General features: G+C 32.4%; 25 protein-coding genes and 2 long non-coding RNA genes across 45 annotated transcripts; 11 read left to right on the top strand and 16 right to left on the bottom strand.

The window, feature by feature from the left end:
• Nucleotides 1–13,226: 13,226 nt before the first annotated feature.
• Nucleotides 13,227–14,045, bottom strand: LOC111420939 (protein lethal(2)essential for life-like). The gene has a single exon (XM_023054031.2). It carries the CDS (start codon nt 13,905–13,907, stop codon nt 13,383–13,385), a length of 525 nt encoding a protein of 174 aa, XP_022909799.1. The 5' UTR covers nt 13,908–14,045; the 3' UTR covers nt 13,227–13,382.
• A 363-nt stretch (nt 14,046–14,408) lies between these two features.
• On the top strand, nt 14,409–18,518 carry LOC139430744 (uncharacterized). The gene is made up of 2 exons (XR_011641126.1): nt 14,409–16,244; nt 16,303–18,518. It is a non-coding gene; the product is annotated as an uncharacterized lncRNA (long non-coding RNA).
• On the bottom strand, nt 18,451–19,919 carry LOC111420918 (uncharacterized protein F54F2.9). Its single transcript, XM_023053984.2, has 2 exons — nt 19,681–19,919; nt 18,451–19,628 (listed from the first exon to the last, which is right to left on the bottom strand). The coding sequence occupies exons 1-2, from the start codon at nt 19,825–19,827 to the stop codon at nt 18,510–18,512; spliced, it is 1,266 nt and encodes a 421-aa protein (XP_022909752.2). The 5' UTR covers nt 19,828–19,919; the 3' UTR covers nt 18,451–18,509.
• Nucleotides 19,920–19,957: 38 nt separating this feature from the next.
• LOC111420919 (actin maturation protease) lies at nt 19,958–24,111 on the bottom strand. The gene has a single exon (XM_023053985.2). The coding sequence runs from the start codon at nt 20,841–20,843 to the stop codon at nt 20,139–20,141; it is 705 nt and encodes a 234-aa protein (XP_022909753.1). The 5' UTR covers nt 20,844–24,111; the 3' UTR covers nt 19,958–20,138.
• Nucleotides 24,112–24,141: 30 nt separating this feature from the next.
• Nucleotides 24,142–28,756, top strand: LOC111420893 (adenylate kinase 7-like). Its single transcript, XM_023053943.2, has 8 exons — nt 24,142–24,360; nt 24,416–24,728; nt 24,779–25,017; nt 25,069–25,238; nt 25,291–25,459; nt 25,509–25,787; nt 25,840–26,151; nt 27,842–28,756. The coding sequence occupies exons 1-8, from the start codon at nt 24,190–24,192 to the stop codon at nt 28,688–28,690; spliced, it is 2,502 nt and encodes an 833-aa protein (XP_022909711.1). The 5' UTR covers nt 24,142–24,189; the 3' UTR covers nt 28,691–28,756.
• Nucleotides 28,741–35,546, bottom strand: LOC111420892 (alpha-mannosidase 2). The gene is made up of 5 exons (XM_023053942.2): nt 35,312–35,546; nt 34,769–35,256; nt 32,818–34,658; nt 29,763–29,896; nt 28,741–29,708 (listed from the first exon to the last, which is right to left on the bottom strand). Exons 1-5 carry the CDS (start codon nt 35,435–35,437, stop codon nt 28,947–28,949), a joined length of 3,351 nt encoding a protein of 1,116 aa, XP_022909710.2. The 5' UTR covers nt 35,438–35,546; the 3' UTR covers nt 28,741–28,946.
• A 1,497-nt stretch (nt 35,547–37,043) lies between these two features.
• On the top strand, nt 37,044–37,974 carry LOC111420936 (uncharacterized). 2 transcript variants are annotated; one of them, XR_011641127.1, is made up of 3 exons: nt 37,044–37,461; nt 37,528–37,743; nt 37,896–37,974. It is a non-coding gene; the product is annotated as an uncharacterized lncRNA (long non-coding RNA). The 2 variants fall into 2 exon arrangements; XR_002707145.2 differs by having other exon boundaries at nt 37,893–37,968.
• Nucleotides 37,975–39,459: 1,485 nt separating this feature from the next.
• Nucleotides 39,460–46,932, bottom strand: LOC111420934 (HSPB1 associated protein 1). Of its 2 annotated transcripts, XM_023054010.2 has the most exons (7): nt 46,666–46,932; nt 46,468–46,608; nt 46,279–46,415; nt 46,109–46,227; nt 45,800–46,041; nt 45,468–45,749; nt 39,460–42,162 (listed from the first exon to the last, which is right to left on the bottom strand). In XM_023054010.2, exons 1-7 carry the CDS (start codon nt 46,861–46,863, stop codon nt 41,995–41,997), a joined length of 1,287 nt encoding a protein of 428 aa, XP_022909778.2. In that variant the 5' UTR covers nt 46,864–46,932; the 3' UTR covers nt 39,460–41,994. The 2 variants fall into 2 exon arrangements, with proteins under 2 accessions (XP_022909778.2, XP_022909779.2); XM_023054011.2 differs by lacking the exon at nt 39,460–42,162 and having other exon boundaries at nt 45,392–45,749.
• Nucleotides 42,638–44,351, top strand: LOC111420933 (zinc finger MYND-type containing 10). The gene is made up of 4 exons (XM_023054008.2): nt 42,638–42,879; nt 42,939–43,047; nt 43,095–43,471; nt 43,530–44,351. The coding sequence occupies exons 1-4, from the start codon at nt 42,794–42,796 to the stop codon at nt 44,221–44,223; spliced, it is 1,266 nt and encodes a 421-aa protein (XP_022909776.2). The 5' UTR covers nt 42,638–42,793; the 3' UTR covers nt 44,224–44,351.
• A 325-nt stretch (nt 46,933–47,257) lies between the features above and the next one.
• LOC111420915 (Synaptosomal-associated protein 25kDa) lies at nt 47,258–69,085 on the top strand. 7 transcript variants are annotated; one of them, XM_071198109.1, is made up of 8 exons: nt 47,282–47,416; nt 47,763–47,853; nt 47,928–47,969; nt 53,933–53,981; nt 54,407–54,455; nt 58,733–58,850; nt 62,090–62,363; nt 64,291–69,085. In XM_071198109.1, the coding sequence occupies exons 2-8, from the start codon at nt 47,849–47,851 to the stop codon at nt 64,354–64,356; spliced, it is 603 nt and encodes a 200-aa protein (XP_071054210.1). In that variant the 5' UTR covers nt 47,282–47,416; nt 47,763–47,848; the 3' UTR covers nt 64,357–69,085. The 7 variants fall into 7 exon arrangements, with proteins under 7 accessions (XP_022909745.1, XP_022909748.1, XP_022909747.1 ...); XM_023053977.2 differs by lacking the exon at nt 54,407–54,455 and having other exon boundaries at nt 47,258–47,416; XM_023053980.2 differs by lacking the exon at nt 54,407–54,455 and having other exon boundaries at nt 47,258–47,416; nt 63,900–69,085.
• Nucleotides 69,086–72,997: 3,912 nt separating this feature from the next.
• LOC111420916 (ribosomal protein S12) lies at nt 72,998–73,929 on the bottom strand. 2 transcript variants are annotated; one of them, XM_023053983.2, is made up of 4 exons: nt 73,861–73,929; nt 73,706–73,735; nt 73,168–73,510; nt 72,998–73,096 (listed from the first exon to the last, which is right to left on the bottom strand). In XM_023053983.2, the coding sequence occupies exons 2-4, from the start codon at nt 73,720–73,722 to the stop codon at nt 73,037–73,039; spliced, it is 420 nt and encodes a 139-aa protein (XP_022909751.1). In that variant the 5' UTR covers nt 73,723–73,735; nt 73,861–73,929; the 3' UTR covers nt 72,998–73,036. The 2 variants fall into 2 exon arrangements, with proteins under 2 accessions (XP_022909751.1, XP_071054211.1); XM_071198110.1 differs by having other exon boundaries at nt 73,874–73,897.
• Nucleotides 73,930–76,533: 2,604 nt separating this feature from the next.
• LOC111420910 (LDL receptor protein 1) lies at nt 76,534–114,993 on the bottom strand. 3 transcript variants are annotated; one of them, XM_023053971.2, is made up of 16 exons: nt 114,612–114,993; nt 105,981–106,607; nt 105,074–105,892; nt 100,403–101,836; nt 98,995–99,260; nt 98,312–98,926; nt 97,454–98,258; nt 92,962–94,134; nt 92,700–92,903; nt 92,218–92,642; nt 88,550–90,806; nt 85,228–85,769; nt 84,079–85,170; nt 83,553–84,025; nt 77,503–80,293; nt 76,534–77,426 (listed from the first exon to the last, which is right to left on the bottom strand). In XM_023053971.2, the coding sequence occupies exons 1-16, from the start codon at nt 114,757–114,759 to the stop codon at nt 77,298–77,300; spliced, it is 13,800 nt and encodes a 4,599-aa protein (XP_022909739.2). In that variant the 5' UTR covers nt 114,760–114,993; the 3' UTR covers nt 76,534–77,297. The 3 variants fall into 3 exon arrangements, with proteins under 3 accessions (XP_022909739.2, XP_022909737.2, XP_022909738.2); XM_023053969.2 differs by having other exon boundaries at nt 92,218–92,903; XM_023053970.2 differs by having other exon boundaries at nt 76,534–77,404; nt 92,218–92,903.
• A 434-nt stretch (nt 114,994–115,427) lies between these two features.
• LOC111420911 (NADH dehydrogenase [ubiquinone] 1 beta subcomplex subunit 3) lies at nt 115,428–116,163 on the top strand. Of its 3 annotated transcripts, none has more exons than XM_023053972.2 (3): nt 115,428–115,515; nt 115,587–115,923; nt 115,980–116,163. In XM_023053972.2, the coding sequence occupies exon 2, from the start codon at nt 115,592–115,594 to the stop codon at nt 115,898–115,900; it is 309 nt and encodes a 102-aa protein (XP_022909740.1). In that variant the 5' UTR covers nt 115,428–115,515; nt 115,587–115,591; the 3' UTR covers nt 115,901–115,923; nt 115,980–116,163. The 3 variants fall into 3 exon arrangements, with proteins under 3 accessions (XP_022909740.1, XP_071053453.1, XP_022909741.1); XM_071197352.1 differs by having other exon boundaries at nt 115,450–115,515; nt 115,570–115,923; XM_023053973.2 differs by lacking the exon at nt 115,428–115,515 and having other exon boundaries at nt 115,516–115,923.
• Nucleotides 116,164–117,058: 895 nt separating this feature from the next.
• On the bottom strand, nt 117,059–118,480 carry LOC111420929 (ribonucleic acid export 1). The gene is made up of 3 exons (XM_023054003.2): nt 118,085–118,480; nt 117,663–118,027; nt 117,059–117,611 (listed from the first exon to the last, which is right to left on the bottom strand). The coding sequence occupies exons 1-3, from the start codon at nt 118,367–118,369 to the stop codon at nt 117,176–117,178; spliced, it is 1,086 nt and encodes a 361-aa protein (XP_022909771.1). The 5' UTR covers nt 118,370–118,480; the 3' UTR covers nt 117,059–117,175.
• Nucleotides 118,481–121,772: 3,292 nt separating this feature from the next.
• Nucleotides 121,773–132,333, top strand: LOC111420925 (DDB1- and CUL4-associated factor 5). The gene is made up of 9 exons (XM_023053995.2): nt 121,773–122,280; nt 122,419–122,599; nt 122,840–122,976; nt 123,034–123,163; nt 123,233–123,632; nt 130,392–130,511; nt 130,572–130,724; nt 130,782–130,942; nt 131,007–132,333. Exons 1-9 carry the CDS (start codon nt 121,968–121,970, stop codon nt 131,926–131,928), a joined length of 2,517 nt encoding a protein of 838 aa, XP_022909763.1. The 5' UTR covers nt 121,773–121,967; the 3' UTR covers nt 131,929–132,333.
• Nucleotides 132,334–136,857: 4,524 nt separating this feature from the next.
• Nucleotides 136,858–158,133, top strand: LOC111420902 (integrin alpha-PS4-like). 2 transcript variants are annotated; one of them, XM_023053961.2, is made up of 20 exons: nt 136,858–136,875; nt 136,935–137,419; nt 137,802–137,908; nt 137,979–138,055; nt 141,651–141,768; nt 141,825–141,925; nt 141,984–142,167; nt 143,314–143,609; nt 143,668–143,779; nt 146,687–147,052; nt 147,110–147,234; nt 147,294–147,559; nt 149,146–149,353; nt 150,324–150,481; nt 150,538–150,607; nt 150,667–151,060; nt 151,114–151,195; nt 151,251–151,380; nt 151,445–151,495; nt 157,812–158,133. In XM_023053961.2, the coding sequence occupies exons 2-20, from the start codon at nt 137,238–137,240 to the stop codon at nt 157,857–157,859; spliced, it is 3,075 nt and encodes a 1,024-aa protein (XP_022909729.2). In that variant the 5' UTR covers nt 136,858–136,875; nt 136,935–137,237; the 3' UTR covers nt 157,860–158,133. The 2 variants fall into 2 exon arrangements, with proteins under 2 accessions (XP_022909729.2, XP_022909728.2); XM_023053960.2 differs by lacking the exon at nt 157,812–158,133 and adding an exon at nt 155,869–156,129 and having other exon boundaries at nt 136,859–136,875.
• Nucleotides 142,283–142,970, bottom strand: LOC111420904 (uncharacterized). Its single transcript, XM_023053963.2, has 2 exons — nt 142,834–142,970; nt 142,283–142,779 (listed from the first exon to the last, which is right to left on the bottom strand). The coding sequence occupies exons 1-2, from the start codon at nt 142,879–142,881 to the stop codon at nt 142,381–142,383; spliced, it is 447 nt and encodes a 148-aa protein (XP_022909731.2). The 5' UTR covers nt 142,882–142,970; the 3' UTR covers nt 142,283–142,380.
• On the bottom strand, nt 152,300–154,592 carry LOC111420903 (uncharacterized). The gene is made up of 2 exons (XM_023053962.2): nt 154,351–154,592; nt 152,300–154,185 (listed from the first exon to the last, which is right to left on the bottom strand). Exons 1-2 carry the CDS (start codon nt 154,433–154,435, stop codon nt 152,354–152,356), a joined length of 1,917 nt encoding a protein of 638 aa, XP_022909730.2. The 5' UTR covers nt 154,436–154,592; the 3' UTR covers nt 152,300–152,353.
• Nucleotides 158,134–158,910: 777 nt separating the features above from the next.
• LOC111420955 (Leucyl-tRNA synthetase, mitochondrial) lies at nt 158,911–161,936 on the bottom strand. The gene is made up of 7 exons (XM_023054058.2): nt 161,792–161,936; nt 161,254–161,706; nt 160,024–161,209; nt 159,779–159,970; nt 159,490–159,722; nt 159,211–159,438; nt 158,911–159,155 (listed from the first exon to the last, which is right to left on the bottom strand). The coding sequence occupies exons 1-7, from the start codon at nt 161,873–161,875 to the stop codon at nt 158,922–158,924; spliced, it is 2,610 nt and encodes an 869-aa protein (XP_022909826.2). The 5' UTR covers nt 161,876–161,936; the 3' UTR covers nt 158,911–158,921.
• Nucleotides 161,937–165,051: 3,115 nt separating this feature from the next.
• On the top strand, nt 165,052–170,457 carry LOC111420907 (alpha-1,3-mannosyl-glycoprotein 2-beta-N-acetylglucosaminyltransferase). The gene is made up of 6 exons (XM_023053966.2): nt 165,052–165,361; nt 165,430–165,813; nt 169,313–169,517; nt 169,570–169,798; nt 169,852–170,218; nt 170,272–170,457. The coding sequence occupies exons 2-6, from the start codon at nt 165,457–165,459 to the stop codon at nt 170,383–170,385; spliced, it is 1,272 nt and encodes a 423-aa protein (XP_022909734.1). The 5' UTR covers nt 165,052–165,361; nt 165,430–165,456; the 3' UTR covers nt 170,386–170,457.
• Nucleotides 170,458–170,819: 362 nt separating this feature from the next.
• On the bottom strand, nt 170,820–173,953 carry LOC111420908 (uncharacterized). Its single transcript, XM_023053967.2, has 4 exons — nt 173,831–173,953; nt 173,647–173,779; nt 173,363–173,569; nt 170,820–171,553 (listed from the first exon to the last, which is right to left on the bottom strand). The coding sequence occupies exons 1-4, from the start codon at nt 173,844–173,846 to the stop codon at nt 170,866–170,868; spliced, it is 1,044 nt and encodes a 347-aa protein (XP_022909735.1). The 5' UTR covers nt 173,847–173,953; the 3' UTR covers nt 170,820–170,865.
• A 1,353-nt stretch (nt 173,954–175,306) lies between these two features.
• LOC111420980 (uncharacterized) lies at nt 175,307–176,641 on the bottom strand. The gene is made up of 4 exons (XM_071197158.1): nt 176,389–176,641; nt 175,971–176,177; nt 175,358–175,921; nt 175,307–175,316 (listed from the first exon to the last, which is right to left on the bottom strand). Exons 1-4 carry the CDS (start codon nt 176,559–176,561, stop codon nt 175,307–175,309), a joined length of 954 nt encoding a protein of 317 aa, XP_071053259.1. The 5' UTR covers nt 176,562–176,641.
• Nucleotides 176,642–178,307: 1,666 nt separating this feature from the next.
• Nucleotides 178,308–183,938, top strand: LOC111420943 (TWIK-related acid-sensitive K[+] channel 7). Its single transcript, XM_023054044.2, has 6 exons — nt 178,308–178,512; nt 178,624–178,829; nt 178,883–179,100; nt 182,125–182,406; nt 182,458–182,576; nt 182,629–183,938. Exons 2-6 carry the CDS (start codon nt 178,703–178,705, stop codon nt 182,903–182,905), a joined length of 1,023 nt encoding a protein of 340 aa, XP_022909812.1. The 5' UTR covers nt 178,308–178,512; nt 178,624–178,702; the 3' UTR covers nt 182,906–183,938.
• Nucleotides 183,843–185,375, bottom strand: LOC111420906 (mitochondrial ribosomal protein L37). The gene is made up of 4 exons (XM_023053965.2): nt 185,123–185,375; nt 184,446–185,071; nt 184,221–184,393; nt 183,843–184,161 (listed from the first exon to the last, which is right to left on the bottom strand). Exons 1-4 carry the CDS (start codon nt 185,296–185,298, stop codon nt 183,913–183,915), a joined length of 1,224 nt encoding a protein of 407 aa, XP_022909733.2. The 5' UTR covers nt 185,299–185,375; the 3' UTR covers nt 183,843–183,912.
• A 582-nt stretch (nt 185,376–185,957) lies between these two features.
• Nucleotides 185,958–190,856, bottom strand: LOC111420897 (Isopentenyl-diphosphate delta isomerase). 2 transcript variants are annotated; one of them, XM_023053951.2, is made up of 3 exons: nt 190,580–190,856; nt 190,201–190,496; nt 185,958–186,470 (listed from the first exon to the last, which is right to left on the bottom strand). In XM_023053951.2, the coding sequence occupies exons 2-3, from the start codon at nt 190,486–190,488 to the stop codon at nt 186,009–186,011; spliced, it is 750 nt and encodes a 249-aa protein (XP_022909719.2). In that variant the 5' UTR covers nt 190,489–190,496; nt 190,580–190,856; the 3' UTR covers nt 185,958–186,008. The 2 variants fall into 2 exon arrangements, with proteins under 2 accessions (XP_022909719.2, XP_022909718.1); XM_023053950.2 differs by lacking the exon at nt 185,958–186,470 and adding an exon at nt 189,549–190,134 and having other exon boundaries at nt 190,580–190,853.
• A 50-nt stretch (nt 190,857–190,906) lies between these two features.
• On the top strand, nt 190,907–203,150 carry LOC111420896 (uncharacterized). Of its 3 annotated transcripts, XR_011640828.1 has the most exons (6): nt 190,907–191,056; nt 194,102–194,464; nt 194,518–194,650; nt 194,706–194,884; nt 200,911–201,493; nt 201,552–203,150. XR_011640828.1 is itself a non-coding variant. In XM_023053947.2 (5 exons), exons 1-5 carry the CDS (start codon nt 191,026–191,028, stop codon nt 197,772–197,774), a joined length of 789 nt encoding a protein of 262 aa, XP_022909715.2. In that variant the 5' UTR covers nt 190,907–191,025. The 3 variants fall into 3 exon arrangements, 2 of the variants coding, with proteins under 2 accessions (XP_022909715.2, XP_022909716.1); XM_023053947.2 differs by lacking the exons at nt 200,911–201,493; nt 201,552–203,150 and adding an exon at nt 197,692–197,774; XM_023053948.2 differs by lacking the exons at nt 200,911–201,493; nt 201,552–203,150 and adding an exon at nt 194,975–195,045.
• LOC111420895 (kinesin-like protein KIF1B) lies at nt 197,730–210,920 on the bottom strand. Of its 2 annotated transcripts, XM_023053946.2 has the most exons (9): nt 210,737–210,920; nt 210,286–210,355; nt 207,143–207,232; nt 206,866–207,080; nt 205,626–206,008; nt 205,342–205,461; nt 205,008–205,180; nt 199,996–200,434; nt 197,730–199,851 (listed from the first exon to the last, which is right to left on the bottom strand). In XM_023053946.2, the coding sequence occupies exons 1-9, from the start codon at nt 210,781–210,783 to the stop codon at nt 198,176–198,178; spliced, it is 3,213 nt and encodes a 1,070-aa protein (XP_022909714.2). In that variant the 5' UTR covers nt 210,784–210,920; the 3' UTR covers nt 197,730–198,175. The 2 variants fall into 2 exon arrangements, with proteins under 2 accessions (XP_022909714.2, XP_022909713.2); XM_023053945.2 differs by having other exon boundaries at nt 197,730–200,434; nt 210,737–210,919.
• Between the last annotated feature and the right edge of the window lie 3,287 nt (nt 210,921–214,207).

Genomic DNA, 214,207 nt, shown 5'->3' with positions numbered 1-214,207 from the left:
TTCTTGGGACTACTAGTGTGTTAGGGGGCATTTATTTCACGGGGGAGCAGCTCCAGCGAGACATTACCTCACGACAATGCGATAAATGACAACGTTTAAGTTCTTCAGGTCGTCGCAAATTTATTCTCTTTATAAAGAACAACATTTCCCGGCGGCTCCACCATTTTTAAGCTTCGTACTAATTTAAACAAAATTTTAAAGTTTATTTTTTACCATTTTTGATTAAATTTCTCATGACAAGCAACCATGTTATAGAGGCGAAAGGATTACGCTAACTCATAAACAATGGATAGCTCTCGTTGTGTAAACGTTATTGTGTAGCTGCAACGCTTGGTTAACATGAAAAGTATGCCTCGTTGAATTTATTAACCAATTACGCACAAGGGGGTTCCTCATTGGAAAGTTTAAATTATAACGGGGCATCATTACAATGTGGTTACATCACTATTTTATTAATATTATTTTAAAAAGAGCCTCTATTTGCTTTCGATGAGAAAATGTACTTAAAGTAAGAAAACTTGACTAACACCAGTTAGCGAACTATCAAAAGCAAGTTTTCTATGTAAGTAATCTCGTTTAGTCGTCGACACTCTTTTCCATTTACATGCAAATAAGCGAAAAGGTCGTATCGATAGGATGTCGAGTTCCTTTCCTAGTTCGCTCTCGCAACACTATAATCGTTATTCCTGCATCGGCAAAATCAGATTAAACCAACGTCTTCGTTTCAATTCCCTTTTCTCATCTCGCGACCGAGATGATTTGCTTTCCACGACTGGCCGCGATAGCTTCTCCCAGGTAACGATTGCGTTGCGACGCCGCTGGTTTTCAATCGAACCGCGATAATTTAATTTTCTCTAACCTCTCCACTTCAACGGCAACTTCCTGGCTCAGCTACCCCAACCAATTCAAGGTTGGATTTTAAAAGACCTAACCCACAAATCCCGTCAATTCCAAAAGAAATCACGTACATCTTTTCGAGAAAAAATAACGGATAAATCTACTTTTACAAATCGAAACTAAGAAACGACCTGAAATGATTCTTCTTCTATTATGACTTTCCTTTATCTAACTGTATATCAGGTATCAAAAATTAATTGAATTCAAATATCTCCAATCTGTGCAACTTGATATTCTAGTTGTTATTTATTCCAGTCTAAAAGATAAAATATTCGATGTTAGAACTAGACATATTTAGTTTAGACAAATTCTTCTTCATCGGGATCATTATAGGAACCACTAGATTCATCAACCATGTTAATTACATCATTTTCACTTAATTCTTTATCAATCACTAGTTCTGCAATATCTCTTTCAGTAACATCATCGAAACCTTCTCCACCGAAATCTTGACTATGACATTAATTCATCATCTGTCAAGATCTATCTCTGAAATATCTCCTAAAATGCTGACTGTCGACTGTTTGTCCATCTCTTTGGCGAGATTATCTTCATTTCTTCTACTTTTAACATGCTCTTAATTTTATTTGTGTCTTCGCGTATTACGTCATTATTGGGCAGATGCTGTGTCTCGTAGACAGCCTGAAATTGCTTAGTTGATCCAACTTCTCAGGTGCTTTGCGGGGTCGTGGATGGTTGACATGTACACATTCTTTCGGGAGAATTACATGACTTAAATGCTACCATCATACAATAGACAACTTCATCTCTGAGAGAAAAGACACGCCTTTATCATTACTTATTAGAAAGCTAGGTTTTTGGTTTTCGAGGTGAGTTTAGTAGTTAAATCCTTTATAACACCTTCTCGGTGACCAATCTGTAGTTATTTTTATTCGTCAGTCCAGCGTGTAGCTCTCAAGCAGACTCTTTCTCCATCCTTCAAACAGCCCACGTGAATTGCCCAATTCTCTTTCAGTTCTGCAATTCAGGTAATCACATTAGTAACTCCCGTCCTGCTAGATATTGTATTATTTATGCTAATTATCTGAGTTGTACCAATCATTTCATGGTACTTACTTATGGTGGTCGGCATAGCACGAAATTAAATCTAGTTTCATATTAAATTATATTAGTTTCTTTAAAATCTCTGTCTCGACTCAAGTCTGTCATGTCGCTGAGTAGCGTTGAATCGTTTTGTTTACCTCTTAATGCATTTCGATAAAAACTTATTTACTTGCTATGTTAGCCCCCAATTAGACAATGTTTCAAATTTACAGTATTTTGATCATAACAAGAGAATCTCTTAGCCGATTTCGATGAACAATGGGTGCGTTCACTAGAGAATTCCGTTTACGTTGGCAAACACAAGCGATTTACGGTAGCGATGGCGCCTTGATTAACGACCTATTTCTTGAAACATAAATATTGAATACAATTGATACTTATACTGTTTATAGGCAATAGAAAGAAGTTAGATATGTAACGCGTTTGTAAGCTCACGTTTATTAACGTGAGTCATAGCTGATGTTGTTTCCATTATGATTAATAATACTTTTTTAGATGGAACTTTTCCTAACTTATCGAAAAAAGCTAGAATTGCTCCCATCTATAAAAGTGGTGATCAAGATAATGGTCACTTAACATAAGCCAGAATGCGTTCAACAATTGGCAAATTGTTTGAATTATAGTGTAAGTTATTAGTACTAACTTACCAATGCAAATTATAGCTGCTGATTATGTTTTACACAGTTGTATATTGATCCAAGACAATGCATGTGACGATTACCATATTGATGGTAATATTGAAACTATTGACAATAATCAGAATTAGAAAAACTCTTCAACGTCAAGTACTTTTTATCAAAAACTGCAAAGAGTACTTACACCAGATCTTTTACGATTTTAACTTTCCCTTTTTGAATTCTGTGGTGCACTACTAATAGTTGTGGTAACAATTAAAGGAGAAGTACCAGCATCTGTAGATATAATAAAAGTTTGAGAGATTTCATTTTCAACTAACGCTTGTAAAACTGTAGTGGGACTGGAGGGAACAAATTCAAAAGCAGTTGATGTTTTGAAGATAGAAAGAGTTAGCGAAATCGCAGTAAATTGGTGTCTATTTAGAGAAAAAGGCATCAATTCAAGAAAAAAGTAGATGGAGGGAGTACGCTTTATATTTTTAATATATTTTTGTATACACAATATTATTGTATTTTGTATTATAATGTATATAAGAGAAATTATTGAAAAAAATATCTTTAACACATCAAAACTACTTTCTATTTTTGTTATCTTATATTCCTAGGTCATGATAAAATGACCTAAATTCACGAAATTGTATTAGGTCTTTTAGAATAATATAAGGTCAATAGAAAGTGTGAGAGATATGAAAGAAAATGAGGTCAAAACTTTTTCAGGATTAAAATTAATATTTTTCCACGCCAGGTCGTGTACCTGGAGCGATGTTCATGAAAAAATATGGTCCCGCATTTACTTTTCATGGCCCCTAGCGCCGCGCTGAAAATATACGGTCGACATCTTGTGCCAGCGGCAAAAACAGCAGCAGTTGGAGCGCTGATTTAAGCACTGGGGCGATGTCGTCTGGCTCCATCTTGTTGAGAAGCACGTGACCCATCCCACGACGCGACGTTCCCATCACGTGCTGCATTCTAATAACTTTCAAAGCTTGAAAAACAATTTTCCTTTATTTAGACAGCTCCATTCAGCAAATAAAGGACTTCAATTCCAAAAATCGTTTCGCTGTTCTCTTAATACCTCGCTGACAGATCGATTTCATTAAATTACAATGGCAATTAGTTTCTACTTTAATACCATTCCAACGACGAGATGCTTCCAGGAGATCGATCGATTGTACATCATCACATACGAGAAGCACTTAACGCGAATGTACTATGGAACGAAACTGATGGCGTCGATTAAAAAATAAAAAAAAAGATGAAGAAGGGGTACAGCATGCCATCATATTGCAAGAAAAAGAACGACAAAAAATATAGGAAAAGCATAACGTGCAATAAAACTGGTAATTTACGGCCGTATCATTTTATTGGTCTCTTCAGGCTAGGATGAAGGGTATTGGGACTATAGAGAAGGGAAGGAAAGGGAAGAGGAAGAGGATCAGAACGAGGTGCAACGGCCCATCAACGACTTGATTTATTACATCCCACTAATCGACGCGTACTCGCGCAGGTGGCGCCGTCTCGTGATAAAAGCCGCACAAGTCCGTTCTGCGAACCATACAAGCTCAACATTTCCAACTGTGGAAACCTCTTCACGTCCCTAAATAGAAATTAACTGACAGACGACATCTTATAAAGTTTACAACTGAAACAAAGTACACTGGTATGTTCTAAATGTCGTTATTTGTTTTGATGTTCATTTAAAATGTTAACAATAGATAATTTACGTTATGAATTACATTTTATGTACGTTTCTTTATTGAATACTTTCCATCAAATTAATTAGCATAAAGCATCTCTTTATAAAGATATTATAAACCTCTGTACTACATAACAAATATTGCCCAAATTGAAATTTCTTAATATTCCTCGTATAGAAAACATCCCAACAATTTCAAATATCTCCGGTTACCGAAAATCTCCTTTGATGCCACTCTCCCGCCTCCTCCTAACACTGAGTTGAAATGAAATTCCGTGCCGTTCGCATGGACGAAAATCGGTGGTAAGCCTGTAAGTGAAATGCATTTACAAAGATGCACCTTCTACAGACCGTTTGTGGTTTAACAATACCCGATACGTTCACAAATTAAAGTAAAAAAAAAGAAATTGAAAGAATTTTAATTGTAAAGGTACGACCACATTTGTTATGACGGCTGCTCACTTCGAGGGTGGTTCTTTGTGCACTTGCTTCTCGTGGAAGTGGAACCCTGCGGGTTAACGGTGCTCATTCGTTTGAATACGTATATACGGGAGGCTTTTCAGGCGAATTTCCCTCGGTTTATACTCTCAACCTCCTATACTTTTCCGGACTACACCACGGCAGGTGAATATTTTAAACCACCTCGCTGTTTGCTTAATTCTCCAACGCTGGCAGAATGTTACCATACCTTTTTTAGTTCTTTTCACAGCCGTCTCGTTGATCGGTTATCGACTCTTTTTATTGTTTCTTTATTTTTTTAAAGAGCCCAGTTAAGGTACACCTACAATGAAAAATATAGGGCGCGCTTATACAAAAGCTTAGAATAGAAGTTGCTTTTTTCATCTTTTTTTTCAGTATTGTGAATTAAAAATGAATGGAATTCGTTTGGAAACTGTGTACATAGGCTAATGTTCGAGATGGAAACACGGGAAAAGTTTTTGAAGTAAATGGAAAAAAAAATTGGGGAGAAGGGAAAAAGGTTTAGCTGGTAAAAGATTTTAAAACTTAAGAAGAAAAAAAGAAAAGAGTAAGGAGGAAAAATAAAAGTTTTACCTGGGTAAGGAAAGGAAAGAAGTTTACTAAGATAGTAGTGAAAAGTATTCACACAGTGTATGAATCAATATTAACTTTTATCATACTTTTCAAAAAACATTTAATTTTTTAATATAAAATATAGAATATATAGAATAAAATTAGCAGCAGTCGATTTCATCTACAACGTTAAATCAATGTAACGAACGTAAAGATTGCTTCATGGTTGTAATAATTTATCAATTGATTTGAGAAAATACATTACCACGAGTATAAGTGCATATCTTGCTTTTGGGATGGAAGGTAAGCAATGTATTGTTACAATTTTAAGAACACAATATATTTGGCAACTACTATAAAAATTCTATTCCAGAGTTGGGGTAAGAATTGCCAATATCTATTCTGACTGAATAAAAATCTGACTTATAGCGGCATATACCTTTTCGACCGGATCAAACATTCTAGGGCTTAAATAATTACTTAGAGTTAGTTATCCTTTGTTCCTAGTATAGCAAGTTTGACCAAATCGCTTAAATAGCAACTCTGGGCAATGCAGTTACTTTTCCTGAGTAGCTCAGAGATTAGTTTTAGGAAATCATGAATTGAGACCTAGGGTAAAAACTTTAAAGTAGTGATGGAACGGATAGTGATTTTCCGGCCATTATGGTTATAATTGTTGGTGCATTTCTGAAGTGATACCCCATTGCCACATTATTGCGACATTTGAATAAAAATGAAATTAATAAAAAAGCTGATAAGATGTGTCATCTTATTTGGATCCATGATACAAAATGAACTGATTGATGAGCTGATTCAACTAACGAAGCAACTCTAAAAAGAGGATACTTTAATTAATAATTGGCGATGTTTCCACAAGGATCCTTCAAGAAATTAATTTTATAGCGAATTTTGAAAATTATCGATGAAAATTGCAACATCGAAAATTTGATCAAAACTTCAAATATTGTTTTCTCAAAAACTAAAAGTTAGTTTTCAAAACGTGTTGGTTCATTGGAAAGAGGACACTTTTATTAACACTTTGGGAAATTTTCATACTCAAATTCCAAAAAATGGATTTTATAGGAATTTTTAAAACTTAATTGGCGAAAATTACAAAATACGAAAAACTTTTCGATCATTTCAAAAACGTATTTCTCAAGAACTAAAAGTGATTTTTCAAAACGGCTTGTTGTATTAAAAATAGGATACTTTAATTAATAATTGGTGATATTTCCACAAGGATCGTTCAAAAAATTAATTTTATAGCGAATTTTGAAAATTATCGATGAAAATTGCAACATCGAAAATTTGATCAAAACTTCAAATATTGTTTTCTCAAAAACTAAAAGTAATTTTTTAAAACGTGTAGGTTCATTGGAAAGAGGACACTTTTATTAACACTTTGGGAAATTTTCATACTCAAATTCCAAAAAATGGATTTTATAGGAATTTTTAAAACTTAATCGGCGAAAATTACAAAATACGAAAAAATTTTCGATCATTTCAAAAATGTATTTCTCAAGAACTAAAAGTGATTTTTCAAAACGGCTTGTTGTATTAAAAAGAGGATACTTTAATTAATATTTGGTGATATTTCCACAAGGATCCTTCAAAAAATTAATTTTATAGCGAATTTTGAAAATTATCGATGAAAATTGCAACATCGAAAATTTGATCAAAACTTCAAATATTGTTTTCTCAAAAACTAAAAGTTAGTTTTCAAAACGTGTTGGTTCATTGGAAAGAGAACACTTTTATTAACACTTTGGGAAATTTTCATACTCAAATTCCAAAAAATGGATTTTATAGGAATTTTTAAAACTTAATCGGCGAAAATTACAAAATACGAAAAAATTTTCGATCATTTCAAAAATGTATTTCTCAAGAACTAAAAGTGATTTTTCAAAACGGCTTGTTGTATTAAAAAGAGGATACTTTAATTAATATTTGGTGATATTTCCACAAGGATCCTTCAAAAAATTAATTTTATAGCGAATTTTGAAAATTATCGATGAAAATTGCAACATCGACAATTTGATCAAAACTTCAAATATTGTTTTCTCCAAAACTAAAAGTTAGTTTTCAAAACGTGTTGGTTCATTGGAAAAAGGACACTTTTATTACCACTTTGGGAAATTTTCATACTCATATTCCAAGAACTGGATTTTATACATCGTTATACATCGAGACTTTATATATCGTGTTGGGATTGTTACAATGAGGTTGGTAATGACAAACCTGATATAAATATAGTTGTATTCACTAAAAAAAATCCTATTGGGGTTGAACTTGATTATTATCTGTAATGTCCAACACCTAAAAGAGATACTAATTCCGGATATCCGTTCCACCTCTGGAGGAACCAGTGTGAATTAACTCAGTTATTATCAAAGATAAACTCGGAATTTTGCATATGCGTTGAATTAATTTTTGAATTATGTAGGATTTATGATAATCCTAGAAGTTCAATGATAACATTGCATCTATGGAAAGATTGTTATTCTAACAAAAGTTAAATCATACGACCAAGCAATTTTATACTACTTAATTCAAAATCCTTATTACTCCTTTACTCATTGCATCGAAATGTTCATGGATTTATGGCACGGATTGGGAAAACAACACCATGCACGGTAGTCTAAATTTTGTACAAGTAGAAAACGATCCAACAAAACATTTATCGTCCAAAATTTTTGGAAAAACGTTTTGTAACTCTGAACTACTCTCTAATAACAACCATACGTTAGCACAATGTTTCCAGCTTTGGTATACAACTTCAGAATTGCTATTTCAGATTTACTACTTGAAGAAAAAACGAAACTCTGAAGTAGCAGTTTAGAAATAACATCTTTGGGCACTAAGCTGATTAGATTATTTTGCATAAATAAGACTGCTATATCTGCTAGATTAAATAACAACTCAAAAAACGTGTTAACCGACTCACTTATGGATTGACAGCAAGCAGTAGTGGTTGGAAAGTATCGATCGAGGTCACATGTAATGAACTAGGTATAATTGCTCGCAGAGTTCGGTGTTGTCAATTACATCATGCAATTAAATACTGCCAGAAACACTTCTACGTGAATGACATGTAAATTTATTTATGGTCTAGAGGAGATGTCTTCGATGATCAAAATCTTTTTACGGTTCAAATAGTTTTAATATTATTTCTGTAGAATTTGTTAGTCGAAAACTTCTATATTTCCAATATAGCTTAGGTTTGTGCCTATATCTATAGAATTGCTAATTCTACAAGCTTTCTCAAAATGCTTAAACAGCAACTCTACTCGTAATACAGATTTTCATGGTGTAAACAATATATCGTTTACTCATATAGTTCCTTAACTTTAGCAATCCCGACGTGAGTCTAGAACATAAAGGTATAACTGAAATCAAAATCCAATTTAATTTTTGAACTGTATAAGGTTTCTGCCAGTTCTCAAAGTCTGGTGATAATGCGACATCTAAGGAAAGATAGTCACTATTAATTGTTTCTAAACTACAGGGGTGGTTTATTGCATCAGATGTATTTTTTTGTAAATTCTAATAATAATAATTGATCGAGTAATTTAGAGTGCATTTCAAAGTATTGAGATATTTAGTCTGTTGCTCGTTTTGAAGTTGTAAAATTATTGTTTTATATTTTATTATGTTATTTAGGATTATAAACGCAAAACATTGAAATAAATCCGCATTATGCATGTCCATATTTAAAGTGAAGGACAAGCGTGTTTAACATTTAATTGTACGTAAAATGCAAACAGTGAATACTGCCAAGTACCAGACGTAATTGCAATTTGCAGCGTATACAGACAGAGCACCTCTCGGACCCGGTCAGGCAGATAATAATGTTCGCTAGATCAACATTAGTTCAGGCGTGAGAACTGGCCCTATGTTGAAATTTTGGTCGACAGGTGAAAAGTTTTCGCAATTCTAACCGAACAAGCATTTCCGATACCTTACCACGAACAACCCACGCCACCTCGCGTCAATGAAAAACAAATATTTAACTTTATCAAAGTCTCCACTTTAAATAGAACTTTACCTTCCCGCTAAAAAAGTTAAAATGAGTAATATTAAGTTAAATTTTTATAAATATTCAAATAACGTAGACTATCCAAAAATTCTTGTTTCTTTTTTGAAAGTCTTTTAATATCAAACTTTGCCGAGTATATCCTCAACCAGAAAACCCTTCTCATAAAATACAAACTGCACCCGAAAACCGCCCCCAAAAAGTCTCCGGAATCCGCCGTCGAGTTATTTTAAAAGCGCCACGAAGTTTTCTCGCCGTAAAACCGAAAGCTTCACGGTGGGCTTTCAATGTAGAACAACCTCAACCCTTACCTATCCCAATCTTTAAGCTAGTGGCATATAACCAACTCAATATACAAAGAAAAATATTATTTTTCTTTTCTTTGTTTTTAGACAAAAATGTGGAAATTATTGCTAGCTTCAATCGTCATGGCAACGGTAACGGTTCACGCATTTGGTTTTCATCGCCATCTATTGGACACCATCGACGTTTGCATATTGACGTGTGACCAGTGTTTCAAAACAGGTGGATTAACGGAATGTGCAAACGAGTGCATCCAAACCGGTGGACTTATGAACACTCTATGGAAACTGAGATGTCCTCCACTAGCAGCCATCGTTGATGAAGAACTCCCCTCGGTGCAACAAGTTTAACATCTCCCTAAAGTTATCCCCTAAAAAATTTAAAATAATACACTAACTTTTCAAATTTATTAAAGTCTTTTATTAAATTTTATCCTATCATTACTTTTTTTCAGAAAATATTCTAGAACATTCTAGTTCTGTTTATTACAACACTTGTTTGTTATTGACATTATAAGAATAAATACAAGTCCAGCTACGTTAAACTAGAAGAGTAAACTGGGAGAATTTAACATTAACTTTGTGATGATGAAAAGTTTTTGAAAAACATTTTGGTTGTATGGAAATGAATGGAAATAAGGTGTTTATGCGCCATCTGTTTGTTTATGTAGGCGTTTTCGAATTGAACTAAAGCACCCTCTATTTTTGAGAAAGTTAAAAAGTGTATGAAGTTTTTGAATAATAAATCGAGAAATGATTTGAGTTGGAAAAAGTTCCAAATAAAATTTTCAACAACAAGGAATAGAATTAATTGAATGAAAATGATTATTAACTGTAATAAATCGTTTTCGGGTTGGGTTAGTAAAAGCGATAATAAGAAATCGAGTTAGTTTCGCATTTCATTACGAGATGTCGTGTTAATTGGAAAAGAAAAAAATCGAAATAATTGTAAATGAAACGATGGACGTGAAGATGAAAAGAAAACTTGTAGTAACATATAACATCAGGAGAAGATACTGACAACGAAAAAAATACGAAGAGACTGTACAAACAATAAAGACAGTCAGGTAGCACAAAAATGTGGACTACAAAAGAACAAAGTATGTTCATGTATAGGCAGAATGTTGGATTTGTTGATCTCTAATGCTGACCTGAATTTTCACATAATAAGATCTGATAATCCAGTTGTACCAGATGATTCTTATCATTCCAGTCTTGAAGTGGAAGTTTACCACTCTACACCTACTAATCAACAGCAGTTCCCATCTTCTGATAATTTAGGATATAACTTCCATCGAGCAAATTACCCTGCATTATATGATCACTTCTTTAAGTATGATTGGTCTTTTTTGCTTTCCCATACCGATGTCATTGAGGCTTTGGATGTCTTCTATGATGCGATGATTAATACACATATCCCTATTAAAGCCAAATCTAATAATTCTTACCAACCATGGTTTTCGGCGGAAATAGAAACGTATTAATATTAAAAAATTTTATCACAAAAAATGGATCAAAACAAAAAAACTAGTATTTTATAACGAATTTAAGCGACTTACATTAAGTATCTTAACAACATACAAGATACCATCAAAACAAATCTGTCCAGTATATGGAATTTTCTCCGAGCTAAGAAACCACAAGAATATCCAGTAATCTGATTGATAATGACAGCAATGTTCTTGCTGATCCTCAAGATATTGTAAATGCTTTTGTTAACATGTTTTCTGCTGTTCACACTGTATCTACTGACCGCACTTTCATTGAATTTGATTTCAATCCGTTGCCATACTCTTTTCATATCATTACAGAAGAGGAGCTAATTAAATTAATGGCAACGTTTCCTAATAAGCATACTGCTGGAGATGATTTGTTGCCAAGTTTTATGGTCAGAGACTGCCGTTATATATTTGCTTGCCCTCTTAAATTTATTATTAACTTGTCCATTACGTCCTGTGAATTTCCTGAACGATGGAAACGATCAAGAATTGTGCCGGTTTATAAACTCCGGTCCCTCTCAAACTATAGACCAATTTCGATAATTTCTAATTTTGCTAAACTATTTGAAAAGTTATTATATTCTTTTATGCACACCAGCACATGCCCCTTTGTGTCAGCTTCCCAGCATGGTTTTGTTTCCGGTCGCTCTACAATTACCAACTTGGCTACGATTTCCGAGTTTATCTGTAGCACCTTCTTAATTCTCTTGCATAAATTGAGCTCTTTCGGATTTGTCCCTTCAGCAATTCAACTTCTGGTCTCTTATTTGCAACATAGAAAATGTTATGTTGCTTACAATGAATATTTTTCTAATGAGTTCACTTTTACCTCAGGGGTTCCAGCGGGATCAAATTTGGGCAATTGTATTATTACATTATTGAAAATATATTGTTATCCTTTTTTATGCTATGCCTGTTGGGTAATAAAGGAATATTATTATAATCACATCTTGAACTTTACTCCGAACGAAATGCCAAAAAAATGCGAAGTTGGACTTACTCTACCACTTCACAAAAAAGCAGACAAGAAACACTGCAAGAATTATAGAGGTATAATCTTAGTAAGTACAGTAGTAAAGATTTTTTTAAAAAAATATATAAAGATGATTTTATGAAACAAATTGGACCATTACGTCCATTACTAGCAAATACACTACAGACCACGTATTTGGAATAACAAAAGAAATTATTAATAGAATTTTTGCAAGAAACAAAACAGTATATATAATATTTAGAGTTTTATAAAAGACCTTTGATAAAGTACCAAGACTAAGACAACAGGGAAGCCAAATCAGAACAGAACTTAATACAGAATTATGTAATAAGAATATAAACAACAATGACAACTCGGGTGATGACGTCACCTAAGTCGTCTTCTAAACAACACAGCACATATCAAAATAATATGGGACTGCAAGCCACCATGGAAGAAAAAGAGAGATCAACGAAAACTCATCAGCGAAAAAGCTCGTACAGAAGACAAAAACCTGAAAAACTTATAAAAATTTAGCTTTAAGTTTAAGTTATAAATAAGTATAAAGAGTCTATTAAGTATGAATTTAAATTTAGTTGTACTTCAATGAACCAACCAAGTTGATTTCAACTATTGGAACCATCAAACGATGTTGTGACAAAGAAGGAGAAACAACGAAAATAAACTTACCAAAGCTTTAATATTTGATTCTTTTAATTTTATCAAAACAACAACCATTATTATTGATCACTCAGGAGTAACTACACGGTTGGCGTAAACAACTAATAACTCAATTCTATACTGTAACAACATTACACGTCACGGTATAGTACTAACACGCTTGTCAATTGTTGGATAATTCCATACTGTAACTAGTAACTATTTTAGTTAAAACGAAAATTTTAATTCTAAAGTAAAAATAAATTGTTTATGGTAAATGTTATATTATCATAAGGTAATAGTCAAATTTTGGACTAGCAATTCTAAAATTTATAACAATTTTCTGCAGTCAAGGCGTGTTACACAAAAATGGCCAAAAAAAGCATGTAAAAGGTTAAGGAATTTTTTTGTTGGGACATATAAAAAAACATTAATTATATTTTCAAAATTAACATTTTATTTCATCATATTTTTCAACCTAACACAATTAAAATTACAACTACTTACATAAGAAAATATAGTTTAATATCTCATCAAATTTATTAATCCTAATTTAAACTACATCAATTTTTCTTAAATTTTACTTTTCTTTAACCTTCTTTCTCCTCAACCTTCTTATCTTCAATCTTTTTATCTTCCACCCTTTCAGGTCCAGTAATATTAACCTTAATAATTTTCTCTTCCAACGCAGGATCGACCTTCCTCGGTGCAGTAATGGTAAGAATCCCATCCGATGACAAAGTTGAAACGACATTTTTCAATTCATGTCCACGAGGAATTACAAATTTCCTTACGAAATGTCGCGTGATAAAACCGGAATCTTCTTTCTTTTCATGTTTCGCTTCTACTTGAATCGCATTTTCTCCGGCTGTTTTAACGGTGATATCTTCTGGCGAAAAATTTTGAACGTCAAGTTTAACTTCGAATTTTTCATCGTTGTGGGTGATGCTTTCCGGTTGTTCTTTGTAATCCAATGGAAATCTTTTATGAGATTTATTTATTTCGACCATGAAGGGTTGAAGCAGTTCTTCAGTCATTCTCATGTGGTTTTCTAACATGCGAAGGGGGCGCATCATGTGAGCCATGTCGCGGAAGATCAACGGGATTAAAGACATTTTTAAATCGTTGTGTTGATGTGTTTGTTTAGGAGTTGCGACGACTTAGGATTTTTCGTTGCGAATTTGATGTTTTCGCGGTTGTGTTTGGTTTGGAACTGACGCAACCCAATCAGCTACCGCTATTTATACTACCTGTCAACATTCTAGAATGTTTCGATATGTTCCAGTGAAGTTGAGAAGAATCTAGAAATATTATGAAATTTCTCGAAGTATAATTTTTGATTAATTATAAATAACGTTTAATTTTAATGAATCAGAAATGTAAAGAATAATAAAAATAATCATAAATAAATAATTTTTTAATCAACGTGTATTTTTAAGTAAAGATAAAATTAATGCAAAAATTAAGACTTTTGTGAAATTGTTTTGATGGATAATTCTAGATTAATATTAAAGAATATCTGGGTTCTAAAATATTCTAGATTTTTTTGTATAAATCATAATAAATTAGAAAATGACGCAACCCAAATAACACGTTGTTATTCCAACAAAATCCAATAACGATTTTAATAAACATTAATGTTTGTGAAATGTTATGTGCACAAAACGAGAAAATAAAAACCTGTCTAAAGACGCAGAACAAAATCCAAAACTTTCTAGTTCTTGGTTTTGTGAAATAATAGTTGCTTACCCATGCGTGACGTCACGAACGGACCGTCAAGTTGTACACCTGTTCCCGGTATGTAGATTTTACTATCTTTAAGCAAAATTTAGAGATTTTTGATATATTGATATATTGGGAAAAGTTCACAAAGGATATGGAGTTTGATCTATATCGTGTACAAAAACGGATATAGAAAATGCTACAGTATCAAAAGAAAAGCATCAATGAGTATGTCCACCTCAACCATATCAGCAAAAAAGAATGGCTGAAATATTTTAAAGAACAGTATGAGTAAATACCATCTCAAATAAGACCGAGAAATTGAAGTAGAAATGATACCGACGTCAAAATATTCTCGGAACAAATTGGTGATTTAATTACGAATGAAATGTTAAAGCACGATTGACAGGTACTTCAAGATCGACTATTCACACTTATTAACAAAATCATAATAACAGGCAGGGTGCCCCAACAGTGGAAAAGTACTATTTACAAAATAGTATGATTTTGATAGTATGGAAATTGTATGATAATACAATAGTATTCAATAGTAATGAATATCTGAAAAGAACACTCGAAATAGCAGAAGAGCAGCAGGGATTCTGGAAGAATAGAGGCACAACGGATGCAATCTTTATTATTAAGCAGATTATAGAAAAATCAATAGAATTTAATAATCCCGCCTTTTTCTGTTTGGTCGACTTGGCCAAAGACTTGCCTAAAGCCTTTAAAGAAACAGGACGTTATTAATATATTAGAAAATGAAAATGTACCAGCACAAATAATAGACATAATAGATGATATAGACACCAACAATACTACAAAAATAAGGACTACCCAAGGCATAAGCGAAGAATTACGTGTGAACGAAGGAGCAAGACAGGGGGATTCACTAAGTCCGTTCGTGATCAACTTACTAATGAACCGTATAATAGAAGCCATCAGATCTAAACTAAGATACAAGATAGGGACCCAAAATCTTAACGAAGATGACCTACAAAGACTGGTTTATCATTTCAACATAGCAGCTAAGCAATATAATATGAAAATTTCAACGGAAATTACAAAATGTATGGTAATATCCAAAGAACCAAGACGCTGCAAACTACAAGTTGAAGACTCTATAATAGAATAAGTTATGCATGTTAAATATCTAGGTGTAGAAATTACAAAGCATCGAGATGTATATAAGGAAGCAGAAGCACAAGTTACAAGAGCGACACAAGTGGCATGCTGTCTAAGGGATACTATATGGCGGAACAAATATATACGTGTAAAAAAATATATATAAAGCCATGGTACGACCCATACTAACATATGCGTATATGCCAAAAACCCTCGGAAAACACATGAAGTCTATATATCCTCTATGGTACTCAACTAATCTAAAGCGAATGCATAACCTAAAGAAACACTACCATAAATTGTCTATACGAACCAATTACTCCTTTTATCGAGCAATGTATGTTCGTCTCCGCCGGGACTGTAAAACACATATGCGAAAGGATGACCAGGAATATGTAAGGTCCTCGGAACAGAACATGAAGAATGACACCAAAAACAGTACTGTCTCACCAAATATTCTCAAACGAGATGGTGATTTTTTTTCTGATCTAACGACTATAGTTGATATGTTCGCCGATCATTTTGAAAGTATGCATCTTCCGGCTCCAGATGTCAATGTTAATGTTGGCAATGACTGGGATGGTGTCTCTTTAGGCATCTCTGAGGTGAGTCATGATGAGATTTTGGAAACTTTTAAAAAATTTATGACAAAAACTACAACAGGTCCAGATGGTATCCCCGCATATGTAGTGAAAGACTACGCTCCTGCATTATTACAGCCTCTGCAGCATATTTTATTTTAATAATCAAGAATGCTGAATTCCCGAAGATCTGAAAGTTGAGCAGAGTTTGCCGTGTAATTATCGGCCTATATCCAATATAAATAATTTGTTCAAGCTTTTCGATCAAATTGTGACACGCATAGTCGAATTTTACCCGTATATCTGACCAGCAACCTGGGTTTTGCAAATCCACAACCACCAACCTACTCTGTTTTACTCAGTACGTATCGAATGCACTAGATTGTCGAGGGCAGGTGGATGTAATATATACTGACTTTTCACGAGCTTTTGATTGCTTGGAGCATGGTTTGTTATCCTTATGGTTGGTTATGCTTGTACTTCTAGTATCTTATGTATCCGATCGCAGACAATACGTTGAGTTAAGTGGTATGAAGTCAAGGCAAATACATGTTATTAGTGGCGTACCCCAGGGATCCATACTAGACCCTTTGCTGTTCAACATCTATATAAATGATTTTACCTACGATTTTCAATACGAATTCACTCCTGTTGTTGCAGCTCCTGTTGGTTGTAAGCAGCATTGTGAATTACTTTATGACAGACTTTATTTCTGGTATTCTGGGAACAAATTAACATTAAATACCACATGCCAGGTAATGACATACAGTCAGAAACATAACATCATACTTTTTGATTATGTGCTTGTAGTGGATCACCTGTCACGTATCTCAATCAAAGATCTTGTAGTGTGGTTTGATGGTGGTTTTTCCTTTAATGAACATATCGACAGAACATCGGCTGGTGTCCTTAAGTTGGCTACACACGTAATTGCAAACTTGACAAGTATGCATGATCAATCTTTTTGTACAAGCATGTACAATTTTCCTTCGATACCACACGATACAAGTATGCTTGAACAAGCACCAGTTTGCGCTGGGACTATGTCGAGCTCGGACGACGATGCGCTCGCACTGGCTGCTTTTTGCCTTGTCCATAAGAGGAAAACGCGGAAAAAAAAACGTGATATATGGTATAAAGAGTGGTTATTGAAGAGAAAAACCTACTTCCATATTAATTTACTGAGTGAATTAAAGATATATCCACGTGACCGGCATAATTATTAAAAATCCTTACACGTAGGGAGAAATCATCAAGCGGATTGTACAAGCAAAATGTTTGTGAAAAATTATCCTATAAACGCTAAAGCATACTTGTACAAAAAGATTGATCATGCATACTTGTCAAGTTTGCAGTTACGTGTGTAGCCACCCTTAGAACGCCAGGGTTTATCACAAGAAATAGTTTGGAGTTGACTGATTTAAAAACAATAATAGATCTTTATTTTACGTTAGTGCGTAGCAAACTTGAATATTGCTGCATAGTGTGGACCCCGTCTTATTTGAAGCACATTTCCACCATCCAGAAAGTTCAAAGAAAATTTGTTAGGTTTATCCACTATCTCGATTGTGGCTATTATTCACCTAGAGGAGAACTATGTACATCTACTACGACGTTATGGCCTCCCTCCAGAGTCTTGAGGATTGAAGAAGAGTACTGTCTGCTGGGTTTGTGCTGGATGTGACGTCGGGTGTGCTGGTTGCATCGGATGTCTTAGCTCAACTGAATATATGTGCGCGGGTTTGTAGTATCTTTATGCCGAATCGCGCTAACACGAATATAGGTCTAAATTTCCCGATATACAGACTAATGCGTGCAGGTAATTTAGTCGAGTGACACTTTTTTTTAATTTTGTTTGCTTGTCTTTTCTTTTTTTTGTTGGGATCAATTATCTGTTCATTGTAACATTATCTCTTTATATGATACTGAGACGTCAGCAAAAACAAAGAAGACTCTTGAGATCTATGTCGAATGTGACACTACAAAATAGGCAGACCAACACCTCTATCAGAGAAAGATGTAACATACAGGATGTAGTAAAATAGACAAAAGTAAGAAAGAAATGGTGGAAGAAGAATGTGGAAAGAATGGATGAGAGGAGATTGGCCAGAATATAAAGACCATAAGGACGACTGCCCAAGAGATGGGCACAGAGCTGGGTCTTCTCATCAGTGGAGTAAAGTCCAAACAGGGATACATCCCTACTAGAAAGTAGAAGAAGAAGAAGAAGTGATTTTTTTAATTAAATTTATTTTTTTAAAGTATAAATAAAAAATATTTTTTCTCTTTTCAACTAAATTCTTTAAGATTATCCTTATTTTTAACAGCTTCAACTAAACTTTTATACCTCAACATACACTCCTCCCTAGTTTTATCCGGAACGTTTTCCGAGATTCGATCCCAACGCTCCAAACAACCTTTCGGAAACTTAACTAAGGCATCTTCGAGTGCTTTCTGTTGAATCTGACTCCAATTATTTTGTGATTGTTCCACGCCTAATTTCCCGCCTTTCGTTTTTTGCTTCACTTTAATGGGCTCGCTCGGTTCTTCTTCTTGTTGATTAGGTAATCTATACGCGTTATTTTTCATTTTATTTGCCATATAAGTCACTTCTGGTACCGATCGATTTAAAGCTTCGGAAATTAATTCCCAACGATTAGAAGTTCCGCCTGGATATTTTTTAACGAGCGATATTAATTGTTCTAAATCGTCATCAGTCCATAATCCACCGGAAATTGGTGGAGGTTGAGAATCGGTGTTAGCGATATTATCGGACGATGAATAATTAGTTGTCGTTTCAAAATTGGGCCCTTCTGGGATTTTAAAACCCGGTTTTCTTCTTCTGATTGTTTTTGATTCTAAAACTATGGTTTCCTCGGGTTGTTCGTCTTTTTGGATGATTTCTTCAACTTTTTCTATCGCTTTTTGTTTAAAATATGAATATAAGTATGTTATAAAGCTTGGAATTGATGTAATGAAATAAATGGTCCATTTTGGGATTTGAAATGGTAAGGTATCTAAAAATGATGGTTTTGGAATTTCGATTGTTGCAACTATTTTTTTTTGCTTTTTTCCTTTTACTTGATCTAAAGTTAATTTTTTTTCAAAGTAAGCTCCCCATGCTACTAAGTACTGCCCGATTGTAATAATAATAAATAATATAATCGACGTTTCTAATAAACCCATTTTACGGACGTAACGATAATAATAAACAGCGGATTTCCAATTTGGCAGTCCATTAACGAGGACTTCATCGTAATATTTTCTTTTATTCGTGTCTTTTAATACATCATATATTGCTACGACGTGTCTAAATTGTTCTGAAGTGTCCACCCCGGGGTTTTTATCTGGATGAAGTAACAACGATTGTCTCCGAAAAGCGCTTTTAATATCCGATAGAGATGCATTCTGGAAAGTTATAAATAAGTTAATTTATGTAAACATTTATGTGGTGACTTGCTTGTGTAATGTTGAACGCTTCATAAAAATTCACTTTTACTTCTTCAACAACATCGAATACTTCCAATTGATCGGAATCAAAACCGAAAACATTGTTCACTTTGGTTGTAAATAAAAGTAAAGCAAAACAAATTTTAAGATAATACATGATTTTGGTAAGTTAATAATTGTTATTACAAGTAATTTAAGTGGTTTGGAAACGTGGATTTTCTGAGGAATGTGGTGAATTTAGATTTGACGGGAAACGTATGTGGATATAACCTCAAAATCACGCAACATAACCTTAAAAAAAATCAATCTCGTTTATTTTCTCATTTTTTTACAGTAAAACTAATCTAAACCAGGATTGTATATTGTAGCATAAGAATCCAAAAAATAAATACTTTTTAAATATGTGATAACGTTTAAAAAATAAATATAACCTCTAAATTAACTTAAAATATGAAAAAAAGTATTATTTCATTTTTGAAATAATAAAACACATTTATTGCATAAACCCGCTTTAACTCCACCATCAGGTAAAATATACGCCAAATCTGAATTGCACCTCACAGGTGAAAACATATTTAATTGTCCGTTACTATCACTCAAATCTTTTAATTTCCATATTCCGATTCTTTTTGATTTTCCCTGTTTAGCTAAAACATAACAATCGTCCTCAGTTTCAATTATACCTGATATTACAGCCCAATGAGCTTTGGTTCCATTATTTAAACAAGGCTCATCATTTTTATCAACATCATAAGGCACTAATAAACAACCTCCATCGAATAGGAAATGTTTTATATAACCACTATTTAAAGTTCCTTCAAAAACTTGTGTTCTATAGGTAGTGAATTGATTTGCAAGTTCACACATGTTATAACAACTGAACATTTCACCATTAATGGAAAATTTTCGTCGGACAGCTTCTTGATAGATTAAATTGACGGTTTCTTTGGTTGGGTTTGCTGTTAATAAAGCTAAAGCGACGATTCCACATTGAGGTCCATCTTGGATGAGAACTCCTAAAGGTTTGTACTTGAATTCTTTTGGATGGAGCAATTCCACCATTTGGAAGAGTTTACATTGTTTTTGTAAATCTGGGTAAGGTTCTAACCAAGAAAAATCCATTTCATAAAAATAATATAAACTATATTTAGATACTGATTCACATAAAAACATTAATACTAATATCTTTGTCAACCGTTTCAGAAAAGTTTTTTTAGGTTAACTAAAACTACCGGATTCTTCTATTTACTTAGACCATTTAAATTCAAAAAAAAACTAAATGGGAAGTATTAAGAAATCTCAAAATAAACCTAATTGCGCCGGCAAAGAAAACTTCGAACGTATGAATTATTTGTATCAAATTAGTAATCTTTTTGGAGTTGAACAAAACGATAATTCAAAATCGTTTTCAAGGCATTGTACAAATTTGATGATAACTATTTCAAAAAAAACTGTTTTAAGAATGTAAGATTCCAAAATTTGTATTCCTTATGTGGATTTAATTAAAAATTTGTTTTAGTGAACCAAAAATTAAAAGAACAATCTGCAAATTATGCAAAATTATTTTAATTCCAAGGAAAACTTGCAAAGTCAAGGTAACAAAAAGAAAAGTTAAATGGACTTGTAACACTTGTAAAACGTCCAAGGTGTATTTAACAAATAAAGAGTATCCTTGTTGGGTTGATAATCCTCAAAGTGTATTGGAAAAATTGGAGTATACAAATACAAAATAAATATGTGAATAAAGTTAATTCGTTTAATATACATGATTTTTATTTAAAATTGATTATATTTATTACTCTTAGTTATAAAGAAAGTAGGTATTTAGAAAAATTTACGTGAGAGATTTGTAATCTTGCAATAATTTGACTTTACTTTTTATGTATTGGCAAAGTGAGTAAAATGGAAATTAAATTAACCCGTTTATGCCCAAATTTTTTTTTTTAATTTTTGTGTTTCCAGTGTAATTTTGATGCAGTTTTTATCCTTTGGAACTGACTTCAAGAATTATTTTTAAGAAAATACTATTTTTTCGTAAATGTTCCATTAATGAAACAATGGACATGAACAGGACCATATACTTTAAATAATAAATGTATTAGAATTATACTATTATACTCCATTATCTTATGTGGAAGTGAACAAAACAGGATTCATGCAGAAGCTGGATATTTGGTAACTATCCGGTATCCGGCCGCATTTTAAAAAATGGCCGAATAGGCCGGGTATTAAAAACCTATTACTTAGTACTCCACCATTCACAGGAATGTATAAAACCCTGTATAAAATCTCTTGCAGTTTCGTCTAGTTTCCTTCTCTTCGCTTGTAATTCATCATCATATTCATTACTAACAGAACTGTCGCTGTTATCACTTTCGATTATTAATTAAAATATCCTCATTTTAATGCAAAAAGCCGTTTTGAAAAATCACTTTCAGTTCTTGAGAAATAAATTTTTGAAATAATCGACAATTTTTTCGAATTTTGCAATTTTCGCCGATTAAGTTTTAAAAATTCGTATAAAATCCACTTCTTGGAATATGATTATGAAAATTTCCCAAAGTGTTAACAAGAGTGTCCTCTTTCCAATGAACCAACACGTTTTGAAAAGTAACTTTTAGTTTTTGAGAAAACAATTGAAGTTTTGATAAAATTTTCGATGTTCCAATTTTCATCGATAATTTTCAAAATTCGCTATAAAATTTATTTCTTGAAGGATTCTTATGGAAATATCGCCAATTATTAATTAAAGTATCCTCTTTTTAAAGTTGCTTCGTTAGTTAAATCAGCATCAAAAAAGTTCATTTTGTATCTTGGATCAGCTTTCTTATTAATTTCATTTTTATTCAAATATCGCAATAATGTGACAATGTACAATGCCGGATAACCGAATATCCGGCTTTTCGCAAAATGACTATCCGTTCCATCACTAATTTATTGTATTGAGTTACTACATGAGGTTGTGCAACTGGCAATATTTTTTCTGTTTTGATATCCACCTTTCCACTCAACAATCTGGAAGCGTAGAATCATAAGTTTTGACCATCAGAATCATTCTATTATCATGCCAGCTTGTAACGGTTAGTTATTGGCAACATCTGTACAATAGTCACAGAAACCTGTCTTTCTTTTCCACCACTTTTGAATGCATTATAGGACACTTTACAATTCTATTTTATTTGATAGTTCCCGTACATCCATATCTTTTTCCTGTAAATGAGTTACTAGTTTGTTTTGGTAGGACTTTTATCAGTCTAAGTACAGTAGCCTCTCCACAACCAAATTCTGGTTCCTTTATAGTTGGTTTTCTCACTTTTTTTGTAGTTGTCTCCAAAACGAGTAGCCAAAACTAAAGCAATCCTAATCCAATGGTACTCAATCCTAAAGCAGTAACCAGAAAGTAATTTAGCTTCAAAGCAATACAAGAACAAAGCAACTGAACTACGAAGTAACCTATTCCAAAGCAAACCAACACAAATTCAAAGTAGGCCAAGCCAAAACTAATGCAATCGAATTCCATCTTCAAATAACCCAATGCTACTTCAATCGTAATAACTCAACCCCAAAGGAATTTAACCACAAAGCAATACAATTTCAAAGCAGCTGAGCAAAGTAACTCAGCAACAAAGAAAGCAAATCTTAAAACAACTTATACTCACAGCAATTCAACCCAACCCAAACAAACTCATTGTACCAGTATCTCAAGCAAGTCAACCCCAAAGCTTGCTACTCAGGCCTAAAGCAACACCAACTCAAACCCACAAAGTAACTCAACTCGAAGCTGATCCAACATCAAAAGAATGCGACTTCAAAATAACTTAACTGATTCCATTGCAATTGAAGCTTTTTACAAACAATCCAACTTCAAAAGCCAACCTAACCGCAAGTATTCCAATTAAAAACCAAGTCAAACCCAAAACCAGTCATTCTAAACCTAAAGCAATGTAATCAATCAAGAAGTTAATCCAAACTGGACTTCTAGTGGACTTGAGTTGATTTGAACCCAACCGAGCCACAAACCAAGCCAAGCGAACTTTTGCCCAATCTAACGTAAACTGAGAAGAAACTAACCTAAATTCAGCTAACCCAATTCAAAAAGAACTCATTCATTAGCTAAAACAAGTCCAAACCAAGCCAACAGAGTCATAAAGTAACTTAATGATAAAGACTAAAAGAATCCAATCTTTTAGCAACTTACCTACAAATTAATTTAATATCAAAGCAAGATAACCTTAAAGCAACACAACCAAAAAATAACCCATTTCCAACCGAACCCAATATTTGCTGTAAATGAAACTAGATACGTGGATGGGTTGCTATTTTTCATAATTTATAGTTTAATGATAACAACACCATCAATTTTTGTGGATATACGTGAAAAGTGGTGTTTATAGATTTCTTACACTTAAAAAACTTAATAAAGAATATCCTAATAATCTTTGAATCTTTATTTACATTTATTTGTTATTTATTTATTTAAAAAACATCAACTTCACATAAATCAATAAACTTCATTAAAATGACAACAACAGATACAGAAGCACTTTCAGATATTTGCACTGAACTAAAATCAAAATATGATGGTGATCCATTGTTCACCGACAAATCTCCTCCACTTTCGGAAGGAGTTATTAGGCATCGAGTTTTCATGAATCTGGTGGATACTTACAATGCAAAACACATAGCTTCGGTAAAAACGCAATTTTTTTAATTACCTTATTTTTAATTTCAAATATACTTACCAGTTTCTAACTGATCAAGTTGCTGGAAAGATTGCTGCGCCAGGTGGCGAAGGCGAAGGTGAGGAAGGTGGTGGTGGGGGTGCCGAAGAACAAGAAATTGTCGCACCAAAAGAGCTCCCTGAATTGGTAACAGGAGATAAATACGAAATTATCGGAACTTTACAGGTTCCTTTTCATAAAAAAACTGAAGATATTTTATATACAATTGAGGAAAATAATGAAGACTTTTATACAGAAATTATGAGATGTAGAACTATTATATACAATATAGGAGAAAATGGAAACGAAATACCGAAAGCTCTTGAAACTTTACAAAGTAAGATTAAAATTTTGATTATAAAAGCACACGTTTACTTTTTTTCTTAGAAATTGTTGATGAAATCGAAAAAGTTGAAGATATTGGCCCAAAAACCTTTAAAGCTTACTCAGAATTAAGAGTTTTTGTGCTAATATCAACCGTTATGACTTGGGGCAACACAAAACCCATTGATCCGGAGGATCCGGAAACGCCATTTAATGAGAGTGATTTTAAAAAACGGAAACCACATCCGAATTATTTAGAGCATATAGGTTGTGAGCGAGAAGTAGTACTTCAAGGAAGAAAAGTTGGATTTTCACATTGTTTTTATAAATATAACTATTTTAATTTTTTTTAGTTTCCAGCTAAATTAAAAACTTATGTTATTTGTTGTGGAGTGATTTACGGAGAACAAGAAGAAGATTTAAGTTTTTTCTTTAAATTAGCTTTTTATAATGAAGAATATATGCCGATCCTTTTACCCGGCAATAATCGTATCCCACTTATTCATATTGCAGATCTTTCAAAGTTATTATTTTTAATCTTAAAATTTTACAAAACATTTACATTATCTTTTTAGAATAGTACATGGTATTATTGAACTGATACCAAAAAAACAATTTATTTTAGCAGTTGAACAAACTCCTTGTACATTAAAACAAATTATAAAAGCTTTATCTCAAACTATGGGCACTGGAAAAGTTAAAGAAATCCCTAAAGAAGATGCGTTTTTATACGCAGATTTTACGGTTTCATTTGATTTCAGTTTTTGTACGCTTTTTAAACAATCTTTTTTAGCAAGATATGTTCGATAAATTTACAGTTAATTTAACTATGGAGCCAGGTTTCATAGCCGAAGATATGGAATTAGAATGGAAAAACGAAATGAATTTAGCCGAAAATATGGCTGCGATTGTAAACGAGTATAAAACATCGCGCAAATTAGTTCCAATTAAAATCTTGATTCATGGACCACCGGCCGTTGGAAAAACAACTTTAGCTGAAAAATTATCAGAAAAATACAACGTAGTTCATTTAACTGCAAAAAAAGTCATTGATATGACTCTCAAAGATCTGGTAATTTAATTTAAAGTTTAGACCGAATTCGAGCAAAACTTATAATTTGCAGAGAGATAAAATCACCGATGAAAAAGAGAGAATAAAAAAGAAAGAAGAAGAGGCGGCTGCCAAAGGCGGGGGGGAAGGCGGAGATGAAGACGCCGAAGACGCCGGAGAAGAACAAGAAGAGGAGGAAGGTGAAGAGGTTGATCTTGAAGCAATTCAAGATCAAATACGTGAAATTGAAACTGCTTTAAATGGAACTGAAAATGGAAGGTTACCAGATGATATGTTAATTGGTCTTGTTAAAGCACAATTAAAATCAAATAGATGTTCAAATCAAGGTTATGTTTTGGATGGATTTCCAAAAACTATGGAACAAGTATTTTTTTTTGTTATATAGGGTCTTCCAAGTAGAGGTTTTATTTTAAATTAATATAATAACTCTTATGTTGTCCTTGAGCACTTGAATCATTGTTGGAGCGTTGGCGTAGATCTTTAAGATAGCCCCAACGAAAGACGTCCAATGGTGTTAAATCGCACTATCTCGATGGCCAATTGATGTCTCGATTTCAAGAAGTTTGTCCAGGAAATTTGTCACGCAATAGAGTAATCGTTACACAAGCAGTGTGGCATATCCTGCTAAAAATAAACGTCGTTTATATCCATAGCATCAATTTCGGGCAAAAAAATCAATCAGCATCATTTTCAAAAAAATAAGGTCAAATTGTTATTCGTTGTTGATAAAGTGCTTTCTCGACCAGTTGTCTTGGATGTTCGGAGCCCTCAATTTGCCAATTTCCCCAAAGCTCCTGATGAGGATTCTATAACTTCAGAAATGCTGAACAAGTTGAGAAGGCCAGTTTCCGAAAAGGTTTCAGTACTATCGCACTAATAGAAAAAATTACAGAATAAAATGTCCTTTTATAATTGGCATTCATCGATTATCACAAAGCCTTTGATAGTATTGAGGCCTGCTCATTTCTGGCAGCATTAGAAAATGCTAGAATAGATTACGATACACCGCCATCATCAAAAATATAGATGAGGACACAAAAACAGAGAAAATTCCTCATGGTAAAGGCTTGACTCTATGTCGCCCAAGTTCACCTTGGCTTTGGAAAATGTATTTAAGTAATTGGATTGGGAAAATATGATTCTGAATGTGGGTGGTGCACGCTTGAAATGCAGACGATTTGGTACTGGTCAGTTCAGACATAGAGGAACTGGAATAATGCAAGATCTAAACGAACACTCAAAGAAAATTGGTTTAAATATGAATTTGCATAAAACCAGAATAATGAGTCAATGGCAAAATGACTCCTTAGAACATGTAAGTCAGTACACATATATTTTGGTCACACTATTGACATTGGTAAAGAAAGCGAAAGATACAACTATCAAGGGCTGCATTAATAATACTCAGTTTTAGACTGAAAAAGAAAGAAATTCTGAGAAGCCTAAAATCTTGGCCTTGACAAGGAAAATTGCAGAACAACTTAGTGCAACCCAAAGAGCGATGGAATGCTCGTTCCATCACCATGTCCTCAATGTCTAACAGTGTATGAATACAGGCTCAGGAAGAAGAAGAAATCTGTCAATTTTGCTTGTTGACATAACCAAGCAGATGAAAATGGGCCTCAATACTCAGAATAATTTTGTTCACAAAATTGTGATTGTGTTCGTGCATTGCGAGCACCCAATCAGTGAATGTGCTGACTTTGGACAAGATCTTTCTGTAAAATTAATGTAAAAAATTGATAAATCCAATTCCTTTGGACATCTTGAAATGGACAAATCTGGGTTTTCATACATACTAAGCTACGCCGACAATATTTTAATGGATTAATGGAAGATGATGATCAGAAGCAGTACAAACATTACGAGCTATCTCAGCGAAATTCTTTCAAAGTGAATTTTCATTATTTCAATACGTTGTAAGCGTATCTCGATCCATTTCTCATAACTTCACAATTTTTACTTGTAAAATTTAATATCACTGGCTGTTTTATTTTATCCTCTTGTTGGAAGACCCTTTATTACCTTCAAAATTAATAAAATATTTCTTTTAGACCAAATCATTATTTGGTGGGGGTGGTGGAGATGGTGGTGGTGGTGAAGAAGAAGAAGCAGAAGAAGAGGATGAAGAAGGTGGTGGTGGAGGTGGACCAAAACCCACAATTCTCCCCGATTTTGTGATAACCCTTTACGCAACTGATGAATTTCTTTGTAATCGAATAATGCAACTTCCTGAAAGAGATATTCAAGATACCCATTACACCGAAGAGGGGATGTTAAGAAGATTAACTGATTTTCACGCTAATAACACCGAGGATAACACAATGTTAAATTATTTTGATGAAATCGAAATTCATCCGTTAGTTGTTGACGCGATGAAAGAACCGGAATTAAACTTAGAGGGGGAAGTTGAACCGATTCCGACGGAAATTTTAGCAAAACTCGGTCCGCCGATTAAATTCGAACCAACATTGCAAGAAGAAATATTAATAAATGAATGTGTTGAAAAAGAAAGGCAACTGAAAGAGGAAGAAGAAAGATTAAAGAAAGAATTGGTCGAGCAACATGCGTATGAAGAGTATCAGAATAAAATGGAGGAGTGGACGAGTTCCATGGAAAAAATACAATTAGAAGAAGAAAGATTGATTGTAGCTCAATGTGAACCGTTAAGAAATTATTTAGTAAAATTTGTTTTCCCGACGTTAACAAGAGGATTAATGGAATTAGCCAAATTGAAGCCATACGATCCTGTTGATTTCTTAGCGGAATATTTATTTAAAGAAAATCCCGAAGGGCATATGTTTGACCCTTCTTATACAAGAGAAGGTGAAGCTTTGGATGAAGTTAAAGAATCTCTATCTACTACTGATTCCAAAAGTACCACAGCGACAAATCAACAATAGTTTTGATATCTTTATTAAAAAATATGATTGTAATAAAAAGTGAATAAAAATATTTGATAAATTTAATTTTATTAATTTTTGCTAAAAACCAGTCTGTGATTCTAAGCTTAGGAATATTATTTTAAAAACCTACTTATATTTAATGCACATAGCCGCTCGTAAAGATAATAGTAACAAAAAATTATAAAATTTAGCTATTTACATCAATTTTTTTTATTTAACAATAAAAAAAATTCAAATATCACCCATACTTTACTCAACTTTCCAATAAAAACGCTTGCGTTTCCATCGGACACAATTCAATCTCACCACTTTTTCTAAATTCACCTAATCTTTTCATAAACGACAAAGTTGTTTTTTCAATTTGTTTGTATTCATCGATTGGGAACAAATTTTGTAATCGAATTGTACCATTACTTAAAGGAAAACGTTCTAATTGAACCCCATTACTATAACACAAATCAAGCATCGTTCTGTGTAAAACCAAACCGACCAAGTCAACATATCCAACATCTTTTAATCCCGTCCGAACAATTGGAACGGAAATATCAACACCAAACCCAACAAATTGATTTAAAATGTCATTTTGATTTTCTGGGATATAACTAAAATGTTGATTTGACTCCAAATCATCAATATCATCAAATTTTAACATTCGAATTAAAGGATTTAATAAGGTTTCTAGAGCAACGTAAGAAGCTAAAGTACGAAAACCTGATGGATGTCCATCAATAGTCGTTTGACAATTCGGATTATTAATTGGCTCTAAAACGATTCGAAACGTTTGTCGAATCACTCGATTATCTAAAACACCTTGCCCAAGACCTAAATTATCATCTTGATTTAATCTCCTATCCAACATCACTTCAATCATTCCTTCTTTAAGAGATGATCCACCAAGTGGGGTTGATGATAAAAGAGTTAACCTTGAATATTTATCTTCTATAAATAATGTTGTTGGAACTGGGTAATAATTCGCTTGAAGTGGGAGCTTTTTAAAACGTTTTCTTCTAATAATCTATAAATTGAGTAAATAAAAATAACCTTATTTTGATCACGTTTAAATTCTTACTTCATGTCCGTTAAGATCAGTAAAGAAATCATCCCCGTTTTTAATGTTTGTTGATAATCTCATTGCCAACTCGAAATTGTTCGTTGATTTTATGTTAACAGTGTTGTGGATTTCTAAACCAATACCATCAGCACCTAAAAATTAATTTTACATTTAGATTAACAAAAATAGTTGTTTATTAAACAAGGGAAAAAAGTATTAGCTAAAATCTAATATTTTTCCCGTGTATAATACACTATTTTTTTCTGTGACGGGAAAAACGACGATTTAATATTGAAAAAACATATTATTACAATACAGGTGAATCACATTCATGAAATACGTGCCTTTAATTATTCGTTTTTTTTATGAAAACGACAAGGTTTTTTAAAAAGTAACAAGAATAAGAAAACTTTTAGAATTAAATTCCACATAAAATGAGGTAATAACATTAAATTCGCCAAAAGGTTAAAAAAGTGTATCAAAATTTAGAGGAATAATCAATTCTTTGAAATGCCTCAATTAATCTCAACTTGCTACCAATTAATAATAATTCTAGTTTACTGTACCACGAAGATATTGAATGTTTTAAAACTTTAAGACCGAACTTTGAAGGTCTATAACTAGGTTCTTGAGGAATACTACTTGGTATAGAGGTAAGTTGCGTTAAATCATCTCAATTTATTGCCCTCTACGTGTTCCTGTTCGGTTCTTATGTAAATCACCCTATATAAAGCTAATAAAGTGTTTGAATGTGTGGCAGTGCTGAAATAACACCCGATTTGCGACCAGGTGCATCAACATTAAATGTTCGACACGTCCTGTCCAAAAGTTTATTACATTCGCAATCAATACAAAATAAATTTTAAATATCGAAAAAATTCCATGGCCTTCTAATAAAAAACCAAACAATTTCTGGAATTCCGTCTCATAGGCATGTGTTTAAATGATTTCTAGAGAATTAAATTCCCTTTCAGGTAGGCTAAAAAAATATGGGGAGTTCCATTTAAAATTTTCGACTTTCTTACCATTGAATAAGGAGAAACAGTAATTCAATTTTTGACCACCTGTATAAGATACTTTAATACAACAAATGACAATCTATTTGACAACATCTGAAGAGTAATCGTGCCAATTTAGAACATTTTTGAATCAACATTGGCTGAGATATGGGGTTTTAAAAAGCATAGTGTAATTTGCCAAAAAAAAACTTAAATTCAAAAGTAATTCGAAAACGAAAAATGCTAGGTACCAATAACTTTTATCAAAATTAACTTATTTTTTCGCATATAATTAAAAGGTGTAATAAATGGGGTGTAATGAAAGGTGTACAATTTCATTTAAAATAACGAAGTTATGGTCTACTTCCGGTAGACCGGAAGTGGCGGCCATCTTGAAACTATCTTAGATCGAAAGTTTCGAATGAACAACCTATGTTACCAAAATTTCAAACCTCTACAAATAGTGGAATATAAAAAGGTTTAACGAACCAGTTACGTAAGACACCTGTATACAGGTGTGTCAAATGTCTGGAGTACAGCCAATAACTTCGCCATTTGTGGTTTTAAAGAAAAATGTTTCAAATACAAGATCCTTATTAATTCCTTATAGTTTCCAAGATCCTTATTGTTTTTTGTTTCGTTGCTATGGCAACCAACATTGTTATTTTAAATGGGATGCATATATTTTTTTTTGCATACTTTGATAGAGGATACGTCCCTCTATGCGATGAACATATCAAATCATATGGTTGTATAAGAAAAAAAACGAGAAAAAAAGCGTTTTTTGAAAGTCTTAAATCAGCTAATTACAAAGAAAGTAGGCGCCGAAATAACACGCTAAACATGAAACAAAGAACAATGTAAACAAGCAAGTATAATCAAAAATGCGCCACAATAACAAAGAATTTTTTATTTGAAACATTTCTATTTAAAACCACAAATAGCGGAGTTATTGGCTATATTCCAGACATTTGACACAACCTGTATATCCGAGAAAAAAGTAAATCTACCTGATAACTATCCGGTCCGATAACCTTATCGGGAGGATAAAGATATTCGCTGCTGTACAAACTGTTTTTGTCGATAGGATTGCTATCGGTAAAATAAAAGTCGATTGGTAGCACTTTTTCCCCATATCTAGTAATTTGTGCCGTAGGTTCGTAACGCTAACGTCTTTCTTTTAAATTTTAATAATTTTGACAATAACAATAGACAACCTAAGCCTTGACGTCACACAGATGGGCGGAGCTTATACTGACTCCCAACATTTTTGTTGCTAACTGTGTTGCTAACGGTAAATCACCATATGCAATTTTGCATTAGTGTTAAAATAAAATAAACTAAGTGATGACATTTCAAATGACTTTTTTTGGCGATTTATCTTAGCAACTGTGGTTAGCAACGAAATTGTTTGGAGTCAGTATAAGCTCCGCCCACCTCTATGACGTCATACTTAGGCAGGCTATTGTTTAAAACAATTTTTCATGACACACAACTGCACACAACTGACACAACGTAAGTATAGAATTAACGGTTAATATTATAGGTTAACCTATGCAGTAACCATACAAAGTTTTTACGACGAATGTCACTTAAGATGCAATATACAAAAATACATATATTTCCATAGAAACCAGGACGTACCTACTTACTCTTAACCTTTTTCCAAGCAAAACTGTTTCTTTGCAAAACTACCCAATGCCTGTACTATTAAGCTATGTTGCATTTTATGTGGGACAGTGCAAATGTATAGCAGTTTCGTAATTATGGTTACTGCATTCATATATTACGAGTTATATGAAATTCTCGGTATATAAAAACCTTGGTAACCATATATATCTGGCGGATAACTGTCTTATCGGCACCGCTGAGTACCCGATAAGTTATCCTGCCGATAATCTCACCGACAAAAATATCCGTACATTGTAATACAGAACAAACTAACTTATCAGCCAGATAACGTTGTCCGCAGTAATTTCATAAAAAGTGACATTTTGTTACCTGTCAACTGTCAACAGAGATAAAAAATCAAACGTTGTTCCCGTCACAGAAAAGAAATTAATTTTTGTTATTACCTTCAGAATTAAACAAGTACACAGCATGATCAACAAACGGAACTTGAACTCTCACTGAAGACAAAATAGGACCTTCAACAATTCTTATTAACGTTGCCTCAACTTTTATAGGAACTGCTTCCTTATCAGGTAAAAATAAGTATGCTCCACTCCTTTCTGGTCTTTTAATCGCCCCATATGATGCGAAATCCAAATGAACGGGATACGTTTTTTCTTTAACTTTAATCGCTTTTAATAAACCTAAATTGTTAAAACTTGCTAAAATTTGTTCATTTTTAATCGTAAATTCTCTTGAATTTTTTATCGACTCGATTTTTCCAAAGATGTTATTTTCTTCGTCATCATCAAGATTTGAATTTAATAAAGTAATTTTAGCAAAATTTGTTTCTGGGGGAACATTAATTTGATCAACTACGGTTATGGTGTAGCCAAGAAGTGATATAGGCGGTATTTCGACGCTAAATGATATTAAATATTTTGTTGTTGAAATCGTTGATGAATATTCAAAAATTGGTGAAATTTGACATTCGACGATTTCATTTCTATGATTAGTTAATTGAATATATGGCGTTGAAACGATAAATGTAACAATTTCTTTTCTTGAAAAAGTTAATGAGTTATATAAAACAATCCTTTTTGTTCTTAATTCTTTTCCTATTGTAATTGTATATTGTTCAGGAAGATTTTCAAGAGATGTTCTTATATCATCAATATTAAAATAAGTTAATTGAGTATTTAAATTGTCAATATTTTCTTTGGATAACAAAATTTTTGTGCAAATTTGTAAAATCATTTGACAATTTTGAATCGCCTCCAGCATTCTTATTCCATAATCTTCCATTACGTAATCTTTCGCGGTTCCAGTTATGCCATCGTGATGTTGAAATAATCCTAGAGATTGCCGAGAATTCGTTAAATAGTTTTCAACAAAATCATAGTTAATCAATTTATTTTTTAACATCGCAATGAAAGATAAAGTTTCTGCTGCTTTAATATAACCTATTAAAACTCGATCTAAACGTTTATAAAGTGGCCTCGATGTATAATATCCACTCCAATAATGATCATCACGATCTGCGTAAGTGAAAAAGTCGCCAGATAAACTTGGAAAAATTGAATCATCATTCTCTTCATGTAAACCATTAAAATAATCGTTTAAAGTTCCGAATTTAACGTGAGCATTTAAATGAACTTTAGAATTAATATAATCAAAAAGGTGTTGATAATTTTTAAATTGAACATCCCACTCATTTCTTTGTGTGTATCGAAAATCATCACCTAAAGGTATTAATAAAACGTTTGTTTTATACAAAGTCGATTTTTTTCGATATTGATCTAATAACTTAATTGCTTTTTCCTCAACATTTCGATCATTAATTTCTTCTGGGGGTACTTTCCACGGACAATGTAACCCAAATCCAGGTAAACGTTTGAAATCAAATTGACAACATATTTTTGGATCTGGGCCACATGTGTGTGGGATATCGTAAGAATAAAATGGCATCATATGAGTGAACATATCTGTAACACCATTTCCATCCCATAATTGCCTCCAAAAAAATTCTAGTTGTTTTTTACTTGATAATTCTTTTTTAATTGAATAATGTACTCGTTGGATTAACATATTTTTTAACCCCATCTCTTTTAAAAAGACAGCTTGTGTTGGACTCATCCCAAAGGGATCAATTGCCCAACCATTTAAGGGGGTGTAATTTAAATTCTTTTTTAACCACAAATGACCCTCTGTTAATTGGTGTAATGTTGCTATCCAATGGGAATTTGCTTCATCATTCATCACCCATCCTCCTGTTACAATTTCTAATTGTCCTTTATGTAATAAACTGAAAGAAATATTTTGAGGATATAATATAAGGATATACAGAGTGTCTCACGTAACTTTTTAAGGTTCTAACAAACCGGCTACATGAGACACCAATTTTTTTTTAATTACCTTTTCACAATCCTTCTTGATTCTTGGTCCAATTCACTCCACCACATTGCAAAAAATGATATTTCTGCCCAAATAAATTTCCTCCTAGAATCCTCTTGTAACTTATCAACCATATTATCCAAAATGTGCTTTGTTTCCGTTTCATAATACTCATCAAACGTTTTTACCCAGCCAGGATCATTATGCGAATGTGGAACGACAAACACTTTTAATTTATGATGAGCATTCCACATTTTATCATCAACTTCAATTTTCCAACCTTGTTTCCATACACCTCCATCAGGATTGTCAAATTTTAAATCATTATAAACATCCAACATTTGAATTGTTGATTGAGGAATGTAATCAACTAATATTGGACATGTTAATGGGTAAATCATGTGTGATATAGATGAGTTATGATGTTTTTTCCGTGGAATTGGCGGTTTTGGACGAATTGGAGTTGCAATATTAATTTCTTGGTGGTCGTTTATTCGGACCCATTCGTTCTAAGTAAAAAAATATAAATTAATAATTCACTAATGATAAAAAAAAGTAACATACCGCCTTAAAATCTTGTTCAGCCATGTATTCATCAGCAACAGATAATTTTTTGGACAACAATAGCAACGCGAAAATACTTAGAATGCATGCAGCACCAAAAAAAGCGAAAATTATCTTCAGTTTCATTTTTGAATACGTATAAATAGTTAAAATAACTTGAAACTCTTTTTTCTCCTTCAAATCTGCATATTTTTATCGGTCTTTTTGACAACTGTCAACGTCAAATTATGTTCATAGACGCATTTTAAAGTTCGGTATATACTAGTCATTGGGAAGATTTAGAAAAGGATAGCTTTATATAAATTACTTGTAACAAAGAGAGATGAAAATTTACTCAAAAAAGAATTAGTACATTTTATTCATAAGAAAATGTTTTAAGCATCTTAAACATAAATATCTTATAAAATAGTCTGTTTTAAACTTTTAAAAGTATAAATAACTTTAACTATTAGATTTTTTGCCGATTTTGTTATTAGATGTTAATTTGGTTGCCTACCATAATTTGAATATTTAATATTAATTCTTTGATATATCTATATCATAATTGTAAATAAAATTGATAACGTGCAGTAATTTTTAAATATTTCTAAGCATAATTCAATAACTAAGGTTACATCTCTTCCTATAGCGTTTATGCGATTCGGCTAAAATTAAGTTTTAGGGATGAATACTAAAAATTTTCAAATTGTAGTATATGTCACACATACGCAGTAAAATCTGGAAAGTTTTAGACGATTTAAGACTCTATGGAGTTGAAAATAAGAAGGTATTAGAATTCTAGATATTAGATGATATTGAGTTATCAGAGAAATATCTTTCTGTAGGCTATTAGCATTGACTATTTTATACCAGACTGCTAACCGCTACGTAAAAATTGGTAACGCCTAAAGTGTTATTTTTGGATTTGTCCGCTATGGGGGCGCTGGTGGATTTTATAATAATAATGGATATGATTAAGAGATGGCAGCACTATTTTTGATTTATATTCCCCCTCTTATATTTTCTTGTACTAATAATAAAAATTGTTTAATATTTCTTTTTTAATTAATAAATAAAATTTTATTGTATGAAAACATTATAGGTTTTCCGTAAAAACTGGTTGTTTCTACCAGTTTATTTTCATTAAAAAAAAATATTAATTTTTAGAGAAATTTTTTCAATACTTTGAACAATTTTAAGAGTTGTTCTATCTGGTTTTAAGTTAAGTACTTGGTTAAATCCCGAGATAACTGACAGGTTGTTTCCACCAGTTTCTACGGAAAAAGATGGTAAAGGCGGGCTTTACGTCGCAGGCCGAGTTTATTTTAGTTTATTTGCTTTACATATCTATAATTATTATTTAAAACTAGTTATTAAACCTAAAATTATTGGTCTTTAATTGCAAACAAGCTTTATCTTTTATTAATATTTTGAAATAATATAGTAATTAGACAAGGGGTTAAAAGGCACGGAAACAAAATATATTAAAAGGTCGAACTTGAGCGGAGAGTAGAGGATTTCCATTCAAGTCCATCCTAAATAAAATATTGAAACATTTATTAGAGTACTTGAGGTAGAGGTACTTCAGATAGAGATACTTGAGGCAGTGATAGAGGTACTTGAGATAGAGATAGAGATACTTGAGGTAGGGGTACTTGGCTAGAGATACTTCAATGAAGTGGCGAACCAGTTCGCGTATCGTGTAGATCTAGCTTTATACAAGCATATGTTGTTTCTTCTAAGAAGCAAACCTTTCGGAAGAAGAACGCATCCCTGGAAGAGCTAGAGGTCGAGCTAGAGAGATAAAGATAAATAAATAAATAAACAAACAAAGATAAAATTATTCTTAATTTTTAAAATGTTATTTTCTTTGAAAAAAGTTAATGTCTTTTTTATGTATGACTCTTTATCCAACTCAACGAGGCCTGCATTTTTGTCTCCCATGGTAACAATACGATTTTCTATTTTAATATTATGTTTCAAATTTTTAATGCGAAGAATTAATTTAGTATGGAAAGATTTTATGTTGACGTTCTTATTCCCACTCGTTTTCCCTCACTCTTTCACCTTTATCATCTGGCGAACGTTCCTTATGACCTTCAGTCCAATTTCATCCCTCATCATGTTGACTCAAGTTATTCAATTTTAAAGGAAATTTTAACGTGTTAATTGTAAGTTTAAAAATTTTCTTTCTTTTTTGATTTCTTATATTTAGTTATTAGGTTCTTTCTCTACAGGTTTGGTAATTTGTTTTGTCATTAATTTTTAACATTTATTTTTAAACACTTTGAAAAACGAGATTTACGATGAATAGAAAAACGCCATTTTAATTTTTTGGATTTTTCAATTTACTCTTCAAGTTTTTTTACGTTTGAATTATTCGTAAACGGAATCTTTTTGAAGAAATACTCTGAAACAATACTCTCTTCACTCTCGATGCTCCTACACCGACGGTAATTATATATATTTTTTATCTGTGTTTTTGTTATATCTGAATGTTCCTTAGTTCTGCCTGAAGAAGAACGATAATCGTTCGAAATCTTCGAAGATAGCACCGAAATAAAATATTTTCATCGTTTATATGACTTTTAATTTTTTTTAGCAGCAAAAAACCATACAACTTACCTGGAAAAAAACCACCAAATCGATAATAGAGGCATCTCCAATAGGTCCCGAGATCAAGAAAACCTTAATCCCTCGGGAAAAATCAAGCAGGTGCCCCAAACTCTATGGTCTGCCCAAAATCCCCTCCCTCAGGAAGGCTGCTCCGGATCGGGGACCATGTAGGACCGTTTTCCAAGTGGCTGATAAGTGCAGGGCGTCATCTCTCTTGTTGAAGGTACCGTTCTTCTCTATTTCGATGGACTCGCGGATGAGTCTGGTGCTCCAATGTGGAACGTTGGCTATTTCCATATCTGAAGCTGCTAGTTTTCCATATATACATATACATAGAATAATCATGCAAACTAATTTAATATTAAAATAGTATTATTTAAGTGTTTGCCTAACCTACCCTTTGATATAGACTCCCCCGCTGATAGAATGAGAGTCATTCAGCTTGCGCATACTACACATCAATCCTATTATTCCACGTGGAAAATAACCATGATGCTCTGATCTCAATGAGAGTTAGTACTTTCATGGAGGCATTGTCGTTAGCGAGGCTTACAAACCCTCCAGCATGCCTATGAAGTGGGTATAGTTGCATCATGGTTATTTTCCACGTGGAATAATAGGATTGATATGCTGTATGCCCAAGCCGAATGACTCTCATTCTGTCAGCGGAAGGAGTCGATATCAAAGGATAGGTTCGGCAAACACTTAAATACCGTATTTTCTCGAATCTTATCCGCACTCGAATCTAATCCGCACCTCGATTTTAAAAAAGTTGGTTTGCCAATGTAATCCACATCCGATTGTAATCCGCATTTGATTTTAGAGCATACAAAATTTGTAAAAAGGGTGCGGATTAGATTCGAGAAAATACGGTAATACTATTTTAATATTAAGTTATTTTGCACGAATTTTCTATGTATATGTACATATGGTACACTGGCTCAAGATATAGAAGTATTCAATATATTTTCCACGAGGAATAATAATAAAAATTCCATATGTACAGGGTGTCCAAATTTCGATGGGTTTGCAGGGTATCTCAGTTATTATGAAAGATAGAAAGTTGCGGCTTTCGCGAACTTGAGCTACTTTTTTGTGAAACTTACAATGGCACAAACCAAATTTTCATAGCCCTCTTCGTTTTTGATATACAGGGAGTGTTTGAAATTTACGATTTTCAGACACCTCCTGTATCTTGGCTATCCGGAAACTTAGTAAGAAGGTAAAAACGGGTTCTAATAGATTTTTTCACGTGGAATCCAATGGTGCACGTAGAATTTTTCTAGTCATCACGGTTTTTGAGTTATAAACACAACTCAAATACTGAATACTCAACTTCTAAAATACTTTGCTCTTTATAATTCAACCCTGCAAATCCATCGAAATTTGGACAACCTGTACATATAACTAGAATATCCGTGCAAAATAATTTGATATTAAAATAGTATGATTTAAGTGTTTGCCTAACCTGCCATTTAAATGACTCCACGTATCTACCGACTGGAAGTCTGGCCCCTAGTTAGAAAAAAATAATTTTGATTAAAGTCGCTATAACTAAAGAACGGTTTGACCGATTTTAATGTTTTATATCTCAACCGAAAGCTTGCGTCTGGCTGAATAATTATGTGTAAAGTATATTGAACACTTCCATATCTGAAGCTGCTAGTTTTCCATATGTATATATAAATAGAATAATCATGCAAAATAATTTGATATTAAAATAGTATTATTTAAGTGTTTGCCTAACCTACCCTTTGATATGGACTCCCCCGCTGATAGAATGAGAGTCATTCAGCTTGCGCATACTACATATCAATCCTATTATTCCACGTGGAAAATAACCATGCTGCTCTGATCTCAATGAGAGTTAGTACTTTCATGGAGGCATTGTCGTTAGCGAGGCTTACAAACCCTCCAGCATGCCTATGAAGTGGGTATAGTTGCATCATGGTTATTTTCCACGTGGAATAATAGGATTGATATGCTGTATGCCCAAGCCGAATGACTCTCATTCTGTCAGCGGAAGGAGTCGATATCAAGTTATTTTGCACGAATTTTCTATTTATATGTACATATGGTACACTGGCTCAAGATATAGAAGTATTCAATATATTTTGCACGAGGAATTATAATAAAAATTGCATATATAAGTATAACTAAAATATTCGTGCAAAATAATTTGATATTAAAATACTATTATTTAAGTGTTTGCCTAACCTACCATTTAAATGACTCCACGTATCTACCGACTGGAAGTCTGGCCCCTAGTTAGAAAAAAAAATAATTTTAATTAAATTCGCTATAACTAAAGAACGGTTTGACCGATTTTAATGTTCTATATCTCAACCGAAAGCTTGCGTCTGGCTGAATAATTATGCGTAAAGTATATTGACAACTTCCATATCTGAAGCTGCTAGTTTTCCATATGTATATATAAATAGAATAACCATGCAAAATAATTTGATATTAAAATAGTATTATTTAAGTGTTTCCCTAACCTATCCTTTGATATGGACTCCCCCGCGGATAGAATGAGAGTCATTCAGCTTGCGCATACTACATATCAATCCTATTATTCCACGTGGAAAATAACCATGATGCTCTGATCTCAATGAGAGTTAGTACTTTCATGGAGGCATTGTCGTTAGCGAGGCTTACAAACCCTCCAGCATGCCTATGAAGTGGGTATAGTTGCATCATGGTTATTTTCCACGTGGAATAATAGGATTGATATGATGTATGCCCAAGCCGAATGACTCTCATTCTGTCAGCGGAAGGAGTCGATATCAAAGGATAGGTTCGGCAAACACTTAAATAATACTATTTTAATATTAAATAATTTTGCACGAATGTTCTATTCATATGTACATATGGTACACTAGCTCAAGATATGGAAGTATTCAATATATTTTCCACAAGGATTAATATTTTTAATATTTTAATAATAATATTTTATTTCTGCATTTTACAAAAAAGCATAGAGTGCGTCAATTTAACAATAATTACATTGTGATATAATACAAATTGAATTCAAACATTAAATTGGAAAAACATGTCAATGGTATATATCGGATTTTCCGTGTCAATAGCTTTCAGTCTCCTCCGGAATCTTGGAACTGGCAGATTCTTTAAACATGATTCTTCTCTCGTTTGTGCCCATAGTTTAAGCTAGTTTTACGCTAAGTTTTCTTTATTTATTCTCGTTTTCCTCACGATTACCGCTAATAAGAATTTTTTATTTTTATTTTAGTACCTAAATTAGTTTATGTAAGTAGTCGTTATTAGAGTATATGCGATAAGATAATTTATAATAATTAGTATTGTAGCATCTATGTTCGAATATATGCCTTAAATATTGTATTTTTTCTTTAATTTATTTAAATAGATTATATTTATTTATTTCTTTCATAATTTGTTTCAATAGTTGATCCCACGGTTAGGCACGGAGGCCCTAGCGTTTGCTTTACATAACTTTTATTTTAATTTTAATTTTTTTTTCTTTAATAGATGCTTGCGCCAATTCACGCCATCAAATCACTAAACAAGATACACTAAAAGACATTTCCACATTTAAAGATTGTTATTATTTCCTTCAGTAAAATGTTTATTAGTCCTACTTCATTTTAGTGCGTTTTTAAGATTCTTTCTAAGGAGAATTTTAAATAGTAACGATTGTATCTAAGTAACACCAATGAACTTTATGTATTAATTGTTAGCTATCGACCCTTAAACATTAAACTCTTGAGCAAAGTGAAAGCATTTTATTCCTCGGATAATGAGAGAGATGAAGAAAACTTTTTCAGATGCTATTTCTTTGATGTCATTTAGATACAGTGTATATATATATAGGTGACGTCCTTTGAGGTCGGGGCTAATTGATCGTCTCTTTTCTTATTATGACTCTATCTCACTTATCCACATTTATTCTGCGTGATGCAACCCAACATATACAGTTGCCGATTTTATACATATGGTTAGCAATCTGGAGTAGTATAATCAATGCTATTAGTAAGTGAGCAAATCTTATTTGTCTTACTAAACAAGAAGTTTTTTAATGTAACCATAATTTTGGTGTAGTTTGAATCCTCTCAGTGATTTAAACTAAGAGGTGTTAACTTACCAGGTGCCTTGCCATGAAACAAATAGTTGAATGTGTTACTTACACAAATGGTTTGTATCTTCTGGAAAAATGATAAGTCATCATTTTTCATTCGTAGGCATATGCAGATGATTGCAGGTGGTGGTGGCAACAGAGACTAAAATGTTGAAAAGGACCATGAGATCGACGGAAAAATACTTTGGAAGAAGACGGCAAAGTGAGAAGTGGCGATGTTTTTTACTCTTCGAGCAGGTAACGGGGTGAGGGGTCATATTAGGCAGAAAGTTAGAAAGGCATGTAGATTATTAGGACTGATATAGAGTCGGGGGAAACCAATATTTGGAAAAAATTGATGCAGACGGAAAATAATGTTTGATGGATTGGTGGATAATGTATGGAGCGGAAATACATATAGATGGGTGGAAGAAATACAAGATGGTAGAAAAGACCCAGGAAAGATATTGGAAGTGAGAGAGAAGTTGAAGCTGGAGAAGATGAGGCTGGAAGCAGGCAGAAGGGCGATAAAGTACAAAGATGGGAAAGCAAAATCGAATTTTCAGCCAATAAAATACTTTGTCATTATAAACAAGAAAGTAAAAATAACTAAATATTAAATAGGAGTCTAACGAAACAAATTTATTTCATTATCCATGGCAACACACTAAAAGCATAATAAAAGTTTGATCAATTCAAATCCTAAATCGTACCAAAACTCAACCTAAACAAATAAAATATTTGTTCGTTAAATTTTTCTTATATTAGAAAACCCAGCAAATTTTGATAAAAATATGGATAACATATTAATGGCAAGTGAAATAGACTTTTACATTGACACTATGAAACCAACAAATCTTGACGAAATAGGAACCAAGCCGTAATAACAATTTATTAAAAAACATTTAAAACAAATCTAATTTATTTTTAATCGTTAAGGTTCTTGGATTGGCATCAACGTCTACAAAAAATAAACCAACAAGCAGTAATAGAAGCGTCATCATTAAAAGAAGAATATGTTAAAGAAGTTTTGGTTTCAATGCAAAAGGTAAATTATTTATTAAATCAAATTAACCATCTAATTATAAATTTTAGGTAAACGTTCTTGTCCATGAAGCCGTTTTAATAAGCGTATGGAAAACAAAAATTCTTCCACTACTTTTATGTTTAAATCCTCAACCAGAAAACACTTTTCTTGCTTATACGATTTTATTTCACGAAGCAGTTAGCGTGGCTCTTATCGAACTCACAATGTTCCATCCAAGCACACCGGAAAGCTTAGGAGATATCGCAGCTGATTTACTTAGTTATGCCTACGATTCAGTAGCTCAACTTCTTGTAATCGATCACAATGATGATTTACCACATGAAAAAGCTGAAACTGAATTGAGAAGACAACAAGATGATTTAGCTTTTGGGATAGGAATACGTTGCTTGAGTATTTTAAGATATATTGCTGAACATTCAGATAGGTAATTCTCCAGGTTAATTTAATTTAATTTAACCACCACTTTATTTGATTTCTTTTAGATTAACTTATGGCATAATTGATAGGTTATTAAATGTGCATGATGTACCCGTACTTTTGATTGAAGTTTTACTACACCACCCATGGCATCAAAATGGACTATTATATAAAAATAATCAATGGATAAAGTGGGATGGTGAGGGTTTACCACAATGTGAAGCTCAAATTTGGTTAGCTTTACACCAAGTTCTTTTAAATCCCAATTGTGGTCCTCATTATGCAATTACTGATTCACGAAAATCCCAATTAATGAAACTGTTACCTATAATTTCCCCGGTTCTGCTTGATCAATTATCTCCGTTAATAGATTTAAAATATTGGCTTTGTCAATTATCTGTTTCATCACAACCCGCGGCTCCACCTAAACCGATTTTATTAGAGACGATTTTAGAGATAAAGAATAAAATTTTAGCCCAAGGTGAACGAAAATGGAAAAAAATTGCTAAACAACAACTTCCAATTGTTTTTTGCACCGACCAAAAAACTTTAATGGAAATTGCGCAAGGACTTACAGAAGCTTATAATTTGGATTTAATTGAAAAGTTAGATGATGACAAAGCAAGGACATGCGAGAAATGTGGTAATTCTGCTATACAACGTTGTTCAAAGTGTAAAAGTGTTTGGTATTGTGGAAAACAATGTCAAGTTGATGATTGGAGTAAGCATAAGGTTCATTGTATTGAAGCAACCACTTAAGTCGAGGCTAAATTAAAATTTAATTTGCCAGTTTTTATAATAAAGTTGAATTTTTTTGTATTGTAAACATATTTATGATTTTAATAATTTTTATATATTTTTGCTGTTTAAATAAAAATTTGATTTTATTTATTTTGCATCATATTATGAATAAAGAAAAATAATGACAGCTTTACAAAGGGATACAAAGATATAATCAAAGGTAGAAATGAGTGTTCAGAATTCCAATATAACTGAAACAGTCTTGAAAAATGGAAAGTTAGAACTATTGGTAATATGAAGCTCAAAGGAGCTGAAGAACGAAGATATCGTATAATAAGAAACACAATTAAAAGAAACTCTGACTGGAGTTTTAGAATTTTAGAGTTTGAAGATGTTACCAATCCTTCAATTTTTACATACTTTATCGATTTTTTGAAAAACCGCCCCATTGTTGGGAAAACATTGATGGACAGAGAAAGAAGTAAGAACATCAGACAGGCTTGTAGGATAGATAACATGAATAATTGGGTATTAGACAGAAAGGAGAAATGGAATGAGCACATCAAGCGAATGACAGAAGAACGAATTATGAAAATAACATGGGACAAATCACCATCAGGACGAAGAAGCATAGAAAACGAAGAAAACCTAGAAAAAGATGGATCGACAACCTTCCAAACGATTAGGAGGTAAAAAAAGTTAAGAAAAACAGACAGTTATGCCTACAATTCGTTTTTTTTCCTACAATACCTGTCAAATTGTTGTAAAGTTGGCAAAATTAACAGGGAGTTTTGTGTTATCATGTTTTAAAATAAATATGTCAAACTGACGTTTGTTTGAGCTTTTGTTATTCAAAAAGTCAAAAGTAATAAAATTAAAGAAAATGAACGCAAGAAATTCGCGTTTATTTGCCATTTGTTAGCCTAAAAAAGGCGTTTAATATGTACTGTGTTAAAATCGTATTTATCTAAAAATGTATTTTAACCTGAACTATTTAGTTACTGAAAATGTTACTAAAAATCAGGAAAGCAACATAAATTTTATAAAGGTCCTAACTAATACCAACAGAAACCCTAAATAATTTACCTTGACAATTATTATGGAAAAAAAAGTATAAATACAGAAGCAAGAACAACAACTAAATATACCAATTTTGTTGGAGGTAAAGTCATTGTTAACTAAAAAGTTAAAAGAAAGGTTTAATTATTTAAAGAATCTTTAACTAATTGAATAACAGTTTCATTTGTAAAACCATTGATTACTTTAAATAAAAAATCGTCATTCCCATCACTATTTTCTTCTTCCCCAACTGTTGTTGATGAAACAAATCTTGCAGATTGTGAAGTTAAAAATTCATCAAAATCTTTCACATCTAAATCTTTTAGCAATACAATTTCTTCACTGTATTTCTCCAAAATATGATTACAATCAATATTTTCATTAATTTTTTCAACTTTCTTTTTAGATTTCAATGCAATTTTTCTTCTACACACATCTAATATTTGTAATGAATTATTTAAACCCATCTGTTCCTCTAGTAATTTCTAAAATTTTGAAATGATTATAAAAAAAGTAAAATTACTTGTTTACAGACCATATCTGTACTTGGATTTATTAGAATTTTTTTTTGTGGTTCTCCAATTTCTTTGCAAAAGCGACCAATTATAAACTGTACTATAGCTTCATCAAATTGTTTTTCATCGTCATATACTGGAGACTTTAACCAAGTATTTACACTGATTGCAAATTCTAAATTTTCAACATAATGCCACCAATTATGAGGCACAAATAATACATCACCAGGTTCCAAAATTATCATTTTACAATTATTTAAATCTATCTAAGCAAAAATAAATGTTTTAAAGATAATCCTTTTTGGAATTATCTAAATTTTAAAGATTACCATTAAATTTAGATTTATTTGGACTAAAAAAATTTAATTTGGAAAAAATGCTGCTTTCTTCATAAGGAATTCGAGTAGGTTGTAAATTTTGATTTGGAGGAAATAATAACCATCGTTTTCTAAAAATAATTATTTAAAAATAAAAAAATTTAGATGCAATTTTAATTTACCGGCCATAAATTTGAGCTACAAGGTTATAACCATAAGTATCTTTATGGCAAGGTGTATGTGCACCTTTTGTACCAAACCATATTGTACTTTCTTTTGCAGTATATTCCGGAAAACCTACAGATTTCCAAGATATGCACTAAAGCAAATAATATAATAAATCAAAGGCAAGCAAAATTTAAAACAATTACATTTTGGATTTCATCAACATCTTTAAAGTGTTCAACTAAGTGTTTATAATCACAATATCCCCAATTTTCTATATCATCAATTTCTAAGAATTCATTAAAAGTACTGGATCTAATTTCAGTTTTATTATCCCATTGTGGATTCTAAAAAACTAAATTACAATAAATTTCATTTTAAATTTTCATAATTGATTCTCTAACTTCTGTATAAGTCCATTTTCCTACTCGATATTTAATAATTTCATTTTTAAGAACATTTTTCCAATCTTGTAACCTCCAAGATAAAATATGCCAATTTAAAACATTTTTAAAAACTATTGGTTGATTATAATTTTCTATTAAATAACGAAAATCTTCTTGTACACCAGAACAATCATTATATTTTCTTTTAACGCTCATTTTGGCTCATTTTTTAACGATTTAGGTTATTTTGAAGATATTGACAATTGACATTTTAAGAGAACGTTCATTAAACGAAACAGATTTTTTTAGATTATTTATGAAATTTGTTGATTATTTTCGTATTTAAACATTAATACAATACAATTTGTCTTTTATCACTTAAAATAAATAATGTGTTCTTTTTGAAAATTAATGATTATGAAAACGTTCATGAATCGCTCTCAAATTTTATTTTTTGAGAGTTAATAAAATATGGTGTAGATTTTGATAAATCGATTATATTAATTAAAAAAATAAATTAAATGATAAATATTAATTAATTTTTATAAATAAAAATCGTTTGTGGTAATTAGTTGATGACGTTTTGCGCATGCGCCCTCTACATTTCGATACTGCAGTTTTATCTCCGCCCATTGTAATGTGACAGTTCGTGGCTGTCAGTTGACTGTCAGTGAGTTAAAATTCTTGTTAAAACAAGGTGCTCAGTACTCGTTTGTAATCATTATTCTTTGTTGTGCTAGCGTTATCTACGCTTTAATCAACCAGATAAGTAAGTTTTTTTCTAATTTACATCCTCGTTATCTCATTCAAAAATAATCAGATAATTATGTGCCTCCGTCTCATATCACCAGTTTGCTTTTACAACGGTTTTTGGTTATAATTCTTTGAATTATAATCGGTATTAGAATGTCTTATATTTATAGGTCGGTTTTTAATGCTTTTTTTTAATTTCTATCTTGAAATTCTGGGTTGAGCTACGAGTTGAGTACGCCCCCCCGAGTTGGTACATAGTTATTGATTTTTCTTTGACAATACCGGAACATACACGTACATTTAAAATTAAACCCCGATTTCTTCGATTGACCGTGTTTGAGATTAATTTTTTTAATTTACAGCAAAATGCCAGCTCCGGCAGCTGCTGAAAATGGGGCTCCCCGCACCGAACTTCAAGAATTACAAATAAAGGCATCACAAGTTACAGATGATGTAAGTTTTTGTTGTTAATTTATAATTTTGTTACTTTTTGATGTATTTAATGTGTTTTGTTGTTTTTTTTACAGTCCCTTGAGAGTACACGGCGGATGCTGGCCCTTTGCGAAGAGGTAAATATCATAAAATTAGGGTGATTGATGTTTTCTCGGTGTTGGTCATGATATTAAATGTATGTTTTCCGTGCAAGATTACGTTTTAATTTTTGGTTTAATATTTTTTGTATAAAACATAATCTTGGACTCGATAAATGTTTTAACTTCTCTCTTTCTTTAGCAGTCGGTGGTGAAATGATGATAATCTTCATAAATATTTTCACATTTTTTTATTATTTTTATTTTAAGTTTATTTTTTTACGATTTATTGAAATTCAGTTTTTCCTATTTATTTTTTAAATTTGTTACATTCTGTGCTTTAGGACCTAAAATCCAAAAATTTCTACTCTCCTCTTGGGGAATAAAATGATTTATTACAAAGTGTTTAAATTTAAAATGAGAGTAAAAATTTTTAGGGCAATTTAAAAAAAAACAGAAAAAGAATATGTAAATGTGACTAACTTCTCTTCCATGCTGTCTTCTGGTAAATGTGGATGTGTACACTGACAATGAGTCGTTGCTTCTCATTATGACAGCTTAGTGCTGTTTTATTTTATTTTATTTTTATTTTTTGAAATACGTGTTTAGGTGGCGTCTATTTAATATCTGTGCTGCATGATTGTGCACTGTAATTAATTAATATCTATTAACTCTTGACTTGTTGTCTCTTTACTTACCTCTTATTCTCTGTATACAACCGAAAAAAAACCTATTCTCTGATTCTCTTCTCTATGCAGAGCAGGCCTACCACTTCCCCCCCGTTCATATCGACCTTTGAAACGTTTTTTTAAACTAATTCAAATGAATTTAAGCAAAGTCACAAGCCCATTATTTTTTTAATTTCAGATTTAGTTATTATTTTTTGAGTTTATCAATGGTACCAGGTAGTTCACAAGAATGAATACTTTAAAATATCTGTTTGCTTAAGTAAGAATATGTGATTTAATAAATTTAATCATTAAAAACACAAGATTCTCTAAAGAATCTTTTGAACAATTTAAATTTAGGGATATATTGAGAAAATCTTTCAAAATTTAAAAAAAAATTATAGTTTGTAAAAACTAGCTATAAAAACTTTTGGAATTTGCCAAGGATTTAATAGAACTGAACTAAGAGTAGTCTTGTGTACCACAAGCTTACTTCATTACATTAAAATGTAATAACTTGTTAATAAAACAGTGGTAAAATTTACTTATCTCAATGACTCATCATACTTAACCCTGCGGGACGCGCGTATGTATTTATTACTTATGGACGCGCACTGGGGATTTTTTACCCATGTCACGTATATGGACAATTAGGGTCAAATATACAGGAATACATTGTTTCAGAACTGTTTTGGGTAAAATACATATAATGGTGTCCACACATTGCGCGGCAGCAATACGCGGCATAATTCTGCTTAAACAGAAGATTTTCGTTGATTCTGTCACTTTCTCCTTCTGTTACGCACGATCAATCTTGATCTTCCTGGTCGTGGATTAATTATTTCAGTAAAATAATTCACTTTGGTTACAAAAAACGGTTTTTATAAAACGATTGAGACTTTTATCAAGCAATCTATTTCTGTGCGTGTCAACACGCGAATCTTTAAAAATTATCTGCGTATATTTTACCAGGCGCGCGTTCTTCCGAGTCAATATAAACTAAAAAAAAAACGCCAGTAAACCACTTTCTGAGTTAAGACAGTTTTTAGAACAAATTTCTGCTGTTAAATAGATAAGGTTTAATATTTGTATTACGATTACGACCAAAGATTACGATTTACAAACGAAACTGCTTTCCAACTATGGACTAAACATACTTTACTGTTTTACTATCTTTTAAATATTATCGGATAAACTGAATGTGTTAAGATTCTTTAAATGATAATTAATCCCGTCAGAACTCTGATGTTGCGCCACCACCGAGATATCCATAAACGTCTTTGAGTGTATCAGGCTTGTGGAATTGGTGCGAAATCTTCCCCTCATATTAATTGCGTATCGTCCACAAACGCCTTTGCATTGTCTATTGGTGTTAACCCATCCACCAATTCATTTCTAGCTACGTAGGTATGACATGGTATCCGGATCTAGGAAACACTGTTCACATATTTCTGTTTAGTATTTTTTTCAACCACAAGACCTGTTTTCACAGTTTACAATGTCAGACTTGTTCTTTTGCCCTCTATTTAGGAGAAAACAACCACCCATTTCAATGCCAAACTATCACTCGGTAGCGTTTTTGATCCATTTGTAAACAGTTAGATAGCTACCTCTATCATGGAACTTTTGATATCGATCCAGGCCTGTCTTTTAAGTCGGTTATTGTCCTCGTTAAATCTTCTGGCATTAACAGCACCACATCGTTCGCACAAAGGTGTTAGGTCAAGTAGCACTTCCATTACAATTGATGTAGTCCTCATCACATCAGATATCGATATTTGTTTAATGCGTAATAGTTTACTGAGAATTGTATGCTATATAATATTTCTGTACATAATCATAACTAATCCTTTACATAATCCTTCAAGTTTTAGTTTCCCTACAAAGCCTATTTTATAGAACTTTCTTCAGATGGATATTCCACGAGAAGGTTTTATCAAATGTCGAGGGCGTTTAATTATTTTGTGTAGTAGGTCCTCATTTTCTGGTGAAATGTACAATATTCGCATCACTGCCAAATTATTACATCTAGGATTCGCCGAAGAAGTCTCAATACTCACACTCATCGAGTTCATCATTGAACAGAACAGGGTCCGTTGTAGTTCTGTATAGTAGCCTTACCATATTTCTTTGACAATTTTTGCCGAAATATGTAATAATTACATCTTTCCGTGATTTAACAACGTTGGAAATAGTTGGAAAAATTAATCGTATTGTGTCTGTGTTGCAGTAATCAAAATATCACTGCTTTTTATCATTAGAATATATCTCATGCATAAACATGTCGTCGGGTCAGTATTATAACACACAAATTGCTGTTTAATACATACATATAGCTCTATAGCTATATCTCAGTTTAATCACACCTTTATCAGCCCTAATTTCACCCGCTAGGCTCTTTATACCTCAACTATTAAAGAAATCCCAATTGATACATAGTCAATTTTAACTTAAGTAGGTCTATGATCTGAGCAAAACGATTTACAAGTAAAATCGAATTACACGTAGTGTCAAGTTGGTACCAAAAATGAAGTACATCTACTCGTCCAGAACCTATGTTGTTTACAACAAGTTGTCAGAAGCGACTTACCTCTTTCGTTGATATCTAGGCTAGTCCACTCTGATTTTGGCGTTGCATTGAATTACTGGTTGACAATTTTGTTGTTTGTGTCAAGTTTGAGCATGGCAACGTTATTCGTTTTGAGACAGTATGCTGTATAGATGAAGACAATCCTCCCGTTCCAGCCCTTCTCATACCATTACATCACCTTCATGTGCCTTTAGCAAGAGTTGAAGTTCCTTCTTGACTTTTTTCGACTTCTAGTAATGCTAACGCATTCGCAGGACACTCCGTCGAGCTGATTTCGGGTAAATCGTTATATTTGCGTTTTTGGTATATATGACATAGACCACACTATAAAATCCTCCTGACTACTATGGTGGCCAACTTTTCTGATCTTCCAGGGAATCTGGTGGAATAGGGCTAAAAATGTCTCTCATTTGGACCGCCTTATTCTAATTATCATCTCGTTGGCAAATTTTGACACGCGATGTTTTTCCAAACTTTATCTCGTCTAACGTGTTGATATCTAGTTAGTCGAAATTAGTAGTTGATTCTTTCATGAAAATGGTTTTATGATGCACTCAACTTTAAACATAAAGAATAGTAAAATATGCTGGTTTGCGAATTTTGCTTTTATAACAACAAATCTACATCTATACAGGCTGTCCCATATCTTCCGCATCAGAGCAATATACGGTTGAAGAATACAATATTTTGAAGCAGAATGAGTATGTATAGAGAAATAAAGTGAGAAGAGTCTATTTAAATTATCTCTTGGTTCTAAATCTTCCTGATCAACCTTTTTTTCCTAATTTGTAGCCAAAACTTCATTTTCACTCGTTTAATGTAAAAGAAAGCTTCACCCAAACGGTTATTTCATTGATATTCTCGTTGTTAGCGGTGGGTATATTTAATTTTTTTATATCGAAACACAAACTTTATCTTATCAAACATGATGTTTCCTTAAACATTTATTAATTATACATTAATATTACATAATGTTCGAAATTAATCCGTTTTTTATTGGGTGTATTGGGGGCGAGTGTAACATTTAGTAAAAGAAGTTTTATGCAAAAACTTTGTATGATTTAGGTTTATCATTTTATCCATAAAGAATTAATTAATCATTTTTACAGATGTTGTAGGGGTACTCATTCTTCATGAACGCTTGGTATATAGTTATTTTTTTTTAAAGTTTAATTTGGTTCGATTGTCTTTTAATACTAATATATTATGTGTTTTTGATGTGTCTCTTGATCTCTATTTTAATTATAAACTAATTATTATATCTCTGGTAAATTATTAATATAGTAATATTATATGTGTATTTTGCTGTATTTTTTAATTTTTTTGGAAATGTTTCTTAAAATTTTCTGTTTTGTAAAAAAAAAAATAATTTCAAAGTGAAAATTTGGATGGTGACGGTAATTGTTCCTCTCTCTTTCCGTCTTCATTAAGTTATATCATTTTTTATTATTTTTTTTATATAGAGGAAGAATTACTGATGTTGTGGTAGCGGTAGCCCTGCAGTGTGGCTGTGTTGTGCTGTATCCATGTTTCAAAAATGACACACACACGATTCTTTATTATATTATTATATCTCCCCATTGTTTGTTCGTTGCACACACACACGCAGACTGCCTAACAAAGCCACTACCATAACATTCTTTTACTTGACATTTTTCAATTTAAATCTAATTCACAACAACTATTTTTCAGATTATTCTAAATAATCAAAATTAACGTTTAATAATTATTTTTTAATTTTTATGCTTTTTGTTATTGTGAGTTAGAAAAATGATTCAAAAATAAAATTTAAAAAAAAATTAAAACCAGATTAAACTCAAAATTTTTCAAAGAAAAAACTTTTTTTGTGTTAAATCGCGTCACAGAACCAGATCAACTTATCAACAAATTTATCAACAACCTCCACTCGACCGTCTACTAACATAACAACTACACTTTTACTTTTGTGCTGCTTACAAACAGAGCAAGGAGGCTGGTATCCGTACCTTGGTCGCCTTAGATGACCAGGGAGGTGAGTCCTTCTTAACAAACACTTTTCACTTTTAATCTATTAATTATATTTATAATCTAACCTAAAACCTCGTTATATATAACTTTTTCATCTTGTAACCCTAAAAAAATTTACGAAAAAAAAAAATCATTACATCTCAATTAACCTAACAACCTACATCATACTAATTTTATTTTTCTCATTATATTAAAAAATATATGATTAACACTTTGGATATGATACACAAATACAGTTTTTTTTAATTTTTATATAAAAACAAATACACTACTGCATGCCGCCTCGAAAGCTTTTACGTGTTGTTGCCTTTATTATAACAGAATCATTGGATCCGGATGATTATTTTTTGTTGTAATGAAAAAGCGCTGAACGACTACCGAGCGGTGTGTTTTATTTAAACAGCCTGTCTCTATTCTGTTTTCTGTTATTTCCGGCTTCTTTTGCACAAATTGTTATTGATTTTTTTAGACGTTTTATAGTGCGGTTCGGCCACCTACCGCTTATTATTATTATTTTTATGAACATACCAATGAAATATACTTTTAAAATCAGTATTTCGTATAATAACTAAGTATTTCATTGGTTTGTTCTTTTTGTTTTACAGAAAATAATTTAGTTAAGCGTAAAATTATGATATAAGTAGCTAATGTTTAGAATATATAAAGTGTTGATTGAATATTAGGCAGCTGTGTACACGTCTAGCGTTGTGTCAGTCAGTTAGCATACTATTTTATAGAGCACGGAAGCTGGAGGCCAGACCGTGGAAATGCTGCAACGTCAAGGCGGTAAGCTTAATAGAGAAAAAAAATCTAAAACCTTGAGTAGCCTACAAATAGGGTGTTTTTTAATAGATTGAACAGGTGTGTTGGAGAATTTTCGGGAAAATACTAATAACTTAACCTCTCAAATAGACGAAAAGACGTCTACTTTAAAAAGAAATTTTTTTTTGATATAATTTTTAACATTTTTTTTATTTAATCTCTGTTTTTATTTTGTTTGGGGTTAGAAACTAACTAACTAAGGGTGCTCTGTTTCATGACGACCACACATTGTACAACCACCGTCGCGGGTCTTCGACAACACCATGGCCCCCGGTTTTAAGCGTTGTTGTTGTTTTCTTTATCGTTTCCGTTTTGGGGGGCCATGGTGTTGTGGCTACTTTGAAGCCCTTTCAAGCCGCCCTCACTGTGTCACTTCTTCGTGTTTGTAGAGCCACGAGGTGGGGATGAAAACCCTGGTCATGCTGGATGAACAGGGCGGTAAGCATCTAATTAAAAAAAATAAATAAATAAAACGAAAAACCAAAACCGATTTTTTGTACAAAAAAAAATCAATTACTTTTAATTTTACTCCGCGACTAAACAAGAACAACTTTAAATTTGAAATGATTTTCGAAAATTTTTAATTAAATAATAACAAAATTATCTCGACGTTGAAATGTTATTTTTAAAGCAGGAACAATAACGTACTTTTTAACTTCGAAATTCAATTTAAAAGCAATAAAATATTAATTTGACGTTAAAATGTTCATTTTGAGATTGGAAAATAATACATAAATCGATTTTATCTGTTTTTTTCTATTTCGTTGTGCAGTTATAAATCACCGTGGTGGGTAGATAAACATCAAATGAGGCATGTGAGCCTATTTAGATCAATCTCGGACAAGAAACCGAAGAAAGGGGATGTTTACCTATCTATCATGGTGATTTATAGCAACAAGCGTGCTCTACCTGTTGTGTTAGGGGTTTTAAACTAGTGATTTCATAAACCTCCAGCGATTTTCATTCCATGTAGTATGTTTACTCTATCCGTTGTGTCTAAATTAGGGATTTTAGGATAATATTTTAGGGGATGTCTTCTGAGATTTAACTTGTTCAAAATTTAACAACCTTTTCGCCTATATAGATTGCGGTACATTTTGACACTGCACATTTAATTTTAAATGAATTAAGTCGTCATTAATATGAATTACATAAATCCCCTTCTCACGTTTTTGTTGACTTTACTTGAATATAAACATGGTGAAAGGCATTTTATATTCACTTATCGAGATTGAGGCATGATAGAGATTTTGAATGGATTTAATGGAAGATTTGATCGATTTTGTCAGCTTTTGAAAAGGTCTTAGCATACTCCTAAACCCAGTTTGAATGCAAACTTGATTGATTCTTGACTCTGTACAAATTTGGCAAACATGGTGCAAACTTAATGCAAAATAGATATAAAAGATATACTGAGATGTGTGAATACAGACATAATGCGTTTATTAAGTCAGAGACATATTGGAGACTTAAAGTAGGCTTTGATGCAGGTTTAATAAAGCCTATCTGGAAACTTTATGCAGTTTTGAATAAGTCTTAATACACTCGTAGATATAATTTGTTACTGATCCGAAAGCGATATGTTACAGGCTTGATTGGATTCTTACCTCTATACTAACTTGTTAAAAGAACATGTTGAAGATTCGATACAAACATGATATAGACTTAATACGGACATGTGTCAATGCAAACTTAAAGAAGACTTACGGCATGAATGATAAAAATTAAATATCGACCTGATGGAAGCTTAATGCATCAATCAAGTTATGAGGCATAACAATGATTTGATCCGGATTCTTAATTTCAACAAATCTTGAAAGAGTCTTAAGATATTCATAATTGTAGTAATGATTCGATAGAGTATGAAATAGTCTTGTTAGATATCTAGCTCTATACAGGCCTCATTTGATAAAAACAAAGTGAAAACTTGAGGTAGACTTTATACGGAGTTATCTTAATGAAGATTTCGTGCAAGCTTCTTAGAAAATTAAAGTATACTCTATCGAGACATAATTCATCTATCAAATGAGTGGCATAATGAAGATTTAATGCAGATTTTAAAGAGTTGATGCAGATTTAATAAGATTTTATCAAATCTTGATGAAGTCTTAATTCTGTACAGCTTTGAATTAAAACAAACATGTAGACTTTATACGATATTATCTAGATGCATACTTGATACAAATATGATACAAATTTAAAGTAGATTTGATAACAAACTTCATAGTCTTGATACAGAGTTATTTAGGATTGTTATGGAGATTTTATGCAATCTAGAAAGATGCTCAATACACTTCTAGATGCAGTATTGATTCACTTCTGATAAAGATATGGTGTTAATGAGGACTTAACTCTATACTAACTTGTATTTATTGAAGCAAGGTGTAGATTTGATGCAGATATGATATAGATTTGATTAAAACTTCATGCAGCCATAATACAAATTTAATTTTTTTGTTGGATATTGTGAATTACTTTCATACCAAAATTTGAAGGGAATTTTTTGTATTAAATTTTGTTATTGTAAGTTTAACATTGTGAAATCTATAAAGGGATATTCTATGTTTTGTTCTTTCTATCTGATGAATTAGATGTTAGAACATCGTTGATAGTTTGGTCTTATCGTTAGTCATCAATTTTGTTGCACACTGGTCATAAGCAGTATTATTTAATGACGAACCATTCGATTTTTACCTTTAAAAGGTTTGAAAAGTATAATTACTAGTGGTGGAGGAGCACTTAATTTTTATCAAGAGGTCCTACTTTGACACTTAAGCCCTTGAGGCCTCCTGAGGCTATATACAGCCAATCTGTTTTGCATATACAGCGTGAAGAGGCAATAACAATCTCGTCAACGCTAAGATAACTTAATATGATTTCTGACAACTTCCAATCAATTTTTGGAGAATGCAGCAATTAAATTTTCTACCTTTTTTGCTGTGCTGGGTTATCAAAACTTAATGGCGGTCGATATCATAATTAGTAAATGAGTAGGTAATTTTTGAATTGACTCAATAAATAGGAATTTATAACAAACAAAAAGAGGGCCATGGAACAGTATGAAGCCAAAAAACTTTGTCATCAACTTTAATGAATATATGCCAAACTAGAAAAGCTATAACATTGACACTAACTCCATTAGTAACTAGGAGTATTAAGCTTCTCAAATGTGTGTTGTGTTGTTAGTTAAGAATTAAGATAAGGCCTTGATGATATAGGAAATATAAAATGATATAGGGAAACGCGAAAAACATGTTTAAAATAATCCAGATAGTGTAGTTTGCCATTTATAAAAATAACAATTATATATAAAACGTCAAATTAATATTACTAACATTAAAAATAACACTTTAAACGTTACACTTTACTTTTAATATGAAAATATTCTAATAAAAATGTTCGAAAATAATTTCTGTGTGAATTTTGTTAATAGGACAATAAAAGATTTGTTGTCGCCCACCTCATCGCCCTTTTATTATTATAAGTCCTTATTTCTTTTTTGTTCTTTCGCCAAAAATCGATGTTGATAGACTCTCTCTTCTAAAACACGAGGCGAGTTTTCAAAGAAACAGAGCAAACTTGGTCGAGATCCGAGAGGGTTTCCGTTTTTTTGATGGTTGCGTTTTTATTTCCGGTCGAACGATAATCGCGCAGTTTTCGGATTTCGTAGGAATGGGTGTTGCATGGGTTTTTTTGTTACTTTTTTTTTCTTCAATGGTGTGACCTCATTTATACGAAAAACCCGAAAAGAAAAAATCTTATGACGATTTCTGTTACTATATTTACCTACTATAATAATATTAATTGATTGTTATTTTTTTTTTTCGATGTTTAGAGCTTTGACTCGACTACACAAAAGCAACTGTGTTTGAGGCCGAGATGTTTTTTTATATATATTTTGTGTTTCGATGGAGGTTTCGACTTGTTGTTTTTCTAGAGAGAGTCTGCAACTCTACTACTACTAAAAACTACCTTTTATTAACTACTAAACAACTCTTACTCTCTACTCTTTACTTACTAAACTCAACTAACCCTTTTTATATACTCTTATCTACTCTTTTTCTTCTAACATGTTAAAAACGATTTTTTTATCCAAAAAATCAAAATTAATGGAATTTGTGGGAAATTTGAGTTATTTTTTACTGTTTTAAAGAAGCCGTTCTGATTAATAATGCGATTAATGTTAATCAGAACGGGCTCTTTTATCGCGATTAAAACATAACACGACATCTCCACCCTCCAGGGACTCCAACTTTTAACACCACTGTAAGTTTTACACATGTCTCACCTAAAAGCGACACTTTTCTATCCGCTCTCTCTTTTTATCAACTATTTTATTTAATTAAGAAAAATAAATACTATCCTTGTAGAAATAATTTTAGCCCATTAAAATTTATAAGTAGTTAGCATGCTTGATAGCTTCCCTTATAAAATTATTACTTCTACTCTTAAGTTACCGTTAAAGAGAAAAATCGATTTTTGAGGATACAAAGAAATCTTTAAAATTCGCTTTTTTTGTTTCTTTAAATTGACGTTAATTATTCATCTTCTCTTTACAATTTTTGAAGTAGCATGCCGCATGATTTGTAATTAAACATTATTAACTAAACACACTGTATAACACGAGCATAGATGATGATTTATTTGTAAATTAAAAAAAAAAAAAAAAGTTCCGACTTCGGATTTTAATTTTTGTGTTATGTGGCGTAATTTAGAGCAATTGGACCGGATTGAAGATGGAATGGACCAGATTAACACCGATATGCGCGAAGCCGAGAAAAATTTAACTGGAATGGAAAAATGTTGCGGACTTTGTGTACTTCCATGTCAAAAGTAAGTAAAACTCCACAATTTGAGTACGATAAAGGGTTGAACTGTTTTTAAAGAGAGCATATTATCCTCCTCGGTGGTTAAAGGATGAGGTTATTTATATATTTCTCTCCGTGAGCTATACAAACATTGGACATCCGCCAAGTATCGATCAAACTCGAAAGCACGAAGCACACTTTTTTTTTTTCGTTTAAATCGCAGCTTATCTATCAAAAACAGAAATTGTTGCTTCAGTATAACCTCGGAACCTCTTCTAACAAGATCCGTTATTCTCGTTAGAACGTTCATATTAATATCATCGATTTAATACACATATTTAAATATGAATGTTAGAGCTCATAGATAGACTCTAAATCGAGTTATTCCTCAAGTTGCTCTATTCCGTGTTCATAGATAAACTCATAAACCCCGAGTTGTCTATACGATGTATAAATCCAGAACGGTAGTTCTCGTTTTAATTGTTATTAGATTGTTGTATATGTCATTAAAAATTGAACGAGAAGTAGAACTAACACTAGACCTAGAACTAGAAGCATTCGGGTTTAGCTGTCCGTCTCTTAGCACGGCTAAACCCGCATGTTTCTAGTTCTAGGTCTAGTGTTAGTTCTAATGCTAATTCTAGGTTTAATTGGACCCCATTATACATCACTTGACTAACCGACATTTTATCGTTTTTAGAGATTTTTATGCTGTATGGTAGGTAAAGGTGTAACAGAAAAAATGCAGAATACCGAAAAACCTAAAATACTATTTGTTTTAAAGGATAAAGCTAAGCGCCAATCACGTTATACGATTTCAAGTCCGATTTGCATCATACGTCTAAGAACCGACTTAGATACACCAAGAAATTCTACAATAGAAAAAATAGATGAAATAAGTTAATAATAATAATAATAGACAATTTCGGACCAGTGTCGTTTTCTAGATGTTAATATAAAATTAACAGTTTATGTCTTTTATTTTATATAGAATTTAAGTCTAAGTAGTTTCGGCCCTTGGCTATCTTCAGAGACTCTACAAATAGATTAACGTTAATGTTAGTTCTAGTGGCAGTGGTAGGTAGCGCTAGTTATAAGTTATCTATGTTGCATATTTTTATTGAACTAAAACTAGAACAAGAACTAGAAACATTCGGGTTTAGTCGTGAAAAAAACTTTCAGTTGTCAATGTCAACTTTAATTTTATTATTATATTCGTAGTCTTCATAAAATAACCTTTAAAATGAGTCCAAACATGACGTATTTATCTCAAAAAACCAAAAAGATCGAACTTTCAACTTTTTTTTCAACTTTCAATTTTGACATATTTGTCAACTTCATAAAAAATCCTTTGAAATGAGTCCAAACATGACGTATTTATCTCAAAAAACCAAAAAGATCGAACTTTCAACTTTTAATTTTGACATATTTGTCAACTTCATAAAAAATCCTTTAAAATGAGCCCAAACTCGACATATTTAACTTTGATATTAATGGAGATACAATCACTTCCAGTTTAAAACGTCAACGTCAATTTTGACATATTTGTCATCTTCATTAAAAAACCTTTAAAATGAGTCCAAAGATGACGCACTTATCTCAAAAACAAAAAAGTTAGAATAAAAAGCATTAAACCCGAAGTTAGCAACAATGAAGATAGCAATTTAATTTTTAAATATTAATACCAACCTTAATTTTTGATTTTTTTTTATTATATTTCCGTTTTTGTGACAAATATTAAGACATTTCAAATCGGAAGTTGCTTATATCTCGAGTAATATTGGAATTAAATATTGTTTAATTAGTTTGGACTCATTTTAAAGGATTTTTCACGACGATTACAAATATGTCAAAATTGACGTTGACATTTTTAACCGGAAGTTCACCATAACTTCATTAATATTGAAGATAAATATGTCGTGTTTGTACTTATTTTAAAGGATTTTTAATGAAGATTACAAATATGTCAAAATTGAGGTTGACATTTTAAAAATTAAGTTCGTTATCATATAATAGAAGTTTTATAACTGAAGTTAATCTAGTGTTAGTTACTTTTCAGCACTTTCTTTTTATTTTTAACGTGTTTTTTGGGTCATTCTTTTGTTAAAAAAGAGCGTTCTTAAATTTTAACCTGTAAACTTGTAACACTTCGTCTTTAATTGCATTTTACAATTTTTTAAACATTAATTTTGTAAATTAGTAACTAATAATCTGATTTCGGCTTTCATATGTGATCTTTTTTAACAAAAGAAAAAGATTATTAAGTAACTTGTTTGTAAAATGGATAGGATAAGGGATGTTAATCTATTTGTAGAGTCTCTGAAAATGGCCAAGGGTCGAAAATAGTTAGATTTAAATTCTATATAAAATAGAAGTCAGTCTAAAAGTACAAAATCAAACTCTAGATAATTTTCTTCCACAATTTTGCACGCAACATCATTTTAACTATTGTATTTGTAATTAAATTTATGCCACGACTTATAAAAACATCCTGTATAATCGTAAAACGACTGACCAAGCGGATTCTGTGCTTGTGATGGCTGTCATCAGTGCTCTGTGATAAAAATAGACAGACACCAAGCAATTTTCAATAGTTTGAGCCTGTCTTATATTTTTAGAGAGATAAAAACGAAAATCCCGTTTTTCTCAACATTGTACATTTGTCGCTTAGTCAAGTGATGCATAACGCGGTCCAATTGTTATTCAGCGTTAGATTATTGTATATTTTTCATTGAATTAAAACTAGAACTAACACTAGACCTAGAACTAGAATCATTCGGGTTTAGCCGTCTTGAGAGACGTGCGGCTAAACCCGAATGTTTCTAGTTCTCGGTCTAGTGTTAGTTGTAGTATTGCGCTAGCACTATCACTAGAACTAACACAAGACCTAGAACTAGAATCATTCGGGTTTAGCCGTCTTGAGAGACGTGCGGCTAAACCCGAATGTTTCTAGTTCTCGGTCTAGTGTTAGTTCTAGTATTGCACTATCACTAGAACTAACACAAGACCTAGAACTAGAATCATTCGGGTTTGGCCGTCTTAAAAGACGCACGGCTAAATCCGAAAGCTTCTAGTTCTAGGTTTAGTGTTAGTTCTAATGCTAGTGTTAGATTCTTCCTTAGGTTATTGATAATTTTTCATATAACGAACTTTTGGTTATAACAAACACTCCCTTCCCCGTATTATTCCGTTATAATCAAAGTTTTTCACTGTATTTAATAAAATAAAATCTATAGAATCTAATGTTATTTTTTAAATGTTTAGAGGTTCATCTTTTAAAGAAGATGAAGGTACTTGGAAAGGTAACGACGATGGAAAAGTCGTAAACAATCAACCTCAACGAATGATGGACGATCGTAACGGTGCCGGTCCTCAAGGTGGATATATCGGTCGTATCACTAACGATGCTCGCGAGGAGGAAATGGAAGAGAACATGGGTCAAGTAAACACAATGATCGGCAATTTACGTAATATGGCCATCGATATGGGCTCAGAATTGGAGAACCAGAACAGACAAATCGATCGTATTAATCTCAAGGTAACCGTTTCCCGTGGAAACTTCCTTTTTTATCGTGTCTTTTTTTTTTAACACTCATGTGATATTTTTGCACGGGAAGCTTTTCTTTTATTTCTTTTGTAACGACTTTTACCAACTTTTTTTCCGTTACCCAGCTGATTTGGCGAAAATGTTCGAGAAATCCCTGTTTTCCTGCTTTACGGTTTTGTGGGCGGGTTTGGGAGCGCGGTTATTGATCTTTCTCGGCGAGGATTAGAAATGGCGACAGATCTTGACATTGACTGTAGTCTATGGTCCCGGTTATTTTTAAATTAACCACCCCGGTTTGCGTGTTTACGCGGTTTATGAAAGATTTATGAACGTGTTTTGATCGAATGGGGATTATTATTAAAAAAACTATAAAAGTTGCAAACTGCTTTTTTAATGATTTTATTTAAATCACTGATTTATTAATTTTTTTTATGAGAAATATTGTATGCATACTTATTTTTATGAATGATTGTCGCTTGATGCAAGGAGAATTCGAAGTAGTTTTAAAAATAGATTGTGAAGTAGTGAATTATCTTGTTTGTTCCAAGAATGAGTGATTATTTCCGGAGTATTACATATTATCTTGGATAATAATTTATCTGAAATAGACGTGAGTCATAGATCTGTCGTCTAGCTGGGTGAATTTTTGCACTTTATTGCGAAGTTTATTGACAGAACTTTATTAAAGCATTTATAATATAAATTTGTGTGCCTCACGCTTTTTTAATTTTAACAATTTTTCTCTCGATTGATTGGTTTATTATGTTTGCTTGCATGGGTGTGGACCAATTTATTTATTTGTTTCTTATTAATAACTAAATGAATTAATATATTTACTTAAATAAATAATTACAACAAAATTGTGAAATCGTGAATGTGTTGTTTGAATGATGATCAAATCGAAATAAATAAAAGGCACCATTACAAAACATACACTTTTTAAATTAAACACAAAAAATATATCGTATGTTCAATAGAAATATCCTTGGGAGTTTTGAATTTGGCATTGACAATTAGAAGAATATAAATTTCTCTTAAAAAAATCGTTATCTAAATATAACGTTTTCAAAGTTGTCAACATATGATATATTCTGTCAATAAATAATAATTTTAAACAAATATTAAAACCAAAACAGTTTATCCTAAAATATATCAAATCAATCTTAATTAACAATAAATTAAAAAAAATTGGTTTTCAAAAATTTGACATGTATTATCGACACTTAAATATGTATGTCAAAATATTATAAATAATAATTTATTGTTAGTTAATTTGCAACAAATGGCAAACATAGTATATTTCATGGATAATTTTTTATTTTTAATAATGTAAATTTTTTTTTTATTTTGCAATGCTTTCTGACAACCAACAAAAACTACTACAACCACCTACATCAACAACATCCGAACAACAACAATCACCTACAATCGAAAAACAACAAAATAACCAACAAATACAACAACATAATCACTACTGGGACATAAATAAAATAAAACAAAAACTTTGGGGATAAACAACAACTACAGGGTGAATCGAACGCAACCAGGATAGAGGTGGCCAATCAACGAGCGCACGACCTGCTCAAGTAAACCTGTACGAACCGGTAATCATCAGGGTGGGGTGGCCCACAATAACAATACAACGTGTAGAGTTTAAATTATTATAAAAAATTAAATAATCAAAAAAAAAAAAGAATAACAACACAAAAAACACATTCACTGATTTGTTTTTTGGGGTGTCATGGATTGGCAAACAAATATTTACAAATATATTGAGACAACATTATACGTTATATTTATTTGATTAAATAATTTGATGCCTAAAAAAAAGTAAATAATTAATTGCCCCTTGACCACCCTTTTATTTATGAACGTACATCTATTTTGCGTTCTTGTTGTTGTTATTGATGACCTGCAGGGCGAGAGCAACGAAACTCGCATCGCCGTCGCTAACCAGAGGGCCAACAAGCTCCTGAAATCGTAAAAAGGGGGGCGCCTACGTACGTCACTCAAATTTTTTTTCGTTGTCGAGGAGGATGACGTCGAACAAAAAAAAACCAATTTTATACTCTACTTCACTTTTGACATGTATTAAAATTTTCTCTCTCTCTGTATAATCTACTAGTAGGTATCTCAATGTTTTTTGCTTAGCAAAAGGGGGATGATGAAAAAATAAAAATTAATATTGAAACGAAAAATTTACAAACAGAAAATTAATTAATAGGATAAATGAAATAAAATAACTCTAGTCTCTTAAATAGGGCGCTATAATAATTATTAAAATGATTATTAGCTTTAGAGTAGGTTGGATAAAATAGTTAAAAAAATCCCTATTCTTTTTGGGACATTTGGCTTCCAAAAAAATAGATTAAAAAAACTACTTTAATTAATCGGTTAATTAATTAATTAGGGCTTGTTATTTATTACAAATAAATGTAAATTGTTAAAATTCATTAATTACTTGGACTACCTTAAACGAGAAGATTTTAATTTATTTTTTAATCTTAATCTGTTTTTTGTGCTGGTTATTTTATTTTTTATTTGTATTTTGGTGTTTGTAAAAGCAAGTTCATGTTTGTAATAATAATAATAACATTAACGATTGTGATACTTTTAATTTATAAACGTATAGTTAAAAAAAATTAATGGAGTTTGTAAAATTTTGCTTAAAATTGTGAAAGAATAGAATATGTAAAAATATCTTAAACTATAAACTTTTGGTTATTTTAAATGCAAAATTTTATGTTTTATTTATTAAATGCGTAACCATTTCAATTAAACAAATCAAATTTTATATATTAACTAAAATTGACATCACAAACATTGTTTTAAAGTGAAAAGAACCACAAGGATATTTTTTAATATTATACCTTTCTTTTCAAACGTCATTACTTTATTAATGACTTGTTCTTATATTTAAGAGAAAAGTATTTCTCACCCTGATTGGGATGATTATTCGTACCTTCAACCCCTAATCATACAAAATCCAATCGAAATTCATAACATATTGTAATGATATATTCATTAATTTAACACAATTCACTTAATATTCATATTGCAATGTTTCCAGAAAAAGTTATTTACACCAAAGCCTGGAAAGTTATCTATTATTACAGGCGAGCAACATTGAGTCAACTTTGCAAAAGTGGATATTATTAAATTTTTTCTGACACTATTGAATGTCATAATTTTTTGATCAGAAAAAAATTTAAGGCAGGAAGAGTCTGGAAATGATCAACTTTCTTTCATCAATACAGCCTCACAAGTGCAACATTACATTACAATTTCGGGAAAAAAATTGTTAATAAGATTAACAAGTAATTGTTTAATGATAGACAAGATCATAAATTTTTGGATATGGTATCACAGCCTAAGTTAAGGTATCAATTTGGTGTAAAGCCTAATGATAAAGATTGTTACATCATAAAATATCACATATCTATCTATGTTCTCAGTATGGAACAGTTATTGTTGGAGAAAAAATTGACGAAATGTTGTGGTTGGAGATAAAATGCATCCACTGAACAATATATGTGTTGCACATCTCGTTCTAGTAAAGAAAAATTGTTAGGTAACGTTTCTGAGTCGTTTGAATATTTAAATAGTATTATTAATATTTTATTGAAGTCAGTTTATATATTTAGTCAGTTTATTCACCTATTAGGCATTGATATTAACTAATTTTCTTATACCTTGAAGGCATCGTTTCAAGTTTGTTATATTGGAAATATTTTTCTTCCGCAAATGCAGTATATGCCAAAAATTCTCAATTGGATTCAAATCTGGATGCTGCCTCAAGAAGCACCTTAAGCATCTTATACAACATTCATTCTTTAACTATACGTGAAGAATGTTTGGGGTCGTTGCCTTGTAAATATATGGAGTCATCTTGGATATGTCATTTTAGTATACTTTTTGGATTTCTTGTTGCAAAATTTTTAAATAACCTTTGGCATCTAAAATCCATTCAATAAAATGTTATTGGCTGACTCCATTATACGACATACTTCTCCAAACCATTAGGTGACTACCGCCATGTTTGATAGTGGCAAAATCCGTGTACAAAATTTTTTGCCAAAATATTAAAAGTATTTAACTTGATTAGAAAGTATTGGTCTAAATTGCAAGAATTCAGTAAGGTCAAAGGTTGCGTTAATATCTAAAAGCAGGTTACTGCACTTTCTCTACTTTTAATATCTATAATTTGAGACTATAGATTTGTAGTATCGCTATAATTGATTTTCTAGACAATTTTTGTAATATCTGTAATTATTTTCCGTTCTGGTTTGCTTTTTCTGTGTTTCTGCTCATCCGCAAGCAGCACTAGATTTCAGCACATTTAAGAAAACAGTGGCATTCCCAAACATCGAAGACCTCTACCTGCAATTTCTTGTCGTACCTTAAATAGAGCTGAAGATTGATGAGAGTCTTAAGTGTAAAGTGATGAAGTACTGGAAACTCCGACTCTTGCAATATCTAACATTCAAAATGAATCTGTAATTGTTAATATGACAAATACTCCCACCGAGGTTTATGTGGCATTGCAAATCAGTTTAGAAGCATATCTGGGATTTCTTGGAGTACTTTGGATTAAGCTGGACCTTGATGATTGTCTTAAAAGTGATACAACTTAAACAACAAGTGAACATTATACTTGGTTTCCTTCCTGTTTAATTGATTTGGTATATCTCCGAATAATCCACTATTTTAATTTTAGATTACAGTTTAAGTTTTTTTTTTGGCAAGTGGAATTTTGTTACAACAACAAAAAAAGAGTTCATAAAATAATGGAAAACGGGTGATGATTATATCGAAAATAAAACATGCACGCAATCAATAAACTGGAGTTAAAAACAGATAGTTATCGAGAACGGAGATTACAAAAATTGATCCATGACGAACTGGAAAATCGCATGATATCCTGAAATAAATGAGAAGATAAGAATCTATGCAGTTTCGATTTACACATTTATGTACTTTGTTACTTTTATAATAACTTTATGATATAATTTGGGTAAATTGAAACAAAAATATAACAAATTTTTCATAAATATCGACTTTGTGCAATTTAAAACTAGATATATAGAGAAAATTATGAAATGTTTACCGAAGTGGTTCTATTTTCCAATGAAGAGGGATTATTTACACGTGATGGATTTATTTAACTATAAGCATGCTTTGGCGGAATAAGCAATGTTAATACCAAGAACAGTATACCCAGAATGTTTGGACAAACATATAGATCTCATTATGTACAAAGAATTGATGGATAGAAAGTGTTTTTTACAAAGTAAAATTGTAATTTTGAAGTAATTTTCCTTATCAACAATAACTTTGATACGCTTTGTACCTATTATACTCGAAAGACAATGTTGCTATTTTACCTATGAACCAGATTCCTTTACAAGAAACAAAGATGCAGCTGTGCAAAGCAGTACATTTGCTAACATTGATATATGGAGCGGAATATTTCCATACTGAATAGCTGATCAATGCAAGATAAGCACAAAAGCAAAGTATCAGGTGCAGAAATGAGGTACCTAAGGCAAATAATAGGCAGGACCAGAAGAGATAGAGTCGGAAAGACAACCACAAGAGAGGAACTACGGACACGTGTGATGGTGGCACGAGGAGAAGAAAAGAGGCAGACCCAGTGGCTGAACAGTATCAAGAGTGCAATTCAGCAGTGGGGAAGGAAGACTGAAGAAGTAAAGGCGATGGCGCTGAACAGAAAAGAATACTAAAAATAGATAAAGAACCGGATGCTTTAAGATACAAGGGAAAAGACAAAGAAGAAGATAATGTTTTTCTTTTAACAGCTCAATTAATGACTTGGTTGATAAAATCTGGTACATTCGTATTGATGATGCGAACACTTTGTAGCTATGCATTAATACTTCTTTGTCATTGATATATTTTTATATTTATTGTCTTGAAAAGTATATTTTAATTGACTTACCCCCAGATCTATCGGTATCTTGCTCACTTCCAGCTATATCTTGGAAACTGGGTACGATGATTGATGTTGTATTTGAAGCCCTCATATATGACCTGCAATATAATGAAATAGATTGCGTTAATTAAAAACTCAAAAAACAACAATCTTATTTATGGTTTTCTTTTAATTTGTCTTATTTATAAATGCTTTTCTATGCACTAAAACAATAATTTTAGTTAATGTAGAAAATCACATTGTTAACTTAAAAATGTTGCGCAGTTAATATTTAAAAAAAACATTAAACGTTGTCTTTATAAAGCTCATTTTCATTTGAGCAAAATTTTACAAACTACCAAATTAAAACTCTGTGGTGCTTTTCCATAGAAAAACTTTTATTTACTCCAACATATCTTAGCGAATGTTAGAAAAAATGTTGTTAGATTAGATTTTTTGAAAAAAAAATATAGAAAATAGTTTAAAAAATAGTAAAAACGACTGCACATAGTTTAGTTTCTATCGAAATCTTCAACTTAACTTAAAACTTGTTCAATCGTATTTTTATATGTCTTTTTCATTCGTAAATGTAAGAAGATAATTTTTTTTTAATTATTTGATTATAACGCGTTCGCTAAAAGTAGAAAATTAATAGAAAACATTCTTCCATTTACGAATACGCGTTTAAATATTTAGAAAAACTTCTTCTAGTAGGAGGTAGGTCAAGTTAGATAAAAAGAAATACATAATATAAACAATTTTAAATAAAAATAGAAAAATAGATCTCGTTTTTTATTTGAGTTTGAAAAAAACGGGATATTTTTCCGCACACATTAGAAGATAAGATTTAAAGAAAAAGAAATGGAAGGATTTTAAATGCGATTTTTTGTGGCCCTATAAAAATCTAACAAATCATTTTTTTTTAAAACAATTTTTAATAAATTGCTGATGGCTCAATTTAGAAGTTTTTAAATGTAAGTGTTAAATTTTTATAGGTTAGAAGAAAAAATGTTACCAGTTCTATTTGGTTATAACAGAAAATAACTTTGTAAATATAAAATGAACTGGTAAATTTAATATCGCAACAATTTCAAAAAAAAATTAATAAATAAAGAATGTTAATGTTAAATGAGATTTGAATGTAAATAAAATATGAACGGTTTAAGAATGTGGCCTATAAAACCATTTTTTTATTTTTTTTGTACATTTAAAATAAGAATAAGAGCACAATTTGGACTACTAATGTTATATTTAATTTAAATATTGTCATTTATATAAAAAAAGCACAAGGTTTCTTCTTCAGTTAATATATTTTAAACATTTTAAAATCGTCATTAAACCTCTGTGCTAATTGAAAAAAATGCAAAAAAAAATCCTTATCTTTTGACAAACTCTTCCAAGTTATTATTAATTATTATTAAATATTTAAGGGTGTTTTTGTTAATGTACAGTATTTATCGGAGTACTGATAGGTTATATAAAAAAAAATAAACATAAATACCGTGAAACGAGTGATATAAACGAAATTAATCACTTTTACAAAATTTGAGAAATTTTTTGTAAATGTGGTTCGTTTTGTTTAAAAAAAACTTTAAGTGATGTCATTTATTGTGTGTAAGTAACGAGACCATTATAGCTGCGCTTAAGAAAAAATATATATAATGATGTAGTTACAACAAAAGAAGTAATAAAATAAATTGTAGTTATATATCAAGAAGAAAAATACAAGCAATTTGGTAATTTATATAATAATATTATAATTCAGAAAGTGTATTATTCTAATATAAATAAAATTATACAGATAAAAAATTGTAATGGAGTAGTTTGAGGAAATATTTAAAAAATAAAAAGTGTATTATTGCAAAAACTTTTGGATTTTATTAAAATACCATGACAAACAAGATTTTATAATGGTGCGACATTTTCATGGCCTCTCTCTTGGGTTGTATTCTGCTGCTTAAGAGCCTTTTTGGTATTCTATCCTCACTCATTCCTGTCATATTACCTGCCCATTGCAGTTTGATGAATTCTGAAATTGACGTTAAGTTCCTCGTTGTATCGCCTCCATTCTCCTTTATTGGACCAAAGATTTTCCTCAGTGTTTAAATACTTCCTGCTTATTCTTTGCGCTCTGTCAAAAATTATCATTTTGAATATTTATGTACAGTTTTGGAATATTCCATATTTATTATAAAGGGCAAAGTAAATTCTGTTCCTGGTCGTTATTCTATTTTATATTTCTGGAAACATCTTCAGAAGATTTTATTTAAGCATGTAGTACTAGAATTTTCAGTTTTTACAGTCATTAGATATTTTATTCGTCAATTGAAGACTTATCAGGTAGGGGTCAACAGAACTTTTTTCGTATATTCTGGCTCATTGCAATTTCTTCGATTTAACCAATACAAAAATTCTTGGACTTATTTTTGATGGTTGTGAAACCCAGAACAAGATTGTCCATATGGATCATCAACTATATTATTGATCAAACGAAGCGAATTACGTCAAACCTTGCAGCAAGTATAATTTGACTCTTTTCTGGCATTGTATAATTCATTCAAAAATAGAAGAAATGTTTAATGAGCATTTTCATTTTAATGCTAAAAATTTATCAATAATGGGTTAGGTTGGGTATAAAGTGTTTTATGTCATTCTGCATTGGTTTTCGACTCTCTATCTCAAGCAATGTCAAGAACAGCTGTTATACGGTAATTAGTATATCGTCACTTGAAAATTGTTTTGATTCATGCCCACTTTTGCATTGGTCAATTGCTACCGTTTTTATTTCAATACATTGTACCATGTTCAGCTACTAAAGAACATAATATTAAGCCAACACAAGCAGATTTATAGGAGTTACTTTGTACTAAGTCCAACATAGCCTTACTAAAGGGTTCAATCGATGCTATTATTTATGGAATACGACATCGAGACAAATCGGTCGAAATACCAGGAATTTCGCGTTCGATGTTGGCCTGCAGCTCATCTAATGTTATTGGCTTATTGGCATAGACCAGCGATTAAATGTAACCCCAAAGAAAAAAGTCTAAAGGAGTTAAATCGCACGAACGAGGCGGCCATCCACTAGTTAAACGCGCCAAACACTTAATTATTTCGGGTAAAGTTGTGTCTTGTGCATCACTTCAGGCTGCTCATTCGTCCACTATCTGCAATTACATTATATCAAGTCCCCTGCCAATGTTAACAAAGCATGCAACCATGAGATAGAGAGACCTTTAAAATAAGAAAAAGAGCCAAAAGAGCAGGAAATCGCATTTGCAGCAGTCTGCTGAAAATTTTGGACTAAGATGTTACAGATTTTCCGGAATGAAAAAAGGTCATTTGGTCTGATTTCTGTATTCCTTAAAATAGGAATAAAATTATGTCTCTTGAACTGCAGTATTTCATCAAAAAATCATCCACAAATAGAAACATTCTTCAAACCTGGACATAGTAACGTCCAAGAAGTTCCTTGAACAGTACATAGTCCACTTATCTAATTTTTTATTAAAAATATTTAGACATATACCAGTGGTATTTAATATTCTATTAGCACTATTCCTTCTTCCCTTAGAAGCATCTAGTCTTCTGCAACAAGATATCTATTACAATGCAATACTTAATCTTCTGCAAATAATTTAATCTTTGCCTCAAACTCACTAAAATCGAACCATGTCTTTAGACGTTGGTATCTTCATGGAAATCACGCCTCACATTCCTGAAGGAGACACAATACTTTGGCGATCTGAAATTGTTACATGGTGCGCTTTCGAATGGTAAAGCACTATGCTGATATCTGTTATTACACAAAAAATACTAGGGATCTTTGTAATAATTTGAGGAAACGTTAACATCGGTAGTTTTCCATATGGACTTAATAAGTCAACATAACCTACATTATCGATGGTCGGTTAAATTGCTGGTAGGAATTCATTAGGGAGGATGTCTCCATTTAATTTACATAACCCTTTAACACAGAAGCATCATATTACATCTAATGTTGTTACTTAGGACAGTACCAAAAACCATCGTTTTTTATGGTTTTCCAAAGCTACTTCTGATCCATCTTGTTTTAACGTTCCATACAAAGCTACAAAAGCACTCCATTGCTGAAAGGCAATGGAGTGTATGGAACATCTCAAGCATACAGATAAAAGTTGTGATTAACAAGTGGTAACAGCACATAGGTACAACATTTGGTATGCTTACTGATATGGTTTGGCTCTTTCTTTTAGGTAACAGTGAATGATACTACATTAGGATGTAATTAATAATAGGATGTAAAGTATTCAATATATCGATGTAAAGTATTCAATATATCACTGTAAATTTCCAATAAATCTCCTATACAAAAGTATGGGGTCACTATTATTGATCTCATCAACATAAGACATACACGAGTTATATAATTTTTCATTACTTTATAATAAAAGGAAATGGGCATAGCTTTAAGAAGTCACTTAATAAAATAGCAAATGCCTTCACCAAAAAATAAAGTAATTGTTGAAACATTTTCCAATGTAACTTTATGCTAAAGAAAAGGACAAAAACTTTTTGTAATAAAATTTTAAAGAGATTGATAAAATTAATAAAGCTTAATAAAATGAGGTATGATATTTATGAGATAAAATTTGCAAGGTTTTATATTTATATCATTGCACTAAATACTTTGGATGTGATTTAAATCTAAAAATACGATTTTTAGAAAGTCTTTATTATTAAATTAACAAAGTCAATTACTCTTTAACATCTCTTTAAGAACATCTAAAGCTGGCGATTCCTCCCCAAAGTCCTAAAACAAAATCCATGTAGCAAATACCACCAATTTACCTTCATTTACTAGCTTAAAAAGAAATAGTTTACCTTTATTACAACACATGAACACCCAACGATCTTCCTTGCTTTTCCTGTGTTATCAATTTTACATAATCCGGCCCATTCTCCAAGTTTTTTGTTGTTATCAACTTTTATCAAAGGAATTTCATGTTCCGAGCAAAGAGCCGTAACTAACCTCTTGTACATAGGTTCATCGCAATTATCAGCAAGTATACACAAAACGGCCTGTCTTTTGTCAAGTGCCTTAGCTGCCTCGTGTATGCCATGTACGACGCCATCATGAATGAGGGCAGTTTTCAAGACTTCTTGTAAAGCCTCGTTAACATTCATCGTACCGCCAGTTGCGGCCGGCACAGAGGGAGCATCATCGCTGCAAAATAAAAATGAGGTTATGTTAGATAAATTTGAAATGTTATTTTATGGAAAATTTTGAATAATTTCGTTTGTGTCAGATGTAGGAATTTACAGCACGATTTTTTTAATTTGGGTTCCTCAGAAGAGGGAGCCTACAGACTCATCATTTCGAATAAATAATAAAAATAATTAATTTTTAGGTTATACTTACACATCAACATCAGACATTTTGAGGTTTCAGCTGAAATTGAAAAAATATAGTGTTAATTTGATTGATATTGTTCATTACGGTTTATTTTTAATAAAATTTAAGAAGATTTTGGGTTTATTTTATAGATGAATGGGGATTTAATCGGGAAAAATTACCTCATGTACTTGCCTCGAACACTGTTCAAAGTGGAAAGAGTGGGAAAAGACGTTCCTGTTGGCGTTGCTGTCATATCTAAGCCGATAATATCACCAGCAAGGTAACCAACATAATATAAAAATTTTAAATTTAATTTACTTTTGCAATTTAATAAATGGTAATAAGAATATTACATTGAATATGTTAAATGTTCTATTTGTATTTCATCTAAATAAAACATTAAAAATGTTGTTGGCAGTGTGACCACCAACTTCGGCTGTTTAAACAGAGATGGCGCTAAAATTATTAATAGAGTGTAAGTTACAAATGTAACCCCATTATTACCCCAAATAGTCTTAGGCTCTGTAAAGTGTACAAATACTAGTATATTCCGATGATGTGGAGATCATAGGTAGAACTAAGAGAGATATGGTAGAGACTTTCATAGCATGTACAAATGCAGCAAAGGAACTGGGTCTAAATATAAATGTTAAATCTTCAAGGATTTAAACCCCTTGATTTAAATTAAAACGGATCTTATACCGACAGTATATAATTTCGACCTAATTAAGGTCATATTTAGAAGCAGGGACGATTGGGCGAAGGTGAGCCTCAACTTAAAAGAGGAGCCCTTGCCTGATACACCAATGCGTCACAATATATTCGAATTAGAGGCATTAGTGGACCAAATGGACGCATTAAATTGCCCCTCAGCTCGGACATGACCATTTTTCAAGCAGAAGTTCTTGCTATAAACTTCTGCACCGTTTTGAACCTAGAAAAATGCATCCATAAACATTTTATTCCGCTCTAAAGACAATTCAGGCCTATATGTGTAACTCTGCACTTATCAGAGTGTTCCAGCAACCTAAGATAACTCGTTAGAGGCAATGATGTTACGCTATGGTGGGTTCCAGGTCACAGAGACATTGATGGCAATGAAAACGCGGACAAGCTGGCCAAAGAGGCAGCGAAAACCCTAACCCGGTTGTGGACTACAAAAAAGCCACTTAAAACAAGTAATCAGTAGTTAGGAGGCTTCAAAGATAACCTTACGCTGGAAAGAACTTCCAGGTCACAGACAAGCGAAGAGTATGATCACTCCAAAGAGGTTTTATGCCACAGCAGAGGGGATCTAAGGTCGCTCTCAAGCTTCTTAACTGGCCATGCGCCTCATCTCTACCACATTGGATAAGCTGAGGATCAAAATTATCGACTTTGTGCAGAAATAAAAAAAGAATATATGAGGTCAGTAGGTCAAGGTCATGATCACGCCAGGCGACCTTGACCTTGCGCTCCAGAGGCGGTTCATTAATCGGCAAATAGATGTGAAGTGGCCTTGCCATTGATCTTTACTTTTCGGTTCCAAGAGGAAGTTCGCAAGTCGGTAAATAGAAATGAAGGTATCCTTAGCCATCATTTCAACCTTCACTCCTCTTCTATATAACATTACGGTTCAGTTCTGTTTGTCACTTTGTATTATGAGTTGATCATTTTACCAGTTTGAGGGTTCCAAGTAACCTATCATTGTTATCTTTTGTGAGATTTCCGAAGATTACTAAACAAGCTGTAGTTGATTTGCAAGGATACGATATTCCTCATTTTGAGGTGAGAGAAGTTTGTCTATTGGACACAAATTCCACCTTTGTGCTACATGAAAACATTCGTGTTAGTGTGCCCAGAGATGGATTACCGATAGCACAACGATATGCAGCATGTTTTGTGGAAACTAACCACCACAGATTATCGTATAATGGTGGCTTAGTATCGTAACCAGAAGGATTAGCAAAAATTAAGGGTGTTGTAAAGGAGTACGATGTAATATACACGAAAGAAAAGCAGAAAAAACGGTTTTTAAAGCAACTTCTTGAGGGATGTGAGAAGACATGCATCGTTGATGTGGGTGATCCCAAGGAGAAATTCATAAATGTTCCATGGTTTAAGGAAACCAGTACTTCCATTAAAACTTGTTTTCGGCTTGTTTAATGATATATTTTGCGAACCATTGAAGTTTGTTTTTGACTTCTGCTGGTTAAAAAAATCCTCAGACATCGATTGCTCTAACATGGAAATGCTTTGCGAATTAGAACTATATCTCGAGTTTTTAGCAACATTTTGTTGCTCCATTGCGGAGCTCCTCTTAAGATTAGTTGATCTTGAATACTGATGTCACTAAATATACATTATATTATTAGTTATGTTGTTACACGTTGTATATATATTATTTAAACTTACTTGTTATTAAATTTAAAAACTAAACTGAACTGGTTACAACTGATTACAATTATGCACACTGATACAACATATTGACCAAGAAGACAAAAAGCGAAATTTATAATACTGTAATTAATGATAGATTGCTGGGAACGTTTGAAAGAAAGATACTTAGACACATATAAGGAGGAATTCACGTTTTAACAATGAACTGTATAAAAAATACCAGGAACCAGGCAACTATAAAAATTGGAAGACTGAGATGGATAGCACATGTGGAATGGATGAAGGAGGTGGAACTAACGAAATAAATAGTTAGACAAATACCAGTAGGACAGAAATTGAGAGGAAGGCTAAAGATGAGACATATGGACCAAATGGAGGGGAACCTCAAAGTGAGAAATTAGAGACCTAATGTAATCATGACGTAATGATGATGATGAGTCTAGGTTCTGTAACAAAAAAGTAAAACTGAAATGTTAAGTTTAAAAATCCAGTTGAGTTTACTTATAAAAAGATACAAATACAAAAAAAATACCACATTAATAAGATAACACTTCTTTGATACCTTATTTTGAGCATAAATTATTTAATCCTAACGGTCATGAGATTACAGAATTTTATTTTTATGCGTTGTAGTTACAATTTCAAAACGAAAAATTACACATTTAGATTATTACATAGGAGCTAAGGAAAAAAAAATGAATTAAATCCATACGTTTATAATCATCATAAACATTGATCGAGAGTTTTGCAGTTTGTAAAATCGTACGTCACATATAAAATATATAATTATTATAATTTAAATATAAATTGTATTTTATTCAGTCATTTTAGTTTTCAGTTGTATTTATATACAGGACGAATTGTTTCCAGTTTTCTTTTTGCAATCACAATTATAGGATCTCAACTTAATCGTTTCACCTTTCAGAAAATAGTATTGATGAAGAATTTGGCAAGATTTATTTTACAATCATCGAAACCTTATTGCAATTTTACCTTTCTTTTTTTTTTTTGTTAAATTATTATCATATTTGTTTTACCTAAATCCGTACGTTTACGAACAATAAACACAGATATGTGTCAAAACGACATCAAAAACACAAAACTTTTTAATAGTATACAATTAACAGCTATATATATACACACAGCTGCCTTTCCAAAAAAATGGCACATTTCACAGCAATTAAATAATAGTTGTCTTAATCAAGTATCGTTTTAATTATTTTCTTTTTAGTTTTAGTCACAATCCTTCAACAGGAGACGGAGTTGTTCCTTCTGGTAAGTTCTGTAACAATCCGGCTTTTTCTTCTTTAACCCCGGTCGTTCCATTGTAGACGGTTTCATATACTGGATTTACAAAATTATTTGACTAAATTTGAGAAGAAAAAAGGAAAAAAAAGAAATAAAACAAAAATAAAAAATAAATATATTCCTTAAGAACTTACCCTATCTGTATCTAAAGTAAATGGCTCAGCATCTCTATCTTGATAAATTGGATTATTAAAATCGTTCTCTTGTAATCTTTCATGTGAAAATGGCTTTCGTTTCCTAATATATAAATATCCGAAAATGGTGCTAGCTATCACGACCAAAATGATTACTGTTAACAATGTGACAAGAACGTAATTTCCATTTCCTGCGTTTGCTTGAGTTGATTCAATTAATTTGGGAGTTTCACAAGATTGGCCTTCAAATCCAATGGGGCATTTACAAAAATTAAGCCCGTTAGCGTCTATATCACAGGTACCATTGTTTAAACAACTGGGTTCGCATTTTGCTGTCGAATGTTCACAGTGTACTCCTTCAAAAGGTTTCCGACATTCACAATACACTTCGTTCAATGCACTTCGGCAGATTCCATCGTTAACACAAAGATTATCACATCGAGTATCAGTATTGTTATTAGCAGAAATGTAAATTTCGCAACGAATTCCTGTCCATTTTGGTGGGCATTTACAAGTAAATGAATTATTGGTATATATACATTTTCCTTCATTTAAGCATGGACAAGTTTTAGGGCATCCTGCTGGGGGGTTATCACCGTCACATAAGTTGATTTGGCATCTGCGTCCTGCGAAGAACGGTGAACATTCGCATTCAAGCTGCTTTATTCCACTCCCCATAATACAGGTTCCACCGTTCAAACATTTTTGCGAACACAAATCTTTTTCGCAGCGGTCACCTGCATATCCGGGATTACAACGGCATGTTGGCCCATCTGGTGTCGCTATACAATTTCCATTTTTACTACAAAAGTTATCACATACAAAAATATCGCAACACTTGCCCTTAAAACCAACTGGACAGGAACAAGTTTCCTCCTCTCCATTTTGATTTACCTTGCAAACACCTCCATTATGACACTGTAATCGCGAACAATGCTCGCATTTTTGACCGGAAAATCCAGCTGGACAGCTACATTGGTAAACATTTGGTTGTGTTGAATAACATGTGCCTCCGTTATAACATGTTTCATTACAAATTGAGAGAGGTGTTTCACAATGCTCTCCAGTGAATTGAGGTTGGCAATAACAACGAAGTTTTGGTTTTAAAGATATTGGATCAGTTGTAAGGTAATCAACGTAACACATTCCTTTGTTGTGACAAAACTGCGAGCATCGATAATGTTCGCAAAGACGACCTGAGTATTTAGGGGGGCAATCGCATTTAGGTTCCTCCCCTTTATTCATAACACATGTTCCTGAATTACAATTTAATGGGCATGGTTCTGATATCACTTGACAAGTGAAGTTTGTTTTTAAAGAACCATCTGGACAAACACATGTCGTTCCATTTGGATTTAAAAGACAAATTTCAGAACTATGACAAGCATCCAAACATCGATTCGTTAAATTCTTAGTTTGTTTATGTTCGTGTAATATTTGTATGTCATATAACCTAGCTAAACCCATGGCTAAATAAGTCCTATTATCCTTCCCATGTTTATGAAAACGAAAAACATTATGCGTCCGATACGTTGTTAGATAAATGTAATCTTCAAAAACATCTATTTTAAATGGTTTCACTTCCGAGCTAAACCTATGTGTAATCTCTTTTTTACTTCCATTAAAATTAACACTTCCTATATAATTCGTTTTTGGGTCCGCCCAATATAAACGTTTCGTTGGATAATCAATAGCTAAACCAGTTGGCCAAAGAATATCATGTTTAAGTAAAACTTGTCGTTGATTTCCGTCCATATGAGAAGTTTCTATAACAGCAACTGGTCCCCAATCGGCCCAAAACAGTAAACCGTCTTCAGGGGCAACAACAATGTCTCTCGATTGTTTCATATTTCCATTGATTAATGTAAAAGAATGTGAACCATTAAACGTCGAAACTACAATTCGATTTGTATCTGTGATATAAAGTTTCTTTGTAACCCAATCAACAGCCAAACCTCTTGGTTCTATTAAATTCTTAAGAACAGTTACTAAATTACCTTCAGTTCTAATATGTTCATGTGATACTAGATATAAATCGATACTTTCAACTTGTTTAGTTTGATGATTTGTGCAAAAAACAGTTAATTCTTTCTTATTTGAATAAATATCAATCGAACCAACCTTGTATCTAGGTATTGTCATAAGCACAGATTTGTTGTACAATTCATTTGGTTCATCAGCTTTATAAGGTGAGATTAATCTCAATTCAGCTTCAACTGCTAAAATTAAAGTTGCAGGTTTCCCAGCCGCGGAACAACCAGTATCCGAATTATGATGAAACCCATCAGCGCATTTACACATTGTCTTATTTTCACTCTCCTGAACGCAAATTTGCGAACAAGTATTCCATTTGCACTGACCATTTTTAGCACAATTCACCTCATCGCTATTATCAAAACAATCATTTTGGCCATCGCATACCAAATTATTATTGATACAATGTCCATAATTGCATTTGAACTCGTGCGATCGACACGTTCTAGTTGAATGACATAATGATTGAAGTTCATCGCTTGCATCGCGACAATTATCGACGCCATCGCAGACTTGGTGCATTGGAACGCAAAGATGGTTGGAACAACGGAAGTAATTTGCGAGACATGGACGGTTTATGCATAATTCAGGGCTTTCATCAGAATTATTTTCACAATCATCTTGGCCATCGCATACCCATTGTTCATTTATACAAAATCCATTCGAACATTTAAATCCATTATTTGGACAGGTTTTGTTACAGTTTAATTCATCGGATGCGTCTGCACAATCTATTTCGCCATCACAACGCCAATCACTAAAGAAAAATAATATAAAAAATGTAGTAAGTAATTTATTAGTGAAGTTAATAATTTAGACATATGATGCATAACTTTAAGAGTATAGTAATAAAAGCTGTTTAAGTTACACCGCTGGTTTTTAATTAAAAGATGACGACCACCACCTCTGACAGGTTATGGGTTCAGAGTCGCTAAAGAAATAACAAGAGGTGGTGTAACAACGGACAAAAAAGAAAAAATGAAGTTAGAACGGTAAACTAAAATGGACATGTTGTATAAAATTGAAAAATAAAGATAATTGGAGTTTGTGGAAGTTCCAAACAACAATTCAGTTAAAAACGAAGGATATTTTTGATGTAGTGACAGGAGAAGAACGAAGACAGTTCAAGGTACAGAGAAATACGAAGAAAATTTAAAAAATGGATAATCAAAGACGCAAAAGCACAAGGAATACTAGTGGAAAGGATGGAGGAAGCTCCAATGACACACATCTTAAGCTGTGGAAAAATGCGGAAAAATTGGACACATTAAACAAAATTATAAGGAGAAAAAAGAGAATAGAACATGTCATATTTGTGAAAAAAACAAGATCACATCACAAAAAATTGCTTGATTTAAGAACAAAAAAACAACAAACAGAATAAGAAAACTAATAACAACAATAAAGTCAATGCATTCATAAGCATTTGCAGGTAGGACAGTTTGTAGAAATGGAATCTGCAAAGAAAATAAAGATTCGGATGGAAATATCTTAGATGCTACATCAGTAGGAAGAATTCGGTTAAAGGTATTCAATGGAAAGGATTGGGAAATGGTGGATTTGAAAAATGTTTTGTATGTATCAGGTTTGAAGGAAAATCTATTTTCTATGGGAATTGCACTGTCGAAAGGATATAAAATGACATCAGATGAAAAAATATGTAAATTCACGAAATTTGAGCATGTAAATTTCGAATACAGAGCAAATGTAGGAGTAACTGTAGATACCTTACAAGGATGGCAAAAACAATTTGCACACCAATCAAAGGCATACACGAGAGAATGGTTAAAGCGCCATAACATCGATTATGAAGAAGATTCAACAGAGGAAACATATACAGAAGAAAAAGATGGTGAACAAGACGAAAATGCTGAAGTTGAAGATATGGGTAATAATGATGAGATAACTGAAGAGGAGGTATCTATAAATAATGAAACACTTGAAACAGAAGAAAAAAGAAGAAACCATAAAATTAAGAACTAGAAGCTGACTAAAAAGACCAATTAAATACAACGATTATGAGACCTGTTTGATAATTCAAATTGAAGAACCATTAAGTTTCAAACAAACCATGGAAAGTACCGAAAAGAAAAACTGGGAAAAAGCAATAAAATCTGAAATAAATAGTCTTCTTGAAAATGAAATTTGGGAGGAAGTAGATAGATCAAAGAATGAAAAAATAATAGACGCCAAATAGGTTTTCAAGATAAAAGAAAATGAAAAACGTGATGAAAAACTTTATATGGTTTGAAAAAATCACCAAAATATTGGAAAAAAACATTTAATACATTGATTATTGAACAGAATTTTAAATAACGGTTGATTATTGTTTATATATGTTACAGTTAAAGCATTCATTCCGTGAATGTACATATTGTCTAGTCAATGCATACATTAACTAATTTATCTAGTTAAGGGTGGAATTGCAGCTGTCAAAACTCGTGGCAAGTATGCAAAATTGCCTATTCAAATGGATAAGGCGCAAATCGGTATATTTTTAATATTATGTTATGTTGGGTGCGTAACTATAGTAATCCTATATAAATAAAGACTATTTTATGTTGGATGTTGGAGAGAGTAAGCGATCGAAGAGATCAATACGGCATACAATATAATATTTATCATAGGGTAAAATTCAATCCCGGCATCTACTTCAAAATCGGTGAACTATTGAAAGTAACTAAATCAACTTATCTACACTAAATTTGTTGTTAAAATTCAAACTTCGGTGATTTTGTCGAAAATACAATTTATTTATATTGTTCTTTTCAGTATATGTATTATTATACCCATACTGAAGGAAACCATTCATCTAAATTCATAATTAAAGATTTCATTTGGAGTAATATCAATTGAAAGTTTGTAACTTTTTACCTACTTTCCTATTTTACAAAACAAAGAATGGTTTCTCTTGATTTAAACGATAGAAGTACACAATGCAAATTACGCTAATTAAATTTAGTACATAAAAGAGAAATCACCGAAGTTAATTTTCAAAGTTGGTAGACAGGGCTAAATACCATCCTTAATGTGTATATAAAACACGAAATGTAAACTTTTACTAGTTAATGTATACAATTACTAATGATACCCAGTTAAAGCTTAAAGTATGTTTACTAGTATATTACATAACAAAACCCAACCCAACCCAAAAAATGGTTACTACTATACTTACTTACTTACTACTTGCATCAAATGCAATCCCTTCCATTAAAAAAATTATACTGTAAATGTTCTTTGTTATAACTTTTACTAACATCTGTTAGCAAATGCATACACTGCCTAGTTTATGTACACATTCACTAGTAAATGTATACACTCTATGACTGATAAATACTTTCACTAAAACATTACGTTAATGTATACATTGACTGGCGAATGTGTACATTAAGTGAAATGCACGCTTTACCTGTGACATATACAAAAATAGACACAAAAACTCGAATATATATCCTAATTTATGTGGATGATTAACTAATAATTGGAAACAACAAGGACAAAATTGAAGAGATAAAAAAGATTTTAAAAGGGAATTTCAAAATGAAAGATTTAGGAAATGTAGAACATATTTGGGAATAAAAACAGAACAAGGGGAAGAAAAAATGGCGTTATCTCAAATACCTTATTTGAAAAGAATATTAAAAGCATATAAAATAGAAGATTGCAAACCTTATGAATGAAAACTTCAAGATGGAACAAAGCAAAGCATCAGAACGTCATGTAACTAGAAACCAGATGTAGAAAGTTAATTACGACCAGGTCAAATATTAAACTTATTATAAAGTTGATATGTAAAAATGTTTCAATTGAGAGAGCAACAATTAGTAACATTATACATATAATAGATGGTGTTAGAGTTAGTTTACAAAGTTGTAGAGATAGTTTTGTTATAGCAACCAAAAGTAATGTAAATACTATTGTTTTCAATATCAATAATAATAAAAACTGTTTAAGTTACACCGCTTGTTTTTAATTAAAACAATATAAGTTTTAATAGAAATAAGTTTTTTACTTACATATAAATGCACATTTTTGGATCTCCACATTGAAATTTATTATCCCCACATTTTGGATCACACATAGCTTCATCGGATTTGTCTTCACACTGGAATTGTCCATCGCAAACGGCCGTGGCGGGAACGCATTTGCCGTTTCCGCAACGATGTTCGGATTCGGAACATTCCCTCATCGTACAATTATGTTCGTCTGACCAATCGCCGCAGTCGTTCACGTAATCGCAACGCCACCGTCCCGGTATACACTTTCCGTTTAGACATTTATGGTAGGAAGGCTCGCATGTGTGATAGTTGGAGCCGCGACATGATTCTGGTTCGTCTGCTCCGTCTGGGCAATCTTTATCGCCGTCGCATTTCCACGAATTCGGAATACAACGACCGTTGGTGCAGCTAAATTGGTTTACGTCGCAGGTACGGTTTGCGCAATCTGTTTCATCTGAGCCATCCCGACAATCTACTTCCCCATCGCAAACCTAAAAAATATTTTATTAACCACTTGTCTAATTAAATCTAAAATTTAACTTACCCAAACTTGTGGAACACATTGATCATTTTTACATTGAAAATTATTTGATGGGCAACTTCTAGGAGGGCAATCTTTTTCGTCATCACCAAATGGACAATCATCAATCTTATTACATAGACTTAAAATTGATACACATTTCGGTGGAGTGGTATCATTTCCCTTACATTTGTATTGTGTATTTAAGCAAGTGTAATTATAACAATTTTTTTCATCATCATTGTTGCCACAATTATCAATTCCATTACACAGTTCTGATGGGTGAATACATTTTGTTACGTTAGTGGTGTTATTATTATTACATTGATACTGTCCTGGTTGGCAATTAAATGGGGGACAATCACTAGGTTCATCTGATTTATCGTCGCAATCATCTTGAGTGTCACATTTCCACCAGAATGGAATGCATTTATACGAGGTGGCGCATTCGAAATGAGCTGAGGTGCAATTTGATATACATGATTTTTCATCACTTCCAAGAATGTGATTTTCAGGGCACGCGCATTTGTAGAATGGCTCTTCTGAAGTTAGTAAACACAATGCTGAGCAGTTTGCTTTTTCACAGGGATTATTATGTTGTGGTTGCCTAAACGGGTGGTATAATCTTAAATCCATAGGTCGATGTACCATTTTAAATAAAGTTTTTGTCTCATTTCCATAATATTTATGACAACTCTCGATCGACATCATTTCCCAATCGGTCCAATAAAGTCGGTCTTCCCAAATGGTGATTGCAAAGACATGATGTAATTTTAAAGCGGCATTTGAATTTCTATCGGCTACTATGCGTATATTATTTCCATGCAGGTCAGCAACCGCTATGTAATCTTCGCGAGCATCCGCCCAAAATATTTCGTCGGTTTCATAATCGATCGTTAAAGCATTTGGCCAACCTAAATTTTTTTCTATTAAGATTGTAGCATTTGATCCGTCCATATCTGCTTTTCCAATGTGGACGTTATCGCCCCAATCTGACCAATACATGAAACCCTTTAATGGGTTCAAAGCTATAGCTCTTGGCTCTTCTAATCCAACGGATACTAAAATTTTCCGGAATTTACCATCCATTGTAGATACTTCGATTGTGTCTAAACCCTGAAAGCAAATTGAAAGAATGAAAAAGATTAATAATTATATTAATTTTAATATTACTTTATCACACCAATACAAGTTTCTTCCAATCCAATCAATTGCCATCCCATCAGGGTTTTGTAATGAAGGTCCATGTAAAATCGTAGTAGTTTTATTTGTAGCATTTTCGCACAATTTCATAATCTTACTTCCGGTGACGACTACATCAGACCAAAAGTAACAATTCGATTTCCAATCGAAATCTAAAGCGACTGCGTTAGATAAGTTATGCACCAAAATAGTATGACGTCCAACTAGATCAACTTGTCTTATGTAATATCTATTCGCGACGATAATTTTAGGAGTTTCAGTTGTAACCGCTACACAGGTTCTGTTATCGGATTCTAAATAATAATTCGATTTACATGAACATGTAAAAGAACCGTGATGATTTCTGCATTTTTGGCTGCAAGGACGATCTTCGCATTCGTTTATATCGACACATTTTCCTGGTTTATCTGGGTTTAATTTATAACCAGGGTAACAGCTACATTCAAAACCAATAGGTTTATCAGTACAATTTTGCGTACAAATGTTTTGATCGGATCTACATTCATTGATATCTTAAATAAAAAAAGAAAATCAAAATCCGAATAATACAGACATTTTTAAAACACAAAATATAAATAAATTTATTAAATTATTCATAGATTTGAAGACGGCATTCGATAAGGTGGATAGGGAGGAGATGGAAAGGAGGGGGTCACGGAGCAGCTGAGGAAGAGGGTAAAGGGGATATACAGGGAAACGACGGCGACGGCTGGAGATAGAGTAGGGAAAACGATAAGCGAAGCGTTTTGAACGAAACAAGGGTGACCACTGAGCCCCAGCCTTTTTGCCCTGTATAGGGAGGATTTGGAAGGCAGGCTGGAGAAGGGGCAAATGGGCTGAGTGGTGGTAGGAGGAAGAAAGGTTCACGTGCTAGCGTGAGACACTTGGAGAGGTATTTCAGGGCGAAGGGGTTGGAGGTGAATGTTGCAAAGACAAAGATGATAAAGTTCTGCAAAGGGAGAGAAGAAAGAGGGAGGAATAGAGATGGAAAGGGAGGGGGATTGAGGAGGTGAGAGAATTTACATATCTGGTGTACAAGTTTAGGGAGGATAGCAAAGACGCGGCATGTGAGGGAGCTGACTAAAAAGGTAAATAAGGTGATGGAGCAGGTCTGGGGATGGGGTGAGAGACAACTCAGGGACATCAGCAAGATTATGTTTGATGGGTTGGTGAGGAGTGCAATGATGTACGGGGCGGAAGTTTGGGGATGGAGGGGGCATGATATTCTAGAGGACATATAGAATCGGTATTGGAGGTGGGTTCTGGGCCTGGTGAGGGAAACACCGGGGGGGTATATTGTGAGGGAGGAAGTGAAGGTGGATGAAATGAGGATGGAGGCAGGCAGAAGAGCGAGCAGCTAAATATGAAGAAATAATAAATAGAAGACCATACAGCGGGATCCTGGGGAAGTGTTGGGAGGAAGTTAGGGAGGGGAAGATTAGATATGGTAAAGGAGAGAGGAGGGAATATTACAAAAGGACGGGTTATTCGGAGGCAGAGATAAACAACAAAAGATGGGAAGAGGTGGACATCCAGAGACAGGATAGAAGGACGCACATAAGAGAGGGAAGGTATAATGAAAGATATTATGACCAAGGTCCGTAAAGCGTATTGTACAAGGTTGGCCAGACAAAGAATTTCAACGTATGAAAAGTGAACCCCCCTGGCATGCCCTAATCGTGACGTCACGTGTTACAGACCCTGATAGAACTTCAGGATGTGATAGTTTGTCCAAAAATTTGAAAAGAAGTTGCAGAAACATGAAATTGTAGAAGGCCATCATCAGCAACAATTTTCCGTAAATGTTCGGGCTGCATCGTTGGTGATCATTTGATAGCCCCACATTTTTTACCAAACAGATTAAACGGTGCAGATCATCGACAATTTCTAGAAGAAGTACTGTTGGAACTGCTGGAAGATGTACCGCTTCAAGTAAGACAAAACATGTAATGTATGATAGAGCTCCGGCACACTTTAGTTTGGTTGCTCGCCAATACTTGGACGACGAATACCCAGACCGTTGGATCGGCCGAGGAGATCCGCACTCTTGGCCACCATTGTTTAGAGTTTGTCTTTTGGGGCCATCTGAAAACCCTAGTCTACGCTACTCCAGTTGAAAATGTTGACTAATTAAGAGAGCGCATTGTTGTATCTTCCGACATAATTCGGAACACTCCTTGAATTTTCCTGCGTGTTAGACACTCAATGCGTCGAAGAATTGCTGCGTGCATTGAAGCTATTTTAGGCGGAAATTTCCAACATTTAATTTAATTGTGTATAATTTATAATTGTTTTTTTAATTGTCTAATTATGAAGTTAACGTTTGGTTTTGTTACTTGTTCTAACGTTTTAGTAAAATAAAATTTTTATTTTAAAAAATTGACCATGTTATTCAATATAAAAGTTGATTTTTCTCGAAAACAGTCAATTTTAAAGCTGATGACCAGTACCTTTTGTGTAGAAAACATTGACGGTTCAAATGGGCGTCTCAAAACTGTACTTTTTCCAGTGGCGTAGAAGTTGGGGAGAAAAACAACAACTACCCTTCAAAATCTTCACCAATTGACTTTAAAAAAATTTATTTTATTAAATTTCAACACCTGGTATCTCGAAAATAGTGCATTTTAGAGGGTAAGTTGATAGAAGCTTTTTTTCAAATTTTTGGACAAGCTATCACATCCTGAAGTCCTGCACATATATTATGAAACACCCTGTATAATTAAATAATAGTAAAAGAAAAATAGATAACTTTCATAATCAAAGTGTTTAATTAAGAAAAGCAGAATATTTAAGATAAATTACTTAGTTTCAGTCTCTAGCTCACACTGCTTCGTAACTCGTGACTTTTCCCTTCAAAACGCGTTCTGCTGTCTCTGGCCACCCTGGTACAATGCGCTTTACGGACCTTGATTATGACATAATGACGGAAAGGCTTCCAAAATACTTGGTGAAGGAAGGGAAGAGGTTGGTGGCCAGATTTCCGTGGGGTAATGAGGAAAGAGCGAACAGGTACTGGACGGATGATGTGGAGAGGTGGTGTCGACGGTGCGGGCAAGATTGGATACGCTAGAACATATTATGTTGAGGGGATGTAGTGAGCTGAGAGAAGAAGAAAGGAAGGTGGCAGAGTCTGGAAGAGGGGGGAGAAGGCAAAGGATGGATGAGGGAGGTGGTTAGGACGAGGGAACAGAGGTGATAAGGGAAATTAAGTTTGGTTTGTCATGTATTGTACAAAACGTTGCAAACTTTTAGTAAACAATAAAAATTCTTATATAAATAAATTTGTACTTACTACATAAATGTTCATCAGAATAATCCCCACAATCATCCTCTCCATTACAAAGTAACGATTCATTTACACACACTCCATTCGTACACTTATATTTATCTTTACAATCGTCGTCATGATGATCAATACATCCTTCTTCATCACTTCCATCAATACAATCCTTCTTTTTATCGCAAACGAGTTCAGCAGAAATACAAGTGCCATGCGAACACTGGAATTGCCCGAGATTGCAGTGCGAAGCGCAAAATGGCGGTTCATCACTTTTATCACCACAATCCGCATGGCCATTACAATATAAAGCCAGAGAAATACATGTACCATCAGCACATTGAAATTCTGTGGTGTCACAAAATTCTGGACATTGTAGTTCGTCTCCGTGATCATCACAATCAGGTTCGCCATCACATACCATTTGTTTTGGGATACACTTATTTGAACTGCAACGGAACTCGGTTGAGGAACATGTGCGAGTTGGACAGTGGTGTTTTTCGTCGGATTGATCCAGACAATCATTTTGACCATCACATACCCATGATTTAGGTATACAATCCCCACTATCACAAGTAAACCATGTCGGACGACAAGTTTTTGAACATTGTTCTTCATCAGAACCATCTGGACAATCTTTTCGACCATTGCATCTTACACTTTCTGGTAAACAGGTTGAGTCATTACATCTAAATTGATAACTATTACATTCGAGCGAGCACTGTTCTTCATCTGAGCTGAATCCTCCAATTTCAGCATCTTCACAATCATCAAAGTTATCACAACGTTTTGAGTAATCAATACATTTCCGACTTCTTAAACAATAAAATTCATTTTTTTTACATTGCGGATCATTTCTTTCAGCACAATTCATCTCATCAGACATATCCCAACAGTCATCCTCGCCATCACATATCCATTCAGTATGTAGACACGCGAAAGTATTATTGCAACTGAAAAATTCGTCACCATATAGACCTTTGCACGGCAGTGTGCCGCAATTTCTTTCATCGCTAGCATCACGACAATCCGGATCACGATCACAAGTGAAATTTCGTGGAATACACTCCCCAGAGAGACATTTAAATTTAGTAGTTTCTGGGCAACTGCAGTTAATTTCATCACTTGAGTCACCACACTCATCGATTCCATTACAGTGATATGACGTTTGTATACATCGCCTATTCATGCACATAAACCATGCTTGTGGGCAAACTCTATGTGCGCAATATCCGGGTTCTTCATCAGATCCATCAATGCAATGTTTAATTGTATCGCAAGTTTGTTCAAATGGAACACATCCCCCATCGGAGCAACGAAAAGAATCTCCTGTACATGATGTAGTTGAGTTAAGAAAGCATCGAAAACCGTCTTCAGCCAAAGTATATCCTTCTAAACATCCGCAACTTACTTCTCCAGACGGTGTTAAAATACAAACCTCGGCGCAACCACCGTTTAATATAGAACAAGGATTTCTTAAGCAATTGTTAGTATCGTTTGCAATTGCGACGATTCCCATTGGTTTATCAACATCTCTTCGTAACCAAACCACGTCTAATCCTGTTACTTTATCCGCACGTAGTACAGAGTGTAATAACCAATCTGTCCAATAAATATAATCACCATAAACAGCTAACGCAAATGGGTGTTGCGGTGTAACTTTAGCTAAAATAATTCGGTTACTTCCATCATATTCGCATCTTTCAATCTTATCAAGTCGAGCATCACTCCAATACAATTTTTGTGCTTTATGATCAAGTGTTATTCCATTGGGCATACGAATTTCAGTGCTAATTATTATACGGCGACCATATCCCGATAAATAAGCACTTTCTATAGCTGGTTGAAGTGAATTCCAATTAGTCCAATATAATCTTCCACCACAAGAATCTACCGCTATACCACGTGGTTTATCATCACTTCGCAATTTTATTACAACCTCAACGTTTCCTGCACTCGTTCCAAATTGAGTTAAATTCGCGTGACTAATCGCAGCTTCGTTATTACACGTCCAATATAAAGTATTGTAAACTTCTTCATAAGTAAGACCTTCAACGGAACCCTGTCGTTCTACGAGTATTCGATGATCGGTTCCGTTGAAAAACACGGAATTAATCGATCCTCTTTGGATATCGGAATAAAATAATCTTTTCGCTCCGTAATTAAATGATAAAGCGATGGCATTTTTTAAGAATGTGGAATTTTTTATGCTGGGATATGGCGCATTTTGAATGTTGTCGTCTTGGATGTGAATCGAATCGATACTTAAAACCTATAGTAAAAATTAATTTATTTCAATTATTAAGATTTTAAAATTTACTAATTTTAATGCGAAATAAAGCTATGGAGGTGTGTGGAATGAGAAAATGTAATAATCAGAGAAAGAGAACACACTGGCGGAATGAAAAGGTCCGACAAACAATCAAGAAGAAGAAAGAGTCATGGAAGAAATACATAAGAAAGAATTCGGAAGAGGATAGAGTAATAAGAAAACTGAAGGGAGATAAAAGAAAATAAATAAAAGCCGTCAAAGATAAATACAACTACAAGGGAAATTCTGGACATATGGGCGGAATTTTATGCAGAAAAGTTCAAGGATGGAAAACGGACACAAACAATGAAGGAGGGAAGAGAAGATGAGATAAGGGAAGAAGACACTGCAGACATAGTAATTGAAGAGATAACAATGGAAGAGTTAGAAAACTAACAAAAATAATTGAAAACTTGTACAAGAAAGTCAAGGGCATAATATAAATGAAGGGAGAAACATCAAAAACTTTTGAAGTGAGCAAGGGAATAAAACAAGGCGATAGCCTAAGCCCCTTGATATTTATAATATTAATGGAGAGTGATAAAAAAAATAGTAATAGGTTATAAAAGTTTGGAACCAGTAAAAATAGATAATGCTGACGACATATTGCTGATAGCAGAGAACCATAAAAAGGCAAGGAAGTTGATTGAAATATGGACAGAATAAATTAAAAAGATGGGCCTAGAATTGAACGTAAATAAATGTAAAATCGTGATAATAAATAAAAAGAAAATAAGAAATAATCCGAAAGAAATAATTATTAAGGAACAAAAGATAGAAGAAGTATCATCATATGAGTACTTGCATTGCAGCATAATATCACAAGATGGAAGAATAGATTTAGACATAAATGCAAGAATAAGGAAAACAAACAACGTATATCATACTCTAAACAGAACAATTTTTGGGAATGAGATAGATAAAAACATAAAATTGAAAGTATACAACTCGGTGGCAGTACTAATATTAACATATGCCAGTGAATCATGGACACTCCAAGATAAAAATGAAATTTTTACGGAAAATAGTGGGGAAGACGAAGTGGGGTAGGATAAGAAATGAGGAAATAAGACTGGGAGAAGATCAAGAGGAGATAATCAGCAAAATAGAGAGAAAGCAGCTAAACTGGTACGCCCACATAATTAGAATTGAACATAACACAATAGTAAAAAAGGGTATTTGAAGCAAAGAATAAGAAAGAGGGGATAAAGTGGGAGGAAAGAATAGCAGAAGTAGGGAAGACTAGTAGATATAAAGGAATTAATCAGGAACCAGAGGGAGTAGAAGAGGTGGATGGAGGAATAGGAAAAAGATTTATCCGACGCCATCACACATAAGGATCAAGAGAAGAAGAAGACTAATTTTAACATACCTTAGAAAACATTATCACGCTATCATAATCTTCACAAGAAGTTCCATCTTCCGCAACTTTTCCATGGGGACAAACACACAAAGGAAACGTTCCATTAAAAAGACATAAATGTTGACATCCACCATTGTTATGAATACAAGGATTTGTAGTTTGCTGTCTACTTAAACTAAAAACCTGTACATCTTTTAAAGTTTCACTATGATCAATCTCCAATAAAACCGAAATGTTTGATAAATTTTGTACAGGAGCAACTTTTAAAGATCCCGGTGTTGAAGTATCCAACCAATATAACATATCGTTCCAAAACGCTACAGACACTGTATTCGATGCATTTAAAACGACGATTCTATTTGTACCGTCGTAATCGATTCGTTCAATTGTTCGATTACCGTGATCACAAAAGTAAATGTGTTCGCGTTTCGAATCTAAACTAACGTCGGTTATCAATAGGGCTTCGTTTATCAGGGTATTCGGATACGAACCGTCTAGTTTCGATATTGTCAATTTTGAACGACCACCCCATACCAAAACTCCTTTATGAGGATCAACCGCTATTGAGCTTGGATTACCTAAATCTTGAGAAATTACAACGTAACGTGAGGAACCATCTATTCGTGCCACTTCGATTACACTGTGTCTTATATCTATCCAATATATATTTCGGGCTGACCAATCAACAGCAATTCCTAAATAAAAATATATCATATTTATTAATACATTGATATTTGTAAATTTTAATTTTACCTGTTATTAAATCAGATGCAACATTTTCAACCCCTTCGTGTTGATCAATAATAACCTTTCTATTTGTACCATCTCTTTTTATACTAAATATAATCCCTCGATCACTATCAACCCAAAATATTAAATCTTCCGCTGCTAAATAATCGATAGAATTAGCCATATAAACTTTCGAAATCGGCCCCAACGTGTCCATTTCATTCAAACTTTCATTGATTTTTACTCCGATGATTTCCCAAGATTTTGAATAGAATATAAACTCGGGTACACCTAGACAACGTTTTGGATCGCTGGGATCATTTGTATATCCGGTCGCGCAAATACAACGACTTTCATTTGAAGACATCGGAATACATAGATGATCGCAACCATTTTTCTTTTCATCACATGGACCTCTTCCTTTTTGTTCTGAAGGATCGTAAATTCTTAAAGATAAAGTTCCCGTTGTGTTTCTGATTGTTGTGTCATTTTCACCGGTTGTTTTATCAGCTGTATGAATAGACTGATCATTGCTATCAGCGTAATATACAAGACCTTTGTATGTAGTGGCGGTTATCACAGATGATTGAGACGGTAAATTTAATGTATACACCTTACCAGTTCTTAAATCGTAATAACTAATCTTTTTATTACTAATCCAATACAATCGATTGTCATCTTTATCAAAACTTAAATAAGACATAAAATTCGCTGCCGAGTTCATAACTAACGTTTTTCTTTCACTTCCGTCCATTAAACTCCTTTCAACCGATGAATTAGTTTCATTTATGGAAATCCAATACAATTTACCATTAGTTGGATCAATCGCCACACTTGATACGTGAGTATCTTTAATGATAATCGAGCTATATTCCCCTTCAAGGTTATAAACTGTGATTCCTTGAAGTGAACCGACGAATAAAAGGTTCGATAACCAATCGAGAGCTAAACCCATTGGATTTTTAATCCTAGTATCGATAATTAATTGAATTGGATCCATGGTTAAACCGGAACGCTTTATTTCATTTAACGCCATGTCGACCCAATAAATTGTTGAGTTCTTTGCTAAATATTCAATTTGTTGAGCCTGCATTACTTCCGGTGCCCTTATTGTTGGCATCATGTGGTAATAGGGTTGTTGTAAGTCAACGCCGCGGATTTCCTGCTGTCGCGAAATTAGAAGTAGTCGTTCGTTTACTAAAAATAGAGACACACTTAAATTTACAGTACTCTATATAAATCTGCATACTCATCATATTTAAGTATACAGTAACACCCCGAATAGACTGTAACTCTGTCGTCCAAACGAAGTAGAACTGATAATGATTCATTTGCATCAAAAAAGAAAAGAAAATTATTATCTTTCGAATATAAACTTAATATTATCAAAGAGTTCGATGCAAAAATGAAAATTTATGAATTGGTAAAGAAGTCGGAATCAACAGTCAGAACAATTATAAAAGATAAAAATTCTCGAAGCTGTAAAAAATGCTCAATCTTTGAATTCAAGCATCATTCGTAAACGTCATGGTATTATCGCTCAGATGGAAACAATGTTAAAAATATGGTATGATTAATCAAGTAAGACTGAAATTTTGTCCTGTTCATCAAAACACGTTGTGCTCTGAAGGTAAGCTAATTATTTTTGAGCGATTAAAAGAAGGAGGTGGCTACACCACCCAAACCATATTCAACGTAGATGAAACTGGTCTATTTTGGAAAAAAATGCCTAAAAGAACTTGAAGAGAATGCTTTTCCAGGTTGTAAAGCCGCCAAAGATCAATTGACAGTGATGCTTGGCGCGAATGCAGCTGGTGACTATAAATTAAAACCTCTTTTAGTTTATCGCTCGCAAAATCCAAGAGTAAAAAAATTAAATCTAAATCTGGGTGGCCCATGATTTGGAAGTGGAATGCTAAAGCTTGGGTGACAGCTTCTCTTTTGAAGACTGGTTTGGTCATCACTCCAAGTCGAACGTTATTGGCAAATAAAATAAATCCCATCGTGTAATTCTAATTAATTTCGACCCCCGTGTAAAAGTTGTATTTTTGCCACCAAATACAACCTGCTTGCTTCAACCGATGGATCAGGGAGTCATTAAAACATTTAAAGCTTACTACACGAGACAATTCGATGTTTTAGATGCCGTGAGAATTATTGGACATCTTGGAATCTTGAAATTTCACAAAAATCTTTAAATGGCGTCTGCAAAAATTTGTGTCCATTTTTTTTTCATCACTAAAACCCAAAAAGAATCAACGCCAGATCCTGATCAAATTGATAACGTGATTGAACAAGTAATCGATCTTGCCAGACAATTAAATTTAGAGGTGGATGTTGATGACGTTCAAAAACTGCTGGATTCACACAATCAGGAGCTGACAATTGATGAGCTTGCAGAAATGCGTTAAAAAGATGAAGAGTAAGATATTGTACAATCTAATTCTTTAGATCCAGTTCAATGAGAAAATCAAATGACGGTTGCAAACTTGACAGAAGGCCATATTACAACTTTCAGTTGTCAATGTCAACTTTAATTTTATTTTATTATTATATTCGTAATCTTCATAAAATAACCTTTAAAATGAGTCCAAACTCGACACTTTTAATATTAATGAAAATACAATCACTTGCGGTTTGAAACGTCAACGTCAGTTTTGACATATTTGTCATCTTCATTAAAAAACCTTTTAAAATGAGTCCAAAGATGACGCACTTATCTCAAAAAACAAAAAAGTTAGAATAAAAAACATTAAACCCGAAGTTAGCAACAATGAAGATATCAATTTAATTTTTAAATATTAATACCAACCTTAATTTTTGATTTTTTTTATTATATTTCCGTTTTTGTGACAAATTTTAACACATTTTATAAAAATTAAGAATATATTAAAGTGACATTGACATTTCAAACCGGAAGTTGCGTATATCTCGGGTAATATTGAAATCAAACGTATTAAGTTTGGACTCATTTTAAGTTATTTAACCAACAAGTCTATTAATGAAGGCGATTAATTATCGAGATATTTTAACGCGTGAGCGAGCGAAGCGAACGCGTTAATTATTGAGATAATTAATCGCATTTTAATATACGAGTTAGTTACAATATTTTTCCGTTGACCGTCTTTTCAACAAAATAGAGAAAATCCATCGTTGAAAAATCTCCCAATTCTCTCATTGGCAAAATAACCTCACTTTTAATGTGTCATAATTTATTTTTGTAGTCTTACCGAATAGATATAGTGGTCGGTTGGGTCGGTATTACAAATTTCATTGGAGAATATTTATTAAATTGACTACTATTTAGTTCGGTCGGACTTTCTTAAAATCGTTTATTAATAGAAAATCGTTTATTAATAGGTGTCATTAATGAATGATTTTGTATACATTTATAAATCATATAAATACACGGTCGACGGAAAAAGGATTTTTCACGACGATTACAAATATGTTAAAATTGACATTCTTAACCGGAAGTTGACCATAACTTCATTAATATTGAAGATAAATATGTCGTGTTTGTACTCATTTTAAAGGATTTTTAATGAACATTACAAATATGTCAAAATTGAGGTTAACATTTTAAACCTGAAGTTAGTTATCATATAATAGAAATTTTATAACTGAAATCTAGTGTTAGTCACTTTTCCGCACTTTCTTTTTATTTTTAACGTGTTTTTGGGTCATTTCACATTGATTAAAAAAAATCGTCGATTTTTAAGCCACATGATTCTTGAATTTTTTTCAAATTTCTTAAAACAGAGTGTTCTTAAATTTTAACCTGTAAACTTGTAACACTTCGTCCTTAATTTCATTTTACAACTTTTTAAACTTTAATTTTGTAAGTTAGTAACTAATAATCTGATTTCGACTTTGATATGTTGTAATCTTTTTTAACAAAACAAAAAGAAATATTAAGAAAGTGGTTTATAAAATGGATAAGATGAGAGGTGTCAACCTATTTGTGGAGTCTCTGAAGATGACCAAGGGCCGAAACTGGTTAGACTTAAATTCTATATAAGTAACTAGTTAAATTCTAGTTTTAATGATTAAATTTATGCCACGACTTACAGAAACACCCTGTATGCCCTCTGTGCTTGTGATAGCTGTCATCGGTGTGTTCTGTGATAAAAATGGACATCAAACAATTTTCAATAGTTTGAGTGAGTTTGAGCCTGTCTATTCTGAGAAGTCTAGAGAGAAAACGAAAATACCGTTTTTCTCAACATTATTCATTTGTCGCTTAGTCAAGTGATGCAATTGAAAAAAGGATTACAAATTTTAGAAAAAAATAGACTCCAATGAGATGCGTATTTCTACTACAAAACGGGGAATAAAAAATTTATTAACACGCTAACGAGGAAATTTTGTGTGACCAACCCAACCCGACTTACGCGAATTTAACTTATACAGTTATTACTCGGTCCTACCTATCGCGTAAGTTCGGGATATTACTGTATTTTAATATTAAATGCTTTTATTTCTTAACAAATAGTAATTAAAACATAATACTTACCAACGCATGTTTTATTATCAACATTTAATCGCATAACGTGCGGACAATCACATCGATAAGTATGGTTTGTATGGATTAAGCATAAATGAGAACATCCTCCATTATTATTCCCACAAGGATTTGGCCCATCTCTAGGTTGTCTACTAGGATGTAATATTTCAATATCAAATGGTTGCGTTAATGTACGCTGTATAACGAAAACTTCAGATCCGGTCCATTTATTCGCCCTAGCAACGCTGTTGGTTCTCCAATCGGTCCAATAGACGTAATTTTCAAATAATGAAATCGCAAATGGGTGCGATAACATGTCGTGATTTCTCAGTACTAATCTTTTATCTGAACCGTCATAAGTAGCGGTGTGAATTGAATCGGATCTTGCATCGATCCAATAAATACGTTCGGAATCGTAATCTAAAGTTATACCATTAGGCCAACCACCATCGATACTATCAGTTAGTACGATTATTTTCCTGTCAAGACCAGCTAATGAACATCGTTCTATTCGCGGTGCATCGTTATCCCAATCTGTCCAAAATAAGTATCCTCGTCGAGGATCTAATGCAATCGCACGAGGACTGTCCATTTCACCTCCTACCAATGTTCGGCGGAAACTCCCGTTTAGTTTTGCGACTTCAATTTGATCGAGTTTACTTTCGGACCAATACAAATTTTCGCCTATCCAATCCACAGCTAAACCTTCAGCGGTAGCCAAACCAGTTTGAACCACTACTTCTATACTACTTAGCGAATTTCCTGAGACAGTACCACGATAAATTTTATCATCCAGCACATCTGTCCAAAAGATCTAAAACAAAAAAAATAATTAAATAAAATACGCTTTATAAAGAAAGTATTTACCATTTGTGTATCCTTTCCAACATAAAAATCCAACGCAATAGTATTCTTCAAACTAGATATTAACGATCGCCCATTAAATGAATGTATATCAACACTTCTAACTTCAAATCGATTGCTGAACAGAACAAATGCTGTAGCATTACTTTCACTTTTACAAGTAAAGCCATCCGCCATCAAGCTGTATCCAGGATGACATTCACATTTATATCTTGACCCAATCGGAATACATTTTTGCGAACACACACCCCAAGACTCGCAGGGATGCATTTCTAAACAATGCTTTTTATCGGGTTGTAGAAATAGGTCATCGGGACACGAACAAACGGCGCCTTCGGGGGCGTTGTGGCAATTATGCGAACAAACTGACGATACTAAGCAGACTTTGTCGTCGCAGCGCAATCCTTCATCGGAATAATCGTCACAATCATATTTTCCATCGCACAATAAATTTACGTTTACACAAACTGTATTGTTATCGCACCAACGGGAAGGATGGTGGCAATTTACTACATCAATATCGTGATGGTGAGGAGGTTTGATTGTATGATCTGAATTTGAACAGTTTTTTTCGTCGCGACCGTTCGAACAATCTTCTAAGGAATCGCATACATATATCTATGAAAAACGAATTTTGTTAATCTTTAATTGTAATTACTGGACACCTGTATTTTTCCAAAAACTACCTTTGGAATACATTCCGCGGTACCACAATAAAACATGTGCGTCCCACAAACATCGTTAATAACGTGACAGTTTTCCTCGTCAGATCCGTCCGGACAATCTATAAATCCATTACAACGTAATTTCGGAGCATGACAATCAGTTGAAGGTAAACAGTTCTTTTCATCAGAACCATCTGCACAATCTTCGATTTCGTCGCAATAAAGATCCATAGAAATACATTTTCCATTGTTACACGTAAAGTCTGTCAACTCACATTTTTCAGTTTCTAAAAAAAATTGTAAATATTACAAAAAAAACTCGGTTTCGGTTTAAGACGTAATTAGTTATTGACCGGTTAAGCAAACGATTAAGATTTGATTAAAGCAATGATATTAACCCATTGGATGCCCTAGGATTAATTCTGTAACACACTGAGGTTTTGTATAAAGAAAAATGAAATCAAACTACATTCAGCGGCATAAAAAAATGCATCACCTAGTATGATGACCAGTTTCAAACTGAAATAACTTTTGAACGTATTGGTCGATTTAAATAAGGGTTTTTTTTATTTGCAGAGTGGCGAAACGCACTGTTCTCAGAGAGAGAGTTTGGAGCAGAGCAGGAGAGCGTTATGCTTAGTGCAACTTATAAGAGTTTGTAATGGTTTGGGGAGGAATCTGCTTCAAAGAGCATTGCTTTATTAACGGTAATCTAAACGCGGCTCGGCATATTGAAGAAATTTTGGCTGAACACTTCGACCCATTTATTGGTGACAACTTCTTGTTCATGCATAATAATGCACGCTCCCATACAGCCCGCATAGTGTCCCAATACCTGGATGATTTGGATATCAAGAGAATGGAATGGCCTGCATATAGCTCTGCTTTAAACCCTATAGAACACATGTGGGATATGCTAAGGAGACAAATTAGATCCGCTATATAAAAGCTAGAGGAAAAAATGAAATTCAAAACCTGATTCGAAGTATGCCGAGAAGGATGAGGGATCAAGCTATTGGAGGAAATTGATTTATTTGTCACAATTTAATTAAATTTCATCGTCATCCATAACTTGCTTTAATTTCTGATGGCGCTGCAGAACAAGCCGCGTTATCTTTTAGAGCTTGTAACTTTGGTATTAACAATAATAGAAACTTGATCAAAAAACAGAATTAATCAGAATAGGCGAGACTACAAACTCCTTATGTTTGAATTTAATTTACACAGCAAGTTTCAAAGTATAGAAAGAAAACACGCTTTAACGTTTTTCACAATTGCTGAAATTGAAGAACGCCAAAATGGGGAAGACACCTTTCAAATAAAAGAAAGCTTATTCAAGTTGAACAATACCTTCAAAAGTTATTGCAGTTTGAAACTGGTCATCATTTTAGGTGAAAAACTATGTTATAATTAGAATACTAAAACTAACCACAATTTTGTTCATCCGAATCATCATCAACACCACAATCAATAAAACTGTCACATTTCCATACATTTGGAATGCATCGTTTCGATATCGCACATTTAAATTGATTTTCTGTGCAATTTCTCAAACAACTTGTGGGTTCATCAGAACCATCTTCGCAATCCAAATCACCATCGCAAATTAATCGTTCATTGACGCAACGCCTATCATTATCACAACGGAAATGATTTGCAGTGCACTCAACCTTTCCGCATGGTCCGTCAACTTGATATGATTCATCACTTCCATCCTCACAATCTGGGCGATGGTTACAAGTGAACATTTCTGGAATGCAATCACCGGTTGATTTACATTGAAATTGACCTGGTTCACATGAAATTGTCGATTTAACACATGTTGAGTTGATGAAATTGAAGCCGTCGGAGCATTCGCATTTTACTGATTTTGGGATTAAAAGACAAATTTCTTGGCAATCGCTTGTATTGGTGCAATGATTTGCGCCCGTTTGACCTTTTGTATTAAAAATGGCCATTTCGATAACAAAAGGGTTAACTTGGCGTAAAACTGTTTTTTCGTTAGTGTCAACATTTAAAGAAATCAAGTTATTTGATTCTGTATAAAATAAATTTCGTTTATAAAAAGCTAATGTAAAAGCTGTATCTAAACCTTCGGCGATAACTTTGCGATCCGATTTATTAAAATCGATACTTTCGATTCGATTTAAAACACTACACCAATATAATCTTTTTCCAATTAAATCGATTGCTAATTGTGATGGAGAATGATCTGGAGTTGGAGTAATAACAAATGTTTCTTTATGTGTTCCATCCATCCATGCAGAATAAATTGTTCCAATATCAGTTGTTCCATCATGACCTATCCAATACATAATTCCTTTTTTCGGATTTAACACTATATCGGTAGGGTACGTTTTATATTCAGATATAAGAAAACGTTTTTTTGTGACATCCGCGAGTTTTACAACTCCAATTCTACCCCTACTCCCTATATTATCTGCCCAATATAAATTACCACCCATCCAATCGTAAGCGATAGAAACACATTTATCAGCCCCGTTTGATAAAACTTCAATTTTATTACTTCCATTTAAAGAAATTGAATAAATCGAGGCGCTGTGTCCGTCAGCATAATAAATTGATTTTTGCTGAACGTTAACTTCTAAAGCTGTTATACGGATTCCCGCTATTGGAATGATTGTTTCCGTTCCATTTTCGATGTCGATCGATTGTATTAGAAGTGGACGGCTTTTTGCTGTTATTAAAGATACTGGAGCGGAATTTAATGTACATTCACCCGTCCTTTTTTTTAATGTATAACCCATTGAACATAAACATTTTGCTATTGCGATACTGGAATTCCAATTTGTTACGCAAATATGGCTACAATTACCGTTATTTTGTCTACATGGGTGTGCAACTAAAAAAAAAATCTTTGTGTAAAACGTTTATAGAAAAAAATTAAAGGTATATTAAAGTTAAAACTTTTTATATGATTTTTATTGTTTAACATTTAGGATTTACGCAGGTCAAATAATATTATTTAATAGTATTAAGGGCAAAATAATATTTATGTAATGCTATACAATGAAGTAGAACGCAACTTAATGATTTTATTTGTATTTTGACTAAGATGTTGCAACTGATGACAAAAAGATTACAAGTCATAATAAAAGCGCTAACATCAATTGCGTTAGACATGGATCTTCTTCAAAATGTGGAATGCTTCTTGAAGAGAAAAAAGTTTGAAAAACACATATGTTCAGCATGTGATGGAACAAACCATTTTGTCATTATTTGCAAAAAGATTGTCTGAAGGGACAGAAGGAACCCCAATTCAGTCAAGAAATTCGTCAAAGGAAATGGAAAAAAATCAAAAACTCATAAATATTGCGAGAGTAGCATTGGACTTAACTCACAAGGCACAAAAGGGAGGGAGATGCGCAACATAACGTGGCGGATACTTATTATGAAAGAGATAAAGGCAACAGGAAGATTGTGGCTGAAAGTGAAACAGACAATTTAGTGCTTTCCAATTTTGTCCATGAAGCAATCGTGTACAGCCCATGCCTGACTCCAGTATGATATGAGTCGCATCCAGTGCATTCAAAATAGTCGATTGAAATTTATTTTTGCAATTCATAAATTTGAACGAGTTAAGTACACCTTTATCAAAGTTAATTGGATCAATAAGAAAATCAGGCTCAGATGTTATTTTCTATGTTTTTGTGTTTTGTTTGAGAGACACGCAGAGAGACATTCGTATTGTTGTTCAAGTTAGAATAAAAATCCATCGTCTTAGACAAAGTCAGAAAATTCTAAATCTATTCATTACATTGACATGACGAAAATCTATTCGCTTCTTAGACTTAAGCGTGAAACATGTTAAATTATGGAAAGACTTATAATTGTGTTATTCAGTAGAACACTAGGCACTTTATTTGATAATGAAGTCGTGTCGGGGTGATGAACGTGTCCTAGTTTTCCCTGTAAATTTAACAACAGGAGTATAAATATTGTAAAAAGTTAGAATCAATAAAAATAAAGTTGACAGAAATTCTTCTGAAGAATTCTTAAAAATTGGCAGTAAAAATCTACCAGATTTATCCGTACGTATTTGAATCGGACGAAAATAATTTGTTAGTCAGAAATTTGATGACAACTAGTGATGGAAAAATAGCGGATAGCGATTTTTCGAAAAGCCGGATACCGGCGTTCTGGTGCATTTCTGAAGTGATACTCTATGTTACCACGTTATTGTGATATTTGAATAAAAATTAAATTAATAAGAAAGCTGATAAGATATGTCAACTTATTTGGATCCAAGATACAAAATGAACTTTTTTGATGCTGATTTAACTAACGAAACAACTGTAAAAAGAGGATTAAAAGAACTGGATTTTATACGAATTTTTAAAAAAAATTGTTGATCATTTCAAAAATTTATTTCTCAAGAACTGAAAGTGATTTTTCAAAACGGCTTTCTGCATTAAAAAGAGGATACTATAATTAATAATTGGTGATATCTCCACAAGGATCCTTCAAGAAATTAATTTTATAGCGAATTTTGAAAATTATCGATGAAAACGATAACGTAACCAGGAGTTTAATAAATATTAAACATTAGTAATTTCTTGTCCACAAAAAAAAATAGATAAAGAACATCATATTATCAGAATTGTGGTTTGGTGATTATTCCACGATGAATAAGCGGTGGATAATACGCACAATGATTAGATTATTTGTGTATGACCTTTCTATTTCCTTCTAGTCAATCCGATATATACCCGCCCATCGGAAATCCACGTGTTCTCAAGACTAATTAAGTTAAATACGAAGCTTTAGCGTTGATATACACTTGAAGACGGTAAACAGTAAGGGTTTCCGATATGAAAACCTGCCCATACTAAATAAGAAATCAATATTACCATAATAGGCTTGAAAGAACATGAGGTCAACTTGTTTGTCTTTTTTTAACACGTCCACGATTGTGGCTACAATTAAGCATGCCTGAGTTATGTCTGAAATCATTAATTAATAAAGTTAATTGCGGAAATGTATAATCAAGGCATAACGGTTACGTTAATAAGGATTAAATAAGGTTTAAATATTCTATGGTATCCGTCCGAAATTTATGGAAATCCCGATAAATTTTTTGAGAGAATCAATATTGAATACGAATTATAAATCATTACAGGGTTAATGACTTCGTTTTTTTAGAGAATTTGGATTCGAGAGGGACTTACGCAGATTTCTATACTCGACGAATACCAAAAAATTGAAATAATTAAACAATGCAGTATGGTGAGCTTTTTCCAGACGAAATACGACCTCAATCTTCTTTCCTTAAAATGTAGTGTTGGTGGAGAAAGTAATCAAAATGGAGTATGATTCATGTGTGAGTGTCTGAGAAATTAAAAAAAATAGATATTTCTTATATGTCTCTGGAAAATACTGAAGATGCAAAAATTTTATAAGTATCAAGTGTCATGTAAGGTGGCGGTAAGTTCAAAACCGATTAACTTTTTGCCAAACATATATTATTGGAGAGTAAAAGACTCACGTTGAATTCGTGAAACGAATTATCAGCGTCCTCGGTCGATTAACGTTTGATGTGACAGTACTGGCGATAAAATTATCGGATCCTATTTTATTGATGGTAATTTCACCGGCGACAAAACATCTCCATTCATCTCGATGAATGTCCATTATTCGGTAACAACACGTGGTCGCGAGTAGAACCACACAGAAGTGAAAGGTTGTCATTTCTAAGTAAGTAAGAGAAATTGGCAAAAAACGTTTTATTTTGCAGCATTCAATCTAAATCTGCAATACAAAAGGAGAGAATTGAGAGAGGGAACAATTTTATTTTGTTCCCATGCGTAATTTTTGAGATATTCAATTTTATCAGATATATAAAATTAATAAATAACCAATTATTTACACTAGCTCACCAGCGCATGAAATCGCGTGATAAAGCGCGACATATTTACAATATTGCACCAGAATTACTTTCCTTTTGAAGTATTAACTCTATTTAAATATGATTCAATTACCTTGAATCCTAATCATAAATTTTAGAGATATCAAACAATAAAAATTATACAAATTGTTTCCACTAAAAAATCGTAAATTTAATTTTAAATATTAAACTTACCATCAGGTTGTCTTTGCCGGTGAAAAACATGTATATGAAAAGGTCTGGAGATATTAGTTTTAACAGTTTGTGTATCAAGCGTCTTTTTATTGATCTTATATACACTATTGTCTTTCCACGAAGTAACATATAAAGTATTCTCAAAAATACTAATACCATATAAATTTTGAACAGCAGATCCCTTCATCACCGTTCTTCGATTTTTTCCATCAAAACTCACTCTCTCAATCACATCTAAATAAGTGTCTAACCAATAAACATCGTTTGTTGCATAATCAACAATAACCCCGTAAGGATAAACAATTTTTCTATCAACCAAAGTTTCCCTTCCAGTTCCATCCATTCTACATCTTTCAATTACCGGTGCGGACATTCCCCATTTTGAGAAATACATAAACCCTATCATTGGATTTAACGCCAACGCTCTACCTTTATCTAAATTTACGTCGATAACCGTTTTACACCATCGTAATGTGTTATTACATAATAAGATAATTTCTTTTTCATCATCCAAAAAATACCAGTTTCCAGTTAACCAATCTAAAGCTATTTGTTGAATTGAATCTAAGTTATCAAAAACAACAGGTTTTGGCAACGGCCATCGTTCGGTGAAATTATCAACGTTTACCGCCATAAACGTTGATTCACTCATGTTGTGATGAATATAATAGATAGATCTATTTCGATGTGAAAATTCTAATCCGTGACTATTTAATAAATTTAATCTTGAAAAAATTGACCAATTTCTACCATCTGGAGTGATTCGTTGAATTGTGTTAAGAGTTGAAAATAAAATCGATGTTGGCTCATCGATTGGAACTAAAAATAAAATTCTATTTTAAAATCTTGTTTTTTTATAATTATTTTTTATCGTTATTTTTATAATTACTTAGTTATAATTCCTTACCATTAAGTCCTATACAAGATCCATTTTCCATTTTATAACCAGAAACGCACCTACATTGATATGATCCAATCGAGTTTATACAAATTTGTTCACATGTGTTCCCCAATTCACATTCATCCGCATCAATACAAATTGTTCCATCACCTCCTGGACGATATCCTTCCAGACAATAACACATAGGCCCTTCAAACGTTGGTTTACACCCATGAACACATTGCGCTGTATCACATACTGACGTTTCACAAAAATCCAACTCATCAGCATCGTTTTCACAATCGCGAACACCATCGCAAAAAGACGTTAAAGGAATGCATTGATTACTGGAGGGACCACATTTTGCGTGATTCCAAGGACACGGAATGTTTTTATTGCAATCTTCTTCATCGGAATTATCCATTCCATTTCGAGTTGTACCACAATCGACTTCACCATCACAAACCCAACCAAGTGGGATACATCGATGTGTTGTTTTACATGTGAAATGACCGTGAAGGCAGTGCAGTTCTCGTGGTATTGGTATACAACCTTCTGGTTCGTCTGAAATGTCTTCGCAATCCCGAATTCCATCACAATATTGATTCATGTCGTAACATATTGAATCACAAAGAAATTCATGTAATGGGCATCCTTAAAAAGAAAAAATTCTTTTAGAAAAAACATTAATTTATTGATGGTGTTACAATACAATAATAAATTGATACAAATTTCTTTCCCTAACAATTTAATTGAATCCATACAAAACGTATAATACTCCATATGAATTGGTTTAAATGAACAGATCGACACGCAAATTAACTTAATGTTGGGTTGTTATGATTTCTTCTTCTTTGGATCTAAACCATTCTAAATTCAAAACGCTTTATATTAATTTACAAACATATGCGTGCAGTTAAATTGATGTATATTGTTGATTGAACAGAACGTTACTTTCAAAAGCTGAAAGCTATGTTTATTGATGATTTTGGATGGCGCATAAATACAAGAAGAAAATGTTTCCAGATGCGTAAGATCGATATATTCTTAGTAGACGTAAACAAACTAAATGAATGACCGTTTTGGATGTACCACAACGAATGACGGCTTCCGCTCTCTCGCCAATTGAGTTGCCCTATTCGAAGATTGTATCACAGCCGCCACTACTGCTTAATATCATCATAACAATTACCTACATCCTATGTCTATAATGTAAACGGTAATGTTTAGCGGGGTTCGAACAGATTTTTTTTTAATATTGTGATTTGTATATCGACTGTTTATAACATTTTAAAATACACAACAGATGCAAAGAGATTAAAGATCATTTATTTACTAATTTTGGTCATTATCATTAGATGCTTAGTGTTATCGACATTCTTTGAGATTTGTTTATGTTTATAAAGAGATAAGAAGTTTTCAAGTAAAACTTGTGTAAGAAATATTTAAATTGTAATACAACATTCTTTTTAACCAACTCTAACTCAACAACATTATATCAACAACCTCGTATTTACATCAATTTAATCGAAACTCCAAACTAGTCCGACAGAAGCCCTATAATTAATGCAGTATTCGGTCTTAGTTTTGTTGTTCAGCATTTGAATTAATACTGCTTAGCTTCAATGAATATCGATTTTACAGTGGAATGTTTTAAATAACTATCAAATTATACATATTTCTTAAAAAGCCAGTTTGTTAATATAGGTAATTAATTAGCTGTTGATTGTTAAAAATACTAATTCTTTCTCTAACAGTACAAATTTTGAGGATTTAGGAATATCGAGGTGATATTCTTTATCCAAAATTTGTTCTCAACAAATAAGAGTTATTATCTAACCCAATAGGAATATCAGTTTATCTTGTGCTGTCGACATATTTATTGTGACTTTAACTTTAATTACAAATTAAAGCTGAATGTTCTTCTCTACTAATCAATTTTCTATTAGTTGCCATTGAGTCAAGAGATGTTTTTAAAAGTTACCTCATCTCCTAGAATGTATAATAGAGCAAGCTGTTGAACAAACAAATCACGTTCGTGTTATTCATAATCAGTATTTCTTCTTCTTCTTTCTGTATTTAGGAATAACTGCTTATTTTTGTTCACATTTTTATCCCCTAATCGATTGGAAGTTTTCTGTTCATTCTTCTGTCATTCGGTCGATGTGCTCATTCCATTTCTTCTTTCTGTCCAATACCCAATCATTGATGTTACCTATCCTGCAAGCCTGTCTAATGTTCTCACTTATTTCTCTGTCCATCAATGTTTTCCCAACTATTCTACGAACTATTTTCATTTCTGTAGTTTCTAGTATTCTTTTTGTTTTGCATGTTTCTCACCGAGTCTGTGCTGCATATGTTAATATAGGTCTAATTGCGGTCTTATATATCCGGGTTTTGGTTTCAGTTCTTATATGTGTATTTCGCCATATTAGCAACTGTTCTCAAGCACTCGCGAAACCTCTATAGTTAATATTTAATATGTCAATGCGCTACGGCGTCTTTCCTTCTGTATGGAAACAGTTTTCGAAGCCTTGTAAACAACGCCCTATATCCATTCTACCAATAATGGGTAAATTTTTGGAAAAACTCATTTATAATAGACTATTTTTTCAAATTACTGTTTCTACCTTGGACGTTCTGTTGAGACCAATCTGTCAGAATATACTAATTTCTTTTTTTGCAAATCTTGATAAGAACGTCCAGGTGGATGCTATTTCTACCAATTTCAGCAAACCTTTTGATAAGGTTGATCACAAGTTATTACTCTTAAAACTGAAACGCGTAGGAGTCGCGGGTGCCTTGTTGAAGTGGTTTGCCTCTTATATCTCCAACCGAACCCAATTAGTCATGATTGGTGGGCACTCGTCTGACTATATTGTGATGACTTCTGGGGTACCTCAAGGCAGTCATTTTGGACCGCTTTTATTTATATACGTATACAGATTATTTGTCTGTCTGCCAAATCTATCATATGTCCACGCTTCCGCAAGCCCCATATCTTTTCTCAAGAATTAACTTGCATATTCCTCCTCGTCGGTTACGATATGCTTCTTCTAATTTTCATATTTTTGAAAAGTTCTCCACATTGATGCATCCTGGAGCAAAAATGTTACTGACTATTGTGTTAAGGGTACAATTTGCTGCAACTTTTGTAGTAAAAGTTTTTCTGTACTATGCTCCGCATACCGATTTTTTGTTAACAAAGTTGTAGCAAGTTGTACCCTAACTTGCTACAACTTTTGTTGTAAAAGTTTTTCTGTATCATGCTCCGGCTACCGATTTTTTTAACACTATTCTAATATTCATATTTTTGAACAATTCTCCACATTGATGCAGCTCGAACTAGTTTTTATAAGAATTCTCCAATCGTACGGATGGAAAGAGCAGTAGATCGCCTAAGTTGGACACACTTTTCCTCACGCCAAACAATTTTAGACGTGTTATTCGAAGCGCCATACTCAGTTTTGTACCCATATAGGATTAATTTTGTTTTTGTACATACCGTCGCAACGTAGAACCTTTTGGTAAGTTACATATGTATAGTATAGTTATGAGGTCCTAATGGAACTTATTCTGGCGCTACCTCCATGTATAAATAAATAAATAGCAGCTTGATCCAGATGTTTCAATGCCCAAATATTTGAATTTCGTTTCTTGGTGTATGATTTTCTCAACGACCACCAGCTTGCATCTCATCGGTATCTTGTAAGTAGTCATTCATTTTGTTTTTGCCGCTGATATAGTCATGTTGAACTGTTTTGCTGTATTTTTAAACTGGAACAGTAACCTATGGAGATCATCCTCGTTTTCCACGACAAGATGTTAACCACCTTATTTCGCATTTTGTATCCTTTAAGTTTGGGCACTTGTTTTATAATTTCATCCATTACGATATTTTAATTTCTAGTAAAGAAATTATTATGTTTTCATTGTTTTTGTCCTTTTTGATGTCCTTGTGTTAAATAACGTTTTATATAATTACGTTTTTATTATTTCTATAATTAATATATTTTTAATGAATTTTATTAAATTACCATAATTGTATTCACAGAACGTAATAATAAACTTATCAAATAATTTCGTTTAATTCCTTTGTTTTTATTTAACACACGTTTTCCACGAATTTTGCAAAAGAAAGTTCTAATATTTTCAACGAAACGTTTTATCACCCAATTAAAATTTAAATTATGTCCACAGAGCATTCGTTAAACCATGAACGTTCTGTTTTACTGCACGGTCAACGTTCTAAACTCTAGATTAATTGAGTTTCTAAGAAACTATTCAGTACGATTCGTCTATTCTTCACATTAAACTTTCATTTAACTTTAAAGAATGAAGAATTCAATCCACATAATACTTAGTTATCGATTGATATGAAATCGATATGAAATTTATACTTATAGATTATAATCAAAGTAGGACACAGTTTCTTTCCATTTAGCACTGTGTTTTAGTATCTATTAATACCCGAGCTATTTCAAGAAAAGGCTTCCGCCAACATGTACCCATCTTGATTGCAAATGACGAAAAACCGCATATGAATACATATTTATATTTAGAATGGTGGCATTGTCTCTTGTTTCTTTGATGTGCACTAATGATTTGTGACGATTAAGTCTTGCTGACTAAATTTGTTGCTATTATATCTGTCATCATACCTATTATGGATCTGTATATGTATATAAAGTGTTGTCTATCTAATTATAATTTAGTTTACAAATACGAACAGTTAATTGCTTGCGATGCGATAATGGCCTGACCTTGTCTCTTGCTCACTTAAATAGATGTAGGTAATTAAAAATGTTAACTATTGCATTTAATAATATAAAATTGTTGTTGATTTAGATGAATTTTTTGCTTTAATATTGAAAAACTTTGTGTCTTTTTAGAATGATTTTGAATTTACATTTTTAAATTTATATATAATTTATATATAGATTTACATCAAAATATCAAATTCTAAAAATAATATCGATGTTTTCGATTTAAACTTAGAACGTCACTTTGAATACAAGCGTAGCTTTTTTTACAAATAACTAAGCTGCCGAAATGCGAATCGAAACTTACTAGGTTCTAAATTTCAAGGCCAAGTTTTGAATCAAATGAAAATATAAAAAGTAACTATTGTAACCGTATATTTTGTGAAATGATTAAATTGACGCCATCGCACTTCTGTACTTTTTTACATCAAATCTGAAAATAAAATTTCCTTAACCACTTTTCTATATTTTTAAAAATCTATCTTTATAAATATAAACAAATTTCAACGTTATCTGGTTTTAAAATCGATTTTAGTTTAACGACGTCGTATTGGCGCAACCGTTATTAGAACAAATAAAAAAGAAAATTTTCATACATACTCATTTTATTAAAAAATGATGTTTCTTCAAATAAAGAATTTCCTTAAAATGTTTTGATAGTTAACATTTAATTTAAAATTCTGATATGTCCTCCAAGACTTTGCTAGAAATGTCATTCTTCAGATCAAAAACTTCTAACTATCCATTTAGGTACAAAAATCCAGATTATCAATTATCTTACGGTGTCAGAGTGTTGAGCAAGGTTGCTCTTTCTGGCTGCTCTATGTTGTCCTCCCAGGTTTTACGAAGTCTTCCTTTAAGCCTTCACATTTATATACTCATCTCTATTTGGGTATCCGTCATTGCTCATCCTTCTCAAGTGTCCGTCCCACTCAAGTTGTTTTTTCTCCATTATTTGTACTATGGGTTCTTGATCTAGTTTTGCTCTGATACTTCTGTTTCTTACTCTATCACGTCTCGTTTTTCCTTTTACGATAGCCTTACACGTTTCACTAGAGTATTTGCTACTATTACCAAGATATACACCAACGGCAACTCCAGACTCACGACCAGTCTTGGATACTGCTAATATATGAGTATCAGCACGTCCTTTCATCGTCATTAATTATTTATGCAACGTCGAGAACTATCTGTAGGAATAGTTCGCGTCAAAACTAAAGGCATTAACAATCATAACTTCTTTCTGCCTTGTTGCAATACATTGGCTTGGTCGAATTCCACAGTTTTGTAGATAATCACAAGAACTGCGTGAACTAACAATAAAGCCGTTTGCACACGGAGCTACTGAAAAGGAATGCTCAGATGCTGTGGTAGAACCTGCAGCATGTCGTAGTTATCTGCCGCAGCAGTTATATCCTTTGGCATGTAGACAAGTCTTGCCATAAAATTGTGAAGGATGCAAGCTGCTTTGATAACGAATTTTACAGCCTTCGTTTACAGCACCTATGGAGTTCGCTAGATTCCAGATTGAATCAAATCGTTCGGCTATCTGTATCGCAGCACTCTTGTTCAGCTCAGTATGTGTCAAATCATTTGAGTTGATCTCCATAGTGCTGACCTGGAATCAGAAGCTCCTTCACCTTCCCCCATAATAGCATAGCCATTGTCATTAGGTCTACGACGTCCAGCATCGTCATCAGCTAACTCTACTCCAACTACTCCACCCATGGTTCTGCATCCATGTCTAATCTGAACAAACTACAGGTTGTGATCGCTGATGAGTAGCTTCGTGTGTGGCGCCTAGTCACTAATGAGTCAGTATACCGGTTAGTGACCCAACTTACCAACCAGTTTAGTTCCTTTAAAGGCCCGTACAGACACGTTTAGTAATTTAGTCGAGTAGCGCGTAATTTAGTAACTCGCTACGTGCGGACAGTACAATTTAGTCGAGTAGTTTACTAAAACGATTTAGTCGAGTAGATCGATTTGATTCTATTTTTTCGGTCGAGTAGCGTACCCCCACTACTCACAACTACAACGGCTAGTGAATTAGCAATATGTAGTATAATATAACAAACATGTCGAGGCGATGGAGTGAAAACACTACTGTCAAGTTTGAATGTTTATGAATGTTTTTGAATATTTATGGCATATTAAAAGTGTTACTTATAAAAACAGGTTAGCAAAACAAAAAGCTTATGAAGATTTGAAAAAAGTTATGAATATCCCAGGTTTTGCAGAAAAGGACATAAAATTGAAAAAAAATATTAGTCCGACATATTCACAGGAGCAAAAAAAAAATTAAGGATTCTATGAAATTTGGATCTACTGTCAATACTGTTTTTTCAAATACTGGAAAATGTGTTAAGAAGTAGTAATTAAAGAGCAATTGATGCTCCTAATGAAATTCTTCTCATCCACTCTTCTCTAACCCATATACGCTTATTAAGTATTTTAGACACTTCTTCTTCAATTTCCTCTATAAGCATATGAATATTTCTTATATTATTGAATTGCGCGCGATGACGTCGCGACGTCTGTTTATCTTGAGTACCACTAAAGTGTCTTGAGTGTATTAAATGTGGACAGTTACCGTCTAGTAAACGTTCCAGCGGTAAGTGGCTACTCGCTACTAGATTAAATTACTAAACATGTCTGTAACAGGCTTTACAGTAGCTTCGTGAGCAAATCGCCTAACTCGTCTATTTTCAATTAACTATTTTGGTGAATATGGATAACTTTCGTGATATTTACAATTTGTTTACAAGCATTTACTATTTTTTTACTATGTACAGTAAACTCAAATTTAGTACTTCCTCAACATTGATGACATCGTCACTTTTGGGTTACTTTTCTTCACATATTTGGGTCAACTCCACATATTTGATGTTCTTCAATTTATATCTGGTTGGATAAGTGACATGCCTAGTTCCTGTAAGAACATTTTCCTTTTCTTTTGGCAGAAACATTTCCAGCCCAATCAGTACATTTTTATTCCAAATAAACGCATTGTATGCCGCAATGTCCAAATAACTCATAAACAATGTAAATGGCCATCTTTTAGTAGTTCTGGGCCAACTATATTCTCGAATGAGTTGGTCCAAGAGGTTAACTCCACTCTTTTCTTTTTGGTTGTATTCCAAGACAATATTTAGTTTGTAATTTATTTCGCAATTACTAATGTTAAGTTTTTACGAGAAGTTATACTATGTCAAAAATTGTTTTCGGGTTATTATTGACACAGTCTTGGTCGTAGAAGAGTTAAGATATCAAAAATAAAGGGGTTTTCTCACTCTATCAGATGCAGTAAACACTTAAAATTTGATTGAAATAAGAATTTGCCGGTTTTACACGTTTTATACCAAATCAGAAAACTGCGTAGATTGTTTATCATCTCAATTTTAGAGATCTTTGCTACAAAATATTAACACTTAATAACATAATTGTTGTTTGAAAACGGGTTGTCGATTCAATGAATAAAAAACTTTCCAGGCTTCCTTTTTTTATAGACATTAAAACCTGTTGGGATGATGATCAAGCGTTCACTTGTTCAAAAAAAAGTTGAAAACGGTTTACGTTTAGGATATATAAAAAAAAGTGAATCGGTTTTAATCACTTTAGAACGATAACCTCTAGGTTACTTAGTTGCTTAAATTTTTTTTATACATCTCAAATTTATTTCTTAAAAGTAAAGCATTAAAAATAAAATAAAATTTATAGTATGTGGTTCTTTGGTCCTCATATCAAGGTCTCTTTGCAAAAAGAAAAAAAAAATAAAAGAGTAAAAAATAAAAGAATAAAAATGTATATCACTTTACACCGGATTACCTTCATAGAATATATCAAGCAAAACCTTTATTTTAATCTATGAAATAAATTAATCTAATTAATTTACCTGTTGTATTTAGATAATATTTAACGGTGGTTTTATCAATATCTTGTTTTGTACCGAAAACGGTCACTTGAAAACCAAAGAAAACGATTACAAACAAGTACGAAAGGGTCATGGTCACTAAACCGGGTAAAACCTTGCCGATTTTCATTTATAATTTTCACATTTTAAAAGGTAACAGACACTTTTTAGAACAAAGCGCGTATTACAACTATAATTATTAAAAATATTAATTGTTAATCGTTGAATTAAAACCTAATTTAACACACGCACTACAGATTTTGTTATTTAGTTATAACTCGGAATATTTTGTGTGAAACCCCACGGAACAACACCGACTAAGAAAATAAGATATCACCAGATAGTTCTTATTTCCTAAAGACGAGAACTGAGAATGGTTCGAGAACGCTTTATTTTGTGATATGCGTACGTCTTGTGGCGCCATCTACACGTTAAATTGAGAATTAAATAGCAATAAATTAAGGTGTTAAAATAAAAATTTAAAAAAATTAAATTGTTGATTATAAAATTGTTTAAATATTAGATTTTGTTTTATTTCAGTTTAAATTAAAAATATAAATTTATTGTATTCAACAATTTATCTCAAGTAGCCCCATCTATATATTGCATTATTAATTAATTACAAATTTGTGATGGTGGTTGCAAAATTAATTATTATTAAAGTAATATTACACAGATTTTTGATTTATTAAAATAAGTTACTTTAAAATAATTAAACTTGTAATAAAAAATAATACTGCAATATATAAATATCTCAAAAGCATATGATTGATCATTTAAGTTGGCACTGTTTAAACATAAAAGTAACTAAATTTGGTTCCAAAACTTTTGCAGTATTTCCTCCAAAAACAGAACTTACATAATAAAATCTTTATTTTCTTTTTAGGTATTTATCAAATTAATATTAATTAAATTGTTACATTTTAATTTATTGCACAAGATAATTTGTTTTCTAAGATAACATGGGTGGTCATGGTCATGGTGAGCCTTACACAGTTCCCGATTATAGAATATACAAAGTGGAAAATGTTCCGGAATTACTAAAAACTCAACGTGCTTTAGCAGCGCAAGGTTTAAAAGATCCTTGGTTAAGAAATGAAGTGTGGAGATATGATGTTAAAGCATTCGGAACTGAAAAAATGAAATTATCAAAAACTTTCTTTACCGGTTTTAAATGGGGTGTACTTGCTGTAATTGTTACCCTTGCTGGTACTGCCGCTTATGATAAAGCATTTCCACCTAAACATGGACATGGTCATGGTGGACACTAAACTGTTAATTTGTATAGTAAACTGTATGTATAATAAATAAGAATTAAAAAAAAGTGTTTTAATCTCCTTATTATTATAGATTATCAAAAAAATGGTTAAACAGTAGTATTTATTAATATTAAAGACATTAAAATGGGAAAAGAAAAGCATTAAAGAATCAACTAATAAGAAAAAAAAGTATTTCTGTTAATAATACCTTATTTGTACAAAAATTTTATTCAATATTTAGTTAAGAATAGAAATACAAATGATTTTTAAGATGATATTCTTGGTTTTAATTCATCATAACACGATTGTAAAGATATAATTTTTCTTTAATTGGTTATAATATTCATGGCCTTCAATGATATTCTTTTGAACAGTTAGATAAGTTAGTATCAAACCTCAAAAAAAGTCATCCATAAAGTCAAACCAACCCAACCTAACATGAGTAACTTGTAGTTCTTTGAAATAGCCAACCCAATACTAAAACAACTAAACCACAAAGTAGTTCAAGTACAAAAGCTTCAAACCTCAAAGAAATTCAACACAAAGTAACCAATTAAGCCAAACCAACCCAACCTACCTCCAGACCTAGCATGAGTAACCTGTAGTTCTTTGAAATATCCAACCCAATACTAAAACAACTAAACCACAAAGTAGTTCAAGTACAAAAGCTTCAAACATTCGTCAAACACTACTTCTTTATCCTGGGTTGTGTTTGCATGTATTTTCTGGTCTATTCTATGTAGGAGGCTTGTATAGTAAATTGTATGTATAATAAATAAGAATAAAAAAGTGTTTTAATCTCCCCATTATTATAGGTAATTAAAAAATGGCTAAACAATAGTACTTATTAATATTAAAGACATTAAAATGGGAAAAAAACAATAAATAATCAGCAAATAAGAAAAAAAAATGTATTTCTGTCTATAATACCTTATTTCTATAAAAATTGTATGCAATATCTAGTTAAGAATAGAAATACAAATGATTTATTTAAGATCATTTGTATTTCGATGTAGGAGGCTTGTATAGTAAACTGTATGTATAATAAATAAGAATAAAAAAGTGTTTTAATCTCCCCACTATTATAGGTAATTAAAAAATGGCTAAACAATAGTACTTATTAATATTAAAGACATTAAAATGGGAAACAAACAATAAATAATCAGCAAATAAGAAAAAAAAATGTATTTCTGTCTATAATACCTTATTTCTATAAAAATTGTATGCAATATCTAGTTAAGAATAGAAATACAAATGATTTATTTAAGATGATAGAGAAGATTTTGTTTATGATGATGTTCTTGGTTTTAATTCATCATAACAGGATCGTAAGAAGATATAATTTTTCTTCAATGGGTTATAATATTCATGGCCTTTACTCCAGTCATAACTCACAGAATAAGCAAAAATTTGCCCATTGTGGTTAAAAGCACACCGAGTAATCGATTGTTCCATCAATTCTGATGGTTTTAATTTTGTCCTTGCATCTTTATCCCAAAAGCTAAATGATCCATCTGAACCAACAGTGGCTAATGTACCATGAACAGGGTGAAATGCAATATCATTAACTGCATAAATATCTTGATAACCAGTTGGAGTTGCATTTGATCGATGGCATTTAAATGTGAAGTTATCTTTTGGATTTGATGGATTTACATATTGGATTGCTACTCGTCCTTCTACGGACCCTAAAGCATAACCAGTTGGAACTTTTTTCTTATCCCTAAAAAATATTTTCCAAAAATGAGGTTGTTAAAAAAATTTTTTTTATTACCTAAAGATTGCAACACATCTATGTTGATATTTTAATGGACTCTCTAGTCTTTTGTACTCTTGAGGTTTCCCTTCAAGTTGATATACAATTATTTGACGACCAGCAGTCCCAACAACTGCCATAGGATAATCAATATCAGCACAATAACAACGTTCTGGAAGGGTAATACTCATAATTGGAGATGGACTGCGAGTATCCCAAAATTTTAATGTTTTATCCCATGACCCGGTCATTAAACAGGAATAATTTGAACCTTTAATCCAATGGCATGTTTTGATTGGAGCATCATGAGCTGCTACTTGCATGGTTTGATTACTTGCTAAATCCCATACTTTAGCTTGTTTGTCACAACCAGCCATAAATACCTAAATTAAATGATTATTTTAATTTAACAACAACTAAAAGTTTAAAAACAATCTTACTTTTGTCCCATCATCACTCCAACAAACATCTAAAACCGGATCTCCACATGTCTGCATTGATTTTGGAACTGTTTTTCCACTTTGCTCAACTTCCCAACAACGTACATTGTTATCCCAACTTCCGGCTATTAGAAAATTTTGCGGAATTGTTGATGGAGAAAACTCCAAACAACTAACGGAATCGTCGGGGGGCGAAGTAACTTCGAAATCTTTCATGGGGTTTGCACTGCTTGGAGTCGTCGTTGTTGTACCAAAGATACCCAACGTGTTCGGTTGGTTAAACATTTTTGTTGTCAATCTTGTTTTTGTGGTTTGATTTAAATCGTAGAAAGAGCAAACAAGTTCGGTTTGGAACGGAGTAACAAATCAGATAAAAACACTGTTGGTTTTATGCGCAAAAGCGAAAAATCACCTATACTAGCGACACCTAGTGTTGAAAAGCTAAAAGAAACAATATTAAATATGAATAACACTTCAAATTTAATTATGTTAAAAGTGATTTTGTACGGATTAATTTAAGTTTATCTTTAAAATTGTCTTGTAAAAGGAAGTAGTGACATTTGTCAATCGGTTTGATGTATTTTAAGCATAAAAGTTAAAGTTTTTTTTTTGCATTCTGGCATAAGCGAAGTCTATGCAGAGATTATAGGTATAAAATTTCGCGAAACAGGAAGTACTACCCTTGTTGTGTTCTGTCAATAAAAGTCAGGATTTTTACTACAACTTTATTGAACAAAACTAAAATTATTTTATTTTATAGTGCTCGTAATAACTTGTCTTGACTTGTCGTCTTCATCATACTTGTTGTACTTCACACTGGTTGGTATTGCCAACCTAATATGCAACAACTCTTATATACCTAGCTTTGTTACTTTAAATTATTGAGAGAAATGTTACAAAAGCAAATTCAAGAGGAAGAAGCAATGAAGGACAAAGAATCCTAGAAGAATGATATTCTTTTGAACAGTTAGTCATTCATTATCTTTAATAAAGACGTTAAGACCTTGTTGAGCAATGATGTGTTAGATAATCTCTCTCTCTGAATAGGCAACGGAACCACACAGTAATTTAAATGAAAAGCATCAAACCTCAAAGAAACTCAACCATAAAGTAACCAATTAATCCAACCCAACCTAACTCCAGACCTAAAATGAGTAACCTGCAGTTCTTTGAAGTAGCCATCTCAATACTAAAACAACTAAACCGCAAAGTAGTTCAAGTACAGAAGCTTCAAACCTCAAAAAAAGTTAATCACAAAATCAAGCCAAATCAACCCAACATCACTCCAGACCTAACTAGTCTAATTCCAAAGCCAACCCAACCTCTAACCAAAAACCTGCAAGTGACCGAATACAACCGTAAAATAACATACCCGCAAAGGAAAGCAACTTCAAATCAAGATAACCCGATACCAAGGGAATATAAGCATAAAGTAATACTAATGAAATCTCAAAGCTAATCACTAATCACAATGCGATACAACTTAAAAACAAAGCAACTAAATAGTAAATCAACTTATACTAGTCATACAAGTAACACTTAACCCAAACCAAAGCCAACTCTAAACCAACATAAACTAAACTCAAAATACAATTCAAGATATGTGGGCTTTTTAAAATAATCTGCAGACACTTTTCATCAAAATTTGTCAAACACTACTTCTTCTCTTCTTCATCCTGGATTGTGTTTGCATGAATTTTGTGGTCTATTCTACGTAGAAGGTTAGCATATATTCTGGCAAGCCATGACCAAACCAACACAAAATGGTCGAATCTAATCGTAATGAAACTGAATCACAATGTATCTCATCTACACAGGAAGCCAATGCAACCTCAAAACAATGCAGCTCTATAATAAAGCAACGGTCATTTTTCAGCAATGGGTTGTGGAAATCCAACCTAATTCCATACCTACTTAATGTAAGCTCGAAGCAAACCAATCCAAAACTTCTGGTCCATGTATTTTCAGCTGTTTTTTCTTTAATCGTTTCATTTCTGCCTCGGTCAGGTATTGGTGATTTCTTTTTTCATGTGACTTCATGTTTTCATAGTTCCGACGTGATATCATTATATCCGTTGTTTGCCATGTCTGAACTTTTTGTCTGGTGTGTTCCGTCAATTTTTTTGCTATCTCATTAATCTATTTTTCTTTCATGTGTATCCTGACAAGTATTATATTTTGAATCTTTGATTATATATAATATGGATTGAGCTAACTGAATATATCTACTAACAAAAATGTGGCTCAAGGTGAATAGACGCAGATGGAAAGCGATAATGTGAAAGTGTAACAAAGATAGACATAAAACGGTACTAAACAGACGGGCGCATGCGCACAAAAGTGTCAAACCACTTTCATTTGACGTTTATCATTTTGTTGTGTCACAGCCAGTCACACCGTTATGTTTAAAAATGTATTGTTTCGTGTGCAAAGTTCGCGATAATACAGTTTCACATCACCTGTAAGTATTATAAATAATAAGGAAATTTTATTTTATTTTTTTTTCTTTTTTCATATATTAATTTTGTTTTAAATTTACCGCCAAAATTAACGCACGCTCATTATATGTCAGTACGCTTCTATGTCTATCTCGGTTCGATCACCTTGCGCAAGCTATCTCTCTCGTTGGCTCAATCCATATTATATATAATCAAAGTTTTGAATCCATTTCAGTTCATTCTTTTCCAGGATGTATTCTTTTATTGCATATGTTTATCTATTTAATAACTTCTTTCTTTCAAATTCTATGTATTTGTAAATCCATGTATTAGATAGATTTGTTCTGTTCTGTGTTTTCCTTGTACAGGGTGCATAGTTATTATGGTTTCCTTCTGTTTTGATTGTTCGTTGACGACTTTGTCAATATCTCCCTTGATTTACTCCAAATTCTTTCCACGACAACCATGTTGCATTCTTACTCGACTTTTATCGATTTTTTTGGTATTTCTTCATCATGGAGTTAAGTCTAGTTCTGAGTTTTCTTCCATTTGGTTCTCCAACTCCCAGAATCAGTTCGATGTGATTCTTTTTTTGGCGTCCGTGATCATGCCACATATACTTTATAGTGTTCTTGTAGCTAGATTTCGTAGGGCATCGTCTAATCATTCTGTCTTTGCTTAGACAAACAAACTTGCTTTTGTTTGCAACATTCAGTACTTTTTAAAGTACATATTTAAATTCTACCTTAAACCAATTCATATTTGAAAATGTTGGAAAGGTCTACCAACCTAAATAAAAGTTTAATGTTTATAACTTTCATTTGTTCATAATAAATTAATAACATATCAAATAATGCTTTATAAGAGTAAAATTAATAATTCAAATAATGTTTATAAATAAATTACACAAAATATGTTTTTAACTGTGGTTTATTCACCCACGAAATCTACTAAAATAATCATTTAGTTAAAAACACAATGACTTCATAATTATTTTATTTTCATAAATTATTTAATTTATCTTATTACATTTTAATTACAATGAATTTAATTTTGTAAAATTAATTTTATTTCATAAAGTTTGTATTAAAAGATTTCTAATTTATTGGATATTCAAATTTGTAGGTTATCTTATTTGTCAAATTGACAATTAAACTGTCAATGCAAATATATTTTTTAAGTAATGTAATAATAAATTAATAATTTAAATAATATTCTATTTACGATAATACCTAGTTCGTTTGTAAATTTTATTATTTTGAAATGAAATGTAACACGAATTTCGCCACTTTTGATAATAATAATTATTGTACTGGGGTAAAAAGCGATTTGATTTGAATGAGTAGCAAGCGGCAAGCGCACGCATGTTGAATCACGTTGTATAAACTTGCCGAGTTGACCATCGTCGAGACAGCTGATCCTGACACATACGAGGCATTTGACGTATGCCCGTGTTCCGTGTAGAACGTTCGTACCTAAAAAAATTTTCAACGACAACGTGTGCGAGTTTTCCACTTTTTCCTCGGTGCCAGAGACCCTGCCGTGTCCCTGCGGTTCTCATTATGGCTAGTTCCTCGGACATAAACCCCATCAACTACATTATCAAACAGCAATATAACGATTCGGCTCGTATTAGAGAAAAACTATTTAAGGAACGGCTTCGAAATGCAAAGAACTTATACAGAAAGGATCTTCTTGCCCATTATGGATGTGTTAACGCTATAGAATTTTCCGAAGAAGGTAATCTTTTGGTTTCGGGTAAGTTGATATTTTTTATAAATATTTTTATTCATTAAATTTATTGTAAACTTGATTAGATTGTGTGTTTTATTTTTTATATTTGTGATTAAGTGTTTTTTTTAACTCTTTTTAAGGAAAAATCTTAATGATTTTTAGGTGGGGATGATAGGAGGGTGTTGCTGTGGTTTGTTCCCGATGCGATTTATGATAAAGGGGCCCCCGTTGTTATGCAAACCAATCATACAAGCAACATTTTTTGTCTTGCTTTCGATAGATTCAATACAAAAATATTTTCTGGTGGTAATGACGATCAGGTGATTGTCCACGATATCAAAACGTAAGTATAACAAAATTAATTTTTTTAATTTAAAAAATTTTAAAATATAAATAAAATTAAAAATGAATCTAATGTAGAATATTTTTTAAAATAAATTTGCATTTATATTTCAAATTTAAAATGACAACTAAAAGTCCAAAAAATGTCGATAAAGTAGAAACCCCACAATTTGTAAATGTCATTTTAAATTTCATCCAAAATGTAACCTTACTTATATTATTTATTTATTATTATTTTTAGTGGTCAATTGGTAATGAAATTACCGCATAGAAATCCTGTTTATGGCTTAAGTGTAAACCCGCAGGATGATAATGTTCTTGCAACCGCTGGTGATGATGGTCGTGTTCTAATCTACGATATACGAGAACATGAACCAGGTTTTGATTTGAAAAGGAAAACATTTTAATTGAAATCTTTTATATTTATCGTTGTAGAACCAATCATTCTCGCCAAGGAATCGTCAGGATTTCATTCTGTAGTATTTCATCCACTAAATCCAAGATTATTAGTCACATCAAACGCCGATGAAGGAATCGCGTTATGGGATTGTCGCATAACAAAAAAGTAAACAAAGAAATAAGAAAATTATTTTAATCAAAAAATTACCCTATATTATTTTTTTTTAATTTTCAGAGAGCTTTTAATTTATGATCGAAATGCAGGAAGAGTAAGCGGAATAAGTGCATGTTTTAACTCATCTGGAAGCCGAATTTTGGCTCTACGAAGAAGATTACCTCCAGTTCTATACGAAACGCACAATCCTAATGCTCTTTGTCAATTTTATCATCCACAATATTATAATTCATGCACAATGAAGACATGTTGTTTCGCCGGCAGTGATGATGAATACGTTTTAAGTGGTTCTGATGATTTTAGTTTATATATGTGGCGTGTTCCGGATACTCAAAATACTTTGGTGGAATGGGGCGAACCTCATGTTGTTTTACAGGGTCATAGATCAATCGTTAACCAAGTTCGTTATAATAAACATAATAATTTTATTGCGTCTTCTGGAGTTGAAAAAATGGTTAAGGTAATTAAGATGATTTATTAACATAATCTGACTGTATATAGAGGGTGAGTCAGAAAGAGTGGGAAATCATAACACTGGAGACACCAAAATATGACGATTTAATCAAACATCGTCTTATTCAGTGTGTTAATTAATTGTCGTATCCTACGTCATTATTGCAAGTATGCAACCGTGCAAGCATGTATTAGTATTATGTACGAATACTGTGATATTGGTTGCATACTTGCAATGATGACGTCGTAGGATAATTAATATTAACAAAGTGTACATATTTTCCAGGTACAAAGTGTTCAAAGTTAAAATCTTATTTCGAAATTTCTTGATAATTTTGAAGTTTTTTGTTTTCAAGCATGAGTTACTCTTATTGAAATTGTCTAGATCTACCAGTTTCGAATTATTTACTTTTAAATGTTTAAATGTACTTTGTGACGGTAATGAAACCTATTACAGTACAGGTGTCCCAATTTCGATGTCCACATAGGCTATCTCCGAAACTAAAAGAGATAGAAAAAAAGTAGCTTACATGTCATGATCTCGTTTTTCGAGAAAATGCTAATGCCGAAAACTGCGAACAGCTATCGTCTTTTGTTTTCGCCCTATCGGCAAAAACTGAAAATTTTGCGAAAACGACAATCGCGAATATCTCACTTATTATCAAAGATGGAGTATTATAAATAAAACATTATATGGGCAACTTTTTACGAAGAATTCAGTGGCGTAGGTAGAATTTTTTTCCCATCTTTTATTTTCGAGATTTGAGACATAACTTTATTTTTTTAAATGGAAACCATAGTGGCTATGACCTAAAATAATTTTTTATTTTCTTCTGATAACAAATATATATAGTTTGTGGGGTATATTTCTTATAGTTATTGAATAATTAACAAAAATTCATTTTGTTCTATCTAAAACTAATGTATGTATTTAAAAGTTAATGTTGCTATGGTGATAACCATACATACTATGATGGAACATAATGTATCAATTTTTGTTGTTCTTTCTAAAACTATTGTATGTATTTAAAACTTAATGTTGTTATGGTGATAACAATGCCACGATGGAAAACATTGGGTACGTTCAGCAGGTGTCAGCAGGTGTCAACAGTTGAATTAAATCAGTCAGCTAGTTGTATGAGCTTTAATACAGCGGAACGAAATCGGCTGAACAAGCAATTGAGAATTAGCAGTTCAGCATAACCTAAAACTATGGCCAACAATAATATTTTTGAAAATTTTGTGTTATTACAAGAGATAATGGATGATGATGTTGATTTTAAGGCTCATTTCATTTTATACAGTTCTGCCAGTTTTCAAAATTAAAGGGGAGGAACAAAAAATATTAATCCTAACCTAGAATTTCACAACCGCTGACAAACTAAGTGCAGATTACTTACGCTGAGATATTTACTAAACTGCTGCGTAACAGCGCTGACTTAGCATATCGTTCAGCCGCGACTGCTAATATAGCAACTTAACAGTTGACACCGGCTGAACGTGCCCATTGTTTCCAATTATTGCCAAAGTTTGTAGTAGTACTTAAAAATTCACTGACAACTCTAGCATTATGTGCTGGTGCTCCGTCATATTGAAAATATATCATTTGAGACTTATTTAATGGTAAATTGTCGACCAAAGGCACAATGTGCTGCCTTGATATATTGAGGTATTACCTGAGTTTAAGTTTTTATGGTAGATACTATATGCCAACATTCTATTATCTAAAAGGGCACACCATACATTGAACCTTAACCTTCTTTGAACACTCAGAGACTTCATTGGTCCAGATGACATTTTGAACAAACAGCAGATTATTTAATTTTTCTAAATATCATCTACAAAATTCTAATCTTAGATTGACATCTCCTGCACGTAAATAATGAGTTAGGCCCGCTTTGTATAGTTTATACATATTTTTCTTTCATATTCGGAAGCAGCGGTTTTTGGGTCAGACGTCTTGTTCAATTTCTCTGCAAGATGTTGATGGATTTATCGCAAGTGAAGCCAACACATTGACTTCATCCTCTTGCAGGCCATTTTGGTATGTTTTTGCACGTGGTTTGGGGATGGACCAAAAATCTATTAAACTTTCTGCTAACCGGCTGAAGGTTCTTCCGTGCGGTTGTCTTCTTTCCGAATACTTTGTGAAATATAATTCCGCGGCTAACGTCGCATTCTTATCTGATAACATATAGCATTCCATCATGTTACATTTTCATAATTTTCGAAGTTCATTGTAAAGTTTTATTTAGTTTTGTTATACTTTGACACCTAACATGCTGGTGCATCATACCAGCTCATAATGCCAGAGTTGTTATCGAATTTTTAAATACAAACTTTGGCAATTATTTGATACATTATGTTCCATCATAGTATGTATGGTTATCACCATAGCAACATTAACTTTTAAATACATACATTATGTTTAGATAGAACAAAATGAATTTTTGTTAATTATTCAATAACTATAAGAAATATGCCCCACAAACTATATATATTTGTTATCAGAAGAAAATAACAAATTATTTTAGGTCATAGCCAACTACGGTTTCCATTTAAAAAAATAAAGTTACGTCAAAAATCTCGAAAATAAAAAATGGGAAAAAAATTCTACCTACGCCACTGAATTCTTCGTAAAAAGTTGCCCATATAATGTTTTATTTATAATACTCCATCTTTGATAATAAGTGAGATATTCGCGATTGTCGTTTTCGCATAATTTTCAGTTTTTGCCGATAGGACGAAAACAAAAGACGATAGCTGTTCGGAGTTTTCGGCATTAGCATTTTCTCGAAAAACGAGATCATGACATGTAAGCTACTTTTTTTCTATCTCTTTTAGTTTCGGAGATAGCCTATGCGGACATCGAAATTGGGACACCCTGTACTCAAACGGGTGCTGTAATGAGACTCCTTACAGCATGCGATGCTGAAATGAGATTTTAGTAACATTTTATGGAACCAGTTCAAGATGGTGACATTGGCTCATTAATTTTTCTAGTTGTCAATGTGACAATTTTGTCTATGGATGTTTAAATACGTTCTTAGCATCAAATACAAGGTCCACAATGATGAGGACATTCAACTCTCTTATTTTCTCGAGCAATTTCTCTTATTTTGGGAGATATGTATATAAATTTTTTTTCAGGTGAATACATTTTGTGTTTCACTGACTATTTTTAATTGTCAATTCAAATTTTTATTTTCAAGTGTTACGGTGTTACCAACTGCTACATTTTTGATAAAAAAAAAGGATGAAAACGCGAATTACAAAAAATAGCATAAATCATTAGTAAAGCACATTTTGCTTCTAAAATTTTTATTTTTGAACAAGGAAAGATAACTTATTTTTCCGCTTATGTTTCGACAATTGCAATAATCATCTTTACCAACAATAAAGTTATTACCAACTTGAAGATGTCACGACATAATGAGTTTTCTAGTAGTGATGCGAGATATGATTTGTTGTTTTGCTGAAACCAATTTTAATGGTTTAGTAGCAGCCTGAAGATATTTGGAGTTATATCCAAATCGAAGGCAACCTAATCATAAGTCATTTAGGAATCTGTACAATCGTCTTGGCGAAATGGGATCTTTTCGTCTTAAAAGTATCAATGGTTCGAGTTGCAGAAAATTCATCTATAAGTACCCAACAAAACAACAATTATCAGTGTGTAGTTTTAAAGAAAGAAAAAATTCGGCCATATCATTATACTCCCGTTCAAAACTTATTACCGCAAGATCATGCAGCACGCCTATATTACCCACTTGTTACAAAACAAATTACTCGAAAATGAAAAGTTTTCTAACAAGATTCTGTTCACTGATAAAGGGACGTTTACAAGACGGAGTGTTTTCAACTGGAAAAACAATCACTTATGGGATTTCGTAAATCCACATGCTGCGAGGGAAAGACACTTTCAACACGAGTTTAATGTAAATATTTGATGTGGTGTAATATCCAATTTTTTCATTGGTCCATTTGAATTTCCTCCCAAATTAAATAGACGTGTGTATTTAAGTTTTCTTGAAGATCATCTATACGAGCTTTTACATGGCCTACCAGACGCTAAAAGAAGACATGTGGTTTATACAGGACGGTGCGCCACCACGTTATTTTACAAACATTTTCCGCATTGTTGGATTGGTCGTCGAAGTGAATATGCATGGCCACCGAGAAGTCCAAATTTAAATTCACTGGATTTTTCAATATGGTCACAAATGAAAGATATGGTGTACAAAACAAAATTAATTCGAGCGAGGATCTGAGGTGAAAAATTCAAGATGCCGCGACTGCAATTCGAAATAATGATCAAATGTTATTTGATATTATATGATACTTAAAAAAGCGAATTGTAAAATGTGTTGAGGTTAATGGTGCACACTTCGAAAATTTACTTTAAATTCTATTGTTATTGATTATTATCGATACTGATTGCTATAGTTACTGTGTGTTATTGATTTTAAATGTTTAAGAAAAAAATTACTTTCAAACAAATAAAAGCAGATGACTTGGAAACCAGTAGACTTAGACAATATAAGCAAGACTACCTTTTTTGTATGGAATTGTACAAGTAATTCATCATACCACAACTGACAAAATAGTCATGATTAGATATATCAACGAGTAGTGTGTATCCAGCGCCCTCTACGAGTATTTCTCATGCTCAAAAACATTAAACTACCAAATTTTATTTTAATAGTATAAAAAGCTTCAAAATTATCAAGAAATTTCGAAATAAGAATTTAACTTTCAAAAACCACCGACATTTGTATAAGAGATGTTAGGTTAAATCGTCATATTTTGCTGTCTAGTATCTCCGATATTCGGATTTTCCCTTTTTTCTGACTCTCTCTGTATAATGTCTTTTATTGTATATAATCTGCGTATATGCAATTAAAACACATCTTTCTCATCCTCATTATCTCCGCCAACCACGGTCGCTCCTCTCCATCCAGTAAGCGCTACTACTCCATACCTCCCCCCTCAAATAGTCACACCATTAACACCATAGCATATGATCAATTGACTCGTTTTTCCTTCCCTATACTCTGCTTCATGAAATACTCCGGAGTTTCTTCTGTTGTTATGACGTTATACTTATTATTGTATCTCCCCTCTTCCACCTGAACACACTGTTCCAGCATTTCTACAGCTCTATCTCTACCCTCCAACTCCTTCCACAGTGTTCACCAGTAGAGCTATTCTTATACAAGGTGTGTCAAATGTCTGGAATATAGCCAATAACTTCGCCATTTGTGGTTTTAAAGAAAAATGTTTCAAATACAAGTAAACTGTCAATTTTTTGACATTTAAAGCTGTCAACGGCGTTACAACCATATGATTTATTATGTTTATAGCGTAGAGGGATTTATCCTCTATTAAAATGTGCAAAAAAACATATGCATCCTATTTAATATAACAATGTTGGTTGCCATAGCAACGAAACAAAGAACAATGTAAACAAGCAAGTATCGCCAAAAAATGCTCCACAATTAATAAAGATTTTTTTATTTGAAACATTTTCTTTAAAACCACAAATGGCGAAGTTATTGGCTATATATTCCAGACATTTGACACATCCTGTATAATAGATCTGTTTTGGTTCAAGGGTGTAGTTCCTAACAGTTCTGCGAATACACCAGGGCGTAACTTCAAATCAGGGGCCCCCTAACTCATATGCTAAAAAAACTAACGTATTAGTAAATTTACTGTATTGTATGTAAAAAGTAACGATCATAACAATAACAATACACATAAAAATATAAAGAAAAATAGAACATTTTTATAAGGCAGTAAATAACTAAAATACATAATTAAAATAATATTGCATAAAAGTCATTAGAAAATAAATTTAATTTAAAAAAAAATTATTCAAAAATGTTTTCTTCGGAGTTTATGATCCGCAAAAGCTCGTACAAGCTCTTTTACGTCGATTTTCTCAACTTCCTTAGCTTTAATGACCAATAAACCTAAAGTCATTAGACGCGTCTGAGTCATAGTAGTACGCATGAAATTTTTAAGCAACTTTAGCTTAGAAAATGAGCGTTCATTACTTGCAACGGTTACTGGTAGAGTCATAAATAGAATAAAAACAGATACAACTTCAGTAAAACTAGAACTTAAATCGGAATATTTTACTAGAACTGGTTGTAATGATTCCCTAATAGTTTTCAAATTAGATAATTCAAATCAAAGTTTTTTTTGAACAGAAGCTGAAGAGCAAAAGCGGCACTTAATCGTTGTGATATTTTTCTTGATGGCAATTTGCTTTTGCTTTAATTTGTGTGTCGCTTAAATGACTTAGTATTTGAGACTGAAGAAATGAAAAAAATTTGCGCACTTTCGAAATCCAGCAAATCGGGATTCAAGTTGCTGAATTTGCGAAAGTTGCTAAGTTACGCCCCTGGAATACACATCGCTCTTCTGCTAGTCTTCACATCCTTCTAAGAACTGCATGAGATGTCCTTTCCAACAACTCACAGATATCCTGCTAGTTACTGTTTCCAGCTTCTTTCTCTTTCTATTTATGTGTTTCTGCCCCTTTTATTTGCTTTCTTTGCTCTACATACATACCTTTTTATATTTCCTCCTTGCTTCCCTGTATTGAACCTCAAACGCTTTTCCCTTTATACCTTTTTTCCACCTCATCTATCTTCTTGCCTCCTTTCTGGTAACATAGCATTCACTATCCCACCACTCGTTTCTTCTCCATCCACATCTACTTCTGTCCATACCTAACTGATTCAATTTTATTGTGTAGTTGTGGAGTGCAGTTCCCGTTGGAACATGGAATGGCTCTTTATTAAAAGAACATCAAGATCCACAAAGAAATGTTTATTCCAAGGATGATTATGTGTATATTGTCGGTCATAATTCGACGGTAAGCGAGATATACAAGATTTTAATGGGGATGAAATATTAATTTAATTTTATTATGTAGAGAATATCCCACGATTATAGTGACCAGTCGACACAAGAAGATCTTAGGATGATGGCATTTTTCGATTCATTAATCCAAACGGAAATACAGGCTTGGAATAGCTTATCTGAAGATACGTATTCATCCGATAGTGATAGTGATAAACAATCTCAGGTTAGTTGAGTTGACTAACAAATTTCATAATATTGATCTTTATCTTTGCCATAAAAGGAAATGATTCGCAACTCATGGCAATCGTTGCTTAAATGTAAGCGAAATGCGGAGGAGTTGCTTAAAAAACACAAACCAAATAAAATAGCACAGCTTATTTCCCAGAAGAAACATAAACTTGCTAAAATGGCACACAGAAGGTCTTCCAGTTTAGTATTAAGGTAAATACATAAAAATCGTGCCAATATTAAGATTTTAAATTTTAATTTATCTTCATTTTTATAGATATCCATCCTCAGATAGCAAATATCGAAGAAAACTAAACAAATTCAAAAACTGTCCTGGAAGTAGTTGCAAATTTAAGAAAAATAACGGTCTCTCTTTAAAAAAACGAACATCGTGTCGAAATGCGTCAAAATGTCTTCCACCACCACCACCTCCAGTAACCACCTCATTAAAATCAACAAAACACAATAAAAAGTTGACAGAAAATCAAGTCGTTGAAAGAAAATATCGAACCAGATCACAAACTAATCGAGAAAACCATCAAAATCCATCACCATCATCATCATTAGATGTTCCAAGTACAAGTACAGGAATTACAGAAACTACTCATCATAGTTCAGTTGTCTTCCGTGTGATTGATCAAGATTCTGATGAAGAATCAACATTAAACGGTTGTACAGAGACAAATGATAACATTGAAAATAATCTTGTTGATGTAATTCCAACTCCTTTAAATGGTAGTAGGGGTCGTATTTATATAAATATGGTTCAAGTAACGAATGGAGGTAGCGCCACTAACCCTTCAAACGGAAATATAGAGCAACATGCATCAACATCAACTTTACAACAAGATTGTGATGATGGTATTAATAATAATAATAATACGAGTGTAAATAAGGATAATTATGAAAGTGATAGTTCGATGAGTGATAGTGATCGTAATCATAGGTGTACGACATCGGTTAGAAGAAAAAGAAAATTTCATCAGAATGATGTTGTTAGTATTAATAATAATGCGAGTTCTTCAGGAAGAACGAAGCGTACATTGAGAAGTAATACAATGGCTTCGTCATCGAATATTAATTATAATGAAAATAGTTCTGAGGATGAATGTCGTAAACAGGATAAATTTAAGAAAAGAATTAAAAAAAGTCGTGTTAATTATAGGAAACAAATTGGTGGTGATTCAGATTCAAATTAAATTATAATATTTAATACATATATTCAACAAAAATAAACTTATCATGTTCGGATACAATTACATTCTTTTTAGATCTAACTAAAAAATCGGGATGAAATGCAAATTTAATGAAAAAGAGAAAGAGACTGATTATATGCCCTTGGTTTTTTTTTTGATAGTGTCCGGACAGACAATTTGTTATTCTTTTTATATGTTTGGTTTATTTTAAAACAATTATTCGAGTCTTGTTCAATCAATAGGTTTTGGACACAAAAAAAGAGATTTTTTTAAATCCAATTTGGATTAATTTGTTATTTTAAAATAATAAAGTTTAATTACTAAGTTCATTTATATTTTTAGTGTGATATTGTATCTTTTTTGGATTTGTTAATATTATTTTAAAATAAAATTCTACTATATAAAATATTTTTGGAATTATACTGAGTAATTTACTTTTTATTATTAATCTAATTCAAGATTAATACATAAAAAGAACTTAAGAAAGGAAGGATTTTTTAAAAAATCAACCAATTCTATAACACACAATTATAACTTTATTAGGTGCATCATAAGTTATGATAACATATCGTCGAAAACAAGGATAACAAAGTATTAGTCTTCTGAGTCAGAGTATACACTTATGAAATATGATTACATTTATTTCAGAATAAGTATTGCACGTGTTTACTACTTAAAATTGTATTTTGGATAAGAAGACAACTTAGAAACAAATATTTATGAATAGTCATTCAAAAGCCCCAAATTTAATTCATGTGAAAGTAAACAATTTTGGCCAAAGAAACGTTATCTAAAAAGCAAATAAAGATATTTTACGAACGATAAATCGCACCCAATCATGAAGGCACACAATACGATTTTCTATCTTATTTTCTACATTAAGTAAGATCTAATATTTACAGTTATGCGAAAATATCCTTATTTCTGGTGATTTTTTCAGCGAAATTTATTAAAAATAACCACGAGAATTCGAGAATCAGTTTTGGGATTACATCTTATATGTTGCAGCATGTTACAGACACCTCATATGATGAACTAGAAACTGTATATGAGAGAATTCCAAAACATTACGCAATTGTGGCCTTTGGATATTTTCCACAGCCTTCAGAAAGAGACAAGTAGTAACAGACTCACAGTTACACAAGTTGCCCCAAGCAATAACTTGAAAATTATAAGATATTGGTTCCCATGAAAAAATATATAAAAGAACTTGGCAGAAACCGAGACCAACAAAGTCACAAAGTGACAGTTTGTAGGAGATGGGCTACTTTTATCCAGAACATTAGATCATACCAAAGAACGGACTACTACTCAGATCACTATTTGGTGGGAGTTAAAATGAAACAATTAATAGCTCTTGTAATGAAATGGTAACGACCAAATAACGTAAGATGGAATACAGCGACAGTTGAAATTGGAAATATAAAGGTTGAGTACCAGACGAAGATAAAAAGTATGGTCGTGTATAAGAAATTCTATCATTGAGACTATGATGTTCTGCGACGATGGAAGGAGTATTGTGAGACTACTCCGAATAGAGAAGAAACCGAAACGGCAAGCACACATAATTGGAACGCTCAAAAATTACAAATAACGACGAAATGATGGAATAACGTCAGAGCTACTTATACAGGGTGTATAACCTACAGCTTAACAGTTAGAGTTTGCTTGATTATTTTTTTTCTCAGAAATTATTAAGTTTTGGAAGAACATCAGAGAGACAAAAAAGTTTTAAAATAGTTTTATCTATCTAACTGAAATTTTTCCAATGTGTTTATCATCTGCATAACAAAAATTTTAGCAAAAATGTAAAGGGGGTGGTTACGTTTAGTAGTTTAGAAGGGTAGGTTGAAAGTACAAATAGGGTCAAAACGTGCCCTATTATGAGTTAAATATATTCCCCAAATTTCATTTTCCTAGCGTTTCTGGTTTTTGAGAAAAAGAAATTAAACCAAAATTTTGCGCAATTTTTGGAGGGGTGTAGCTCCTTAGGGGAGCCGAAGTCACCCATGGTTCATATATTAAAGCACCCTTAAAATTCACTAAAGAATCACCCCGTGAAGTTTGTTGCAGTCATTCAGATACACCCTGTATATATCAGTTATAGATCCCAGAAGAATAGACCTTTGGATTTATTCAACCATTTGATAAGAAAGGTTATAGACTACTCCGAGGAATCATGTTGCTAAATGTAACAAGATATTATCAGGTGTTTTAAACAATAGACTAGTCGAATACACCGAGCATATTCTGTACGAGCTTTCGATCTGCTATTTGTCTTACACCAAATACAAACAGAAAAGTCCTACGAATACAATACATTATATGTAGACTTTAAACAAACCTTAGATAATGTTAGGAGGCAAGAAATATTAAATGACTTTCTTCAATTTATTTACACTAGCAAATGTGTCTACACTGTTCAATTTGGTGCTGAAACAGCCATTAGAAAACTGGATGTCCTTGGATGTATTGATATCAAAACATTGCAAATATGGGTCTATGCCATTGACATAGCAATTATGAGTAGAAGTGTGAGTGACACTAAAACGAAAACAGCAATGAACAACAATACAGGTCTGAAAGTCGGTGGTACGATTGAAAGAGTATAGCAATTCTGCTACCTAGGTTCACACATTACAAAGAATGGTTCATCCACGGTTACGAAAAACTGCTTAAATCCAGAATATTGAACCGGTTTTTTTCCATTAAAAAAAATCCTTACTAGTAAATATTTAAACCTACAACTACGTATAAGATTGCTTCGTTACCACATCTACTGTTGCTAGATAAAAAGATAAATGCTTCCGAAATGTTCTTGTAACGACGCATCTTAAAAATAGCATGGACAGACAGGATAAGCATCGTGGAAGTCCTAGAGCGTATAGGTAAAGATATTGAGCTGTTGAATATCGTCAAAGCAAGAATGTTGAACTATTTGGGGCACATAACGAAAAGTGGCCGATACCACCGTTCTAGATTGATTATAGAAGGCAAAATTCTTGGGTAAAAGATCTTCATGGATGGTTCATCAAAAGTCATAATCGCCAGTTGGGTCGCTAATCTTGGCCAGGAGACAACCCAAAGAGAAAAAGAACAAATCACTGAGGATTCGGCAGACAGGAGATTCGGATGGATATGTGGGTCAAATGAGCGATGGAGAATTGCAGATTGATGAGCAGAACGAGAAAGAGATGGATGATGCGGAGAAAGATTTGAGAAGAATGCAAGTTAGGAAGTGGAGTCGATTGTGTGGTGAGAGGCTACAATGGGAGAAGAGTGTTTTGTTCTATTTTCTTCACTAATAAACAGTTTTCTACGTGCTATACGCTCATTGTCAATTTGCCAGTTATGCCTAATGGTTTTGCACTAATTTTTGGATTTTTCATCACTTCCTGTAGAATTTGTCTTGAATCTCTGCTGTTTAGAGTTTTTGGATGCCCTGTTCGACCTTTCTTTTTAACACTATTAGCTTCCCTCTAGTTCGATTATGAAGTGAATTCTTTTATCTCATTTTTTAACATTAAAAGTTATTGGCGTAAACTTCTAGCGTCGCTTAGCTCTTTATTGTCGACTGCGATATGATTCATTTGTGATTTCTACGTAAGCATGTTTCCATAAATGGTTATCTTCAATTTGTTGTGTAATGATGCTGTCCAAATAGTCGATTGATTTCAATTTTTTCTATTTTATTTTTTTAATAAATTTTCAATCTTTTAATAATAACTTACTATCCGTGCTAAAAGTTAAGGCCCGTCAATGAAATGATGAGTTACATGAGAACAGTACCTGATTTTTGAGGGTTTTTCTCAAAAAGTATATGATGAAAAAATTTCAAATTTAAACAGGTGGTAGAATGATGTGTTCTTAATGGGGGGCATATTTTATTTTTTTGTTATTCCCTATAGTTCCGTGAAAAATCACGGTTTAGTAGGATGCGGTTATGCCGAAAACGACTGGGTTGATTTCGACACGGTTTTAATTGCGTTAATTGGATACCGTTATTAGTTTTTCAAAGTTATGTCTCTCTAATTTTTTTTAGAGTGATTTAAGCAAATTTTAAATTAAAAAGAAACAGTTATCGAAATAGATGGTGTTGCTGTGTGTTCCAGACTCGACGTCGCGCCTTTATTTATTTATGTATGTAAAATTAAGGCGCGACGTCCAGTCTGGAACGCACCATCGATTATTGGTGAGTGATTACAACAAATTTTACCGCAATTTTCGTTCCACTTAAATAACTATTCTTAGAATTTTTTCTAATTTGACCACACTACCTACACTTTTAATAATCTTATTACTTAATAATTACTTCTTAAATTATTAATTTCCTAATGATTTAAAGGATAACTAGAAAATAAAGTTAAATTCAGGTAGATTGCGTGTAAAAGACAATTAGAACCGAACGCGAAGGTTGGTAATTAATTTAAATAAACAAGGTGGGTTTGGTTATGCTAAATTTAGCTTAATATTCATTAAATACAACTTAATTTAACATTAAAAAATATACAACCTAACGTAGAACGTCTAATACATTTTTTAATACATTGGTTTTAGACAGATTTTTATTTCGATCACTCAAAATAAAAGTTAGGAAATATCGCAACGATTAGATACATAATAAATTCAAGATAAGATCTTTATCATACCTTAACTAAAGACTATATTGTATAAATTTGTTATAATTATAACGTTTATTTACATCAAAATTTATTAATTGTAATAACTCATTAAAGAAGAATATATTATAAAAAGGATCACGTATAAGGTACGTTCACCTTGACACAAACAACACCTTCCTTTTTCGAAATCCATAGATATACTTATACTATACACATACATAGTAGAAATATATGTGTTTTTTTTTATAAAATCCTTGATAATTTTATTTTTTCGTATTGATTTCGTGTTTTGTAGTTGTAAGACGAGAAGATAAAGTATACGGTTGAAGTAATTGTTATATTTTCTTCCACAACTTAAGATAAAGGTTAAACAAATTTATTTTTTAGAAAGTTTTAAAGATTCAAGATTTATATTCATCAATGACACACTCAGTCATCGTCTCTGATTCATCAAGTAAATCCAAGAAGACAACGTACGTCACGGTAAAGTCTGGTTTATAGGCGTTTCCGCGTCGGCCACAAACTACTGAAGTAAATATTTCAGAAAATTCGACGACATTCGAGGTGCGTTAAACGAACAGGAAACATGAACGTTATCTGAGTGCGTGAAAATTTTAATGAACGCGGTTATTAACATTTAAATTTTTTTTTGATTTAAATAAATAACATTTTAGACAATAACAAATTAAAATGGAGTTTCGGAAAATAATTTTTATAATCGTTTCGGTTTATTTAATTAGTTTGATTTGTGGAGTGTTTAGTTTTAATATTGATACAAAGTTTCCTATTGTTTATAAAAACCCCGGTGAGGACAACAATACATTTGGATATTCTGTTATTTTATATGAGGGTAACAACGAAACATCCCCATGGTAAGATAATTGTGTTTTAATTAATTTAAAATTTATGAGGTGTGTTTTAATAACTTATTAAGTTACTATTACTTTTTTGAGTAATCATATATGTTTAAAAAGTTAGTCATAAAATAAATCTTATTTAATTAATAATTTATATAATTTAGGTTTTAACTTGTAACAACTTTCTTATGCGTATTTTTTTAACTTTTATCAAACTTGCGTAGATACATATGTATCAGGTGATGATGTCATTTCCGAAAGTTCGGTTACTTTTTTCCTTTTACCTAAAAAACGTAGAAAAACCTCAATTTCCGCTATTTATTTATAATTCTTTGCTTATTATCTTGTTGAAAGTCGCAATTTAATACCATAATAATTCTGTTGAATTTAATTTTAGGATTCAAATAGGGGCTCCTAAATTTAAATATAATAAGAGTGTAGAAACGGGGCATGTATATAGATGTGGAATTAAACAATCATGTAATCTCCTAAACATGAAAATAGGTAAGATATTTAAAAAAAATTTTAATTACTGTATAAATTAAAAAACAATTTTTAATTAATTAATTTTCAGAGCTTAATGTAGAAACATCAGTGGGGTCATCACTAGGACATTCAATGGATATTAGTCCAGATGGATCAATATTTGCTGTAAGTTAACAATAATACCTTAATATTATAAAGCCCAGTCTTTTGAAGATCTCACAGAAATTAGTTTAATCCGCAATTCTTTTCGATTAATTTTATAGAAAAAAGTGTTAGATAAAACTTTCTGGAAAGGTCTTCATTGCAATATAGAAACTCCAACAATGTCTTTAAATTATTGAGTACGTCAACTTTGTAAGCTAAATACTGGACACCTGGAGTAAATATTTCGAAGATAAGTTTAAGGCAGAAAAAATAGGACCAAAGAGTGGGGAAGTACAATACAAGAAACTCTAGAAATGAAAGGGAACAAGTAATGACCATAGAAAATGGCGGCTTGAAGGAATGACATGAGCCTTGAGATGGTCAATTGATCCAAAGGATATTCCTGGGATGTAGAAGTCATATCTAGAGATTATACAGAGATATTGTACAACAAGGGAAGCACGAACGATTGTGATAACTATAGGACCATCTGCCTGTCATCATGTATGCAGAAGATATACTCAAGGATATCTCAAGCTGTAGAAGGAACAAAAACATATACAAGAGATTAGAAGAAGGAAAACCTATACCTGGTACATCTGGAATTTTTAGACCTTGGTCAAAATCACAAGAGCGTTGTGCAAAAGAACAATAGGAATAGTCAGAATGAAGTCTAAAAGTTTCATTATGGTAAAAAAAGTAAAATAGGGAGCTCTGCTCCTGTTTATTGTAGGTATGGAGCAAATCTGAACCTAAAACTGAAGAATGGAAGAAGTAAACCTTCAAAGTCTTGCGTATACAGATGACATAGTATTACTTGCGGACACGGTTAGGACGGTGCAGGTCGCAGTCAACAAATGGAATATCAATGTACAAAGTGCAAAAAAGTAAAATAATGAAAATTAGCAACCAAATCAGCAAAGAAGAAAAAGCCATAAACATCAGTAGCGAACAGAATAAACTACAGGTAGTAAATTACTACGAATACCTGGGGGTAGTGATGAGCTATAACGGGACAATAGATCAGAAAATAAAAAATAAAATGGTCAAAGCAATAAAAGTGTATTACCAGATTAACACAACATTGATAAATAAAAAAGAGCTTGATTGATATATTGGCACAAAAGCAAAGTAACAGCTGCATAAATGAATTACCTAAGGCGAATTATAGACAGGATCAGAAGGGATGGAGTCGTAGAACGAAGTGGAATAGAAAAGCGTACCAAAAATGGATCGAGAACTCAACTCCGCCGTAAGACAAAAGGAAAAAGGCAAAGAAGAAGCAGTAAACATGTACATCATTCTAATTATCAATCCCTATTATCCCAATTATAATGTAGTAGACCCGTTAATAAAAATAAGTGTAGCATTCCAGGGTTAAATAAAAAGTTTTTTATTTTGTCATGAAAATACTGCTTCCAGAAGACTAAATACAGCTACTACGACTACTATCTGTGCAAAAAGTCACTTTAGAGATCGATATCTTCGTAACCGCTCAATGGAAAAAATTGGGGTAAAATTTATTGTAATCAGTGAACATTTCTGCGTATCACATGTTAATTTGGAAATTTTCGGGTCCGCGGTTTTTCTTTTATCGCGAGTTTAGTGAAAAAAGTACCCGATTTTTGAGAGTTTGAAGAGCGATTTAATGGAATTACAAAATAAAGAGAAACAGAAATAAGCTATGCGGGGAGAGGAGAGTTCCGTCGAATCGGTACAGATGGTGTGTCCCAGACAGTACGTCGCGCCTTTATCTTACCTACATAAAGAAATAAGGGGCGACGTCCTGTCTGGAACGCACCATCTGTTCCGACATGACGGAACCCCCGTCATCCCGCAGAGCTTATTTCGGTTTCTCTTTAATTTGTAATTCCATTAAATCGCTTTTAAAAAAATAGGGTGCTCTAATTTTTTATTTGACATATTATTTGACTTATTTTGTCAAATCCGCGAGGAAATCCACCCAGCCGTTTTCGACATAACGGCGTCTTACTAAATCGCCATTTTTCGCGAAACTGTATGGAATATCGAAAAAATAAAATATACCACTCATTAAGATTACATCAGGCTACCACCTGTTCAAAATTAAAATTTTTTCGTACGATAGTTTTCCAGAAAAAAAATCGCAAAGTTAAGAAAGTGGCCGGGACCGTAAAAAAATCAGGTACTTTTTTCATTTAACTCGCGATAAAAAGAAAATCGTGGATCCGAAAATTATCAAATTAACATATGTGGCGTAGAAATGTTCAGTGATTACAACAAACTTTGTCGCAATTTTGTTTATAGAGCGGTTGCGAAGATATCGATTTCTAAACTGAGGTGCCTTGACTTTTTGCACGGATAGTACAGAGTGTTAAATAATTATCGTACCCGCCGTCATCATTGCAAATATGCAACCAACATCACAGTGCAAAACGCATCATACGCAAATCGCGTATTGCAATACCAGTACTGTGATATTAGTTGCATACTTGCAATGATGACGTTAGGTTCGATAATTAATTAACACTCTGTAGATGCTGCTTCCAGAAGACTAAATACTGTTTCCATAAGACTATATACTCCTGTAAGAAGATTAAATACTACTTCCTGCAAACTAAATACTGCTGCCACATAAGACTACTTACTAAGACTATATACTGCTGCCAAAAAACTAGATTCCGCTTCCATAAGAGTAAATGCTTAACAATTTAAAGATGTTGATGTCGCTTCGATAAAAATGATGGTTTGGTTAAGTCATTAGATATCCATTTAAATGCGTTACACCGTATAAGATAAGATAACATGATGAATTTTGTACGGAATTCTCAGCCAGTTTCCGGTAAAAGTTAAATATTATTTAAATGTGTTTACCATTAGTCGATTACATAAAGGTGTGTCTATTTATATTCGTATATCTGAGTTGAGTAACGGAAATATATTTAATGTAACTGCTTGCTTGTGTAATTTTTACACTAAATTGTTAGAAAGCAAATTCAAAATTTCCGTCGTCAAAGCTGAATATTGAAGAACAAATATTTTCCTAATAGAAATATAATGACAACATAATAACATATCGGTGTGAGCCCAGGATCATAATGAGCTCATATAAATAATTTACAAAAAATTCATGCCTATATACATAATACCACAGTACCACCTGTGGTTTCACGATTTTTTTTAAAGCAATCGAGGCAGAGTAGGCACCGATTGTAGAAAGTAATTAACTGCTTCCGAGCATTCTAACTTACAGATCTATCAGTAAGTATTAGGTGCCATAAAACCCGACGTACGTTAATTTATCCGTTTACTGGATTAATCTTGACTGTAGGATTTCTGACTTTGCACTAAGAAGTTTATAACTTCGTCTAAATGTAAAGCAATTTCTTTTTCAAGCAAACTCTATGCTTGTGTATTTTGTATAGTAGAGGTCTTAAGGTGTATCCAAACATAGCGCAGCAAGTGCGCGGCAGCAACACGTGATTCCAAGACCCTGTGGCAAGCTGCGCAATGTTTGGACACATCCTTAGATTAACTCATAATTCCAAACTACTTTATAATCGGCATTTAGATAGTATTTCTAATAATGCTTCTTTTGTAGCGTTAAGGTGTTGATTAATTACATATTTCTGTTTAGACATGTGGTCATAGATACATCGAGCGATCAACAGAAACTGCAGATTATTATTCAAAAGGTTTTTGCCATTGGGGAAACACGAACGAAAATACCACTCAACAAAAAATTCCTTTGAAGGGTAATAACAACCACATTTCAATGTATTATACAATTTATATAAAACGATGTTTTCAGACGAAAAAAACTTTTTTGAAAGAAAAAACCCGAAATCATTAATTTACGCTTATGGCAATGGACAAGCGGGATTTTCTTTACAATTCGCCAATATTCATAATGTAATTAATATAAACATATTAACTTAAAAGAAAATCGATTATATTAATTTTTTTTTAGAATACTGATTCTACTCATATAGTAGTTGGTGTACCAGGGGCTATGAATTGGGCTGGAACATTTTTGTTATGGCTAGAACAAGCTGGTGTGGGTGCTGCACGAAGACGTAGAAGATCTACGTCGTTTTCTAATAGCAAATATGAACCTTTTCGAACGAATCCTATAGGCGATTTAAGTTTATCAGGTATTTTTCAGAAAATTAGGTTATTTTCAAAAAATGTAAATATTTTCTTTTTTGTGTGCTAAGAAATGATTTAAACGAAATTAAACAGGAAATAGGCTCAAATTAATTTTCAGAATTTAGATGCTCATATCAATTTTTATTTTAAAAATAATAGAAAAATTATAAGGAAATATAAAAGCATAATCCATGATCCAAACATTTTCTCAATTACATTTAAATAGCCGCTCCAGCTTGATTAACTCTAGTAGCATTAATCCCAATCGGTTGCGAAACATTACCAGCAACAACCGGTGAAATTGGAACTTGAGGAGCAACATTACGACGGAATACTTTATGTTCGACTCCGACAGTTTTATTTGCAGCAGGATCTTCGGCACGAATTGAAGCTGAATTTGAAATAGAAGCAGCTGCAGGTACTGCGGTAGCCGTAAGATTGGTAGGTGGAATATCAGCAACTTGACGAACTAATCTTTTACGAGTTTCTTGCACTGGACTACCAGATGGGACAGATACATTTGCAGCCGGTTGATTGGTTACAGTTTGATTAATTGAGGATGGGGTTGCTGGTGCAGTTCCATTGGTAGTGATGTTTGATGGTGCATCACTCATGGTCTAAAAAGAAATTTTTTTAATCAGCTCATAATTTAAATTATATTTTATATTTACCATGTTGACGAATAACGAAGCGACGATGATAACAACGATGGTTTTCATTTTGAAGTTGTTTTGATGATTTTAAGATGATTTGCTTGGTAACTTGCTAGTTGTTCTAGTCAGAGAACGACTTGAACTGATTTTGTACGGCAAACGGGGCCCTTTTTATACCCGTTTTTGGCGAATTAGTCGCGATTTAGGAATTTGCGTGTGGAAAAGAACTGTTGAAGTTACTCATAAGTCTTAATCAGACGTCGTGATTTGAAAATTAATAATTTTTAGGAAATTAATAATACGTTTGGTATGAAATAATCGAAAAATTCTAGTCTTATCGGTAGCACGAAATCGAATTATGACGCGTTCGATTAAGAAATTCCTTAATTTAAGTAATTTCAAGGTGAAGTTTTGAATATTTTTTGTAATAAGACGTTTCTTAACTCATAAAAACGATTATTTTTCAATTTTTTACGTTTTTTGATGATTTTTTTGTAGGATATTCGGTAACTTCTGGATATTTTTATGAGAAAGACCGTTTAGATTACGCTTTTGGGGCTCCAAGAGTAGGCATGATAGGGTCAGTTAACCTTATTAATTACATTAACAATGAGAACATCATATTCGAAAAATATCATTCATTCGATGGGGTGCAATACGGAGAGTATTATGGTGGTGCTTTAGCTGCGGCCGATTTAAACGGAGATGGTTATTCCGAACTTATTGTCGGTGCACCTACATTCAAAGCCAATAAATACAATGAAGGAAAAATTTATATTTATAAAGGGGGAAAGGTTGTTTTAATAATATATGTTTTATATGTTTTAGTATTATAATTTGTTTTTTATTTAGACACTTTCTAGTGGAAGTGAAAATAGGATTTTTATAGAAGGAAAGGATGTTGGAGCTCAATTTGGGGATTCAATAGCTTCACTTGGAGACATAGATTTTGATGGATTCAACGGTAATTCTTTTTGATTTTTATAACGCTGTTTATCGCAGATTTAAAACAACTTCAATCTAAATGTTTTAAGTTCTCAACTTAATATTTTCAAATAATTGAATGTTTCATCATTAAAAAAATCTGTTAGTTAATGAAGCAAAATCGGTATTCGAACACCCAAATTTAACTACAAATTTCAAATATTTTTGATGTTTTATTTAGAAGAGTAGAGAGTAATGTTTAATAAGAGATTAAAAAATGTAATGTTTAATAAAAAAAAATTATTATTAAATTTTATAGCGAACTTTGAAAATTATCAAAACTTCAAATATTGTTTTCTCAAAAACTAAAAGCTATTTTTCAAAACGGGTTCGTTCATTGGAAAGAGGACACTTTTACTACCACTTTGGGAAATTTTCATACTCATTTTCCAAGAACTGGATTTTATACGAATTTTTAAAACTTAATTGGCGAAAATTGCAAGATTCGAAAAAATTGTCGATTATTTCAAAAATTTGTTTCTCAAGAACTAAAAGTGATTTTTCAAAATGGCGTTTTGCATTAAAAAGAGGACACTTTAATTAATAATTGGTGATGTTTTCACAAGAATCCTTCAAGAAATAAATTTTATAGCGAATTTTGAATGTTATCCATGAAAACTGCAACATCGAAAATTTTATCAAAACTTCAAATATTGCTTTCTCAAAAACTAAAAGGTATTTTTCAAAACGGGTTCGTTCATTGGAAAGAGGGCACTTTTACTACCACTTTGGGAAATTTTCATAGTCATATTCCAAGAACTGGATATTATACGAATTTTTAAAACTTAATTGGCGAAAATTGCAAGATTCGAAAAAATTGTCGATTATTTCAAAAATTTATTTCTCGAGAACTGAGAGTGATTTTTCAAAACGGCTTGTTGCATTAAAAAGAGGATACTTTAATTAATAATTGATGATATTTCCACAAGGATCCTTCAAGAAATTAATTTTATAGCGAATTTTGAAAATTATCGATGAAAATTGCAACATCGAAAATTTTATCAAAACTTCAAATATTGTTTTCTCAAAAACTAAAAGTTATTTTTCAGAACGTGTGGGTTTATTGGAAAGAGGACACTTTTATTAACACTTTGGGAAATTTTCATATTCATATTCCAAGAAATCGATTTTACACGAATTTTTAAAATTTAATTGGCGAAAATTGCAAAATTCGAAAAAATTATCGATTATTTCAAAAATTTATTTCTCAAGAACTGAGAGTGATTTTTCAAAACGGCTTTTTGCATTAAAAAGAGGATACTTTAATTAATAATTGATGATATTTCCACAAGGATCCTTCAAGAAATTAATTTTATAGCGAATTTTGAAAATTATCGATGAAAATTGCAACATCGAAAATTTTATCAAAACTTCAAATATTGTTTTCTCAAAAACTAAAAGTTATTTTTCAGAACGTGTGGGTTTATTGGAAAGAGGACACTTTTATTAACACTTTGGGAAATTTTCATATTCATATTCCAAGAAATCGATTTTATACGAATTATTAAAATTTAATTGGCGGAAATTGCAAAATTCGAAAAAATTGTCGATCATTTCAAAAATTTATTTCTCAAAAACTAAAAGCGATTTTTCAAAACGGCTTGTTGCATTAAAAAGAGGATACTTTAGTTAATATAATTGGTGATATTTTCAAAAGGATCCTTCAAGAAATGAATTTTATAGCGAATTTTGAAAATTATCGATGAAAATTGCAATATCGAAAATTTTATCAAAACTTCAAATATTGTTTTCTCAAAAACTAAAAGTTACTTTTCAAAACGGGTTAGTTCATTGGAAAGTGGACATTTTTATTAACACTTTGGTACATTTTCATACTCATATTCCATAGAACCGATTGTATACGAATTATTAAAATTTAATCGGCCGAAATTGCAAAATTCGAAAAAATTGTCGATCATTTCAAAAATTTATTTCTCAAAAACTAAAAGCGATTTTTCAAAACGGCTTGTTGCATTAAAAAGAGGATACTTTAATTAATAATTGGTAATATTTCTACAAGGATCCTTCAAGAAATGAATTTTATAGCGAAATTTGAAAATTATCGATGAAAATTGCAACATCGAAAATTTCATCAAAACTTCAAATATTGTTTTCTCAAAAATTAAAAGTTACTTTTCAAAACGGGTTAGTTCATTGGAAAAAGGACACTTTTATTAACACCTTGGTACATTTTCATACTCATATTCCAAGAACTGGATTTTATACGAATTTTTAAAACTTAATCGGCGAAAATTGCAAAATTCGAAAAAATTGTCAATCATTTCAAAAATTTATTTCTCAAGAACTAAAAGCGATTTTTCAAAACGGCTTTTTGCATTAAAAGGAGGATACTTTAATTCATAATCGAAAGTGATAACAGCGACAGTTCTGTTATTAATGAAAGTGATGATGAATTACAAGCGAAGAGAAGAAAACTAGACGAAACTCCAACAAGAGATTTTTTTATTTATATAGCGTATTGGGATTGTTACAATGAGGTTGCTAATGATAAATAAAGTTGTATTCAATGAAAAAAGTCTATTGGGGTTGAATTTGATTATTATCTGCACTGTCCAACACCTAAAAGAGATACTAATCCCTGTGAATGGTGGAGTACTAAGTAATAGGTTTTTAATATCCGGCTTTGGCCCGGTCGGATTTTAAAAAATTGCTGGATAGGCCGGATAGTTGCCGGATATCCGTTCCACCACTAATGTACAATTCAATTTGCATCTATACATGTAATATCAATACATTTCATCTACAAAGTCATCTACACATATAATTTTAAGAAATTATACAAAGTTAGTAATGTTAGCAGCAAATAGTATAAGTGTAATAAAAATTTATGCACTTTCTTTTAATATTTTTTTATAAATATTTATAGATATTGCTGTAGCTGCAACATATGCAGACAATGGAATAGGAAGTGTGTATATTTATAGAGGTAGTAAAGAAGGTCTCGTTGTAAGCAACCCGCAAATAATAAAAGGAAAAGATATTGGCTTGAATGTGCTTGGATTTGGACGAAGTATTGCTCGACCGCGTGATATCGATGGAAATGGATATAATGATTTAGCAATTGGAGCTTATAAATCGGAACAAGCGTTTATATTCAGAGCAAAACCAGTGATTACGTTAAAACTTCCACAAGTGGTGAAATCCGTTACAATTGACTATGGAATGACAGCGTTTAATTTAACTTTTTCTGTAGAGTATGAAACGAAAAGACCATTAGAAGACCCTAAATTGAGTAAATTGAAGGTTTTTAGTTATTTTTTTTGTTTAATTATTGTTTGTTTTATGGCAGCTTTAATACCGACTTTAGTCATTGATCCAACTTACGGAAGGGCTATTGTAGAAGCTCCGGAAAAAATTCAATTGTTAGGTCCTGGTATGCCAATAACTCAAACATATAATATAAAAATAGTAAAAGTAAGCTTCATAATGTTAACAATGTTGTATCAATATATCTAATTTTTTTTTAAATTTAGGATGATCCTCAAAATATTGACAAAGAAATGGATTACACGTTAAGTTATAAATTAGAAGAACGCACCATTAACCCTGAAATGATAGTGATTGAAAAAGAAGGAATCAGCGGAAACGATGCTTTTTGCAGATCCTGTCCCGTTTTTGATCCGAAAAGTAAACAAGACGTTACAGGATCAGTTAGTTTTAATTTGGGATGTGGTACTGATAACAAATGTTATCCTATTCTTCATGTGAATTCACTGTTTGAAGAAATCAGCAAGAATGGGTAAATATTTTTTTTGTCTACTTCTTTTTTTCGATCTGAATAGTTCGTTGCTTGTGCAACCAAACCACTCTCGAAGGTTCTTCAACCATAAGTTACGTCTTCTTCCTATGGATCTCTTTCCCAGAATTTTTCCCTGCATAATGATTTGCAAAAATTGGTACTTTTGCATGGCATGATCTCGACAACAAAAAAGCTTCTTTATTCCATTAAACGTGCTTTTAGTCTGTTCAATTCTAATGCGCACCTCTTGAGAGCTGTCGTGGTTATCATTAATAATTGTGCCTAGGTATTTGAATTCTTTTACTCTTATTATTATTTTCTCGGTATTTTTGTAATAACCTACTTTGTTTGCTACTATTACAGTAACTATTCTATTAACAAGCTTTTGCAGATCTTCGTGCGTTCTGGGTAATATAACTTATATAGGAGGCTTATCTCCTGAGTATAGGTTAAAGCTGATTGGTGAAAGTACATGCTTGTCGAAGCCCTCTTTGAATTTCTATTTCATCAGATGTTAAATCTTCTACACGTTTTTCTGCCTTTTGTCCATAATAAAGGTTAGAGATTATTTTTATGTTTTTGAGATCAATTCTCTTCTTTAACAAAGTTTCTGTGAGTAGGTGGTGTTTATCCTTACCACCTAAGGATATCAAAAGCCTTCTTGTAGTCTACAAAACACACATGTAAGTCTTGATTTATATCTAAGCATCTCTGTGACAGAACGTTGAGTGCAAACAATACCTCCCTCGTTCGTAAACCTTTTCGCAATCGAAATTGTGTATTGCCAATGTCTGCATCCAATTTTCTAAATATTCTGTTATGGATCACCTTCAGTAGGATTTTTAACGTGTAGCTCATGAGGCTTATTGTAGTTATTGACAGTAACCAGTCATTTTTTATTATTCCCGAGTTATATACATCATTAATCAGTTATACCAATATGTGGATCTGGTCCTCCTCTATCAGCTTAAGAATTTCCACTGGTAGATTGTCTCTAGACTGGTCCTTTCTGTATTTTCAAGGTTTTTAAGATTGATTCGCTATCTCTCGTCTTTAAAAAGTTGCTCAACATAGTTCTTCCATGTTTCTATTTTCTGTTCTATTTCCTTGAATAGATTTACTATTCGTGCCAAAAATCAAGGTTCCTCAGTTCAGAGAAATCTAAAAATTCTCTAATAATAATTCCTATGGTCTTACATATACAGGTGTTTCTGCAAGTCGTGGCATAATTTTAATCACAAATACTGGAGGAACCCGTAAATGGCTAAGATTTGGACCTTTTTAGCCATTTATGGGTTTAGACTAGAAAATTATGAACCTCAACCCTCAAAGATCAGATAGTTTTTTCATTTAACTCGTGATAAATAGAAAACGACGGAGCTGAAATTTTTCAAATTAACACATGTTACGTAGAAATGTTCAGTGATTACAACAAACTTTACCGCGATTTCTTTCATCGAATCCTTGCGAAGATATAAATTGAAGGGCCTTCACTTTTACTAACGATCATAGTTAAATATAACTAAACTTATGTTAAACTATTTGTTTTCTTTTTCGTTACTTAATTTTTTTTTTGCTTTAAATAGTGATAACATATTTACAATAGGATCTAAATCATACATAAAATTGGTAACTGAAGTTTCAAACACAGGAGATAAAGCCTACCAAACCAAACTATCTGTTAAATTACCGAGTAAACCAAAAGTTACGTTACGAAAATTACCTGCGACTTGTAAATTGGTTGATACTGAGGTTACTTGTACAATTGCAAATCCATTGGAAGGCGATAAAAAGGTACATTATCTTTAATAATAAGCGCTTTATTGTGTACCATGTTTACCATATTTTCTCCTTTAATGACATACACCCTCTATCCTCCTCCTCCATCTCCACACCCTCGGCTTCTCGCCCCAATCACCTCCCTCATCCATCTCTTGCCCTCTCCCCTCTTCCAAAAGCTCGCTACACCCTCTCAGTATGTGTTTCAGCGTCTCCCAATAGTTTCCATATAGCTTACACCACCTCCACATCATCCCAATACCTGCTTCCACTCTTCCCTTCCTCGTCCCCTTCCATCAACAAATACTTTAGCAGTTCTTCTGTCACTATCTTCCTTCCCGTAGCTGTGACCTTCTCTCCTGCCTCTGTATGTCCCTCTCCCTATCCCTTAATTCTTTCCACTATATCTCAGTTATTGTACATCCCACTATATATTCCTATAATATCTTTCCTTCTCCTTGATTTTCTCCAGCACTCTCCCAAGATCCTGCAATGCGGCCTTCACTCTATCCTTTCCTCGTATTTCGCTGCCCCGTCACCCTGTTCGCTCTTTTTGCCATAGCCCTCACGTGCGACACGACCTTATTACCCTCCAAGAACCCATATCTCAGTTTCTCTCTATTTTACTCCCCTTTTTATACAGTAGGCATATCGTTTATTACATTCCATATCTTCTTCTTCACTGTTTCCGTCGCCTCCACCCATGCCTCATTCTGGATCATCCTCTCTTGGCGCACTTCCCCTCTTCAGTCACCTCAACACTCCTTCCACTTCATTCATTGTTATCTCCTCTTCCCCTTGCACTCTCTCTCCTATTTTTCTCTCTTCCACCCCTCCCAACAATCCCATGAAGAAGGTTCTCCATTCCGTCATTTGTATATCTCTGCTGACTTCGTCTCTTCCATTCCTCATCCTCTTTAAGTATCTCCATACATCATTTTTACATTATCTTTATTTAATGGAATGGATGTTTTTTTTATTTTAGACGGTAGAATTAGAATTGGATATGAGCCATATTAATGAAGGTACAACTGAAAATCTTTTGTTCAACGTTTCCGTTTCAACTATTGGTGTAAATAACGGAATAAAATTTAAGGAAGTGCAACTTTTAGCAATGAAAAGTGCCAAAATAGAGATTTCAGGGTAAAATTGATTTTTTTATTAATTAATTAATTTGTGTTTACAACTTAAATTTTTAGGAGATCCAAAGAAGAATATTATACATTCGATAACACATCTTCAACCGTAGAATTTACTCAAGTTTTACAGGTAATTTCTTTTTTTTTTTTCTAATACATTTCTCGTTAATGTTCTTAGTTTTAAATCAGATACAAAAAGAAGGACCAAGTGCGTTAGAAAACGTATTAATAGATGTTGAAGTACCGGTTAGTTATGGAACAGATTATTTTATTGAAATGTATCAACCAACTTTAAAAGAACATCCTATTACGTGTGACAACACGGTAGCTTTTATCGAAAAAAAATCATTAAGTAACGCTGATAGTTCCACAACTAGAAGTAAAAGAAGACGAAGAAATACCGTCGAAGATGTCACGCAAAAATTTAAACATTTCACCGAATTTTATATTAATTGTTCCGATGATGGACAAGTAGAAAAAGGATTAAAATGCGAAAAACTTCAATGTAGTACCGGACGTGTAAATAGAGATGTAATTGAAATACTATTTAAGTATAGATTACACATTGGGTCGATTTCACGAGGTAATTGGTATTCATTTAAAATTTTTATATTTATTAATCTCTTTTATTTTTAGATATTCTAGGGGAAAGCGACGTAATTATTTATAGCACTAATTTTGGTGCAAAAATTGATGATAAAGCTTTAGAATCAACACAGTAAATTTTGCAATAATACATACTTTATCAATACTAAATCATTATTTATTTTCAGTCTTCATAAGAGCTTATCAAGTGTTTTGGTTGGTCCAAATGTTGAGAAAATGGTTCCAATTTGGATCATTATAGTCGCAGTACTATGTGGTGTTTTAGTTTTAGCTATAATCGCCGCTGTGCTTTACAAGGTAAATACACGATTTAATTTTAATTTTAAAAATTCTAAATTTTTCTTTTTAATTTAAATTTTAGTTTGGATTCTTTAAAAGAAAAAATAAGGAGAAACTAAAGGAGATGGCTGATGTATGTACTTAATATTTTTATTTTGCTTGCTATTTAAGCTTCTCGCTTTGTAAAAGAACTTTTTGTTGTAGTTATTTGTTACCTGAAACATTGTATTTTTGTGATATGCACTAAATTATAATTATTACACGTTTTCTTGTTTTATGCATGTTTTTGTGATTGTTTTCCTTTGTTTTGTACATTTACCCAGAATATTTATTTGAAATAAATTATCTTTTATTTTTATATTTATTTTTGTAGTTTTCGCTTTTGGCATGTTGGTATGAAAATTTGCATGAAATTACAACATTTTGTACATACACTATTAATGAATTGTGTTTTTTATATGTTTACGAAAATTTACCTTTAAAAGAGAGAAAACTTAAATTATTAAGGTGTGTCTAAACATAGCGCTGCAAGTGTGCGGCAGAATTGTATCGTGCAATTTTGCCGCGCGCAAAATTTTGAAATTAGAATATCTTAGAAACCTGAAAATACTTTCTAGGATTTTCTCTTGGCCACTTTGGCCATTAAATTTTTATCGCAAGTCTCTACAATGAGTAGTTTCCGAGATAGAGTACTTTGTACTTATTTGGCCACCCTGTACATATCCCTCTTCCATATTTTTCCACTTTATTCTACTCTCCGTGTTCCACCTTATTTCTAATAATCGCACCAGTGATAAACTAATAATCAATTTTTTTCGCGAATTTCGTCTCTGCATCGGGAAAATTGCAATAAATTAAATCCCAGCCGCAGAAGAATCACCAAGAGTTAACAACAGAAAACGGTAACAAATTGCCAATGAAGTTATAAACATTAATCTATTAAATTTATCTTTATTTTTTTGAGTTTTTACACTAAAACATTGCATACTATTTACATAATACAATCTAAATAACCTTTTTCAAAAACATCGACTATAACATCACGAACTCTTCGTTGATATTTATTGGCGTTAACACTTTTAGTAGCCCATTTGTTGCTAACATCTTCGGATTTTACATCTTTCGATCTCCATTCGGCCATTTCCTCAGTTTCTCTTGTACAAATAAACAAAACGAAAATGGACATGTACATTCCAACAACAGAAAATTCTTTCAATTCCTTTTGAAGCACGTCGAAAGGTAAAAGAACTTCTGGATCGCTACCTAATGCGTTCAAATGATCGCATAATGTGTAATAATAAAGTCGAATCATATCGTCGTAATGATGATCACGGAATTCTTTATCGGTGCACGTGAAAAGGAAGTATGATAAATCTAATGCTGGGGAACCATATCGGGCTACTTGCCAATCTAATAAACATACTTTGGTTGGAATTGTTGGATTATTAGGATCTTCATATTTCCATAAAATGTTATTAGTCCAACTATCTCCGTGTCCAATAACTGAATAATGATTTACTTTATTAATGGTAGTTTTAACGATTTCTACAAATTTTTCTGCAAATTTTTTAAACTTAATAATCGCTCTTGCGTCTTTAACAGGATCTAAAGACTCTAAAGCACTCATTATCATAGGTCCTTGAGTTTTATAAGCCATTTCTTCGTGTAAAGTTTCTTTAATTATATCTTCAACGTTACCAGTTAACGTTTTAAAAACATCCGGTTTTTGATCCCTTAAAGCATACGAGATAGCGTGAAACTTCGCGTATGTTTTCATTACCAATTTGATATAATTCAATCCGAGAGGTTCTTGACGATTCGTCATTGAATAACCAATTGATTTCATATCCTCCATAACAATACTTTCTATCATCGGTTCTAAAGTAGTAAAAATTAATTGAGGGTATTCTTGAAACGGTTTTAAAATCTTTTTTTCCAATTGGAAATTTTTAAATATAGGAAAAACATGTTCGTAAACGTAAGCTTCTCTTGTATATAAAAGAGATACTTTTAAAAGCGTTCGGTAAAGTTCGTTATTTGGGGCGGTTTTTATAACCCAATTCATAACATTTTCTTCGTTGGTTTCATTTTTTTTACCTTTAATAGTTAGTTTTCCTATATAACCCATAAAATTATCCCCCAAATCAGTTCCACGGGTTACATCAACGGTTACATCTTGGAACCCTAAGCTTATAGCGTGTTGTTTTATTAATTTTATAAGGGCATTATCGAGGTTGAAAATATTTTCGGGTATTTGTACAACTTGGGGAGATGTTTGTGTTTCATGTATTTGTGCGTTATTTACAAGGTCAGAATCAGGTAAAATTTGTTCTTCAATTTGTATCTCTTTTTCTTCATCACCAATTACTGAAGTTGCTTGTAAAGAAGACGATTGAACTTGGGGTGATGTTGGTGGTTCCTGCATTTCTGAGTTAGTTACAAATCCTTTATCAGCATCAATTTTGTTATCATCAGATATTGAATCAGGCGAAATTTGTTCTTGAATTTGTATTTCTTTTTCTGCATCAACTACTGAAGTTGCTTGTAATGAAGACGTTTCGTTAGATTCAGAATTCTTTGGATCTACATCTACAAGTAGTGTTGGTTGTGCTATAAGCTGTTCAGAATCGTCAATAAGAGCTGTTTGAGGAACAGATATTTCTTGATTTTCAGGGGTTATTATGGATTTTTCAGTACCATCGATATTATTCTCAATTATTAGAGCGCTCTCATTTTCTCCTACATCATTTTCAGTATTATTGAAATTATTATTAACTTCGTTATTATTATCGGTGGGTGATAAACTTGATTCTTCTGGAGTTTCTGTTTAAATTGAAATAAAATTATAATTACAATTTTGTTGAATAAAAAACGTAATCAATTATATAATAAATTACCCGGATATGTAATTATTTACAACATAAATAGCATTTGAGATAAGTTTGATTGATAATCGATATTTTTTGTATCACGTGCAAATTAACTTACCAATTTGTTGATTTTTCTCAACATTAATTTTCTCGTTCGCCTCGTCTACTTTAATCTTGTCATCTGACTTTATACCATTTTCCATTTTTAATCCTTTTTAAAGTAAAATTACAGCAAATTTACGAAACGTGTTGCTATAAGCCCAGAATAATTACTTTCTGGTATTTTTTCCCCGTTACATAAAATAAATATCGTTTAAATATTTTTATCCGTATCTTATCTGATTTTTTCCCCCACGTATTTATTATCGATTAAATTAATAAGAATTTTTTTATTATTACTTTTCATAATGTTATTAATTAATTCCTTCTGTTACCTATCGCAACATGTTTAATTATTACATGATTAATCAACAATATGTGAGATGAGCTCTCACTATAATCCATTGCGTGAATGATTGATGATAATTTGATGTTTTGTAATCTCTAATTGGGACTGACCTTCGGTAATACTGCTATCACCTAAAAGAACTGAACTATGAATTCTTTCTACTTAAATTTATCCTTAACTCAAGATATCTAGTATTTTGATAGCAATGCAAATCGCAAAACTAAAATTAATTGCATCTGAGAGCAAAAGTGTTACACAGCAATGTGTTAAGAGTAAAATTTGCTACAACTTTTGTTCTAAACGTTTTTAGTTAGGATTTTCCGAATACCGATTTTTCCTTTAGCAACTTGTGAAACTACAAATTCTTCTAATTTTCATATTTTCTCTACATTCATGCATCTGAAAGCAAAAGTGTTACATTAAACAGTTCCCATGCGATTGTTATAAACATTTCGAAAACATTTTATTAGGAAAATGATATCATGGAAGATACGGGACACCTGTTTGTCACGACTGTATACACGTAAATATGAAACGAATCTATCATACTGGAATCTGTTCGTTCAAAGATACACACATGAAGGCATATTATAGACTCAGATATAATTTAATCATTTCTTAATACTTTGTAATTTCCATAAAAATATAATAAGATAAATCACACCTGGTGAACCATATCGCTCTACCACCTGCTAATCGAATAAAAAAACATTTTTGGTGTACATTTCTTGGTATTACATTCTCATAACACATGATTTACTCGAAACTCAGTATGACTAATAACAAATTACTATTTTTTAAAGGTCTTGATAAAGTTGTTTTAATCTCTAATTTGATCTAAAACATGAAGTGCTACTAATTAAATAAATTGATATTATAAACTGGTTTTGTATTATTATTATGTTGTATGTATGTACAGGGGTGCGTAATTTTTACGCGCACTTAGGCCCCAGTGGGCCTCTATTATTATGTTTTTGTCGCTCCAACACTGGAACTGAGATGCAAATGAAGTTATCAGTAATGTGTTTCTTCAACTTTCTTGTTTAGAAAATTCTTTATGGCATCTTCTATGCCCATTTTGCACAATTTTTGCAAAATCGCTAATCTTCATTGTTAGAATAATTAGTTTTCTCAACAGTCTGTTTAATGATAATCCTTGCTTTTAATCCATTATTGGTATTGTTTCAGAACGCAGCCAATGATGCTACAACACGTTTGGCGGCTACCGATGAAGAATAATTTTATGATTCTTGTTGAGTTGGGAAGAAGATTGTGCCATTTTTTTTAAAAAGACTTTTTTGTTCATAAAAACTTGAACGTACTGAATCAAATAACCAAATACACTTTTTTATTTCAACGATACCAGTATTTATACTTATTTGTACTTATAAATATTATACTTTATTATTAATGTAACTTTTTAATAATAAAATCTTAATAAAAATGGAATTAATCACTGGGTTAGAAATGAAAATCCTGAAAAAAATATTAGTTCAAATGTATATAATCAGCTTTCTTGTTTGAAGAAGTCTTTATGGGCAGCTTCTACATTCTTACCATGTCTAATAGGCACAAGCCCTTATTGGTCTGAATTATAACTGTCACAAACTAGCTCTCGAGAAGTTCTCGTTTCCCGTAGTGGGTTTCCTAGCTAGGTCCACGGAGCGGCTCGCGTACCCAACTGTCCACGCACTACCGTTTTCTTGATAGCTAGCAATGACTGAGTTAGGGTTTGGCACACTGCATTCGTTCACTTGAAAGCGAACGGCAGTAATTTGAAATTAAGAATAAAAATAGATTGAAAGAAAACGAAATTTCACTGCTAAAGAATAAGTTTGCTTTATTTTTGAACAAGAACGTATTATATTATATATATAAAAAAAAACAACTGACAAAGATTTTAAAAAGTAAAAATTACATGACATAAGCTATTCAACAACATCATTACGGAATTTGCCGAGGTGGTTAGCAGGTTCAATGAGAAATCGGAAGTTTAAGATTTTAATAACGCTTACCCGTTTGTTAAAGTAAAATATTCATCGAAGAAAGAGAATCCAATTCAACGAATTTTATAACTAAATTGCTATAAGTTCAAATCGCACGACTCGAATTTAAAAACACAACAAAAACTTTAATTTCCCGGTTTCGCCCGATGCTTTTCTGTTCCAATCCCGTAACCGACTCCCCGATTTTTTCTTCATTTCTTCCCTGCTCCATCTACTCTAACTGCCACCTCGGCACATTCCTGCCAGAACCGCCTACGTAGTATTTAGTCTGGACCCTCGGTTCTCAAGACGCAACTTCGTAATTAAATTACAAAGTTCTGCCTGTATTGCGTTTTATTATTTTTTTTAATCGCTTTCGAATCCCAAAATGCGGTTTGTTACATAACGGTAGTTGTACATTTTGTGAATGGTTTTTGGCGGATAGCTTTACAATTACTAATTTTTGCTATAAACGTTTTTATTACCAATGAAGCTAATTTTACTAAAAATAGAATAATCACTTTTCCCAACAGCTATGTTTAATGCAATGAAGATACTGTGTAAGCCAGATATCAACAGTGTTTCTTTAAAAACATCTGGTTAACTTGGAAATGTTGCGGAACCATTGACAGGTACTGAAAACCTCGAGTTCTTGGAAAATCTTTTAGCTAATGTTATTTTATCTCTATGTTTGATACATAGTCTCTAATTTACTCATGATGTTGCAGAACGTTTTCTTTTCAAATCACCATACATTGTTTATAGATCGCTTTTCTTTATTTGTGATAATGGTAATCATAAAATTTGTTGTAAATTTCCTACACTTGCCTTTTGTGGTATTCGCAAAGACAGATAAAAAAGTTTTAGCCCAATCTTATCTAACCGCCATCTTCCCATGATTAAATTAATTTTTGATGATACTTGCAAGTACAAATGGATGGAAACGCCTAATTCTGAAAATCTTGCAGTAAAACTCTGTATTCTTATAATTGCTGCTACTTTTATGATCCAAATAAAAACTGTACATTGCTTTTCATTGCTGCAACATGTTCTTTAAGTTATTCTTCTTGAATAATTTGTGAATACTAAATTAATTACAATCACGAAATCAATGAGAATTATTTTAATCCATTATTTTTTTTTCAGCTTGGAGCCACTGAAGCTACACATTTGTCGGCAACCGACGAAGAATAATATTATTGATATGACAAGGCTTGTTGATTTGGAGAGAAGATTGTGCCATTTTTTTAAGAAAGACTTTTTTATTAATTAAAACTTGAACAAACTGAATCAAATAACCAATTATCTTTTTTTTTAATTCAATGATATCTTATTTGTACTTATTATACTTTAATATTAGTGTAACGATAATATCTTAATAAAAGTGGAGTCAATCAAAAAATTACGCATATGTAAAATATAGTGGCGGAATGAACTGAAAAATAAATAAATTGCCTTGCTCGGTGAAGTCATTCAGATCCTTTGGGGAGATAAACTGCGACCCAAACATCGTCGGCTAGGCCCAACAAGTTGAGGTGTGTCTTTAATCGTCAGTGCCCAGTAAAGACACCCATTACAACTTTAATGCTGCTACGAAAAAGTCCTAAAATATTCCAAGAATGGCGATGTTAATAAACAACTTGGTGTATCTCATTCCAGGAGAACTGGTCCACAGTAGCCGAAGTCTCTCCTCAGCCCACAGTTCAATCCTATGTTTGGCCATCGCAAATGATATACTAACTGCTGGCTTTGGCTCTACAAACGCTTTAGCGTTCCCTCTTGTGCTAGCTCATCTGCCACTGCATTTGCTGGAGAGCGGTTTGACTGTCTGAGAAAAATCGTACTGTCATGTTCTTCACCAAGAAGGATTTTAGCACCCATATTAATAGCAAATACTTCCGCCTAAAATACAGTACAGTATGCATCTAGGCTGTAAGCTTGCTTAATCCAAAGTGTCTGGCAGTATACTCCTGCCCCAACCTCGTCCGGCATTTTTAATCCATCTCTAAACATGCAAATATCTGCTTGAACCAGAGAATTTTCATTTTCGATCCAGCATACAATCTGGTATCTGGTACTGCTTCAACCTATAAATGGTAGTTCTTGCCACTTTCTCTATATGCAAATGCAAAGGAGATAGGCCAAGCAGAACATCCATTGCTAGAGTTGGCGTCTCTTTGAATTCATGGAGGTTATCTAACTCAATAACTTACAATACAAAACATAGGGAAAATAAAAAAGAAACTCTTTTAAACTTTAATTCATTATTTCTTCAGCTATTTTCTCTTTTTTAACAACATCCGTCGTTTTTAAATTAATAACATTTTCATAACCAAAATGTTTAATATATTCTACATCAATGATGGATCTTTTTTCTAAAATCATTTGAACTTTTTTATTATCTAAAGCTAGTTTCAACGCTTCTTCTTGTGATAACTCTTCTAATTCTTCACGTGGAAATTTTATTACCCCATTTTCAGTTCCATTAACCTATTATTAATGAAGAAAATTAGTCTAATATGTTACAAATTTTTTCGTTACATACTTGAATAACCAACTCCAATTGATAATTCGAATCAATATCCGGCCATTTTTGTTCCAAAACATTCTTGTCCCAAAAAAATTCATCCGGATTTAATCGATTTGGGGCGGATACGAAACCCTCCCATAATTGCGAGGCGAAATGAGGGGCCATTGGAGCCAATAAAATTATTTGACAACCTAAAGCTCTTTCGAATTGTTTACTTTTAGCGAAAGTTTGTGGCGAAACTTTCTAAAAATGAGTTATTTAAAAATAAGTCGTTTTGTTTTTAAATTAAATTACTCTTAAACTATTTGTAAAACCCTGCATTTTAGATAGAGCAACACTCATTTGTTGGGAAGTACAATAATTAAACGTTGCCCCTTTTACGTAATAATTCCTTGAATCAAACATGTAAAAATCTTCTTCATCAAATTTATTTTTTGAAATTTCTTTTGGTGGGTAATTTCTGTGTGTTAAAAATTCTTGAATTGTTAACCATAATCGTCTTTGCCAATTTAAAATACCAGGAAATGCTAAATAAATTAAAAAAATATTATTTTCTTATAATTACTACCAAAATAATGTTTACTGTTAGAATTCCAGTTTCTATGCGAAGTTGGTGCAACATCTGCCATAATTAACAACCGGGTTGTATCAACACCATAATTTTTAAACATTTCATTAGGATCGACCCCATTATGTTTAGATTTACTCATTTTTTCCCATTGTATAACAACTGGGTCATTTGTATCTTTCAATACGGCTTTATTTCGTTTTAAATCTTTAAAAATAAATAAATTTATTAAAATGTTTTAATTTATAAGATTTTTTTACCAATAACTTTCACCTCAGTTTCTTTAACATATCTCCCGCTGTTTTTCACCCTAAAACTTCTTCCCATAACCATTCCCTGCACAAGTAGTCGTTTAAACGGTTCTTTTGTTGGGACCAATCCCAAAGAATACAAAAAATGATTAATAAATCTCGCATAATATAAATGTAAAACAGCGTGTTCTTTTCCGCCGATATATAACTCAACTGGAGAATAATTTTTGATTATTTCTTTATTAAAAATTTCTTTTGTGTTGTGTGGATCTAAATATCTTAAGTAATACCAAGAACTATCAACAAATGTATCCATCGTATCAGTTTCTCTTAAAGCTAATTGATTACACTTAGGACAACTTGTTTCTAACCAATCGTGACATTTTGATAATGAAACGATTTTGAAATTTTCTTCTTTCATTTTAGGAAGTTCTATGGGAAGATTTTTTCTTGGGACAGGTTGTGGACCACAAAATTTGCAATGAATTATCGGAATTGGTGTTCCCCAATATCTTTGTCTTGATATTAACCAATCTTTTAATTTGGCACTTGTTTTATAACCGCCTTTATTTAAATTTTTAGCTTTATCTACGATTTTTTGGGTGATATCATTAATTTCGGGTGGTGTTAAAATTTCGGGAGTTTTATATTGTATGTTTTGTTGAATAGCAAAGTTTGTATCATGCTCATTTAAGCCAGGAAAACCTAAATAATACTCAGATTCAAATTCAAAGTTATTGGAATCAACATAAATAGGGATATTTTTATTAGTAATAAAGTTTTCAGCATGAATTTTTAATTTTTTAACGCCTCCTTGTGAAACTTCCCCATCATAGTTTGCAAATAAATGATTTTTTGGTACAATAATAAATTTTGCTTCGCTGAAATATTCGGGTTTATCAGTCCAAATACTAATTGTCTTTTCATCTTCACTACCAATCAAATTTAAATCGAAAGTAATCCCATTACAATCTCCAATCCAATGTTTTTGTATCTTTAAAATATCTCTCCAATCATGTAGAATATCATCACTTAAACCATCATATAAATCTTTCGCAAAATATCTAGTTTTAACAAACCACTGTTTTAAATACTTTTTTTCCACCTTCGCTCCTGATCTCCAAGCATATCCATTCTCATCAACTTGTTCGTCAGCTAACACAGTTTTGTCAACAGGATCCCAATTAACTAAAGCCTAAATAAACTAAATTTTCATATTAATTTTTTTGATTTATTTACCTTTTTTTGATAAACAAGCCCTTTTTCATAAAGTTTAAGAAATAAATCTTGTGTCCAACGATAATATTCAGGAGAACAAGTACTTATTTCACGATCCCAATCAAAACTACACCCTAATTCTTTTAATTGTGTCTTCATATGGTCTATATTCTGTTTAGTCCAATCTTCTGGAGGAATGTTACGTTCGATCGCTGCGTTTTCTGCTGGTAAACCAAAGGCATCCCAACCAATTGGATGAATCACATTTTTTCCATTCATTCTTTGAAACCTTGCCACTGAATCGCTAATGGTATAAACCCTAACATGACCCATATGAAGTTGTCCTGAGGGATATGGAAACATCGATAAAACATAACATTTCGTTTGATTTTCGGTGTTTGCATCTCGTTTATTAATAATTTCACTCCAACGTTGTTCTATTTTATGTTTTAATTCTAACGTTAGGTCTTCTTTCTTTCAAATAAAACGATAAAATAAATATTAGACATTTTTAACCTCAAAAAATAACATAACCTATAATGTTTTAAGTAAAACTTACCCAGATGTTTGTGGTACTACATCTTCTTAAAAAATTAAGGTAATATTTACATTTTATAGCAGGTATTTTAGTCAACAACAACATATTTATTGCGAATTTAGATATTTTAAAATGTAAGTTTTTGTAGGTTATAATTCCGCATGTCAATCATGTCAATAAAAATAAAGTTTCAAATATTAATTATAAAATAAATTATTAATTAAGAAACAGTAAAGTATATTAGTAGTTATAAGAAAGCTTTTTTAGAACATTTTACAATTAAAAAAATTCTTGAGTCGTATAACATTTAAAATTGGCGCGCTTTTACTTTGACATTTTAACCCTAGAAATCCTAATGCACGCTTTAGACATATCAAGCCCACGATGTCTTAAAAGTAGTTAAAATTCCTACAGGAATACCTAAAAGTATGCTATGTGACTTAATTAACATCTCTAAAAGTTTATTTCTGCATTCCTGTTGTTGCTAACTTTGAACTTGCAAAACTTGCATGTATACAGGATGATTCAAAAAACCGCTGACCGACTTCTAGGTAATACATCAAAAATTAAGATGGAAAGTCTTAATATACATGGGGTCGCAAATGTCTCCTTAACGAGATACAGCGGGTTAAAGTTTCTTTAAAATTAAACATTACCTGCAATAAAAAGCCCTTTTTTAAAAATATTTCCAACTCCACTGCTAATTTTGTAAAACGGGCAGTATTTTCGTGTAAAGTGATCAATTATCTATCAATTGGTCTCTTACAAAACTTTGATTAAAGCAACATTGATTGAATTAACAAATTTTCTACAAACTTTTGTTTTGATCAAAGTTTTATAAGAGACCAATTGATAGATAATTGATCACTTTACACGCGTAGAGAGCAATGGCGTAGACAATATTTTAAAAAAGTGCTTTTTATAGCAGATAATGTTTAATTGTAAAGAAACTTTGATCCGCTATTTCTCGCCAACGAGGCATTTGCGACCCCATGTACATTAAGACAATTCATCTTAATTGTTCGTGTATTATCTACTCTAGAAGTCTGTCAGCGGTTTTTTGAATCACCCTGTATAAGCTCTGAATTGGTTGTTCCAAATGGACTGTTAGGGCAAACTATACCACCACGTCAATCTAAAACTCGTGTATATAACATTATAAGACGTGTTCCTAAAACATTTTATTCCTCTCGAGATGCTTGAATGATTAAATATTTCATGACAAAACCCATTTTGAATGAAATACGTCATTAGAAGGCAGACGTGTTAGTTGCCTACAGAAAAATATAATATGGCGCGAAGTAGACTTGTATTTCCCCAATAAGGAGAATACTTTGTATAAACCTGGTATGGTAGTTAGAAGATTTGAGTGTAATAATAATACTAATAATTTATTGCCTCCACTGCATTACAACAATGCACATAGGAGAAATAATAATAACCCCTTTCCCCAGCTTTCCCCTGCCTACCTATGTATGTATCCTCGCTGCCACCACCTCACCCACCCATCTTCTCCGCTTCGCCTTCTCCTTCGGCATCCTCCATCTTCTCATCCTCCATCCAATATCTATTGGCTCTTCGTTACCACACCTAAGTCTGGCCCCAACCTCATTCCCCTCCGGTATCAAATACTTCGGTGGTAATTCTGTTACAATTTCCCCGTATTTTGGGTTATAGGCAATGTTATTGATCTACAATAGGTATATGGTGGAGAATGCATCTCCAAGCCACAACATGATCACATTGGTTGCTATACTTATAGCAGTTATTTCGGTCTGAGGAGTCGTGCAGGACGACTCTAGCGAAGTGGAAAGGTGTAGCTGGAGCTCCTTTGATCCATCAGTTTAGATGGTCAGCGTTTTGCCAGTGCTTAAGTTGCTCCGGGGTCATTCGTTGCAATTGATGCAGCAATTTAGCCTTATAGGCATGTTTGAGTACCAATTTGAGTTATTCAGTTGAAAAACCTAATAGGGTCGACGTAAATCAGTGTGTTTTTCTGACATACATGAATGTTAATTTCTGCTGCCAATAAATATTTCTTCTTGAGTCTGGAGCCAAGTAGTTCAGTTTTCTCCTCTGTTAAGCCCATGTTCCTAACCAAATCATTTAGCTCTACTTGAGTAAACCAGTTTTTAACACAGACATATCACTATCTGTCGCAATTGATTCAGGATTACATTATCCAAAAATCTGTTGGATTAGGGCAGAAAAGGGCAATCATTATGTACTTATTCTGCTGTTCCCATATCATCGCAATAGCAAGTCTAATCGCAACTCTTTCTCCCTTTCGGCTTTTTTCTATAATCTACCGTTAAGTGCCATTGATGTTCTTTTAATTACAATACAACAAAAAACCGTCAGAAATGTTTTTACATCCTCTTCTAACTTTTCTTTATGATTTGCTAACAACTGATGAGATGAATGTCTTTAGAGCTAAATTGGTTTCAGCGATTTGAACTAGATCAAATGATCTATACATAAAAACTCACATGTAGCACTATAAATGTGAGCCTGATTTTCCTAAAATTTCTTAAAACTAACTGCATGATATAGTGATAATATACATACTATTTTAGTTTGGAGGGATAATAATTGAAAAATATTTATGACCTTTTATTGAACGTTTAATTAAACAATAAATTTGTAGTGAACCTAGATTTATTGACATTTTATCAATTTTTTTATTGATCATAAAAAAGTAAACATCAAATTTTATTCGTATCACGCGTATCACCCATATCGTAATTCATACCGACCGCATCATGGTTTTTTCTTCAGGTAAGGGGTAGCCTGCTGATAAACCTTCATTCCTACATATACGACTTAGGGGCATAAAAACCAACAATCATAATAATATCACCGTTGGTTTTCTTTGTCGGAAATATCGCAGAGAGAAGATGTAAAAAACGCGGAAGGTTTCATTAAAACATCAGTAAGTGCTGCAAGAAAAGCTTATACATATAATTAATGGCCTTGAACGTCTTGGAGTCTATTCTATTGACTTGTGCAATTTGTGCTAGCGTTCATATTTTGGTGGCTATTATACAATCATTAAATTCACAAGATGACGGAGATTACAGACCGATGATGAAAGAACTTGCTACCATGCGGTTTTATAAAGAGAATAATTTGGTCAGGGCACCACAAGGGTCTTTATTTTTTCATTGACCTGAACTGTATGTAATAATCAATTGTGGTATAATTAAATAGGTTTTCTAAAATATGTTTACTTTTTATTATTTTAATTGGTGAAATTTGCTGATTTGTTATAGATATCGTTATAATAATGAAACTAGAGACATCTATTGATGAATAGCTACACTTAAAATTACACAAAGTGCTTTGACCAAACGTCAAATTGTCACACATGTTATAAAAAAAGTAAATAAATTTTTTTCCAATCATTTTACGTCTATAAAATATGAGTAACGTGACGAAACGGAAATACACGTAATCGGCTTGCGTTCGTGTAAACCAGACGGTTTACATTGTTAACATATCAAGCCTCTAAAATCCCAAATGCCAATAAGTTGATAAATATGAAAAATGTGGTTAAAAATGTGATAAAAGCAACACAGAATGCTTACTACTGTAAGTAAACAATACATTTTGTAGTTTTTCTTACACAATATCAAAAAAATTCGCTTTTTCATTTGTAGGATTTCATAAACAGTTGTTAAAGTACCATGCGATTGAAGAGGTCTTCGCTGATTGTTGCAATATGCTTGGTGATATGGGGCACGCTGACATATTACGCATTAATACGCAGGCTAGAGGAGCCCTCGGCTGTTTTGGAACTTGAAATTGGTAGATTAGAGGCTGGAATTAACGAGCAAATGGCACAAAATAAGGAGATGATCGGAAAAGTGCAGGGTATTTTAAGTAGAAAGAAAATTGGGGAGAGTGAGCGGCAAAACAGTTTAAAAAATGTTGTTATACCAGTTTTGGTGTTTGCTTGTAATCGAGTTTCAGTGTCAAGATGTTTGGATAAATTGATACAGTACAGACCAAATCCTGATCAATTTCCAATTATCGTTAGTCAGGTGAGGTTAAAAATATTATTCAATATTTTTTTAGTTATATATATTTTATTCTATTATAATTTTTACTGTTTATAATTACTTAAAATATTTTAAAAAAAACTATGTGTCACTTACTAATTATATGTATTTAAGATAAAGTCTTATCAGATAACAAATAGGATTATTAAACTTGTGATACAAAGAAATTATTGAGATGCACTTAACATAACCTCAATTTGATATCTTTAATGACATGACATAAAGCTGTCATTTAATATTTTAAAATATTCATTAAAATTTCCATGGTAACGCAGGATACCCAACATAAAATGTATAAAATCACTATACTCTGTTTTTAAACCAGGAGGAGTATTTTAAATTTGTCACCAGATTGACCTTGCACGTGATTGGTTGAATGCGAGGAAGGTTCACACACAGGCAATTTTGATTTTGAATTTGAAGGTTAGGTAATTGATAATTCGACAGTTTCGTGTCATTATTGTATATTTTGTGTTCTTAAACCCTTTTTTATTATATTTTGAAATAAATACACTCATAACTTCAATGTTAATTTGTATGTATAGTGTTGACGATAACAAACGAAAATAAATACAATAATAAGTAAATAAATAAATAATAATTATTAATTTAAATTTACCGCCAAAATATCTAGTGATATTTTCTGGTGATTTTTTCCAGTGTAAATCTGACTTTCGCGTTTACTCCTCCTGGTTTAAAAACAGAGTATAGTTCTAGTGCAAGTGTTAGTTCTAGTTTTAATTGTTATTCAGCGCTAAGTTGTATATTTTTAAGTTTCGGGTTTAACCCTGTGTCTTCAGACGCTGAATGTTATGTAAGGTTAGTTTTGTTTACAAACATTAATTATACCATGAAGTATTCTTTGGCAATTAGTAATGGCAATTATAGCGTGAAGTTTTCTTTTGTAATGTCAATTATAGCGTGAAGGAATGTTCGGTAAGGTTAGTTTTGTTTACAAACATTAATTATACCATGAAGTATTCTTTGGCAATTTGTAATGGCAATTATAGCGTGAAGTTTTCTTTTGTAATGTCAATTATAGCGTGAAGGAATGTGAGGTAAGGTTAGTTTTGTTTACAAACATTAATTATACCATGAAGTTTTCTTTGGCAATTAGTAATGGCAATTATAGCGTGAAGTTTTCTTTTGTAATGTCAATTATAGCGTGAAGGAATGTTCGGTAAGGTTAGTTTTGTTTACAAACATTAATTATACCTTGAAGTTTTCTTTGGCAATTATACTCTGTTTTTAAACCAGGAGGAGTATTTTAAATTTGTCACCAGATTGACCTTGCACGTGATTGGTTAAATGCGAGGAAGGTTCACACACAGGCAATTTTGATTTTGAATTTGAAGGTTAGGTTATTGACAATTCGACAGTTTCGTGTCATTATTGTAAATTTTGTGTTCTTAAACCCTTCTTTATTATATTTTGAAATAAATACACTCATAACTTCAATGTTAATTTGTATGTTTAGTGTTGACGATAACAAACGAAAATAAATACAATAATAAGTAAATAAATAAATAATAATAATTATTAATTTAAATTTACCGCCAAAATATCTAGTGATATTTTCTGGTGATTTTTTCTTTGATAGATTCAAATTTATTGACATTTGTAAACAGAAAAAAAGTGAGGTTAAATACGAAATATTGATTTATTTTCAAACATATATGTAGAGATCATATTGTTTAATATTTTATATTATAAAAAGCATTTATTAAAAAAATTACATGTGGGAGGTTCTTATACATAGCATATATTTAAAAATTAAATCAAATTGGATTTGATATAAAATTTATATTTGATAAAGCATTCCGTGGCACCATGAACTGTTACTAATCTCTGAGACATGGAATTAACTAAGATAGCTGCCAGTTCCTGCGAAATGTTCCACCATTGCAATACAAAATCGCCTCTGAAAGAAAAAATTCTTAACATTGCATTTTAACTGCTATCTCGTTTTGTTGTGGAAAAAATAATAATTAAGCGTTAAACTCCTTTCAAGTTGATAGGAATACCATAAGTCACCAGCAAGAGCGTTAGAAAAATTACGTTTTCACGTGGAAACCGTTCTACAAATTTTTTCTGTCAATGGATTCTTGTTTTAGACAGTCTAAAATACACTTTAAACGAAAAAAAAACCTTATTTTTTTATCTCAAAGGTGGCCCTTAAGTTTGTTCTTGTTAAGCCAAGCGAAAATTTGGGCTACAGCTGCAAAAACTTCTCGTCTCATAACATGTTTTTACAAAACATTTCATTATATTAAGTTTCACATGAAGTGGAACCACAAAAACTGTATTTTCTGGAATAGTCAACAAACAATCACCACACATTTGCTCTGTATAAGAGTCCATTAATCTCGATATATCATTGGTTAATAATCGACTTGTAAAATAAGTTCTGTAGACTATCAGCATCTGTTGCGCAATGACATAGTCATAGACGCATTATGTGTGAGATCTGCAAGTTAATCAATCATCCATGATGACTTCTAGGTATTTGGGTATGTTACGCCAGGGGATGACTTCGCCTATCATCGTTTAACCGGTACATTTTTTGTAATGTGATTGCAAAGTCAATGGTATCTATAGATTAATCACCAAGTTAATATATGGTTCTTCTGTTGATCTATTGTGAAGGTGTTAAACTACTTGGTGCAGGTGGAAACGATGGTGTTTGAGCAAGTCATGTTGTCACACCTTGTTGAACACTTTGGTCACATCTAGAAATACAGATCAATTGTATTCAAGGCCTTGATGTGTTGTTTCAACGTACGATTTTCTCAGCGGTCTTGCCTCTGATCCTTTCTTCTGGTTTTTTCAACACAATGTTGTGTAGAATCCCGTAGACATGACATGGGGATGAAAAAGGTCTGTAGGAAACATTACGTTCACTCATAATGTTGAGGAGAGTTGCAATTTAGGGTGCTAAAAACGGTACGATGTCGATTTTTTGTGCCTTTTCATGCGATTTTCCATTATTTAGAATTAGTTTCTATCAATGTCGTTTTTTGTTGATGAAGAGGTGATGGTTTCAGGAATAACAGTATTCATAAGAGTCGGAGAGCTGAGGTCAGATTGGCCACTCTTGGTTCCTTGGAGCACACCAAAGTCTTTCCAGTCGTCGATTTTAATTTTTGACACCGCATGCTGAACGCATAATGTGCTAAGAATATTGAAATTGACTGTTCCACTTGGGATTTTAGTTTTGGTATCTATCTTTAAATAGATTAATCCGATTGAAGATTTTATCGACTTACACATTGCAAAAATAGAAAAATTATCTTCAAACATACCAACTTCAGGATGTCATAAAACAAAATTTGAGGTTTTGGGAAAATACTTCGTGGGTTATATCACTTAATCTACATCTCATTTTCTGTTAGAATTATTTGAACTGATTTTTCTTGCTGTGAATGATAAAAATTTCTGTTAAAAAAATCTTAATACAGAAATTAAAATATCATATTTTTAGGATTGTAATCATGCTCCAACATCAGATATAATTGAAAGTTATGGATCTCAAGTAACATTAATAAAACAGCCAGATCAGTCGGAAATTCCAGTAAAACCGGCCGAAAAGAAATTTAAGGGTTACTTCAAAATTGCTAGGCATTACGGGTGGGCTTTAAATCAAACGTTCTTTAATTTTAATTTCGATGTAGCTATAATCGTGGAAGGTATATAAAATAACCATGAATTAAAAAGAAAGTTATAAATAAATCTTTATAGATGATTTGGAAGTATCTCCAGATTTTTTTGAATATTTCATGGCAACGTATCCGTTACTACTTCAAGACGATTCGTTATGGTGCATTTCCGCGTGGAACGATAATGGAAAAGATGGTTTGGTTAATTCGGGTCAACCGGAGTTATTGTATCGCACCGACTTTTTTCCTGGCTTAGGTTGGATGCTCACAAAAAGCGTTTGGATGGAATTATCAACAAAATGGCCAAAAGCGTAATTAATAAAATATTAAACATAAATAAAATTTTGAAATAAATTTAATTTAGGTATTGGGATGATTGGATTCGTCAACCTATTCAACGTAAAGACCGAGCGTGTATTCGACCGGAAATTTCCCGGACAAAAACGTTCGGGAAAATCGGCGTTTCAAACGGGATGTATTTCGATAAACATTTAAAATTCATAAAACTAAATGATAAGTTTGTGCCTTTTACCAAAATGGATTTAAGTTACTTATTAAAGGAGACTTATGATAAAGATTTTTTACGGACGGTGAATCAAAGTCCAGTTGAGACGTTTGAAAATTTAAAATTGGGCGATATCGATCGTGATGGCCCTGTTAGAATTGTTTATCATACTAAGGATGGTTTTAAGAGTAATGCTAAGGGAATGGGATTAATGGATGATTTTAGGGTAAATTAAAAAATTTTAAATTTGGTTTAGGTTTTTAAATAATTTTTTTATAGGCTGGTGTACCTCGCATGGCATATCGTGGTGTGGTAACATTTTATTATAAAAAACGAACAGTATTCCTCGCACCAGGCTGGAACTGGAAAGGGTACGATTTGTCGTGGACTTGATGACTCTTAAATGAGTCTCGCCAAATTTAGCTAAATCAATTTTTTAATTAAATAAATTATACGTCAATTTCCCGGCCGTTTAAGTTATTAATTTACATATATTTTTAATTCAGTGTGATATACTTAAGGTTTCAGTTGTGATAAGCTCGTCTCCAAACCGATTTTATTTCCTTATGGAAATCGTTTTTTTTTTCTTTAAATACTAATTGTTTAATGTGATTGTGTCGTGATTTGCATTCGTGGGTGTCTTCCAAGAAAGAAAAAACCGTTTACTCTGTAAAGATTTAAAATGCAATTGTTCTCGCTTAATAATTTAAGTTGCACTTTATTGCCTTTAATCATTTTTTTAAGTTTTAATTTTACAAAGATATGTACAAAGTGGTAAGTCTAAAAAATTAAGATTTGTATATTATGATAATAAATATAGCATAATATATATTTGAACTCTTATTTTATTCACCCAAATTTGTTTATAAAAAATTAATCAAATATCTCAACGTGAGAATTTTTCTTTCCATATTTATAATAAGCTAAAAATGGGAAGTTATGCATTAACCAAAATACAACATACATGTTATAAACGTGAATTATTCTAAATAAAGTAAACCTCATCAAAGAAAAAAAAGTTGTTAAACAAAATAAATAAAATTTTTGAAACGCATTTAAAACGTAGGGTTTAAAATCATTATTAATTTCGTTATTATTACCATTTTCTGGTAAATATCTATCTTTACAAACAATTTCGTTTATAAAATACAAAAAAACGTGATGATTCATAACTGGCATCATACACCACATTCCATTTATTAAAGCCGAAGTTAAACTTAAATAATCCTGGTGTTGTCGGCGGACTTCTTCGCGAAAAACCCTTCGAATTAATTCGTGGCAAATTCCTTTGGTTTCTTCCAAAGAATCCCTACAGATATTAAAACGATCTTCCATTCCCATTAAATATCCTACTATTCTCCAAATATGAATAAAACCTTCCAATTCTTGTTTAGACGCGTTGTAAATTCCAACAGTTTCCGTTTCAGAAATAACAAATCCCATAAAACCGAATTGGGTTAAAGCCATGTTTTTTTGAGAGATACTTGAAAAACCTGCCGAACAACATCTTTTACTTGCTGAATTGTGTTTAAAGCGGACTTTTTCTATTGATTTCCAAACTCTAAATAATAAAAATTCATTAATGATTTGTTTCAATTAAGAAGTTTTTGTATCACAACAAATTTTAACCATCAATTAAGAACACGAAGGGGTATAAGACAATTCTAACTGACAATTCGTACATAGTCAATTAAACCATAATTGTAATTTTGATTTCAATTAGGGAAATGTGCACATTTAACGGAAAAAGTGAATATCGTATTTGAAACAATTGTTGATATCAAATAACTTAATAAGAGTTAGGTTCACTGTAGAAATTGTGTCGTTCAATGGTTTTATTCACTTTTGTTTAGTATTTCTGATTATGAACATTCACCGAACATAGTGTATAGATAGTGTGGTTATTTAAAGAATAAATTGTAAGTGTTCTATTTTTGCTTTACTAACTGACAATGGTAAATTGTTTTCAAATCTTTAATACCTCTCTGGATGCATTTATACAATAAATTTTTGTGTACACGTCGTCTCTTGAATAATCACAAGACTTGTAATATTAACATGATTGGATGGTTGCATCCAGTAATTAAGTACTTAATATTTAGTTCGAAAGTGCCTCTCCAAATTCGATTTCTTGGTATGGCCAATTTTTCCTAATAAAGATACGTTTATTAGAGACCAAAACACGCCGAATAATTACTAACTAAGCAGTATTAGCAGCCTACATAAAGGAAACAATTAATGCAAATGTTAAGGTCATTGATTTTAGACAAGTATGAGTTAGACTTAATTTTAAGGATTTCTTACGCGATGAAGCTGTTTCTGGGTTAAGAATTTTTAGTTATCAAAACTAGATTTAACTTCTGTATCTTGTAGTTCTGATCGGATCTGATTATTTAAATAGAGCTATTATGTTTTAGCTTGTGTTGTGAGATTCTTGGATATTCCATGGAAGTGGTTGCCAATTTTGATGAAAACGCCTATTTAGTCAGCCTATCAGGTCTAATTGTACACTCATAACTTGTTTTATTGATTGTCCTGAGACTTAAGCCACGATAAATCAGAAAACTGTTTAGTAATGATGAACAACGAACTCATTACCATGAAAGAATAAACAGATGTGATTGTTCCACAATTACAAAGCAGAATTAATTAAAACAAAAAACATTAAAGATGATCAACTACGTGCAAAAGAATGCAGAAAAAATAAAATAAGGTTATCATCCAGATTAGTCAGATTGATGCCTAAACCCGGATTAAGTTAATGCTGCGGTAAACTGCTCGATTCAGTTTACTGCCTAAATCCTGGATGGATTGATACCCAAACCCGGGTCAGGTTTATGCCTAAATTCGGATAAGGTATCAGTAAATAAGGAATCAGTAAATTCTCCGCAACAAGAAACATACTAGGCAGTTGGCTGATATCATTGAAGACATGCCACCTTTTCCTCTATGATTTATACTGCCTTAAAGATCACTTGTTATAATGAAGTATTTTAATTGAAGATCGTCAAAAATCCTTACTCCTTTCTAGAGCCCAACTTTTGAATGAAGACTATGAGATTGAGGGTAAAATTACCAAAGTTAGTTAACAAAATACACACATTGGGGCATTTTCTGCTTCGAGATAACAAAAGTTCGACTCGTCTTGGTTGGGAAATGACAAAATATGATAAATTTTTAAAAATTAGTCGAAACTAGGACCCATAAATAACTGCCTAACTTTCCAGCTTCATCTAAGTTAGTACACTTTTAACTCATTTCTTTTCTAAACTTAATAATATGATATCACAAGATATCATCGAAGTAATTTTCAGATTAATGGTTAAAATGATGGTTAAAATTTATTGCATACAAAATTTTATATATTTACTTTGAATTTGGTTGAAAATCATGATCGTACCAAGCTACCATATGAAAAACGGTTGATAAATATCGTTTATAAGCGGAAAGTGGTTCACTAGACATTTTAGTAAATTTTAAAATTTGCGCTAAATCGGGTACTGAAAGAATTGTTGTTAACCCAAGAATTTTTGCGAAAAACATTGCATAGAGATGTTTATAAAAAAAATTTTGCCCACTGAAAAATGTTTCGTTGAAGATTATTCCAATGAGGTCGGATACTAAAAGAGAAAGTTGAAAAGTAAAAGTATTTACCATTTAAATTTTTCTTCGTCGAAATATTCCGGTAATATTTCAAATCTGTTAAATTCCTCATTGGTTTCATCACAGCGTATTGTTCCTCCTTTATTTAAAAGATTATCGACGAATTCACTTGCGTGGCATTTATCTAGAATTACTTACACGTATAAATTATATCATTAATATCAAAAAATATTACCTGAAGAATTTATCATTATTTTAAAATATTTTTCTTCAATGTGAAACCACTGTTATTAAAACACTACAAATATATTCGGCCTTTGACGATCCCACCAACGGTGAAATTGACTCTTGTACAAGTAAAAGTGGTGAGGAGGAGACTTCCCCACCTTTAAATCGCAGCAATATAAAGAAAGAATACCAGTAACTTCCATTTCAAGCACGTAGATCGCTGTCATCTTTTAATATTTTGTACCTTGAATCTCAATGATGACTTCTAATAATAAAACGAGTTTAACGATAAAAGAATTAACAATACATTTTGGCAAAAAAAAGATTAATAATAAAAGGATTGTTGTTACAAATTAAAAAATTGATTTAGTATTACAACAAGAAGTGAAAGCGCAACTTTGATATAGCTCTCGATCTCTGCTTTCAAATCTGTTATCTGTCTTCCACTGAAAGTGAAAACTTTCATTATTTACATCGCTAAACCAACCTGCTCCAATAAAGCGAAATGTATACAATTGATAGGTTAAAATGAGCTTACAATAGAGACATTATTTCGCTTTCTTCGCTTATTTATTTATATTCGCTCATTTATGACATGCAAAAATCAATTTTATAGAATATTTTTTAATAATAATGATTTTTTGTTACATTTTATTAGGATTTAACGGTAGATATTGCATGTTTAACATAAGCTTTGTATTATTTAAAATTTGGAGTTATTTGAAAAAACCGCCAATTTTTGTTTCTCGATAAAAATGATAGATGGCGCGTTTTTCAATTTACAGAAATATTTAAACATTGTTATTAATGATCTTGTAACGAATTCGTGACGGAAATTGTCACGGAATTTCCAAAAAGTTTATAAGTACAGTGTAAGGGAGGTATTAACCTAATTTAATCTTTGTCAAACTCGAAATAGGGGTGATCCTATAATATTAAGTACTTTATATATAGGTGTCCCGTATCTTCCGGATCAGAGCATTATAAAGTTGAAGGATACATTATTCTGTAGCGACTTTTCATCCTTCTCATCCTCAATCATTTCTACTTGTGTATGTACTTGTGGACAGAAAGTTGTAAGAACAGGGAGCCGAAGAAAGAATACAATACAACAAGAGTCAGTGGAAACTTTATGGCTAGAGCATGATATGAAGGAAGAGTTCAAACTCCAAAACCCAACCGGATGTCAATTAATCAATCAGTAGCCTCCGAATGAATGTTGTAATGTAAATACTCATTAATGTTGTATTGGAGAAGATGGTAATATACAAAAGAAAACTTTATTTTCGTCATAAAATTGTTTTTGTAATGATTTATTTAATAATTAAATCACTTTGAAACATTAAATTTTCTTTCCCCATCTATTAGATTAATGTATAAATAGAAATTTAAATTTAGCACTTCATTTCTGACTTAATTAAAATTTGTATAATTAAAATTAGAACTTTCCACAAATTTGCTATGTTTATAATTTAATCCATACTTATAATAAGCTAAAAATGGAAATTTATGTGTTAAAAATAAAATTACATACATAAAGTTCCTCATAAACTTTCTGAGTAATTCAAATTTTAACAAAAAAATAAATGTTTGAAGAAATTTTAATAAACATTTCTCAAAATAGTTCATTTGTAAAATCTCAACATCTTTATCTTGATTGTTATTATTAATTAACAGATAAAGCAAATTTAAAAATACTTTAAACTGTAAAACCGGCATCATCGACCACATTCCTTCAATTAAAGCTCGGGTCATCTTCAAAAAGCTTTCGTCCCATTCATTTAGAGCTGGTGAAATAATTTCTGCGATTATCTCATCGCAAATTTCTTTCGTCTCTTTAAACGTTTCACGACAAATGTTGTATTTTTCTTCGATCCCAAGCATATGACCAATAACCCTCCAAAAATGTATAAAACCATCCATTTCTTCTTGATTTGGAAAAATCCCAATTTTCTCACTTTTCGATACGATTAATCCCATGAAACCAAATTGTGCTAAAGCCATGTGATATTGAGCGATTTCCCCAATTTGATTTTTATGACATTTTAAACTAGCGAAATTGTGAATTGTTCTTATACGTTTTAATGATTCCCAAGATCTTTGAAAAATAAAGTTAACAATAAATTTACGTTTAATTTTAAACTTACTTTGAACCAGGTATTAAATCGTATGTATACCAAGTGTACATACTAAAAATGGTTGAAACGTAACGTTTAAAAGCTGTTTTTGGTTCATTAGATTGATTGGTGTGTTCCAAAATTTTTTGAGATGATATTAAAGTGAGATCTGAGATTAAGCCGAGAAATTTTCCGAAAAGCATCGCGAATATGTTTCGGTGAAAAAATTGTTGTCCTCTAAAAAAACAATAATAATAATAATGTTTGGCAATATACATTTATTAAATGTTGAAATTGGGATAATTAAATTCACTTTATCTTTGCAAGAGTAGATTGAGTAAATTGTGAGTTTTTTTAAAATAAAATGAACGTTTAAACCTTGTCCCAAATCCATTTGTCTTTAATTTCTTTTTAATTATTCTAACTATTACGGCAATTTCCTTTTTACCTTTTAAATTTTTCTTTATCATAAAATTCAGGAATCTTCATTCCACTTCGAAAAACTTCCGAAGTTTCATCGCACCGGCTTTTTCCACCTTCACAAATCAAAACATCCAGAAATTTTTTTGCTTCTTTATTTAACTGAAATTTTTGATGATTTTCACTACTTTTTTGACACATCTTAGTTTTATCTAAAATACGAGTACCTAATAGAATTAGAGTACTGAACGTGTAACCAACTCTTGAGAAGTTTGAAAATTGAGCTTAGCTCTAGGTTGTTTAGAGGTGGAAATTTCTCGTTAGCTAATTGGTTACATAGCCGGTTGCAGTCATTTTCGCTTCGTTTCGTTTTCGGCGTAAATTGTACCTTTGCGGTTGTTGACATCTTTTACAATGTGCAATGGTAAATTACTAATAATTAAATTTATTAGTTTGGTGAAAATATTGGACTTTCGCAAAAATAGAAACTTTTTTATTTTAAAATTGTTACAATTGATTTTTTTAAAAGAATACTTAATTTAGTTAATTAGTGTCAATTTGTTTTAACGCTTTTTCATCAAGAAAGGGCTGTATAAATAAGTCGCTTTAATGTTTTTGACTTTGTAAAACATTTGACTTGATAAAATCTGTTTAAGTATAAAAGACCAACTCAGGAAGTTTTGTGTTGAGAAATAAACTGTGAAAATCGATCTAAATGAATTTATCTCACAGAATGATACTATTATTAGATCCGTTCTGATTGGTGATGAGTCAGTACCAGTCTTAACCCACTACATCCAATCTAACGTCTGCAGAACATTTATAAGACAGAGAGAATAGTGACTTTTATTGCCTTTATGAACCTAGATTGCTCAATCAACGCTCAATGATCTAGATGACTTGGCCAGATCTTCACCAACATGTTTGGACCCACACCATTACAATGGCACACGCAATTGATGGAGCTGAATTGTTTGCCGACAAAGTTTTAAACGAAAATAGAATACTAGAGGTTGCTCTTGAAATTCCTTGCCCCATAGAACCCAGTGATAATCAAGAAAACGATTCTGTTCTAAACACAGATGTAATAAGAGAAAGACTGGAATTGGCAAAAAGGTTGGGTAACCATTTTGTGATACATGAGCCAAATGAGGAACATCCTGGAAGGTTTTTTAAACATTCTTCAGAAACTTATATATCGTGGAAAAACAAAATTAGGTTTAACTTTAAAGGCTTATGCGACAGCAGAGCTAAATCAGAACACTGGACTAAGAAAGATTGACATTTGTGATAATCTTAAGTATACAATCTACATTAAATCAGCGCTAGGGAAACAGTATGTTAAAGCTCAGACAAAGATGGGAAATGATTCCAGTATATTACAAAACTTTTTGCAAAATTGAATACTGAAAAGAGAAAAAGCAATATTTTTTATGGTCCTTAGATCAAAAAATTAACAAATGATTTAAAATTCACCAATTGCATGATAAATACTGAAAAATCTTTGCATATAAAGTATAAATCACCTAGATTTTTAGAAAAACCATTTAAATGATTGAAGAGAAAATGTAAGAACAATGTTTTTATCAGTATAATGGCTGATTATTGTTTCAGAGTAATACTTCTAGATCGGTTTATGCAAGAAAGATTAACTTGATATAGTTACTGTGAAATTTCCTTGCTGGGGTAGTTTCCTTTAGCATTAATTGAATATTAGTTTACAAATATCATAAGAATTACAGAATTTACAGGATTTGTAATTTGCCAAATCAAAGATTTATTTGATTATAAAACAATGTTCTTGGGCATATCTTTTCTTACTGTTTTATCAATGATCATGATTGATGTATTTCTAAGTGTATTTCCCCCCAAAATTTGTTTTAATTCTTTAAATTTAAGTATTTTTTGCGCAAGCGTTAACTTACATAACATTTCTCTCAGTTAAAATCTATCAACCCTGGATGAAAGGTCACAAAGTTGTTTCTCCCATGGATTCCCGTCAAAGGGATCTCCATTTAAGACAGCTTCCTAATTCACCAACGAGTAACCTACATTTTCGATTTTTTCAATTATTTACGTTTCTAATGATAGTTTATGTGGGTGCATTGTTATACAGGGCCTTGTCGATAATGATGAGATGCAGAAAGAGAAAGTAAGTTGGCAATAACGAGAGCACCGAACGGGTGGCACCTGGTTGATATCGATCCGTTTCTAATCTAATTTTTCCCCCCATTTCTCTTCCACCAAAATAAAAAAAATATAGTCGTAGCTTCACAAATTTGGTACAAGTTGAAGCTAGAATATGAAAACTTAACGATCGATAAGAGACAACAAAAAAAAAGATGAAGCGACAAAATGTTAGAACTTTATCGTTGGTTATTACTACTTTTACTTATTTATTAGTGGGTGCGGCCGTTTTTGATGCATTGGAATCTAAAGAGGAATTAATCCGTGATGGAATGCTAAAAGGTATTTAAATTTTTAAAAAATCTTTCAAAAAAAAAATTAAAAATTATGTATAGATATTAGCGGGGCTTTAAAGAAAAAATACAACATATCAGACGATGACTACAAAATGATGGAACTTGTAATAACCGAATATAAACCACATAAAGCTGGACCACAATGGAAATTTGCTGGATCGTTTTATTTTGCGACCGTTGTTTTAGCAATGATAGGTTACGGTCATTCAACGCCAGTTACAGCTGGGGGAAAAGCGTTTTGTATGGGATATGCTATGGTAAGTGAACTTAAATTAAGAAAAGGGAAAGTGAACTAAATGATAAATCTACATTTTCACTTAAATTGGATGGAAATGATACGGTTTTCTAATTGGAAAATAATTACTGTAATGAATAATATGTATAATAAAGCTTTTTAACACGTTGGCTGCCACCATACAACCAATTAAGTAATTCCCACTGTAAAAAAATGGTACACTAGAGTTTCTTTTTTGAAAAACGACATCTTTTTTACATGTAAATGGTATATATGAGGGTAGAAAGCAAAAAAAATGTGATCTTCATGGCACTGCAGTAACAACTGTTTTACTTTAGTGCCATGAGGATCACCAGGATTACTCAAGTGCAATGAGATCTTGAATTACAAAAATTATCTTTATTATCTTTGCATTTTCAATGAAGTTTTGTAAAACATGGAAGATACATATACTTGTCACAAACATGATATCTTGTGGGAACTAATTTTTTCTAACTTTTGCAGCTTCTGCGTAACAATTTGTACATCTTCTTCTTTTTTGCCGATTGTTGTTATCCTTTTCTTCACTTTGCACTAAGCTGTACTACAGGGAATCTGAACGTTTTGGTGTAACGTCATTCTTTTCAATACCTACTCAAGCACAAGCATCTCCCTGAATGAGGCAATATGAATTTCCCTTTTGTGAAAATGATTGTAAATGAAAAGCGCATTGACTACAGCAGTATTCAATAGAACCTCAAAAGCTACTTTGTGGTACCATCTGATGGTTTTTCTCAAGGGCGTAAAATAACTTAACATTTGGTCTGAAAGGTCTATCCCTTGCTTGCATTTTTTGTATTCTAAAACAGCAACTAGCTTACAAAGTTCCTCTCCCAACCTGTTTTTTCGTCCAGTTGTCATCTTTTCCAAAGTATGTTTTGTGCTTAGAAAGTAAACATGGCGTTTGAAACCACTTATTCTTCTTTTAGTTTTTTTGTCATGATATCCTTTGTTAAGTACTTTCTGTTCTTCCTTAGGATACCTAACAAATGGGTATCTCTCTGTAAAACTGAAATTGCCAATGGCACTGATATATAAAAGTATATATAGTAGTGGATAACTACTATAAGCCTTCCTTCAGATAAATATTGCTCTGCAAGTTCCATAACTACTCTTTCAGCAAGTCCAGCAGACTGCAGTCCAGTCACTGTTTGTCCAGAGTACAGTGACATGTTCAATGTATAACCAGTTGGATTGCACAACTTGAACATTTTCACTCCATACTTGTGGTTTTTGTTGGGAATGAACTCTCTAAATAATAATCGGCCACGAAAAGGAATCATTGTTTCATCAACAGCTATCATTTCTTCATGGCACATATTCGACATTGAATCGTTCCTTCATCATGTCAATTAGATTTCTATCTTTGTATAACCTTATCCTTTTTGTTAGTCGTCCAATTATCAGCAAAATGAACGAATCTCAGCAATAGTTGAAATCTATTTCTGCTCATTACTTTTGGAATGATACAATTTTTGTATAAAATGCTGATTATTGAATCAGCTATTTAAGGATACTTTACAAATCCCATATAAAGAAGGGCAGCAAAAAACTTCCACATTTCACCTAAATTTTTACATTTCATTCAAAAAAATAAGTAAATAAATAAAAATAAAAAAAACTTCCGGTATATCTGTATGGTAGTTACACTTTCTTGATTTTGTGTATCCTTGTCATCAATTTTGTATGATTCTGAGCCTAAAAACTGTATATGAAGTGGTAATTTGTCCACACGTATCTCTTGCCATTTTTCTGTTTCCTCTTGCTCAGCTTCCTCTTGAATTGACGTTTCAGGATCCACAAATTCCGAGCAGGATGATGAGAATAAGCTTCCTTCAGAATCATCATCACTCTCAAGTGCGGCTGCAAGTTCATGTTCTTTCAAATTTTTTATAGGCCTACGTCTAGTTACACCACTGGGCCCAGATTTGGAATCCATGATGAAATATGTAACATTATAAATAAATTGTAATTATCAATCAGCACTTGGTCGTTATAAATAACAGAAAGTGAAGAAAATACTCAGCAACGAACTTCAAAACTGGTTTCGACTTGAGGATCCACTCTGATCCTCGCGGCATATTAGTGAAATTTTTGTGAGGAACACCAGTGATCCTCATGGCAGCCAACGTGTTAAAATTCAATTACAACAAAACTTCGACATCACGGATTAATATGAGGAAGGGAGTGTCCGTTATAACCAAAAGTTCGTTATATGAAAAATTGTGTTAGTTCTAGTTTTTAACTAATACTAGAACTAGCATTAGAACTAACACTAGATCTAGAACTAGAAACATTCGGATTTAGCCGCACGTCTCTCAAGACGGCTAAACCCGAATGTTTCTAGTTGTAGGTCTAGTGTTAATTCTAGTTTTAGTTTAATAGAAATATACATACAATAATCTAGCATTGAATAATAATTACAATTATTCTCTTTCCACCCAGCACGCGGTCTCACTCCATGCCTCCCTCTGTTAACTCGTTACATCTCAGCATATGCTCTTCTCATCCTCCATCCAATATTTATTCGCTCTTTCTTCATTCCCGCACCTAAATCGTGCAATCATACTTTTTGCCTTCCCTCTACTCTTCTCCATCAAATTTCCTCCGTTATTAATGTCTTATACTTGTTGTTGTATCTCCCCTCTTCCACCTGAGTACGTCGTTCCTGCTTTTCCACGTCTCTATCTCTACTCTCCAGTTCCTTCCACAATATTGACCCTTCCCTTCTTCTTCTTTGTACTTCCTCTGTTGAGTACCCTACTCTAGTGTAATGTTCCCTACATCTCCACGCCAGCATTAATCTCCTTCCAACATTGTCTCAAAATCTTAAAGTCGCTCCTCTGTTCCAGCCCATCCTCGTACTTTATCGCCCTTCTGCCTGCTTCCATCCTTAACTTGGGGAATAACCCAAGTTGGATTCTATCTATAACCGCTAACATTTATACATATGTATTAAAATATATATCTAAAGCTTTACTGTATTGATAACTTTTGTAATTTTTAGGTTGGCATTCCTTTAGGTTTGGTAATGTTTCAAAGTATTGGTGAACGTTTAAACAAATTTGCTTCGGTTGTAATAAGACAATTTAAAAAATACTTTAATTGTCAACGAATAGAGGCAACAGAAATGAATTTAATGTGCGCCACAGCGACTTTATCGACAATTATTATAACAACAGGAGCGGCCGTTTTTTCAAGATATGAAGGATGGACTTATTTTGATAGTTTTTATTACTGTTTCGTTACTTTAACCACAATTGGTTTTGGAGATTATGTTGCGCTACAAGTAAATCTTAATGTTATCTTAACGTTTTTTTAAAATTTATTTTAATTCCAGAACGATAACGCCTTACAAAATAAACCTGGATATGTCGCTCTTAGTTTAGTTTTTATATTATTTGGTTTGGCAGTTGTTGCAGCAAGTATTAACTTGTTGGTTTTAAGATTTATGACGATGTAAGTTCATTTATGATAAGAATAAAAAGCTTAATAATCATTTTTTCTCTAGGAATGCTGAAGATATAAGAAGAGATGATAATGAATGTATGCAATCATCATCAAATAACGTTTTAACTTTAGACGGTGAAGTAATGGCCGTTAATGGAAAATTATTAGCGGGACATCACACAGGCGAGTTAACGGAAATCGACCAAATGTCAGTGTGTTCTTGTAATTGTTTGGGATTAACGCATAGCGAAAATCAAGAATTATTACTAGATACGAGTTATCAACCATCCCAAACGATATTATCTTCTGGGTCTACTATAAAAAGAGCTTCGGTGTGACAGAAATTTTGAAAAACAAAAAATTGTAGGTTGGTAAGCATGTTCGTAATAAAATGAACTTACAATTAGTTTGGTGTGCCAAGCTCCCTGTGATTTCTTACATTACTATTTTGATGTGATATTTATATTTAGTCGACAGATTTTAAACACATGATTAACACACACATACAAAAATTGATTTATTGAAATTGAAATCCCATTTTAATCTCGTGGGTTTTTAATAACATTTTCACGAAAGGCACATCTTATAGTAACGATTTTAAACGAAACCTTTATACTTCTAATATAAGACATAAGCCGTTTTATAGCATGCAACAATTTTAAGTAAATTTTAAATCATAATTCTTGTTTTTTTTGACAGTTGAATGATTTCAATTACATCTAAATCGCGTCCAAGAACGCATTAATTTAGGTTTTTATTCAAAATGTGTTAAATGAAATTACAAATTAATATAGAACATAAAGTTATACTTGAATATTATGTGACTTTCGTGAAATAGACCCCTGAAAACAATCCGTAGTTGTTTTGTACATTTTTACAGCGATTGTATAACTCGCCTTTTAGAAGAAAAAAGAAAGCAAAAAAAAATGTTTTTTGCTTTTGATGTTTGTATAAATGTTTAAATTTGTTGTTTTACTAGAAATATTTGTTTTTTGGCATTCTCGTTTATTAGCAGAAATGTTAGAATTCAAAATCAAAATTTTAATCGCCATAAGAAAAATATTTCTATTAATTTTTTTTTTAATACGTAAGATGTGTAATTAAATTAATTATAAATAGTAATAATAATAACATTAGTTAAGCTGGTAGGTTAATATGTGTGTGGATTAAATTAACAGTGTTAAGAAATTTTTTTTGAGGTCACAATGAAATATCTTTTTAAGTTTTTTTGGTTTTGATGGAACATATCTGGAGATTTTAACAAAAATCAAAAAATATTTAACAAAATCGTTATATTTTCTTATTAAATTTTTATTTATACTAATTAAATACAAATAAGTTTAAATTACATATTATTGTAGAACCCCAAAATATGTTTAATTACCTCACTATTATACCCTTCCAAAGTCGGTTTTCCATCCACATATCCACAATTATTAAATAACTCAATATTCTCACTTTGAAACCAAACATTTCTTACTTTATCACTTAACAAATCCAACGTATTTATTTGTAAAATCCCAAAATTAAACCATTTACCATTCGTTTGGATACATTGAAGTACAATAGGTTTGGATAAATCCTTAATTTTTTCCTAAATCAATGAATTAATTTCAATTCTAACTTTTCTATCAATTAAAAATATTTACACACCCCATAAAGTCTTTTACCATAAGAAGCTCCAATTGTAAAAGCTTTTAATAAATTTCTCCCAAAAATTTGAGTCTCCAAAACTTGTTCTTCAAATAAATTCGAAACTTCTGTTGTATCATAATGAATAAATAAAGTGTGAGGGTGAGAATTTGATATTTTTGTAACATCAAGTGCTAAAAATTATTATTAATACTAAACCACTATTTAAAACCAAAAATTTCTTACGATACACATTTTTGATCTCATAAATATGCTCTTTATTCAAAGAAATAACTTCATTTGAAGGATAAATATCAGGTAACTTTAAATTATTTAAATCTCCTTCATAAATTGGTTTTAAAGGTTTTGAACTAGTCAATAAAGTATCTGCTTTAAGTTCAAATTGAATTAATTTATCCTTCTTAACAAAAGGATATGAAAATGTTAAATCATTAAATATCGATCTAGTTCTTGTTATTTCATAATCAGAATTGACTTCAATTAAATTTAAAATCTTCGAAATTAATAATTTTTTAACTCTTTGTTCAGTTATTCCATAAACTCTTGGAAAATTAAAAGCTGGTCTTAAAGGATCTTTAACTTTAGGCAATTTTTGTTGTTCTGCATCAAAAATATGAGAATATCTAATAATCTCTCTCATTTTACTATTAAAATTTCTTTCAACATCTTTTAAAACCAAATTATCTGGTAAACCCGATTTAACCTCAACAGTATTTGTTAAGATTTTAGCTTGATTTAAACCCTCCAAAAGAACATTATTATTGTTGTAGGTGTAACAAATTCTTTCGTGCCAATTCGGATGTGTCTCATCCAAAGGTAATGGTTTTGGTATAAATCCAATTACTTCAATCCTATAATAAAAATATATATGTAAAGAAAGAAAACTTGGGTGAAAACATTACTTTTCATATTGCCGTTTTTCTTTTAAAATATCTTCCGGTTCTACAACATTTATACCTTGCGCTTCTAGAACAGCCCTTGTACCCAAATCATGCGGTTTTTTCACACCTTGAATTCTCCAATGCCTTTTAATATGCCTCCCAAGGTGCTGACGATACAAAATTTGAGTTAATTTCATCTTGTTTTTGATTTATCAGAAAATAATTTTTTTTAGGTTATGTTTTTGACAAAAATAGGTTAGGTTAACGTTTCGATTGACAAGTTTGAATTAAAATACGGGATATTTTCGATTAAATTTGTTAAAATAAAACTTTTTTATTTATTGATATACAATATACTTAGATGGTTTTTACATGTTGTTTCATTATTTTATTAAGATAGATTTAGTAAAAAAATCAATTTTAGTTTTTGATAATTAACGTTTTTCGAAGTCGCCATTTTGACAGTAATTTAACATTTTATAATTCATTTTTGTGTATTAGATATTTTTAGCTTTTGGAGGCTTATGTCCAGCATTGGACAAACTTGTATATACATGTAAAGTTGCTTGATAAATATTCAACACGTTGGATATGTCCCAACATATTTCTGTGTATTTGATTTCGTCTCTGTCATTTTATGACTTAATCACATTCAATAGAGTTGTTAGCAAAATTGGAAATAGTTTTGCTAGCACTTTAGATGTTACTTCTAGTTATAATAGCAAGAACACAATTCATTCGCAAGAGTTTTGGGTTATTTTATATTATGTATCACTCATCTAGGCATGACGACCACTAACTATTTTCGGTTGAATAACAATGTATGTATATCTATATACAAAGATAAAACACACAATGATTGAAATATTAACTTTATTTTCAAATTTTATTACAAAAAAAAATTAATTTAACTGCATCCTTCTACGGTTGAAATTGCCTCCTGATTAGTAATCGATTTTAAATCATCCAAATTATTCCACCACAAAAGCAATCGATGTTTCGCAATTTGATTGAAAAACGGTGTTAGGGGTGCGTTTAAAGTGGGCAAAAACTGATTTAATTCGCCTTTTGGAATCAAACTAAACTCGCTTATCTCCCCTGGATTTGGTTTTAAATTCAAATCCTTTTTAAGTAACAAAACGTAGGTGATGTGATGTTCACCCCATTTTCCATCGACGGAACAATGATAATATAAACGCGTTAAGTAAGTTATCTCAGAGGGTTCGATGGTCGTAAATCCCAATTCGGCTTTTAAACGTCTTATAGCGGCTAATTTAACTCCTATTCCGTTATTTTCGTTCTTTTCCTCAGGATGTTCTGCTATTGGATGTCCAGTACATGAAGCTGTGTAATGATCTGGATACATTATCTAAAAATATATACAAAAATTAGAAAACTTCAACGCTAATAAGAGTTAAATACTTTAAAATACACTTTTTTGGTTAATTCTAGTGTTACTTTTATTTTTAATTCATAAAAATGTACTATAATATAACGCTGAATAACAACTATAACTAGAGCTAACACTAAACCTAGAACTAGAATTATTCGGGTTTAGCCATACGTCTCTTAAGATGGCTAAGCCCGAATGTTTCTAGTTCTAGTGTGTTCTTGTTAGCCTTTATTCTTGTTTAAGTTGTTGTTCAGTGCTTCTTCTTCTTAAAGTGCCATGCAAATTCCTCTTCAAACGGTTCTTTATGTGCAGCATTCTGTAATGTTTGGAAGTCCACTGACGGATATTTCTTAGCCACGATAATTTTTCTTTACCTCCTCCTCCTTTTCCTCCCTAAATTCTGCCATGGAGAATGAGGCATTGGAAATGGTACCGTACTCCCCGTAGTATATGTCCGAGATAACGTATCTTTCTTTTCTTGATATTTTCAAAAAGTTCTCGGCCCTTCGGAGAACGTCTTCGTTACTCAGAAGACATTTGCCGCAGGATCCACATTTCAAAGGCTTCGATTTTGTTGATGATTGATATTTTCAGTGTCCATAGGAGAACGGACCAGACCTAGCACTTTACCATCCTATATCTGAGGTTGAAATTCAGGTTCTTCTCCGTAAGAAATTATCGAAGTCTTACAATTAGAAAGGTTGTTCTAGCTTGTTCAATCATGCATATTATTTGATTATAGATTGGTTAGAACAGACTAAAGTTTGGAACCTACCTTTTGTTTTTAATTCAAGTTATTTTTTTCTTTAATATGTAGAATCTTATGGTGCACAATAAAGTTTATTATTATTATCTCTTAATCCGGATTCCATCTCTCATTAATCATGCATCCCAAGTATCTAAATTGTTTAACATGTTCGATGATCTCTCCATCAACATGTATTCGAGTGTGTCGAGTTTTGCAAATCTTGTGTACCATCCGCTAATATCACGGTGTCATCCGCATACCGGATATTGTTAATGGACGTTCCATTTGCTTTAATTCCAAAGGGACTATTCGAGATTGACTCGGAGAATGCTTTTTCTACGCATAGGTTGAACAGCATCGGGGACAGGATACACCCTTGGCGAATGCCCTTTTTGATTTCAAAATCCTCAGTTGTTCCAGGGTTATTTACTCGGACTTTCTCCTTTTGGTGCTAACATAGATTACCAATTAGTCTTATATCCTTTGGATCCAGTCTTAAATCTCTTTTTTTTTATTTATTAATAGCATCAACCAGTTCAACATTAAATGTTACTACATACAATTTCAATTGTTATCAAAGTAGCCATTTGATAACAATTGAAATTAATTATACAATAATAGCAGAAGAACTAACAATGTCATCTTGAATCTATTCCCTATCTATAAATATGTCTTCTATTTTATCTCTCAACAGATGTTCTTGTGCGCTTAGACACTTTTGGAGGTCTTTTGCGAGTTTCTCACGAACCATGGAGCATCTACAGATATTCTTAGAATTTTATTTTGTAGCACTTGAATTTTTTTAATACTAGATTTAGCTGTTGAGCTCCAAACTGGGCATGCATAGATCTTACAGGTCTTATTAATGATTTGTGTAGTAGCATTGCACATTTGATCTTTAGTTTCGATTTTCTGTTGATGATGGGATAAAGTTTTCTTGCATATGTTTCGTTTAATTTTTTATTAATATGATACTTCCATGTAAGTCTTTTGTCCAAATATATTCCCAGATATTTGATAGCGCTATCTTTCGGATTACAGTTTAAAGGGTGATCTTCGATTAATTTTATTTTAACTTGTCTAAGGATAAATATTTTAGCCTCACATTTACTTGGATTTAACTGAAAGCACCAAGTCAATAACGATTTATGAACCTCATTAATCGAGTTTTATAGATCTTGAATGGATTTTTCTAGATTATCATTTTTTTCTTTTCGGTCATTTTTATTAATTGGAATGTCATGTAAACATATATTAAATAGTAGTGGTGAGAGGATGCTGCCTTGAGAAATTCCAGCCTTGATGGATTTTGATTCGGATTTGGAATGAGAAACCAAACTGACTAGCTTCACTTGCTTCCTCACATTTTTGATAAAGCATTGTATGTAGAATTGCAAGGAAAAGTTTTAGAAAGTGGCTCATTATACTAATGAGACGCAGAGACGGTACTTACACGAAGTTGCATTATTCGATTTTGGTAGTGCGACAAACGTAGAGTGGAGCCAGTCCTCAAGGAAGTGTCCAGTCATAGATGTTTTTGAATAATGTTTCAAGATTTTGTTCGTTAATTAAGTGAAATATCTCCTTCATCGACTTAATGGTGTGTATGACTTTACTTCTTAATATACTTGGTCCTGGCAGAGTGGACCCCTCTGTTGGAGGGTTCTCTGATCTGTCGTCATTGAAGAGGCTAATTGTATATTTTCTCCATATTTGCAACAGTTCTTCAGTTTCTGACACTATTTCGTTATGATCATTTTTAATGAAAAATTGGCGATCTATTATTATACAGCACAGCTATTTCTTTGACTTTTTTATATAAATGAAAATTGTCTCCAAGTCTGCTAAGATCTTTAGCCTCCCGACATCTTTTATGCAGCCAATTCTCTTTTGCCACTCTAATCTCATTTCCTATTCTTCTTTGAAGACGTCTGTACATTGCCTTCGTTTCTCCATTAGTTCCAGAATATCTTTTGTCATCCCTTTTAAAACCTTGTCTATGATCTAGCCAATGCTTGTTGGTGTCATTTATACTGGTATTATCTAGTTCTTTATTATTGTGATCTTCATACATTAATCTTGTTTCTTCATCTTTCAGCAATTTTGGTTTGGTTTGGCAAGACGCAAAACGATGTCGGCCCCTGGCATTGTAGTGACCTTGGTGATGATTTTTTTTTGATTATTCAGTGCTACATACAATCTAAGGCTGATTAACAATTAAAACTAGAGCTACCACTACCACTAAACTGTTTATTTTGTTAGAGAAAACAAATAGGAATTTAGGTAATAAAAATAAAATAATAAAATATACCAAATTTTTTTATTGCACGATTATAACCTGAATTAAACAAAAAAAAAAATTAGAAAACATCAAAAATAATAAGAATTAATAAAATAATTTACTTTAAAATGTACATTTTTGGTTATTTCTCACTTTTCTAATATTGTTATATTAACATGATCTTTAAATGCATCCAAATTGTTTAAATTATTCCACCACAAAAATAACTTGTACTTTAAAATTAATTCGAACCAAGGTGTTAAAGGGCCACTTAATGTTGGTAAAAGTGCGGGTAAGTTTTCTTTTGAAACATAATGAAGTTCAGACACCTCATTTAAATTAGGATTTAAATCGACTTGCGTTTGTATAAATAAAATGTAATCAAGTTCATGTTCGCCCCAAACCCCATCACCCACATCTTTATAAATAATCCTAGTCAAATATTTGAATTTATCAACAGGAATTTGATTTCGACTGATTCCTAATTCGTAATTTAATCGTCTTTGAGCGGCACGTATTACACCTATAGCATTTTCTTCGTCTTGTTCACCGTAAACATCGTGTATTGGGTGACTACAACACGTGTTTGTGAAACAATTCGGATATGTTATCTATAAATCATTTACCATTAATTTCCTCCAAAGTAATAAAATTATAATATGTTTTTGTTTACTTACTTTCGTCGAAGCTCGCTTTTGTAATAATAAATCTCCTTTTTGATCAAAAAGAAACACACTGAAAGCTCTGTGTAGTGGTAAAGATCCATCTTTTTTAACTAAATGACATTCCTTTTTTGAGGCAACCCCAACAACCTTATCATTTCTATCCACCAGCAAACAATTTTCTTTCAAAGATTCTTCTTGGACTGGATCAAGGTTTGTACTTGTCATTGGTTTTGCTAATGAACTTGTAAAGTAACGTCCCAAACATCTTGATAATCCATGTCGAAATTGAATCGAGTGCATGTTGATTACTAAAAATTTAGATACCATCGTTAGTATATTTTTTAAAAAAATAAATACATAAATTTTTATTTAATTTTTTTTGACGTGTTACCTTAACAATTATAGGTTACCTACTGACACTTAACAGATTACCGCATAACTTCACGTCGATTTCTTTTCATAGCCTACTTTTTCCTTAATAAAAGTATGTTACATCTTCGGCAAAATTCTTCTCAATCCCCAACTTAACCAAACAAACCAGCTATTTAAAAGCAACGTAAAATGCGTATTATTCATCAAGGTCACGGCGCATGTTTTATTCATTCCGTTAAAGATAACCCCGCCAAAATCTTTCTATCTCACCGAAGTGAGGTTAGATATGTTAATGATCGACCGAAATAGACTATATTCAAGTAGGTCTTTTGTTAGTAAGGTTAGGTTGCGCATGCGTTTAATTTTGAAGAGGGTTTTCCAATCGTATTCAATTCCAACAAGCTTCGTGAATATTTCAAATTCGTTAAAAAAAGGAACACACTTTTAATTAAATCCACGTTAAAAATGAAATACGTTTATTTAATTCTTTTTACATGTAAGTAAATTATTGCTTCAATTAGATTTTTGTATGTAGTACAAAAGAGTTAGGTTAAGTTTTTTTTTAACTTTTTTAACATAAAATCAACATTTATTTATTACAATTGATTAGAATTATATATATAGTGTAATTTTATTGATTACTTAATTTATTATGTTAAAATACTTACATCTACAAGAATATTTTCAGTAATTTCACAATTCATTAAACTTTATTTTAAGCTTGAATGATTTTACTTTGATGTTTCCAATAACTTTATTCGTAATACCTTGGTTAGATAGTCTATTAATAGTATAAAAGGACACAATATCGTTATAATTCATAACAAGAAAATAAGTTGGAGTGGTCTAATCAACTTTCTCGCATTTTAAATAGCATTTATAGACGAATACATATTTATTCAAAACGTCTACTTATAGATGACAAAATATTAAATTTAAAATAGCGCGGTAATTTCAAAATACGCTTTAAATGCCGGGAACCCCGGGAATTGACGGCCCGTTTGTGACGTCACGCATGGGTAGGCAACCACTATTTCACACTTTGAATTAGCAAATGCTTAACCACTAAAACTAGAGCTAACACTAGTACTAAAATTAACACTAGACCAAGAACTAGAAACATTCGTGTCTCTTAAGACAGCTAGTTAATCCTTAACCCGTTTTTGCCCATTTTTTCCCCACCACTTCCGTATTTTCGCGTTTTTTTTCATTCTGCAGGTCTCATCTTGTCCGTCATAGTCTCATATGTTATTGGAAAGTGTACTACATTGTTAGAATTCACTCGTTTGCAAATCTCACAGAGTTACTGTGCTGGTGTTTATAGTGCAAAAATTGCTGCAAAGAAGTTTTTTTTTGTAATTTACTGTAAATAATTTCAAATTGTTGATACTATATTGTCTGTTGAATGTTTGCTATAAAAGATCTTGCCAAATTTGCATGCCTTTATTATGGTAATTTACCGTTATTTTCGCATGTTCCAATTTCGGAATACTGGGGTACACACTTTTTCTAGGTACTATTCTACCAAAGAGCTTATTGATTTGGTGGAAAGTGATGAGTTTTGGAAAGCAGACATTTATATTAGTCCACCTAATGATAGAAGAAACTCTGAGGAAGAGTAGAACTTCCTTCAGATATAAATCACTTGAGTGGACGACAGTTACAAGCGCCTGCGACTGCAAAATTTAGACAATTCGATAAAATCGCTTACATCGAAGACACAGAAAATTCTAGTGACGAAGACGATTTACCTCTTTCTCGTTTAGTCAACACAAATTATAATCATTCGCCTAAAAGAAATTTTGTGAAATATAATTTGACTCCAACCTTGCCGCCATTTGTTTCACCAAGCCAATGTCGTACATACAACTTTACCGTTGCTGTTTCTTGTTTTGAAAGTTTTTTTGATGAAGAAATATGCACTTTCTTGAACGATATGTTTGTACTTTATGCTTAGCAACATGGTGACCCATAGTATTGAGATTGATACTGGCGAAATTAAATGCTTCGTTGCCATTTTGTTCTTGTCAGGACATCTTCAAGTTTCTCGATGGCGTATGCTGTGGGAGACTGATAGTGATACATAAAATCCAATGGTCGCAAATGCAATGAGAAGAAACAGGTTTGACGTTATAAAGAAGTATGCACACTGTGCCTATAACACTAATCTAGCTAATGCTGATAAATTTGCAAAATTGCGTCCTCTTTTTGACATGCTTAACAAACGTTACTTAGCACATGCAGTCCTAAATGAAAAACTGAGCATTGACGAAAACATGGTTCCTTATTTTGGTCGACATGGAGCCAAACAGTTCATCAAAGGTAAACCGATTAGATATGGGTACAGGATATGGAGCTTGTGTGATCCATTAGGATAGCTGATTCAATTTGAACCATATCAGGGAAAAGAAGAGAGCAGACCTCAGATTGAACAACTGGGTGTTGGCGGTTCTACTGTTGTCTCATTGATGTCAAAACTTCCAAAACACGTGTCCTTTAAAATTTACTCTGATAGATATTTTTCATCTTTGAAAGTGGTGAATTATCTTCAAACTTTAGGGTATGGATACAACCCAACCCAACCCAACTTTTCATCCAATTTTTGATGCTCCAAAATTGGAACATCAAAAATTAAGGAAAATTATGTATAAACATTTTTTTTGCATATAATTAGACATCTTATGCATAAAAATTATCAAAATTATGTAAAAGAACCTTTGTATTTGAAATAAGAAAACTCGGGCAAAAACGGGTTAACTTGACATTGTTTCAGTCACAACAGATGGAGTTACTAAATTAATACACCCACTACAGTAACAGTATTTTGCTTATGGCATTCAACTTGCAGTGATTGCTGTTCTTTATTCTAAAGATAGGCGAAAATTATCAAATTAAAATTCGATGTTGGAACTGCTTGTTTTTTAATAGAGTGTGTTCAAAAGGCTGATTGATCTATCCATGTTGATGAATCTGACTTATCATGATTTTAAGATTACAATACCGTTCGCCTCAGAAATATAAAATTTAGAAAGGACCGCTGCAAAACTAGTCTTAAAATTTGCAACATATATTACTTAATTAATTAACAACTTTTTATCGTTTTATGTTTTATGTTTTTGCCACACACTATATACGAGATTAAAGTAAAGTACATTAATTTCGAAATACATACATCTTGTAATAATTATTTACGTAACCAGTTATAAAAAGACTAATAATATTAAGTGAGTTAAACCAAATTAGCCGTTTCATATCGTGTTAAGTACAAAATTTTATCTATCTTATTCTATTAGTGACAGATCTCAATTTGTAGTTAGGTAATGGAATTCATTACATCACTAGTGATGTAATGGAATACATTACATCACTAGTTATAAAAAAAGTGACGTTACATAACGTCAGAAAGACATGTAAAATTTAATTTTCATAATAGAATTAGATAAATAAAATTATGATATTGCGCTTATATAACTTATATAATTCTACATTCCATAATTTGATTAGTGTTCGATTAATATATTTCTTTTCGATTTTTTTAAAGGTCACTTATCTGAAATGGTTCAAATAAATTACATTCGTGTACCTCATGCCTTAAAGAACAATTCAGGTAAATCGGCAATTTTAGATTGTAATTATTCAGTACGTCCTGATGATACCGAGTTGGTGGTGAAATGGTTTTTAAATAATGAATTGGTTTACCAATGGGTTCCACCGCAAAAACCCCAGAGTCTCGGAGTTTTAAAAAATCGCGTCGATTTAAGTTATCGAGCTAGTGCCGATCCGAAAGCCGTATTTCGGGCTTTAAAAATTTCAAATCCAACCACCGAAATCGCCGGGGTATATAAATGTTTTGTATCGACGTTCGCCGATGAAGATTTTAGTGTGAAAACTATGATTATTTTTGGTAATAAGATGTATTTGTACTAATAAAAAAATTTCATGAAATTTATTTTTAAGTTCCCGAAAAATCTTTGCATCTTCATCGAAGTCCGAATATAAACGGAAAAGTGAATTTCACCTGTTTGGCCGAAGAAGTATATCCTCAAGCGCATTTAATATTGTTTATGGATAAAATGACGAATAATGGAATGCAAGTTTATTTTTTGTGTGTATTTTTTTCAGTAAATGTAAATACATTTTTTTAGGAATAATTTGGAACCCGTTGAGTGGAGCACGAAAAAACATGCGGACGGAAAGTTTTCTTTGCAACAAACTTCAACGATTCAAGTTAATAAATTGGAATTTGGGTCATTGGTGTTTTGTGAGATGAGAATTCCCGGAACTGGATACATTAAACGACAAACTTTGCTTTATTATCCGGAATGTAAGTTATTTTTTTGAACTGATTCAGGAACGATAAGTATAAATATTGCTTATAAATCAAAAAAACATAGCAAATTCAATCATTTTATAGGTACAAAGCAAAAATCTCCAAAATGTTAGTTTAGCTGATTATTAGACGAAAAATAAATTGATTGGAGAAATTTTGTTAAGTTTTGACATCAATTGGATTTTACAGAGTATGGTATAAAACCTGGAAGCTAATTTCCTTCCAATGCTTGCAGGTGAATATTTGTGTGTTGAATCATAATAACCAGGAAATCGTTTGAAAAAAGTATTTGCAAATACTAAGTTAAATATTACTTCTTTTGAGTACCAAGAAGATGTTTTATGACGTTTCGCTTTCTTATTTTTCTACTTATACTATACGCTGAAAATGATGAAACAGGGTTGCATTCTTATCTTCATATTTTTTCTTGCTATATCTGGGAGACTTTTCTCGTTTGAGGAAATAGTCCTCATTATTTTTTCTATAAATTGTATATCATTGAATAGTACGGCAATTTATCTAGAAGTAGCCGACTGTTAACATTATCGAAAATCATGAAGAGACCAATTCTGCTTTTTGACAACTCTCATTGCAAACAGTTCATAGTTCTATAGTAACTCTTGGGAAACTCCATCTTTGTTGAATATGTCATACTTAGAAGTTTTTGTGATAAAACTATAAATATGTTCTGATTTTCCAAAGCTGTCACAATTAATCATCTGGAAGCATTCGAGATGTAGTCACATAGAAGAATGCTCCGAATACCCTGATGCAGACCAACGAAGCTGTGTTTAACAGAGCAAGTGCCGTTTTAGGGCATATTCTTAGAAGAGACAGATACAAAATCCTTAGTCTTATAATGAAAGGTAAAATCGAGGTTCGCAGAGAAATTGAAAGGAAGCAAATGTCATGGCTAAGGAAAATTCGTGATTTTGCTGATTGCTGAGATTAGCTGATTGCTGTGAACAACTTTCCGTGTAATTGCCAACGTTGGGAAGACATGACATACATGATGATGGCACCGAAAGAAAAAGAATTCTTTGTTTTAATAATAATTTCAAGAGTACAGCTTACTGTTTCAATTAGTAATTATCTATGCAGGACTATAATTTGATGAAAAAAAAAACAAAGAAATAGAACATAAAAATGTATTAACATTGAGGTTGGTATTATAATACCTCACTTGCCGTGAATTGTCACAAAAATTGATCTATCGGTTGCGGGTTTAGGTTTTATTATACTTGTATTAATCCTGCTTCTATACATTGTATTTTTCGGTTGCCATGAGTTGTATTAACTGTTACGGTGTAATATTATTAGATGGTAAATGATATTAGAGACAATGAGAAAGTTCAAAAACAGAAAAACCTCAAATCAAGACAACATACCAAACGAACTGATAAAATACGGAGGAACAAAAATCCAAAAGAATGTAAAAAGAACGTACTATCGAGGGGTAACGTTACTAAACTCCTCTCTAAAACTTCTAATTAAAATCATTACGGACAAGATAGCCTCAATAATGTCACAGTTCATACTTACACTACTGGTAAGAAAATCTATAAAGTATAGCACCCCTGCTTACTTCTGCTTTGTGGATTTATGATTTAACGAAGGCTTTCGACAGAGTGCAACTGAAAAATGTTACCATGATTCTGCTAAACAATAATATGTCGAAAGAATACTTATTAAAGACCTAAACATAAACACAATAACGCAAATAGCAAGACATTTCACGCTAACACAGTATCTCCGAACTACCATAGGTCAAGGTGACAGTCTCAGCTTTTTGTTGTTTAACACAATGATGGATGAATTGATAATGGTGGTAATAAACACAGGAATAAACATGTTATGTGATGCAGACGACGCAGTATTTATTGCGGAATTAGAAGATAACGTTCAAAATATGTCACAGTCTTTAATAAACCAGCAGGAAAACTTGACATAAAAAGTTTTATAGACAAGAGCAAATGCATAACCATTTCAAAACCGCTGCGCTGTAAATTGGTTATAGAAAAAAAACATCATCGAATATTTCTGGAAGATGAAGTGAGGAAACAAGTCAACAAAGCTGCCGCAATATCAGAACACCACAGATACCCAATCTGGAAAAACAAACACCTAAGTACAGGTTGTAAGTCGAGAATATACAAAACATGTGTACGATCAATGATGATATATGGTGCGCAAGCAAGAACTGAAACATCAGTAACAAAGAGGATTCTGAGAATACATTAACCGATACCCAAAGAAATTGAAAGAAAAGTGTAAAATAGATGGCGTAGTAAGATGGATAAGGAGAAGAAGAAACAATCAGATGGGTCCTGACAGAATAGCCAAGATTGTGCGAAACACATCACACGGAAGAGGACCTATAGGACGACCACCTAAACAATGGCGAGACATGTTGGCATGATATTGGCAATCAACATCACAAGAAGTGCCTTCTAAAAGAAGAAGAAGATAAATGATAATTTTATACTCATTTAACATAATCGTCGTGTCGAGAAAAACCATCCAAGTGCCATGAACATTTTATTATCGCCATCTTTTTTACCTTACTATTTTATTGTTACTTTTTTAATAACGCATTTTACTGGATTTTCTTGTTTTTTCGTTTATTATCAAATAACAAAGTAAGATGACAAGGCATAAAAAAGACTCGGTGATCAACGATTTATGTCGATTGATAAAATTGATTGCTGAAATAACATTTTAGTATTGAAGAAAAAACTATATATAACTAAAATATGTTTTAATTATTTTATTTTTTTATGCAACCTTTTTCTTGGACGCAGCTTCAAGGAGTTATTGTAGAAAAATAATGCTTCAACCCTTAATTTTTTATCTAATCACTTTATTAATTCAATTCATTTTGTAAAGTTATTCAAAGTAATCAAAAGAAATCTTTTTAGTTATTCTTTCTTGCGATTTTAAATTAATACATATTTTTTAAATAAATATTAACACTTAATTTATGTAAAATTCTACATCTACCATAGAATAAGCTACATTTAGATTTAAAATGTAAATTCGTAAAATTCTTATCAATGCAACAATTTTTTTTGATTCCAACAAGTTTACAAATACAGTTTTTTTTGTTCCTTTATGTAAACTTTGTTCTAATAAAACAATCAATACTGAGTAAACATTTTTTTCTTCTTAACCTTGTTTTCGTCGATTCCTCCAGATAAATTTCAATTCCATTTTTAAAATCTTCATCATTCAATCTTATTTAACAATATTTTGTGTCCCGATTAAAATTTTCTTAATATTATTTCATCATTCAAAAACCATACGATGATCATTCAACAATTCATCTCTAGATGTATCAATAATTTGTTTCCTCATACTTGTTAGTTGTCTCAAATATTCGCTGGGGCTCAAAAAACTTTTATGTTTAACTTTTCTTCGCGGAAGACTTCCATAATCCGAATAAGTTGGGTTACTTTCAATGCTAGAATCTTCGTACTGTTGATAAGAAAAATCATTCCAATCTGACACGGAAAACGGCTGGGGAAATCTATGCAAAACGCTTTCATCCACAACAATTTTTTCCGTTGATTTATTTCCACTCGCTTTATTATTACAAAGTTGTTCTAATCGATCGCAGGAATTCTTTACGATACTTTCGTATTTATTGTTTGGAAATTCTTCAGTTTCCGTGAAAATATTCGTCGTTCGTTTTGGTGAAGTTTGACAAGAAATATTTTCAAAGTTAGGCGATTCGTTTCGTTTCTTTTTCCGATATTTCTTTTTAATTTTTTTCGAAACCATTTCGCTAATATCACTTAAACTGACTTGTATTTCATGGGCTTGTTCTGGTTTATCCAATTTATCAGCGACAATTGATAAATTTGCCATTAAAGCACTCGCTTCTTTTAAAAAATTTGTCATCGCTTCGAAAACTCGCGAATCTTTATGTTGTTCTTTAGGAAAATGTACTCGTTTGTGGTAATTTAACGAATCTTGTACATTTTCAAACGTATCCATAGAAAAATCGCTTGAGTCACTATCGTAATGTTGCTTCATTATACTTTTAAGAATAATTGGTTCGTTTATCGTGACTTTTTCATATTTTTGAGTTTGTGTAATGTTTGGTTTTGATGAAATTGGATGGAAACTTTTTAAAGGTAAAATTCTTTCCGGTGTTTTTGTTACGTTAATTTCTGACGCGTAAGTTGGTGAAATTGATATTCCAGCTTGATATAGCTCTGGAATGATATTCGGCGTTGCTTGACACGATTCTCTTTGATTGTAATTTTGATTATTTATTGTATCGTAAGGAATGGTGTCGTTGATGTTGGCGAAATTAATTTTATCGTGTTCTAAAGAATTATGATTACTTATTAAATCGGGAGTTTGAAAAGATTGTGGGATATTATCATCTAAACTATCTTCGGAAATACTTAAATCGTTTTCATTTTTTTCTTTATTGTTGATGTAATTGTGTGAAACGTGAATATTAACCGATGATGTATAAATAGGGTTTGGTATGTTTTCTTTATTATTTTCTTTTCCCCTTAAATATTTTGTAAACGAAAGTAAATTTTGAGGTTGTTTCAATTCTTTGTTGTCTTCGTCCACTTGGACTCCGCAAGATGTTGTAAGTTTTAACCCATTTCCTCCACTTGTTGATGAATCAAATCTGAGTAAATTGCAATTTGTGCCAACATTTTCAAGTTTAATTTCTTCCGTACAAACGGAAATGTGTTTAAATTGATTTGTTTCGATTTTTAAGTCATCAACATCCGTACAAGTGTCTTTAACTCGTACGACAGGATCTGATTCTGTTTGTGTTTCGATATGTTTTCTTTTATAATACCTCATCGCTCTTTGTGTGATATCTTGTAGCCTTAACGGTCTCGCCATCGTACCTTTATTTTCTTTAATAACTTCTTCGGTTTCTGTGGCAACTTCTTTTTTATTAACTTTGCTGTAGAGTCTTTGTGTAACGGCTGCAACAATTTCAGATCGTGGTTTTAAAGTCATTTTTCGAATTGAATCTACTTTTGCCTCAACTTTAGCTAAAGAAGTGCTCGGTTTATCGATCGAGCGTTTTCTAATTAACGCCGTTGGGGTGGGTTTTTTCATTTTCTCACCTTTTGTTGATAATGTTTCATAAGAACCATATCTCTTAGCTGATTTTGCGTCTTTCTCCGATAAAACGCTGTAAGTTCTTCTTAATTTAACAACTGGTTTATCATCGCTTATCGTTGTTACGTCCATCACTGGGATAAGTTTATCTGTGGAACAAAGCGAGCTTTCAAGCTCCGCTTTGGAGATATTTTTCGGATTTATATTGAACGATTTGTTTCCATCAATATTTTGAAGAGTTTTCTTTAAAACGGTGTTAATAAATTGATTGATATTATTAAAATCCGTTACATCGTCACCGAAAAGTGATTTTTGAGTTGGTCCATTAAATTTATCTATGATTATTTTTTTTAACGAAATCGGACAGTTTATATTTTCGGTGTTTGTTGATGCGTCTGATTTATTCGATAGTGGTTTTAATACGAATTGATCTTCCGGGGTGATCTAAAACAGAAAAGATTTTTTATTTAGACTTTTTGAGGTTGTTTAAAACTTTTTTTTGTTGTTGTCGAAATTGGTGGGCGAATCTTTTGAGGTTGCCACATAAAATAAACCAGGGAATAATAGTGTGAAAAAACAAAAATAGAAGCGTGCTCTGCAAATATTTGTTGATTCTTTTGCGTGTTTAAAGCGAGGATATTATTTTGGGGAAGTCACGCGAAATGCTTCGACACATGTGTTCTTCACGTCGAGGTATAAAAAGTAAAAATGTTTATTTTTTCCAGAGATTGACCACTTAATCTATTTTTCAACTCCGAAAGCATTTACTACCATGTAAATTAAGGATTCTCATTGTACAAGTCTTTCAAGGTCTATGATACATTATTTTATCTGTAACAAATTATAACAATATAACCCATTTACGTGGATCTAGAGCACAGTGATAACAAATTTTATTTTAAAGAAATATTTGTTTGCAGAACAAAGTTGGCGATATTATAATGCAATTTAGCATGAAGCACTGTTGAATTGGTGATGTTTGAAAGAAAAATTCAACTAAACTAAGAAGTTTCTGCTGAAATGCGAAAATATGAGTTTATAGTAATGAAGTAATGGAATTCGAATATAATCGAAATAATGCTTCCGTACACAACAGTAATGCTCTATAATAGGGTAACCTTATTGGGCTTGTTGAGAAGAGAAGAAAGCTAGTGCCTGAATGTTGTTTTCAACGACTTCTTGTCCCAACTGGGTTTTTGACGTAACAAAATATAAAGCCAAATTAGTTCTAAACACTGAACGAAGCAATAATATCATTGAATTTTTCCAAAATTTGATTTATGTCATATATTGGAAGATTACAAAATGCTCCAAAAGTTATCATAGATGATTTTAATGAAAATTTTCGTCAACGTTTTAATATTTTATCATAAAACATTTAACAAATATTCCGTGTATTTAAAACAAATCAGTGAGAACAGTTTTTTATCGCAGAAGATTTTGAAATAATAAATGTTGTATTTGACCAAGTGTCCTCAAAGCTTGCAGACAGGAAGAGCTTCCGTAATAAGGTAACAAATAGATTTAAAAATCAAGTCTAAAAGAAAGTCTCCATTTTTAGAGCAAGCATTTGCGCCATAGTTAACCAGAATGATCAATACATGGGACATAATGCTTTACATATTTTCTGCATTCCAGAGATGTTGTAGTCATAAGGTTTGGAACAGTATAGTCGAAGATAAGAAAAGCATGAAAAAACAAACAGAGTACTTTCAGAAGAAAAAAAGGCCTATTACATTGCATAAATAGATGCAACCAATTTTTTAGATATCGTTATTAACACCTATGCTTAACTACATAGTATCGTTAAACTACACTGACCGGCAAAAAAAACCGGCCGCCAAAATGTAGCCACAATTTCAAAGCTGGCTTACTCGCGAACCACTCATTCGATTTTGATGATTCTTTTTTTGATCGAAACGTTGATTCTTCTGTAATAATCCTGCGATAGAAATTTTTGGAATCAAATGGTAGCCCAATCTTTTCTGAGCATTTTGTTTTTTTATTCACTCTATTATCTCTGTTACTAACGAAGATGCAGTATTTTAAAGCGATCGCCTGTGAAAACAAGACGAGTGACAATAGTAGCTGATGACCGTTTTATTGTTCTAAGCAATCGTAGAACGACAGCTGTAGAAGCTCGGTGTCGTCTTCAAATGGTGCATGTCGTTGATGTCAGTGAGCAATTGCGGCAAACTCTTCTTCAAAAGCAATTTGTAACTCTTGAAGGTTGTCCGGTAGGACAGGACGACGACGAATACGTCTCTCAAGTTGGTCCCAAAGATATTCGATAGGGTTAAGGTCCGGGCTGCACGCGAGCCACTCTATCCGTTCAATACCCTACTTCATCAAGATATTCGTTAACCACACGTGCTACGTGCGGTCGCGCATTGTCATGCATTAGCATGAATCCGTCACCAATAAAATGGGAATAGAACCTCCATGGAAAGGTACTCTTTCCGAAATGGTGCAGGTCGCAAACCTTTCATTACGACGTCTCCACACTCACTCTCGACCATCAGGTGACCGGAGACAAAATCGGGACTCGTCAGTGAAGAGCACCTTACCCCATTGTTCCATTCCCTAATTCATACGTACGCGCCCAAATTGAAGACGTGCTCGCCGATGTCTCTGGAGCAGCCGAGGTCTTTTGGCAGGTCTTCTTGCAGTCAGATCACTTTTATCAAGTCTTCGATGAATAGTTCTTTCACTTACGTCAACCCCACGCACCATCTGAAGACGATGCCGAGTTTCTACAGCTGTAGTTCTAAAATTCCTCAGAGTGTTTAGAACAATAAATCGGTCATCAACTGCTGTTGTCACTCGTCTTCTACCGAAACCTTGCCGCCTAGTGAAATTTCCTGTTTCCACATATTGGTTCCAGACATCCTGAACTGTTGTTCAGGCTACACCCAACGTATGGGCAACGTATTGCTGACTTTTGCCATCCTCAATTAAAGTAACAATAGCCTGACAACGGGATTGCTATTATGTTAAAAGACTGCAAAAATCTTTAACAACTGTCAATTTACTATTCGAAACAAATGACATACGCTACCTAGCGCGCCACCTTAGCTTTTTTTATGCTTGTTTGTCTTGTTTTTACAGGCGTTCGCTTTAAAACACTACATCTTCGTTAGTAATAGAGATAATAGAGTGAATAAAAAAACAAGATGTTCAGAAAAGATTGGGCTACCGTGTGATTCCAGTTAACACTATCTGCTGTAGCAGTTGCACCCCACAGGGTATTACAAATTTCGAGAAACAAAAGTTTTTCTCATTCTTGCAACCCGTATATGCTCAAATTAAAATCTAAATGAAAATTTCTATCGCAGGATTATTACCGAAGAATCAACCTTTCGATCAAAAAAACAATCATCAAAATCGAATGCGCGGTTCGCGAGAAAGCCAGCTTTGAAGTTTTGGCTAATTTATAGTGGCCGTTTTTTTTTGCCGGTCAGTTTATATATGTTGCAATTTCTAAGTTCAATCCTTGCACTAATATATCGCATTTGCCATTCAGGGTTATGTACTGACACTAGAGACTCAGCTTTAGAGTTTAGAGACGCAGAGATGGAGGAGTAGGATTTCATATCAAAGATAGACATAACTTTAAGAATCATAAAAAACGGCGAAAGAAGACTATTTTGGTTTTTCAAAACACACATTTTGAGTCCATATTCAGTTCCCGATAGCGATTTGTTTTAAAGTTATGACGTCATCAACAAAAAAATACTCTTTTATACTCCGTAATAAAGAAAATTGAAGACGTCATAACTTAAAAACAAATGGCTATCGGGAACTGAAAAGGGGCTCAAAATGTTTGGTTTGAAAATACAAAATACACTTGTTTCGCCATTTTTGCAAAATAATGTAACTTATTTGCCAAACAGGAAGTATGCCTAGCTCTTACTTCAATAAGAAGTAATGCAATTTGATCTTCTCTACAATAAACCCACAATAACACCCTGTGGAATAATTTAGTGTATAAATGGTTTCAAAATTATAATTTTGGTTTCACAGGTATTTTAAAATTAGGATTCTAGAACGACGTTTCAATTAACCCTGTATACCGACTAAATAACCAGCATTTAATAAAATGCTGGATATTGAACATGAAATTAGACATTTTTATCTATAGTTTGCTGAAAAAATCATGAAAATTGAACGAAAAATAAAAAGTTATCACATTTCAAACTTTACCAAATATTAGCTTGTTGCGTTTTTTTGCATCTGAGTGTATTAAGAAGCACCAGGAATTCTTCGACCAAACATGGCAGAAAGATTTTATACTGTTCTTTATTGGTTTCGCATTTCCCGTTTATTTCAGAGTATGATTATGCCTAGTAGGAGTGTGCGCCAATGTACAAGCAAATTTGATAAAGGTCATATTGTTGGTTTGCCTTAACCAGAACCACCATAATGTGCTGCTATCAGTCATGGACTAGGGAGAGTAAAAGACGTGGCAGAAGAGAACCAGCGGGCAAAAACGTACAAATAGGATTGCCATCTTCGACTTTAGTGGCTGATTGGCTTGTAGTAGATCAATTTGCCACAGAAGGCCAGAGTTCTAAAGCAAAAACACCGACAGCTACATTTGGAGTGGTGTAGCTAACGACTACACTGGAATCTATGGTTGCATAGGTGGGTATTCAGTAAAATTTCAAAAACTGTTTCCGAAAAATCTGTAAAGACATTGAAAAGAAAAACTGGAACTTCACCATTAGTATATATATCATCAATATCATCCTTTGATATACAAAACTGAACTTAAGGGATGTGTGCATGTTAATGTTTGGTATGATCAGATTGAGCAAGAACGATAATGTTGATTTGCAAATGTCTGTTGTGTTTTGCAAGTTTTAAAACATGTTATTTTTATGTTCTCTTTTAATTAATCAAATTGAAAATGTCAAAATATATTAAGAAATGTCAAAATTATGAAATTATATGCGAAATTTAAATTGAAATATGTTTTCCTACATATAAATCAAAATAATATTTATTTTTGACTTACCTGACAACATGAAAGAAGTTGTTTTAATTTAACAATTTCCAATTTAAGATCTCTGATAACTTTTTGCTTGGGGTCTTCGTTGGCCACTGGTTGGGCAACGATTTGTTTGGCCCTGTGCCCGAACCTCAACGTATTCACAGTCTCACTGTAGCAAACGCTCGACGGGGACACCGCTATAATTGTAAATCACCGGGAGTCAGAACACGCAGAGATATTTCGTGCAAAACTTAAACGTTAAATATTCAGAAACTTTACAAAATAAGGGCAAACCCTTTCCATACGTGCATTCATAATTAGGATTACTTTTAAGCGGTTTATCTTGTTGTTAACTTACTTGCTATCATTAATGTTTGAGAGTTTCCACCAAGGGTGTCTTTTAAAAGCCATGTTAAGACTGAATCTCTATAAGGAATGAAGCGTTTTTTGTAACCTTTTGTTCTTACAGATTGATCGGCTAAAAATAAAAATAATAATTAATGGCATTGTTTTAATAATTTTTTTTGATGATTTATTATTTTAATCCCTACCTAAAGAGTTAATTAAGGAATATCCTTTTCCATAATTGGCAAAGCAAAAGCAAAAACATTAAAAAAAAATTCAACCTCAATTAATTCTTACCTAAAGAAGAAATAACATTCCCCAAAGCAACCAAGCTTTTATTAATATTAGCTCCTTCCCAAAACGTCGATTTCGTATGTACTCGATTACTTCTTTCGCTCCCGGCCAAATCAACGAGTGTCAATTTAACTCCACCAAGACATTTTAAAGTAACCACTGAGTGACTTCGACTCGATTGGGGATTCACCGAGGTTGCGGAAACCCTTCTTTTTTTATTCCCAATCTTCAACCAATCCAACAATCTTTCCGGATTCTCCGCTTTGTATTCTTTTAATCCTTGGACGTAAGTTCCACGGACCGGATGTTCGCGAATTTTAAGCACACTCGTCACATCGTTGTCAGCTAGAAGATCGTTGACCTTCTCGTTGTGTATTTCCAAATAACTGACAAACAACATGAAATGAGGTTCAAACAAGATACAAAGAGTTGGTATGAAAACAAGGTTTTAATTTAATTACCGTGTCGCATGGTAGAAAGACTGGAAAGAGGTGCGAAATAGACATGAGGAGAAGGAGGTAGATGGGGGTGTCGATTCGTACCCGAACCATGACATTTGGCGATATAAATAGTCAACCTTGTTGACGGTCTATTTATAAAGACATGTTGTAAGTAGTTCTAGGAGCTCTTGTATACAAGAAGTTTTGTTTTGAAATGAAAAAAGGTGGTTAGTGTGGAATTTTGAGAGGAATTTGGGACTCAAAAAGATGAGCTTTTGGATTCCATATCTTAAACTACTTAATGAAATGAAATTATTCTAATTACCAAGATTAATCCAGAATATTTTTTAATTGAATTGTTTCGTGCACCGAAAACGTTTTGAATTGAAAAAAACAAAGTACTCGTTCGCGTCCTTATAGGAAAACTGAAGCGAGCCTGAAAAAGTTACAAAACCCCGGAGGGTTCTCGAAAAACGATTCGTGTCACGAAAGGGCTACAAAGACTCTCTTTCTACTAAAACGCGCACAGAGATATCATTACGGGTCGTTGTGGCGCGCATGTTCTTCGTTATTACCACTGCTAGGTGTAGGTAGCGTGCGGAAACTTGAACGCGATATGAATTTATGCGTTATACGTTACGGTATTGAGGCAGGTGAAACGATCAGCGTTACGATAACAGGAAATTGCGTACGGTTAATCCGATTTTAACTGGGATCGTGGTCGTCTCATTTAAATAAATTTTTGGATTGATAAAATCTAATTAAGCTCATAAAGGATTAAGGGAAACATAATTTTAATTTACCTGATTGTTACATGTTCTTTTTCTTCTTCATCGCCATCAATTTGTTTTAAATAATCGAAGATTCGTTCGCATAAACGAGGTGTTAAACCAAATTGTTCTTGAAACCCCATCATGGTGTGAGTTTTCCCTGAAGAACTTTGTCCGTAAGCTAACACGCAGGAATGGTATTTTTTCTTAACAGCGTTTCCAATGATGTCATTAACAACGTTGAATACCTAAATTTAAAAATTTTTATTATATAAACATTTTATTTTGAGGAAATGAGGTAATTTTTTACATTTTCTTGATTTGACGTGGTTCCAAAACAGCAATCAAAGGAGAATCTTCTAACTCTTTCCCTGCTGTCACCCGCATACTGTTCTGGTACCTGAAAACGGAATATCCGCTGGAATTAGATCAAAGACAACCACGGAGGCAGACATCCGTCAAATACGGTGGTAAACGTGACTGTCTAGGAATGCTGTCTGGGAGAGTACGTCGACACGAAACGAAGTAATTAGAAACGTTCAAAAGAAAAAGATGTGATGTTACGTTAGTTTTAACAAGTGTTAGTATAAGATTAAATTTTAAATTAAAGGATAATTAATCTTGTAATAATTAGATTATTTAACTTATTTATTTATAGAAACATGTTAATGTTTTATTAAATGTCTTCAATAAAAATATACCATAATCTAACGCTGAATAATAATTAAAACTGGAACTAACACTAGATTTATAACTAGAAACATTCGGCTATAGTCGCACGTATCTCAAGACGGCTAAACCCGAATGATTCTAGTTCTAGCTCTTGTGTTAGTTCTAGTGACAGTGTTAGTGTAAAACTTGAACTAATACTAGACCGAGAACTAGAAACATTCGGATTTAGCCTCACGTCTTTCAAGACGGCTAAGTCAAAATGATTCTAGTTCTAGGTCTAGTGTTAGTTCTAGTCATAGTGCTAGTGTAAAACTCGAACTAATACTAGACCGAGAACTAGAAACATTCGGATTTAGCCGCACGTCTCTCAAGACGGCTAAATCCAAATGATTCTAGTTCTAGGTCTAGTGTTAGTTCTAGTGATAGTGCTGATGTAAAACTAGAACTAACACTAGAACTAGAAAGTATTGGGTTGTTTCTAGTTCTAGGTCTAGTGTTAGTTCTAGTGATTGTGCTGATGTAAAACTAGAACTAACACTAGAACTAGAAAGTATCGGGTTGTTTCTAGTTCTAGGTCTAGTGTTAGTTCTAGTGATAGTGCTGATGTAAAACTAGAACTAACATTAGAACTAGAAAGTATCGGGTTATTTCTAGTTCTAGGTCTAGTGTTAATTCTAGTTTTAGTGCAATAAAAATATGCAACATAGTGATATTTTATACGAATTAGCGCTACCTGCCACTGTCACTAGAACTAACGCTAGATCTAGAACTAGAAACATTCCGTTTAGCCGTGTGTCTCTTAAGACGGCTAACTCTGAATGTTTCTAGTTCTAGGTCTAATGTTAGTTCTAGTGCTAGTCTAGTTTTATTTGCTAATTATTATTATTCTAGATTGTTGTATACTTTTATTGAGCTATAACGGACACTGCATTCCCCGTATTGATCCTTAATATCGAGGTTTTACTGTAATGTCAAATTATATTGACATACATATTGTGTTTTATGTGGGACAAAGTAAGTAGGTACGCCCTGGTTTCTATGGAAATATATTTTTGTATATTGCATCTTAAGTGAAATTCACTGTATATTAGTTAGTTGATCATAATATATAGTTTTAGTACTTTTAGAGATTTTTGTGATACTTTTTTCAGTGAGTTGTGGCAAATTATCTTGTTTAAACTGTCATTTTAACATTTGCGTTCATTTCAAAGAATGAATACCAAATATCATTTCATTTAACTTTCTAATGTTGATTTTGACGTTTTAAATTTTCTTTTGTAATGTTTAATGTTTATTGCTATACATATATTAAAAATTGCAAAAAAGAGAATTTAACAAATCTGTCGAAATGTGACGGCATTACTTAATATAATGGTACTCAAAAGCTGGGTTTCCTACGAGCTTTATTCCAAAGCTAATGATAACATTTTTTAGTATATAAGAGAGGTTTGTTGCAAACAAACTTTTATCCTCGTTTATCCACTTGCTTTATTTGCCGATATCTTTGTTATCCTTGGAGATAACGGATATTAAATACAGCACTAAAAAGTCTGATCTTTTCTTCATCTAAATGTCCTGCCAATATGTAGCACACTTAGGCCTGTCTAAATCCTAGTTTTGCATCATTATCTATCTGCATCGGCCAAAAAAACAGCCCTGCACATAGAAACTTCCTGAATACAACTTTTTTATTTGGTAGGGATAAAAGACTAAAGCAGTATCATCTCACATTGGGCATTTTTTGTTCTTTCTATCGGTGTACAACAAAAATCGATGTTTATATCAATACACCATCATTGTAATGTTTTTGTTTGCAATATATTTTTTTTAATTTATAATATACGAATGGTTGTGGTCGTGATATAGATTTTATTGTACTTTGTATTTGTGAATATGGCAAAGATGTATCTGCTAACACCTAATGGATGAAGAATACAAAACAAAGTTGAGACCTACGCAGCTCGTCGATACGATAGTATTACACTATGTACATACACACTATTCTTGTGTGTCAATCAATAACAAAATGCATTTCTTGGTCTAAAAAGTCTCTAAACCGTTGTTTGTAGGTAATTTTCGTTTCTTGTAATTTGATTTTCTTTGAACTGTATGAACCTCTTCTCAAAATGATAATTTTTAAAAAACTTTGTTGACTTTGTGTAATGCAACATTTTTAGACAATCTAATATTCTTTCTGGGAACTGTGTAGTATGACAACATTTAATTTGATTCAATCAACGCAAGAGATTCCTTATAATTTGTTACATCTATCATTAACACACATATTTTCAGTTTTTGATTACCAAAATTTCTGGGATTCTCCTCTCTGGGAATCTGTTAAGTAAGTGTAACACAACATTAGTAATGTTATTGGCAATTTTCCCAGATTTTCTGCTATAAGCTTTTTTTCACATAATTCGTACAATTTGACACATTACATTATCTGTTTAAGTAGTACATTATTCATTTTATTTGTATTGCAGTAATGTTTTATTGAAGGAAAAGAACAAAGGCGAATTTATCGAATAATTCTTTGTTTTTTTTATTTTCTGCAAGATGCAATATTTTCTCAATTACCACTCCGGATATAGACGCCAAGCTAAAAATAAATCGCGTCGAGTTTACGCCCGTTTTATTCGGAGTCCTAGAAGAGCCGAAAGCTCGTTCTAAAGCACCTTCCATTAACTTTAATAAGCGACTATTGTCATCGTTAACTGCTCTTTACTTATTTCTTAGAAAAAAAACTGAAAATAATAGCTCGAATACATGCAAACAACTTACCTTTAAATTTGTTATTGAAACTATATTACTGTTGACTTCAACCACTGGAACTGCATTTAATGAGATTTCTCTAAGAAAAGATAAAAAAGAAATTGATTTAATTGCGAACTTTTTGTTGTGTTGTTCTTTTGATGTTGAGAAAGGTTAGGAGTTAAATTTATCGAACGTTGATCTGTCATTGACATCGTCGAAAGAATGTTTTCCTGGATGTCCGATTAGTGACTCATCTTAAACTGTTGATGGCTCAAACCTTATTGGCTACTTGCCTTTCGATTAATTTAGAGTACTCTAAAGCAGGTGTTCTTTTACTACATGTTAATTGAGGTCGACGTTTCCAATTTATTTTCAAAAACATAAATACGTAACATTACATTACACAATTTTAGTTATTAATTTTTAAAATCAATGTTTATGTATTAATTTTCAACACAATGATATTTTTTTTTCTTACCTTTGAGACATAGGTCTAACCCTTACAGCAACGTTGAGATGCGTCATATTCTCACGCTTAAATATTTCTGTATACTACACTTATCTCGTCCACTTTTATAATAAATTTTGAAATTATTTAATACGGTAAAGAAAGGAAATCTTTACGCGTCGCGACGCCAAAATCCAAACTGGCGCTTGAAGTGCGTCGTCCCGCTTGGTTCTCTCCATCCGACGCCGGTCTAAATTTATCCCAACGTCTCCCCTTCTAATTGTGAAGAGAAGAACTCACTCGCAAGCAAAGTCGAGATGACTTTTCTTTAATGGATTCTCAAACCGGAAATGCCGCAAAAGGAACACGAAAATAACAATAACAAAAAATGTTGGGGGTGTATTTTTGAGTTTAAAGTATTTTCAAGGTTACATTCGTTGTTTTATGGTTACGTATTTGAAAATTGAAAGTTCCAGTGAAGTTTTCCACCTGGTTTGTGTTAAAAATAGGTTCGAATTGATTTTTGTTTTCGATTGGAATTTGGTTCTAAATTCTTTTTTAAGAGAAAAAAAGTTTTTTTTTGGTAACTAACTCTTATTCTGGCAACAAAAAAAATATAATTTTTTAAAATCAAAATTTTTTTTTACTGAAATAATGTGAAAATAGTAAAGAAATAAATTGTGGTTTTAACCCACTATTCATCACAATCAATACTCTCAACAACTTTTACACCTTTTTCAACTACAAGTACGAAAGCTTCCACGACCGGTGTTAATTAATCTAAAACTAGAACTAACAATATACCTAGAAACTCGGGTTAAACCATATTGCAATCTTCTTCAAAAACACTTCGAACATGTGTCAGAAAAAAGTTTCTTTTCTTTATCTCTCATCTTGTAAGCTTTTGCTTTACTACAGCATTTCTAGCGTGTTTCTGACTGCTTGCATTCGAGCTTTACCCAGTATTTTATGATTTTTTTTGGCATCTCTCAAGTTGTTGGTTAATTTCTTCGTATCTTGCTTACTTTAGATTTCGTAAGCATATTTTACTTTTCTTTCTGATTTCTTTTGGGCTTCTTCAATATTATTAGCTTCCTTATTGTCTTCAGCTTCTTTGTTTTTAGCTTCTTCTGTCAGATTCTGATTTATTTTCAATTTTTTCAAGTAACGTGAAACTGTAACTCGCTAGAAATATAACTTCTAGCTATTCAAGTGCTTTTTCTTTTCCTCTTTCTTTATAATATGATATTTTCCTTAATATTTCTATTGTTTCTGCGTTTCTAGCCATTTTACGGGTTTTCTTCTGACTTTGCTCGGACTTATATCTTTACTTTCTAGGTCCTTTAATATTACTGACATCTTCAATGCCTCTTGCTTCCTTGACTTTTACTCTATTCTGTATCCTCTTTTTTTTCTTGTTGACATCTATATTTATAATATCTATCTCATTTCTACAAGGATATCTACATTTCTGGATATCTTACATATTTCTAATCTTTACCTTTTACAGGCTTTTTTTCTTACTACTTTTCTTTTTATTTTTTCTGTTATTTTCGTGTGTTTGAATTCTTCATTCTTCTACTGACATCTTGTTTCTGACTCTATCTCGATACTAGAAGCTTTGTATTCTTCTTTCTAACTTTTCTGGCATCTTCTACACTCTGGTTTATTTGTAAATTCTTTCTTTTTGGCCTTACTTGGACACCTCTCTTTGTCTTTATCTGCTACCTTTTGAATTCCTAGTGTTTTGGATTTTTGGTATTTTTAGCTTTCTAATAATTATGTTTGGGTAAGTTTTTTCTAGTCTGTTTTTGGTTGCTTCAATGTTAACATCCCCTGCACCTTTCTCTTTTCTTTCTAGGTGCTTTAGTGTTATTGACTTTTCTAATGCCTGTTGCTTCCTTAAATTCAACCATTTAGTTCTTTCTCTTTATTCTGCATTCTAATTTTCTGCTTTCTGACAAGTTCTATCTTATTTTTAGATTTTTTAGAGTATTATGCAACGTTTTTAGTTTCTTTCATTCTTGCTAATGTTTACTTTTTGCTGCTTTTTACTCGAACTTTTACCTTCTCTTTCGTATTTTTTTGCCGTTTCAATAATATTGACTTATTTCTCTTATCTACTGCTGTCCGGTTTTAACTTTATCTATATTCTAGATGCTTTATTCGCTCTTTTCTGACTTTACTAACATCTTCAAAACCTGACTTTTTCTAAACTCTCTCCATTAAACTTTATATCAGCATCTCTCTCTTTACCTGCTATCTTCTCAACTTTTCTCTTCTCTTATATGTGCTTTTTTGCTGCTTTAACATTAATGACTTCGTTACTCTTTTACTAATTTCTTATTTTCGACTCTATTTCTATAGCAGATGCTTTGCTCTCTTCTTTCAGACGTATTCTAAAATTTTGCTTGTTTCGAAATCGTTTTTAGGTTTTATTTGATAAGCTTTTCTTCTTTTTATCTACTATCTTCTGAGATTCTGATGTGTTATTATATTGTTAGCTTTTAAGGGGTTATGTTTGTGTTACTTTTTTCTAGCATCTTTCTAGCTCATTGGAGCTTCTGACCTTGCTCGGCCTTTTTTCTTTTCTTTCTAAGGTAATATCAATGATTTCTTCAATGTCCTCTGCTTCCTTGATTTAAACTATTATTCTACTACATCTCCTCATTCCGCAATCTTTTCTCTACTTTGTGACATCTTCAAAATGTTGTCTAATTTCTAGGTTGTTTAGGACAATGTTTCTAGTTTCTTTATTCTAATATCTTCTATCTTTCTAAGACCAGATCAATATCCATTGGTGAAACACGCTAGGTGTATTTGGTGGTGTCAACACACCTTACATATGTGAGTTAAAATCAATTAGAGACTATAATTAAGCCTTGTTGCAACCTTTCTCAGAAACAAGTTTGAAGTGACGAAACGAAGCCATAACTTTTGTTTCCACTGACTCTTGCTTAACTCTTCCTTAAGGAAGAGTTCGTGGAAACCAACGCTATGCCTTCATTGCGTAGATGATACCTTCGTCACCTTCGTGATCTGGCAGCATGAAAAGAGCTTCTCCAGGAATTCTAAGACTACCTAAACTCGCAACATCCCATGGTCAAATTTTCTATGGAAACAGAAGCTGCAAAATAGTTACTTTTCCTGGATGTTTTGATCACTAGGGAGACCGATGGGGACATAGAACTAGGAGTGTATAGGAAGAAGACACACACGAACAAGTATCTACAAGCGATCAGAGGTCAGTAATACATATCTTATTCCAGCGTGCTAGAATAGTTTTATTTTTAGTTCAATACACTCATTTATTTGCCAAATAATGTGACAAGGCCATATACATTCTTTATGCTGCACACTCTCTTAATTTAGTGGTATCAAAGATATGCAAAGTACAATGAATAAGAAATTTAATACACCAAAACGTAAAGATCTCCCGTTCGAAAAAAATTAAATGAATCAAAGGAAAATCCATCAATAAAGACGTTGATAGCAGTTAAG

Source organism: Onthophagus taurus, chromosome 7, assembly GCF_036711975.1.
Source record: "Onthophagus taurus isolate NC chromosome 7, IU_Otau_3.0, whole genome shotgun sequence".
Classification (NCBI taxonomy): domain Eukaryota; kingdom Metazoa; phylum Arthropoda; class Insecta; order Coleoptera; family Scarabaeidae; genus Onthophagus; species Onthophagus taurus.
The sequence above is the reverse complement of the archived record's forward strand: the minus strand, read 5'-3'. Positions and strand labels throughout refer to the sequence as shown.

Coding starts and splice junctions, on each gene's coding strand:
- LOC111420925 (XM_023053995.2), top strand. CDS start 121,968: ATGCCCGTGTTCCGTGTAGAACGTTCGTACCTAAAAAAATTTTCAACG. Junction 122,977..123,033: donor TATACGAGAACATGAACCAG/GTTTTGATTTGA, acceptor TTATCGTTGTAG/AACCAATCATTCTCGCCAAG. Junction 130,943..131,006: donor TCTTCCAGTTTAGTATTAAG/GTAAATACATAA, acceptor TCATTTTTATAG/ATATCCATCCTCAGATAGCA.
- LOC111420908 (XM_023053967.2), bottom strand. Junction 173,570..173,646: donor GACGAAGAAAAATTTAAATG/GTAAATACTTTT, acceptor AACATTTTTCAG/TGGGCAAAATTTTTTTTATA. Junction 171,554..173,362: donor GATTTTCAACCAAATTCAAA/GTAAATATATAA, acceptor TTTATTATTTAG/AGTTTGGAAATCAATAGAAA.
- LOC111420939 (XM_023054031.2), bottom strand. CDS start 13,907: ATGTCTTTAATCCCGTTGATCTTCCGCGACATGGCTCACATGATGCGC.
- LOC111420893 (XM_023053943.2), top strand. CDS start 24,190: ATGACAACAACAGATACAGAAGCACTTTCAGATATTTGCACTGAACTA. Junction 25,788..25,839: donor ATATGACTCTCAAAGATCTG/GTAATTTAATTT, acceptor TATAATTTGCAG/AGAGATAAAATCACCGATGA. Junction 26,152..27,841: donor TTCCAAAAACTATGGAACAA/GTATTTTTTTTT, acceptor TATTTCTTTTAG/ACCAAATCATTATTTGGTGG.
- LOC111420896 (XM_023053947.2), top strand. CDS start 191,026: ATGAAATACGTTTATTTAATTCTTTTTACAT. Junction 194,651..194,705: donor AAAATGACGAATAATGGAAT/GCAAGTTTATTT, acceptor ACATTTTTTTAG/GAATAATTTGGAACCCGTTG. Junction 194,885..197,691: donor TTTGCTTTATTATCCGGAAT/GTAAGTTATTTT, acceptor TCTTGGACGCAG/CTTCAAGGAGTTATTGTAGA.
- LOC111420955 (XM_023054058.2), bottom strand. CDS start 161,875: ATGTTGTTGTTGACTAAAATACCTGCTATAAAATGTAAATATTACCTT. Junction 159,723..159,778: donor TAGAAACTGGAATTCTAACA/GTAAACATTATT, acceptor TAATTTATTTAG/CATTTCCTGGTATTTTAAAT. Junction 159,156..159,210: donor AATTGGAGTTGGTTATTCAA/GTATGTAACGAA, acceptor CATTAATAATAG/GTTAATGGAACTGAAAATGG.
- LOC111420980 (XM_071197158.1), bottom strand. CDS start 176,561: ATGTGTCAAAAAAGTAGTGAAAATCATCAAAAATTTCAGTTAAATAAA. Junction 176,178..176,388: donor GATAAAGAAAAATTTAAAAG/GTAAAAAGGAAA, acceptor TTGTTTTTTTAG/AGGACAACAATTTTTTCACC. Junction 175,922..175,970: donor GATTTAATACCTGGTTCAAA/GTAAGTTTAAAA, acceptor TATTTTTCAAAG/ATCTTGGGAATCATTAAAAC.
- LOC111420934 (XM_023054010.2), bottom strand. CDS start 46,863: ATGAGCGTTAAAAGAAAATATAATGATTGTTCTGGTGTACAAGAAGAT. Junction 46,416..46,467: donor ATGTTGATGAAATCCAAAAT/GTAATTGTTTTA, acceptor TATTTGCTTTAG/TGCATATCTTGGAAATCTGT. Junction 46,228..46,278: donor GTAGCTCAAATTTATGGCCG/GTAAATTAAAAT, acceptor AATTATTTTTAG/AAAACGATGGTTATTATTTC.
- LOC111420929 (XM_023054003.2), bottom strand. CDS start 118,369: ATGTTTAACCAACCGAACACGTTGGGTATCTTTGGTACAACAACGACG. Junction 118,028..118,084: donor GGAGTGATGATGGGACAAAA/GTAAGATTGTTT, acceptor CATTTAATTTAG/GTATTTATGGCTGGTTGTGA. Junction 117,612..117,662: donor AGATGTGTTGCAATCTTTAG/GTAATAAAAAAA, acceptor AATATTTTTTAG/GGATAAGAAAAAAGTTCCAA.
- LOC111420918 (XM_023053984.2), bottom strand. CDS start 19,827: ATGTATTATCTTAAAATTTGTTTTGCTTTACTTTTATTTACAACCAAA. Junction 19,629..19,680: donor AAGCGTTCAACATTACACAA/GCAAGTCACCAC, acceptor ATAACTTTCCAG/AATGCATCTCTATCGGATAT.
- LOC111420933 (XM_023054008.2), top strand. CDS start 42,794: ATGGATAACATATTAATGGCAAGTGAAATAGACTTTTACATTGACACT. Junction 42,880..42,938: donor GACGAAATAGGAACCAAGCC/GTAATAACAATT, acceptor TTAATCGTTAAG/GTTCTTGGATTGGCATCAAC. Junction 43,048..43,094: donor TTTTGGTTTCAATGCAAAAG/GTAAATTATTTA, acceptor TATAAATTTTAG/GTAAACGTTCTTGTCCATGA.
- LOC111420943 (XM_023054044.2), top strand. CDS start 178,703: ATGAAGCGACAAAATGTTAGAACTTTATCGTTGGTTATTACTACTTTT. Junction 178,830..178,882: donor CCGTGATGGAATGCTAAAAG/GTATTTAAATTT, acceptor AATTATGTATAG/ATATTAGCGGGGCTTTAAAG. Junction 182,577..182,628: donor GTTTTAAGATTTATGACGAT/GTAAGTTCATTT, acceptor TTTTTTCTCTAG/GAATGCTGAAGATATAAGAA.
- LOC111420897 (XM_023053951.2), bottom strand. CDS start 190,488: ATGCACTCGATTCAATTTCGACATGGATTATCAAGATGTTTGGGACGT. Junction 186,471..190,200: donor AAAAGCGAGCTTCGACGAAA/GTAAGTAAACAA, acceptor ATATATTTTTAG/ATAATGTATCCAGATCATTA.
- LOC111420919 (XM_023053985.2), bottom strand. CDS start 20,843: ATGTTTTTATGTGAATCAGTATCTAAATATAGTTTATATTATTTTTAT.
- LOC111420904 (XM_023053963.2), bottom strand. CDS start 142,881: ATGAAAACCATCGTTGTTATCATCGTCGCTTCGTTATTCGTCAACATG. Junction 142,780..142,833: donor CTTCGTTATTCGTCAACATG/GTAAATATAAAA, acceptor ATTTCTTTTTAG/ACCATGAGTGATGCACCATC.
- LOC111420915 (XM_023053977.2), top strand. CDS start 47,767: ATGCCAGCTCCGGCAGCTGCTGAAAATGGGGCTCCCCGCACCGAACTT. Junction 47,854..47,927: donor CATCACAAGTTACAGATGAT/GTAAGTTTTTGT, acceptor TTTTTTTTACAG/TCCCTTGAGAGTACACGGCG. Junction 58,851..62,089: donor TGTGTACTTCCATGTCAAAA/GTAAGTAAAACT, acceptor TTAAATGTTTAG/AGGTTCATCTTTTAAAGAAG.
- LOC111420907 (XM_023053966.2), top strand. CDS start 165,457: ATGCGATTGAAGAGGTCTTCGCTGATTGTTGCAATATGCTTGGTGATA. Junction 165,814..169,312: donor TTCCAATTATCGTTAGTCAG/GTGAGGTTAAAA, acceptor TCATATTTTTAG/GATTGTAATCATGCTCCAAC. Junction 169,799..169,851: donor TCAACAAAATGGCCAAAAGC/GTAATTAATAAA, acceptor AATTTAATTTAG/GTATTGGGATGATTGGATTC.
- LOC111420892 (XM_023053942.2), bottom strand. CDS start 35,437: ATGAAACTGAAGATAATTTTCGCTTTTTTTGGTGCTGCATGCATTCTA. Junction 34,659..34,768: donor TCAAGAAGGATTGTGAAAAG/GTAATTAAAAAA, acceptor TATTTCTTTCAG/TTTATTACATAAAGGACAAT. Junction 29,897..32,817: donor GTACTTGTTTAATTCTGAAG/GTAATAACAAAA, acceptor ATTAATTTTTAG/GTGCTGATGGTATTGGTTTA.
- LOC111420910 (XM_023053969.2), bottom strand. CDS start 114,759: ATGAAAATCGGCAAGGTTTTACCCGGTTTAGTGACCATGACCCTTTCG. Junction 105,893..105,980: donor ATCTTGTATAGGACTTAATG/GTAAGGAATTAT, acceptor TTTTATTTTTAG/TTCCAATCGATGAGCCAACA. Junction 101,837..105,073: donor CCGGCAAAGACAACCTGATG/GTAAGTTTAATA, acceptor TTTTTTTTTTAG/TTGCACACCCATGTAGACAA.
- LOC111420906 (XM_023053965.2), bottom strand. CDS start 185,298: ATGAAATTAACTCAAATTTTGTATCGTCAGCACCTTGGGAGGCATATT. Junction 185,072..185,122: donor GAAAAACGGCAATATGAAAA/GTAATGTTTTCA, acceptor TTTTTATTATAG/GATTGAAGTAATTGGATTTA. Junction 184,162..184,220: donor ATGGTAAAAGACTTTATGGG/GTGTGTAAATAT, acceptor TCATTGATTTAG/GAAAAAATTAAGGATTTATC.
- LOC111420895 (XM_023053945.2), bottom strand. CDS start 210,783: ATGACGCATCTCAACGTTGCTGTAAGGGTTAGACCTATGTCTCAAAG. Junction 210,356..210,736: donor GTTAGACCTATGTCTCAAAG/GTAAGAAAAAAA, acceptor ATCTTTTCTTAG/AGAAATCTCATTAAATGCAG. Junction 207,081..207,142: donor CCACGTCAAATCAAGAAAAT/GTAAAAAATTAC, acceptor TTTTAAATTTAG/GTATTCAACGTTGTTAATGA.
- LOC111420916 (XM_023053983.2), bottom strand. Junction 73,097..73,167: donor GTTCATGTGTTGTAATAAAG/GTAAACTATTTC, acceptor ATTTTGTTTTAG/GACTTTGGGGAGGAATCGCC.
- LOC111420911 (XM_023053972.2), top strand. CDS start 115,592: ATGGGTGGTCATGGTCATGGTGAGCCTTACACAGTTCCCGATTATAGA.
- LOC111420902 (XM_023053960.2), top strand. CDS start 137,238: ATGGAGTTTCGGAAAATAATTTTTATAATCGTTTCGGTTTATTTAATT. Junction 138,056..141,650: donor CAGATGGATCAATATTTGCT/GTAAGTTAACAA, acceptor ATTTCTGTTTAG/ACATGTGGTCATAGATACAT. Junction 151,381..151,444: donor TCGCCGCTGTGCTTTACAAG/GTAAATACACGA, acceptor TTTAAATTTTAG/TTTGGATTCTTTAAAAGAAA.
- LOC111420903 (XM_023053962.2), bottom strand. CDS start 154,435: ATGGAAAATGGTATAAAGTCAGATGACAAGATTAAAGTAGACGAGGCG. Junction 154,186..154,350: donor TGAGAAAAATCAACAAATTG/GTAAGTTAATTT, acceptor CAATTTAAACAG/AAACTCCAGAAGAATCAAGT.